This window comes from Musa acuminata, chromosome BXJ3-8, assembly GCF_036884655.1.
Source record: "Musa acuminata AAA Group cultivar baxijiao chromosome BXJ3-8, Cavendish_Baxijiao_AAA, whole genome shotgun sequence".
Classification (NCBI taxonomy): domain Eukaryota; kingdom Viridiplantae; phylum Streptophyta; class Magnoliopsida; order Zingiberales; family Musaceae; genus Musa; species Musa acuminata.
This window is the reverse complement of record NC_088356.1, coordinates 43,795,877-44,073,814: the sequence shown is the minus strand read 5'-3', so window position 1 is coordinate 44,073,814 and position 277,938 is coordinate 43,795,877. Positions and strand designations below refer to the sequence as shown.

Here is a 277,938-nt window from a genome sequence, read left to right as displayed (position 1 = left end):
CAACATTCCGTGATCGGATCAGTCTGTGAACTCATTCTCCAATAATCACATGCACTATAGCCCTAATGTTCCCACGAGCAACTATGAAACCAACCACTTCCATTATCTGGACGAGTATACAACATACTAGTCTATTCGATTATCTCGATGTCCCTCTCAATAACCTATGACTAAGGTTATTAGAGTCTGTATTTAAAGGTGAATCAGTCTCATTATCGTGATCTCATTACGATCCGATTCTCATTGCACAGATCCATGACATCACAATATATTTATGTATGCAATAAGTAATATAAAGTAATAAAATATCAAATAATATAATAAACAAAAGGACTATATATTATGTCACTTATGTTATCACTCATGCGATTGGCTTGTAGGGCACCTATAACTAGCATCTTCGTCATGATATCCGATCTTCTATTGCAATATTCGATCCTTCTTGTACGATGTTTGAACCTCTAGCACAAAGTTCATTCTTTAGCATATCGACCAATCCTCCGGCTCAACATTTGCTCCTTCGGTAGTCCAAGTATATAATAGACATATTTCTTGTATCATTTATTTCAAAAGTATATTAGTATAATAAACATAACTATTGATTTCATTATCAAAAATATGAGATTCAACATCTTCATCCTCCTAAGACACTAGCTCTAAGAATCCAAAAATATTTGTCAATATCAATAATAACAAATAATAATATTTTAATATGTAATGAAAATACAAGGCAACATAAGCAATAGCGACTTTGGATGGTGATAGCACAATTAAAGATAATATCAGCCTCGAGCGACAATGGATAGTAATGGTGTTAACTCTTGATCAATGGTATAATGGAGGGTTGTAACGATTTTGAGCGACAATGTATAGCAGAGGTAGTCCGACGATGTAGTGATGGACAGTGGTAATAAGACAGTGGCAATGTAGGGTTGCTTTCCAAGTAACGATACAATGACGTCCTCTTTCTAGCATCAAAATATTAGTATCAAAATTTATCATCGACCTATATAACAAAGTTGAAATTGAGCTGAACAATCTCACTTCCCAAACTAGATCTTTGAGAATGTAATGCTCCTTTATGATGCCTCTATGTCACTTGCAAAACTTGCATGTAGTTTCTGATATGATCATTCTAATACTTAAATCAATTTGAAAAAAAAAATTATATAAATATTTTTTTCTTTTCACTCATGCTAATGTGGGAGTCCAACTGACTAGGCTATATGTATCAAATCTAAATTGATCTAAAATATTGATCATACCTTATATAATATACATCGATGATGATAAAATCAGCTTGATTTGATTCAAAGTCTTATGCGTAGAAAACTCGATGTGACCCAAAGGGAGATTTGAATAGTAATCGATGTTCATAAGATTAAAATAAAAAAATCTAATGAGAAGCAAGAATCTCGAAATGAAAAGTGAAAGTTTTGAGTAAACAATATCTAATGTATGACCTGGTGAGCTTTTTATAATGGGTTTAACTCGAAAAAATATTATATGATAAGAATAGAATATTTCTTTGATATTTAATATTAGGTTGATATTTACGTGGCCCAATTCTTGATCAAGGTTCATTTTTACTATGTTGCTACGTATCGAATGGACGAATATTTCTTATATAACACTGTATCTTAATATATCTCCTTAATTGGTCAAATTATATTCAACATAAAGTATTTATGTGAGATCGGATTTCAAGTGGCATATGTGCTAAAGTTAAAATTATAAGAATAAATATAAAAAAATAATATTATTTATAGAGACTTATTTGTATGAATTTTTTTCCAGCAAAAAAGGAAAACAAAACGTTTCATTTTCTCGCGTATGAATTTGTCCGTTTTCTCCCGCCCCGGCTTTTACCCGTTAAGGGAGGCTTTCCGCCACCTCTCCCGCTCTCTCACAGCTACAGTGGCAATCCCGTAAATGTCACGGTGGAAGTTGGCGTCCAGAGCGGGCCTCAACCACGGAACTTTCTGGAGAGGCGACAAAAATATCTTGTATTAACCGATCTGGACCGTCGGTACGCATCATGGACACCCATCCTACGGTGGGATCACGGTTCCACTCGAGGCTGGAAAAGATAAGGGTGGGGTGATAGTTACCGCGGGGGAGCCCTGCTGCCACTTTAAAGGGGGAGGAATGATCGAGAGGAACGCACCGATTTCCTGTGGGGGATTCGTGGAGGGCGTGCCGCGGGGGTTTCTCGAGGCTCTTGTAGTTACGTGTTAGAGATGTAATGGGTTGGTACTACTACGTGTGTGAGTTCTTCGACTTGTTCTATCCAGGTTTGCGGCGGCGCGAGGAGGGGGATAGAGGCGGAATCTGCTTTTCGGTGGCGGTGGTTTTGCTGCAATGGCGGGCGACATGGATGCAAGCGGCGATTTCTACTCGGTGCTGGGGCTGAAGAAGGAGTGCTCCGAGGCGGAGCTCAGGAATGCGTACAAGAAGCTCGCTTTGGTATTGTGCTGAATCGAGAATCCCCACTCTTCGTCATGATCGTCGTTGATCTCAGACCTCCTCCATACATCAAAAGTCGGATCTTTGGAAGAACGGCAACTTTTGTCTATAATTATTCCTCTGAAGGCTTGGGGTTTTATGATCTTTCCTTTTGATCTCGATATCATTGATTCGTGGCGCAAGGAATCGATGCGACCTGCGCGTAATTCTTTTGCGTCACTCAACTCTGAAACCTTTTTCGTTTTGCTTCGTTACCTTCTTCTTGTTGGTCGAGTAGAACTTTTGGAATCGACGCGAACTCTTTGTTTCTACTGAAAACTCTCATCTTTTCCCTACTGTTCGCGACAGAAGTGGCATCCCGATAAGTGCTCGGCGTCGGGTAATGAGATTCGCATGAAGGAAGCGAAGCAGCAGTTCCAGGAGATCCAGAAAGCCTACTCTGGTTCGTTCCCCGTCTTTTCCTCCCCTCTGCACCCACCTTTTCCCTGATCTCTACAGACCATGTCATCAAATGATGACAAAGATACGAAGCTAGAGGTATCTGCTCCGTGATTCAGCAAAATCGTAGTCTGCTCGTTCCATACACACAAAAAAGAGGCATTTTTATGGGTTCCCGTTCTTCTGTCATGTTGAGGCACAGTTCTCTCCGACTCCAACAAGAGATTTCTGTACGATGTTGGAGCCTACGACAAAGACGAAGAGGTAAACCAACTTTTACTTTGGTGCGATTCCTCGATTTTTCCTTTGTTTCTCTCGATCACCCCTTTCGTCGCAGGGGATGGTGGAGTTTCTTGGGGAGATGGCGCAAATGATGAGGCAAACCAAACGCTGTGTAAGTCGCTTGTCTTTGAGTTGCTCTGAATTCATCTCATTTGTGCTTCTTCTCGTTTGAGGCGACGGGGCGTTGGTGCAGGGGAGCGGCCAGGAGAGCTTCGAGCAGCTGCAGCAGATGTTCGTGGAGATGTTCCACGACGATCTGGACGCGGGATTCTGCGGCCACTCCTCGGCCACCTCGGGCGCGGCGTCCTGCGGCAGCAAACGGGACAACTCGGCGATGGACTCGGGCAAGCGGAAGCCGGACGAGTTGGACCCGGCCGCCATTGGGTTCTGCCTCGGGGTGAGTCGCCGAGTCCACTCTTCCCATCCCCACTCCTCCCAGGGATCTCCACGTACCTGCTGTTGCTGCGGGTCCCAAACTTGCAGAGAAAGTTCTCAGTACTTGTTCCTGCACCCTTGTGTCTCTCTCACATGTCCATTGAGTTCTTCATCTTCATCCATACAGCTATGCACTGGACTCACCCAAGCATTTCTTGGCTACTTGTCCTCCGAGTTCATCCTACCAACATTGTTATAGGTTACATTGAATTTGACATGCTACAGAAGTTGACAGTTCATAGGATTAGGTCAATCTTTATCACATACACATATGCAACATATAGCAATCAGTAACACAGAAAAAGGCACTTATACTGGTGTTGATGTGTTAGCAATGGCACACCAACATGGTGCTTTCATTGCATGTGGAAAGGCAAACATATCACACTCAATTCACTATGACATTCATGCATCATTGGTTTCCTATATGCATTTTGTGTGTTCACCATGCATTACTGTTTGAAATTTAGATATTTTCTTCAGAGCACTACTTGATGTAAAAAAAGTGATTCATGACAGTCATAGCATTTATTTCCCCACTAAGTTGATTGCTTAGCTTGAGCAATCACCCTATTTAGCTTGACAAAAAGAGTGGTTCCTGTAGTAAGATTCTGAAGCAAGTGGATGTTGGTATCATCTCACATCATTTTGAGCATGTTTTTCGGTTGCCATCTTTTGCTGGAAATACACAAAGTAGCATGCCAGAAGAGGCAGTTCATCAGATGATATCTAGTTTCTGCCACATAATTTGACCTGGCAGGCTGATGATTTGTGGAGGTTGAGAATGATAGAGGCATGGCTTTACCAAGTCAGATCGGGACATATCTACTTTATAACTTCAAATATAGCAACTGGAATGAGGTGGCTTCTTTGAGAGAATAATTTTAAGATGTAGGATAATCTATAAGTTGCCATGCTTGAAGCAGATTCAGACAGCTAACTATGCTTGCCACCTTTTTAATCCTTCTATCTGAATGCCTTGCAACTTCTTCCATGTTTTGGATCAGCACTTCTGTATGGTATAATATTTTTATTAGTCGCCTTCTGAATTTTAAATCTGCATTGGCAGACAAAGGATGCAGGGCAATCCTCAAAAGGAAGAGGTAGCAACAGCAAGAGAAGGAACAGAAGAAAGCAAAAGGCATCATCCAAGCATGACAACTCATCTCACAATGCTAAGGTCTCAGCTTAGAGTTCTAGAATTGCACCTGTATTTATTTCACTCTTCTGAGTGTTTCAGGTAAAACTTCCTACCCTGCAGTTCTTCAACCTTGCACTGTAGAAAATGATTACTAGTAGTAGTGGTAGGCTGGTAGACTGGAACTTGTAATTGTAGGATGGTCGGCATGGTCCTCTGCTCAATTTCATGTACTCCTTTTATTCAAATAAATTTCTCGATTGAAGACTTATCAAATGCTTCTTTACCAAGTTAAATTATAATTCAGCTAGGTTAGGATGACAATGACCACCATATATTAAGTGTTGGTACTAAAGGATTTGAATCCATTTGGTGACACACAGTAGAAACAGGCATTTATTCAATGAAACCAAACCCATAAGCAGACTTATCATAGTAACTTTACAATAGTAAAGCAACACTAAGCCACAAGAAACTTGTAAGAGACATCTATTTGGACAAATTTGGGAAAAAAATTGAACAGGATGTGCTGAAAGCAAATTATATACTGAAAGGTAAACCAATGTGGACAGGTGCATTCACATAGCTAAGTTATCAAAGATTTAAAGAACTCAGGACTTGTAGGTTGGCCTAATACAAACCCCTAAAAGTACAAGAACAAAATAGAAGAAAGAAGGGGAGGGAACAAGAATACTATTATGTCCAGATTCAAGGTTCTTGCAGTGACAATTCCAAATAAATGCAGTGTCTAAGCTTGTAAGTGGTTGCAATCCAACTTAGTGGTTCCCAAAAGGCAACAAGGGAAGCTTTTTCCCCTGTTGACAGGACAAGAGGTATCAGATACTCGAGTTGAGAGACATTGTCCTTTTGCATATACAACTAAATCGAAGAGATGATCCAGGTAAGATAAAAGAAAGACAATAAGGTCCCAAGGGAAGTAACTGAGCCTCTGTCCCATGCAGATATATGTGCCTGTAGGTCTAAAAGTTTCCTGTAGTGCAGAGATGCTATTAAATGAGATTAGAGCAAGTGGCACAGTTTAAGCTGTTTCACTTTTCTTTCTTTTGGAGGATAACCTTATCCTCATGACTTGATGTCCCTTTACAAGGTCTACCTTGTAGACATACCAAGATAGAGAATAAGCATTAGAGCAATTCTACATAGAGTGCATGAATCAATGCACTTATTTGTTCTTTTTTTTTTTTTTTTTTTTCTGTTTGTTGGTATTATCTATATTTCTTGTCTATTTTTAACACCAAAAAATTGGTAAGCATGTGGGTGTATATGTGGGTATGTGTGTGTTCTTATTTACACTTGGGATTTCGGCTCGCTTAATTTTTTTTTATAGGAAGTTTTATCTCTCTCTCTCTCTCTCTCTCTCTCTCTCAGCTTTGTTTTCTGCTTTTATTTGCTATTATTATCTTGCTTCATTACTTCAGAGGGCTTCCTCTTGTCGTGGTCTATATTAATTTGTTGCATTCTCTTGGATTTTCCATAAGGAAGTAGCTAGATTAGAGGGGTAACTAAGATCTCTGGCCCTCAAGTAATTGGGACATTATGGATCATTGTTGTTGTTGTTGTTGTTGTATTTCTTCTAATAGAAACCTCTGGTTAAATATGTTACAGTTGACATAAAATATTTTGTTGTCGTTTGTTAAGAAAATATGCAAATCGGGAATCCATAAGAAATAAAGGAACTCTTTTTCCTCTTTGGGTTGCATCCTTTATTTGATTTGGCTTCGAGTGATGATCTCAAAAAAAAAGAAAAAGAAAGAACTACTAGTGTATTACAATTTAGAATCAAAGAGTAAGACATTTAAGTGATTTAGTTCCATGAACACAGTCATTTCTAGCTTAGCAGTCATGTCTACATTTAGAATAAGGAAAGTCTGAGTTATCAAAACAATAATCAATTTTGATGAAACACCAAAGATGGAGAATATAAGAATATTCATGTTAGTAAATAAAACAATCTCCTGCTGGGATGGGTGTCATCATTTTTATTCTTTTTTTGAGAACTATTTAGTTGTATAGAGTAGGTGAAAAAGAGATGCATACTGGAAATTCATTATGATGGCATATTTCTATAAATCTTGTTCACTGTTGGAAATGATTGGTCTCTCCTGTATTCCAATCCATCAGAAGTTATTTTCCCCTTTTAAATAGCCTGTGCAAGCAATTCTACACATTCTGAGGGCAAAAAGTTAAAGCTGCAATAGGAGGAAATAGCACTTTTGGCAACTTGTCTATTCATGATGAGGATCCTAAGGGATGAAAAATCCAAAGCTCCCCATGTCACCTTGCCTTATCCACTTTGGAATATTCTGGATCTTCTTGTCTCTAGTTATATGATTGAAGTAGAAGGGCAGAAGAAGGAGAAAAGGAGTGAAAAAATAGGGTTCTTATGCCCCACATAACATGGCACACCCGAAATGGAAAATCCATGTTCATGAACTTGAGATAGATAAAATGAAAACCAATTGGATCATGTTCAGAACCTTCACTTTCAACTAGGGTTGTGGGAATCCATGGGCTCTATACAGAAGCTTCCTGTTCTTCCCTCCTTGTATGGAGATTAATTCCCAGAAAAATAGATTATGGAACCTACCATTAATAATAATTGTCTGTTTTTTTTATTCTAGTCAGATGGTCTTCTTGTTGAAGATAGGGAGGTGAGAAAGCTCCTCCACTTCAGATACTGATTGTCCTAACATAAGTTGGTTGACCTCTCCAATGGGTAACTTCAGTTGTTGGCATTCCTCTACTTTGAAGAATATTTTCTCTTCTTTTTAAGTTGTGTTTGGTACAATCAATCTCTTACAAATATGTAAGACTAAATTGCTTGTGCTTTGTCTTCAAAAAATTTCTCAGGCCAGCTACCAGAAGCTGAAATTAGATGCCTGTCACAATTAGAGTTATCAGTGGTGGTGACACTGATTTCATGAGTGACAACAAATGGATGTGGTGATGAGCTTTTATTTCCTGCTCCAGGTTTCTTATCCACTTAAGGTAGAATCAAACAGTTAAAATTCTCTCTTTTGGATGGAAGATTAAGCAGTTAGACTTGAAGCATCAATTGTCTATGTGAATTGTGATTTGTGAAAGCTTCTGATCTTCATGCAAAACCTAGAAAAAGTGATTCTTTTAGTATCTACTTCCAATATACATGCAGATCAATACTGTGAGATGGCTATATCATTTTTTGCTGATGCTTATTTTGCTTGTATGAACCAGAGATATCACAAGGGTCTTCCCAATAGAAAGACCACTTAAATCTGGTAGGCCTTGTGTAGCCTACTAATTCCAGAAGCATATCATCTTGACATCAATTGGCTCTCCCTCTCAGCTCCCTTGTTTCAATAAATCATACACAAAATTGGTCCTCTGGTAATGAGTTCAATCAATCATGTTGAAAAATATTCTTTGAAAGTTTTTTTTATTTTAGAAATATTTTATTCATCAATTTTTATAAATAAGAGTCACTAAGTATTGTCAAAATCCTAAATATTTTTCTCTTAAACTCATTTTTTTTAATTGAAGTGAATTATGTATATGCAATTTTACCCTTTTCTTATACATATTCTGCAAGTGCCTACTTATTAGGTATATGTGTTTAATGAATGCATTAACTTGAAAATAAGAAAAAAAAGACCTACAGTTAGAGGTAAGCTGAGGTTTTTTTTTTTTTCCCCAGTGGAAGGAAAGAGATATAGAATCCATTTTTTGTGTATAATTTTTACTTAAAAATAGAGGTAGAGGAACTACTAATGGAATCCATATTTTAGGGTAAGGAAAAGAATAGAAAATTGAAGGGAGGAAGCCAAATCAAGCCCAAGCTGAGCCAGCCAATTTAAAGGGTTAATTTTGACCAATTTTGACCTTATTCAAAACAAACCCACTGCCGTCCTCGATAAATGCCAACCTCAGCTCCCTCCGATCTCCCAACACGAGAGCGCAAAAGTCTCTCCTTTCGGAGTCTCAAAACTCTTCTCGAGGGAGAAAGAAGGAGAGCAAAGCAAACCACATGGGCCTTCTCGACCAGCTGTGGGACGACACCATCGCCGGCCCCCCGCCCCTCCGCAAGCTCCGCAAGTACAACTCCTTCTCCTCCTCCTCCTCCGCCGCCGCCGCCGCTACCGCTGCCGCTGCCGGCCAGGTCAGCCGCAGCATCACCATCCTCCGCACCCCGGCCTCCTCCCCCCGCTCCCCCTCCTCGCCGACCAGCGCCCCCGACTCCCCCGTCGCGCGTGAGTTGTCTGTTACGTGGTTGTCGAAGGTCCAGTAACATGAAAAGTTCGTCTTTTGAACCGCTTCTTCTGCAGCTCCGGGGCCGAGAGGAGACTGGAAGAGGCTGCAGAGGAAGTCGGTGCCGGCGGCGGAGGGAATGCAAACGGTCGAGTCCAGGAACCCCACCGTCTACGACTGGTTCGTCCCTCTATACCCCTTTCGAAACATAAATTCTTTGCACAGGAAACCTAATAATCCGTACATAAAAAAACTGCTATCTTTTTATGTGTAGTTTTCCACAGGAAACCCTAATTCATATTTTGCTCGTAATTATTCATTCATTTTGGCACAATTGGCGGCTGTAAACAACTTTGATCCAACTGTTCAAGAAAGAAACTTGGATTGCAGGGTGGTGATAAGTTCCCTGGAGAAGTGACCCTAATCTGAAATGGAGGAGAGGAAATCAAAACATCAAATGATGCAAACAAAAGAGTTGCAGTCAGCTTGTGTTTCTTCATCTGTATGTAGGATGTAGAATTGTGTAGCTGGAAATGAAGCTACCAAGGGAGAGAGGACAAGGATAGTAATGTAGCAAGTATTCATGTATTCTGACCATGTCACACTGGTTTTTTATTTTTATTTTTATTTTACCTTCTCCCCATATTTTTTTTCTTTTTTCTTTGTAATTTTTATGTTATTTCCCATGTAAATTGGTGGGTGGTGATGCAACATGCAATGCAATGCATGTTATCCATATATGGCTAATATGGATATCCATATGTATCTTATCCGACCCGTCTAAAATGTGTTAATTATTTAATGATCAAATTTGAGCTAGAATCTTCTAGAAGGTCCTTTTAAACTATTTCCTTCATGTTATGTCAGAGTTGGTGAAACGAAGACATGTTAATATTTCTTCTTTTTATAGAGGGAGGAGGGCAAATTAGTCAGAGAGAAATAGCATCGCTAAACACCGGACGCCAATCTCCATCCGCCGTTGCATGTTCTCAAACAGCTAGAATTAGCTGGACCCATGATCCAAATTACCCAAACTACCCTTTCTCGCCTGTGGAATGCTAGATTTACCACTTTGCCCGAGCCCATCGTTTATGCCTCCTTCCGACATAGGGGCGTTCTCGTCTTCGAGCCACCGACCATAGCCGGTCGCACGCTTCGTGGCTCTGCTTCCCGGCTCGCGCCGACTCATGTTGACCGGCTCCTTAGAAGTGACACGCACCGATTCCCGTCGGTGACCGCCTCATCCCTGCAACTCACGAGCACCGTCAATCAGACGAGCTCTCGCTTTGAGATCCGCGCGCGATGCATCACGCGGAGTTTTTTTTGTCTTAATCAAACGAAATTTATCGAGTCGGCCAATCAGAGACGTCGAATTGGCATTTGACGGTCGAATTGGTTCATGAATTTTTTATTCGTTTTTACTATGTTTAACTTTTTATTTTGCCTCTCTTTCTCTCTCTCACGTCTGCTTGGTTTCTACCACGAATCCTAACCACTCTTCAGCGTTGGAGCTTACCATCGCAAAAGCGTTTCCTTCTTGTGTTCGTTTTAAGAAGGTGAGAAGAAGTGGAACTATGGCAAGAAGAGGAAGAGGGTAATAAAGAGGAAAAGAAAAAGGGGATCGGGAGAGAGCGGCGCACCGGGGAGATGGTGAGGACGCCGCCATCAGGCTGCGGGGGCGTCCGGAAGTCGCGCCACCGGCGGATCGCCGACATCCTCGCGGAGGATGAGGACTCCAGCGATGAGTCGGTTTTCCACGGCTACGGCTATGGCGGTCGCCGCGGCGGCGGAGGCGGAATGCTGCCTGTTTTCCTCAACGACCAGAGCGATCTGGTGGAGGTGATGCTGGAGCTGGACGAGGAGTCGATGGTGGTGCGGAGTGTCACGCCGACATCCGCTGCCGCTGCTGCCGCTGCGGCGGCGGCGGCGGCGGGGCGGGAGTCGTCCGCTAGCCTGAGCCGGAGCTCGTCGACGGCGTCGCGGATCCGGCGCAAGTTCTCGTGGCTGCTGTCGCCGACACCGCGGCGGACGCTGGCGGAGATGCTGGCTGCCGAGGAGTCGGCTTCGGCCTCGGGGTCCGGCCCGCTCCCGGCCCCCGCGACCGCCATGTCGTCGCGCGACGCCCGACGGATCCGTGCGCGGCTGGAGCGAACGCGGTCCGGGGCGCAGCGGGCCCTTAAGGGGCTCCGCTTCATCAGCCGGACGACGACGGCCACGGCGAACTTGGCCGAGCTCTGGGGCCGGGTGGAGGACCGTTTCGCCGTGCTTGCAAAGGATGGCTTGCTCTCCCGTGAGGACTTCGGCGAATGCATCGGTCCGTCCCTCTCTCTTTCACACACCCTCTTGTCGTCCCTTGTATTCGAATCAGGATCGAATAACCCCCAGATAGATGACAGATAACCGCTCTGGTTTCATCTCGATCTCCCCTCCTCGCAGGAATGGTGGATTCGAAGGAGTTCGCGGTGGGCATATTCGACGCCCTGGCGAGAAGGCGGCGCCAAAACTTGGAGAGGATAACCAAAGAAGAGCTCTACGATTTCTGGGTCCAAATTTCCGATCAAAGCTTCGACGCCCGCCTCCAAATCTTCTTCGACATGTACGCAATTACCAGAGTGCCCTAAATTCTCTCTTTACTTGTAGTTCTTGAAATTTCGATCATTGATAGAAGCCTTTTCCTTACTACTTCCTGCGATTGTCCTGCGATAGGGTGGATACCAATGTGGATGGGAGGATAACGAGGCAGGAAGTACAGGAGGTGAGCTCACCCTGGCATGTTCAATTACCGGTGTTGATTTTGGTGGTGTCAGTGTGTTTACTTTCCATTTTGCTGGGGCACAGTTGATAATTCTGAGTTGTTCGGCCAACAAGCTGGCCAAGCTCAAAGAGCAGGCAGAGGAGTATGCGGCGCTCATCATGGAGGAGCTGGACCCCGAAAACCTTGGCTACATCGAGGTGAACACGACCGCTGTAGTTTCTTGTTTAACTACGTGTCCAGCGCATGGCAGATGAAGCCTGCTCACTGCGGTCTGTTGCTCTGTTTTGGTTGACAGCTGTGGCAGCTGGAGGCGCTGCTGCTGCAGCGGGACACCTACATGAACTACAGCCGGCCGCTGAGCACGGCGAGCGCCGCGGCGTGGAGCCAGACCATCCCCGGCGGCGCGCCGAAGCCCCCGCGCCGCCCCTGGTTCAGCCCCCGGCGCGCCGCCACGAGGCTGCGGCTGGCGGCTCGGGAGAACTGGCAGCGGGCGTGGGTGGTGGCACTGTGGGTAGCCGCCATGGCGGGCCTGTTCGCCTGGAAGTTCACGCAGTACCGGCAGCGGACAGCGTTCCGGGTGATGGGCTACTGCCTCCCCACCGCCAAGGGCGCTGCCGAGACGCTCAAGCTCAACATGTCCCTCGTGCTACTTCCCGTCTGCCGGAACACCCTCACGTGGCTCCGCTCCACCCGCGCCCGACTCTTCGTCCCCTTCGACGACAACATCACCTTCCACAAGGTAGGTGGATCGAACGCTTTCACATTGTTTTGTCGCTGACGTTCCGATGCTTGACATCTTGCTTGCATGTTGCACCAAATTACATCGTGGTCAGTGAGTCCTCGGCCACTAGGCACTTTCTCCCTCGCCACTCGTTAATTACGTAGTGGTTGAGCTGTCTTCTTCTCGCCAAACTCGCACCTCTCTTATCGTGTTTGGTTTTGCGATGCCAACTGCAAGCTTCGTATTGGGCCTCCCATAGTAGCCGACGGTCCGCGTTGAGCGGATACGACGCATTGCCCAGTCCATCCTAAGTGGATCCCATGTGCTGCCCCTTCGCAGGCACCGGGGAAGGGCCTGCTGCCGCCTCCTCTTACTGCAGTGGGGCGTATACCTTGCCTCTGACGTGTCAAGTTCCTCTTCGGCCAAGGTGTGTCAGCTGTTCCTAAGCAGACAGTGGATTGCTGTTGTCGTCGCTGGTGGGGGTCAGCCACGATCGACGTCACCAACCACCACAGTTTTTGTTCTTTTCGCCCAAGTTCATCGAAGATGGGTTTTTTCTTCGAACTCATATACCTTCCCAAAACTTAAAACACGGTTACTATTAATCTATAAGATGCTTCCAGGAGATGTATTCTTAAGTTTAAGCCACGTGGTTGACTCGTCCACATGCTGTGCGTATTTTATATGTACGTACGCATGTTGATTAAAAGTTGTTAAGATTCTTTTACATTTATATGGTACCGAAAAGGAAAACTAAAGCATTGTTACACTCCCTAATTATTAAACTCGTTATTTGTTGATGTGTTGTTACAGATGATCGCGACGGCCATAGTGGTCGGGATACTGCTTCACGCCGGGAACCACCTGGCGTGCGACTTCCCGCGGCTGATCAACTCATCGCCGGCGCACTACGAGATGGTGGCGAGGTACTTCGGGCCAGAGAAGCCCACGTACAGGAGCCTGGTGGCCGGGGTGGAGGGGGTGACGGGGATCGCGATGGTGGCGCTGATGGCGGTGTCTTTCACCCTGGCGACTCACCGGTTCAGGAAGAACGGGGTGCGGCTGCCCTTCCCCCTGAACCGCCTCACCGGGTTCAACGCCTTCTGGTACTCCCACCACCTGCTCGCCGTCGTCTACCTCCTGCTGCTCATCCACGGCTACTTCGTGTTCCTCGTCCACAAGTGGTACCAACGAACGGTATGTGCCTCGGACTCTTTTTTTCTTTTTCTCAGTTCCATCGGCATTTGCCTGAAATATACACGACATATGGGACGCGATGCGACGGGGGCGAGATGAGAAGGGTATGTTCTCCGACTTACGTTGCGGCATGCTGCCGTAGCGCAAATCACGGGAAGAAACATGTGCGGCGTCGGAGCTTAACACTAGTGGTTATTTGTCTATCGCACCGCTCGGGCCCCAAGTCGGGGCACGACTCTGGACGCCGCATTTGGGTTCGTGATTGCATTCATCCGATCTTTTCTCAAGATCTGACATTTTAAACCAGATTCATGGTGTTCGTCAGGTCTAACTCGATCATATAGTAAACGGGTCTACGTGTTTCTAGTGGGGCCACCCCCTATAGAGTCTGGGTGAGTGATGAGTTGGTCAAACTCAAACTCGGACCTAGATGTGAGTCGCGGTCATTGTGGGGCCCCAACACTAGGAATATGGATCGCCTCCGATGAGAAATCAGGTGGGCCGACATGGGTAGATCTTGACGAGGGTAGGAAAAGCGTCGCCTCAGTATGGGACGTCCACTCAAAGCACATGTGATCGATCGGGACAAGACACGGAATAACACCACTTTCACGTCCCCATCGATTACCGGATACAAGCACCGAATACGGGCGGGCCCCGGTGGCTGTGGAGCAGACCGGAAGCTTCCACAGGCCGGATCCTCTCCAACTTCTAAGAAGAATCCAGATCCTCCAATCCCCCCCATCTCAACCACCAATTCCTCGTACGTCACATCTGGATGGTTAAGATCTGAGATGGAGTTCGAGTTGTCATCGAGGGTGGTTGGACGGGATCCCGTTCCAAATTGCCCTCCTAATGTTAGTTTGACCCCGCCCTTCACCACACAGAATTAACTCGATTAGTATATCAATCGAGTCTAGATTTTAGATCTTGACCGATCTCATCGGACTGACCGGTGCAACAATGTCAAATTTGATAGGACACATTTGATAAACAGTCACATCAATTAAAATTTTCTGTTCATATGTATTTACAATTTAGTACCAGATAAAGCAGGTCTAAAGTTGCTTCTTTTTTTTCTTTTTTACCCTGAGATTATGGGGGAGTGTGTGTGTCAGAAACAGAGAGTCTTGCTGATGGATTTGACAACATGGTCCACCATCAAACTTATAATTGATGATGGAATATGTTGTGCCTAGGTTGAAACAGCTGATGTAAGGAATGCTTTTTTATTTTTAGTGTAGCGTCATGGAGGCTTGGAATTTGGCCCAACACCTCACATGGAAGGATAAGTATAGCTTTCAATTAAATAATCTGCTTCAAAGGTTAGGTAGCGATCACAAATAAGTTGGCTTCAACCTGAAGTCTTGTTGACAGCTTGTGCTGATTGACTTGGAACTTGCAAGTGGCCATGGTATCATGCTATGTATTTAGGAAAGGAATCCAGATTGTTCCACTTGATATAATGTCGTCAAGAGTACTAGTTTAGTTCGTAGATGCCATGGTTGGTGATTGAAATATGCCCTAGGATTCGTTTGGTACGTAAGAAAATTGAACATAGTGTCATATCCATCATGTTCAGGAGCCCATGAAGAATGCCGGTTATATCAGAATAATAGAAAGTTGCAATTAGTAAATGAAAATTTTGTATTCAGCGTTAAGAGCATAGTTAAGATAGATCACAAGTGTTGGTAAATAAACGAAAGTATTCTGGATTTATTATTTGATTATATATAAAATCAAGATGATCAGAGTGTAGATTTCATAAATTTTATGTGGTCATTGTTTGCCTTTCAGATCAAAAAATCAATTTTACAAGACAATTGTAGCTGGAATATTGTGACTTATTATTGTTATTAATTTGAACTTTAATCATTTTGAATGTACGGTTTCAATAGAGAAAACTTTTTGAGAAAAGGTTATCCATCATAGCTTCATGACATTAGTGTATTATTATATTAATTGTTATACGCACCATCTTTGATGCAACTATACTACTTTATGCATGAGGAATTATTACTGCCAACTTGTGATTGAAAAGAAGCTTTCAGAAGCCTCCAATGTGTAAATTCTGATGAACATTAAATGGTCCAGTTGAAACAGTGCAGACTTACTGGCCTAGAACACATTAATTTAAATTACATTGTCTTATTTATTCTTCTAAATCATCGGGCAGTTCATGGTCCTGCATAGATTTAAGATTTCCGGATATGAACATGGACTTAGCGACATATTTAAGTGTGGAGTATTTATGAAGCTGGTAAGTGACAAAGTTATCTTCAACTGGTTTGGCTTTGATTGTCTTGTATTCTTTTTGTGTATTGCATGTTCTGCCCATTTGTTTCCCTTCGTTGATGGTCAACCAGAGGTCGGTCCGTCACATGTTGGGTTGTCCACCACCATTTCTTTTTGGGAATTCCATGTACTGCATACCCTACCACGATGTCGAGGGTGGCAACTCTTGATCAATATTTTAGATGATTGCTTGGCCCACTGTATGATCAATACCATTGTGCTGAAACTTGATTCCGTGGACCAGGATGAGATTTATTGATGAATCAAAAGACTAATCTTTTCATAAGCAAATCTTAGACAGCCTAACATGTATGGAACTAATAACTGGAGTTTAATTGTGTTCCCAATGTACTGAAGTCAGTGACAACACTAGCATAAAAGTTCGAGTTGTACCCATATCAGTTACACTTGTTTAGATACTGTAGTACTAGTTTGATGTATTGATTGATCTAATTAATCATTGTTTATGTGGTGCTGTGGACAGACATGGATGTACATCTCTGTTCCATTGCTGCTCTATTTGGGTGAGCGAAATCTGAGAGCCTTTCGGTCCAAAGGTTACTCTGTCAAGATTTTAAAGGTACTAGTTCCCTTCAGCTGTGCATTATTCAGTTTGTGCTCTGTATATGGTCATAATGTTTCTTGAATTTTTTATCCTTTTCCTGATAAATGTTGAACTATTTTGCCAACTTCACAAGCGTAACAAAATGAACAATGTTTATACATAGGAGAAATCTGAGAAATAGCATAAAAAACCATGTCATCTATCAGACAACTTGTTTTGTGGTGATCTCACATGCAACTGTAAATGAGAAACTCCAAATTTTACAACTTGCTTATCCTGTAAAATGCAATAATGAAGCTTGATGCGATGATTTGATAGCTCCCTATTGATCAACAGCAACTGCTCTGTGCAGGTTTCTTTGCTACCTGGTGGTGTGTTGACTGTGACAATGTCCAAGCCACAAGGATTTCGTTATAGAAGCGGACAATACATATTTTTGCAATGCCCTACCATCTCCCCATTTGAATGGTTCATACCGAAGCTATCGTTGCTGTTTCTTTTGTTAACTGAGTTCATTTCTTACAGAAACCTCAACATTGTGCTTTTCATTCCAACAGGCATCCTTTCTCCATTACATCAGCTCCTGGTGACGAATATCTTAGTGTCCACATTCGAACAAGTGGTGACTGGACCCAGGAGCTTAAACGCATATTTATAGAAAACTACTTCTCTCCACACTCAACAGGGAAAGCCACATTTAATGAATCGGGCTCTTTGGAACAGAAAAGGTGATTTAATTTATATACTACAGCAAAGAACTCTAAGGCTGTTCATAAGAAAAAGAGCTCATGCTTGAATTCAATTATTGTGCAGCTTGCCTAGATTGTTTGTGGATGGTCCTTATGGTGCCCCAGCACAAGACTTCCGGAATTATGATGTTCTACTGCTGGTGGGGCTTGGCATAGGGGCAACACCTTTTATAAGCATTCTTAGGGACCTACTCAACAACATTAAGTTAGCCGATGAACTCATGGTAAAGCAATAGTACATGCTTGCTTCACTGAGGTATCTGTATTTTTGGATTTTTGGAATATTTCTCTTATTTAAGGCCTTTTATTTAGGAACTGGCAATGGAAACTAGTAGGTCTGAAGTTAGCAGTAACAGCTTCAGCATCTCTACCACCAGTAGCAGCACCAAGAAGAGATCATACAGAACAAGCAGTGCTCATTTCTACTGGGTCACAAGGGAAGCAGGATCCTTCGAGTGGTTCAAAGGAGTAATGAATGATGTGGCTGATATGGACAAGAAGGTTATCATTTGCCTCTCTCTCTCTCCCCCCAATTTGTTGCATTCATTGGCATTGCTCATTCAAGATATTTTAAACAATGGAAGTAACAAAATGTTATTAACTTATTGGAACAGGGTATTATAGAGATGCATAATTACTTGACTAGTGTTTACGAGGAGCGTGATGCAAGGACCACTCTCCTCAAAATGGTGCAGGCTCTGAATCATGCTAAGCATGGAGTGGACATTGTCTCGGGCACTCGGGTAAGTATGCAGGAAACTTTCATCACAGCAGTGCACAGAAAAATATTTAATTGAGCAAGGAATTCTGAAAGATATTTAAGGAATTATAATGAACACTACTTGTTTCAGTCTGACAGTCACTACTTCTAGTTAAGCATCGAATTAAGTCGGAAACAATACTTAGTGGAGTACAGAGATGAAATGATCATAGTGGATTTATTTGTGGGTGAAATTAGTTAGTATTGCATCTCTGCGATAATTTCTGTTTCATCAAACTTGATGATGATTGCAATTGTTGCCTTGTCAGGTGAGAACTCATTTTGCAAGACCAAATTGGAAAGAAGTATTCACCAAGTTAGCTTCCAAGCATCCCGGCGCGACAGTAGGTAATAACTTCACATACAAAAACTTTTTACCTCGTTCATGAGACTGTAATAACAAATTTAGTCTCTGTCATTCGAGTAATGTGTTCATCAATTTTCCCACTTAGCATTCATCTACTGGTTGATGTAGGCGTATTCTACTGTGGAACACCAACACTAGCAAAAGAGCTGAGGAAATTATCGCATGAGATGAGCCACCGGACGTCAACACGCTTCCATTTCCACAAAGAGTACTTCTGATCACTGCATACGGTATAGCAATGGAATCAAAATTTTTGATATACAGTTCACAGAAGCCAATTACTATAATCCTCTTATAAGTGTATATAACCTGCATAATCAATCTACACAAGCAAATAGTCAACAGAGCACAAGTTGAGGAAGATAGAGATGGAAGCTATCTCACTCATCGTTATTCATAATTTCATGTGTACAGTCTTAATAATTGCATTAATTAGGAGTCCTCTTAGATTGTGAGAGACTCTTAATATCATTAGGAGTCCTCTTAGATTTTTATTAAGGCATCATCCTTGTATACGACCTATATTTTTTTCCTCTGGTATCTTGTCTAATGAATTATGGAAAACTATCATATTCCAAATTATTTATTTTCTAAAACTTAGATTCAAATTGTTATGGAAAAGAAGGCATCAAAGACAGGTTTTCTTGATCACTTTTTGTGGAATTCAATTTATTTCATGAGTAAAGAAAAGCAAAAAGGCTGGTCACACATCAGATGAGTTAAATCATGCCTCTTTGATGCCTTGTCCTGCTTTATTGTTGCTTGGCTTTCTTTAGAGCTTAAAGCCCAAAAGATGCTTCCTTTCAGTTGAAGCCATAAGGAATAATGTGTGTGGTGGCACTAACTGGTCCCAAAAGATGCTTCTTATCAGTACTTTTACTTGACATGAATGATGAGCAAAGATATCAATTTTTATCAGTGGTTTCTTTACAAGGAGAGGTTGTATGTTCTCATGGCTGGCATGAATGAAAGAGGAATGGTGACTGACATATGTCGGCTTTAATCATTCCCCATATCATAAAGAGACTTTTATCGAGGTTGTATTATTTTCACGGCTGACATAACAATAAAGAATTAGAAGTTAGCTCAATATGAGAGAGAGAGAGAGAGAGAGAGCGATCCTAAGAATAGTTTTGCATTGTCAAAGATTAAAAGAGTCAAGTGATGACTCATATAACTTCCTAACCAATTTTAAAATCTCAACATGGCATCAGAATAAAGGATTTTAAGAGAATGGGCAAATCAAAAGAGAAGAAGAAGAAGAGCTATGGTAGCCCCACACACATGAATTGGCAAGATATTAAAATTTTTTCATGTGTGAAAAATATTTTTTAAAAAAAACTTAAATAGTTCTAAAAAAATAAAGTTAGGTTGACATGTATTAGGATTGACCCAAACTTAACATGATTAATTTTTTGGGATTGAATTATTGTCTGAATTAACCTGACCAAATTACCATTGTTTTTAAATCTCAACAATTATATATATATATATATATATATATATATATATATATACATATATACATATTTATATATATACATACATATATATATATATATACATATTTATATATATACATACATATATATACACACATATATATACACACATATATATATGTATATATATATGTATATAGTAACACAATGGATGAAAGCACCATCACCACCACCATTCATGAGTAACACAACATACATGGATTATATTATGGAATGCAAAAACATCCACATCATACATAGTTTCACTTGAAGAAGATAGAAAAGCCTTTTGAAGAAAACACCAAAGGTTTATTTCTATAGAAAAATTTGACAAGCCAGAACTATTACTTTGGGCATTATTCTTCTCCAAGCTGCGAAACAAATCAAGGCTGGCTGAATGAATACAATTGCTTTGTAACATATATCGGACGAACTAGTGAAATACAAGTCCTCGGAAAAGGAATACCCAAATGGCCTCAACAAACCCTATAAATCAAATCAAAGACAAGAATGTGACATGATCATGTATAATCTGCACAATCGACTGGCTATCTCGCATCATTAATATTTCACACAACATCACCTCTTGCTGCTACCTTCCTTTTTGCTTCTTGTCCAAGGATAGCCCCTGCAAAGAAAGTGCACTAGATGCACCCTTTCCTTCTAGCCTTTTTGAAGACTTCATTACCCTTGCCATACCCTTGCGTGCAACAGCCTTGCGTTCTGCCCTGCGGTTGAGCAGCTTCCGATCGAGACGCCAATATGCATAAGGCTCCAGCTTGTCCTTCTTCTTGACATCTCCACCAGCCCTTTTGCTGGTATACTCACTACCTGTGTAAACCCAACCAGAATCCGTTGTTTTACGACGCTTCTTCCGAGTCATTGCCAGAGAACTTGAAACAGAACGGTTGTCTGAATGGCCTCTGGTAGCCAAATCATTTTCTGAAGACAAGCTCTTCTCCCTTTTAGGCTTGAAACTATCCTCACGGACAATGAGACGGCCATCAGCACCTATTTCTGGCTCATCGGTGGAGGTTTGCTTTCTTTTGAGATGGGTCAAGGATCGCAGGGCTAATCTTGTCTTCTGCCGGTCTAGCAGGTCGAGTGGATCATCTTCGAATTGGTCGAGGAAATCTTCTGGCAAGCTCTTAGCTGCTTGGCGCTTTCGGATTGACCTACACAAAAATATTCACCAGAATAGCATAGCGTTCAAACATGATAGTGAATAACTTTTTCCTACCGTAACCTCATTTAAAAAACTAGTCAACCCAACTGTCAAGCAAACACAAATACAATACCATATTCATTAAAAAATAGCAGATCTCATGAAATGAATGGCTCCTCATGGCCAAGAAAATTCTACTGTGCAGTCCTAAGTTATTCTCACAAGTAGCATGTTTTAGTGAATGTTTCCAATTGATGAAACTAGACATCATTCATACCTTACAGATAAAGACCGCATACTAGAACGAGCAAAAGCTTTAGTCTGTCGACCATAAGTTGTTTTGGCCACTGCCAGTTCTGCATCACTATCATCATCCATATCTTCGTCTCCAGATTCAGAAAAGATACGAGAATGATTCCATTTACTATGCCTGAAAATTTAAATAAAACAGAATCGGTATCAGAACATGCAACAAGGCAGTATTATCAGGCTACAGAAGAGGTAACTTTAACCATCTGAGTGAACTAGAGATGCAGCTTTTGCTCTGGTCAAGTCCACAACTTTGAGTGAACAGATTTGTGATTTCAAACGCATGACATGATAGTCCTCTTATCAACTTGTGAAACCTTTATTCTCATTGATCAAATTAAAGAAAAGGTATCACAAAGTTGTCTTTAGTGATTCTTTTCAGCTTTCTCTTACTATGATTCTAATAAATATTCCATTTATGGAACAAATATTGATTATAAGTCAATTAGAAGCATATGCTGCAAAGACAAACTCCTCATATTTGTGTGTCATCTTAATATTAGTTCACACACAAATAACTGAATAACCAGTGCCAACACCATCTAGTCATGGAAAATAACCAGTGCCAACACCATCTAGGCACGGTACCATTCTGTATGACACAGATGAAGCCAAGGAAACAGGATAATAACTGTGTACCAAACATGAAATTCTAACAATTCATAAACTTAACTCGAGAGATATAGCTTGTGACCTGATTGCAGAACTGTCTGCTGGTATGATATGCTTCTTGGCCTTATTAATTAAAAAAGCATGCCAATATGAAAGAACTGCCAGACAGCTTCAAGAGTCGGCCAAATTATCAAATTTATTTAGGCTTCTCAATTCTAAATTGCCTAGAATCTCAGTCCATTGTAATTTGGTAAAAAAACTATAACTGGCTCCAATGTGGATTCAGAAATATGTGCTCTGTCAGTGGTACTTCTATATCCTGATTATTTCTGCCTCTTGTCATCTCCATCTATTTCTATGTTAAATTGTCCCAAGAATTTCCTCCTCATATGACTTCTATTTAAGAGGTTCATGCTGCATTCTGATTCTTTACTCATTTGATTTAAGTTACGATAACATTTCATCAACTACACAATTTCTCACAGATTTTCAAGGAAGCATAGGCTTCAAAATATTTTTTAAAGGAAAACCCTCCATAATCACTTAAGAGTCCATGACGATAGTTTTGTCAACAAGAATCATTTAGAAAAATATTATCTATGGTTAGCTACGAGAAATTTGTGACATTTTTCAAAATGGTGAAAATAAAAAGGCCTTGTCTATTTCAATCAGTAGGTTCATGAAAACATATATGATGAACTAATAATACCTACTCACAAGTTACAATTACCATGAAAAAATGTTATTAGTGTACATTACCTAGAGATGCTTGTTCGCGAAGCAAGAGATTCCCCATCCTCAGATTTGGCTTTTCGCTCCTTTCTCTCCTTGATCTATCATTAATACTAAGATCAATAATAAAATGCTTACAAAGTTCAACAAAAATTAAGGGACCTAAACAAGTGACCTTCCGAATATTGGTTAGTAGTTTCATGTGTTCTTCAGGCATAACTGCTCTCACAGCATCAAAACCACATTTTCTCACAAGCATTTCAAGCAGCAACTTGACCTGTGATAATATAAAAATGAGAAGAGGACAGTCTGAATGTGATTCGGATTCAATTTCCTAGACGTAACACTGATCCATTACAAAAATGAATTTGACTAAATCTGGATTTTCTCACATCCAACCTGATAAGCCTACTATACTAGCCCACTAATTTGGATAGGATCCACCTTTAAACATGCAACCAGATTTTTAGTGCCAAGTTACTAGTAGCAAAATACTAAAGTCACCTCTTATGTACAAACACAGACCAGTAAAGACCTATAATTTTCATAAATTGGGAATCACACCATTATTTATATTAAAAAAATAGTTTAGTAAATGTATCAACCTTCTCAAGAAGATCATTGCCATATTTTTGACAACTGACTCAATCAAGAAAGGATAGTTCTGAACTTCATCATGGTAACAAGATTTGCAGCAAGGATCAAGTTTTAACAGAAAACGAAAGAAGAATAATACCTTGGCCTTGAAATGATTATTGGTATCATCTTGCCTTTTAAAGAGTCCCTCCACAATCGTCTTTAAGTGCATCTGTATGCCATCAGCGTCGGATTTCACCACCAATACCTTGATGAGACCTAAAATGGCCTGCAGTACATAAAAAATAGGTCCGAGTACTAAACACCAAGTTTTCACATGATCAAAAATTCGTGTAGTGTATAACGTGTACTTTGAAAATTTCACGGTTCTTTCTTTGCAGGAGAAGAAATATGGATGGCAGCAAGTTGTAAGCTGGACCAATGAGATCTGAGAATTCATATGCCAAACAAGCTAACCCTTTAACTGCAGCACTGATCATATGTGGTGTTTCACCAGCAAGACCGCCAGCTATCTGAAATGTAGAACAAGTTATTGATAAACCATAGAACCATCTTTGGGAGAATTAGAAAGAAAGCTACCAATGTTTAACTATCATCCACATTGATGATTCAAAAATTTCCAAAAGAAATAGATTGGTAAATGCTTGACGGTAAGGCAAGTTCTGATTACCAAGTTAAAAAATTGCAGAAGGTTTTCTTTTCTCCCTCCTCTTTCCTCATCTTCACAAGCATGACCAATTTCAACAAGCAAGTCATAAGCCTTGTACCTTGTCTTTCTATTGACCTGCAGGATCAAAAAAATGTAGGGAGATTTGTTCGTTAATCAAATAATTTTTCACAAATTATAAAAAAAGGTTGTTACTGAAAAAGTAGAAGTTCCAAAAATACAACTAGCCAGGAAAGCGAAACAAAAAAAAACACACAAAGTCAAACTCATGTACATAGATTTCTCGATTGTAAATTCCCTAAAGTGAGATGAAGCAACAAAATAGCAAGAAAAAAAATCAGACCAGACCATCAAACCAGAAAAAAAGATGCACATACACATGACAGAAGGCTCTTGGTGAAGTTAGAAACTTACTATAGATTCCTCAAACAGCATGTGTTTGGACCGATCAAAATAAGTGCTCACAAGTATTGAATGAAATAATCATGGCCAAAAATTTTGGTTTACGTTTAAACCAACTGCTGGATGGAAACATTTCAGTGGATTTTGGTGGTTGAGTGTCGGTGTTGGCCACATCAAAAACAATATAACAGAAATTGGTAGAATTAAGGCAAAAAGATAACCAGATTTCAGAAACATGAGGAACTACAAGGAACGTCATGAAAACAAATAACCAGATTTCAGAACCAAGAGGAACTATGAAAAACATAACATGATACTCAATATCCTTGTCACCATTACCACTGGAAGTTGACAATACTGGTGTGTGTAAAATATCCGGTGCTTCAATACTCCAGAAAACAATGTCATCATATCGAATGTATCATACCAATTTTTCTATTCATCACTGCATAATTATTTCACAAATTATTTCTAAAGGCGACGTCGTCTCGTTTTTCTTCACGCGTGGGAAGTAGTAATTTAAAAAGCGCTAGGCGCCAAAAGGCGTCAAGGTCCAAAAAAAGCCCGAGGCGCTAGACGCTCGCCCGAGTGAAGCAAGACGCTAAAATATAAAAATATATAATATAATTAATAAATATAATTATTTATTAATTATATTTATTAATTACTAGTATACAGTTAACAATATACTGTTAACAGTATACTATCGAGTCAATGTGAGAAAAGTGTGAGTAAGAGTAAGACTGAGGCTGTTGAATAAGAGCAGCGGCAAGCGACAACAGTGGTAGCGGCAACGGCGAGTAGCAATAGCAATGGTGAGTAGCGATAGTGGCAGCGGCAAGCAGCGACTGTGGCAACGACACCGGAAAGAGGCAGCGGCAGCAGAGAGAAAATGTCAGCGGCAAAATCGCGAGCAATGTTAGGGTCGAGGAAGCTGCGAGCTGGATGCTGGGAGGCTGATATCGATGCTTTAGTTGGTTCGATTGAACCAACTAAAGCATTGGAGACCGAACCAGACCTAAAACATTGGTTCGATTGCCTGGTTTAACCCGGGCGCTCGCCCGAAGCACTCGACGCTTGGGCTCTAGTGAGCGCCTAAGCGGCACCTCTTTGAAGCGTGCCTCCTGGACATGAAACGAGACGCTCGGGCGAGGCAAGAATCGCAAGCAAGGTTAGTGTTGGGGAAGTCACGAGAGGGATGCTAGGAGGTTGATATCGATAGTTTAGTTGATTCGATTGAATCAACTAAAGCACCGGAAACCGAACCAAACCTAAAACGTTGGTTCGGTCGCCTGGTTTAACTCGAGAGCTTGCTCGAAGCGCTCGGCGCTTGGGCTCGGGCGAGCGCCCAAGCAACGCCTCTTTGAAGCACGCCTCCTGGACATGAAACAAGGTGCTTGGGCCTTGGCTTGCCTCGCCCGAGCGCCTATTGAAATCGCTAGGGAGAAGAAACCCTTCTCCCTACGCGCCAAAAAGGGCTACGAGGCAGTCGCCCCTTTTTTTTCACTTATATATATATATATATAAGGATTGAAATTTCGTACCGTACCAAAGTTTCGAGATTCGCTCGGTACGATACGGTACTGTATACCGAGCGGTATATTTCGATATACCGCTAAGTATATATATATATATATATATATATATATATATATATATATATATATATATATATATATATATATATATATATATAATAAAAATCTTTTTTTGCGACATCGCCTCTCTTCTCCCCACGTGGGGCGACGTCGTCGAGGCAATGTCGCAGAGAAAATGAGGCGATGTCGCCTATATATATATATATATATATATATAAACCGTCTTCGCCGCGATGTCACCTCTCTTCTGCCCGCGACACCGAGGACTCTTCTCCCACGTGGATGAGAAGTCGCTGAGAGACGAGGAGGGAGATCGACGATCTCTAGGTTCTCCTCTTCTTCTCCCTATTCTTTCTTCCCCTTCTCCCTCTTCTTTCATCTCTTCTTTCTTCTCCCTCGGTCCCCAATCGACAATACCGCCCGGTAGCGAGCGGTTCGTGTACCGGTCTGCTGGCGGACCAATACGTACCGCCCGATATTTTTCGAAATTAAAAATCATTATATATATATATATATATATATATATATATATATATATATATACACACACACACACACAGATCGATATATCGAAATGTACGCTCGGTATATAGTACCGTACCATACCGAGCGAATTTTGAAACTCCGATACGGTATAAAATTTCAATCCTTGCCATGAACCTTCAATATCCAAGACTGACACCAATTTACAACCTCTAAGAAGGGCCGACAGAATGCTTGGTGATAGTGAGCATACCATCAGCCACTTAATGAACTAGGACATGATTCGTTTAAAAGTTGGAAGTTCTTGGACAGTGGACACTGCTCATAAAATCATACTCTGATTCTTAAATTTAGTTAAACAGTACACAGAGGAAAGGAGGTCATGCTTGCATATACCATTTTTAATTAAAAAAACACCATGGATTTACCTCTTTCAATGCAAATATTATTTCAGTGAGAAAAGAGCTGATGATGTTCCTCCTTTTATGATCAAATGAATCCTGTAAACAAAGTAATGGTACTTCTTTAAGTAGCCATCTTCAACTCATTCTAAACAGAAACCAGTTGACAGCATCCACAAGAATCATCATGCATTTCTAATCAGTACGTGCAGCCCATAGAGAATACATCACAAACCTTGGACATTGAGACAATTAAAATGTATAAACAATCAAGTCTTTGACGATTAGCTGCAAAGTGGCAACATGATAGTGATGCAATCATCAACTCAAGTAGTTCATCCAGATTATTCCAAAGATTGTGACCATGTTCCTGAAAAGTAAGCACATTGACATCAGCAAATAACAGCGAAAAGCAGATAGTAACCTGCCAAGTCCTACAATTTTCTAACAAACCTAAAAAAACTAAAAGTATTACCATACCTTCAGTATGATTGAGAGGATTTTATATGCTTTTTTTTGTAAGATTCCTTCTTCATCCTACAATAAATAAGAACATATATAGAATCCCTAAAGTTTGAAAAGATTAAACAAAACAATTGCTAAAACTACCATGCACCTGTAAAGCAGGCTTAATAACACTGAATAAGAAATCAATTTCCTTAACACCTAGACCAGGAAGAAGTGAAACGGCCAATTCCAATAAGAGGGCCCTGCAATCAGGTAAGAGTGTTCAAGGTCCACTTAATACACAAGCTAATAAAGACACTAAAGAAAATTCAATGAAACGAGATAATTAACACCAAAAACCAGAAAGGTCAACAAAAAAAAAGAACACAAACACAATAACCACCTTGCATGGGAAAGGGATGCTTCATTGGATGCACCATCTATTAGCATGGTACCAGAACCATTAGGCTGCTTAGCTTTAACAGCTTCCTGTGTAACCTTCAACAATTTATGCATGGCTCCCATAAAGACTTTCTTCACTACCTTGTTATCAGCTATATTTGCAAAATCATGGATGGTGGCCTTAGAAAAAAGAAAGAAAAGCTTGTGACTTAATTTTCCAACGCAACCAAAAGACAAGCAAAACAGTGAACTTCACTACAAAAAAGAATCATTCTGAAAGTGGCAGATAATGCAGTCCTTTCACTTCAAAGTTACAAATAAAAGGAGTTGGACTTAAAAGTGTCCTCAGATAAAGAGGGAAAATTGTTTGTGATAACATCAGGTCACTGTAGCACTCAGAGCAATTAGCATCTACAGCAACTTATAGATGCTAAAAAGCAGTGGAAACAAAGACTGTCATCATTCCAAACTTTATGAGATCACATCTAAAATATGCATAAAATTTATAGAATCTTGGGTTAGAACAATTGAAGGATGTTACCATAAGCAGTTAAAGGAAAAAAATATGAACAACTTCAAGAACCTGAACCAGATTAAACAATTTGTTCTGAAGCAGCTAAATACCTGCAAGTAACCACCACTATCGTGCGAAGATGTCAGGAATGCCTCTGATAAAACTGAAAAAAATTCTGGAGCAAATGAGTGTATTGTCTTCAGATTTTCTTCTGACTGCCTTCTACTATAATGATTCCTTATTTTACCATCGGGTACAGTAGATTTATCAGAGATTATGTCACTATTTTGACGAATCAAAATCTACAAAGTAGAAAACAATGAAAGTGAAATAAGAAGCTGAAGCAGTATATACTTTATTTAAGAAAGAGCAGGGATTACAAAAATCAGAGTTGCAAAACATATACCTGTAGACTAGAGCATATTATCCCACGCAAGTCAGGTTCCTCACGTAGTGCATTGCACAACTCTTTCTGAATAGCATTAAAGCCACAGTTAATATCAATAGGGTAGTTGCAAAAGGCAGGCAACAAGGACCACAATGTGTATACGAGACCTTCAGTGCTCCTAGCTGAGAAAATCCATCCCTCTGTCTCAAGCTATTACACAATCAAGTGTCAGAATCCGTAAAAACTAATAATAATTAAGCAGGCAATGGTCAATTATTTTGTTTGGGGGGGAGGCCTACCTTATGGGATTTTTGCTTTATGTGTTTAACCATCACCAATATGTGTTCCAAGAAAAAACTTAGACGAGCACCAACCACATGTTGCTTTAATATTGGAAGTAACCAAACATTAGCATCTGAGACATCTTCCACATCCAAGTTGAGTGGCAGGATGTGTAGAAATTTCTCAGGCCCCATTGCACTAATAGCTGACCCAAGACATTCATGAAGCTGCAAGTTAACAATGAATTAACGGAGAAACAAAAATGACAGATCACAAGCATCAATTTAGGCCAGCTTACCAATAATTCCAATTGAATAGAATAATCATTTCAATCCTTAAAAATATCTTGTGAAATTAAAAAGAAAAAAGAAAAGCATTGCAAAGGAAAGTATCTATCTATCTCTAGTCCCATACAGACAAGAAGCCAACTACTACTAGACTAAGAATTTAACCTTCAGAATACACATGACTTTAGCAACAAGCAAGGCTCTAAAATACTAAAAGATTAATTAGATAAACAAAAATCATGGATAAAATGAGAAATATCAAAAATTACTACAACAACAACAAAGCCATAAATTCTAACTGTTTGGGATCAGCTACATGGATCTTTTGCCACCAATTGAGATATGTAAAAAGCCATCATATGTTTAGTTAAGTTTAGAGTACTTTAATCTTTATTTATAATTTCAATGTTAATCCTTTTAGGTCTTCATCTATCTCTCCTTGTACCACTAATATTAATCATTTCACCTTTTCTAACTATCACATCAGTAGGTTTCCTAAACACATGTTCATACCATCTTAAATGATTTTCTCTCATCTTATCAAAATCATAATTAATTATTCATGAATAAAAATATTTTTTTTTCAATCTTTCATAATAACTCCACACATCCATCTCAACAACGTAAACTTTTTATATAAGTTATTCTTAACTACCCAACACTTAGATCTATAAAGAATTATTGGTCTCACAAAGTCACAACTATCTTTTTATTTTTTCCTTTTAATATCAATGGTATCCAATGATCACATAAGACTCCTGACACCCCTCGTTATTTTAATCATCCTGTTTTTATTCTATAAATAATATATTTATCGATCTCTCCATCTTGTTGAATAATTGATCTAAGATACCTAAAGCTTTTACTTAAAAGAACTTATTGTCTATCCAACCTAACTACAATCTCCTATCTATACCTAGTATTACTAAAATTGCATCTCATATATTTGGTTTGTCTACTTAATCTAAAACTTTTAATTTCTAAGGATTTGCCTCCATGGCTCAAGTTTATAATTAATTCCACTTAGGCTCTAATTAATTAACTATAATCTCCTATCTATTATGTAAATGACTTGTAAATTCATCCATTATCAATGTGAAAAGGTAAGGACCTAATGCGGATCCTTGATGTGATCATATGCTAATATGAAACTCACTAAACACACTTTGCATAGTTATAACACTAGTAATTACATTATCATACATATTTTTAATACTATCAATATAATTAGTGGATACACCTTTCTTTTTTAAAACCCATCATAATAAATCTCTAAGAAATCTATCATAGGCTTTTTCTAAGTCAATAAAAATCATATATAAATCTTATTTTTTCTTCTAATACTTTTTCATTAATTGTTTGAATAAATAAATAGATTTCATAATTGATCTTCCATGCATAAAACCTAGTTGATTTCTAGATATATTTGTTTCAAACCTTATCCTAATTTTGATAACTTTTTTCTCAAAACTTCATAATATGACTCATGTTTTAATTTCTCCAATAATTTAAACAATTTTGTATGTCATATTTTTTCTTGTAAATTGGTACTAAAAAAATCTTTCTTTATTTATCATACATCTTTTTGAATTTCATAATTTTGTTAAATAAACTACTTAACTAAGCTACTCCCTTGTCCCTTTAACTTTTTCAGACATTAATAAGGACACTATAGGTCCCACACTCTTAGTTATTTTATCTCCTTTAATGTGTCTTTTTCTTTAATCTTCATCTTTAACGCATCTAATATTGTCTAAATCCTTATACTTTCTTTCCCTAACTTTAGGGATTCGATACATATCATTTTCACCATCTTTAGTATCTAATATATTATAAAAATTATCATAAACTTTATATCTTGCCATACTAACCACTCTTTTTTATATTCTTTATATCTTTTAAATTTCTCCTCATTTTTACAATCTTGCCAATGTTTAAAACATGATCTTTTAGAAATATTAAAAACTATTTAACTAAAATTTTCATTTAAGATAAGTAAATGAATGAAAGAATGAAGACTTAACCAACTAATGAGGCAACATATACATATATTTAACCACTTTAGTAAGTTAATTTTCACTCATATAATAATTTCATCAGTAAATCAGGAAACAAGAAAAAAAAAATTATGATGATAATGCCCATATTATTTTGGAAATCCCTTTCTAATGAGGCTTAGAAGGGTAGGAAGCATGTTAATGTCAACTAACATAATTTAGCCAACATATAAAAATTATTTCCACCAAATAGGCATACTGAAAACAAAGATAAGACCATCTTCTATAACACATCTCACTTTAACAGTGATAATATCAAATTATTAAGAAAGTTAAAACCAGCAATTCTGCAGATAAAACAGTCAAATGTTGTTTATGATGAATTCCTGAGGTTGAAAAACAAAAATTCACCTGCTTTCTAAATGAAAAGTCCTCATCTGATAAGTTTTGCATATCTGCAAGGCTTTTAACAGCTCCAGCCATTAGATAATATGAAGATTCACCTGAATATTTCACATCAAGACCAGCAGATAACAAAATAGTGAATCAGTACCAACGTAGGGACCACAAAATTTTAAACAAAAATAGGCTATAGAAATGTTATGTCCAACTGATTATATGTGGTTTTATCCAACTTTAGCAATTTACCAAATGATCCAACAAACAAAATTATATTAAGGAACTACAAACTATGATATAGATGAAAAACACCACAATATAAATTCAAACTTAAGTTTCAACATCTTCCTACACCAAGTACAGATAAATTGCACTATTTTTACCTTAGTGCAGTAATGAGCAAACTTTGGACCAAATTACAGAGATAACTATGGCTTCTAATGATAGCAAAGCATCTTTGTGTATCACGAAAAATGTTTGCAAACCTTAACGAGCCATTAAATGAGTTCACAAGGTTGGCACTAGAGGCCATGCACAGAGCTATGAGAGTTTCCATTGTGGTCCCACAATGTAATTCCCCGTCCAGAAATTCCAAGACTTGGGTAAGAATGCTTTACTATGTAACAATGCTTAGTGTGCTCTGTATGCACTGAGCTTTCTTTGATGCAGTAGTGCTTTATTATGTAATATACCAGCAAAACACAGTGTTATCTTTCTTTTTTTTGTAAAACAAATCACAGAAAATCTTAAATAAAGTAATTTTTATCAGCAAAATACAGTGTTTCTTGTTGTCTGCTTCAATTAATGGGGACTATGAGGGAAAGAATAAGACACAGCAAAATCACTTCAAGCATAAAACAATGTGCCTTGAATGCAGAATGTTTGGATGCTTGCATATTCAACCATATAAAATTAAGTATGTAAGTGACTCCACAGATTTGTCTTCTCCAATTTTCCAGCAAATTAAAAAGTGCCTCCCACCGATTGATTTTAATTCATAGAAGTAGATCTGATAACTTCATGGTACTATCAAGTATCAACATGAACTTCATGGGTTTCGTAGATTCAAGAAGTTATTCTTGTCTGAATTACATACATGGTCTGTCATCTTTTAAGTTAAAACAGATTTTATTTCTCTTGCACAGTGAAAAAATCACCTACTCCTGGATAAGTTTAGAAGATTTCCAATTAGAAACATGATCAGGATGTCATTGTCCATATTCTACATATACAATTACAAAATTACCATTGTCCTACCACTGGTGTTACAGATGTGTGTACCACAAATGTGCATAGAAAAACAATCAAATGAGATAATTGAAATGCAAAAACACCTCACCAAACCATTAGAAAGAAGGATCCAGACATCCTGTTCAAATTAGTTGGATATGGTCTATTAACACAATCATGTAAAAGTATGTAAGCAGTCAACACATATCACCAGATGTGTCACAGACAAAAAAACAGTTGCGCATTCATATATCCGTAACTGGGAATGAGTCTGGCAAAACCTCATGTCCATGATAATACTCTATCAGCATGACATGATTAATGTCAGCACCCAAGCTTCATAGTTAATCACTCATAAAAATCATAATCTTACGTTAACAAACATGTTTATGTTTAGACTGTTCTTCTTTAGATAAATGACACTAGTGACCCCCACAGCATTGCAATTATCAAACAAATTCTGCAACAAAGTTCTTTGTAAGCTTAACCAATCCAAAACTTTACCTAGTTGACTGAATGCTGTTGAAAGGACCTGGAATGACATGTCCCAAACAGCATTGTAGCGATAACCAAGGAAACCTTCAATGGTTGCACATATCTTCTCAATTACAGTAGGTCCAGACTTCCTTAGCTCTCCATCTGTAGTTTTGATTTGATCAACGCCTTGCTCGATCAGGCTTTCATCAACGCAAGCATGTATTAAGCCCTTCAAGGCCTCTATAGCAGAAAACATGGCTTCCTCATGTTCACTGGCCAAAATATCTGTTACACAATAAAATTTGATAAAAGTTTATTTCTGTCCATTAAATTTTTTATCACAAATTTCAATTAAAAGCTGCAAAAGAAATACAAACCTCCAAGGGCATTAAATATAACAGGTAGTGTCACAATACATATTTGCTTGTTCAGATCATAAATCTTTCTTGTCCCGACATATAGCAAGCGTGCAGTTGATGCCATCTGGTCTGGTGACTTCTCATTATCAGAAACAGACAAAGCTAGTGAGCAAAATAAATTCTGCAATAATTCAGGAGAAGGTTCTACAGTTGGACTACTGCACAGAGCATGCAGAATCTCCATTATACACCTTGTCACAATCAACTGCTGCAGTTCCAACAATCTATTGCAGTATTTCAAAATTGTATTCATGTGTTTCACTGACATAAGGGGAAGACAATCCTTCATGGCATTGAAGATATATAGAACCTGCATAGCTCCTCTAGAACAATCAGAAGGAGAGGAATCTGCAGAAGATCCACCAGCAAGCAGTAGAAACCTCTCAAAGATGGCTGTGATATCTTCACTTGCCGGCATCAACACTGCCAGATTCTGGAAACTTCTTAGTACACCACTCAAACATGAGTGGCACTCCTTTCTCACCTGCAGTATGTCCCATTAACTATTATCCATGTACACCTCATATGAAGTATGCTTAAAAGGATAAATCACTGATCCTTTTGTACATAGGACCAGTTATCATGATATAATAAATTGATGATAGTTAGACACAAACAAAGACCATTACGCTTCACATTAAGGTTACACTATATAATTGACTGACATAGTCAATGACATGCACCAAAAAGGCATTGAAAAAGTAGAAGCACCATTATATGTACCTTTCTTGTTGCTGTAAGATACCCAAGTTTCTCAAATGTTATTGGTTTATCGGTTTCACGTATATATACAATCCATAAAATTACTTACCCAGACTTCAAAAAATTAAGTTCCTCAAATGTCATTGGTTTACTGGTGTTACTTAAACATAATCCATAAAATTGCTTACTTAACTTCATTGGAAAAAAGATCACTTATTTATTCAATCTGTAGATAATACTGAACATATACTAATTAAAAAGCATACGATATTCAACATGTAAATATTTACAGGCCTAGTTAGTTCTAAAAAAGGCAATGGATACAGAAATTGCATCCGGACAATTTAATTGTTACGACCAGTTTAAGCTCAAAAAATAACATATCATGGAATATCAGTAACATTAGACGTGTATCTTGCAATTAAAAAGCTTTATCAAAATGAGAATGCTAGAATAAACAATAAGACCTAATGAAGAAGTTGATGTTTTCATACAAGAATAAGCAGATGAGTAAGTAGGAAAACTGAACCCAATTATAGATTCGAAAGCAAGAAGAATGAAGGAGGGATAGAAAGCTTCCGAATTCCAGCTAAAGCAGCAAAATTTGCTCCGACAAGCTGAAAAGGGAAAAAAAAAAAAAAAAAGCTACCCAATTACCTTCGGTCGCTCATCCGTGACGAAACATAGAAGAACGCCATAGAGTGGCGACAAGGCCGACCAATCCGTCATGTCGCCAACCACTAGGAAATAAGACGCGCACCTCAACCCGGACCTCACACAACCAGGCGGTAGCGAATCGAAACCTAGGATTCGAACCAAGGTATCCGAGACCTCCGTCCACCTGCTCCTGACGACGGAGCGGGGAACCCTGGGGAGCGCCAAGGCGAGGAAGAAGAGTAGAGAGGCCGCGGCGGGGTCGGAGCCGGAGGCGGGATCGCGGGAGAGGCGGTCAAGGGAGGAAGCGGTGGCGCCGAAGTAGGCGACGGAAGTGAGGGGCAGTCCCTGGTCCTTGAGGGCCTGGGTCATGGCAGCCACGGTGGCGCAGAGGTGCTGGTGGTCCTCTCGGGCGGAGCTCTGGAAGCGAGCCAGGACGCCGGCGGCGATATCGTCTCCGTCGATATCGCCGCAACAGACGCCGGAGGCCGTATCGTCGTCGACGGCGACGAAGAGGAGATCGAATTCCATTGCCAAGGCTTCCATCGCCGCTTCGGCGAGAACACAGAGAGAGAGAGAGAGAGAGAGACGAGAGAGAAAAAATCGAGTTTTAGGGTTTATATGGGAAGGCGGCAGATTCTGACATTTGAGATCGGATGCTTTAAGATGCGTGTGATGCACTTGATGGTGGCTCAACACTTCATGCACGTGTTTTTTGAAACATCAAATAAACATTTAAAATTACAAGAAAACAAAATTTAATATAAATATATAAATAACGACATTGGAAAAAAAAAAAAAATATATATATATATATATATATATATCATATCATAGGGATATATATATATATATAAATAACATGGTACATCATATCATAGGGATATATATATATATATATATATATATATATAGAGAGAGAGAGAGAGAGAGAGAGAGAGAGGAGAACAACACTGCTTTCATTTCATTCGAACACATTACATGACACGAAGCCAACACAGTTTGCTTAAAACCAAAAGGAAAATAGGTGTTTATATTTACACAAAGACAAAGAAATCAGCCGTCCGATTGTTTTGTCGGCACATGACCAACGGCGATCAACGGGTGGCGGCGACGCGGGTGATGAAATAGAGCGCATTGCTGGTGACATGCGACGCCTCCGTGACCTGGGCGACGACCGCGTCCCGGGTGCGGCCGGAGAGCCCGGTGATCTCGCGGAGGCACATGTCCTGGTCCGTCATGGCGGCGCTGGCCCACGTCTGGGCGTCGCCGAGCTGCGACCGGAGGGTGTTGGGGTTGAGGCGGGCCAGCTCTTTGGCGGCGCGCGCGAGCTGGTCGGCCGCGTCCGAGAGGAGGTTGGCGCAGTCGCGGAAAGCGGCGCGGTCGCTCGGGGGTTGGGGGAGGGTGAGGCGGCGGAGGTAAGCTGCGGCTCCACGGGTGGTGGAGAGGGAGGCGGAGGTGGCGGCAAGCGCGAGGTCGGAGGGGGTGGACGGGGAGCTGGGGGCGAGCGTGCGGACGCAGACGGAGGGGTAGCTTGCTTGGGCGCAGGCGGAGACGACGAGGGAGGATGGTGGTGTGGCGGTTGAGAAGCCAGAGACGAAGGTGAGGACAAGGAGGAGGAGGAGAAGGAGGCGGAGAGGGAGCACGGTGAGCATTCTTCCTTTGGTCTGAGACTAGGAACGAAAGAGAAGATCGAAGCAGTCAGGCAGGTCGCGAATGACATCTATATGCACTCTGTGAAATGTCATCAAGATTCGTGCAACACGCGGATCTCTCATGGAGTCGTAACCCTAACGAAGCCAGCTATCATCATAAGATTCTTCGTGCTATGCAAGTCAACTACGTCGAATGAATACTCATAACCCTCAAAGCTATCGAAAACCCTGAACACGTTCCCCCATCGTCTACAATCTCAAGAAAAGCCGGTCAATCTGCATGGAGAATCCACTACAGTGTTCAGTGAGATAGCGATGATATGCTCCCACGGTTTACTAGAAAACTGGGCACCAAAGAACACCATCGGAATGATAGATTCTGAGAAGATAAACCACATGAGATTACTGTGGAAGGGATAGAGACAAAAGAAGAACCGAACCGATAGAGAAACTGGAAGCTGTACTGAAGACGAGCACTTGTTTGCTCTGCTAGTTGATTCAGAAGATTTAACACTTCTTGGAAGCTTCACAACGACATTAATGGTGGCTTGTTTAATGGGAGGAGTCTTGGTGTGACACAGAGTTACTTGCTCGAGGTCTCGGGGCGGGGGAGGGGCTACAGCTAAGGGGTGTCGTGGCTCCAAAACAGCACTCTTCTCAGGTCTCCCAGTCTTATCTTGCATGGAGTGAGAGATATTGGAGACTCTCTTTGACTTCACTGTTGCAAGACATATCTTAATGTTCTTTAGTGTTCTCAAGCGACAAACTAATTCTCTAATACACTTAAATTAGCGTTAATAACCTTTAAAATAACTTTCAAAGACTGTGCAGTGAATCTAATAATATCAAAGATAATTTGGTAATTTCATATTTTATAGTGGTTAATCTGAATTCTTTGGACAAATGTTAATGGAAGATATGCTATTTCCAAACTTTGAAAGGCTACATATGGGAAAACCTCAAAATATAAATATATTATGTGGTTCGATTGATTGTAAAATTATAATATGAAACTAATAGTAAATTATAGTGATATGTTAAAATTTATTGGTCTTTTCCTGAAATTAAATTATATAATATTAAAATAGGATTTTTAAATTAAAAACTGCATAACATATTTTCATAAAATATATTAATAATATTGTGATTTCAAAAGGAAAAAAAAGAATAAAAAAATCTCCCATCTTCATCCCCATCTCTCTCTCTCAACTATGGAGCTCTGGTGAATCCTAGCCCAAGCTTCTCCTGCTTCTTCCTGAGCTCACCTGCCCCGGACTGCTTGCCCCTCGGTTCCCTCCATCAATGTCGGAGGCGGTGGTGGTCGAGCAGCGGCGAGGGAGAACCGACGGGGAATCGTAAGAAGTTGCCGCTGAGGCTCGGGCTCCGGCTCCTGCTCTGGGTGGCGATGACGTCGAGGAACAGATGGCGGCGATCGCGAACGAGCTCTAGTGCCGAAAAGTTGGCGGGTACTACCGGATGGCCCACGAAGTTCGGCCATCTCCAGGTTCGAATCCTTTGGCCTCCCTTTTGGTTGGATAGGCGTTTCCTGGTTATTAGGGTTTTTGAGTTTCTTCTGTTCGATGTTTGGTGGAGTATTGGCTACACGATCGTCGTTCAAGGTCGTCCTTCCACGGATGACACTTCATAATTTGATCGAAGTAATCGCGGCTGCTCATTTAGGTTTTCTGTTCTTCGTCAAGAGCTTGTTTGGGTGCCTGCGATTGTGAACCGTAACGGACTGGCATTTGGATAATGGCGACTTACTGGTATGTTGATCGGGTTAGGGCTTGAACGCATAGCTTGTTTACAGGGTAAGTAACTTTTGCTTGAATCATTCTGTGGTATGAACTCTTTCGGTTGATAGTTTCTTAGAATTCTCCATGCTCTGGGAACTTTGACATGTCTATGTAGTCATTTCTTTTCTTGCATACATGTTATGTAGACTTGTCTTTGTTATCCCTGTAACCATGTTTGGAGTTACATGGAGTACCAGTGCTAAGAAAGGTTAGGATAGCTTGGTGTCAAAATTCTCAAGTCAACAATTTAGTTGGTTCATCTGGTCATCCCATTTGAGACTAAATTAGGACGCACAATCTCTCTACTCAAAGTTCAATGTCCTTGTTAAGGCTCAAACCGATGCATAGCCTGAGATCGCCATGGTAAGGACCTTATCATGGACTAATTAATTTGATGATAGTAGGATATCTATTCTTATATATAACCATATTCATCTTCCCGTCGCCGATGTTGGAATAAAATGGTGTCACATTTCAATGTCATGTTTTGATATGATTCAAGTCATATATCGAAAGGGCTACATCATGCATAAACACTTAATTCAAAATTCTAATTCCAAAATTAATCTTACCGAACTCGGTTAAAATACCGGTATAACAACTCAACCAAACAAGAGCCAATCATTCTGACCATCATTTCTGCCACTTGTTCAATGTTTCATCAAATTTGGAGGACCAAGTTTTTGCAAGGTGAGGAATTATTATGCCCGAATTTTGACTGAAATTGACTAAGGGGCTTTTTGGAGTTTGAATCTTGTATGAAGGATTTATGCAAGGCGAGGAATTATTATGGCCGAATTTTACCTGAAATTGACTAAGGGCACTTTGGAGTTTGGATCGTCTATGAAGGATTTATGCACCGTGTGACCCTCTCGTTAAACTGGAGCATGACAACATATGGACATTTGGCCTTTCTTGCATGTGTAAATATTTTAGATGAATGGCTAAGTTTTATCTGGAGCAAATTTTTCATCAACTATGAATAATAGGTGGCAAGAGAAGCTAAAAAATGTTTATTGTATCTTGAACTAGTGGATCGTATTTTTTGAAAAATCAATCTTTATTACTGACTTGTCAATATGGTAATAGCTTAATTTTGCATTATAGTAAAATTACTCTTGGATTTTGTATATGAACTTAGTTGCTGGACTTCTTTGGAAATATGGAATATTTCCATAATAAAATGTAATGTATAGTCTGGATCCAATGTTTCTGTCTGATATGTCTTTTTAAAGTTTTGATCTCACATTTTTCCAAAACAGCATCGAACGTGAGGTATTAAATGAGAAATCTTCAATTTCTTTTTCTGGCTTTGGCCATGTTTCTTCACTTGGAGCATGGAAATTTTTGTGCGTTCAAAGTATTAAATGAATTTTTCTTGCCTTTGCCATGTGCTTGTATTCAGTGAACAGAAGTGAATATGGACATACTTGGATCCACTTGCTTCCAATCTGCTTTTAGCTCTTGCCTGTTATCCATGTTGGGCTAGCAATTTTTGTTTCTAGTCCTAAATCGCTCGCTTACCGGTTTGTTGTTTCTGCTATATGGTTTTTCTTTTGGGTACAACAGCACAAGTTTGGCATGTATGACCATAATGTGCATTTGTTTTTGAAACGACAATCTCTGAATAAGAGGTTGAGAATAATTGAGTTTGTTGCTGCATGGGATTTTTGTTTTCTTGGCTCATTCAGGTCGTGCTACTTTTAGTACAAGTTAGTCTTTTACTTTAAACTTCATAGCTGGTCCAATGTCTTTTGAATTGTCATATGACTTTTGCTCCTACTTTGACAGCAACAAACAAAAAGAATATGCATCTTGAACATATGCCCAGATTAAGTGATTAGAAGCTCATTTTTAAATAAGTCTTTGATTGTATTTTTGTGTTCAATTCCTTTCATATTTGATCTTCCGTGATAGTAACTTATGACAGCTCTGGTATCATCCTGCTGCTACATCAAAGAACTCCTTGTCATGTACCATCCACACAGCACTGTGGATTGAGGATGGAAGGTCTTGAACACCTTTTGATCACTTGGTTAAGTCGCAACAAGGAGATCGACTCCATTGAACATTTTAATGAGAAGGTCCTGGCCAAGCAAGAAAAAGATAACCTTCAGATTCTCGGTGTGGACCGCTAAAACATATTGTAAGCATGAAACCATGTGAGGAATTCATATCTCATTGAAGTTGGCAGAATTGAATTCATGACAACTACATTCATCTTCCTCTGGGAACCAGCTGTTCTTGACATTCAGAAACAGGATTGAGGAGCTCTGCACATATGGTACCCATACTGCAAAACCAAATAAGATTGACATAGTCCGCAACCAAGGCTGAAGATTGAATGTGCAGATGAGGGAGAAGGTATTTTTCTTAATTCTTCCAATCAAACTATAAGATAGTTATGCCTCATATCTGTCACAACTATGTAATGATCCTCTTATTGATTGCAATCTCCTTTTGCCTACCGATATGAGCAACAGTCTCAGCAGAGAATTGCATAGCAAAGATGCACTCCAGATTGCCCCTGCCATATTCTACAATGAGAAACACTAGTTATTATACATTGTTCTGTAGCTGTAATAATCTCGTGACACTTAGGTTCTACACTTGTTGTATGATGGAATGCTAATTGATCATAATAGAATGAATCTGAATACAAATTACAATTCTGCTGGATTAGATCTGAAGACTGATATGTGAAGAGATTGTTTGAACATGAGATAACAGAAAAGATGGACATGATACACATCAGAATCCAATCCAGTACATCTGGATAGAATGTGCCTGAGGGAGATTAAGAATACAATCATCCTACCTACTGGAAGAAACTTGATTGATGCTTGCTATCCACATGGGAGGCTGAGGGGGATACAGGTAGAGAATGACTACAAACTCTTCTGGTTACGAATCTAACACTGACTACAAACTAGTAAAAGAGAGACTTTTTGAAGAACTCTCCCATCTTAAACTTGTTCTACCCATCGTTGCCGCTGATATTGCTGTTGCTACTGTTGTTGTTGTCGTCATGGTTGCGGTGGTGATGGTGATGGTTGCTGCTGCCACCAGCGTCATCGAACTTCCTCTTTCTGCTATTTCCATGGTGGTGACTCCTGAGCTGCGAGAGTTCCATCTGGGTCTTCATCAAGAACTCCATCCTCTGCAACTCGAGCTCTCTGGTGAACTCCAGCCGCTGCTTCTCCATCTCCATCGCCTGCCGCAGCTTCGAGCTCTCCACCCGCTCGTACACCTCCCCAAACTTCAGTATCGCCTGCGCCAGCTCCCGGAGGTCTGCCGTCCTCTGTTCCTCTCCCTCCTCTTCCACTGGCTCCTGGTGGAGCCTCATGCCGTTGGCCTCCTTCGGCGGTGGCGGCGGGAACCCGTCGGAGGAGTCCGCAGACGAGCCCGCCGACTTGGACGCCAAGGCCGGTGACGATCTCACCTTCTTCTTCAAGGTGGGGTGGTTGGAACGGAGCCGCTGCGGGATCCGCTGGGGGTAGCGGAAGGGAACACCGGCGGGAATCGTGCTGCTGGGTGGCGGCGGGGCGGGCTTGTGGGTGGGTCCGAGGAGAAGGTCGAGGCGGTGGAAGAACGGCCAGGAGGGGGTAGCGCCGCCGGCAGAGGAGGAGATCTTGGACTTCTCGATCTTGTACTTCTTCTTAAGGGTGTCGATGCGGTTCTTGCACTGGACGTCGGTCTTGGGGGCCTTGGTGTAGCCGTCGCGGCTGGTGACGGCGTCAGCCACCTCCTGCCACTGCTTCTGCTTGAGGTTGCCGCGGCTGAGCTCCAGGTACCGCTCCCCCCAAGCGTCGATCAGGGCAGAGGTGGCGCCGTCGCTCCAGCAGTCCTCGCGCCCTCCGCCGCTGGCTGGGCCGGGGGAAGCGCGCAGCTGCCGGATGGGGACGGCGTGGTGGGGCGCGGCGGCAACGGTGACAGGCTCATCGATGCGGCCGTTGGGTTGGTGGGGAGAGGCGCTAGGGGAGGAGGAAGGGGGCACCACAGAGACCGGGGGCGGCGACGGGGATTGGGACAGCGAGCGCGACGGGGACTGGGCGTCGTCGTCGTCCTCCATCACGCGAGAAGGAGATCTGCGCTCTGGCGGCAGCGGCGGCAAGGGACGGGGGAGAGAGGGCAAGTAGAAAGAAGAAAGAGGTGGGAGAAGGATTCTTCCGCCGACCGGCGTTACCTTTTGACGGGCGTCCGGAAGGTCTGGTACGATATAGAAATATATAACGTTTTTCTACAATATGTCTATTTCCTTTAAACTTAAAAGCGGGACAGAATATAACGGTGCCGGTTTGAAGGATTGACGGCGAGACCGCGGGAGAATTGACGGCGTCGTCGTCGGCGTAGACCGTGGAGCTCAACGCCCACGTGAGAATCGAGGTCGTAGGGCTACGTGGCATGTTTTGGTTGGAAGATCGCTGCAGTTAATCTTTGGTAAGTCGCCACTTTTATCTTCGATAAAATCTACGTATTTTTTAATTATCGGTTTTTCCCTTATTTTTTTTCAAAGCCAATTATTCATTTATTTTTGTTACTACTAAATCACTAATTTTCTTTTTTGCTCACTAAGCACAATAGAGAAAAAAGAGTCCATGTCTTCCCAACTTACTCTTTTAATTAAATATATACGTCTATACAAGATATAATCAAAATTTGTATGTAATAATTCCTAAAATATGCAGCACTCTTAGAGAGCATGATTTCAGATCTTTTTCTACTCAACTGACAGGACTAGATAACAATTGGCTACTCGAATTATAAGTTTTAATAAATTAAATGGATCTTTTTTTGCCATATATATATTCATATATATATATATACATACATATATAGTTTAAATATTTCATATATGACTTCTGTTAATTCTCATACTAACTACAATTAATCATTAGTCATGCTTGTCACTAAATCTAAAAGCTATTGAAATTACACACACAAGTTTCTAAATTTGTAGAAATAAATAATATGTACAATATATATAATGTTCAGGTTAAAGTGTAGGGTAAACACGTAAATAGGTAACTCTTAAGGGATGAAGAGAAACATTTCACTCGACGGCCGAAAAGATAAGAGCTGGATTTGGACTCAACGGCGGAGCCTTCTTAACTTTCGGCTCCATTGCCGCCGCCGCCACGGCTATGGCGGCTTCCCGAACCTCTCTCCTCCAACTCCTCCGCCCGACGCTCCTCGGGCCTTCTCGAACCTTCTCCTCCTTCCCGTGCTGCCGCCGCCCCTGCGCTCTTCCCCTTCTCCTCCGCCGTAGCTCCTCTCAGCCCGCCCCCGAAACCCTCGAGGCGCCGATCCAGGGGTTGGACTCCTCCACCCGCGCCCCCAACGTCGTCGACATCCTCCAGGAACGGGGCCTCATCGAGTCCATCACCAGCGAGAACCTCAGGTCCGCGTGCTCCATTCCCGCAGCCAATCCCCTCAAAGTCTACTGTGGCTTCGATCCCACGGCCGAAAGCTTGCACCTCGGGAACCTGCTCGGGATCATCGTCCTGTCCTGGTTCCAGCGGTGCGGCCACCAGGCTGTTGCGCTGATCGGTGGCGCCACCGGCCGTGTCGGAGACCCGTCCGGTAAGAGTTTAGAGCGGCCGGAGCTAGACGTCGAAACGCTGGATAAGAATAGCGCCAGTATTAAGGATTTGATCTCTAAGATCCTGGGAAGAAGAGGAGGGAACGAGATTGCTATTGCAGGATCCGAGAACGAGACATTTTTGGACATTGGCGACGACAAAGGCGGGAAAGGCACGTTCTTTGATTCGATCTCAGAAGACAATAGGAGCTTCGATGAGTCTTTCATGATTCTGAACAATTATGACTGGTGGAAAGACATCACGCTGTTAGAATTCCTCAGAGAAGTAGGAAGGTTCGCTAGGGTTGGCACCATGATGGCAAAGGAGAGTGTCAAGAAGAGGTTGGTGTCAGAGGAAGGAATGAGTTATACTGAATTCACTTATCAGCTATTGCAGGGTTATGACTTCTTGTATCTGTTCAAGAACATGGGTGTCAATGTTCAGATAGGTGGTAGTGATCAGTGGGGCAACATCACTGCCGGCACCGAACTGATACGAAAGATATTGCAGATTGAGGGTGCTTTTGGTTTGACATTTCCTCTCTTGCTCAAGAGTGATGGAACTAAATTCGGGAAATCTGAAGGTGGAGCTATATGGTTGTCAGCATCGATGTTGTCACCGTATAAGTTTTATCAGTATTTCTTTGCAGTTCCAGATGTTGATGTCATAAGGTTTCTAAAGATTCTTACGTTTTTGAGCATGGAGGAGATTCGGGAGCTGGAGGAGGAAATGAAGAAGCCTGGTTATGTTCCGAACACAGTTCAGAGGAGGCTTGCAGAAGAGGTGACCCGCTTTGTACATGGGGAGGATGGACTTGCTGAAGCTTTGAAGGCAACTGAAGCTTTAAGGCCCGGCGCTGAGACACGGTTGGATGCGGAGACAATTGAAGGAATATCAGAGGATGTTCCATCATGTTCTTTGGCATATTATCAGGTGTTAAATTCCTCTTTGATTGATCTTTCGGTCTCTACTGGTTTGCTCAGTACCAAGTCCGCTGTACGACGACTAATGAAACAAGGGGGTCTCTATTTAAATAACAAAAGGGTCGATACCGAGGAAAAGAGGGTCGAAGAAGCTGATATAATTGATGGTAAAATTCTTTTGTTATCTGCTGGTAAGAAGAATAAGATGGTTGTGAGGATATCCTGACTTCTTGCCTCGAGTTATTGTCAGAATATCAATTTACTGGCTATTTAGTTGAAAGAAATTCAAGTTTTCAGCTTGAGAGCTGAATATGTTCAGTTCATGTTTTTCTTTGCTGGAGTTCATGGTTTTGCAATTAGAGCTTCCTGATTGCATTGCATACTTAGAGATTACAGCCAGTTCTCTTTTAGTTGTCATATCATTTCCTCTTCTCTTGCCGTTGATGATATTGATTCCTTTGTCTCATTTAGTAGAAATAGTTACTTGTGTGATGCAGAAATTGTTACATCATGTATCAAGAAGCTATTTTGTATCATTATATTCACATGACAACTAGACTTTGCAAAATCTTTGTACAGATTTTGCGCCTACGTTCAAAATTTAAATCAGAGTGCTTGGTTTGCAATTTAAGTAGCTTCATTTGGCACACCTTGTGATCACTATTAATGTTGGAGATAATATAGGTAGAACTATGAATTCCATCTGTGGTGTTTGTTGCATCTCTTGGTTCTGGATTCCTACTGACACCAAATTCTTGGATCTTCCTATAACTTGTTTTACCAGCATGGTATCAATTAAGATTGCCAAGGTCCCCAATTGCAGTGAATATGAAGATGAATCTTGTTAGCATACATGTTACATACTTATCACATCTTGCTATTGTTTAGAGTTCTAATGCTGTGTCTGCCACTGCATTATTCTCTATATCGAGAATTATCTAGCTTTATTATTCAAGTGACATGAAAAGAACTGATTTCAAAAGTTGCCTGTTTTTTCTTTTCTTTATGTCGATTACTTATTAATGGCGCTTAATTTTCTGGATGTTCTTTTGTTGTACCCAGCTTTAATTTGATTGGTTAGACTTTCACATGTTAGGGACTTTATACAACAAAACAAGCTATAAAATCCCAACAATTATGAACTGCAAGTTTTTGTTGAGAACAGTTACTGATCGAGTGCCATCAATCCAATATACCGTTTCTGTTTAGATTGTCTTAAATCTTGTTCTACCTCTTCTCGCATCGCTAATATATGCATATCACACATTCATCCTCATACTATTCTTAAGTTGTTGTTGTGAACAAAGTATGATATTTAGTCCAGTTGGAAGCTAGTAGTTAGAGACACAAAAAGCACAAGGTCCTATAGGAATTTGCTTCTCTTCTCATAAGCTGTTACTCTGTGAATCATACTATGATCTATCTTAACTTTGGTGACAAGAAAGCTAATCTTGTGATGAGACATTTATATGACTGAAGGGTAGATGACTCAGTTTATTCTTTCTAATTTAAATGACTGCAAGATTCATATGAAATTTCAGTATGATGTCTCCTTAATTTTGCTTTGTTCATTTACTATAGATATTAACTCTCATCTTTAATCTGCAAAAGGCTGCCATTTTCCTCTTGATAAATTAGCTCAAATTTGTTATTTTTCTCTTGAATTTTAGTTGATGTTATAGTACTATAGCTCTTCTACAAGTATTGAAAAACAAAACAAAATTGTAGTCATGAAAATACCTTTTGGCATAGAATTACTTTCATAAATAAGGCTAAAAACAGATCTATTGGTTCTAATTCAAAACGAAGACAAGCTGAAGAAGTGCGCATTTGATTGTAATTGTCTAGAAGTTGATTGTCGATTTAAGTATTTTGGTAAGTGGTTTAGGTTATAAAGGTAATGAGTTGAGTCGTCTCATTAAGTTGCATCGTAATAAATTATATAGGTATAGATTAATATGGTGAGAGATCCAAATAGAAAAAAAAATTTCTATGGATGAGTTTGTTTCCATGTGTTGCATCTGATGGAGGTGGAGATATAAATTGGTAACTTAGGCTTAAGTGCTTTTAGTTAATAATTTTAGACTGTTAAAATTGTGGATTAACTATTCCTTAAAATCAAATCAAATCATGACAATTCTTCACAGCATGTGTTTGTGTGTGTATTCATGTATAATTTATTTACCAACATTATAAACAACTGCAAGTCTACATGTACAAGGCAGAGAATAACAAACCCATACATTTGGTTGATATCCTGCAGCAAGACAACTCAATCTCTCTATGCCTCACCTACAACAAAGGAAAGAGAAGAAATGCCTCAAAGAAATGAGTAGCCAATGTTTCTTTTCTTTGGTAACACCGATCGTTTCACCAGCCTTCCCCATCCATCATAAATGTCGAGGTTCGCACATGGTGCAGGAAAAATGGTGCCGATTATGCGACCTTGGACGAACGAGCACCGGAAGATGTTCTTCTTCTTCTTCTTGTAGCTCAAGCCGATCGACATGTCGCGAAAGCTAACATCCCTCACTGGGATCTCCCGGCTGCCGTTGAGTCGAACCGGGACGTCGACATTCTGTCCATGGATCCCATTGAAGTGTATGCTTTCCAGAGTAGGAATAGCCTTTGGATCGAAGAATTCATCGGCATGCTCATTGTAGTCTATCTTTATTACGATGCCGATACTAACATGGTTTAGGGTTACATTCCGATAGAAAATGTTGCGGACGTAGCCTCCTCGGCCGGCAGCCGTCTTTATTCTTAGACCTCTCTTTGATTCCCACACATGAAGGTTTTCCACTGTTACATTTGAAACTCCACCAGACATTTCACTGCCTATTGATACTCCTGCACTGCACAGCAACAAGATTGTTCTTGATCACATTGTGAATCCTTTCAAAAACCTCGAGCAACTAAGAGAGTAGTGTATATTTAGCTTAGATGTAAGCAAAATGAAGCACAGAGTTGCAACTTAAAAAGTAGGCAATGCTTTGTGGTCATTAATGACTAATCACAGTTATGATAATGTATCCATCAACTATGTCATTGCTGCAAATGGTGGGTGGTGTTCTCACTTGTGCAAAATTGAAAAGGTTGTATCAGCTGACTTATGTTTAACTATGTCAGCAGTCAGGAAGATTCTAGAACATTCTAGAGTTTCATTTTGAAGGGTTTTTTTTGCAAGAAAGACTGAATACCTAATCTTGTACTTGTTATAGGAAAAAACAAATTGCATCTATCTGTCTAAGGATTATGCAATGTTTTGGACTATACAAATTATATAAAAAGCATTCATTTATCTCAATCTGCTTATATAATTCTGCAGGAATCACAGTTAATTACTAATCATAGCAGGAATCACACATGTAGCTGTAAGCAAAATGAAACACAAAATTGCAACTAAAAAGTAGGCAATGTTTTGTGGTCAGTAATAACTAATCACAGTTATGATAATGTACCCATCAACTATGTCATAGCAGGCAAAATTGAAAAGGATGTATCAGCTGACTCAGTTTAACCATGCCAGCAGTCAGGAAGATTCTTTTGAAGTGTTTGACTTTGCAAGAAAGACTGACTACCTAATCTTGCACTTGTTATAGGAAAAAAAAAATTGCATCTATCTGTCCAAGGAATATGCAATGTTTTGGACTATACAAAACATAAAAAGCATTCATTTTTCTCAATCAGCTGATATAATTCTGCAGGAATCAAGATTCAAGAAACACATTTTAACTGCTGTCAGACATGTATAATATGATGATAATAGAACTTCTTTTGCCGTTCCAATAATTCATCCTTCAGAAGATGTCATATAGAACATATTGCTTGAAAGATACAGATTATTATCATATCTGTTACACCTAATAATTTGTGGATTCTAAGCAACACCGAGGAGGTTGAGACATCAAATAGTTGGGCACCAGACTAGAAGGCATGCAACACGCAAACATATGTTAGGTACCAACAAGTTAATAATGATAAATGCAGAACAATGCACATAATAATGTCAAAGGATGTGCAGATGATCTTTACCTAACCACCGAGCGAACGGTGACATTACGGATTAAAATGTTACTCGATGGGCGCTTGTATGCAATGCCGTACTGATCCCAGCCACTCTTAATGGCTATTCCATCATCACCTGTGCAAATGTAGCAATTTTCTATCACCACATCCTCACAAGAATCTGTGCACACATGAAGCATCTGTCAGAAATTGAAGCAATGCTGCCATCTAACTACACGAGATGAAAGCTGAGTTCATGCAACATGTGCAGAAGCTTGTTTCTGTTTTAGGTGTGCAACACCAAGTGATACATGAAATAGGCATCAAAACAAGATTGGATGCACATCATCTACTCATCAGTGCATGCAATTGCTTGCTTCATTATTACCGGAACAAAATGATGGTAACACAGAGAAACATGCTTACCTGGATCTATTCCATCTGTGTTTGGAGCCCCAGAAACAGGAGCCAGGATGGTCAGGTTTGAGATGGTGACATTCTTGCAGTCATATGGATGCAACGTCCAGAAAGGAGAGTCTCTCAGGGTTATGTTAGAAATGACTACATCCCTGGACCACATGAGCTGCAAAAGAGGTCCTCTGGTGTGGTTGAGAAGTTTCTTCTGATACTTCGTCCACCATGTTTGACCTTGTCCATTTATTGTACCATTATGTCCTGCTTGCCACAGACAATAGGCCTTTAAACAATGAAATCGATTCCTCATCCAATATATTGCATGATCACATAAAAAATTCAGTATCTCCAGTGTAATTTATTAAAACAAATATTATTGAAAAACAAACAACCTTCAAGAAGCTTTATTTGTTGCAAAGGATTCTACTTGATGAGTTTTCAGCATTTCATTTATGGTCTACATACTTGAGCATAGCTTCAAAACATGGTAACTTATGCATGGCCTTTCATCATGATCAAGCCATTATGTGTGAATCAGGCTTCTTACAATACAGAAGGAATCAAAATCCTTCATCGGAAAAGTTTCTGAACACCTCTAATCCAATGAAATGGTGCAATGATCCTCATCTATATGCCCCTTGCAAATTTATCAAATTCAAGTATGATTTAAGGTGGGAAATCAATTCATGGTTTCCCTAATATAATTTTACATAGATATTCGATACAAAAAATTCACGGGGACATATCCGATATAATACTGAGATACGATGTTAAAGCAGGGGATTCGTAGAAAATAACAAAAAAGTATGTCAGAATGTGTCAAAGATGGCTTTTTATCGGTTCTGTGCAAGTTATTTTCCTCGTAAGAATGATACAACATTATTCAGTACTTGTGGCCATTGCCATATTTCCTAATAAGAATTCTCCTTACTTCTTACTCTAAATATAAAGCAGGAAATCAGAAGTAAAGAAAGTTTAATCAGCAAGAGAACAATAAATACACTAACCTGTTATAACCACATCCTTCAGATTTTGGCCATGAATCAGACTCCCATATCTAGGCCCTTTATGCTCCCTTCCATACCCATATGATGGCAGTGGAGGCAATAGTGGCCAGTATCTCTCATCCTGATAAATTACATAATTTAATTATTTGAACAAATTAGACAGTCACACCTTCTTATATTCATATGGTACAGAGTAAAGTAACTTCTATCAATGGAAAATAGTGCACATCTCAAGTTCATTTAGATTTTAAAGTATCAAGAACATGTAGGTAACCCTTGCTTGACTGCCACAAGAAGAATGCACTTACTGTTCTATGCTTGATCATACAGTTGATTACCTATAATAAGCAACAGAAATTTGAACTCTCACAATGAGGACAAGCAGTCTTCCTACCAACAACACTGACAATTAAAAACCTAGCAGGTAAAGTGCACCTTTGGAAAACAGAGTTCTTTGTGGACAACAAAAAGTTGTTGACCAATATCCCAAACTTCTTAGTCATCACTCATTTTGCATCAAAATCAATTCAGGGGTGTAATGAGAATTAAGAAGATACGATGTCTCAGCATCCCTTCCATCTACCTACCAACTATTCTTTCCATTTCATCACAATTGAGACATAAGAGCATCATCTAGAGGAGTCAATTATGTGAAGAGCATCACTACCCAAAGGATAAAAAGATGATGTTTTTGCCTTGCTATTGCCTAAGATTTTTCATCACCGGTAACTAGTAAGCATACTAACGATCATGAAATATCACAATCTGCAAGTAACTCACAGAAGGAAAGAACTCAGAAAGATCCAAGTTTGAAGCTTAATCTCACCTCCACACCAAGAATAACAGCGCCCTCCGCAAGGAAAAGCGTCATGTGGCTCGTGAGATTGAACGGCGCCGTGAGCCACAACCCGGCCGGCACATCGAGCTGCCCGCCTCCCCTCTCCCCAAGCTTCGCGATCTCCGCAACCGCGCTCGCGAACGCGTCGGTGTTCAGGGTCTCCCCATCCCCAACCGCGCCGAAATCGGTCAGATTGAACGCCACCGGCCGAAACATGGGCCCGGTCCTGACCCGCGGCAGCTGCAACGAGAACCCGACCTCATCCACATAGCTCGTCCGCCACCAGAACACCGACGCAAATACCAAGGTCCACAACACCAAAAATAACGCCTTGGGCGATGAGAAGAAGGTCACCACCCGTCGTCGGCACTGACAAGCTTGCACCTTCCCGCCGGCAGAGGAGTGCTTCTCCAACATTCCTACGGCAATCCCCCGGTTTTTCTCCACTGAAAGAGCAGAAATCAGGATCAATCGGTAGGTCTTTGCGAGGAGAATCGAATCGTGATGGAGATCCAAGACGTAATCGTAGAATCGGGAAGCGGATTAGGGTTCCCGACATTGGCGACGACTGGGGGTTTAAAATGAGCGGGAGAGGAGGTGAAGGAGAAGAATAGTAGTAGTCGACGCCCACTTGCTTGTCAAGAAAACGTCCTGCTTCGTGGCCTTATGATGGCCTTACGATCTTAATCGAACGGCTGTTAACCCACCATGACCTATTCATATCTTATGGAATGAGACGTGAAGATATTGTAGCCTTGCATTATTAATTTGACCCTTTTTTTTCTTTGAGAGAGAGAGAGAGAGAGAGAAATCCACTTAATGTTAGGTGAGATATGCTGGAATAAAATCACAGTTAGCAAACATTTATTTATTATTATAGGATTTATGAGTTAATTATTAGTCATGGATGTGCAATGGCAGGTGATCAAATGCACTTCTGTTGTGTTGACTTTGACTTTGGACTTGATGAAGAAGGCATTGGATCAGCTGGAAAATGACACATTGTGGTAGTCATGAAATGGATGGGTGTTAATATTTTTCTCCACAGTTGACCTGCACAACTCCTTTTGTGGGTTAGGTATGGAAAAATTATTTTTTATAATGTTTTTTAAATGTGAGAATGAGTTTTTAATGTAATTTTCTTTTCTAAGAAAAAGAAAACAATAAGGCTCAAATAAGAAACACAAAGAAACAAGTTGAATATAAACATAAAAAAAAATAAGAGGAATATTGATGCTTATTTGTAAGTGTGATAAGAAGTATGTTGTTTTCTATAAGCTAAAATCCACTTTGCATGGCATGAGAATAATATAATGTAATAAATTTCTTTTTTTTAAATTATTAAACTTACTATAAAGATTTACTGCTTTCATTTGGACAAAAAGATAATGCTATTTCACTATCAGGATTCATATTTTGAGAATTTTCAGTAGTGTCTTAATTGATAGGTTTTGTAGAGGATAAAAAGATTAATGTTTAATATGACATGATCCTAACAATAATTGATTAATTAAAAATATAAATATAATAATAATTGATTTAAGATATAATGACATGGACATTATAACATTTATTAATTATAATAAATTGTCAAATTATATGTTTAACAAGCTTAAAATAATTCGGTCTACGATACAATGATATGATCTTCATGAATCTCATTAATTATCATTTTGCTTAGCATGGTTCAGAATTTAAACTAATCAAAATAACATTATCATCTTTATTTTTTAAACATAACACTATTTAATATTTTAAATTTTCAATAAAATATAAATCATAATTTTCAATCAAAAAATCAAACAAAGAGTCCTTAAATAGGAGAAGAAAAAGGGATCTCCTAAAGGAAATAAATATTTTTAATTTTCGAAATTATTCATTTATTTCTTAATTAATCTCTTAACCTGACATGTCCACACAAAAAAACATAAGCGGATTAATCTCTGGCTAAGAAGGTTAATTATTTCTTTAATTTATGTTACATACGAAGAAAAAAGAATTAATCCAAATAAGATTACAGTCCTTATTACAATTTTTTTTTTGTTTTAATTCCATTTACATAGTTTTATCCCTATAATATAATAGAGCAAGCATGCAACATGAGGTTTACCTCTAAGGAATATGTCAAATAATACTTCCAAAAAAATGTTTGGCTGAAATAAGTCATATTATTTTATTCAATCAACCTATTATTTGAGTAAAAAAAACAATGTACATAACTTTATCTTTGTGATTAAAAATTGGTTGATTTTAGAAATAAAAAAATGTGATAGTGAGGCTCATATATTCTCTTTTCCAATACCTTTCAGTATACTTATATGTTTCCTTTTTATTTACATGTAAATCATCATGGAATGAACTAAAGATAAATATAGGTAAATGACTCAGTAACATTTGATGACATGTGAAAAGAACATGACAATAAATAGTTGTTTCAATTTATCAACTAATAGGTGAAATTCCCACAATGCTATGTTCAATCACATCAATATTCTATAAATTCTGTGTTTATCACCCAAAAAAAAAAATGATAACTTTCAAGCTCATAGTTGTAAAAATGATACTCGAGTGTTTCATGTTGGAAGACCATGAGAAGTATCTTAGCACTCATGATCTTTAAATTGGCAAGACCATAGGGTAGTAGAAAGATTTGCAAGTTGTTTCTCACCTCCTTAGCCAGAGGTTTAACATAGAGCTCAGCAATGCTAAGACTTGCTTCCAATCTCTGAGAGAAAGGGTGGCCTAGTGTGTTTCAATGCAATGGTACTGAAATGAGAAAGATGCTAAGAGAAGAAAGGTGAGAACACCAGAAGGATATCTCAGCTGAGCACCTCCCTCGGCTTTCATGGCATCTGATGTTGCTGCAATGTTTAGGAGTGGTCTTTCCCTTTTTCTTTCACAACCTTGCTGATGAATGAAGAATGAGAGGATCTACGACAGGAAGAAAGATTAACGAGGAATAATGAATCGCAAGGAATAAGGTAAGAAAAGGGAAGATATAGAAGGTTGCATGAGGAAGAAAATAGAACCCCTTTTGTCACGTATGAACAAAGAGGGATTGCAGCACACTCATGTACGAACGTCAAGAAGAAGAAGAAGAAGAAGGCTTGGGTGAGTTTATGCCAGCATAATGAATATCTTCTAATCTGTAAAAAAGTGTGCAGTGTTCTCAATAGCTCGTATCTCTTCTGTTCAAACAAGAACTCAGGTCTTAATATTTTGTTTGAAAACGAACGACAAGAGATCACAGGGCTGCACTGATGCTTCTCAGAAATATCGACAGTCTGCAACAAAAAAGGAGAATATGAGTATCGACAAGAAGGTACCTCAAAGTAGCTTCGGAATCAAGAACGCGGGTGGCCTTTCTTCTTTCAGATTCAGCTTGCATTTCCATAGCTTTCTTTGGCTTGGTATGGTGGAGGAGATATATGGGCGTCGCTATTTGAAGGTTGCTATCTGTTCCTTTTGGAATTCTTTTTTATTATTATTATTATTTATTTTTCTTGATTAATGGTAAAAGCAATCCTTATTGAAATTGCATGATGATATTGACCCCATGGGGTTGGTGATACTCTCGATGATCCAGCTAGCAGAAACAACAATAACTTAGCATATGTTCTAGGAACAATCGATCACCCTCGACGAGGTGCGTATATGATATGAGGCATATTCTCGATGACGACAAAGTTTCCTTTCTTCCCATGTTATAAAATGTAATCTATGATATCATTATCTTTATAATGATAATGCTTTATGACGCACCTCCAAAACAGCTTTTAAATTGCCATCGGCAAAGTTGGTGCCACAATTAAAGGAAATATTGGTGACACCTATCATCAACAAAAATGAGGACTTCATTTTTATTCGAATCAAAAATTCATTTCACTGAGTGTCATGTCCCAGTCACAAGCCACAAGGCTTACTTATCTACTGCTAGTAACTGTATAAGGAGGTATCATCAGAAGCTTCTTAATGATGTGGATGATCGCACTTTGAGTCTGTTCATAAACAAAGCAAGCAAGCGATATCGTGGAGTAAGAAACCAAGAATGTGGTCACTCTGAAAGTGAAAGCAACGGGAAAGAAAGGTGAAAATGAACGAACCAGAAACTATCCGAAGTTTATTCCTTGTGCTAAGGGCAGTTCACTGCCATAGTTGATTGTGCTGCAAAATAATTTGCAAAGACATCGTTAGTTCCATGTAAGAAGGAGCAAACCGATGTTAAAAGCTACAGAAAAGCATTTGTATTCGTCCTAACAGATTATCCTATAGGCTTTATCAACGGAAGCAAAGTGAACAAAGAATGTGCGGAACAGGATCCTTGCAAGATATATTTCATGCCCTTTTGAGTTTGCAGAAGTTTTGAATAATTTATTGGACAACTTTCATGTGACTGCGTACATCATGTAGATATAATCCAGACAATTTTGTTCCTACATCAAAAATTTATCATGCCAAATATAGGGTTTCAGATCCTTGAACTTCCAGATTGTTAGTCATAGCCATGAATCTTGCAATTTTGTACTTGCATATATGGAATTAAAATACTAGTTCATGGCAGGCTAAAAGAAGCAACTCAATATATCTATCTACAAGTCATCCTGATCAAGCACAACCATTAACAAGATTATATGAAAAAAACATAAAGTCTGGAATCAAATATCATTTTAACCAATTTACCAGGTTGCACGTCGCATATACTGCTTCCATGAATCACTTCCTGCTTCTCGCCCCCCACCAGTAGCCTTTTCACCACCAAAAGCTCCACCGATTTCAGCACCATTAGTTGGTATGTTTACATTTACGATACCACAGTCGCTACCATGAGGCCTGCATCATTTTCAAGCATAAAAACACATGAAAAACAGAATTATTGACTAAATTGTCAAAGCAGCACCAATCCAAAGAAACACTAGTGACCTGAAAGAAGATAGATCCAAAATATTTATCAAGGAAGTCACATTTTCGATGTAACAACAAGATGTCATAATATCCCAATTATTTGATGTTGGCTACATGGGTCACTCAACATTTTTTTTCAACATAATAGAAAAATGTCCAAGTATTTTTTCAACATAACAGGGTCAGAGTCAAACACCTTTAACTTCAAAAATAACACTCATCGACCCAAAGAAACAGCAGAAGTTCTGTTCTAGAAATTTATACAATTTAAATTTTTTTCCCATCTCCAATGAAATTTATGATATATATGCAAATTATGCTTAGATTTGTTCTTCTATCCAAATAAACACTTGCCACCCCATCCTCATATTTGTTGTATTATGAGCTATCCAATCTCCGTTTAGATGATCCAAAAATCTGAAATAAATGAAGGGGGCTAAGGGAAGGAACAGTAGCGAAAAGAAGGGAGATGCCTAGATGAAAAAATATTAGTTAGCTACTACCAAGAACGACCATTGAATAATAGTTTATCAAACTGTTAGATTAGACAAAGAAAGAAAGAAAAGAAACAAAAAAGCAATGCTAGGGATCATATGGATGGTGTCAAGTGAATTAAAAATATTGCAGGACCTATTCCAAGCATATACACACAAGCATGAGTTAAAACAAGTAGATACCAAAAACATGACAAGCCAGAAAATAATACTATCCTATATATTAGACAGTAGATCCGCATAATCAATGGCCACTAGTAACAGAAACATTTAAAACAGAAACACTGTACAACGGCCACTTTTGCATTGTTATGACAAAAGAGGTTGCCAAGGACCTCAAGTAAATTGATACTGGAACTTACCCAATCCACTTGAAGATAACTTCAGGTCTTCGTGTGAATATAGAACTGCTCAGTCCTTGAGGAACTGAGTTGTTTATTTCAATTGCCTCGTTTAGAGTCTGTATGGTAGCAGCAGGTGCATGAAGTCAGAGTTGGTTAGCAAGACGATCTTGTTAAGAATTAAATGACAGAGAGAGATTTTGCGACCTAAACCAAATTCCATGATGAATTTAACTTGCTACCTGGAATTTCATTACATACAGGACAGGACCAAACAACTCCTCTTTAACTACTGGTGCATTTGATGAAATCTCAACAATTGCAGGTTGAACAAAGTTTCCCTCAGATTCAACAACAGACCCTCCAAAGAGAAATTTCCCACCCTGCACAAATTTCGCATACCTGTTAAGCAACAAATATAGCCATAGAGAAGAAAAGTTCTATGGACAACCAGTGATTTTCCACTTACAAGAAATATTAAGAATGTTACTAATTAGATCTTGTTTATCTTGGTAAAACTATGACAAGAATAACTTTTCTCGATAGTCATAACCTTTTTCTGAAATTATTACTACTATTCCACTCATGATGCAAATCCCTTTGCTGATTGAAGTTTGAGAGGATTAGTCTTCTGACTGACCAGATTAGAGGCTGCTAAGTTCGAAGGAGCAACTTTAGTTGGCATCATCCCAAGATAACAGAATGGTTTGTGATGTTGTCAAAAGATGACAGCAGTTCTATATTTGTTGTGACAATGGAAATAGGTCAAAGGGATAAAGTAGTATGGCAGAAAAGAGAAGGAAAAGAAAATTAAACAGATGAAGAGGAAAAGAGAAGAGCCAGTGGCCTTTTCTTTTTCATTGAATCCAGAGAAAAAAATTTTGAGGTTCTCAAATCCATTTCCTCTCCCAAGAAAAAATGTATACAGAAACAATATTATCCTAATTCTGCAATATCTGATATATATCCAGATTTTTCCCACATTTATTATTAGATGTATTTTAACCCTAGTTGGGATTCTAACCCTAGATGGCCCCAAATTACTGAACTGATATTTATGTCAGTTCAACACATTAAAAATAGAAAGTTTCATGCTGACGTATTTCTGCTTCAAGCCAGAAAATGACTAGGATCTCATAAGCAGAAGAATATATGTCTAAAGCCTGTTCACTAGCATTTGCAAATCCCAAGAGCTGAACTACAATTCGAGTGACACAATGATCAGACAAGGAACACATGACTAACAGAATTATAAATCATAATTATCAGGCTGGTCGTGAGGACAAGTCAATGGACTTTTGCCGTCAAGTCACTGATGAGGTTGCCTGAGTCTTTTGTTCTCAATGAAATCAACCAATATTCTCTGATGTTAAAAGCTCATCATTCAGCATAACAATGACAGCTAAAAAAGGAAACAGGTACAAATCCTAAATCGAAAGTAATTAAGAACACAACATGATACTGTTTCCCTAGTTTTTTGTCAGTCAAGAGATCTCCTTTCAAAATATGGTGTCAGCATTTCCTGAAAGCCTTGGCAATGAGAAAATTGCAGGTTGAATCATTTAAGGTTGTACCATGATATTATAAACTATCATGGATAGGCTAGGTTGCTCTTTACCAGAATAACAGCAAAGTTTTATGTATTTTTAAATGATGACTAATTGACTCAATAGCTCAGTTACAATTACTGAAATGCTATTACAAAACCCTTCATTCTAAAATTCTGCTTCTGTTTCTTGTCACAATTCGGTAAATCATGAACAAATTTCTGTTAGCAATATGTTTGAACACTCTAGACCACAAATAGAAATGTCCTTAGCAACTGGGAAACCTAGCGACTCAAATGGCACAGAAAATGCCACAGGCACCATTCTTCAGATGTTATACACTTAGGACACTAATGAAATACACCAACAAAAGAGCTTGATGATGAGTGATCAGAAGAAAACATATCCTTAGATAAAAGAGAACTAACCTGTTCTTTGATGGCTTGGATACCTTTCACAAAGTTTTCCTTTGAGGTAGGAGTGTGTAATGGCCCCAGTAAGGTTCCTTTCTCCAACGGATCCCCAATTTTGACTTGCTTATATACTTCAACCAGTCGATCAAGTACAGTGTGATATATACTTTCATGGACAAGCTACACAAAAGACCCATTCAAATTAGATTCAATTTAGAACGACTCGAATAAAATCAACTGAAAAGCCAAAAATACTACAAAGAGAAGCTGAATTTTGTTTACCAGCCTACGACATGTGGTGCACCGTTGTCCAGCTGTACCAACAGCAGCAAACAGAACAGAACGTACAGCTAGCTGAATGTCGGCATCATCCATGACAATTATAGCATTATTTCCACTAAGTTCAAGCAGGCATTTACCAAATCTTCTATTGACATTCTGTTGAACCATCAGCCCAACCTGCATTTGAAGATGCGGTAATATTCCAAAGTACAAACCACATAATAAAAAGAATTGCCCTGCTCAACCAAATGTATAAGACTGAACATAATAACACAAAGAAAATTAACATAAATAAAGAAGATGATGGCTGAGAACAGAAATGTAAATGGAACATATGTTAATTTGAGCAAAATTATTACAGCATAGTGATAAATAAAGTGATGGCCTCTGTTAGTACATGCATTGACCATCCTCAAGGGAAATATGACTTTTATTCACTATGAAGCAAAGAAGGGAAATATAGATACCACATAAACCAGAACTGCTAACTTAAGAGAACGAAAACTACAAAAAAATTAAGAAGAAAAGGCCTATTGACAAAGAATGTGATCATAGTTAACAAGTTTTAGAGTGAAGGACAACATTTCAGGGAGAAACACCTACTGTGGCAAATTTGATGGACATGATAGATTGAGGTGTAAGTATTAACCGTATCCTAATCCATTTAATTCACTAAACCAAAAATTAATTTTAAACCCACAATGAGAGATTAAATATACATAAAATTCTAAATAAATATTCTCTGCCATAATGTTGTCAGTTAAAGAAATATCATCACAATATCAGCACACGGTACCTTGGAGCTTCCAGTGAATGAGACTAGAGGTATCCGTGTGTCACAAGCTATTGCTTCACCAATTTCAGCGCCTCCACAAAATGACGTGAAAATTGCACCTGGTAAATTGTTCTTCTCTATAACTCCGGCAACTATCTCAGTCATTGCAATAGTGACCAACGGGGTTGTTGGAGCACCTTTCCTGAGAAACAACCAATAAACTATTTTATAGCATAATTGAAATTTTGAAATAGACTTAAGAGTTTTATCTAAGTAGTGGTAATTTTAGCTCTTTCATAGTTGATTTCAAATTAAACAGAACCTAATGCATCAAATCTTAGCATACAGAATCTTCCAAGAGAACCAAAATTGCAATAACCATTAGCACAGTACCAACCAGAAATATGGTTGCTCCAAAGGGTTAATGTTGTTCTTTGGTTGATTTTAAAATCAGCATCAAATTTGCAATCCACTCAAATGGGAATTGGAATTGTAAAATCCCTTAACATGTTTGGTTCAGTTATGGAATGAAAGTCAGCATCAAAACTAACACTGAATATGTAGTTATATGTCATAAAAATGCTATAGATATTGTTAATATAATTTATATTGTTATTGTAATTTTTATATTTCATTTAATTTTTACTAATTTTATACTACTTAATATCTATGGCATATATACTTTTTAAAAATATTTCATATAATTTATATATTATATTGTTAATGTTTCTTCATACTTTTAATTTTTCATAATTTATTATATAACAAAAATGTTATGTGATAGTCAAAAAAACTAATGTCCACCTTTCAGTTTATAGGAAAAGAAAATGTTCTACAAGCTGACAAGTAAGCCACAAAGGTCCTTCAACAAGAAGCTTAGAAGGTAAGCCTTTCATCTTATATAGTCCAGCAAAGTTTATTGTTTGGAATGCAAATAAGCCATAATTTTCTTGCACCTACTAATTTAGCCTATCAAATGATGCAAGTGTCTAAGGACTCACCAAACAACACAGTTGCCACAGACCAGTGCGATGCAAGCATTCCATCCTAAAGTATCAAGGAAAAGAGTCATTATAATAGGTTCAATCTTAAAATTACAGGACGATGACAAGCTGAAAGTTCAAAAAGAACAAGATCATCAATTACTAAATTATTGTTCTAAGTTCAAAATTCAAATATTTATGGATGAATTTTCATATTTATGTTTTGTGTCTAAATAAAAAGTATTTTAGTTCCTGCTTTTGAATTGTACTGATACCTCAGAGTCTATTTTGAAAATCTCTTTAATCAGAACAGAAATTTGGCCAACAGGTTTGTGTTTGGAGAGTTTTATATGACTTTAGTTAGGATATTACAGGACCATGAACTTTCCAAACAATAGTCTTCTCCAGTAAGTTAGATTCATAATCATTAAAATTCGGGTCTAAGAGAACCTTATAATAGAATCCTTAGGCTAAAAAACAATGGTAATATGTGATGGATCATTAACAATAAATAAGAATTTTCAGGGATGGCTGGCGCTCTTCTCATTTTTCCTTTAATTATAGAATATACTTGATTTTACTTTACGATTTCTTCCCTAACCGTACTGCTGACATCCTGCAAATCGGCCTTTCTCCTAAGATCGTGATTCCCTGTTCTTTCTATCTTGCAGTTCATTTGGATTATGCACAAAATCATATATCCAGCCTATGCCATTTTGTCTCTTGAAATTGCTGCTTTAGTTTCAAATAACAATATACTGTAGAAGATCCAGTAGAATCTTACCGAGCACCGCACATGGGAAATTGAAAGCAGTAATGACACCCACTATTCCAAGAGGATTCCACACCTAAATTACATGAAGCATGCATACAACTTTTGTGAATATCAAACGCATATGTGCCATCAGATTAGAAGAAACGAATTGAATGGTAAGTTGTTTTACACCTCCAGCATCATATGATTGGGACCTGTAAACACAGAAAACATGAAAGAATCCATTTAACTAGAGAACATAGGACAAAAAAGCATGTAACCACGTAATCACAGATCTAATTTATAGCTGATACTAGATGCCGTCAGAGAAATCTTATGCTAAGACAACTTTAATGATCTAAGCAGCAAGGAGGAGAGGATATTAGACATAAATGTTGTTTATGTTTCTGACCATAATAGAACCATAGGAAAGTAATAATAACACAGGAAACATTTTTTCATTATGATATCACTGAAATAATATCAAAGTACCAAACATGAACCACACTGAAAACAATCACCATACTTCATATAACAGCATTATAAGAAACTGATATGTGATTGCAGCATCATATTTTACATAATTGGGTTAAGCTGACATAGATTCACAAATTAGACCAACATACTGCGACTTGGATAAAACCATCATGGTAGGATTGAAAGGTAGGAACATTATGCTATACGTTGCAATATTAAAATGCACAAATAAGCATACTCTTAGACTTTAGTAGAAATATTAAATATCATAATATTTTATATAATTGAGTTAATATAGATTCACAGATTGGACCATGATATTGTGACTTGGATGAAACCATTATAGAAAATTAATAGTTCAGAACATCATGCTACATATTGCAATACCAAAATGCATAAATAGTCATACTCTTAGCCTTAGCAGTAGTACCAAAAGTATCAAAGACCACCTAGTTGCTGTTAAAATGTAGATCGAAACTTAGTGATCAAATTATATGAACCAAAGCTCAGTGCAACAATATAATTGCTTGAGAATATATAAGAAAGACATTTATGAAAACTAATGTCAAGTACATCAATGAATCATTATATGATTGTGCTCATGCTGAAAAGTGATGGAATATGGCACAGAAGACACCAAATTTCTAAACCTAAGACACAAAGAACTCAACAAGGAAATTAGAAGTAGAAGCATGATCTTACGTTCCGATGGTATGACAGATCCATTTAGCTGCCGACTTAACCCAACAGCATAGTCACACATGTCAATAATTTCCTGTATAAAAGGTCCAAATGATAATCAAGCATGTAGTGGTTCTCACTATCCAAAATGCAAACATCAAATGGCTCGAGGTACAAGAGTACTGTAGAAAAATGTCTTACTTGAACTTCTCCAATCCCTTCAGGAAGAATTTTCCCCATCTCAAGCGAGACAAGCCTACCAAGGTATTGGAGCTTTCCTCTTAATGCTTCACCAATCTGTCTAACAATTTCTCCCCTTTTGGGAGCTGGAACCTGGAACAACAATTGATGAATTGCATTAGAACAAAAAAAGAATGTAAGAGATCAGTTGGGATACCAGGAATATCAGCGGTGTTCAAGCAGGTACTTCCTCTTGTATGATAGATAACATCCACAAAATAATCATACTTGAGTGGAAAGGGACACCACTTTTGATATGCCAACACCCAAATATAGATGCATTTAAGATTAGAGCCATTAACAAAACCAATATAGCAATCAGACTCATTTAACTGCTACTATGTACCAAAAAAACACCAAAAATAACAAATAATTTAAAAATAAAAGAGTATACGAACTCCTGAGACTCTTTACCTTGTACGATGCAGTGTAACATCATCGGTGGTCATAGTTAGAAAATTGCAAGAATTAATTAATAACAGAATATGACGAGACTTAATAGGACGAAAACCACAACAGAAAATCTAAAGATGTTTGATCACAAAAAGAGAATTACCAAACACATTAAACACACTTTCTAAAGAGCATTGCCATTCTTAAGCATTTTGTTACTGCAAATGGACATAACCAGTCCAGTAGTATTTTGCTCTCACCGTCTACCATTCTGTCCATCCCATCCATATGACACATCATTCTTTTTTCCTTTTCGTCTCGATTCCAGGGATCATTCTAACCTTATGCGGAAAAAAAGAGCCAAAAATTGGACTCGAAATCAATCCAACGACAATCTGCAAAATAATGGGAAGCCCTCTGACCTGCATCCATATCTTGGCGGCCTCCGCGCAAGCCCGCAAACCCTCCTCGTAATCCTGAATCGACGCCTCCATCACCTCCGCGATCACCTAAATCAAGAAACGCAGCCTCGAGATTAAGCACAAACAATCAATCCGCACCCGATCGGAACCAACGGAACCGAGCTCTTGATCGATCAAATCCGGAAAGTCAGGGCGAGGATCAACAAGGATGTGCAGAGAGAGAGAGAGAGAGAGAGAGAGAGAGGGCTCGCCTGGTTGTCGGCGGGGTTGAGGGAGGCGACGACTGGTCCGCCGCCAGTCCAAGCTCCGTTCACGTAGCATCCGGGGTTGCGGGGCCCCAGGCCGAGCTCGGAGAGGAACTCGTACCCCTTCCTCCCAAATCCCCCCATCTCGATCTACTCTCCTCTCCTCTCTCTCTCTCTCTCTCTCTGAACTGGCTGTGGGAGGCTTCCTTAAATAGGGCTCGCTGGCTCACTCTCCGATAATGTGAAGACCAAGCAACAGACGGGGGCAGTGTGGGGTGTAAGAGACACGTGGCAGCTTCGCCACGCTGTGATTTTAGTCATCCGTTGCTTGATAATGATAATAAGTTGTGAGAGGGAATAAATTCTACGGCGCCCCCATCCATGTTCCTTTTTAACAGGGAGCGCATTTTTTCTTTATAATTCCAAAAAATATCTTTATAATTCCAAATCGCAAGGGTTGGTTTAGTTCGATCTCCGTCAAGGTCCAAATCGATTTGATTCGGATCAGATCATTCAAAATAACTCCATTTTGATCCATAGTACACTCATCAGATCCATATACTCGAGCCCTCTTACCCTGCCCAAATGCTAGGTCGACTCTGATAACAAATGTCACGATCCGAGTTTGATGAGTCAACTGGCCAATAACTCCATTTTGATCCTTCAATCACGGATCAAAATGCTTAAGCGGGAGTTAACGTAGTACACTCATCAGACCCATATAAGCCAATCATACACATTGCCCACTTCCGATGTGAGACTAATGGGATGTTACAATATCAATCGAGTGTAACCCTCTTATAGTTGATGATGATGACGGACAATATTTTGTTGTTGGTATAAAGAATGATCCATGATACATCAAATAATAGGCTGATGCATGAAGTTAAGTACGATATCTAGGCTTTGACTATACTATAAATATTTTTATCAACATTACGATAAGTGATAAAAAAATATAATTTAGGGTGCACAAAACTAAATAAGGATATGATAATGATTCATTAATTACTGAGGCTCTATAAGGATTCGTGGAAATAAGGACATTCACAATGACCACCTCGCAAGATGTTAGTGATAGCTACAGTACAACTCTGTTATTCAACTAGTCACGAAGGAAGAATAGATTGATTCGTCATTGATGATCGATACAAATAACTACGTTGATCATAAAGTTTTAATGCTTAACCTAATGCCAGTGATGGCAAACAATTAAAAGATCTTTTTTTCAATCAATGGCTATGACCATAGTCATGACAACTTATCACTAATGGCAACAAATAACCCCATGTATTGTCGGTAGGAAGGTAACATTCATCTCTTCCTCCGTCGCCAACAACGATCATAACCTCTCTTGCTCGAACGACAGCTTGTTAATAGGATGATGGCGCCACCACCAACGTTGAGGCCCAATTATTATCATGCAATAAGAAACTAAGGTTCATTATTTCCTTGCTTTTTGTTAGCGATTGCGACAATGATAACATCATCACGATAAATATTAAATATTTATTTAATTGAAGAAGAAAATAGAATACATGAAGCTTGAAACCAAACACTAAAAAAAAGAAGGGAAACTTACATATATAAATAAATGTCATTTTCATATACACAAATTTACATATATCAAAGATTATAAGAACAGAGATATTGTTGAATCCTCACCATCACAATCCAGAATTGGATTGAGCTTTGAATACTACCAAAGTGAGGCGGATGCTCTCTATCCTCCTCGCTGTACATCTTATCTGAAGATATGCATATCAGAGACGTGATTGCTTTGACCTCTGCTCGCAGCTAAGCAAATCTTTTCCACCACGCCACTGCTTCTTCCTACCAAATTCTTGGAAGGAAACCATTACAGACCTCTTCGTCTCCGAATCTTATCTTTCACTGCCAAACTCGCTCACGTCTCCTACTCAGATGACGGGTGGATCAGTCGCCAATATGTTTTCTTTCTCTGTTCTTGTTCTTAGTATGTTGTGATCTAAAACCTGTGTGGAAAATTCACGAACGAGTTAGAAGCCAATTTTTAGGCCATTGACATTAAGGTCAACGTCTCAAGGAAGTTTGGAGAAATAGGATTTATCTTTAAGAGCATAATGGTCCAATATATTTGATAAGATCATAAACAAATACCGATTCACATTTGCAGTGTAAGGGGTAAAAATGATGAATACAAAAAAGGTTCCTCTTTAGCTAGGAGATGTGCTTTCCTATTATCTTCCTTAGGGATGTGAATAGTTTTAATTATAATAACTAAATTGGATAATCTATGAATGTCCAGAAACAAATAGTGAATATATATATTCCTTAAATTATTAAAATATCTTAATATATATCCATCTCAAAAAATTAACAACATGTAACTATGATTAGTATTAGCTGTTATATACATTATTTAAATTATTTCTAATGTTTATTATCATATAATAAGTTACTAAAGGATACTAATATTATTTTAAAATTTAAATTAATAATTAAAACAGCATAAACTGATGGAGAATATATATATATATATATATATATATATATATATATATATATATTCCTTCAATTATTAAAAACTCTTAATATATATTCCACTCAAAAAATTAGCAACATCTAACTATGATTAATATTAGCTGTTATATACATTATTTAAATTATTTCTGTTGTTTCTTACCATACAATAAGTTCCTAATGGATATTAATATTATTTAAACATTTAGATTAATAATTAAAACAGAATAAACTGAAGGAGACATATATATATATATATATATATATATATATATATATATATTCTTTCAATTATTTAAATCTTAATATATAATCCTCTCAAAAAATTAACAACGTCTAATCATGATTAGTATTAGCTGTTATATACATTATTTAAATTAGTTATAATATTTCTTATCATACAATAAGTTCCTAAAGGATATTAATATTATTTAAACATTTAAATTAATAATTAAAACAGAATAAACTGAAGGAGGCTATATATATATATATATATATATATTCTTTCAATTATTAAAATCTTAATATATATTCCTCTCAAAAAATTAACAACATCTAACTATGATTAGTATTAGCTGTTATATGCATTACTTAAATTATTTCTAATGTTTCTTATCTTATAATAACTTTCTAAAGGATATTTATATTATTTAAAATTTTAAATTAATAATTAAAGCAGAATAAACAGAAAAGAAGACTATATATATATATATATATAAGTTTTGGATGTTAATGACGAGGCGGGCTAGCATCGGCGTCGGGCCGGCCCAAACTTAACTTGCGGCGTCCGTTCCGCCCTGCGCCGCGTTGAACGTCTTTTCTCCCCCATCCTTCCCTCTTCTTCCCTCCTCTCCCTCACGCGGAGAGCGCGCGAGATCCGGCGATCCGAACCGATGAATGCGCCGTCGACGGCGGTGGGCCTTAGCTCGGCGGACCGCCACGTCCTGACCGCGGTCAGCGTGGGCGCAGCAGCGCTCTCGCTCGCGGGGTCGGCCTTCATCGTCCTCTGCTACCTCCTTTTCAAGGAGCTCCACAAGTTCTCCTTCAAGCTCGTCTTCTTCCTCGCCCTCTCCGTAACCCCTCCTCTTTCTCTCGCATGCCTTTGTCTTTGTTCTGTCAGATATGATATTAGGTTTCACGGATCGTCCTTCGATCTCATCGTTTGACACTTCGGTGATGTTTGGGAGTGTAAAGATCTTGAGTCGAAATAATGAGGGGTTCTAATGCGTGTATGTAGATTCTGGTGTTCACATAAATATAGCTAATTCTAGTTTAGATCTATAGTTGTGAAATAGAGCATTGGATACCAATCACCCCAGCAGTTCATTACTCATAATATTTCTTCTTATATTTTATTGGAACGAGGGAAATGGAGCGGAAGCAATCGATTGACATGCTTTTAAAAGTGGCCATCTTGTTTGTTAATTGTTCTTGGTTGAGGATCACTGCAATCTTTTATTAGCCTTGTTTCACTATAATGTTTGCTCTAAAGGGATTGATGGAGACTGAAATGTTCCTCATAGGCATTAAGGCTATTACTGATTTCTCATAGCTTTTTCTTTTGTCAAAATCACGTTGGCAATGTCTAAAGTACAAACTTTGTCAAAAAACTTTGGCCAAGGATCTGCTTCACATTTTGAATTTTGTAGAATGTATTGTGTGAAACTCTTTTATTAGCAAACTGAGTAGAGATCAGAAGACATGAAGAGGAACTGTTGACTTCTGAGTGGGTAATTAATAAATGAGATAGTACAACTTTTATTTTTTCTTTGTTCTTTGGGTGCATGGATTGAACAAAAATGATGTTGTATGTATGCTTTTCATCCTGAAAGGAAATGGAAGCTAGATCATGAGACTCTCAGCAATGGGGGTTTTGAATAGGGTCAATATATGAAGTCTTACCCCTGAAAGTAGAGATGTCTTAGTAACTGAGTCTAACCCATTTTTTCTTTTTTTAAAATGTATCTATATTCTATTATATGAACCAAAGATATAAAAGTTCTTGACCTTCTGTTGTATGGTAGAGCACTGTCTCTCTGGTAGGAGGTTTGGGTTTGATCCTCATTTAGGCACAAGTTGTGTAGGTGGATGATTCTTCTTCATGGGCTATGGGCTACTTAATGGGTCTTGTATCCACTTCTGGTTTAGGTTGATCTTTGTAAAGCTAATGTCATATGGTTTGCTGCCCCTACTAAAAAAAATAATCTTTTCAAGTATCTAATTGCACCTTCATTTCATGCTCTGTAAATTATTTTGATTTTTGATTCTAGTTGAGGAATCTCATATTGTGCTTCTTCCCCTTATTGTTTGCGTCAAAATTGAAGGTTACATTCTTGAATTAAATTACATATTTGTGCACATGGTTGAACAGACAAAACTTTACCTATCTATATAAAATTCTTTTGCTGGTTCTAAATTATTCTTCTTATTCTTCTTTTGAATGGAAATTATGTACTCACCAGTGGAAATTTGGCTTCCCATGCATATCCTTAGAAGATGAAAAATTTCTCTTGTATAATCTTTTACTGTTTCTTTTGGTATCTTTTAATTCTTGGTTGAGGCAACGTCCATGTTTATAGTGTCAGCTCTAATCTTGTACCTTTAGTATGAGTCGGTGTAGTCAGCAACACATTTCTGCTAATTTAGTTTATGTGTTTTGCAGGATGTGTTTTGCAGTTTCTTCACCATTGTTGGGTATGCTTTTTTGTTCCTATAATTTGTTTACAATTTGAGGTTTTAATTGAAAGTTTGTATTGTCCAATAACAATGTCAATCTGCTAGTCATAATCCATGCACTCTTGTCTGTGAGACAAACAACATAATGGCCTCATTCATAGTGAAAACAGCTTAATGAAGTACCTTACTGTCTATTGTATTCTGATGTGCTGGACATCAGCACATGGTAAATGTAAAATTATTGTAAGAGGCCTGGGACATTTTCTTCATACATCACATGCCATCCTTTTGGCGTGATGTTAGATTGCATCGTCAAAAGGTATCCTAAACATCGACATCAAGTGTAGATTAAAGGCATTACAATTTTCATGTGAAGTTTCATTTTTATATTTGGGCATCATGTTTACTTTTGATTAGTTCAGTTGATATGTGATATGGATATATATCTCTCAAGCTGATGAGGAATGTAAATTATATATGCTTCAACCGTTTGACTTTTATCCTGTTTGTGGTTGAGGGACAGGGCTTTTTTGGACATTGTTATTTACATGTGATCTTGAATTGTGAACTTAAGCTAACATTATGTGAGTTGATTTTTAGAATGTAAACTCCTACCCAAGTATGATACCAAAATTTTGAGCACTTGATTGTTAAGAAGTTTCTACTATATTTTCATGATGTACTCTATTTTTACATCCGTGCTTGGCTTTTTCTCATCGCATAAAACAAAAAGCTATACCTTTTATCATGTGGACCTTTGTGCGATGATTCAATTTCTCCTAACTTGGGTAATTGGGGTTTGAGTCACGGTAATTATCTCTCCACTTGGAGGGCTCTGAATGTTGACCCTAAACCCTGTCCGCTAGGCTGCTCTTCTTTATATTCTTTATAGATAACAGGCTGCATGTTTATAGTCGTGAATTAAGGGTGATTCTGATTGACAATAGAAACAAATGAATACCAGTTGTAGTTTTCTGGACAAGACCATTAATTGTAGTGGTCAGGAAAAGTGATTCAATTGAGATTAGTATTTAAAGAAGAGGTAGATGAAGATCTAAGAGTACTTTATCAGAAAATAGAAATGAAAGAAGTCATTTGAGGGCTCTTGGTTTAATTAGACATTGCACTTAGTGATATTGCATTTTCTTAAAACTCAAGGGTGGAAGAAGATCCCTGCAATGGTTCACAAGTAGTTGGGATTTATGGTTTATGTATTGCTTGAATAAAGGTTCTCATTAAGATCCCCTTTACTTTTTGCTCTTATGGATTCCTCATTATAAAATTTTTAACATATCGATTGCTGGTTTCTTACACTGTTCCTATGATGCAGGGATCCATCTAATAGATTCTTTTGCTATGCTCAAGACTACAGTGTACATTTCTTTTGCGTGGCTTCATTCTTGTGGACAACAACCATTGCATTTACTCTTCATCGCACTGTTGTGAAACACAAAACAGATGTGGAAGATTATGGATCAGTCTTTCACTTGTATGTTTGGGGTATGATTTCCAATAACCTGTTTCAAAATATTATCTCATAGAAGCAATTTTGATTATTATTTTTTTAATGTTTCCTCTGTATAGAGCCTCACAATTTCCTCCTGCCTTGTTTAGTAGAAGTTCATAATATGCATGTTAGTTCCAATTGGATTTGCTTTCATTTGATAATTTGTGCAAGAATAATTAGCCATCAAATGAACTTCTAGCATGTGTCTTAGTGACAATGTCAGACATGAATGCTGTATTAGAAAGACTACGGATGGCAGTTAAAGTGGATGGAGTGATTGTAACATACGATACAAATGCTGAAGAACGGGATAAAGCAAATATCAGTTCTAATTTATAATAAGCATATAAAGAAGCTTTTTATTCTTCATCTTGTGCTATCATGAACAAGAAGAAAGCCTTAAGAGTTTCATTTGAGCTGAAACTCAAAATGTCCTTTCCCACCTTAAATGAGAATGTATGGCTCGCCGATAAATTTTACATGATTGTATGAATTCATGATTGGCATTATGGCATTTTAAGAATTCATCTCACACTGGCAACTATTAAATGCTAATAAGTTCATATGTGCTGTTCTAATTAATTCATGGTAACATGTATTAATATAGCATTTAACCTTTCTTTGTTGGTTTCGTAGTTCACTTTGAACTTCTAATAGAATTTGTGTATGGTAAAAGTACTGCTAGACTTTTTATATGAAGGAAAATCAATTAAGTATTTTGTTGTTGATTATGGCTCTCTTTCGCTTTAGTTAAGAGGTGGACGGAGGATAGCAAGATTGTCTGAGCTGCTAACTTTTGTATTTCCTTATCCTTTCTGTGGGATTGGGCCTAGGAGTGAATGGATGGTGTTGTCATCTTTTATACATTGTTCCAATGACCATTAAAGTCATTGGTTATTTAAATACGTGGCACTTCTCTCAAAATTCACAATCTTGGCTCCTAGCTCCTTGTGCAATTGCATTTCTTTGCACTTTGGTTTTTCTGTTCTAACACATTATAATTTATTGCTTTGAGTTCAATAATTACTTCAGTTGTGAGATTAGTTTGCTATTATCCCATGCTTTGAACATTAATAAATGCACTTCAGAGTCCAAATTCTCTTCCATAACAAATACCTGGGTTTCGTTAAGTTACTCTTATTTTTTGAAGTAAGTTGCTTACATTCATCAAACTCGTTTTTGAAAGGTGACTTGTTTCTGCTTCTATTTATATTTGTGGTTCTACTCAATGATTGAAATATCGTACCATACCGAAGTTTCGATCTTCTCTTGGTACGATACGGTACTATATACCGAGCGGTATACCGTTCAGTATATATATATATAAAGAAAATTTTGGCGACGTCGCTTCCCTTCTCCCCCACGCGAGGCGACGTCTCCTCTCTATATATATATATAATATTTTATTTATATATCTATTTATTTAAATATATTTATATATTATTTTTTTAAAAAAAATGTGCGACGTCGACTCGGCGATGTCACCTCTCTTCTCCCCAGGCGGGGCGACGTTGCTAAGGCGACGTCACAGAAAAACGAGGAGACGTCACCGGTCACCTACATATATATATATATATAAATAATATTTTATTTATATATCTATTTATTTATATATTTATATATTAAAATTTTTAAAAAAATGTGCAACGTCGCCTCTCTTCTCCCCAGGCAAGGCGACGGCGCAAAAAAACGAGGTGACGTCGCCTTTATATATATATTATTTATAAATAAAAAATACCTCTTGGTAGCGAGTGGTCCGTGTATCGGTTTTCTGTCGGACCGGTACATACCGCCCGTATTGGGCGATATCATTCGAAACTGTATACCTTGATTCTACTAATCTTGCTATACTTTTTCCAACATTGTCAATATCGCTTTTAAGGTTGAGAAAAATCTCCCAAGCATTCAATTAGAAGATTACTAATTAACTACATAACTTTATTGCATGAAAGGAAGATAACAAACCCAAGCATGACTTTAAGGGCTTATAAGGATGCATATTCATAAGGTCACTAGTGCCAAAATCTCCTAGTCTTACTAATATTTTAAACTAGGCTAGGAATTTCCATTTATTGTACAAATAAAATGCTATAGATTAGTCAAACTTCATAATTGAATTCTCTGTTGCTGCTCTCTGATGTTTCTTAGTCCTCTCTGACCATGAGTAGGCCCTAACAAGGTCTATCCATGCTATTCACACAAACTGCCCTTATAGTTTTTGTTCTGTCCATATGAACGAATGTGTTGGGTGCTGGACAGTTATATTTGATTAGGACTTAAGCCTAGTAGCCTACAGCCTGTTCTGATTCAGATCTGGTTTCTAATGGCCTCTTGGCAAACACCTAATTCTTCCTAGACTAGCCATGTTAATAATCATTTAATGTGACTATAGTTTTTGATGCATTTTCAGCTTGACTTGTACAATTAACCAGGCTGTTTTATGAATACATTTCCAAAACTTCCCTAACATGTTATAGTAATATTGAGAGTTATGATGGATAATTGACTGTCATGGATTTCAGTTTCTCGGATTTTAAAATAGTTTCCTTTATGTTTACTATTGACTGACAGGTACTTCGCTTGCTACGACTGTAATACGTTCGATAGGCAGTGATTATGGACGACCAGGGGCATGGTGTTGGACTGAGCCTGCTCGAAGTGGGAAGGCATGTCTCTACTTAGAGCTTCTTGGATCTTCTACCTCAACAACTCGTTAATTTTTTTCATAGTAATGATAATTAGTTTGACAGATTGTACTCTACAGTTTTGCTTCATGTGATTAATTTTGCAGAAACTGTTAGCATGTTTTGTCAACCTCTAAGTGTTTACCAATCTCATGAGTAATTGGGTTTACACTATGATATTATATATCAGAAATGAATTTTGCTTTCTTCATACACACTACAAGATTGAAAAGCAGAGGAGCACTAGATGAAATTAACAAAAGATTTAATTTTGAGAATATGGGAAAATAGAGGAAATTTTAGGATTTCGTAGGAAGTACACTTCATTTGTTTATGTTCAGCCTTTTGTCTCCAAGACAGCAAATAATGTTGCCTTGATCCTAGTCTGTTCTCTGAGTTCAACTTCAAGTTTAAGATAAACAAGAATTATTCAGCCATTTCATCAACTCACTAATCATGACAACATTTTACCTGTTTTGCATTAGTGATAACTATAATGATAGAAAAAAGAAGGCTTACTTTTACATTTTGTGAGTACTGAGTAGATTAGCAAGCTAGGTACAAATGATATATAGGCTTGTCCTTCCACTTTGTTCTTTGGAATTGTTTTTTGCTAGCTATTTGCAGTTACTTTCTTATTCACTTTTGTGCATTTTTTTATGATATATCAGCAAGAATATGTATTTGCTCAGGAGTCAGGACATCTGAAGTTTTTGCCTCTATTCTTGCGATGAGCTGACATATTTTCTAGTCTGTTGCACAAAGAAACAAAATTTGGTAGAAAAACAGAAATGGAATAACAGAAATTCTTCAGTCTGTTGTACAAACAACTTTCTAGTTTGGATGCTCATCCACATCATTGAATTACAGAAATTGAAAAGTATTTGGCTTGGAAGTACCTGATATTTTGAATTATATGGACTTTTCTGACACATTCTAGTGACTGGTACTTGAAATTGCTTTATTGGCATTTACATCTATCAATTTTTTTGGATTTCATGTTTGCAATTGTTGATGTAACTAGGCAATTTTACTACTGGTATAAAAATCTGGCATGCCATTCAGTATTTCACTTAGCTCCCATTCTAGTTGTATTTAGTCTTGATAAATTAGAACAATTTCTTGTAGTTAGCTATTTTAGGTCTTATGTACTTAGTTTTCTGTAATTTGTTTAGTTCAATATGACAACAGCAACATATAACTGACTTGTGGATAGAAATTGGTTAATACTTTTGTTTGCAATATACTCTTTCTTGTTCGTTTGAGTAATTGCATGCTATTGAAGAAGTTGCTTAATATTTGTGTTCTCAATGTTCATGTTTCCTCTTCACTTGAAGTACTACATGATTTTAAAGAGTAGCACTCTTTGCAGGTAGCTCACCTAATAACTTTTTATGTGCCATTATGGAGTGCTATACTTTACAATGGGTTTACATACTTTCAAGTGAATCGCACGCTAAGCAATGCAACCCGGGTACATTCAGTATTTTAACAAATATTATATGTTCTTTTGTGGTATAAGAGATTGCTATTTTTGTTTATTGTTTATTCATGTGATTGGTTATTTATGCTGCATTGCAAGCCTATCTTGGCCTCATGCTTGATTAGCTTACATGCAGATGGCGGTGGCCTTGTCCGAGCAACCAAACCAATCTGACATGAGGGCAGAAAAGAAGGTCCTTGGTTCTACTTCTAAACTATTCTTTTGTAATAGATGTATTTGGTTTTTCTTTGCTGACGATCTTGGTATCCCACACTGAGGTGATATGTGGAGTGGTACAAGCTCAGTATATATTGACTGTTAAAAAATAATCGATATTAACAACTCTACCATGAGTTCAGTTATTTATATCCATTTTTTATAATTTGTGCTGCATGTGTACCTCATATTTGTGTGTTATTCTTCTATTTATCTTTAGCTAGTTTTACCCTCCTACTTGGCCTACCAAGTTAATATTTTGTTGTGAAGAACAATGAGAATTTTATAATTTCTCTTGGCAAATCAGAAGTCTTATCAGCTGATACATGATATTTGTTTGGTTGTTTAAACTTTAAAGGCATTCAATAGGTGGGGCTACTATCCTTTGATTCTGATAGGATCTTGGTCGTTTGCAACAATCAACCGTCTCTATGACTTCATTAGTCCAGACCACAAGATCTTTTGGCTTTCGTTCCTTGATGTCGGGTTTGCTGGACTTATGGTACATGTTTCTCTGAACTTTATTTCTGTTCCTGTAACAGCAACTTGCATGTTTATATCTCTTTTTCTGCAATGGAACTAATGTTTGAAGATTTAAAAAATGGTTTGGTTGTCCTACATTTCTTCTGTTGCATGCTGGTCGTAGATATCTGTGAGAAATATGATACATGTTTCTCTTTAACTTTTTTGTTGTCCTTGAAGCTGCATCTTGTATGTTTGTCTCTTGGAATTGATGTTTGAAGATCTATAACAAGTTTTGTTGTTGTAACTTTCTTCTGTTGAGTTCTGGTTATTTATATATTTGAAAGACATTTTCTCATACACTTGATTTTTTCTGCTACTAGTTGAGTTTGTTGCACACGATAAATACCTCCGAGTAATCTTCCTATGTTTGTTAAGAAACATGACATACTAGGCTAATGTAGTGTTTCTGTAATAGTTATGTATATGAAACTATACAAATATGCTAATACATCAGTTCTTGAAAAGGCTGGAAATGGTATCCCAATATTTCAATGGCAAATGAAACTAAAGTGTTAAAATACCATGTGGCCTATGATGAGTACTGTTAATGATACATGTCGAGGAAAATGCATTTTTCTGAAGTATAATGTTCTATGGTTCCATGGATCAGTACATGGGGAACACATCTGTTCAATGTCCATAATAAAGCAGTACTTCTATTTTTAACAGCTACAAGTTGCCTGCTTATAAAAATCATTTTGTGAATGCTCATTTTGTTACACGATTTTTTCAGTCGTCATTTTTGGATCAGTTTCGTTGGTGTTTGAAAATGCTATGTATTGATTTGCCAATCATGTTACCTATTAAGTCTTTAACTTAATAGTATATATTTTAATTGTCTATAATGTCATCTTTTCAATCTTCACTTATGGTATACTTTTCTTTTCTGTGTTTAGGGACTGTTTAATTCAATTGCTTATGGTCTTAACTCATCTGTACGACGAGCGGTCACCGAAAGAATTGAATTGTAAGTCCACGTTACTTATTTAAATACTTATGTTGCAGTGCTGTTCGTCCATCTATTCTTCTCTTACAATCTGTGTGTGCACTTGCATGTGTTTTTGCACTTATGGACATCTGTGTGTGTACCTCTCAATCTTTGTATAATCCCGATCTTCCATGAGACCCAGCGGTGACTCTATGCAGTGCTGTTTGTTGTAATTGACAATTTCTCTTTGTTGATTTGTGAATTTATGAGGAAGTCAGTAGCGGTTCACTAATCCATTGGTATGATGGGCTTTATAATTTCTCAGATGGATTCCCGAGAAATATAGAAGGTGGCTTCCGGTTTCTTCAAAGCTAAGAAGTCGACAACCAGAAAGTGAGCTCACTTCACTAATAGTTGCAAGCCAGCAGTAACTATGGTCTGCTGCTATTTTGGTCCTCCAGTGTACTTGCTTCCTCATAGAAGAGCCACGAGGATTGGAAGTATCATAGCTATTGGCAAAACTGCTTTTTTTTTACTCGAGTTGCCCATTCCAGTGACATCCTTTACCCAAAATCAGTAGCATGCTACGCAATTACACATCAGAGATTTTTTCAGCTTCACCATTTCCGTAACTTCTTATCACTCGCAGCTCATGAGAACGATTCGGTCTGCCTAGGTGGTAGGTATCGATGAGGTCCCTACATATAAGCCTCGGAGAATCTAAGGAGTGATGGGAAATTCATAAATGCAAGTAAACAGAAGATAAGCATGTGAGGCTAAGCTTGTGCATCAAAATTTATCAGTGTCGATATTCTTTTTTTTTTTGTATCATTATCGGAACATCACAAGTTACTGATGCTTCTTCATGCTCTGGGATTCGGGATTTATTGATCCAGCTATGGTACTCTGATTGTGATGACATATGTTGATAGTGAATATCATCAGATCAATTGTTTTTTAGTAACTTTTCCAGTCATTTTTCCCTCTCTGGTGATTCCCACCCATTTGGATGTATCAGATATAAGCAGTGTAATTTCTGTTTCTCGTCAGGGTTCTTAATGTACCTGAAGAAACCAGTCATTAAATCGAAAGATATAGGATCACTGTCAATTTCTGGATCTTCATCTGTTGTATTAATCCAGTGAAGCTGCTTAGAAGTCAATTTACCGTCATTTAGCATGGTATCAACTTGCTCGATCAAAGCAGTGTTCCCGGACAATTTCTTGCCAGCCTATCATTCCTTCAATGCAAATATCAACTATAAATCCAACGGCAGTGTAACCAAATTAAATTGGTTGAGGGTACCTATAGATCAGAAGTCAAACCATAGCATGTTGATAAATATAAATATAAATATATATAATTAATATGTGCAACAGAAATAATATGATCAAAAGTCAAAAGTGTTATTTCTCTATGGGAAAGTGTGATGTATGATCTGTGGGTGTTGGTGTCATGGTTCTATCATGGTGTGCATCATTCATCTTCCCCTATGCTAAAAGCCAAGCGGTGGGCCTCCTGATGTTGGAGACACCGCAACAAAAGCCTTGTCTTGTCCGATGATCACCATGGCTGTGGACAGCGGAGGAGGATTCACTTTGCAGGTCTCACCTTTTCCTCATCTCCATTGTGACCTGAAGCTGTTCGAAACTCGAGGGAGGGAGAGAGGGAGGGAGGAAGAGAAATCTCTGCTAATATATTGATAGCGAACAAAGCTTGTAGTTTTAGCACAAGCAGAGACGTACGAGAACGAGTTGAGTGTCCACATCACATCACACACGCAATCACACGGCAGTGGTCACCATCTCAGGTGGCTTGCACCGGTAGTCCAGAAATAAAGCCAACAGCTTGATTTGTTTTATTGCTCTAAAACTCAGATGTCTTGCTCTAAAATTTTGCTAGACACTGTACTAATAATTATATATATATATATATATATATATAAAGATAACGAGATTGATGGTAATTAAGGGGCGAGTTCTGGGGAAATTTTTTTATGGAAAATATCTCTATTCTCAAAATTCCCTAACAACATTATTATTATTTTTTACTAATACCTAAAATATTTTTGACTCAAAAGATATTTTTTTAAAAAAATCTAAAAGAGAAAGAATGATTTTTCTATAAAATATTTTAACAAGAATAAATTACTAATTCCTTTTTATGGTTTATCTTAACAAGAATAAGTTACACTCCACTTATACTCATACTACACTTAATCATAGATTTAACATAAAAAATATTTTAAAAATTAATCATATTAAATTTATAGAAAAGTAAAAATTGATACTAAGCATTTTATATATCATCCTAGTAGTTCTAGAGAAGTTTAAATATGTTTCATGAAAATTTAAAGAGTTACGCTAGATCACATATTTCAAAAATTACTCATCTTAAATTCATATAAAAATAAAAATAAAAATGATACCAAACATAGTATCATCTTACTTTAGTAATTATGAAGAAGTTTAAAAAGATTTAATAAAAAATAAATCAGTTATATACTCGATGATCATCGATTCAATAAAAAAAAATATCTTATTTAATTTTTTATTCATCCTAAAATTATAAAAAATTAAAATAATATTAAATATCTTAGAATCACGTATTAGTAGTCGTAAAGAAATTTGAATTGATTTGATCAAGATAACTTAATTACATTCGATTAAATACTTATACTCGATCAACGAGTTATATTCAAGTCATCACGCTCGCGTTACACTCAGATTATACTTGCTGATGACCAAATTGAATTGAAATAGATCGATTCGAAAGTATTTTTTTTAAAAAAAAATAATTTTTTTGATAAAATTTAAATATGAAAACGATAAAAGTTCAACATAAAAAAAAATTCCGTGATAAATTACCCATATTTTGCCCCCTCTTTTTCCCCCCTGCAAGAACACGATACAAACCGCTGTAGGCTGCAGTGATCTCTACTTGCCTTGTGGTACTCTTCCTTCTGTAGCTACTGCTTTGGGATTTGGAGCACAGCACATGCCCACCCTTTTGGCTGCCCCCGTCGAACACCACTGTGTCTCTTTCCCATTCTCATCATCCCATCACCGCACCCGACACAATCCAATCTCTCTATCTCTCTCTCTCTCTCTCCGTTTATCGAAGAAGAAGACGGTAACTTCGTCCACCATTTCCCCTGGCCATGCCTGGGAAAAGATGATGTACCTTTGGCCACATCCTCCCTGGGAATAACTATAATAGAAGATGGGGGGAGCTACATGGGCCTCATGATGGTCCTCCGCGTGATCATGAGAAGCGAGAAAGATGGGGCGGCTGTACCACCAGCTATCACCACCACCTTCCCTTCTCTCTTCCTTCTCCTCGCCCCTGGGCTCAACATCAATTATGGCCCTCCCACCCACATCATCACCCGTCTCTTCTGCTCGCTTTGGGCAGTCATCATCATTACTTTCCCGTCGTTTCGGTAGGAGTGGGAGGTCATGTGAAGCCTAAAAGCAAGAGGGAGGAGGCGGTGGAGAGAGGAGATGGCCTTGTGGTGGGGGGAAGCTCCACTGTCTTCACGCCAAGGAAAGCACATCGATCTCCCTCTTCTGTACTTGCGTTGGGGAATCAAGCGTCTCGGTCCGATCCTTTCAGCTTTTAGCTACGATTGTGTAAAAGAACAGGCACTACTAGACTTGCTTTGCTAAGCTTCTTCTTCCATGCATGTCTTACTTTGTCGATGCATGTTGCCGTGTGACGGGATTTGATCCTTAAATGTGTGTTTCTGCTCATGTATCTTTCGTTTTCCTTTTCCTATCGATTTCCTACGAATCTAAGACAGCTTAAAATTCTTCCATCTGCCCTAAATAGTTTCTTACCATCTCGCTAGGGTTGTGATATCCCGATAGCCTCGCTTTCCTTGCCCTCACTCTTTGCTTCCTTCGCACGGTCGCCCAGATGAGATCCCCACCAGCCCATGGAGTGGATCTGATCTATCAAAACAGGTTGACTGGAACTGTGGAAACATATGTTCTTGAGACATAGCAAGATCCAAGTCCACTTCTTGGTTGGTCTCAGCATAAGGACCTCGTAAGCTGTTGCTGCATAATTATGGCAGTCACATCCATCTGGATGTAGTAATTAGATTCATCGTGTAGGTTCGAGAACTAATGAATCTTTTGCTTTCTTCTCGATTGTATAGTAGGAGGATCAAATGCTTGCTTGTGTTCACAATGCAATCATTGTGCAAGAAATACAAGACAAGGGAAACTATAGGCCTCACTTCTTTCTGCAGAATTGATCAGTCATTTGATTCGATCAGAGGTACTGTCTTAAAGGTTCAATGCATGTTGAGTTCTTTTAGGTACTAACTTGCTAACTTGCAATTAGGTTATCTTTAGAGTGATAACACCTAAGTCTTATCTCTTTCCTCATTTAATTTGCTGATCATACATATGATGGTCAACATGCTACTGGTGTACATTATCAATCAATCACTAAATCACTAATGCAATCATCTTTTTGTCTATGGATGTCGGTTTATCATCATCATCATCATCATCATCTTTGTGTGTGGAGCTTTCGGAAACAGTTTGTGGGCTAATTTTGCAGTGACTATAATGCTTGCTTATGAATTCATTATGGATAATAGTATGTCAATGGACCATTATGCTGAGGTAAACAGTCTTGGTGCTATATTTTCTGGATTCATGTTCCTTTGATGATGTGTATACTTTGTTGGAAGCTGTTCGAGCTTCAAAGTGACAAGTTCTTCTAGAATTTGGAAAGGTTATTGATAGAATAAATCTGTTTTCATGATCAAAATACTGAACTCTTTTAACAGTTGCATCAGTGCTGAAATGAGATAGATAAATCCTACAGCATGTCATATCATTTTCATGTCTTATTCAGACAGACACTTATCACTTGCAAATGTCAAGTGGAAGGTGTAGCAGTGTCTATCAATGTCAAATATATGTATATGCATATGGAATGAGAAAAACATGGACTTGTCTGGTCATATTTATCTGTCTGCATCTTATTATCATAGGATAAACTTGTATGATTATTTCTAGCTGATCCTAAGACTCAGGAAATCAGCATGGTTGGTCGAAAAGATTTTTCGTATACGAAATAGCGATTACGAAGGATCCAGTGATTTTTTTGCTTAATTCTAAGAACAATAATGTGGGGAAGACAGTGATGAACTCAACTCTGATCTCACCAGCTGTGCACACTCTTTTCCTGTATAGGTTTGAGGGAGTCGATACTTATCATTCCTAAAGGCTTAGTGTTTAGAAACACCATCATCGTATGAGGTGGAGAAGAACTCTTTCTGTATAGAACAGGAATTACACAGTCACAGAATGAACTGAGAATATTGTTGCACACTTTCCTTTCTCAAAAGTAGTATGCATAGTTCATCATATGTGTTGGTTTTGATGTATTATGATTATTCTACTTTGTCAGGCCCCTTCTACCATGTAATCATTTAGGCCTTTCTATCTCTTGGGGAATTCATCACTTGCCTATCAAACAAGTAGGAAGTGGACAAATAAATCATTTGTTGTTGTTAACCATCCAAATCTGCTGTCATGTTCCAGCCAAGTTCACTTCTTCAAGGTCCATAACCTTATCTCTTGTCATTTTCCTAACATTATATATATATCTCAAACATCAAGCTAGTTGAATAGTAAGGATCATAACCTTATTATCTGCAAGCAAATTCTTTCTGAGGGAAGTTACAGGTGAAGAATGGAGGAGAATATAGCTTATAGAAATCAAATCTCAACTGGATTTACTTGAGCTTGGATCTTGTTTGAAGTACTACCATCTGCCTTCTCCAGTGTCTCTCTTCCAAGAATGTTGATTGCATTGAATTAGGAGCTTAGGGTTGCTAAAGATTCCAATAGGGTGTTTGGTAGATCCATGTGATGCCACTTATTGCTGCTAGTTGATGGGAGATTGACAATGTGATGGATAATAGCATTTTGTATTATTCACTTCTTTAAGATGATGTCTATTATCTTAGTTTTAATTATGGCATGCTTTTTCACATATGGATTTAGAGCCACAAAATTGTAGGAAAAACACTTGGTTTTTTTTTTCCCTTAAAATAATGAATGGTTAATATAATATAATTAAAGAAATGATGTGCATGTGGTTCTAACATTCTTTACTTGTGTCTATTGAATATATAATCAAATACAGCTTTTACTATGTAAAAAATAATTATAATATCTCTTTGGATTTATTAGAGAAAACCTTAAGAGCTCCTCAAAATTCCTAAAAGTTTCACATAATCTTTTTTCCTTTCATCCAAAGACTGCTGAAATGTAAAATCTTGCTTATAAATAAACTTTGCCAATGGCCAAGATTTCATGCAAGTAAAATGATTATTAATTTAATAATTCAAAAGTATATGTTAGTCTTAAAGGGGAGAAACACGATTAGACACTATAAAAGAAGAGCTTATGGATCATTTCATAAAATTGCTACATTGCTTGGGACATATCATTTAATTGATGGTTATAAGTTTTAGTCTTTTCCCCTTAGACTGTATAAACATGGAGAAATTTCCTGCAAGATAGATAAACAAGAAAATAGGGGAATATTGGAGACATTGGTGTGGAGGTTTTGGAATTGTGGAGTAATTTCTTTTTTCTAGGATTAGATTGCTACATTTTGGGTACATTGGTATGAACTCAACATGAGTTTGAGAAGAAGTTTAGTAGAATATTGCTAGCACATGAGGAGGGAAAAACTCAAATAATATTAATTACTGCATCTAACATAAGACACAGAATGAAATAAATGATGTCTGTCTGGTTAATGTAATATAATAAAAGTGATAGGTCTCATATTGAATGTCTTAAGAGTATATGTTTGATGGAATAATTTTTTTATTTTTTAAAAATAAAAATATTCATAATTTTTTTATGCGACGAGTTAACCTTATCATTATTGATATTTAAATATTCATATTATTTTTATGCGCATAATAAAATTTTAAATGATATTACTTTGGTTTGGAGTTTCAATAAACAGTCAAATGATAGTTCACTGATAAAGATTAATTATTATGACTTATATGCAGTTTTTGTATATGATAAAACTATGCTTATGCTCAACTTGAAGATAGAAGGATAAATATAAAATAATTATTCATTTTATAATATTATATATATGTATATATACATATATACATATACATATAAATAAATAAATATATATATATATATATATACTTATATGTTTACGTATACATATATATACATATATATGTATACATATATATACATATATATGTATACATATATATACATATATATGTATACATATATATACATATATATGTATACATATATATGTATACATATATATACATATATATGTATACATATATATACATATATATGTATAAATATATATACATATATAATTTCAATCACAAAAATCATTTTGGTAATAACATCATCCCATTTTGCTATGCCTAATAATTTTGCACACTTAAAATATTAAATTTAGTGAATTAGATATACTTAGCAAAGATTAAGCTATCGGATCAAAGTATACATAAAACATTAGTCTCATTGATGATGTATCAAACCCGATAAATTTTCTAAAAATGACTAAGACCTTATTGTTTGATATTATGGATCGAGTTCTATCTACACTTGTAATATACAAAAAAAATAAAATCGTATTATGAAATTTGCCCCCTGAAAACATTTCTCTTTCAAGAATTCATATACAATAACAAAACCAATTGTTCCTCGGGAAGAACTATCAAACATGTAAATCTTCAACAACTGTACCTCTTCCAGAAAAGAATCACTTGGCAAGATTCTTGCCATGGCAGAGCCTACTAGCCAGGCATACATTAATGACTTTTGTTTCTCTAGATATATCAAAACGATACATGATGATGTAAAGCTTGTTGAACATGGATAATGCTGATTTACAAACATATTACATGGCTGTGGTTCCAAATAAATTACTACTGTCTGCATGATTCTTTTGTTCCAAAATCTCGATCTACATTATACTGAAGCCAAAGATGCACCTTCAGATGTATTTCGACCTGTAAATAGTCAGCAGATAGAAATGGTTAACTGCAAAGATCTAATACTTAAAAGAAATGATTATTTCGTACACATCATGTATGCAACAAAGTCTACAGTTGGAGAGCTTAGAAGAGCCAGAATAGTTCTTAATAATTGTTGACCAGACGCTTGGCTATTGCCAATTTTACAAAGTGCTGATAACACAATGATGGTTTATGATCATGGTATTCATACTGGCCGGTATGATAAGAAAACACAAGTTAGCAATCATGAGGTTTTATAGATTGGATTAACATTGATGTGAATCTTACTGCAGAGAGAAAGGTAACACAGTGACAAACAGAATGCTCTTTACATCATTCTCAAGCAAGAAAGCATTTTGTGCAAAAAAATAAAGTAGTTAACTACATACAGGTATGACAGATATATCATCCACATGAACTTTGGGTATACATGATATGTTATGGTCTTGTTAAAAATGAGTGGCACAGAAAAATGCTAATCATGATTATATAACTGTCATGCCTGTCAAGTGTAATTATAGAAATAGACATGGAGGAAATGAATCAAAAGAAGCCAAGAAAGAAAAGCTTGTACTTGCAGCATACCTCTTTTCTTAAGTTTATTTCTGAAGCTCCTTTTCCTGCTAAATGCATTCTCCTGTATGGGAAAATCAGGGGTCAATAACATTAGAAGCTAAGAAACATCAACAACTTTTCATGTGGCTTAGTCTAATTTGCTAAATCATAACATCTCATGCAACTTATTCTATTTTGCTTAATCAACATGTTGCCATTTTAGCAATATTGTTGCAAGTTGATAAGAAATAGTGTTATGGATTATAGTGGTATAACAAGCTCAAGTGAGTCGAGCCAAAAAGACTAATTCTGACATTACAAACATTTCATGCAGTTGTCCTGATTCACTATTAAAACATGCTGCTACTTTGCAAGAATATGGCAATGTCACATATTGGCTCGGTCCTGATGAAACATAACTTGAATCGGAACGTACCACAGGCTCGCCCGTCCTCTCTGCCTGACGAACAGCACATACAAGATCTTGATTTGATCTGGTATAAAGACTTGTAACAGTTCCAAACTGACCAGCTCTGCCTGTGCGCCCAACCCTATGCAGAAAATCTACAGCAGAGGTTGCAAACTCTGCCTAACATTGGGAAACAGAAGGAATACATTTAGTCGTCAAATGTGGTTTAGGCTTATGGAACGATAGCAAAGATAACAAGTAAATCTCGCCCAAATTGTCTTCACCTATACTTTTTCATCATACGCAATATACCCTGCCTGGAGCTAAACTCCATATAATGATGCATGTTAGTATGAATAATTGTTACTATGAGCAAAGTGCTAGTTCATAACATATCATATGTTATCATAAGTGAATTGCCAACATGGATAAAGAACTGGTACTACATAACATAGAATACTATATGGTCTGTCTTGTGCCAATAGGACATTTATCATCCTTTGAGATTCAAAAGTGAAAAAAACATGCCATATAGTTAGCTTCTTTTAAATGCAAAAGACACAAATATTTTTCTGCATTTATATTTAATCAGGAAACATGTAACAATGTGGTACCAACCATCATGGTACAACTCAGTATAGTATGTATAGACTGCCAATGGTCAACCAGCATAGGCACTGTAACTGAGACTTCATTTCTTGATTGCCACAACAAAAGGTTTCAACATAATTGGCCTAAAGATAAATTAAATATAAGCATACTTATTTATTTTAACATTCATTTAAATACCTGAATGACATGTGAAACATTTGGTATGTCAAGACCACGAGACGCAGCATCAGTGCAGACAAATATACCACCATTTTTGCGGAAACGGTTCAAATTACTTGTTCGTTCCTCCAAAGAGCCTTCCCGGTGGTACAAAATGCATTCAAGACCAACTCTTTCCAATATCTTTGCCACTGATTGAACAGCATCAACAGTATTAGCAAAGACCATGGTTCTCCTTGCATCGACATGAGAATCTGGAGCTTTACATCTATAACCATAGTTCACTGCATCTAGAAGAGCATCAACTTGTGTATCAGGTGTTACTTCTATCCATCTCTGCTCCAACCTGAAAAACAATCACAAAAAATATAGCAAAAGCATTATTATAGAATTACAAGTGAGCATCCTACAAAAAGTTGATTGCAAAATTCACCTTGCATAAATTAATTGGGATACAGTGTTGAGGGCTGTGAACCCTGCAGAGTTCTTTTCCCTCAGAAGTTACTTGCATCTGAACACTATGTCATTCTTAAATAGCAACAGTGCAACACTTATGACTGCTAAGAGTTTCATAAAGTAGCTACTAGCCCAATCAATTCCATGAAAGATAATTATTGGTTCCAGGACCATTCTGCCCAGTGGCTGCCTCCATCATGTGGCTGGCAAAGATGTATTGCCTTATATCCGCCGACTAGTTGATGTAAAGGATGTGTTGCTGTACCAGGCCAGTGGACAGCATAATCCAGTTGTATGTACAAATCACATATATAATACTGTTTGTGGGCTAGATCTAGTCATTGCTCTTCATTGGATGTCACTATGTACTGGTATTCCAGTTAGCAAAACAACCTTAAAAACCAACTGATAGGTACCTATCAAAGCACAAATTTCTCCCAGGATTTACGATAAATCAGAACATGGTCTATTCGAAGTTTTAAGACTTCTATAACAGTTAAAGAAGAAGCTTTGTCTACAGACTGTAAGGGCATAACAACAACAATTAATAAATCAAGAAGAAGATGCAGACCTAGGATTGTGCCGATGGAGGAAACTTCCACTGACACAAATGGCTTCAGGAAACATTCGTTTCAGCACTCCACCAGCAGTTCTCTTGCCACTACTAGGAAGTGTGGCAGCAACAAAAACATACTGCTTGCTGCGTGTATAAATTTTCCTAACCCTCTTCCAGTCCTTCACACTGGTGTTCAACTCTTCTGACTCACTTTCCAAACCTTCGTCATCATCGCAGTTGTCACCGTCTTCCTCATCATTATTAAGAAGCTGCTTATAGTTGTCATCATCAGATTTTAATTCCATATTACACTTGTTGTCTTCATCAATCACAGACTCTTTTGCAGAATCTTGCATCTTGGACACTAGTTTTTCTTCAAAACGTAACATGTTAATGAGACGGATAACTTGGTTTTGAAAACTTCCACAAAGAAGCATATCTGCTTCATCAAACACCTATATTTGACAAGGATAGGCATATTAAATTTTACCTAGAAAAATGAAACTTTTATATTTTAAGCTATCACAAATAATGACGGTAAAAAAAACGCAGGTACATGATATTGTATGACATAAAATTACTCTGGAAACCTAGTGTCATTTAATATAAAATTACACAGGTATATCAGTAAAAAAAACCATTAAAACATTTAATATAAGCAATGAATCGATATTGCCATCATGTCATGAACATTCATTTACTAAAAGCATAAGCATAAAAAAGAACATAACCAGTTTCCAGTTTCCTTTTTTTAACAAAAAAGCAAATTGTCATGAAAGAAATTAACCTAGCAAAAAAACAACCTTCACTTCTAGCTCATCAAAATAAGTTTCAGAGAGATGAATGTACCACAGATTTGATATTCTGTAAGAAATTAGCACGCCGTTTTTTCTCAGGGTCAAATTCAAACAAGTAATTTAAAAGAGCAACTGGAGTGGAGACAAGAATATCTGGGTGAGCAACTGGCCATCCCTGCATTCAAAATTTGGGAACTGTCAAAATTAAAAGAGCAATACAAGATGTTTCATCATTCAAAGACATATCACATAAAAATCTGAGTTAGCTATCATGTGGAACTGTTCAAGTCAGAGTCAAACAGGTAATTTAAAAGAACAACTGGATTGGATTAAAAAAAAAAAAAAATCTGGCTGAGCAACTGGCCCTTCCTGCAGTTACCATTTGAGTACTGCCAAAATTAGAACAACAATGCAAGATCATCATCACTCATAACTCTAAGTCAGCTATGTAAAAGTGTGGAGCGGGTTTTGCAGGACTAGTTGGATTTATGCAACCTGTATGCAGGTTCCACAGAGTTTAAGTTGCTGCTATATTAAGTAGCTTTAGACAAACAAAAGAAAAGGCCTAAATTTGTTGATTAAAAATCCATCCAGTGAATAGTAAGAACTAAATTTCAATCTTGTTTAACAGTGTAAATCCACTAGACAGAAGAAGCAACTTGCAGATGAAGATGCACAAATCAAGTGACTATTTTAAAAAGTTATGGGGAACTGCTGAATGGTGATCGATAAATCACTAACTGACATCAGCCAAATAACTTACATAATCAAAACTCAAAAGCAATATAGATGGGAAAAAAAAAACACTTACCCTTCGTCCACAAACTGCAGCAACTTTGACGAGTGATTCACCTGAATCATCCAGTAGATTATTAGCCATGTCAGCTACTTGCTCACATAGCATCACATTAGGGCACAGGACCAGATAAGTCTTTTTATGTTTTTCAGGATTTCCTTTAGAAACATCAGTTCCTTTATTGGGATCCAAATTCCTGCATAGCTTCTCAATCAATGGAACCAAGTAGCCATGTGTTTTGCCGCTACCTGTCTCTGCAGCAATGATCACATCTTTCCCTGTAAGAATATGAGGAATACAAGCAGCCTGAAACGAAAACCATATATGAACTTCAATATACACACCCAGTGGAATTAATCTTTTCACTACAAATCATACTAAATATGGAAATATGTAAGGTGCAGTAATGCAATTTGAATAATTAACTTGAGCACCACAAGTGGAATGGCATTTTCAGATATGTGACCACAATAATGTATACTTCAATCTAGCATAGAAAGAAAGAAGAGAAGAAAAGGAGGGGATGAAACAGAGTTGCATGCATTTGCAAAATTGAGGAACAAAAGAAATCCTTCAGCAGAACTCGATATTAATTAACATCTATACTTTCTTGATGTTTGAAGACATTTAAAGCCTTCTACAATTGTATTTCTAGATAGCTGTTGTATAACGAGGATTATTTGCACCAAAAGAAAGGCACAAACTCTCCCAACTTAGTGTCTCTCTGCAAAACAGAACATTGTCTGCAAAACAGTTCTCTGCAAAACTCTCCCAATCAGTGATTTTTCACAAAAAAGATAGAATTGCATTGACGTTTTGTATGCTAAAAATGCAGCTAAATTGCTTATTGCTCGATATCTGGTGTATAACTAGGACTATTTGCTCCAAAAGGAAGGCACAACCTCCCTCGACTTGGTAATTCTCTCTGCAAAGAAAAACATAGTTTGAAGCCAACCCAGTCAGCGATTTTTCACACAAAGGTGTTCTATGGACTGGTCATCTAAGAATCCCCACTAAATATAAGTTCTCTAAGAATCAGAAAGACTGCATTTCTTTCCCCTCTCAGTTCACTGGAGAGACTGCAAATGCCTCCCACTCAACCTACATCTTTCTTCTTTTCTTAATTCATCGCATAAAAAATAAAATATCTCAACTCCGATCACCCAGGTATATCAAGATTCTGCGTCCAAGACACAACAGAAGGCCAAGTATCTTAGACAAATATCAGGTCCAACAGTATCTGTTTTTCTCAGGTCGATCCTGATCCTTCCTAACCTAATGCGATCTCTTCTACGCATTTATTCAAACATATAGATACTATACCGTTGCTACTCAAAACTATAGATAGAGAAAGCACGGGACGGCGGGAACCTGGACGAGGGAGGGCCTGAGCAGCGAGGCCTTGGCGAGAACATGGCTGAGGTGGTCAGAGATCCCCAGGGACTTCCAAGAGACACCCTCTCCCGCGAAGAAGTAGCTGCCGTTGCCGTCACCGTCGCCGTCGCCGCCGCCACCACTCCATTCCGCCGCCGGTTCGTCCGCGACCTTCGTGGCGACAGAGTAAGTCCTGGTCCTTCCGAGGGGCCTTAGCCGTGGCCACGGCGCGGAGATTGAGGCGCGAGGCGAGGACTGCGATGGCCTGGGCGCAAGGAAGAGGAGGCAGAGAGGGTGGCGAGACGACAGCGCGGCACGGAAGCAGTGGAGAAGAGGAGGTTGACGAACAGGATGCATCGTTGCGTTCGCCGGTGACTCTTCGTCTACGCAGGATGAGAGCACCCCATCGCGCACGCAGGCTCGTCAAGAACGCAGAGTTTAGAGATTACACCTCACGAAACCCTACCCTTATCGGATCTAAAACAAGGATCCATAAAGCAGCAAGCAACGAGATCCACACTTCTCGGATCCTCGCACTCCTACCATCCGCTCTGTGTCTAAGGATTGCAATGGGCCCAAATGTGGGACCGAGATTTCACCCAGTAAAATAAAAGGTACCGACGGAATACTGTCGAAAGTAGTATTTTTGACGCCGAACACAAATCTTATGATGCCCGCAAGCGCGTCTCGTAACCTCCCTCCCTCCACAGTTCGTCGATCGCGTGTTTCGTCTCCCGGAGATTGCGATCCTCTTCGCGAGCCTGCGGTCGGGCTCTCAGGTTTTTTTCCTCCCTACCTCTAATAGTCTCCTTGAATTGTTCCATACTCCGATTTCATCATCTTTCATCTCTTCTTTTTGTGGTTACTGATGCCAGAAGAAGCATCACCGTCGAGCTCGCGAGAAGGCGGTGGCTGTCCCCTCTCTCTCTGACTGCTCTCATCACGATTTTTTTAATTATGAATAAATGAGAGATGAATTAAGGTTTGCTTGTTGATTTTAGGGAAAAGGAACCGTTTTTGCGGCTAATGGTATGATTTTTTAGCTCTGCAACTAATTTTGTCGTCGGCCAATTGATGTTGCTGTTCTGATCGTTCTTCGGTTCTTGTATCCTCCTTCGGCTATTAGTTTTTAGCGCCTCTTTAATTCATGATTACCCTGGATCCAGAATCTTCGCAATTCCTTCATTCATTCACCGTAGAAAATTAGTCCTGTTCCTGGGTAACTGAAAACGTTGAGGGCAGGTGTTTTGAGTAACGGGTAGATGGGATTTGCTCATTTTCTCTTCACTACAAGAATTTGATGTGGTGATTGTTCATGTTGGCATCAAAAGTGGTAATATCCAAGATTGTTGTGCTCATATCAACCAGTTATGATCTATGAATGAATGCTACGAATTCGTTTCCTTTTTTCTTCTATGATATATTGATATGCTGCAGTGCAGATGGAAGATATGGATTGGTGGTTGTGCTCCTTTTGAGTTTGGAAATGCTCATCCTTTCGTTGAAATCATTCTCTTGTTTTGGAGACAACTAGGACCATCTTACTTTGTGCTAAATTGGCTGTCCTGACATGCTTTTAAACAAAGAGATTAACAAAAAACTTTCTTTAAATAGCTTATGAGACACACAAATATGGACTAATGAGTAAGATGTTTCTACTAATATGCTCACATGAAGCTTGCTAAAGGCATATTGCTTGATTTTTTGAATGAGGTTTTTTACTGCTTCCACAAGGACTTAAAGTTTCATTTACCCAAAGGTGATGAGCTTCCATCAGGGGTACTATCTTATGAGAGTAAGGTTCGCTGTACCGTACCGTACCGACGTTTCGACCCGGGCTCGATACGGTACGGTACCAGTGTACCGGGCGGTACATCAGGGCATACCGAGCGCACACCCTGGTGTACCGAATAATTTTTTATTTTTTTTTCATACTGTAGCAGTGCTATAGTATAGTACTGTAGCATTGTAGCGGTACCGGGCGGTTCGCGTATCGGTAACCTGTAGGACCGGTACGTACCGCTCGGTACGGGCGGTATGCTTCAGTACGACAGACCTTATATGAGAGTATATGTCATTGGTAACAAGCATTTCTGGTTGTTGACTGATCAAGATGATGTCAACATTAGTTTTTATCCATTTATTTGCATCTCTGCTTGATGGTAATGGCAGGGCACATCATTTTTACTTAGTCATTTGTGTCAGCACACTGGTCAGCCTTACACCACAATGGTAATAGAGTATATGATATAGCTAATAAGAATGTGGTTGACCGATCAGGATTATGCCAACATGATATTTTCACCCATTTTTAATATTTATGGTAGTATCTGGGCATATCATTTTTATTTAGTCATGAGTTTTGGTATAGTGATTAGCCTTTCACCTTTTTCTTCCTCAGGAAAATCCAGAAGAAGTAGATCAGCTTTTGCACAACACTTGGTTCGAAATGCATGCAGCAGTGTGGTCAGGTTGGCATTCACCAAAATCTCAGAAACACTTCTGCAAGCACACAACAGTTAGGATTTGGTTCAGACAGTGCGCAAAATAGTGGCACCTCATTCCTTTCTCTGGCTAAGGGAAGTAAGAGACTGAGAAGTTATTACCATTTGGAGCCTATCAAGCAAGATCAAGGCACAGAGCAAGTCAAGCAAGATCGGGGAACAGAAACCATCAAAGAAGAGCATTCTGATAGACCTGATGATGATGATTCCGTTACCTTTATGTTTGACAACATAAAAACAGAGATTGTTTAAATAACAGAAATAGATGGTTCAGATAGTGTGCAAAATAGTGGCACCTCATTCCTTTCTCATGCCAAGGAAAGTAAGAGGCTGAGAAGTGATTACCATTTGGAGCTTATCAAGTGAGATCAAGGCACAGAGCCTGTAAAGCAAGATCAGGGAGCAGAAACCATCAAGTAAGAGTATTCTGGTAAACCTGATGATGGTTGATTCCATTACCTTTATGTTTGACAACAGACAGGCAGAGAGTGGCAAAATGCAGAAAGAGGTGGGGTTGTCAGCGATGAAGGGGTTGAGAAGTTGGTGAATCTAATGCAACTTGGTAAAACTGAAAAAATAGATTTGTTTGGTCAGATAATGCTTTGTGCAGTTGGAAGTTGCCTGTAAACCTAAATGCTCTGCAGATTTGTAACATTGTTAAGTCGGTGAATAATTTGTGCAGTCACAATAATATGTAGATCCAGAGGAAAGCTAGGAGTCTTGTTTGGCACTTGGAAGAAACAGGTTGAAGCTGAAATGTCAAAAATTGATGCGAATTCTGTCAGGCAGCCTGTTTCAGGGCCAGTCAAACCAGGTTATTCTTATGTTACTGAAGGAATTAAGAAATAAACGCACTGGATCAACTAGAACATCAGCATGCAAACCTCTGCCTGGTAAACCTGCAACATGAGATTTTACTATGAAGTCAAATTTACCTGCAAAGTTGCTGCTGCTAGTGTGTGTTCAGAGTTGCCTACCATAACAGTTTAGGATGAGAAGAGCAGTGTTCCAAATCAGTCTAAAAAACAAAAGCCAATTTTGTTCTACTGATCAAGGTTATCACAGGTGGAAAAAGCATCACAATTTGCACAAACATGTGAAAAACCATTTGATATGCATGTTGGTGATCATGGAATGTTGCCGCAAACTGATTGTTAGGATTCATAACCCTGGGCTTTGCCAAAGCCCTGTACATAGTGCCAGTGGCTGCTCTTTTGAGGACCCAGTGGTTACGGGCAATAAGTAGATCATAATGATTATAAATTGAAGGAACAAGTAGCCATTCTTGATGAAGAAACAGCAGAAATGTTGAGGAAACTGGTAAGGTTGCAGACCCTACTAAAACTGCCTGTTCATCTTCTCCAAATGAAAATGGAGTTCCCTTGACTGAATTGAGTACAAGAATTGCTTTTAGTTCTATGCATGTCTTGAACCTTCAGCTGTTGAAGATAATATGGGGTTGAATCTACTTGCTGCGAGATGACTGACTCAAGATCTGGGCCGTAAGTTTACACGATCCGAAGGCCTACTTCAAGTCTGACCGATCTGGGTCAATCCCACAAATGGGCTCTAATAGTGGAATTATAAAGTGAAAGTATTAATAAATCTCTGAATATTATTAGGATTCAATACATGAATTGAACAAAAATATATGAAAAAAGCTTCTTTTTTTTTCATCGATCGGCGTCTAATTATACAAAAGTGATTATGGTTGATTGAGGGAAGAAAAAGAAGAACAAATGTTCTTATATTTTCTATTTCCTATTAATCGATACAAGTACTCTTAGAAGCCATCCACAATTTAGTCAACCCAGATATCGCGAGAGTTGATTGATTCACACCAAAAACATACGCCAACGATGTAATAATACACCAACTAATATATATAGTTATAGTTATATATATATATATATATATATATATATATATATATATATATATATATATATATATATATATATATATATATATATATATATATATATATATATATAGATGGATATATCATGGCGTGTACAACTTGGAAAGAGCCCTCAAGAGCTGCACCTGCAACCTCAGCCGGAGGATGTAGTCGGCCGTGTGCAGGAGAAGCTGCTCGGCGGGCAGCTGCCTTCCGCCGGGCACAAGCCGACGCAGCTCCCTCACCTTCCGCCGCAGCGAACCGCCTACGGCGAACCTCCCTTTCCCTCGATGGCTGAGGCGAGGCCCGCCGCAGCTCGTCGCTCCACCGAGTTTAGGGAGCTCGTCGCGGCTCCCTCTGGCCGCCTCTTGCCGTCGCCGCCCGTCCATCTCCGGTAGCTGGTGGCGAGCACTGCGATCTGGGGGAGTTTATAGAGGAAGAGATAGGGATGTGTGTAGGAGAGAGAGAAGAGGCAGAAAGAGAGAGTCCGAATGGACGAAAATTCTAAGCATGGGAGACTCTTGTCGCCTAGCCGGAATGGGCCCCGCGACGAAGGACACCACGTCACATCATGTGCACGTGTGTGACAGCTCCAACACGTCTAGGACAGCGTGTGAGATGTTACCATACACGGGGGGAAAGAGAGAGCGAGAGAGAGAGAGAGAGAGAGAGTTCAGTCCGGTGCATGCACAACAACGTGAGTCCTCGTAGTCCTCGAAGGCTCGCTCGCACGTGGGGACCCGTACTCACGGCCGTAGGATCTCCAATGGACCGCCACTCCGCGTTAATGGGTTTGCACGAAAATTGACGGTACACGGCGCTGGAGTCCAGCGGACCGCCCATAAAAGCTCGCCTGCATGCATGCATGCATGTCTTCTTTGACGTTCCGGTTGTAAGCAGCTGTCATACCTAACGCCTCCATTATTAGCCTGCAACAGAGGGGATGGGATTGATGATCTTTATGACTGCAGCAAGCTATCCGAACCCTTGCAACTCCACGTATTTATGTTTGCAGTAAAAGAATACAATACTAAAGTCACAGTGTGACTGACGATAGATATTGATTCTACATAGTTTGACAACATGTTCTGTTGCTAAATAATGCTCGCTACAATGCAGACTATATCGGAAGAGTTGAAAGATTGTGATGGCAATCATTTATATGTATATATAAATGTAGAAATATATTGAGCAGGTGGAAGCATAATGGTGCACACGTGTCTCCACATGTTGTGGGGTCTATACGACATGTAGGTGGGAGCCACTCATTCAAGGGGAGGGGAGCATCAATTATATCTTGGCCTACAGCTGCAGATACATATCCTGCATGTTCATGTTTAAGCTGCAACCGGCAAATGAGAGCATGGATCACAAGTTCATCATTGTTTTGTGGTTCTCCAACCAGCTTATCTTACTCTCCTCCTCCTCATTATCATCATCTAATCCTGCTTCAGATTCTTTCATGAACATTAAATTAAAAACTAATTCTTGCTGCCAGTGAAGAATTTTGCTGCTACATTTAGACTTCTCGTTTGACAAAGCTGATTTCAGTTTGACTCCAAACATTCTTTCGCATTGGGTTTAGTTGGCAAGAATTTCTTGCTCTCTCTCTCTCTCTCTCTCTCTCTCTCTCTCTCTCTCTCCTCTTTTAGTCTCTGGTAGAAATGTTGACGATGCATAAAGATCCTAACAGTGCTTAGACTGAGTTCTCAAACCTGAGAAACTATCAGAAGGACATCCAGACAGCAGATGAGTGCAAACTGGGCGATTGCTGCAGTGGCGAACTGTATTGGAATGAGATACTTGAGGACGCAAAGAGCCAAATGGGCATGAATCAACAGTACTCTACACCCTTGGTTTCCTAGGTTTCTTTGGGAAGAAGGCAGCCTCAGAGAGAGAGAGAGAGAGAGAGGTGGGTGGGCACAGTGAGCTGTGTGCATGTGGGAGGTGGGGTTTCGGAGTTAGCATGGCCCCCTTCTCCCTCTTATCAGTATCAGAAACGGGATGGGTCTCATGGAGAGAGAGAGAATTCATGTGCTTCCATGTGCGCCCCGTCCCGTTCTAACCCTCGACAACAGCTAAGCAAGAAAAAGCCAAGTCCATCACTGCTCTCTCCCTCTCCCTCTCTGCGATGGACCGTGCTTTGCCATGGACAACCAGCAGCTCTCTCCTCTCTCTAGTTCATTCACTCTCCCATACACCATCTTCTCGACAAAGTTGGCCATGTCTCCTTCCCTCTAATGGGCCCTAAAACAGCTACCACTTCGGTGCTACGCAAGCTAAACTCCAACATCAATCAGCTACGTGCTAAGCTTTGATGATTACTTTCGTTTTCTACAATCCAAATTACATCATCCTGAGAGCCCTACTCTTCTTCTTATTCTTCACCTTTATCAACCATGGATTGGCAGATATGTGATAATATCAAGGCACGTGCAATGTTAGAGAGTTCATAGGCACGACTTTATTGGATTGCTAGTGAGATGGTCGACTTCTCCCATCAAACGTCACATCATTTTTTGCATGCACGACGACTTGGCATTATTGACATGGTTGCTATAGCTTTTGTCGCCTTCAACGTTGCCCGTCCATTAACCCTCGACTACGAGCTATAAAGCTTGGGTTCTCTCGTTCAACAGACGTTGTCAATGTTAGCTCTCTCTTTCCCTCTACAACACTCGATTTAGGTGAGGCATATTTCTTTCATTTATCGTATATTATAATAATAATAATTATTATTATTATTTTCGGAGTCGAAAGGATTAAAGTCTGTACATATAGGTTGAAATCTAACACTAAAACATGCTTACTGACTCCATCTCTCAACTCATGGTATGTTAAGTCATGTCATGGCCTTATGAAGAGTTCTTTGTGGGGATAACATCTAACATTTCTTGTATGTTCCTTAGAAAAATCTAATAGGAAGCATCTCTTATTCTTGGTCCTAATTTGCCCCTAGTAATGATACCAGCATTTTGGTCTCCCATTAGGATAAGGTTTGTATGAGAGAGAGAGAGAGAGAGAGAGAGGGCAATGGTAACATAGTTCTCGCAGGCCCATATGATGGAAATGGGCCTTATAATGGGCTTTGAGAGAGCCATAGTGCATGGGAATATGGATTGATTGAGGATTAGTCATGGTTTGTTTTTGTTTTTTATGATATTACTAAACCAAAATATAAATGCAACAACATGATTACATATTATTTAGGGTTTCATACAGACCAAAAAAGAATAGGTCAAATGATTTTAAATGACTTTTTCTACATAATTTTGCAGGTAAAAGATTATTCCTTTATTTTATCCACTACTTAACAACTTGGTTATTGTTAGATAATAGTAAACATAAACAGTTTTCTTAAGGTGTTGTAGAAACCAAAAACATGTTTTCTCCACAAGCAAGAAATCTACAGTAACAAGCTACTGTTTCAGATGGAAATTGAGTTATATTTTCTGTGTGCAATGCACCTAAAGAAGCTGTCAAGAACACACGTCAATCCCCACAGCCGACCTCTTCACATCCACCACTACTGGAGCTGTCCTGAAAAGAACGAGAACATGTTTGCACCCTCTCCTGTTGCCATCTGTATCCTCTTGCTGTGTGTGTTGTGATCAGAGTGAGCTTGGTTGCCATCTGTTGTAGGTGGCAATTCCATTGATGTCAAGATATGCTATATCTAAGTCCTAGATTCTTCCTCACCTGCTTGGGTTCTCTGTCCCGAGAGCCAAGAATTCTAGTTCCTGCAATGAGTAGCGTTTGGTGGTCAAGTAACGTAGGAGATGGTTGCCATGCAGTGGCAGTCGCCCAGAGCTCCTCGTCTTCGCTCTCGGAGCAGTCATGGAGGTGGTGTCTCCCCTCACCACTCATCTCCTCAACAAATTTCAGAGTGACTCCGTTCCATCAGAGTCTTCTCCGAGCAGCAGGATGAGCCCTGCAGTCCTCTTCATCGTTGTCGTCCTCGCGGTCCTACTCTTCATCTCCGGTCTCTTGCACTTTATCCTCAGATGCTTCATCAGGAAGCGCCACCCTCGCCCCTCCTCATCCCGCTCCGCGCCGGAGCTGTCGGGCTCCGACGCGCTCCAGCGCCAGCTCCAGCAGCTGTTCCATCTCCACGACTCCGGCGTGGACCAGGCCCTCATCGACGCCCTGCCCGTCTTCCTGTACAAGGACGTGGTCGGCTCCAAGGAGCCGCTCGAGTGCGCCGTCTGCTTGTGCGAGTTCGACGGGGAGGACGAGCTCCGGCTGCTGCCCGTCTGCGGCCACGCCTTCCATCTCAGCTGCATCGACACGTGGCTGCTCTCCAACTCCACCTGTCCGCTCTGCCGGGGGTCGCTCTTCCTACAGGGCATGGCGGTCGAGGACCCGGTGTTCTTCTATCTCGGGGACTCGACTGACGAGGGAGAAGCTTCCCCTGCGGTGGCGGCGGACGAAGGGGACGAGATTGCGGCCGACAGGAGGAGAGTGTTCCATGTGAGGCTTGGCAAGTTCAGGAAACTGGGTAATGGAAACGTTGGTGGTGACTGTAATGAGGACAATAGCATCGCCATTGGCAGTGTGAGAAGAGAGGAAGGGGAGACCAGCAGCAGTAGCTTGACTGCAAGGAGGTGCTTCTCCATGGGCTCTTATCAGTATGTGGTTGCTGATGCCCAATTGCAAGTGGCTCTCAAGGGCTGTTCTGCTCTGAGGAATGGAGATGGAAGAGGAATCAGAGGAACTGATGCAAGAGGTAATTCTCCAGGAAATGAGGCTGTGGAGGGCGAAAGACTAAGTATTGGAAGCAGGCACGAAAGCTTCTCAGTGTCAAAAGTCTGGCTATGGTCTAATAAGAAGGGGAAGGTCTCCATGTCTTCAGATACTTCTGCTTTGGATACAAACTCGCCATGGAAGACAGTAAGAGTTGGTGATGCTTGAAAATTTTCTATAACATTACAAGTATTATTCCCATTTTACCACAATTTGGTATTCTGAAGTCAAGAGGAAGAGTTTTCTGTTGATGGTTGATGAACAAAAGATATTAGTGGGATCAGATAATGTTCAACACTTGTGGTTCTTGTGGTGTTCAATTCTTGGAAGGACCTGTCGGCAGATCATTGATCCAGACTGTCGTCTGTGGAGAATGTATGCGTCCTTCTCCTTGAAATATCCACTTCATACAAAAGCTTATGATTTTTTTAGGTTCCAAAGAATGAACTTTGAATTCTTTTTTGAAGTTGCATTTTATTTTGTTCATTCCAAAAAATAAGCAGAGACTATAAAGTCTAGATAAGATTCTGCCAAGTATATCAAAACCATGTTCTCGCGATTGGATTAATATAGACAATTAGGTTAGTTGCATTACTTGCAACAACACAGTGTACAAACATGAAAACTATTATATTTTGTGATGTTTCTCTTCCATAGAATGAGAATCCATAAAAGCTTGTTAGTGACTTCCTGTCACAAGACACAGTTCGAGTTTGGACAATATTGGGGCGGTTGTATCGTCGGTCATATAGTTTCAATTCGATCCTCCTCTGTTAAAGCACTAAAGTAGACCATTTTTTTTCAAAGGATCTCTGCAATGTGGAAAGGATCAAATACATCTATTTGAGCTGGAAATGAAATGGTTAGTACAAGCTATTCTAGTATTAGTAGATTCATTATTGAATAAATTGCTTGTGGTCTGTAGCATGGTCTCTGCTTTCTCTTGTTTTCTGGTTCATCTTTTTGAGAAAATTCAATCGGTAGCAGACAAAAACATGTCGGACAAAGGCATTTTCTGTAATCTTCTGTGGTTAATGGAAGACTTTGAAGCTTAATATATTGTAGCATGACTAGAAGCTTGACTTATATATGAAATTATATGGAAATTGAACTTCTCTGTTACTTCTGTTATTTATTGTCTGGAGAGTAAGTCATATTGGAAAAAGAAAAGAATTGCAATCATCCTTGTAGTCTCAAGAATCTTTTTTGCACTGGTTTTGACGATAACTCGTAGTTGAACCTCCATGAGAAATCGTAATGAACAAAAAGGAATATGGAGTTTGCTTATCAAACTCCATATTTGAAGCTTCAATAGATTGTATCGATTAAAGATAGTAAGTCATTGCCAAAAATGCAACTCTCATCCGTGATTTCATTGGCACGACCCGACATACTGTATGAAATACAATATCTGAACTTGAAATAGTGAACCAAATGATGGAGCTTGTGGATGTCAGTTGTCGGTCAAAATGATCAAACTACATAGAAAAGGGCTTTATTAACACCCTTATGTCTATAGTTATAATATTTCAATAGGAGGAGATAGAATGAGTTATATAAAGAATTAAAGAATGGAGAACATGAGTAGGAAGGACTAGAGAGATCAAGAAATTAGAGATCCTTGCACCAATACAGGACTTACTTATCATGCTTAGATGCAACTTTATATATCTTCTATGTGACTAGTCTATAATGTATGCTTCAGCTTGCGGAAAATTCGGATAAATGACTAAAGCAGATTGGAGGACCAGCAAACATAGTTCTGGTAATAAGACTCATAGAAGATAGACTTTGAACACATGTACTTGAACCACTCACATTTGCCACTTCAGGAAGCTGGAGGATTGAAAGTAACTGGTGCTATTTTGGCTTTATGCTACCATTTCTGAGAGGTCTTTGCTACTTGAGTTTGAATTATTTTTCTCTTTCTCAGTTTGATCCTATCCTTTTTTGTTAAAGCTACTTTGCTCTCTTTAAAGAATCTTCAACTTTCCTTACCATGAACTAGAGAAAAAAGAGAGGACAAATAGAAAATTATGGATAGTTCCGAGATGACGGAGTGATTCTCTTCCATGGAAAGGAGATCTAGGAATAACAAGTTTGAGAAGCCATCTTGGAATCACTAAACCTTCAATCAATCACTTGTTGCACACATGCAGAAACATGTAGAAAGAATGAAACTTGTTCACCTATCGGCTTAATTTTAATCTGTAGATCACCAGTGTGAACAACCTTCTTAAGATGTCTTATGAGCATAATATTATACGGTGAGCTTTGACATTATGATAACTTTGCTCCTCTGCAACCTGAATGATCAACAGTTAAGTCATGACATTAACATGCTTTAATTGCTTGGATGAGATTGTCTGCATTGATTCACCCCAAATGCCATAGGGTGCACTTTTTCTTTGGAATTGCTGATACACATGTGAAGCTTAAGTTAGATTGGCCTCAGAACTATAATGTATTGGGCTGTATATGAATAATGTAGTGTAATCAAGATGAAACTGTCACTTAGGACTTGTGAGGCATTTTTTTGAGATCAAAGTAGTTATTTTAAGGAGAGTAGCAGATTTATTATCTGGTCTTCTTTTCTTTGCTCCATTCTTGAAATGCTTATTCTCACAATGTTGCAGCATTTGCTTTCCTTGTAATGAGCTGAAAGCTCTGTGTCTCTCGTCAAAGTCGCTGCCAGTTCCAGAAATGAGATCTTGAGTTAAGCTACTGTTTATCGATGTTTCTGTTAAAAATTCTTTGACAGTCTTTCTAAAGCTAAATAGTATGATTTCTCTAAACCCAGTGGCTTATGTTGTTATGATCTTTTGTCGATCAAGAGCTGTTTCATTGTATAATCTCAGGTCAGCCACCAACTGCTGAACTGGCTTCCATCTGCTTAGCAGTCTGGATTCTTGCTATCCAATATAGATGGAGATGCTGCCAGTGAAGTAGAATGCAAGACTCCATAGAAGTAATAGGCCATTGTCTGATCACCACTATGCACCAAGGAATCAGATAGTAACAAGGACCTGACCATAATGATTTATTTGGTATTTGGCAAACTATTGACATACAGTTCCTAAAGAGGGGCTACTTGTGCTTAGAACTGTACAGATAACAATCCATCCCACTCTGGTTTTTACTGATGATGAGGCTGCCCAATAAACAGAAGGGCCATTTGTTATCCTCTGACCTTTCATCTTATGGGGAAAAAGTTCACAACTGTGTCTCTTCCATTTGATGACAGCAGAAGATGAGAAGATGGAAGTTTTACTGGTACTGTGGGCAAGGGCACATGTTTTGATGATGCTGCTATGTAGACAGAGGCTTCATTCTTCTACAAGGTTGTGCACATCTCTCTCTTCTATTGCTGTTTAGATTTGAGTCCAGAAAAATTATCAATGGGGTGTTTCTTCTCCTGTACAAGGAAGATCTTATTTGTGTTAGTAACCTCATGGGTCAAGTTTCAATCCTATGACCACTTACTATAAAGTGCTTCTTTTGCAGGCTAATCTACATTGGTGAAAGCCAAAATCTTCTCAAAGATACTGTTTGATCTTTAGGAAAAGCTAAAACTGGTTCTTTAAGAGTGAAACATTCTTGGAACCCTGATCACATGATACCATTTTAACATGGAGGTTTTAACTCAGCATTTCAAAGTCTTGGACAGACCAAATTTTTGCTCACCTAGTCAAAAGTGTCTTCATCAGATGGAAAACACAATTCAATTACCAATTAGACGGCACCCAAGACAGCTGAACGAAATAAAAACACAGGATCACAAAGAGCAATTGAACTACAAATTTACAGAACCATTTGGATTTCTCTTACAAAACTAAGGAGGAAGCTTCTTACAAGTTTCAACAAGTCATTCCACAGTTTCTTGGTTCTTCACCCATTTTATAGACATGTGAAAGAGGAAAGAGACCACATATGAACTGACAGAAAATTTTCCATGGAAGAGAAGGACAAGAAACAATTGCAGTGGCCATCTAGTAGTTGCCATAACCACTGTAACTACTTCGGGTGCGCATGCCATACTGCTCGTAGATTGGATCCCCATAATTCAAAGCTTTGATCTCCACTGACCTCCGCTTGCTATCCGACTCCTGAACTGCTCCAAACACGATCTCATTGGTTGTTTCACAGCTCTGCTCGTAGTAAGTCTGAGGGCCCGACGAGTACTGCCTGTGCTGTCGAAGGTGCTGCCGTTGATGTACCTGTTGCTGCTGCTGCTGCTGTGCTTCTGTGCCCCACCCGGAAAAATAAGGTGGTGCATGTCTGATGTGGTGGATCTTTTCTGGCTCCTTTGACATGAATGCGTAAGTCTTGTGAGGTGTGGGAGCTCTCGTCTCCAGCGGTGGCGGTATCTCATCATCGGGGATGACAAAGCTCTCTGGCACAGGCCAAGCATTCACTCTCTGCTGCTGCTGATATTGTACAGCTTTTGGCTTCTTTCTGAAGACTGGGAACACTGCACCAAAGATTGCTGCTGTTGACGACCATGTTCCTGATAAAAGCTTGCCAATTGAGCTGAAGAGTCCTTCATCTGTGTTCTCTGCTTCATCTCTGGCAGGGATAAGTGGGGGTCTTATAGATGGTTTAACTGGTATCTGATGTGGAGGCATGCTTGCTTTTGTAGGGGTTACAGATTCCTGTACAAAATTTTTTCACTTTTGGTAAACAGAAGGTTCTAGAAATGGTTGGATCCAATAAGCATTTCATTAGTACCTCAGAAGTTTCTTTTTATTCATCTCATTTCGATTAATTTAATATAATTGCTTTAATTTGCGTTAACATATGTGCATACATATGTATACACATATATACATATTGCAGTTACATCTTAAGTGGGGTGAGAGGGTTTATATCAATTTCCACAAAGCCAGCATTGATATGAATAGATTGAACATGTAGAAATGATGGAGAATAATTTGCTATAAGGCCAAGCAAAGACTACTCACAGTTTTGGTAGAGACCATTACTCCCACCCTCCTTTGGAGTAAAGCCAGCATGTAACCAAAGAAACCAGCAGCAAGTAGCACTGCTATTCCTGTATTGGTAGATCCAACAAGCATTAGAACATATTCCAAAAATGTCTGAGGCATATAACAAGAACTTCATGTAATTGACTTTAAGAAATCGGTACTGTTGTATGTTCAACAGAAAGGAGAACCAAAAAAAGTCAAAGTTCATACCAAGAGGGAGACCAGTTTCATATTGGTGTGCACAATCATCAAAGTTAAGATGGATCTCCCTGATTGCAGAGTTTCCCCTGTCTACAACTAGAAGAGAGCAGCTACTAGCAATGTAAACGACTTCAAAATCTGTCGAAAACTTTGCATCTTCACTTGGCCCATCTGCATGCCCTCCTCTACTCCCCGTTCCCCCAGCAATCGTCGTCGTCGCCCCTACACAAATACATATACCTCAAGCAAAATATTAAGTTGGTGACTCCTCCATAGAGCCTGCTACAAGGACTCATCCATGACAATGGGACCTCTTGATGCAGCTATTTATGGTCGATTCATAAAAATAGGAAACTATAAATATATTCCTGTTCCAATAAAGTGCATCTTTTCTGAAGTAACTAAATAAGCATACAATTTTACCTCAAATGAATTCTAATTTGAGAAGGCTATTTCTGTAACTTGAATTCTAATTTCCTAGCTCATAAAGGAGTGATCTTACCGTTGTACCAAGGTTCGTCCTTGAAAGGAACTATATCAAGAGCACCAAAATTTCAAAAAAGGACTTATCAACTATGTTTTCTATTAAGGGATAATAATCTGACTCCATTTATCAAACAGCTCACTGTGGCATGAAGTCAGAAGTAGTATCATTTATCAATATCAACACATTTCTAGCTTCCAATGTGCAAAATATGTATTGTTTGTGAACAAAAAAATTTCGTAGCAAAATCTGCAATGAGCTATGATGCATCTGTTGATTGTACTTTATGCCTTCTCTCTTACCTGTGTCACTAATTTTCCTGATGGCCATGTTCATTGTGTCCGCGACATATATATTACCCCTTCCGTCGACTGTAAAGCCCTTCGGATGGTTCATTCTCGCTTCGCGTGGTCTTCCATCTACATGACCAACATACCCTTCTGGAGAACCAGCAATAAGCTTAGGTCTGCTATCTGCATTTATCAACATAATGCATGACTATGATCGGCTTACAAACTCGACAGATGGATATGCAATCTGGTAAAAAAACAGAATTTAAGTTCTTTCACCATCTGAAGTCAACTAGATTCTGTAAGCTCTTGGGATGGAACAAAGGTTTCAAGACAAATATTAGCATGAAATTTAAGAAAAAAGTAGCTTTTGTTTTGACACACAATTCCAAAGAATGTTCCAAGAATTAAACACAATGTAAACAAAAAACTGATGCACATTCGAAAAATTCATACAAGAATGCAGACCTAAGAACAAGAGTAGCTAGAATTAGAACAAAAGGTCGGAGTTTCAAGTAGCATGGGTCATTTAATGCGCTAAACAACAAATTAGATACACACAATAACATGCAATTCACTTGAGCATTTTAACAAATACAGAAAGAACAGCCTCAGATAGTTGGATCCATTCACCATCTTACAGTTCACTCAGCATCTCAAGAGAAACACACAAAAAATCTTCCTCATGGCAAAACAATTTCGATCGTTAAGAAAATTGCTGCTCAATATAAGTGCAAAGGACCACTAAGGAACCCTATCAGCCCCCATAAGAAATCAGGCAAAGAGATCAGCTCACATCTAGACAATGGCAACGAGATCCGGTACAAATTACTGTTGACCGAATCCAGAAGCAGCAGCTCCCCACTCTGCGTCACCTCAACCGAGTGGGGCTCGATCCCGAGCTTACTTCCGTCGAACACCGTCTCGACAGTGTACCCGCTCTCAAATTTCATCAGTGGGCGGTGGCCGGAGACGGCTGCAGGAAATGCGGGTGGAATCAGGTCAGCAACATGCTGAGGGAAACAAGAGGAGCCAAGGTCGAATGGAGTATACCAGTCTTTGTGGTAGATTTCAGAGACCACAACCTCTTCAGCAGAGAGGAGGCAGCATTAGAGGCAGCATTGGAGACGGCCACACCAACAATCTCTACTAGACCAAAACAACAAGAGAATGAGCTGGTGATGCAGCATAGAAAGGCCAAGAAAGAGCAGAACACCCACTTGCAGGTGAAGAGGCTGAAGCAGAGCTGCACCCACCCGGCAAGATCAGTACAAGAATGAGCATTCCCAACACTCTCATCTCCTTGTTCATCATGCCTCAGCTGTGTTAAAGGTCTACTGATCCAGAGAAGACACAAGAAAGCAAGGCAGATGGACCTCACAGTACAGAATGGGAGCAGCTCAGCTAAAGCCAGTTCTTGTTTGGCTCCTCAAGAAGAAGAAAGAAGAAGAAGAAGAAGAAGAAGAAGAAGCTCATCAAACCCTTCACCTTTTGCTCCCTTTCTTCTTCTTCAAGTTTAATATGTGAGGCAAAGTAAAGCAAAGCAGAGAGAGAGAGAGAGAGAGACAAATAGCTATGTGAGTGTGAAGAGAGTGAAGAGCAGTAAAAGAGGCATCACATGCTGCCTCTTTTACTGTTTGCTGTTCAGCATCTAATGAGGCCTTTTAAGCAACACTTAGATTCTTTGAACACCAAAATCAGCAGTCTTCAAGTGGCAATTGCCTCACATTTTTTGCAGGAAAAAAAAGCCAAAATGAAAGTTGATTCTAAGCCACCATTTTGATCACAATACAATTCTCTCAATTCTTAATTGTAGGGGAGAAAGAATAGCAGTAATATGGAGCTCCACCTTTCTCTCTCTCTCTCTTTTTCTTGGTCACCATACTGTTCACTGGTTTCAAGGTGATGGGTGTGATGTGGTGTGGGGTTCACACTCAGTGCTATTCTCTCCATTCTTTGCTGCTTGTTTCCCTGTAGACACATTCCTTTCTTCCACCTTCTTTTCCTACCTTTCTTACAACTGCATGTGATTCCTCTTTCCCTCTACACTGTGTGCAGAAAGAAAAATTACACTTAGCAGGCAGGTTTTTACAGCATCCTTTGCTTAACAAAGATATCAATGCTATAAATAAATGCCATATTAATTCTGTGATTTTTGTCTCCCAACTTTTTGGTGGTTCAGATGTGGTGTTGGAGAAATTTGGACTTTTTGGTGGTTCAGATGTTGGTTGTAGGCATGAGGAATGAGGTTGAGGATCCATATTAGATACACATTATTAGTTGCAAAATCATATATATTCATATCCAATAAATTTATGGATCCAAAGGTATGGAGATAAAATGAAAGGTCTGAGGGTATTTATATTTGGATACAAAAATAAAAATATGTATGGAACTTTAATTCAACTTAAACCAATGTACAAGGATTACATGAACAAAAGAGATGTGCATATGGCACAGTCATTGCACCATCATGAGCTGAGTTGCCATGATCTAAAACATTACAGCTAACATTCCTGTCACTATGGGGCTCACATCCTTGGATCCTTGGGGCATATTCCCTGACAATGTTGTCTCTCAACAAATGGAGTTGAGAAACACTTAGTGATGCAGCTCTGCATTTTTGTGACTTCAATCTGTAGAACTTGCACAGGTGAGGCTGTCTTCAGCATGCAGCCATGAGAAAAAGAATTGCTTGATTAAGATTTGCAATGGAGGAATGTTAAGCTTAAATTAGAAGCTTGATAGGTCACTTGTTTGCTTTTCGTAAGCTTTAAGTCCCGATCAATCGGCATAAAATTTAGTTCGATCTCGATCTCGTAAGCATGTTTGCGATATTATGGTTTGTTGTTGAGAAGATCGATAGTCGTTTAAACTGCTCAACTTCATATATCTTAGATCGATCAGTCGACGACCTCACCATTGTTTTGTTTTCAACTCTGCAAATCTTAATCCCAAGGGGAACATGAATTAATTATGAGCTAACTGAATTAGATCCACTTGTGCATTATTGGTTCATCAATTAGTCCATGTTAAATCATGAGATTCTGGATATGATTGAAGAGGGGTCCAAGAAAATGACAGTCAACTTTTGGTTTCTTGTTAGTATCTCTCTTGGTGCCTGCACAGAGAGATCTGTTTCCCCATCAATCTCTCTCCTATCAAGATATTTCCAACCTTATGTTTCATATGATCAGCATAGATGGCAAGCCTTCTAAGATTTCAAACCAATGTTGCTAGGGAAGTCACTTAATGGAACAAAAAATGCCCTTTTAAATCCCTTTGAATAGAAAATGGAACAAAAAACCTCCACATACATATTTTCTCTTTCTGCTAATCCATTTCATCTCTCTTTCAATGAACTTACTCCAAAGTCTTCCTTTCAGTTCCAGTTGAACCGAAACATCCACAACAAAGCAACATCACTACAACAGTAGAAATAAAATCAAATAAACACATATCGAAATGAATGGAAGTTATTACCATATCTCATTTAAGTTTTGAGATGACTATATACACAGATGGCTATATCAATCTTTAGAACACACCACAATCTGTACAAAACAATGGCGACAGCATCCAAGCCTTCAATAAATACGATAATATTTTGTGAATTGGTTAGAAAAATTGCCTTAGGTGCATGAAGCATTTAAAGTCATTCAATCTGGAGGATGGCAAGGAAGAAGGCCTAAATCTTGTCAGCAAACAGAGACCATCAGAATGCACAGATTCTACTAAACAGAAACTGGACAAAAAGCCTGGTAAAAAGAGAAACAACCTCAACTTGACCTTTCTATGGGAAGCTGATTGTATGTAACCCTATGCTCTTGATTTGAAACTGAAGCAATTCCTTGTAATAGCCTTATGACTTCATCGGTATCCTCAACATAATATTTGGCCATACTTGGCTTTTGACCAACTGTACATGCAAAGACTTCGGGGACAAAAGGAAATAGATTACTTGAAGCTATACTGTTGATACTTTCAAACATGTCTTCATCAGATCGATCATCCCCGATGCACAACACAAAGTCTAGTGGCTTCCCACACTTGTTCAGAGTCCCAATAAGATTCTCCACAACCAGCCCCTTACCAATTCCCTGCGCAGAAACATATTGTTAATTCCTGGAAGAGCAATAAGAAAGTACCCAAGAAATAGGACGAACATATCTTCCGCAACAAAAGTATGTACCTGAGGCTTTACTTCCACAATATGCTGACCCCTCTTGACCACCACTGGTTCATTGGTCAGAACACTCTCAAGATGATCCAGCAATTCTGTCGCTTGGCAGGAACCATAGTCGTGATCTGCATACTGATAATGCCATACAATTGCACTCTCCTTTAGTTCTATGTATGAACCATCTGTGGTCTCAGTATATAACTGCATAACTGGTTCTGCTATCTTCAACCAGTCTAAGTCAACAAGAAGCGAACTGGACTCCCACTCAGCATCCTTTCTCCACCTAAGGGAAATAATAGAAGCAAATCAAGGAAATGAGACAACAGCATAAATTGCAAATTTTGGAAGCATGAACTTATCTAAGATGTACCTAATGAAATAGCCATGTTCAGCAGCAATTCCCAGGCTTTCACATGAGGTAAACCACTCACCAAGAGATGCCCTGCCTCTTCCACTGACAATGAACACCGTGTTATTTGGATCGGTGGACAGGCTATCCAGGATAGATAATGTTTCTTGTCTTGGGGTCTTGTTAACAGATGCTTCAGGCATAATGGTGCCATCATAGTCCAGAAATATAGCCCTTCTATGAGTATTCTTGTAGGAAGAAAAAAGATGATTTAACATTAATTTCCTAAAATTGGGTGAAAGGTATAGGACACGGAAATTTAGGCCAAATCCAAGAGTCCAGCACCTCCAACTGTAATGGTCTTTGCATGCTCTCTTCAAATCCTGAGAAAAGCTGCGAGCCCAGTGAGCTACATCATGGGTGCTGACATAACGATAATGTTTTTCATGTCGCATTTGTCTCTCCGTCTCTCCTGAATTAATTGATCGATATAGAGCATCAGACACATCCTCAATGCTCCAAGGATTGACCCTAAAGGCTCCACTAAGTGATGGAGAGCAACCAACAAACTCAGATACAATAAGCGTGCTTGTGTGTGTAGAGCCAACATGAAAACCCCTAGATTTGTCCATCTCCTCAGTTCCCTGCCTGCAAACTACGTACTCATAGGGAACCAAGTTCATGCCATCCCTAACAGCATTTACAATGCAACATTCTGCTGCCACATAGAAAGCAATTTTTTCATGAAAAGGTATAGGCTTGTCAATAAGCACCACCGGCTCATAGCTTGGAGTACCATAGGAATTATTAATCCTTTCAGCTATTAACAATGTGTCTTCTATTGCTTCCTTCACGTCTTTTCCCATGCTTCTTGTGGGATTTACAATCTGCACAAGGATAATTTTTTCTCTTAGAGTTGGATGTCTTTCCAACAAAAGCTCGAAAGCTAGCAATTTTAAGCTAATGCCTTTAAATAAATCCATGTCATCCACACCAAGTAGCAATTTCTTCCCCTTGAAATTTTTCTCAATTTCTTGAACTTTTGAAGCTGTAGCAGGATGATTCAGTACCGATTGAAGCCGGCCCATATGTATACCAACAGAGAGAATCTTGATGCTCACTGTGCGACCATAATATTCAAGTCCAATATAACCACGTTTGGATTCATAATGCAGTCCTAACATCCTACTACAACAAGACAAGAAGTGACGTGCATAATCATATGTCTGGAAGCCAATTAAATCAGCATTAAGCAATGATTTGAGTATTTCCTCTCTGACCGGTAATGTCCGGTATATTTCTGATGAGGGAAATGGGCTGTGGAGAAAGAAACCAATCTTGACTTGATTCAGTCGTTTTCTTAAGAATGTTGGAAGAAGCATCAGATAATAATCATGGATCCACACATAGTCATCATCTGAATTAATTACCTCCATAACCTTCTCTGCAAATTTTTTATTTGCTGAAATGTAGGCTTGAAAAAGAGATCGGTCAAAGAGATCACCCTTATGAAGGCAGATAGGAAGCATATAATGGAAAAGAGGCCATAATTGCTGCTTGCAGAACCCATGGTAGTACATCTGAAAGAGTTCAGGTGAGAGGAATGTTGGCATGCATTTGTATTCTTCCATAAGCTTTTGAGAAACTTCTTCTTGCTCACTAATATCTATATCAGCATCCAGACATCCTACGTATATGACTTCAGTATCAGAAGAAAATCCATCTTTCAGTTGTAGCAGAAGTGAGTCCTGATCCCATGTGAAGCACCATTGTCCAGTTGCTTGGTCCTTCATAGAGTTTAGCGGAAGAAAGTCTGCTACTATTATTTTGCGATCCTGAGATGATAATTTAGAAGAACATGAATCTTCATTAGTGCTGGTTCCTTCATCTAAGTCATTTATTATTCCTGGGCTTGTCATCACTCTGGGAAGTGATTTAACAGAAGTACTGAAGTCCATTGTATTGTCAGATCCCAATTCTAAAAGATTGGCACATGATTTTGACAACATATCACTCGAGGTTTTCTGGTTCTTTAGTCAATAAGACTGGCGCAAGAAGCCCCCAGTTCCAATTGACAATTTACTACCTCAAATTTTTGTAGAGTTTGATTGTATGCGCTCCCAGACTAAACCTGTAAGAGCAAACAGACTGGACATATAAGAGAACAGTAAACAGAATTACTAAAATCGTGCAGCCAAAAGAGAAATAGACTCTCTATTCATGATTTTTAAATACCAGTAGGACCAATATATACCATCCTGTATTAGACAATCCAACAAACAACTGGTAATGGTACACTAAGTTTAGTACATTCTGCTATTTATTTTTTATTAAATTATTTTCAACAATACCAGACAAGACAGATTGTACCACCATCCAATATGGTCGGTCCAATATTGGTACCCAATCGAGATTTAACCATGCATTTACTAAGCATCAATAATAATGTCAATGAAACCAATACATGCTCATTGATCCTTGTTCTTCATAACATTTTATTGAATAAAAGCTTCAGCATTGTGCATGCACAAATAAGTCACGTTACATACAGAGAAGCAAAATTATGACTACTAAAATGTTTTATTAAAGTCACGAATGAAAACTTCCATAATTAACAACTGAATTAAGTATCACATTGGATTCCTAGAGATCTCAGTGCTTACCTATTGCATGATTGTTTTCATCAACAACCTAAGGGTCATAAACCAGTCACCGTGGTCATATTTATCGATGATATGGAAGATTGCATTAGATGTATGATCACATGAAACAACCACAATAAACATACACTGACAAGGAGTACCTCAGAAGAAAAAAAAACCAATATTCAACTATGGAATGTTTATTGTGTGTGATTTTATTCAAGTTTAATTGTAACTACTTGAGCTATGATGTATTCTTCGGCCTTCCATTTATGCTTTCATAATAAAATCATAATTACTTTACCTCTGCTCTAGAACAAACACCAAGTATCTTCAGTGACACTATGGACAGAATAACTTGATAACACATAAGAACAATAATAAAAAGCTAGTAACTTAAGAAAAGCTACAAAGGAAAATAATGCACACTCCCAAATCAAACGAGACTCAACATGATCCAGATTTATGGAATTAGCTAGATATCCTTCAGATGAAGCCATGGCTATTCCAGAAAATCCAACAATACTCGACAACTTATTGTCAGCTACAAGATAGGTACTTGCACTCAATAATAATATCATGTACAAGCTACTACATAATAGAGATCTTAAGTGTTTATAAAACAATTGTCAGATTAAAACTTGTTTTGCAGATTATTAGATCTTTACTATAACCATGAAAATTTACACAAGAAAGAATGCAGAGTTTTAAGATATATATATCAGACAAACAGATTAACGTACATCAACACTTTGGAGTAAAATATATTTCAAGATTACTAGAATGGAGGATGAAGTGAAAGAAAAATGAAATTCAAATCAGAAAACTCATTGTAAGCAAAACTGAAACATCATATCGAACTTGCTTTGATGGGCAAAAAAATCGTATTTAATTGCTTATTGTTAGATCTCATTACAATCCAAAAGAATATATGTACATAATTTTGATAATTACATCAAGCATAAGAAATTTTGATAATTACATAATTTTACAAAATTCAAACCAGTCTGTAATTTACATAACATCAGATTCCCACGATCCTCATATGCACAAACCTAACTCTGTAATGAGAAAAAAAAAAAAAAAAACAGATCCTTCAGTTCAAGGAAAAATGCAGAATTATTGGTCCTGATTGCTCTCAAATCTGATGCACAGGCCAATTACTACTGACAAAAGCCCAACACCCAAAACAGAAGAAAACAAAGGAAAATAGTAAAATCATCCATCAAACACATACACAAATCTGTCTTGTGTACTGTTATAAACATTCATCAGCCTGGACTTCCTCCAGTACCCTAGAATCATAGGAGATCATGACACATGAAACTAAAGGCGTACAACTTATCATAAGCTCCAGTTCTGTTCATCACCCTCCAACTTGATGATGAAGAAGCTGTGAAAGACCAGATAACCAAGTGCACCATATCAGCTTCTCTTTGTAAATATATTTCACAAATGGCATTGGTGGTTTATTATAAATATCCAAGTTCATGATCAATTAAAACCAGAATATAGAATGACACAGATCGTGCCTGAAAGGACATGTCTTTTGAGATCATTGCGTCATTAGTAACAGCTTTTCTAACAGGTTGAGAAGAGAAAACGAAATTTTGTCCTCTAACGAAGATAATTTTCATTGAGATTTAAATACATACATTTAATTTAGATTAGTCTAACAGAAAACTATGTTCATGGTAGATTGTACTTTAAAGAGAAGGGTCATAAAAGAAACAGGAAACAGAGTCGACTTCAGTAATGACGTCCTTATCCTCTTCGGGCCACCTCATCTTTCCATAGACACAGCAAGAAATCCAAAACAATCACAAATTACGTATGCAAATTAAAGATTTTTATAGGAAAAAAAAAGAGAAAACAAAATTCCTCGTCTCCTCGGATTATTCTCTTGGTTGCGACGAACCCATCTCCATCCACACACTTTCCGCGGATTCAAGAAGATGCAAACCAAGAGAAAACGACCCACAAAAAGAACTTCACACTCCTCCCCTTCGCGAGCACAACCTTCAAAAACACAGATCTTTCACTACATCCACACTGCAAGAAACTTCAAGGAAGCCAGAACACGGCCGACAGCTAGACAACGACAACACAATCCATCAAGAAAGAGACCACCGAGCAACTCAAAGACGCAGACATCGAAGCCGAGCAAGGGAAGGACGGAGTGCGTGGCTACGTACCTCGGAGCGCGGCGATCGATGGCGGTCGGGGAGAAATGAGCGAGCCTTGTCGGTGAGGTCGAAGAGCGCTCGGAGACGGAGGGGGGGCGGGGGGGTTTGTGTGGCGGTGTTGGGCGATGCGGGCGAGAGAGCGAGAGAGGTGGGATGAAGGAAACGTTCGGCAAGAAAGGAAGGAAATGGAATTGGAAGGCAATTAATGCAGCCTTTCTTATTTTTATAGTACTCGATATTATATATATATATATATATATATATATATATATATATATATATATATATATATATATATATATATAAAATAATATATATTTTTTGGCTTTTTGTTAGGAAACGTTTCGTTTATCCCTACTTTTTAAAATATTTATATTATCCATCATTTATTTTTCCTTCCTCCCTTTACAATCTTTTTTATCTTTTGGTCCGATTCAGTGCATTAAGAATTAATGCAATGAATTAAATTGAATCACTTTAGCAACAAAAATAAAATGATATAATACAAATTGTAAAACTCTACTAAAAATATTTTTTTAAAAAATAATAATAATATTTAACGAATAATTTAAATTACAAAAATAGAAAGAAAAAAATATATATTCTAGAAAGCTCACAAATATATAATAGAGGTCTTTGTGCCTCAGCATCATATCATATCATATCTAATTATCAAAAAGATCAATTAACAAAATTAGATAGAAATGTGTGCAATTTCTTATATTTATTAGAATATATGTGTTTTGGAGAGATTGACCACAAGTTTCAAAGTTAAGGAAAGCATATAAAAACCCCACCATAATTTGTTAATCCAAGAATTAAAAAGCATGAACAGCATAGCATAAACAATGCTACAAATTGGAAGATGAGGGGATCCATGATTCATGTACAAAAACTAAGTTGACAAAAGAGTTGGAAGATTTACAAGGACACAAAATGAGCATCAATTGGAGAGGACAATAAAAGAATCAAACCATTTAGAACACATAAATACATTGAGTTTCTTAGTCTTGTTAAGACATCAAGTTGTGACCATGGCAGGGGCAGCTATGTTATGTAAGATGGGGTGGGCAACCCTACTTGGATGGATTGAATTGGATTGGGTCAATTGGAATTATGTGGAATACTATTACATTAATTTTATGTGGTACTATTGTTGTGTTAGAAATAATGTAAGTTATCATTTGATTGGATTGAAGATGAAAATGAAATGGATTGGTTTTCTTTGTATGTTTGGTTCATATGCAAATTTAGAGATGTTTATTTCTGCCTACGTTATTATTTGTCACAATCGACATATATATATATATATATATATATATATATATATATATATATATATATATATATATATATATATCTGATGTGATCTGAGACAAACGGAGGTCAATTTTTGTCAACCAAATCTAATGCCTCAGCATGACTTTTCTCCGACGTCGAGGAAGTCCTTTTTACGATTCAAGACAGCTGTGATCACACGCTTCTCTCTTCTGTCTCTCTCTCTCTCTCTCGCGTCCTTGTTCTCTGCTGCAGAGGAAAATGAGAAGATTTATTGAGGGTGACTGCGACTGCACGCCGCTGCCCGACCACGCGGCCTCCACCTCGCTGGCATCAAGTCTGGATAAGCCTGTCCTCTCACCTCGTCATCCCTCGCTTCCCTCCGCCTCCCTCCCACCGCCCTCCACCCTCTCTCCCTCTCTTCCTACTCGTCACCACCACCACCTTCCCTCTCACTTCATGCTACGGTCATGGAGTTCATGATACAGTCATGGAATTCATCCTAGAGTGGTATATATTTAAGCATCCTGCAGTCGTGGAAAGGTTGCAAAATATCAATGCCAAATTCATGTATATAATAATAATAATAATAATAATTATTATTATTATTATTATAAGCTGGAAAGATCAAGATTTCTGAAGCTGAAAATAGTCAGTAAAATATTAGTGTATATATATATATATGTTGCAGACGATGGAGATGGTGAAAGGCTGTCAAATCTAAAGCTCAATGTACTGAATTCCTTCTAAAGTTGATATATATATATATATATATATATATATATATATATATATATATATATATATATATATTAATGAAAGCTGGGAAAATTAAGTCACGAAGATTTCTGTCTCTCAAAGGAGTGAGCACGAGGGATGTATGATGTAACTGATGAATCCACGGTAGATAATGAGAGAGAGAGAGAGGAGATGAGGAAGATGGTGGAAGGCGACTTGGCGGTGTCCCTCTCGGTGCATGTTGGAGATGACGAAGCCAACAACAAGCAGTAGCGGGCAGTAGATTTGCTGGTGGGAGTCACTCGGGATACGTGCCTCTCTCACCAGTCCAACCTTCGATACAGCCTTTTCTTTTTTCTTGCCCCTTGTCGTCGTCTACTACGCAGGGTGGGCTCCGCTGTTCCTCCACCGCGCGGAAGAAGGATCGACAGAAGCTTTGGTTCTCATCTTAGACAGAGGGACCGAGTTATTATCATGGAGATGAGGGAACATACCATGAAATCTAACTTCACATATATCTATGGGAAACTCCGAAGCTCATATGTGTTGTTACAGCACATATGACGTGGGTTAGATTCTATCGAGTTAAATTATATTTATCTGTTAAGTCAAATCTTTGATCGTTCGTTTTGCTCTCACATCTCATATGTGTTGTTGTTACAGCACATATGCATCAACAAAGATCACATTTCATATGTTGAAAAATAACGTAGAAAACTATAGATTTCAATGATTGCAAACGAGAAAAATATGTTCTTCTTCACTTTTGGCCGGGAAGCGGGACCCGCGGCAGATACCCGTGGATCCGAGTGGGACCCCCTAGCAGATCCTCGTGGGACCCACCACTTTGTGTTTCGGATGAACGGGCATGTATGAATCGAAAGAAATAGAAACATAATGCACCTAAAATATCCTTCGCCATCGTCGCATCAGCTTCTCTGTCGTCGAGTCTTCGGTGGATCTCCTAATCGGAGCGTGGCATCGTGGCATTGTGATCCGTGACTTGAGGTCACGCATGTGAATGATCCAAAAGCATACGCCATGAAATCTCATCCACCGCTGTCACGCAAAGCGACCGGCGTCCCACCTCGCGATCGCTTCCCTCTTTCTTCCTGAGTTGCTTCCAACAATTGCAGCATCTCGAAATATGACAAGAGCAATAATGGAACCAGAATAACGCGTTTATGATCGTGTTGACCGGAGATACAGTGGACGGCAGCGATGATTAGATCAATCTGATAGTGCTTTCGGATTCAGTCTGCAACTTTGAATTGGCAGGAGAAGAAGGGATTAATTGTCGCCGGAGGCATCGATTGATGTCCACCACCACCCTTCTCGGAAGCTTCACGTGGAAGCAACTACTGGGTCTATAAATGCCTCTAGTTTCAAGGTCAACAACATTCACGGATAGATTAATACGTATCAGTGGATAACACTGAGGAAGTTCGATAGATAGATACGACTTTCTTCTTTGGATTCATCGTTGGAGCTGTTTGTGTCAATTAGCTCAGCTCGGATAAGGTTCTGATAGCTCTTCGTTTGAGTGTTTGAATTCAGATTACAATGAGTGTGGATTAAGCATGCACAGAAGTACGAGACATCAATCAGTAGATACTGAGACTGTATGACTCGGTGGTGGTGGAGATTTGCAGTGCCGTCTCTAAGCTCGCGACGACCTGCTCCATGGACGGACGCTGCTGCTTGTGCGCGACGCAGGAGAGAGCCAGCTTGAGGCTGAGCTCAAAAGCTTCGACGGAGTACTCTCCTCTCAGTCGCGGATCAGCGAAGTCGGATAGCTCTTCACCTCGTGTTAGAATCTTGGGCTGCGGTGGGAAGCTTTTTCGTCAGCTGTAGAGTACTACATCTATGGAGGGTGGAGAGACGGTAGAGCTGACCATTCTACTCGACGACGTCGGCCTTCTCATTACGTTCAGGTTGACGACTCTTTTCCCTGAGAGGAGTTGCAGGAGGACGATGCCGAAGCTGTACACATCTCCTGCGGCGTTGACTCGGTGGTTCTGACGGTATTCTGGGTCGACGTAGCCGAAGGTTCCTCTCACCTCCGAGCTCACGTGTGACTCACCTACATCTACTACTTTGGAGAGACCGAAATCTGATAGCTTTGCTTCCAAGTCAGCACCAAGGAGTATGTTCGTCGGCTGCATGTTTGACGTCAGATAATTCTGTCGATTAATGTGGCCTAGAAAGAACAGTCAGGAGAAAGATGCAGCCAACCTTCACGTCACGATGAACGATGCAGCCTTCAGGATATGTGTGCAGAAACCAAAGGCCACAAGCACTGCCAATCGCGATCTCCAGCCTCTGAGTCCATGACAGGGTTTTATCCTTTCCTGTCACATTGTCGATCATGGTCAGCTTCTCAAGAAAGAAGAAGAAGAAGAAGAAGAAGAAGAAGAAGAAGAAGAAGAGAAGAAAAGCCTATTCAAGAACACAACACCGAAGAGCCACTCCGACAGATTTCCATTTGTACACAGCTCATACACGAGGAAGCACTCGTCTTCTTCTTCGCAATAGCCCTGCAAAGCAACAAGGTTTGGATGCCTGATATGAGACAGGCTGGTGACCTCTCTCATAAATGTCTCTGCATAGCCATCCTTGATATGCTTGATGGCAACATGACATCCATCTGGAAGCACACCTTTGTACACCTTTCCTGGCAAGTAGAAAACCAATCAGAAATCAACATTGCATGAACTCGCAACATTGTATGAATGCTTACCGGCTATACCCTGACCGATAAAATTTAGAGCACTCAAGTTATTTGTGGCAGCATAGATCTCCTTGACCGACATCTTTCTACAGCCAAAATCTTTGAATGCTAATGCCTTGGGAGCTGCAAAGCCTACTGATGTAATGTACAAGGATCATTTTCATGGTTTGAAGACATGAAATAGCCGATGTAAGTGCTACGGGAGAAGCATATATGCATACCCTCATCTTTCACAGGGGTATCATCAGATTGATGTCTTCTTCCTTTTAGCAAATGCCATGATGTGATTAGTATTAGAATCACAACCCCAAGTAAGGAACCTATAAGAATCCATATGCCTGCTGTTTCCACACATAAGTTCATCTGATAAATAAATTGTTGATTTAGGAGCTTGACATGAAGAAAGGTCAAGTCAGTAACCTTTTGTTGTCATGATGTATATTCCACCATCAAATGATCACTTCTATTCTGCATGTAAAGTTGAAGAGAAGGATCACCAAAAAGAGGGCAAACAAAATGTAAATTTATCCTTAAAATAATCCCAAGACTTGTAGAAGACTCTCTCTGCTAGTGTTCGAGTTTGTCCTTCATAATACAAGAAAATAGATGTATTTGTCTCTCAAACTATAAGGAGTTGGAACTGACAAAAAAGGTTGCCTCCTAAGAAGCTAAATTTCCTTCTTTCTGTACATCATAATCAACCCTTTAAAGCATCGAATAGATGAAATAATCGAGAATTGGATCGGCCTCTTTATGCTTATTTTTGAGAAACTTAATCTATGTATAAATAAACTGGCTAAGAATCCGGATGCTTTGGCAATTCATGGTGATGATGAAGGTGTGTGTACCTTTGGACACTGCACCGAGACAAGCTTGAGCTCTCTTCCTGCTGCTACTTGGCTTCCTTCTCTACTATGTTCTTGCTTTGGTTGTGTGGAGGTTTGTGAAGAGATCTATCGGGGAGTACTGCCTCGGAGGCATCGCACGAGGACAGGGAGGGGCTTTAAATGGATGGAACAGCGTTGCCGGCCGGTAGTCATGGACTTGGGTTTGTCGCGTTTTGTATTGGCCGAAACATTTGGCCACTCAAGAATTGAGAGAGAGAGAGAGAGAGAGTCTTCCTTGTTGGGTGGATAAAAATATGGTAGCTTTGTAGCTGTCAATGGCTTCGGTTTGACTGTGGTGGCAAAAGGTCGAATATTCACATGTTTTCTTTATCAATTATTTTTATGTTTATGTTTTCTAAGATGCCATATAATTCATTAAAAATGAGAGTAAAATCTTAGGATGATTTCTCCAAATATATATATATATATATATATATATATATAAATTATTAAAACCTTTCTAACTAATTTCGAATATATCCTTATAGCTACTAATAAAAGAATTATAAATATTTTATGAGTAAGATTTACAAGTATTTTTTTATCATCTATTTTCTTGGGTTAAAGTGTTTTGTATGTAATAGAGTTTCGGTGTTTTTGAAATTAAAAAATGAGCGAAAAACACTTCACAAATGTTGAATTTGTCTTGTTAAATGGAGAATCGTTTTCAAGATCAACATTCTTACTATCCCAATCCATCAACCCTTTTCTCATTCCAACTTGTTGATGTTTCATTGGGAATAGACGAGATTAGATTATTTGCGTACGAATTCAGTCGAATTCCAAGGAAGAACTCAACGATCACTCGAATTCAGTCGCCCTCCGTTTCAGCTTTATTTCTTTGTCTTTGTCCCCTGCACCGGCGGTCGAGGGATCCGAACACGAGAGCTCGCGGGTGGCGATCAGCTTATACGGCGGCAGAGCGTGAGGCCGTCGGAGATGGAGAGCTGGCAGATCTCGATGCGCGGGTCTGCGGCGAGGTGCCGGTTCAGCTCCAGGAACTTGTCCTTCATCTCCATGACGTAATCTAAAACAGGGTACTCCGGCTCCACCGCCACGGTGCCGCTCCACAGTGTGTTGTCGTAGCCGATGACGCCGCCCACCCTCACCAGCTCCACCACCCTCTTGTGGTAGTTCATATAGTTCTCCTTGTCTGCATCCACAAACACAAAGTCGAACCATCCCCTGTACTTCTCCTGCACCACCGATGTACCAACCGAGTATGAATCCGTGTACCCTACATGGCCGAGTTCATCGATCTTTCTCTTACCTCCTGCATCAGTTCATCCAGGACGGGTAGAGCCTGGCTCTCACGGAAGTCGATCTTGTGAGCCACCCCTGCCTTCTCGATCACGGGGAGTCCCAGTTCATAGTTCTTCCGATTCGGATCGATGGCCAATATCTACAAAAGAGTGTAAGCTAGCTTCATCCCAGAGATTTCTGTGCGAGCGGTGGGTGATCTACCCACGTACCTGGCCATCCTCAGGTAGGGCGAGAGCGGTGGCGAGCAGGGAGTAGCCGGTGAACACGCCGATCTCTAATGTTCTCTTGGCGTTCATCAGCTTCAGCATCATGTTCAGGAACTGCGCCTCATCTGCAGCTACTGCCATGCCATTCCTGCTCGATGCGAGGCTATCAGAAGAGGGAACGAAGGCACATTGGATTGAGGCCGGAGGAGCTTACCAGGGGTGTTTGGCCGTGATGTGGCGGAGCTCCTTCATGGCCTCGTGCTCACGAGGGTACACGCTGGTCTCCAGTATATACTGTACCGCACATCATGCAAGATCAAACACACACACACATACATACATATATATATATATATAGAGAGAGAGAGAGAGAGAGAGAGAGAGAGAGAGAGAGGGAGAGAGAGAAGTTTCCTGGAGTCTACGAAAGAGATGAACCTGGTAAAGGGCATTGCTCTGCAACAGAGTCTTATTGGCGTGATCCTTAACCCGTCTATCCAATGCGACATGGGACTCAGATGGCGTCGCCATTAAATGTTGTTAGTTCTCCTCCTCTCTCTACCAGCTCACTCTGGGTGGTGATCGAGGAGGAGGAGGGTGGTGGTGGTGATATATTGCGTGGTGGTCGGCAACTGGAGCGGCCGCTGCGACACTTGTCTGGCGTGATCCAGGGAGAGAGGCGGGCATCACGTGCACGCGTTGTCAGCCGGGAACGGAGCACCTGACGAGACGAGGAGGGGCTGCGGCCTTGGGGTAACGGACGCGACATCAACGGCCGCGAATGATGGTACGATGTGGACGTTATGAAGCCGTTCATCCTGCTTTTATAATTGTGATGATGAAGGATTTATCGTGTCGTGTCATTGATGTGAGTATTAAGCTCATGACCTTAATTAACTACGTCCAACAATATATATTCTCTTCTCTGTGGAGGAATATTGTAGTGACACTTCTCATGAATTCATATATTTAGATCTTTAGAGGGCGGTCTCTTGTTTTTATTTATTTACTATTATGTTTGATGAGTATTTCAATAAAATAGAAAATTGATTTCGATGAATGAGTTTAAGAATAACATATATTTTTTTTAATTTTCATCATGCTCCAGTCAAATATATCCTTAATTGATATAAATATTATTTTTGGATCGGTCGAAACTTAGAAACATAAAATCTAATCAAAATTTATGCCACACAAATAATGTTAGCTATTAGAGATGGTAAAAAAAAATTAAACATACCACATCAGGAAAGCATCTAGAGGCTAAGTTGTACAATTAAATCAATAATTACAAGAACAACATTTTATATTTATAGATATATTTTCAATAATTTATGATATTTCAATATATATATATATATATCATATAATATCAGTGTTACCCTTAGGTTTTGTTGCATATATAATGATGCACCAAGAGATGCATTTGTTTGTAGAAATTGTAGCAACCAGTTAGAATTTAACTGTGTTCTTGTGCTCTTTTTGAGGTTATATGTGATCATTTCCCTTTGATTCTGTTTCATCAAAGGGCTATTCCAATGAGTCCATCTTTGGATCATAGAGCACAAGAGCATATGAGAGAGATACACTCCTAAGACTGGAGATGTCAGATAATCTAAATGCAGTTATCTGATTAATAATTAATCATGTTCAATCATAATATGTCAAAGGATTAAACACCTCACAGTAAAATACTGCTAAAATAGCCTTATAATTCATTGACACTTAATCCTCCATAAGCCACTTGAACATTGGCAGCATTACTAATATTTCTTCCAGGAAGAAAAGAATCTTGCATCTATTTTCTCTCTCTCTTTCCTTTTCTTTGAAATCCACAGCAATCTTCTTCAGCAACCAGACCATAAATTTTGCAGGCAATGAAGCCTCTACAAATGCATGAAATCTAACCTCTCTGTAGGGAGATTTTTGTCAAGCTGATGAAGCTGATCAACATATATATCCTTCTACAATACAAATAGAACTGTTAATATACATCTTGAATATTTGAGACTATGAAACTTCTCAAGCATGGAATCCTTTCTCAAGCATTTCTAATTTGTCTGATATCAAACTTTGATGAAATTGAAAAGACCACAGCAAGTCCTTTTGCATAGTTCATTGTAAAATGAGCTAGTAACAACTCTGCATCAAAGACTCCACAGTAAATGATCTAAACCTGGTAAACCTTGAAGAATGAGCTATGCAAAGGCAACAATAACATCTAATATGAGATCATGTTTACTGTTCTCTAATACTCAAGCTAACTCTATAACAAGTTTCTTGCTCAAAGAGTGCTTGGCTACACTAAACTTGATATCCTAAGAACCATTGTACCTGCCCCATGTCAATTCTGGCTCCACCATCCTGGGTGGCCTTCCTTCCTCTCTGGCCATCCACAGAGGTCCGGCATACCGGGCAGCTTGGCCTCTGCAGCAGCCAGGTATCCAAACACTGTGCATGGAAACTATGACTACATGATGGAAGCAACTTGCAGGAATCACCCACCTCAAAGTTCTCCAGGCACACAGGACAGTCAGCTGTGCAATGGATGTTCTCTTCTACTGCTTCAAAAGCATAGCAAGGGAGCTTCTCCAGGACTTGCAGGGATAAGCCCTCTGATGCATCAGCAGGTGTAGACAAGCTGCTGAAACCCAAGAAACCTCTTCTGGTTGCTCTCCAAGACATACAGATTTGAATGAGCAAGAACACTCCAATGCCACCAAATACTAGGCCAATGGCTGCAAGCTTGTTGTTCATTCTATGACCCTCAATCCTCCACCAACAGTCTTTAACTTGTGAGGCAGTAGGATGTTAATATGACTCCATTTCTAGAGCATGCGATGCATGACATTTTATTTACATAATTTTGAAGAATTAGTCTTGTGAAAAAGACCTTACACTTGTTTTGCAACTCTTTTTCTTTTTGTGTGTTGAAGATGGTGATTCCTGACCAACATATAGGCTTTAACACGCATATTCCCAAAAGGAAGCTACACATCCTGCCTCCTTATTAAACATAAATCTCCAAGAATTTGTAACCAATGAGACACAGGTGGATGATTTGGATACACCTATTATACAGAAAGAAGGCATGGACAAAGATGTAGACCTGTAACTTATTTGTTGCTCAGCAAACTGTGTCATTCCTATCACCTCCTCTGATGTACTTCTGTCCCTTATTTTTGTTAAATGCTTCTAACTTAATTTTCTGCAGTAGACTAAAGTGGGCAGCAAATTGATATTTGAGGGTCAGGCAGGTTGAACAATTAGCTTCCAACCTAAGCATCATTCATTGTCACCCCCTCCAAAAGAGAAAAGGAAAATGTCTAGGTCAAAAAAGTTGGGTGCAGGTGCCAACTTCACAAAGTTTTCAATTTTCTTCAAGATGAGAGAACCTAATCATTTAGAACTGTCTGATGAGTAAAAAATATTTGGCACATCTTCAACAAAGATATGAGCTATAAACTTCTTAAAGAAGAAGGGAACAAAAGCCAGTATTTTTCTTAGTGGTAAGTGTTAATTTTAGGATCAAACAACTTTACTACCCATATGAACAATCTCTGTGAACTTCTAGCAAGGTTCTAAGTTCACGTGGCACAAAGATCTCAATTTCCAACAGATACAAGAGTAAGATTTCGATCCTTCCAAAAAAGAAAGTCAACTTGAGAACCATCAAGCTAGTGAATAATGTCATAATACAAATTTATCAAGACCTAATAAGAGCAACACACTAGAGATTTTACAGTAAGGTGTTGGGCAAAAGAAGAATGGATAATATTAAGGCAACATTGGACAAAGTTAACGATAATATTGGTAAAGATAGACTAAAAAAATAAAGAGAAACTTTTTATTAAATGCAGTACCTTCAAGCTATTAATGTCAGATTATCAGCAATCAATGTCTATTGATCATTTTAACATGCAAATGTCTCAAGGGATAAGCCATCTAAAAAGCAATATTTTTCCTTTACGCCCAATTGAGGATCAAATGAATCAGGAAAGAGTTAGAAAGAAGCACAAATATTTTCAGCTGGTCACAATTTATAATTCATATTACCATACACAAAGGGCACACTTGGGAGCATCAAATGAACTACCTTTTTCAGTGAATCTAACATCTAGCATATCAGCAGTGTCTGATCCTGCTTCCTATTTGTTTCTTGAATAAATATAGGAGAGTTGTTCCATTATTGAGTAGTCTCCAATGAGAAGTTACAAATAAGATAAATACACAAGAAGATTACTGGTTCTGAAAACTGAAGCTTAGTCTGAAGTTAACCTGGAAATATAAAACAAGTCAATGTTTTCTTGTTTACTATCTGCGCTGTTTCATCTAGTAAGAAAAGCAACATAAGCAAATCAGCACATAGACATCATGAACATGAAATATTTACTTTTTGGGCTACGCAACAACATGTATTATTGAACACCCCGAATCAATCTTCATGTTGCTCTTCATCTTCAGAATCTACACAGTACAAGAATACCGAAAGCAAAAAATTAGAGAATGAGCATTCTAAAAATACATAATAATAGAAAAGAATGCCGTGCCATACAACATTATAATGCCTAAAGGCCATAAAATTTTGTAAAGCTCCCAGAACCTGACTTTAATGCCTTAACTGTATCTTTTTATATCCACCATTCATTAATAGAATGTGGATAAACATCTGGTTGGGGGAAGCTTCATATGAAATAACAAAAGAAACAGCACTTACCTGATCTAACGTCATCACCAACTTGTCCTGATTGGATTTGTTTCACAAGCATCCGGAACATTAATATCCACCAGTAGATATGAAGAACAAGCAGTGAGAATAGAAGTGTGTTGAAGACATAATAATATATGGGTCCTTCAAACTTATGTTTTTCTTTGTCCAAAGTCAAGAGAACCTCGTAACTGTCATGCAAGAGGCAATAAGGCAATAGAACAACATAGACAAACTCTGGTCTAACTGTATATCATATAGAATTTACTAACTGTGTCTTCTGCTTGTAAAAGTATAAAAGAAAAAAAAAAAGAAAGAGGGATTAATCTTTTACTTGCCCGTAGGCATACACGAAAACGAATGCTCGGCTAACAGCTATGTTCTCCAAGATGCATTCTGAATGCAATAGAAAGATCCTGAATAATCTTCAAGGCCAAAATCATTAAAAGGCTTACATTTACCTCAGCAGTTGATGTATATATGTTTTCCTTTGACAACTACTGAGCCAAGATACCTTTAAGAGAGAAGCTTGAACTACAATATAACATCTGCTTTTACTGACAATTACCAGCAAGACTCTGTTCCATTAGATTGATAATTTCCACAACCTCTTCCAATTATTTAATGATCATTTCAATTAACTGCTCTCTTTTCTTGTCAATCTGCATCTTCTAAGTGTTAACTAGAATTATTCTCATTCTAAGCAAAGATCCCATTACATTCTTCATTACTTTAAGAATGACAAGAGTCAGCCTCGTTATGGTAAGCATCTGCAAATCTGTGATATATACTCATGCTTTAGGGAGTCTACACCTTATGCTACCAGTTTTAACGTCAAAAAAAGACTCCGATCCGAAAGTTTTTTGGTTGTGTGTGTAACACTATTTTGAAGTATCCAGAATTCATACATAAGTAAATTAAACATTGATTGTAAATAAATGAACAAGAAAGAAAAGGTTTCCTAAGTCATCTCAGCATAAAGGTCTATTAAAGACATCCAGGATCATATAAATAATCTACATGCTTCTTAGACTTGCTCTCCATTTATCGAAACTATTTCTCCATTCTCCTTCATTTTTATTAAAGAGAACAGAAGTACGAAGATGTGTCAGAGGAGTTCAACAACTTAGTAGTCCCCTCAGATCTCACCTTCTCCTTCAAGATAGCCTCCCAATAGATCCCTCATCTATAACAAAATGAGCAAGTGATTCTCTCTTATGTCACAATAACAGAATCCCTAATCTTGCAAATAGATTTCCGTTTAGTTTGAGGCTAAAAAGTTCTGGTGAGGTTAAGTTATCCCCTTAGATCTCACATTCTCCTTCAAGATAGCCACCCAATAGATCCCACATCTATAACAAAATGAGCAAGTAATTCTCTCTTAATTCAGAATAACAGAGTCCCTACTTGCAAATTGGTTTTCCTTTAGTTTGAGGCTCAAAAGTTACAGTGACGTGAACAGATTGCACCAACTGCCATCATGTCCTTAGTTCATGTCCATAAAACTTGAAACTGCTAGCAGACCAGAATTTCCATAAAACATTACCATTTGATAGCACTTGCATAAGAAACTGGTGCTAACCTTGTACTTCGAAGGATCCACAAGGGATAATATATAAGACGAAGAATTATCCATGAAGCAACAAATAAAAGAAATGTTGCATTAGCAAGCAGCTCACAACCGCCATACTTAGACATTTTCCCCATTTCCAAGAATACGTCACTTGCATCATGAATGGCTAAAACAACTGAACCAACACGAGCAAACCTGTTTGAGGTCAAAGAAACTTATAATATCAAAACAAGTCAACTAAGTCATCATAAGAATTCAAATTAATTAAGCTAGCCAAGTCATCCAAAAACATGAGCAGTTCAGCGCGATCTCAAACTATTCCAATGAAGTAAATGGCCTTACAGGATGATCAAAATAGAAAATGGCAGCGGATAACCCTGCCTACTCCATCATTAAGACTAACCTGAATATGTAAGACAGCACAATGAGAACAACAGTTGCCATGTGATGAGACATTGATACTCCAAAATCTGATCTTCTTGTTTCCCAGAACAAAAGTGCAAAAATTGAATATGTGTAGAAGCCAGCAACATACATATAGACAAATTTAAGTTTTAATCTGGAAATCAGGAAATGATAAATTGTTAAAGTTAATACAATACGATGCTACATCAATGAATGCTTATTTCTAACAAGCAAATAATTATAAAAATATCTTACTTAATCTTCTGATCTGGCCAGACCTGATTCCCTGGCCCTACCCAGAAGTATCTAGTATTGGTGAGCCAGGGCTCGTTATATGTAACAGATAGAGCCAGAAGTTCGCCTGAAAGAAAATAAACAAACTTCCAAGCTGACTCCTTAAATTTATTGATCTTTTTTCTCCTGCTATCTATTCCGGTGCTGAGCTTTTCACTTGATTTTTGTGGTATAAGTCGCTTTGCTAATTTCTATAAGAAAAAAAAAAGATTATCCAACACATAATAAGCAACATGTACCTGATAGTACGAAGAGAAGATAATCCACAAATCAGTACCAACATGAATCCATAATAGGTTAAACAGATGATCCATGACTAGATTGGTCAAAATTTACATGTAGCAGGGAAAACAATTATTTTTTGTGTTTAATTGTTCCAGAAATTGCTTAAATTATGACCAACAGTTTGATATCAAATATTCAACAAAGTCCTCAGCTTAATGAAACACATATACCAAACTAGAATTTAAATAGAATTAATCAACTGTCTCTTACAATACCTAGTTAATTCAGATGGCGCTGATTTATTCCTCATGTTGACATAATTAGAACCATTGAAAAAGAAAAAAACAGTAGAATGTGGTATTGGCACCCCAAACACACGGCGATGTACTTACAAGTTCATTGATCCCAGTGTTAACATTGAGCATATAAGTGTGTATCTAAAACAGAAGAAAAACTTCCTGGCAGTATGTGTTTAATATACTCATAGGAGTTCCAGAAGGCAAAGGCCATATTTCCACGCATCCTATCCTCTATCTAGTCTTTGGTGTTTATTACGTTCTTCAATCTTTTTAGCATAAGTCTGATTATTCTACTATTTGTGAATCTCTCACATGTTAGGTGGAATAACAAGATTTAGTCTCAGTAATACTCTCTTTAAAACCAGTTAATATCAATCAACCAAGATGTATTAAGTAAATACTCATCTGTGTTGTTTTTTTGTAAGTGTTCAGATTGATATGGTATCTGTCAGTATGGTATAGTGTACCATGGTATACCATTACGGAGAAATATAAAACAATAATCAAAATCCTAATGTTCTTGGTTATGGTCAATACATTATGGAAAAATACATAACTAGTACAGTATATAATAATTGAGGGACCAGTGTTTCGCTCCATGTACAAAACCATTGGGTGCATGTCCTTACTAAAAAAAAAAAAAAAAGTTATGTCAGCAAAAGATGGAAAAACTTTAGATCTCTTTTAGGAGTCATACCATAAAGGCTTTAGATTGGAGATAATAATTAAGCCACTTCAAACCTTTTAGCAAAATTCAATTCAATTCAGCCTAGTTTTACATAACCTTAGTACCTCTGTGCTAAAAGCCACAGCTATTCTGGCCTTTTCAAATTAAATATAAAAAGGTTGGTCCTGGTTCCTGACTCCTGAGCACAAGGCTCCTACCAATGCAGGGTTTCAAGTGAATCAACATATGCAGCCTTTTCCTTGGAAGGAAAAGACTCGATTGTAGTCCAAATCTGTAATTACAGCCTTCCAAAATTTTCATTATGTGCTTGACAATTTTATTCATGTCCTGATATCCAAAACCATTTCCATGCCTTCCGTGGAATAAAGGTAGGTGAGAAAAAGTTGCTGATACCGGTGAAACAGAGTTGACACTCCGAATAAGAAACACCTAGAATTGGCTAATTATTATCTTAAGATATAAAACTAAGATGAATTTTTATGCAACAAAATGCTATCCAAAAGACACAAAAGTCATTTTATGTTACAGAAATTCAAAATTAGAGTATGAGTATCAAGGAACATCAACCAAAAAAAAGGTTTAAGTACAAAGAAATGGTCAACGGGAGGTTAAAAAAAAGACTCAAACATTGTACAACACTTGCTCCATCCATTAACCCAGGCTTCTCTAACTAAAATGGAATTTGATAGCCTTGAGAAAAAGCAAGCTCCATATGAATCCTTTTACACTTCTATAAAATGTTTATCGATAATTAAGTCGGAGCTAAAAACAAAGCCCTAATCGAAGTTAAAAAAACCCAAACAAAAAGAAGCTTCCAACGTTTGCTCAAGCAACTTCCTCCACACGCGTCCCTACAGCTGTTCTCAGTATGAGAAGAGATTAGCAAAGAGATTAAAGACCAAACTTGAATCAATTACACCAAAATTTAAGAAAAATAGAACAGACACCGACGTCAAGAAACGTTTTTGGGAGAAGAATCCGACCGAAGCGTACGTTTTCATGAATCAAGGCATGGCAGAAGCGGAAACAGCAGGAGGCACGAATGACTGACCTCAAACACGAACCTATCGAGGAAGAATCTGACCGTGGGGAAGAACAGCGCGAAGAAGGGCAGCGCCACGAAGTCCTCGTACGTCGGGTACCCCTCTTGCCCCCAGTCGACCAATCGCCATGCTTCAACCAAATCCATGGAATTCGAGATCGACAAGAAATCGCCGACGAGGACGACTAGGTGCGATACGAGAAAGATTTAGGAGAGGAGGAGACTGCGAGCCCGATCGATCGATCGATGCGGAGGCCCTTCGCCAGACCAAACGGAAACGGCAGAAGAGGTTTACCAAACCACAAACAAGAAGGCGAGTGCATCTGTTAGTCTTTGCGCATACGTCCGTGTCAGGTATAATAATACGTATCCGCTCTGAGAACATTAAAATTACATGTACACCTCCTATACATAGTGACAGTTTAGCAATATGCAAATGATGATCCTTAGGTCAAATAAACTAAGGATTAACATTTAAATTTGTATTTATTGTGGCAAAATCAATTTTCTAGATTTTTCTAGAAGAAAAGAAGCTATTACTAATAATTTCATTGAACCATAATCATGTATTTTCTTCTCAAACACAATCTTTAAAGTATATATATATATATATATATATATATATATATATATATATATATATATATATATATATATATATATAATTTTTTTTTTCTTTTTAAGACTTTCCTGACCCATTTTTAGAATTTAGAATTCCCTAATTGTGTCTTTTGTTTTTCTAAAAACCAATTCAATTATAATATTTTTAATATGATTTTTAACAATACTAAAAAAACACTAAAACATAGTGTTAAAACATTATAAACATAATGATTTTATAAAATTTGTATAAAAACACTAAATCATAATGTTTTTATACTGTGTTATAATATTATAAAATAATATAAACAATATTATAACTAAATTGGTTCAATGAACCTATGGACCGATTTCCATAAGGAAAAGAAAGAAAATTGATAAATCATTCAGGAGTATTACAAATATTATACAAAAAAAAAGATACATTTTATTAAATTTCTAAAAATTGAGATACTTCCTGGGAAAAGCCCGAAAAAGACTTTTTCCTCAAATTCAATCTATCATTATTGTTTGAGAAATATTCAAAATTATACAATAATGTTGATATAATTAAAAAATAATTCTAAAAGGGATTAAAAAAAGTTATACAGTATATATATATATATTCAGGAATATCTAAATAGTATTTATTTCATTGCAGGGGCAAATGTGTAATTTTACTTCCGACTTGGAAATAATTAAAGGTGTTGCCACTAAGAAACAGGAAGTACCAAATAGCAATGTACTCTTGTGATGCCAATTGCTTGGCACCACATGCAATGTACATTTGCTCCGATTGTAGACAAGCAGCAATTTAATAGAACCAGTTGGCAAAGAGAACTCGAAGTCAACAGCAATAAATAATATGCATGCAGTCTGCATTCTCGCTCCTGGGGCTACTAGTGCCAGCTAATTGGAGAGCTTGATCCATGATTCGGGGGCTCTATAAGATTCCAAATGTAGAGGTGGTAGATGTCAAGATCTTTGTCAAATCTAAGACAGTTGAAGGACAGTGTCTCCCTAAGGAGACAGATTGATGATCTCCATTAATGCCACAACAGATCTGTTGAATCAGAGGATGTATTAGAGCACAATAAAGACCACAATGAGTGCATCGATGTCTCACCTCAAGCGAGTGCAAGAATGACTTTCTTCGATTCGATCCTTGCTAGATCCTGCATTGTCGAATGACTTCCATTATGTCGGAATTTTGAAATTCTGATATAGAAAAAAGATTATGAAAAAAAATCATTGGTGCACTATGTATGTTAGGTCTTCAAAGCACTAGAATTATTATTTGGACCAATTGTATTGCTGATGCATAATAACTCCACAAAACAAGCTACATAGTTCAAAGCTCAACTTTGCAGACTATTGTTATTGAAGTCTATATTTACTCGAAGCCAAACACACAAATGTGAGTAGCTAACATTTAAACATGAATGAATAAATATTACAGCAATCTTTATTCATAGAAATAGCTACAGAAAAGATGGGAGTCAGTTTAATGTAGCTCCGTAATCAGATTTCCGGTCTTATACAGCTCAACTGAATGTAATCAAAAGATCAATTGCATCTAACAGTCTTTTCTGCAAGGCCAAATAGTAGAAAGAATTCAGCATTCAGAAGGACTAAGCAAAATTACAAAACGTCGACAAAGTGTTCAAGAAAAGCAAAAGGAAAATAATTACATTTGTGAAAGATCTAGTACCTGAACTAGCACTGATATGGGATTAAGAGGCATGTGAAGCTTGCACACATTTCAACGTAAAGCATCTGTAATCACAGGTTCTTATCAATCATTACCATTAGGTATGATGCTTCACGGGTTTGCTACCTATTACCTGAAAGAAAAATAAATGCATATTGATTAATTTGACTCAGGCTACAGTTTGTACACTGAAAATTCATGCACTTAACTAAAATCTAGACTATGATGTCAAATAAGCAACTCTCTAATCATGATACATGATTACTGCATCTATTTGACATTTTAATAACTAAGAATGTTTCCATATGACCAGAATTTCAGAAATCTCCTGCAGGAATTCTACCCTTTGATGACACTCATAAGATAGTTTCCTCGATTTCGACAGTTCAAACTGATGTTTACATCAATGCACCTTAGGCATACCTGTGTGCATGATAATCCCATCATATAGTTTAATTTCAATCAAGATATTTTAGTATGGCACGCCAATGTGTCGTGTAAATTTATCTAAAATTCTGGGCTTGACTGCATTCTTGTTGCTACCATAGAGTCCACTACAGAGTCGATGCATTTCAAATTATTGCATATGAACTTTACAGCACAAATCACAAAATTGTCTAGTGTTGAAGTTTATACTTCAATGCATTGCATACTAAAACAAGAAATGGGTCAATATGCCACACCAGTAACTCGGGTGTCCATATCTGTTGACAAGAATCAGACATAAATGAGAGGAGTAAGCAAGAAGAAAACATGTACTAAATGGCATTATAAAGGGAATTCTCATTCCACAAGTAAATCAGCAAATCAGTGGTCCAAGCAAAATTAGAGCAATTGTACAAATCCACAGAGTCTTGCTGGTATTGCTGCTACACTGCCAGATGCTATATATAGGTCATACAGTGGTTAGATAAAGATGACCTTCAACTGTAGTTGGAGTTAATCTACCAAAAGCGCATACAAGAAGCAAGTTTTGTCTCTGAGAACAAAGAAATTGGTTCTCTCACACCATCTACTGACCATCTTCTTCTAAGTTGTTTCTTCATCCAGCAAGGACAATCAAAATAGCTAAGTGTTCACATATAGCTCTAACTTTAGCTCGTGATCTGCTTGAACTCACTGTGCTCAATACCATACAAATTTTCCCATAAACAACTTGAATGTTCATCTGAACAGAACACAAACAAGAGTCTGTCAGTTTGTGGTTGTCTCATTTACACCCCTAAACACCACTTATACTTTTGCCTTTGCCAAGTTATTATATGCGCAAGTACTGCATTTGACATAGGACAAGTTGATATGAACATTTATTTCGGAATCAAAGAAGGAAAGAGAGAGGACGAGAAAGATAATAATCTTTTAAAAATGGAAATGACAACTACCAGACTCATTTTAACTTTAGAAGTAACTCATATGGATAAAATACTTCACACACGTATATGGAAGATGCAATTATACCATCGGAAAAGGAAAGGTGACCGGACATCGCTCATACATATACAATGTGAGTGAAAAAAAAAAACAAAAATTACTCATGCATTCATCAATCAGTTCATGCTCGACTGATAGTCTTTTTTTTTCTCATTTATATAGACAACCTATATAAAAATAAAAAAACAAATATAAAAATAAAATAAAATAAAGAAACTAACATTTCATAAATTAAAGTATATCAACATATATTTTCATATATTTTTGTAAATATATCCATTCGATGGGCTTTCACCTCCAAGAAATCTTCAATTAAGAAAAAGACTTTCTTGTATAGACGAAACCTTCAATAAAGATTATAATCTTTAATCAAAATTAAATTTCAATTTCCTCCATTTTTCCCTTGTTTTCTTCCCTTTTTTTCCTTTTCTTGAATAATCTAGAAAGCTAAACTTGAACCATGGGTGATTTTGTCATGTGGCAACATATGACATTTGTAATATAACCTTAAACTATTCAAATTCATTCAAACTAAAAATAAAGTTAAATGGTATCGCATCAACATTCCTTCATAAAATAATCGTAAACATCTATTATCTAAGACAAGCATACTGGTCACTGCACCACAACTACTCTGAGTTTTAGGAAACTTTCACTCTTGTAAGTGGCATACGGCAGCAAACAGTATCATTATGATGACACAAAAAAAAGTGGACTTCCAATTCCTTCTAATTGAAACTAGTTTCTTACTTGTAACTCATGAGACCCAATCAATACGACGGTGACCAGATTACTTGTACACTCTCTTGGACTAGGATATCCAGAATCGAACCAAAAATGCATTGATGATTACGACTTGCTTCCAAATCCAGCTCCTTTACACATTTTATTCTTGCGATTTGCACAAAACAAGTTGTAATCGACCGAGTTCTTCTTGATTCTCCTCAAGAAGGCAGATCTTGCAATCCAATCTTGCAGCGAGTTGAATGACACCAGCCAATTAGATTAGGAAAAAGAAAAGAAGCCGCATCATCCAAGCACATACCGAGATCAAGACAAATGGAAACCTAGAAGAACCATGCTAACGACCTGACAACCAGAGAACACAAGCACGGAGGAGCTTATCAGAAAGGTTACCTCTGCGACCGACGCGCCCAAATCATGACGAAAGGAGCCTCGAGCCGCGGATGAAAGCGACGGAGCAGAGGACGATGGCGACGAAGGCGAAGACCCCGAGAACAAACATGAGAGATATCCCGGCGACCGCGAGGTCCGCCGCCAGCTGGAGGAGGGGGAGAATGCTCGCCATCTCCATCAACTCCTTCATGTGTTTGTGGAAATGACCACAGACGAGTCGGCCCCCCGCGATCGCTACATCAACATTGCACCGTTCCCAAACGACACGTACGCTTACAGACATAGTCGTTAGATATAGATTTATTGGGTGCCCTTCGCACGCATCTCAAAGCATCCATCACATCACCACGTGTGCAACTGAAAGCTCTGTTTTTTTTTTTTTTTTTAACATTATCCATTTCATTTATATTTACATCACTTAAAATGAGTAACTTTTTATCTATCCCCACAAAAACAATATATATATATATATATATATATATATATATATATATTTTTTTTTTTGAAAAGAGTTTATCTTCTTAAGCTTTTTAAAAGTATCCCCAAATTCTAAAATTTTCTAGTATTATTTTTTTATCTAATACCTGAATTATTTTTTTCTCTTTGTTTTTTTCTTTTCCTATCGACCGGTTCATGGGATGAACCGATCTAGTTATAATATTTTTATACCGTGTTATAATTTTTTAGTAATTATTCTGAAATAATTTAAATTTGCTCTTCAATTTTCTCCATGTAGCAAACTAGTGGTACAAATATTACACAGAGAACAGACTTCCCTATGTGATATCAGCATGCATCAGGACTATGAGAGAATACTATTTGGTGTTTGTGAGCTTGGAACATTAGATGAGGCACAAAGAACAACCACTTTGAGAGAGAGGATTGGGTGGAAATGTTTTACTGATCAAACTTGATACATGGATTAAAAGGACTGAGGCACAAACCAAGACTTCAGTCTGCTCCATATGAAACCACCAGAGAGCAGACAAGGAAGGAACAAATTTGTATGCTTAGGAACAAATCATGGCCACATTCTGCAGGATGTAATCTGAAACAGGGCATAGCATTCATGCTCTAAGAACTGCCATGAAGGCATTTCCTTTTGAGGTACTGTTGCATGATCACTCTGTTGCCCTTTAGGTAGAATGAGTTTGGAGAAATTTCCATCAGTCTATAATTGCTCTTGAACTTGTGATTTTAGTGGATGCAGATCGATCAGGTCAGTGTTTCTGAATCTTGTTAGATCATGCAACTCAAATTAGGTGGAATTGTTTGAGACAGGCTAATGCTCATGCCGCACAAGAAAGTAAAGGAAGAACACGAAAAACGAGCCCTCTCCCCTCGTCGAAGCAATCCTGTAGTTGCAGTGGCCTGTCACTCATCTGGTCCAGTGGAAGAAGAAGGAAGCTAATTCAATTCGCTGCAAGGTTCTCAAGTTTCCTCCGGAGCTCAGTGTTCTCATCTCTCAGCTTCTCAATCTCGGAGTTGATCTCATCACGCTGTCTCATCACACGGTTTAGCTGGTCGAGGAGCCGGCGGTGCACCGACCGGAGATACATGACCTGCGACCTCAGCTCACTCAGCTGCTTCTGCTTCCTCATCCGCGACCGGCGAGCCGACTCCCTATTGGATTTCATCCTCCTCTTCTTCCTCTCCTCCGCCAAGCTCGCTTGGTGGTCACCTGCCTCATCTGAGGTTGCACCAGAACCGAAACAGGAGCTTGGAAGGCCGAGGTCGTGCATCATTGGCACGGCCTGGAGCTGTGCCAGACGAGGTCCAAAGAGACTTCCACAACCGAAGGAGGTGACGCAGTTCTGAGGCATGCCGTAATGGGCTGGAGAAGAAAGTGGATTGGAAGGTGAAAGGTAGTGAATGCTGGCAACCTCTCCTTGTTGCATGGTGAAGAGAAAGAAGTGCTAGGAACAAACGAGAGAGAAGGGGAGGAAAGGTTGAAGGATAGGGGAGGATAATAAATAGTGCAATGGCGAGTTAGGGAGAGACCCACTGCAAGCACTTTTAAATAGAGCAATTGGCCTACTTGCATCCATGGAGATGAAGCTGATGCATGCAAGCCTCTCATGTATGTGTTCACCTAACATACAGAGCAGCATCTCAATTATGGCTGTCCGATCGTGATCAAACAGGAGTGATGTGCAAATGCTGCACCCACCCATGACATCACAGCTTCATGGTGGTGTTACCATTAAACCTACGGCTGATTGGGTAACAGTGACTGGCATTTGCCACACAGCAGGGCACTTATGTCATGATGTTGCTGGGTGTCTGTGGATCATGGATGATGGGATCACAGAGCTTCCAGCATGCAAGATTGTGGCCATGGAAGCAGTGTGAGGTAGTGGTTGAGTGTTAGGACACATAACTGCCCTCATGGTGTGCCATTTTGTCGAAAGAGAATGGATGTTTTAGGAGGTAAACATGAAAGAAGAGGTGTAGAGAGAGAGAGAGAGAGGTGCAATTTAGGTGTGATGATGATGCAATGGCAGTCACTTTCTGTACTGGAATGTAATGGATAATTAGGCAAGAACAAGTGGTGCCAAGTTTATCACACAATGGCATCATTCTTTTAGGTTTATTTTGGTCTGCAAGATCTTGTTTGATCTCCTAACATCTCATATATAATGCTTTTTCTTTTCTGAAAAGAATTAACAACATCTTGAATCTTTTAATGCTTTTTTGTTACTTGCTTTATTCTAATCTCACTGTTCTCATCTGCCAACACTGTTGGGAATAACTTTATCTGCTTCACTGGTGCTCCAAATTTTACTTTCAGAGTTTGGTTGCAGCATCTTAATGCTAATTCATCAATTACATTTTGTTTATAATGCATTGACTTGACTAATATTCCGATTTCCATATGTCAAACATAGTGGATAGGAAAAGGAAACAAGAAATTAAGATGTGATTTCTATGTTGCTGTGTGTTCAAGTAAATGCTGAACAAAGAGACAATGACAGCCTTCCTTTTTCTTTAGCATCTGACAGGGATCTCCAATACAACCCCTTTCTCAACTGAGTATTTTATTGTCAACATGCCAAAACAAATGTAATGAAAGGGTTGCGTACAGTATGATCTCCATTATCAAGTATTTGAAATCTGTGAAAATTCTCTCTTTTTTGTGTTGACTTTTGTCCTCAGGTCAGACAAGTTGGCTGAAACTTTAGTTTATTGGCTTGACTTGTCATTCATGCTGAGAGACAGTAGCTTGGTGGAATTATCTGCAGAATTTTCTGATAGATGATCGATGATCAAGCAGTAATTACTATGATAGATTTGCTGATCCTCACATCTTTGAATTTATGACCAAACTCTTCTTTTTCTTCGGGGAAAATGATGAAACCAATTAATTGCAGGTCGGATAATACCTTACGGATACCGATAAAACACTTAGAACGAATAATTCCTCGTGAGCTCATACAATTTCTACTGTGACATAACATCCTACTGAGAGAGATGAATTCACAACACATTCTAAAGCTGCTATCTGAGATATGATTCTGATCTTTTTTGCATGAGTTTCTGCTTTTGGCTGTCACCAGTGCTTGTCCTCGTTAATGGCCTTTTCGCAGCTACTACACACACACACACAGATTCCATGCTTCCCATGTTGCTCCAACACAGCATGAGTTAGTGAGGCTGATGCCTCTGAGAGTTGCCATCATGATATTGACATGGCAACCGTTGTGCCACAATTCATTTTCACTATGGATAGTGCTTCTTGCTGACATGTGAATTCACATATGAATTATGATTTTGGGTAGTATACGAGTTATTATCTATCCAAAAACACCTTTTTCAAGTATCCTTTTTCTGGTTTTTTTTTTATTTGTTCGGTCTATTTTCCATCTTTTGGATAAAGAAAAGAGGAGAGTTTGAGATGTCTATATACCTACGTTGTGATCAAACATAATAATTAGAATTGTTTGAGAATAATAGCCACAATTCTATCACATCTTGTACATTGATGTTACTAGAATTGCCCATTGTTTGATAGGTTGGTGGTAGGATGACCACAAGCTTGCTAAGCGCAATGATATGATGTTTGGTAGGCTCAACTATTTGATGTACTTGCAAGCAGCCAATAATGGGATGGAATTGTGGGACAAAGGCAATGATTGAGATCTTTGGATTTATTTTTGGAGTATGGAGAGCAGATTTGATTTGATGACTTGGAAATCACTTGTTTGTCGATGTTACAGGGAGGGATTTACTTTACGTATTAGTCTGTAAATTTCTTTTGATCTTTCTTTCTAATTGAAAATATTGATTTTAAGAAAACCAGCTGAAAATAACATCAAAAACTTTGTGCACAATCCTGAGGCAATTTTCGTGTCTCTTTCTCTAGAGTTAGTTCACTTTGATTTCTTTGATGATTAGATTGAGAAAATCTAAAATATGTTTTTCTATTATTATATTTGAGTAATTTTTAGATCTAACCCATATGCAAGAAATCTAATAATGGAGTGATGCTTTCAACTTTTTAGCCTATTTGATCATCATGTGAGTCAGACAACTAAATTGATTCCTTTATTCTATGATGGAGCTCTCCATTAATACCAATCCCTTATGATCTATGCGCTTGAGTTGTTAGATTTGTTGTCGGATTTGCATGCAGAATCCAGCAATGGAGTGGCTGACTGCATCAAAGCGATGATTCCTTCCTAATCCAATGGCTTTGCCCATCCTAACATATTGCGTCTGATGCAGCGGTCCTGTAAGATCACGAGCTCTCGTATTGCTTGCTTCGACATGACTCGCCTGAAATGGAACCAGCTCCGATCCTTCTCCTTCCACCTTCTTGCAGAAACCACAAGCTGTGCTTGGCATGACGAGGAAGGTGCTGGAAAAGACTGTCAAAAATAAGGAATCATAGCGTGTGTGCACCATGAAAAGGCTTTGACCTTTGTCTGCCATTGAGGGGCATCACTTTGCACGGTGAACCCCCACAGGGAAGTGCTGCGCGAGGCCGACGCCAGTGTTGCACCCATTACACACACCCAGTCACCTCACATCCCGTTATTCCATATGATCATTCATCTTACGATCATGTTATTTCTTTCTGAGACCACTCAATTCATCCAACAGGTTGAAATCATCAACCTCTATGCTTCGGCCACTGAGATTTGTCTTTTATGGCATGCCGGCGAACAAGTTGCAGATGCAGACGGTGAGGAAACTGATCCGACTTGCATGCATGAGATGGTGGAATGATGGCATCAGCCGGGAATTTGGACCTTGGAGCTCTCCACCATCGTCGCCTCTCAGAAAGTACACAGTTCGTGCATGGTACCGTCACTGGTACCCCCCCTCCCTCTTGCGTGGATTAGGATTGGCCGGGAGAGGATAAAGCTGGGAAGCAGGTGAGAAGGGTTAGAGAATAAGAGCTGTTCTGCTCTTGCATGGTATATATCCTCCACTAGGGTTCGTGCTGATTCAATTGGGAGATGCTTACGCGTCCAGAGAGGTTGGCCATGGTGCACTACGAATGTGGAGTGTAAAGGCAAGCAATTAGGCATGCTGGTTAAACAAATGGACCACTCTGGGATTGTTAATTTAACGAGGAAGCCATCGTCGTCTTCGATGGAGTGTCGTCGTCAGACGACGTGGTCGCCTCCAGCAGTTTCAGGTGTCGCCAGCAGATTGCTGTGCGTTTCGTGCCCGAGATGCCTCTTCTTCCTCCTCCTCCTGCACGAGGAGGTATCACCAACATGAGGAAGGCTCTAATTAGTCTTCCTCGGTCAATCAATCAATGACAAGGATGGATGAGTTTGGATTGGTTGAGTTGCTTACACCTTTTCATCCGGCCAAAAGGTTATGGTTGATCAGATCTTGATGAGGAAAATTGCCAACGATGACAAGCAGTCTGTCTCCAAGCAATGGTTGAGTTGCTCCATTAAATGAAAGGAAAGGAAGCTATCAACTGCACTCAGCGCAGTGAACCTAATCGACCAACCTTGCTAACAAACGTTGCCATGATTGAGCTCGCCACTTTATAGCATCGATAAGTAACACTGTGGCTGTTGTAGCAAAACATTGCTTAAACAACAATCCATTGCCGAAAGCACCAAATGAACGCAAAAGTGAAATGACAGGATGAACTCATTCGATGCGGAAGGAATCTAATTTTATCTCTTGGTTAAATATATTTAATTAATTTAAGAATATTTTACCATATGGTAACTTCTTAAATAAATTTTTCTATATTACTCGAAAAAAAAAAAGATTGAGGTATCATTAAAAGCAAGTGAAAGTCACGTTTATTTTTTTCGATAGTATGATTCCATCGTACATGAATGAGATATATATAGAGATGCGAAACCTTAATAGTATGAGTTCACTCCGTAAGTCTAGCAGTTATTATTTCTTTTATTATTATTATTATTATTATTTCCTCTTGATTTCAAACAGTGAAAAATGGTTAATTCCTTGGATGATAGGAGTAGGGATTAGAAATTTGCATGTCTTTGTTTCCATGCAGAATATGGTTTGATTAGGAGCCAAATAACGATAGTATTTTCCTGTTTAAGCTATCGGTATCATTAACACTGAGCTTTTGATCGATAGATTTACTTGCAACGAATACATAGCTCACAGATTCCTCCATTCGATACCTTTATAGAGATTTATAGTGCATACAAATTCTTCCTTTTTTGCAGCACTTGGAAGAAAAATACACACAGCCGCAACGATGGATGGTTTCAGGCGATTAAGTGGTACTGGAGGAGGTAGAAGAAGGATTGAATGCCTCTTGCTCGGCGCAGTCCAAGTTATCGCTGGAGTACTGGCGGCCGACGCCCATCAGGTCAAGGTAATACTGGTAATGCGATATAATGTTGTTCATGCCGTCAACTGGGCCCTGGCCGCACACCTGGTCGCCGTAGAGAACGTTCATGGTGGCTCCGAAGCCCGGCAGCCTTTTGGCCAGGGTGTCGTTCTTGGTGGGCTTCCATTTCCCCACGAACACGTCGTGGGCGGATGGCTGCTTCTTCTTCATCGGGGTCATCCACCTGTAGATGGCAGCTTGGAATGCGAGGGTGGCGTTCTGCTCAAGGTACTCCGGGTGGTTCAGGAGATCAATCTTCAGCCCGTCCCCGATGGCTCCGTAGTTGTAGTTCCTGCGTCTCATCGGCAATGGAGTCGGATCTCTGCCGAGCAATTGTGCTGCAGACGTTCTCGGACTGTGAGCAGAGTGACGTACCAGTAAACGGGCAGCGCGCCGCGGCCGTAGTAATCAACTCCGGGAGTGCATGGGTAGAGGTAGTTGTCGTCGCAGTAGGACTGGCTCGGGCTCATCTCCCGTTTGTAGCATAAGCCCCAGGCGAGCGGGCCGCCGGTGGCGACGCCGTACCCACCTGCACCAACAGACGGAGAGCATGAGGCTTAAAAGGCCGGTGCATGGAGGTGCACGGAGGAGAGGGTCCTTGCACGAGGTCTTGCTGCCGACGTGGCCGAGGAAGGCGGCGACCTCCCCCATCTGCGTCTGCTTGCCGCCGGTGGTGCCGAAGCCGAGCGGCTGGTAGACGGCGGCGGCGGTGATGAAGGAGTGGTAGTCCCAGAATCCGACGGCCTGCGCCACGGGGGTGTTGCGCTTGCTGAAGAGGTTCTCGAACTGGTACACCTGGAAGAAGTCGGAGATGGTCTCGTTGCAGCAGTACACGCTGTTCTTGCACTCCCACCCCTTGTCGCACACCTTGGGCTTCGCCGAGGACGCCGCGGTTGCGCACCACGCGGCCAGTACCAGCAAATGCAGCACCACCGCCACCTCCATTGATGGGTTCTTCCTCGCCATTGTCTCTCGGATCTCTCGATGCAGGAGAGGAAGAAGATCTGCGTCTATATATAGACAGACGGCGGAAAGAAGAGATCGAGGTGGCATGCTGATGGCAGCAGCTGGCGCTTCAGGTGTTGCGTCGCTTAGAGTGTAAGGCAGGCAAAACCGGGGACACAATTGAGAGGAGGTCTGTCACCCATCAGAGATGGCCCTCAACACCCGTTCTGGATGTGATCCACCACCAAGGATGAGATTGGCTGGAAATCTCATCATCTTTTTCTTAGAAATTGGAAGAAAAAATCATAAAATTCTAAAAATTCTTTTTAACTTTTGTGGTCTGATAATTTAGCACAAGATATATTAAAAATCTAATTAAATTTTATTATCGCCTGTATAATGATTGGATAACCTTAAATTTTTATGTTTGTTCTCCGATATCATAATCGAAAGAGGAGAAAAGAGTCTAGTTTCTTTTAATGTAGATTTATAAAGGTTTTACGATATCCAAGGTAGCGGATAATATCGTGCACACATATTAGTCTTATCATAATATTTTAAGTATCATTAGATGAGATTTATGTGAAGAAGCTGCAACTTTGTTTCTCTCACACACTTTTACTAGACTTATACATTTTTTATTTTAAATTTTTTTGATTAATGTCCATCCCATTTTTTAACATCACTCTCTCATGTTTTTCTACATCTCAAAATGTTTTTGATAAGATAAATAGAAAAACTTTTGTCCTCTACATTGAACAAGTTTATAAAGTAAGATAAATGGATCCAACTATAATGTTTGTTAATAAAATTATAATATCTCAAAAAAATATTCATATTTTGTTTGTAGCATTTCGGTTTAGTCCCTACTACTACTAAGAATGAGCAAATACTATAATCAACTTACAAGAATTCGATGAGTTTATTATTATTAATTTGTTTAAATATTTTAAAATAATAATTTAAATTCAATAGAATTAATGGATCAATTAAGTTATCATATCTAGGAATTGTAGAGAATAGAACAACCGGTCCCATGGTCTAGTGGTTAGGACATTGGACTTTGAATCCAGTAACCCGAGTTCAAATCTCGGTGGGACCTTAATATTAAACAAATAAAAAAAATTGTAGAGATATCAATGTATTTTAAAAATATTTATTTGGGATATGATATACTTTTTTATTATACTTCGAAGATTAGGATGAAAATATTTATCTAAAAGGATTTGATACTTCGAAGCATCATTTACACAAATTTTGTGAACAAAAAATAAAAAATATTAATACACACCTTGATTTGTGACAACCATACTATTTTATCTTTAGGAGAAAAATTATTCTTGGTTCTTTATTAGATATCCATTCTCCAATTTTTCACCCTTCTAAATCTTTGATTGTCATGAAAATAAATAATATTATATATATGATCTAATAATCAATATAATTGACTCTGCAAAAGATTTAGATTTAAGTAAATAGATTAGGATGAAAATATTTATTTGGGATATGACATATTTTTTCATTATTTTAAAAACTTATATTTTATTTTTTTATCAATATGCTATTGGATCAGATCAAAAGCAGAAATACTCTTTATTTTCTTGAAGTTTTATAGAAAAACAAACAGTGTTGTATCATAGTCTAATTCAAAAAATTTATCAGGAGTACATCAATTAAAAAAGAAGAGAAGACTAGTAAATCTTTAAAAAAAATGATACTCTTCTAATCTACTTCTTTCTATCTTTAATCAAAGGTGATAATTATTAATTTTAGATTATTAAAATAAAATTTTTATTTATCTCATATGAATTATGAAATTAATCAAGAGTCATCTACATGCTACAATAAGCAATAGATGATTTCCTATTTCATTGAAACATGATGGCATCAACATCGATAGAAGCGGAGGTACAAACAACATAAAAATTTCAAAGCTTCAAATTCTTAGACGTGAATTTGAAACTCATAGATTTTAAATCTATCATTGATTTCTTCTCAAAAGTTTCTTGTATTATGAACGATCTTATGGTGAAAATCTAAAAGATTATAGTTTAGAAAAATTTTACGAAGTTTATTTTTAAAATTTGATATGATTTCTATTACTATTGAAGAAGCTAAATATACAAGTATATTATCTATTAATGAATAAATGGGTTCTCTTTTAGTTCATGAAAAAAAATAAATATATCTCCAAATAAAATTTCAGAACATGCTCTTCGGATGAAGATAGATCAGAAGAAGAAGGATAAAAAGTTTTCAGAATCCAGATCTCAAGAGAGGTATCAAAATGATAAAGGACGAGGCCGATCAAATAAATGTAACAAAGAAACTCGTCGATTTTTTTTTTTAATTGGACATATTAAAAAAAGATTACTGGTAAAAAATAAAAATCCAAATGTCCCCCTCTGCTTTTATTGTAAAAAAATATTGTCATATTAAAAAAAACTATTGGGATAAAAATTAAATAAATTATCATGAGGAAAATAATAGCAAAGAAAAGATGAAGAAAATATTTTTTTTTAGCATAAAAAATATTCTAGATCTATTTAGTTTTATGATATAGGATAAAAGTTTATTCTAAAAGCTTGATGATTCAGTTAGATTTACAGGAAATGATAGTAAGATTCAGATGAAAGGAAAATTAATAGTTATCGTGAACACCAAATCTAATAAAAAAATTATTAATGATGTGATATTTATTCCTGATTTAAAATAAAATCTCATTAGTATATAAGACAATTGATGAGAAAAAGATATTATACTATTTTTATGATAAAAAATATTTTATTTATAATAAAAAAAATTGATAGCAATCGAAAGGATACAAAAAAACAAAGTGTTTCCCTTATTATTTTCGGATTTTTCCTTATATACTGCTAATGAATCAATATGGTATAAAAGCTATGATTATCTGAAATTTTTATGGATCTATGCAAATTATCTTATGTAATGAATCTTTCAAAATTTAAATTAATAAGAAGATACTTAAGAATAAGACTAAAGTTGATAAAATTTCTAATGAAAAAAATGAAGAGTCATAATTAAACAAACGAAAATTTTCAAATTCTATTTCATCTATCACTAGTGAACCTATTACAAAGGTTGCCAAAAAAAAAAAGAAAGCACCAACAATGATGAAGATGAGACTAACAACTCTGAGGAAATTTTTGATAATGAACATTGAAAAGAATAACAAGATAAGAAGTCTCAAGTATCAAGAGACAATAGTGATTATGATGAGTCTTATAAGAAAAATAAAGATGAGCAATCACTAAAGAGTTCGAAGAATGTTAAAGATGCAAAAATGGTGAATGCAACATTAAAGACCAGTTTGCTGATATCTTCAACAAAGCTTTAACGAAATTTTTTTGATTATGAAAATAATTTCAAATTATAACTATTTGAATTAAGGGAGTGTGTTAAGATTAATTCAAATAGTTAATATTAGATAAAGTAAAAGATAAAAATTTAAATTTAAATAAATATATTAGGATAAAAAGATTTATTTAGGATATGAGAGATTTTTAATTATTTTAAAAACTTATATTTTATTTTTTTAGTCAATATAAATAAATATTAGTAGATAAATCCAGAAAAACCTAAGATGAAAGTACTCCTTATTATTTCTCTTCCCTGTATTATAAATAAATAAATAAATAAATAAAAAGCTAACAGTCTTAACGCACATGGAAGCGAATCCAAAGCGTCGGTGGGCCCACCGCCTGCGCAGATGGCACCGGCACGAAGGACGCAACCCACCCAGACGGCGTTGTCGGCGCCGGCGATGCCGGATCGGCCCACGTCTCGTCCTTACCCCGCAAATCACCCATCCGCCGTCGCCATTCCTCGCCGGTGTCCGGATCCGGAGGGCGACGCCCCCCGCCGTCCCCTGCCGACGAGGGCAGAGAGCAGACGCTCGGCTGTCACTCCTGCAGACGATGCCGGAAGCACGTGCCGCTTGTCACTGTCATTTTGTCTCTTTCTTAGTCTTTTCTATTGACTCTTGTTTTATTATACACATGATTGAGGGGGCTCTTTAGATTAATATTATATATATATATATATATATATATATATATATATATTATAATTCTTAATCTTTTTTATTTCTATGTGATCAAAAAACTTATTTGATTGAGTATTTTTTTATTTTTATTTAATAGCCTCGTGTATATGACCATCAACTTGGATTTAAATAATTTAAATAAATAGTTTAATTATATCAAATTAATGAGTTGATTATCTTATGGTTCAAGTGATAATAACAAATGATATTAGAGTAAAAATATTATTACTTTGATAGGAAAAAGATTATTCATGAATGGGACTTAAGATATGTTCATAGAATAAAATTATTATTGAACTATATATATATATATATATATATATATATATATATATATATTGTAGTGTCATATATCAAATTCAATTTAATACATCAAAAATGTGTTATCTATACTATTAAATCACAAATGTTAGCATTAAATTTTGGTTATTAGAGTTGAATCCTAATCGGAACTTAATATGATTTATTTCTTGAGTCTCTCAAGGTAGACTCCTCCAAGTAGTGTTCAAGCCATGCAAAACTACATTATAATATTCTTAATAATACTCGTATGAAGCTTAAATTAATAATCTAGTTAAATTGATCGGACTTGTTATGTATCTCAGGATGTATCTATGCACCTCTTCATTTTATAGTAGGTGTTCTACTCATTCACCATATGTTGTATGTTCGTATAATAGTGGGGGCATGAAGTTCGACCATAACTATCATAAACTTTTCATTAAATTCGAGATTACGTAATTATCCCTCGCATGATAATCATTGGGCACAATCGATCGACTTTTCCTTTTAAGGGTCAATCAAGTGACACCATTGTATCGGACATGTGGAGATGGATACTAATTTGGATTTGATTTTTTTTCTCGAGTCGATCTCAAGATAAGCTCCTCTAAGTACCGTCTAAACCTTGAAAACTATATAGGGCACTCCTAACAATACATATCTGAAAACTATCTCACGATATACTTATGTACCTCCTTGGGTGTTTTGGATTATTACACACATTCATTATGTGGTTCACATAGTAATAGGAGCATGAAGTTCTAATTATCATAAGTCTACGTCAAATCCGAGAGTGTATAATTGTCCCTCGTATGGTAATCATCGGGCACAGAGCTAGCTTTTCCTTAAAGAAAATCTACAATATATTAAGATAGCAATGAACGATTAATCCAAGTGACTTCATTATGTTAAACATGTATAGCCCATTAGTGAGCTATAGGAGCTAACATGTCATTTGTGTCGATCATTCGTCAACCACGTAACCTAATAGTGTGATCCAAGTAAAGCTAATGTATCAACGCGTGACACTAACACATGGATCCTATGATTTTTACCATGACGTATAACATGTTTAAACTATTTTACGAAAGAAAATTATCATATTATTATTCTTAAAAAAAAAATCATTCCCGCAAACTGCGTTGGTCCGTCGAATTACCAATCATATATAATATATAAAATGGAAGAGTATCACAAAGGACCCACATATATTAAAAAAATACAAAATTTGTACATAATATTAAAAAAAATGACGATTAATGTATAGTCAATCATGCAATCAATCAATAATTATATATGATTTGCTTTCTCCGAGGCTTGTGGTGAAAACAATGCAAATGGCTAAACAGTGCATTAATTACCTGTCGGCAATCTCTTCGATTGCTTGTAAGGGCGAGTCACCGACAAAAATATTATTGCTCAAGTAATAATACTATTTCATAATTTTTATTTGATTTTATGATATAAAGAATATAAATTATGTTCTATCATATGTTAAATATATTGATTGACTGCATTATAATTACTGTTGCATGCTGAGGAGGAGGTCGGTAAAAGCCAAGCCTGCAAGGCACCGGAGATCTGGATCTACCTGGAGGACACTGTTGCTGTTGCCCATTGCTCCTCCTCAGCTAATTTAGCTTCATCTCAGATGAACTCTTCCCTGAGGTAACACAAGTCTGGTGATAGACATTACATTGTGGAGAAGACAGACGGCGATGGGACCTTTTGGTTCATCCAAATCCGGAGGTGGTGTCCTTCTTCCATGTGAAGCTCCCATGTAGATTCACCTCTCTGTCACTGTTCTTTCCAACACCTTCTTCCCAAATCTGCCCTTTCTTTTTCCCACTGTTCATCTTTTTAGTTGGAATAATGCAATGTTTCCTCATCATATATTATTATTTTATGAGGAGTAGATCTTAGATTGAAGACAACCAAAAGCCAAGCTTGCTGTAATAATATCACACAGTTGGGGCATTCACTTTCTGCTTTGCTTCCCACACTTGTCATCCCTGCCATCATCATTTCCTCCGCACTCAGCTAACATTCCTCTCTCTCTCTCTCTCTCTCTCTCTCTCTCTCTCTCTCCGACAATGAGGCGGCAGCAGCTCCTCGTGTACCAGCTCTTGATCTTTCCACTACTGTGCGTGCCTCTACCGGAGGCCTCCGGCACCGCCCCTAGCGGTGTCGGCAGGGTCATCCACATCGGGTCAGCGATCTCGTCCCTGGCGGCCAAGGGCCCTGCGGCAGCACCCCCCAAGCAGACCAACCTCACGTCGGTCATGGCGAGGAAGGGATGCGCTACCTTCGCGGGCCTCCTGGCCTCCACCGCCGACGCGGAGCAGACGTTCGTGAGCAACGTGGACGCGGGGCTCACCGTGTTCTGCCCCCTCGATCAGGCCATGAAGCCCTTCCTGCCCAAGTTCAAGAACCTGACCGCCGACGGCAAGCTGTCGCTTCTGCTCTACCACGCCATCCCGGTCTTCTACTCCATAGAGTTGCTGAAGACCGGCAACGGCGTCATGAACACGCTGGCCACCGACGGCACCGCCAAGAACTACAACCTGACGGTGCAGAACGAAGGGGAGCAGGTGACGCTGAAGACGAGGCTGACGGTGTCCACCATCACCGCCACGCTCATCGACAAGGACCCCCTGGCGGTGTACGCCATCGACAAGGTGCTGGAGCCGGCGGAACTGTTCAAACCGCCCGAGGCCCCCGCTCCGGCGCCCGCGCCGGAGGCGGACAAGATGGCGGAGGCGCCCAAGGCCAGGAAGTCAAGGAGGGCATCGCCGCCAGCACCGGCAGGGCCGGAGGAGCAGCCAGCGGATCAGAAGGCAGCCGACGAGAGCGCTGCCGGGAGGACTGGCGTGGCCGCGTTGGCGGCGGCTGTCATTGCGACGGCGGTGGCGGTGATTGCGGCCTGAGCTTTCTATCTTGCTTCCTGTTTTTGCTTTCGAGCTTTTGCTTCGGGAAACAAAATTAACATGCGCTTTAATTTTGTTTCCGCTTCTCTGTGTTTTGTGTGTTGGGAATGCTTCTTGCGATCGGTGTTGCCTGTTCTGTACTAAGCATGCTCTCTCTCATAGTGTACTTAAAAAGGGATAAAGCTCTTATCAATGGATTGCATTGTGATTTGTTTTTAGTGCATACACTCATAAAATTCTAATCAAAAAAATTCCATCCTGTTTTAAATTATTTATATATATTTATCCAAATCTTTGGATCATATTTTTTTTACCTTCACCACAGGCCAAAAGATACAATCAAAGTTATCAAGAGATCTTCCAATATTTGCATTCATCTAACAAAACAAAAAAGCAGTAATCAAATGACCACATTTAGAGACCTTTTGTTTCACTTGAGTGATGTGTTCAGAAGATGGATGGCTTTAGACTGGGGAGCATGGAGGCCCCATCACAGCAGGGAGAGAGGTCTTCCTCCCCCTCCTTTATGAATCAGATCTCTGCTTGTTTGGGATTGCAGAAATATGATTTACAACAACAATGAAATCACTTTAGATTGATGAGGAAGGAATTGTTTGTGCAACAGCAGGATATGGTTAGAATCTCAAATTAAAAGCTTCTTTCTTTGACTTGTATAAATTTCTGAAGGCATCTTTAGCTTCTTTGTGGTTCTTTGCTTCTGCTGCAATCTTATGAGGAACTAACAAAAGGAATTGTTTACTTTGAGGAGATTGGAAGGAAGGGGGTCAATTGTCCCAAACAATTCTGTTCACAGGCAAGGAGAGTTCTTCCAAGTGGGACTGAAACAGAGCTTAGAACTTGAGCAAGACAAACAAAGAATGGCAAGTTTGGCATCTGAGAATAGATCAAGTTATGGGAGTGAAAGAATAACTATGAGCTATTGCAGAATTGAGTGATGGAAAATGGATTCATCCCATAATAATTTGTCATATATCAAACAACCTTATTTCAAAGAACTTCTTCCCTCTAGTCAAAAGAATGCAAGTGTGTAGTCAAACTTTATTACCAGTAGACTCTCTCTCTCTCTCTCTCTCTCTCTCTCTCTCTCTCTCTCTCTCTCTCTCTCTGTGATGTCCACATCAGGGTGGGTCTTCACTAAGTTGAACAAGACAGACATGGCGAAAGTGTCAGATCTTTTCTTTAATCATGGACAATTTTATTTTATCATCCAATATTTCATATTTGGAAGGAACTGTATGAAGAGGAAAAAGAAATTGTTAAACAAGGATCATGTGTTCTAACAATCTCATATGTATCATTAGGGGTTTTTGATCTTTGTGTGGATAGAGATAAATGCTCCACATAGAGAGATTGAGGGAGAACTTTTCAGGATCTGTGATATAAATCATGTAAGAGTTTACAAACTCAAGTTTGGGCTAAATCAAAAGAGAATTCATCATTCTTACAAGAATTTGATTATCTCCAATCATATAATCCTTATATGCACTGTAACTAAAAAACAAAAGTAATGCCAAATTCCTGAATTATAAACCTGATCTGTGACACCTTTTCAAGCACAGAAACATAAACTGCAGGAAATGGAAGTGGTGGTACAATGAGAGCTCTTATTGATGGCCACCAACCTGTGTTGTGCAGGAGGGCAAGTTCTGCACATGTGCTTCTGAGTTCTGACAAGGCCTTTCCCTGATGATTGAGCTCAAAGAGAGTAGCAGAAACCAACACTGCATGACTCCAGCAAAAGAGATACAGCTGATGAGAAATCTTTCTTTTGGGTGGAGAAAAGTTGATCCAGTCTTGACAATGACTGGATCAAAGTTTTGTGAAGACTAGAAGCAGAACATATGAATGAAATAAAAGAAATATGAAAGAAAAGGGAAAAATAGTAACATCAAAACCTTCACAAAGTTTACACTAATAGATCTACTGATTTATATTCCTAACATTTCCCCTCATGTCATCTGAAGGCTCTATTGATTTATGTTATTAATGATTCATGTATTTTGAAGTATAGTTTGTAGCAGAGACTAAAACCAAAAACAAAAAGCATACTGCAAAAATCAGAAACAAGGTCATTGTTGTCATTGGTACTCAAAACTAGTGTGAGTTTGCACCCCCACAGCACAATGATCTGTACCAAAGGCTTAAGAAGAAGATTGACTCCTCAACAGTTTGCAGATATTTCCTGTACCAGATGACCTCTGTTCAATCACAAGCTATATATGCAACTGTGGATCAATTCCTTTACCAACCACTATAATAATGTGAGTTCACAGGTTCTTTCCTAACAACTTCAGAATTTCTGATTTGTAGTAATAAAATAAAATATTTCTCATGTTATCAGTGAATAATATGAGTTCAAATTTTACATTTCTCTCTCTTTATTTTTCATGATGTTTAATTAAGACTTTTGTGATGTCTGTGTACCAACTAGTGACCAATTTGATGCCTACTTGTTAAGCCTTGTTGTAAATGATAAGGTTCAGTAGACTTCTCACAATCCGTCAAATATCACAAAAACTTTATATGAATTAATAAATCATAAAAATATCAAGGTTTTAAATATTAATATATATTATCGGTCCGATCATGTACCGATGCCAAATATATATATCTCGATGCTGATACAATTTATTACATTATTTAGGTAGAATTACAATGCATATTATTATAAGTGTTTGGACCAATCTTTAGAACCTTGTAACCATAAATACCAAAATAAATCACATTGGAAGCTCAAAATAATTACAATGATATTCATGATCAATGAAATATTCCTGGTTACCAATTTTGTATTATACATTTCAATTTACTTATTCGAATCGATAAATAAATTATTACAAAACATCGATCGATAATGTGTCAATCTAATGTATTTAAAATCTTGCTAACCAGATCATCATACTTAGATATTCCAATATATCCAAATGCTTCATCATTGTACATTCATGTCATCTTTGAAGTCAATAACATTTTTTCATTATAGAATAAAAAAATTATACCCAATTATTTTAACCAAAATCACTTCTTCCATTAAAGACATTTATATAGTACAGTTCAGCAAAACCATTTGGAATTGGCACAAAAAGAAAAAAATGCAATTTGTAGAACAGATGGGAGGGATATGACAGCCAAGTAGAAGGATCCCTTTGTGTCCATTTAACTGCCAATTAATACATAACTGATACAAAAAGGAGAAGAGATCGAGTTTCTATCACTACTTCCACATTTCAAGTGTCAATGTCACATATCATCTTGCACCGGAGAGTTCTATTGCATCTTGATTATACAATGAGTCCTCACCCCAATCAAATCTTCTCTGCAGCCTCTCATATTCTTGCCTGACCTCAACTTGCTGCCACTCTTCCCACCTCTCGGCCAGACCCTCTCCTTCTAGCATCCGCACGACTTCTGACATTGTTGGGCGGTCCTCTGGCGACGCCTGCGTGCAAAGAAGAGCGACCTGGATCATCATTTCAACCTCCTGGCCGTCGTACTCATTGTTGAGGTTTCGGTCGACAATATCACCCAGTCGCTTTTCCTTTTGTAGCTTCTTCACCTGCATAAGAATCATGCAGGAAGTTGACATACACCATGAATGGAACTGACAAAATATCCATCTACCATACTTTACTGCAGAAAAATGGAAATTATAATTATCAGAAAAGGCATTCATTTGGGCAAGCACCACCTACAGGAACAAATACAACCATAGATATACCATGCCCAACACACAGGAAGATATCTTTACCGTCCAGATGCTACAAGTGTTTAATTATTATTGCATCTATGCATGATTTAACTAAGAAAATGCAATTGCAACCATTGAATTGTCAAAAAAAAAAATGATAACAACCAAGGTAATTCAGCTTACATGATCAAGCAATAAAACATCATCTTCTTCCTCTAGGCGTGAAAAATCAATTGCACGCTGTCCTGTGACAAGTTCCAGAAGCATGATTCCATAACCAAAGACATCAGTCCTCTCAGATGATTTCCCAGTGGATAAATACTCAGGTGCTATGTGACCCATAGTTCCACGAACTTGAGTTGTGACCGATGTCTTTCTCACATCTACCAATTTTGCCAAGCCAAAATCACCAACAACAGCCTCAAAGTCCTCATCAAGTAAGACATTTGCAGCTTTAACATCACGGTGGATTATTTTAGGACTGCAATGTTCATGGAGGTACTCTAATCCACGAGCAGTGCCTAATGCCACTCGTTTTCTGGTAGGCCAATTTAATACTGGCTCCCCTGGTTTAAAATCTGCAGTCATCAAGACAGCAAGACTATAGTCAGAATCAAAAGTATGATGCATAACAGAATTCTGTGTTCAATACACCAAATGGTTATCTATAAATGATTTTATACTCATCCAGAACTTATGACATGTACCACTAAACATATTGACACGTTTCCAAAGTGCCACTTGAGCTGCTAGAGGGCCAGATAAAATTATCACTTATGACATGTACAACAGCACTATTCACTCATGGGTCTCTTTGGAAGAACATAATCACTAATTTATCTAGTATAACAGAATACCAATAAAATGATTAAGTACTAATCCAGTAAACAGTGTCCAAAACAACTCCATGGCATTCCTTACCGAAAACTAGTAGTTCTTCAATAGATTGCATGACTTTAAACATTGTAGCTCCTAACTTACGGGCCACCAACTATCAAAGAGTAATTTCTATCTCTTCGCTGGAAGGTCAAAAAATTAATCTGACACCTGCTATAGCACCACCCATCAGTCTGATCAAAATGCCATGTGCACAGCTTAAAATTGTGCAACAAGACCTAGCAGAACTGAAACTAGATGTGAGCTTTTCTTCAAAAGTGAAAAAGGAAGATTGAGGAGTCATGATGACATAGAATTTGCAGAAAAATCATCAATTAATTGAAATAATTCCAACAGAATTCATTCCGTGCATACAGTGACAATATATCAATCTGAGATGAATGGTAGCCAAGACATAAAAAACATGTAAGTCACATAAAAATTTAAACTCACACGCATGGAGTAATTCCCAGTATCACTTTGATCATCCATTACTCAAGTTAACATGTAACAATATGGTGAATATGATGCATTAGTGGACACTTCAAGTCAGTAGTAACTAAAAAGGACTAGTACCTCGTAGACGGTATGCAACACTCAAATTTTGCATAAAAGGATAGACCAGAAGCCTTTCTGTTGGTGTCGTGCAGAAGCCAATCAACCTCAAAAGATTTCTGTGGACAGCTACACTTATCATCTCAACTTCACGTAAAAAGGCAGCTTCCCCTCCTGGACTCTCATAATCAGTCAACCGTTTGACAGCAATTTTTGTGCTATCTGGAAGCACTCCTTTGTATACTTTTCCAAAACCACCCTGTCCAAGGACATTCTTTTCACTAAATCCATCTGTTGCAATCTGTAATTCTCGATAAGCGAATCTTTTCAATTGTCCAAAAGCAATTCTACGATCATCTTCACCTACATATAATAGTGATGACAACTGATCAGGTAAATTCTGCAAGATGAAAGTTCAGTGAACAAAGATTTATATTTACAATGATGTACAAGATGTTCTGACTACTAAGCCTTAGCCAGCACATGCAATAATAATGTAACAAAAAAGTAATGTATTTTAAAGTATTTTATGCAAAAAATGATCAAGAACTAATGCTCGATTCTTCCTCTGCCCATCTCCAATTTGAATCATTGAATGTTGCAAGGTACAAATGACTTTTACTCGGAATTTTCAAAAAGAAACAGATACATAAATAAGATATGAAACCTGCAACATCTACAAACTCTTCTCGTCGATAGCCTTTCCTCCGGCTCTTGCATATAAGAAATACAACCCCTATAACAAGGAGTAATATGACACCTCCAACAATTCCAAGCACAATTCCTATTTTTGAATTTGGTGATTTTCCTGCCAAGACAAAAATGTATGGTCAGTTTTCTAGAACAACTTGCAAAACCTTATTTTACCAAATAGTCAATTTTCCTGCAAATACTGAAACTTCAAATTTGAAGCCCAATGATGTACAATGTTAACCTTGAACAGACACGCTCGAAGCACAAAGGTGCTGCTGATTTGTACCACAATTCAGATTGTTACCTGTAAAGCTGCACCAAATAACCAAATCGGATATGAATACAAAGACTAGAGCACATGCCTGCCTGCATGCATAACAACAAACTGCTCATACTTGTATCTGGCTACTTGAAATAGTTCGTCAGGTATCTGTCCAGATAGGCCATTGAAAGCTAGACGACTGCCATGAACAGTTGAAGCAAAGAAGAGAAAAGAATGACTGCATATTATGCTTTTAAACAGAAAACAGAACAAAAACACTACTTTTACATTTCCCTGAAAATGAGTTGTTCATTCCACAAAGGAATTATATACTTACATGTCATTTAGTGCAGTGAGATTTGTAAGAGAATCAGGAATGTTCCCTGTAAGATTATTTTGACTAAGAATCCTGAGTAATGTCAACAAAGAAAAAAAAGTTAGCTTTGAAGTATGATTAGATGGTTTGGATCAGTCAATTACTATCCTACTGACAAAATCTGAAGCTTAGCAAGCTTGCCAAGGGAAGCTGGTATCTCTCCACTGAGACGGTTAATTTCCAAATCCAAGTTTGTCAAACTAGAGAGGTTTCCGAACTGTTCAGGTATTCCACCAGTTATATTGTTGCCAGGCAACGACCTGCATAAATTATACATCAAATAATTTAGAACAAGGCTCACTGGAAAATCAGACAAAAGTAGCTCCACATATGATAATAAGTCTGACCACTTCACACATGTTTGGTTAAGTGCAGAATAAGTTATATAAGGCCAAAGGAAATGATGATATTTTTCCACATATGTACAGAATAACTATCATATCAATTGTTACTTCACCAGTCCCTTGATAAGTTGGTATCATGGAAACAAAGAAACAACAAAGGGAACCCCTAACATATATCAAGCACATAAGCAATGACAAATGATCTCTAAAATCAAACTGATCATTAGTGCAGGACAGGTTATGATTCACCTCAATTTTACTTTCTTTGTCTTTTGTCCTTTACTTTTCTTTTTCCAAGTTAATAATGTTCTTAATCCCATAAATCATGGTACTTATATATGCAAAAATAATCATGCCTAATATTTAGAATCTCTAGATGCTAGAATGTTCTGCAAGGCACTATTGTCATTCTGTTTATAATTTCTGGTTTGCACTTCTGTTTCCATTTTATTATTTACTTTCCTCTTTGCCTATATGTGTTTGTTGGGAGGTAGGGGTTTGAGACCAAAACAGTTGGCTTTTATTTTGAAGAAGAATTTTTCTTGCTATTTTTAACATGAGCTAGAGACGTCGTCATGACTATCTCGCTTCATCTTAATTTAAACAGACAAAAATAATCAAATAAAAGAACTCCTCCTCAAAGAAGCATAAAGTTGAACTGTGTAGCTATGATAGGTTTCACTGACCACAGGTTGGCCCCTATCATCGAATTTGGCTTTACCAGGAGAATCATACCATACAATGCAAAGTCTACAGTCATGTTAAAAATGATCAAGGGTATTGATTTTGGTTAATCGTACATATTATAGAAAGACGAAAATGTTTGCAATGTATTCAATTCTAAAAGGATGAAATAAATATGCACATCACTGAACACGATACTACTAGCTTATTAAATGTTCTGAAATATAAATTATACTTACAAAACAGTTAGATACTGCAGTTCTCCAATTCTTGGTGACAAGATTCCATTAAATCCCATGGAAGACAATGTTCTGAGGCAACAAAAGTAACATATAATGAAGCAAATTTAGCATGCACACTCTGGACCAAAGAGGCCAATAGTTCATTACAGCTGAAGTTAAGATTCTAGATGATAAATTATATTAAGTCATAACAAGGTGCAGAACAAATGACATACACTTGAACAACATTATTGTTACTGTCACAGATAACAGAGTTCCATGTGCAAGGGTTGACTTGATTTTGGTTCCAATCAATGAGCTGATTACTAGTCGCATTTAACTTAATCTTCATGTCATATAATGCATCACCTGGAAATAGATCAAGATTACACATATGTCATCATAATTAATAGAATAAATATAGGAGAGAGAAAAACTGAAAATAGAAACAAAAGATGTGAAACCACAAAAAAGTATCTTAACCAGTTCATAAGAAGAAATATTTCTTTGTATTTTGTCAACTAACACAGATCCCTCAATCATCAGTTGTCACTTCAGAGAAATTTAAACTGTATATTGACCAACTCAGATATATGTAAAATTCAAGCCGCATTAAAAACTGGAAATTTTACCTTAAAGTAGCATTCCAATAACATAAGGTTGCTGGATAGACTCCTAAGTAACATCAAAGCTGCTAGAAAGACTCCCAAATAATATCAAAGTTGCTAGAAAGTCTTCAAAAGAAGAGGCAAAAGGGAAATCATGTAGAAAGGTACAATATAGTCTTTCGCTTTTCTGGATTATCTTATTACATGTTAAGTTCTGCCGGTGAGTTCATTTATATCTTAAAATCAGTGACTCCTAATGGAGGAGGCAGATGACTTCTTTGTTCTAATTTTAAGTGCTGCCAGAGGCTACATATCCTGAATATCAGTTTTTGCACCAGTTCAGTGAAACTAGCATAAGTTATTTGTGTTCTGCAAATTCATGTTTGGTTGGTGAAAACAATCCTAAATGTTGATCAGCTTGTCTACCATGATAACCTTAAGTTCGATGTTTATGTTCTATGACATCTATGATTTCCCAAAACATTCTAACATGCTTACGTGTAAAACAAAGATATTGGCTATACAAGATCATGACAAGCTGAAGTTGATTGAGAATGGAAAACATAATGAGTTACAATTTCATTTTCATAACTGGCTTATTATATAAGTGAATAAACCAGCAAAGGTATACAGAATGTAATATACCCAACCTTATAATCTTTATTTAGGTTGGCAAATCATGTCAGTGGTGAAACTCCAAACTTCCATGTAAGCAAAGAGGTTAAAAATCTCAATCCATTCTCAGACAATAAAAATCTAAAAAAGAAAAAAAATACAACAGCCAAGTAAGAACAAGTGCTTAATAAATGATTAACTACAAATAAGTATCCAAGCAGTCAGTCTAAAGCCAGTGGACATAGTTCCTCTTTGTATTATCTGCAAATGAATTGAATGTTTAGTTACTTCTAAGAGAAAAAATGAACATTGTGTATCAAACACTAATAGGGAATAGGTAGCATCTAGAGAGTCATATATAAGTTGCAACATTTATAAAGTAATAAATCTTTGACAACTTTCTCAGATAACCAGAAGAGGGGACTTCATACATAAACCGATAACCTACAAAGGCCTGAAATTTTGTATTTAAAAAGGTTAAAAACTATTAATCTCAGAGTAGAAACACGCACTTATGCCTCTTGCAAATAACATATATGCATATTTCTGTGTGAAATCCAACATTGCAGAGCATATATCTCACATATAGATATTAGAAGATAATCAAATTGACAAAATTAACGTTTTCACAACTTTTAAACACAAGTATAAAAGCAAGTGGAGCACCTTGACGATCAGATTCAACCCTGGATTGCAGAGATATCAACACACAGAGTAGATAAACCACCTTCATATTTCTAGATAGCATCGCCTCTTGCTCGTTTAATCAATTTAGTCGTCAGCTGAGGGAAAACCTCTACAAGAATAATTTCTTTTGTTACCACAGAAAGATTAAGTCTACTACATAGTAAATAAAGATACTCAATTAAAGATTCGGAGAAAGATATGTAGACATGAACGGAAAGTAGATGACCCTTAGGATGCGTGGCACGACCTCAGGCTTACTCCGAAAAACCATTTGCAGGAAGCATGTGTTTTAAAGATAAAGGAACTCAAATTTTCAGTCTTCTTCTTCTGGGTTTCACCCTTTTTTTTCTTTTTTTTTTCTTTGCCTTTTTTCTTTTCATGTGAGATTAATTGGATTAGGAGGTTGCCGAAGTTTACAGAACAGCCAAAGAAGTCAATGCTACTATCCATATCTCACAAAGACCTTTTCTTTCTGCAAAGGCAATTTGGGGTCAGAACAATCTTCTTCGTCTTCTCTAACAAGCTGTAGCCTTTTTCTGAATTCCGCCTCATATTAACTCCAATAGATGCAAAAGAGAATAAATTCTCTCAAATACATACTTCCACCAACAACCACGCGTGATCTCAGAGCAAGAAACAATCGGCGAAACCGAATGTCCTCGGGAGGCGATGGAAAGGGGAAAAGGGAACGCAAGAACAAGCGATCACACATGATTTCTCGAGAGAACACATCCGCGATCCGGATTCCGGGAGCGAAAGAAGATTAAGCAAAAGGGGAAAGAGATCCAGCGGCAGAAGCAGGAGAAAGACACACCTTTGCCGAGCGATGCCCCATCCATTAATAGCACGACAGTGATCAGCTCCCCCCCACTTGAACCCTGCGCTGATCTACTTGGAGTTATGAGAGAGAAAGAGAGAGAGAAAATTGCTCTTCACACATCCGCTTTCACACAGAGGGAGCGAGAGAGAGAGAGGCAATCACACATTCGCCTACCCAGGAAGCGTACCCGTGTGGAAGGGCAAACAAAAGCGGGGCCCACAATTTTTGCTCCGAAGGTCGTGTGGAGAAGTAGAGAGAGAGAGTTGCTGTTGACGCATCAATCGAACCCGAAAGCATACTCGTGTGGCAATTAGGGGTTGCTTATTTCCTCTCCAGACTCTGCGAGACCGAGAGAGAGAGAGAGAGAGAGTTGCTCTTTGACACGTCAGTATAACCACCCAAGAGAGAGAGAGAGAGAGAGAGAGTTGCTCTTTGACACGTCAGTATAACCACCCAAAGCACTCTACCGCGGCATCCGGGGGAAACGAAAGCGGGGCCCACATCTTTGGTTGCTTATTTCCACTCGAGAACCCCAGAGAGAGAGAGAGAGAGCGTAGCCACTGACCCATCAGCGTCACTCGAACTCATACCCATGTGACAATTGGGGAAACGAAAGCGGGGCCCACATCTTTAGTTGCTTATTTCCACTCGAGAACCCCAGAGAGAGAGAGAGAGAGAGCGTAGCCACTGACCCATCAACATCACTCGAACTCATACCCATGTGACAATTGGGGAAAAGAAGCGGGGCCCACATCTTTAATTGCGTATTTCCACTCGTGATCCCAGAGAGAGAGAGAGAGAGAGAGAGAGAGAGAGAGCGTAGCCGCTGACCCATCAGCTTCACTCGAACTCATACCCATGTGACAATTGGGGAAACGAAGCGGGGCCCACATCTTTAGTTGCTTATTTCCACTCGTGATCCCAGAGAGAGAGAGAGAGCGTAGCCACTGACCCATCATCTTTACTCGAACTCATACCCATGTGACAATTGGGGAAACGAAGCGGGGCCCACATATTTAGTTGCTTATTTCCACTCGTGATCCCAGAGAGAGAGAGAGAGAGAGAGAGAGAGCGTATCCACTGACCCATCAGGTGCACTCGAACTCATACCCATGTGACAATTGGGGAAACGAATCGGGGCCCACACTTTTGGTTGCTCGAGGCGGTGGGCTTTCTCCCGGCAGTAACTCCAGCGAGTTCATCATGCCGGAGAGGAGTTTTTCTATTTCTTCAATATTTCTAATATGATTTCTTTTTTTCTATTTTCCTTTTCTTTTGGGTGAAGACAACAGAAACTCCCCATCACATCAATCCGAATCAATTACTCCATCCAAGTCTGATGTCAGATCATAAACTCTTAAACAAAACCAAATCACAATTAATATAATCATCATTATCACTATTATTTTCTCTCAATCATATACTACATATATGCATACCCTAAAAAAGCGGACGGGCGCATGGAAAAAGGCACAAATCATGCACAGCAAAATCGACCATTGTTAGCAATGAAGACGATTTTTAATTATAAGCCCTGTAAAATAAAGGGGCATTAAATAAAGACAAAAGAAAAAAGAAAAAGTCACGCGATGCGGTCAATCGTGCGTCAACATCGGCGACTTTGACCCGTCTCTGCTCCAATCAAGCCCAATCAGGTCAACGTCATTTTGACCGTCCACGTTCTCGGCTGTGGTGACGTCTTGGCTTGCAACTCACAGATCACAGTTAGGTTCACTGTGTCCATTTAATTCCGAGGAATTTTTGTACATGGAGAAGAAATTGCTTTTGTTTGATTGCATGAAGAATCCCTCATTGTATTTATGATCCGTAATTACAAATAGTATGGTCCAAAGCTATGAAAAGACAGAACAGGAAGAAGAGAGAGGAGAGGAGAGGGGAGGGGAGGGATGAGCCCACCACAGCTTAAACTACTAGCAAGTGGAAGTGAGGCCACCCACCGACTGCTGTCCCCGGTGGGACTTCGAATGATCCATCGAGCTCTTGGAATCCAATGAAGGAAACTTGTCACCTCAGATTCTTCTTTGGAAGACAATTAATGCATTCATGAATTGGGGTAAACACTGACAACATGATATTTATTATTTGTGGAATTATGTGCTTCTGTTAGCTTATGATTATTTGGTATCCATCCAACACTAATAGTCTTTTCATGTTACATTGTAATTCTCAATATAATAAATTGTTATTATATGAATTGTTATTACTATTATTCTTACTTGATTTAACTAATAATTTTTAAAAAAAATTATTTAACTAAATTATTCTTTATATGTAATTTTTTAATTTAAGTTTATTTATTTAATATGAAAATAAATTTTAAAAATTTTCTAACAATACTCTTTTTTTTCATTCTTAGATTATTTTTAGACTTGATAATCGACTATGTTCCTAAATCTTGAACTCTAAATCTTTTTCTTCGATCGTTCTTTTTTGAGTTAGTCGATTCATTATATTAATTTTACATTTGATTATTATATTTTATAATAATATTTAAAAAAATCATAATTAACTAAAAAAATATTATATACATATATATAATAAATTTTCGATTGCATCAAATGTTATAATGGCAAGTAAAAAAAAAAACAGCTTCACTTTAATAAACCCTATTGTGGTCAAACTCTCTCTCTCTACTTTTTTTTTTTGGTGTCATTGACTGGATGATGATAAAAAAAAAAAAAAAATTGACACGTGGAAGATGTTGTGTTAAATTCAAGGAGTCAAAGATACAGCTAATAAATAGATAGATAGATAGATGTTGGATATCTTCTTCTTTCTCTAACCATATCTTTAATCATTCTTTTGATGGAATGTAATCAAACAGGATGTGCCCACCCCACTCACCATCAAGTTTGACAAAGAACCTGAAAGCATGGCATATAATAAGCCTTGTTAGATGGCATAGATCACACCAAAAGAATGCATGCTTTCATACTAAGAAGATTTAAAGGCTGCCTCTCTCATAATTAATTTGATCCTTGCTCAACTATTTCATATCTATCTACCACCTCATATTTCATCTTAGCTTGCCTTTGAGCCCTCCGTTGAGAGAGACCTCCTCATATGAGTTGGCACTTGTCAAAACAAAGTTTCAGTCAAGCCAAAAATATGTAGATTATGCTAATATATATATAATATTCTTATAATTTTAATGAGTTTTTAACTGATGTTGGTGTTATTTAGAGGTTTCATTAATGATGATAGATATAAATAAAAGTTTTTAAATTTTTAAAAATTTTGTAAGAAAATATAATAGGTATTGATATGGACATAGTTATTGATATCTACATCAATTCATCATAACGCAATCAATATTTTGACTCTCAATATGTGGATATCATCTATCAATGGATAGAATTTAAAGTGAGTTAACGATTTAATAAATTTAACGTATAAATCGAATATAATGAAATAAATCATGGATCCATAACTATATCTTGATTCCTTTTACAACTTAATCCTCTGTAACTCTCAAAATACTATAACAAGTATTAGGTATGAAGCCGCCAATGACATGACACAATATATTATATTAGATCATCCTAAATTACCTCTTATCTAATCCAAATTAGTCATTATAAATACTTGATATTTATCGAATCCTTCAAATCCTTTACTAAATATTGAACGAGCTTTGTGGTGTATATGTATAAGAAATATTAAATATGAAGCTACCAACATAACATATCATATCATATCATATCATATCAACTTAGATTATCTCTTATCTAATCCAAATTAATCATTATAAGGACTTAATGTTTATCGAATCCTCTAAATCCTTTGCTAAGTTGAGTATTGAAGGAAGAGATAGTGTGAGTATGAGTGCATGTTGTTTTGTATGACTTGTCAACAGTAAAAACAAAGTGGAGCTATCCACATATGTTAAGATGAGACTATTATAATAGATTTGATAAAAGTGATAAGGATGATGATTTGTTAGGCTAAGGATGATAGGAGTCCATAATTCTTTAATGGAAGACAACGATATATAGCTCGTTATGCCTCCTTAACAGTCAACGCACTCTTCTTTTCTTGAAGCCCATGGTGGTTTGCTTGATGTTCCCTAATGCTTTATACATTATTGTTATATTTATATGATTGTACAATTAGAAAAAAACATAGCATTTTTTTTATGTGAGTTTAGTTTTCAATGTTAAATCGCATCAAAGAAAGGAATCTCGAAAATTTATCCATAACAATTGTAAGATGATGATAATGAGCATTATTATTATTATTATTATTATTATTATTATTATTATTATATATATATATACTTCATTTTTTTGTCTATATCCCTATCGATTTAAAACTCTACCTTAATTAATGGATTTCCTAATCCAATTTAATGCAATTCGATTAGATGAATGTGTGATGATTTGTCATCCACCACCTAAAGAAACATTAGGCCGGCCTACACTCAAAAGAGTTAATCTCACAACCTACGCCAGTGGCTATCAACCCAACCCAATCCTACCACAAGTGTAGTTGGTGCATTGTGGATGCTATGCTTAAGATATAGCAATATGCCCAAGTAATGTCAAGTTGATTGCATTGCTATCCTTCTCAAATATAAGCCTTTAGAATACTATTCATATTATCAACATTACTCGTTAAGGATGATAGGCCCAATTTGATGTACTTCTTATAAATGGCCCACTAGATATCAAATCCGATTTGCTTATAAAGAGTCAATCTAATTGTAACCTCATATAATACTATTCATATTATCCTATTGACTCTTTGTCGAACTATATAATACGTAAAAAAAGTAAATATTTTTTACTTTACATACGCTAAATATATTTAATTTTTTAATTAATTTTTTTTTTTTAAGAAAACAAGTGAGGAGACATGTTTTCTTTGAATATGTTATTGATTTAAAATCATGAAAAATAAATTTGACATGACTCTCACAATCTATCTATAAATCCAATGTGGTCAGTATCAAATAATTTCTTTTATCAAAGAGTGGGTCTTCTCATGAATTGTATCTCCTCCGATTAAGGGAGACATACATGTGAAGTTGTACCCTATGTAGTTGTACCTTTTCACATATATCCGATCATGTTAGTCTAGTTTGACCATTCCCACTTCGATAGCTCCAAGACATTAATAATTTGAACAACATAATCTCCCTTTTTTTTTGTTATATTGATGAGTCCAAGAATCATTTATGGTGGTCATCGACTTGGGTCAATCATACTTTGATTATCTTGTTTCTCTTCCAAATGAGAGATAATGAGTTTTTGTTTTAGTTATATATTATAACTAAAAGCAATTAAGGAAACATAAACATATAGAATTTGATTTTATTAGTAATATATTTTATTTTCTATCTTATCATGACTAAAGGAGATTTATTAGTAATATATATACTTTATTAGTAATATATATATTTTATTAGTAATATATATATATATATATATATATATATATATATATATATATAGAAAGCATATACAATATATGCTAAGATACAGAAAGCATATACTAAAGATGAGATGAGATTAGTTTCATCTTTAGAAAGCATATACAATGTATACATATACTTATAGAAAGCATATTCCAAGTAAAGTGGAAACTCATGTCATCTCATCATAAGTTAGTATATGCTTTGTATAATCTTTACTTGCAACACACATCAATGTTTTTAGGTTCAGGACTTGGCGTTGACTAAACCTTTTAACTCAAATGCAGAGAGAGAGAGAGAGAGAGAACAACAAAGCACTGCCCAGAAAGCAATATGAAAATGTTTGACCAACCCCAACCCATCATCATCATTCAAGCTGGCAAAGAGGAGGTCTTAGTTGGCGGTGGATTATGGCTAGCTGAAAGGTTGATATCATCACAGTGCAGCAAAAAAGAAAAGGAGATTAAGGTTCGTGGAGGTGCTGTGCATCGACCGATCTGATCTACCCATTAAACAATGTTACCACCACCGATGTTCACGGACGAGAGGTCGTCTTCTCCGTGGCGCATTTCCTGTCATCAGATGCTTCTTCCTCTTCCACGATGAAGCTTATGCACGTGCAAGCGAGCACGTGCGAGGCTGGATAGCGACACCAGGCGTGTATACCGGTGGACGGAGGTGGAAAGCTTGGGTGACAGGCGGATATCTGAGTGCGAGACCCATCGGCACACCCTGTTTCAGCTGGAGTTGGGCCCCTCTCTCTTTCTCTGGTCGAGAACTCATCATCCTCCTCCTCCAAAGATGAACACCTGCTAAGCTCGTAACGAGAGGTTTAACCTAAGGTGATGACCAGCACCCACAGGTTTCTGCGTGCCGTCACCCAGTTGCTTGTCTCCAAAGAAACAAGGAGTTCCACAAGGAGATAGAAGAAGAGTGACATGAGAAAGGGCAGTGAGGGCAAGCAAGCTAATAATGAAATGGAGGACACCGGCGTGGGGGGGGCCACGCCCTACCGAATCAGCAGCATCTGTTGCCATGGACGACTCACATCCTTTGTTCCATCTATGTGGAGCACTTGCAGCACAGCAGGAATTCGCCACCGATCTTTTAATGCACCTTCGCCCTTTCCTTAGCTACAAAACAAGTGCTGAACATGCCTTTGTTTCTTTCAATATTGTTTTACTTCCTTCAGCCATCATCTCTCTCTCTCTCTCTCTCTCTCTTATACAAGGAGGACAGTAACAGAGAGAGAGAGAGAGAGAGAGAGGGGTCGTGCAGCTGTCAGCCGATATCCAAAACTCTCATACAGCGAGGAAGTCCTTTGCACCAGTTGGTTCACCATCCCAGCCTTGTTAGATTTCCCCATCACCACCACCACCTTCATCTCCTCCTCGATATCTCTTTAGCGTTCCTTTCTATGACTCTAAGGGTCATGGAAGGAGGAGAGATCACCAAAGAAGAGGAAGGGAGGAGTACACAGAAAGGAGACGGAAGATTGCGTCCGTATGCAAGCAAGATAGATAAGAACATATAGTCAACCTTCCATATTTCGTATGAGACTCAGCCTCCTGCTCGCCATATCGAGGCTGTCACCTCTTCCTTGATTTCCCCGTGCACAGAGAACACGAGATAAAGGGAAGAGGAGGCGGTCTTACAGCCGCGCGTATGGCTTCCTCTTCTTCTCCTTCGACTTCCAGCCTGCACTATCGTTCAAGGTTTGGCGACACAACCTTGACCAAAGTGTTTGTGGGTGGATTGGCATGGGAGACTCCCACGGCGGAGCTCCGCCGTTTCTTCGAGCAGTTTGGTGAAATCCTCGAGGCCGTGATCATATCCGACAAGATCACCGGGCGATCCAAAGGCTATGGCTTCGTGAGCTCTCTCTCTCTCTCTCTCTCTCCTCTCTACTGTGAGCTTTGTTTCTTTGTTTGCTTGTCAGTTTGTCCATCTCTTATTGATCCCTTGATCCATCAACAGTAATATAGTACTGATATTTTCCTGTTATTTATCGCATTCTGTGTACCCTATCTCATCATGATCCATTACTACCTTATTTATTGATCTCTTGCATCATGCTATCCAACGTAGAGGTGGAGAAGGACAGTGTGTTCTTGGTATCGTTTTGCTTCATGCGTTTCCACTCTAACATCCGAGGCTACAATATCCTGGGATTGGCAGGTGACCTTCCGCGACCCCGAGTCGGCGAGGAGGTCGGTGGTGGATCCCAACCCGGTGATCGACGGCAGGCGAGCCAACTGCAACATTGCCGCTTTGGGGAGGCAGCGACCCTCTCCACCACGAGGTGTGTATGATATAATGCGTTGTGCATTTCCCACAACACTTGGACAGCAGAAAGAAGATGGATATACTTGTAGATGGCTTAATCTCTTACTTTATGCTCTTCATCTTCTTCTTCATCTCCGAGAAAGGTAATGGCCGGTGCAGAGACCTCCATCAGATAAAAATACTAACATGCCAGCTCAAAGGGACAGCTTGCTGATCCAAAGCAGGCATAGGTCCCGATGATGCTTGGGCAAAATGGGAGGCGCTTGAATCGTTTATCATTGATTAATCATTATTAAGCTGCAAATTTGACTTAAATGTGGTTAAATCTGCAACCTTCTCTTGCATTAATGGCTGGCTGCTTCTAATCATCTCGTCCGCAGGGAGGAGCCCAGAAGGGAGCATGTACCGGCAATACAGCAGAGTGCCAGCCCAGGTGGCCCCCGCTGCTCCAGCCCCAGTTGTTTACCCTTCTCCCTTCGGGTGAGTCCCACCATCTGCAGCACCAATCCAAGGCAGGTGGACCGCCTGGAGAGCCCATTGAATGGATTGGTGGCAGCCCCTCCTCTGCACAGTCTGAGGTGGTGGTGGTGGCTTGTCTCAGGCGCAGTTAATGCCTGTCATCCATCCACTGGGACCCATGTTTGGCACACATTGATGCTGGCCCACATACAAACCCAAAACCGCAGCCTAATTCACACAAAACACATCAAGTTCTCATGCAATGTGGTCTGTTCATATGGTCTTCAGCATGTTAATCTCAGTCTAATGGTTATTGCTGTGTCCGTGCAGGTATGTGGCCTATCCAGCTGAGTATGGATACCAACAAGTTAGTGCTTCTTCCTTTCTTTGTGTTTCTGTTTCTGCTAAAACTGGAGAGCTGCATTTTGATGCAGATCTGGCTATGATATCAAAAGAACTTGTATCAGTGCATGGAAAATCCAAGAGTTCAGAGACTCAACTTAACTTTGTTAAACTGCTAAAGATTCTACCCAAATTTACCAGAAACAGAGCACAATGCCAACTTGTTTGGATATAATCTAGCTGTTTTCATACAAGTTCAATATAAACCATGTTTCCCCAGCATGTCTTCTTGAGCAATATAAAGCTTGTGTATGTTCAATTTTTTATTTTGTATTCATCTGAAAGTAAAATCAACCATAGACAGTCTAACAACTGCAGAATATTGATATCCAAGTCTGTTCTTTCATACAGTCAGTCATAATTGGTTGAATAATTGTATAAAATATATTGATAGAAGCTATCTTTTTTTGTTCCACTTTTTTTATGGATTGTGCAAACAGACTGCTGTGTACAACCCTCAAATGGCATCCTATTACCATCAACAATTGTATGGACCAACTTCACCACCAACTGTTGGACATCCACCCTACCATTGCCCTCCAATAGGGTACTTGCAAACTGCTAGGGCAGGTTTTCCTTCACACTACATGCAGTATCCTGCACCCCACATGGAAGGGACCTTCATCCCCTCATCTTCACAGCAGTATCCATTACAACTGCAGCCCCCACCACATGCAAGGCAACCCCTGAACACTACAGAAGGTAACACACTTTGTCTTCTATATCTCTGCATTGTGACTTTTTTTGTAAGAATAAAGTTACTTTTTTTCAAAGAGATTTTGATACCTTAAACACTTGACATACTTGATTGACATGATTGTAGCAACAAGTTGCAGTGTTTTCACTAGTTGAGAAGTTACTCATCTGGCTTCACATGTTCTTTTCTTATTTATTCTTTTGAAAGATCTTATGTTGCTTTTCACAATGTGAAAAATCAGCTTGAGTTAAAAGATCTTAGTTGATTGACATGATTGTAGCAACAACAAACTGCAGAATTTTCACTAATTGAGAAACAACTCATCTGGCTTCATGTGTTCTTTCCTTCTTTGTTCTTTTGAAAGATCTTATGCTTCTTTTCACAATGTGAACAATCAGCTTGAGAATTTGAAACATCTTAATTGTTTGACATGCCTGTAGCAACAAACTGCAGAATTTTCACTAGTTGAGAGGCTACCCATCTGGCTTCATATGTTCTTTTCTTATTTATTCTTTTGAAAGATCTTATGTTTCTTTTCACAATGTGAACAGTCAGCTTGAGAATTTGGATCTATAGAATGTAAAGGGTATTGTAAATGATGCAACTTCTCCACAAAATAAAAGCACACAGTTTGGGAAGACATTTTTTGGGATGAACCAAATGATTAATGCTGCCTCTTTATATAACAAATTATTATTTATGTGTGTGCTTCCAGAAAGAAGGAACAAAAAAGAAAATACTTACCTATGTGATCATTCTTGTATATGTATCAAAAAATCTTAAGAGAGTAATATAAAATCCATCTATGTTACATTTTCTTACAACTTTAGCACCAATACCTGCAGAAACATATGAAGTTATCCTGTAATCTTGTTAAAAACTCACATCAGATCAGATTCATAAGCTAACAATTAAAAAAGTTATGACATAGTTATTGACATGTTTTAAGTAGTATCAACCACAAAACTTCATGCAGAAACAAGAGTACTTTTTGCAATAATTCAGCTGTTATTTGTATATATGCTCTACACCACTTCACATAGTTTCATCAACAACATCCCCTGGTTTTCATCTACATTAAGCCTGCTTCTCCATTATTGCTAGCATTCCTGGTCATATTTGTAACTTTTGATATTGTTTAATTTACTCTGACATTTCCAACCTAAAATCACTGTCATTTTCTAAATCAATTGGATTACTAACATTTTTCCTATCTCATGAATTCTAACAGGCTCACAAGCTCCTCAGCAACTCTCCACACCTGGAGCAGATTCTGATGATAACCAGGATGCTTGAAGGTGGCAATTCTCATCCTTCAGCATAACTTCTGCTCATCAACTGATCACGACGAACAATAAAACAAATGGACTGAATAAGTTGTGTCAAAGGTTTAAATCCCAAGCCTTTTTCTTTTTTTTTTTGGCATAAAAAAGACATTTCCAGGGCAGCTACATTCAGTGGTGAAACTACTTCTTGTGCCCTGTGATGAACACTAATCGACTCCAAACTCTTTCTTTATTTTTTTTCTCTCTAATTATTATTTTTGTAGAGCAATCATTCATTGCATTTCTAAATTTCTTGTGTACATGATCTTCCCACCAATGAGTCAGAATTTTGATGATGCATGCTGGACATATTGACTTGCCATTTCAAAGTTTCTTCTAAAAATACTTGAATATTTCTTTCTAAGCAGATGGAAATTTAGTGATGGAATTATATTATGCTGTCTTTGTCATCTGCATTGTAGCATTTAGATTCCAATGATACCTTGTGACACTAAACCATGTCAAATATACCAGCTTAGTTTAAACATGTACAGAATTCTCATGACCTCTACAAAGGAAGCATACAAGAAGATTACTGCAATTTTAATCCAATTGTGTTAAGGATTCAAGTCCTTCACCAATCTCTCCAGGTTTCCATGTGAGCTCCCACCTTGTGCTGTTGCTCGCGCTGCCATCTCTTTCCATTTGGTGGCGTTCTTCCTCATCTCCTTCCCCTTCTCTCCTTCCATTAGCTCCACAACGACGTCCTTGACCTGCTCTCTCTTCACGACTTGGTCGATCTCCATGCCGAATCCCCACTGCTCGCAAGCATACAGGCAATTCGTGTACTGCTCCGCGAATCCTGGCCAGCAGATCACCGGCACGCCGCAGGCGACGCTCTCCATCATGGAGTTCCAGCCGCTGTGCGTCAGAAAGCCAGCGATGGAAGGGTGGGCGAGCACTTCTCCTTGTCGACACCAGCCGGCGAAGAAGCTCCTCCCTTTTGTTTCTTCGATGAACTCTTCCGGCAACGTGGCGGCCCCGCCTTCGACCATGTCGGGTCGAATGACCCACAGGAAGGGATGGTTGCTGTCGGCGAGGCCCCATGCAAACTCCGTCAGTTGCGTGACCGTCAAGACCGCGAGGCTTCCGAAACTCACGTAGATCACCGATGCATCCTGTTGAGCGTCGAGCCAGTCCATGCACCTGCGATCCTCTCGCCAAAAGCCCAAGCGCAGTGAGGTGCTTCGGCTTCCTCCCGCAACCCGTTCGACGAGTGAGCCGACGGCACCGAGCGTGTAAATCCGCGGGAAGAACCCCTGCAGAGCATCCAAAACCTCGCTTTCCATGTCTTCGAATGTGTTGAGGATCAAACCCCATGCTTTCAGCGCGTAATCCACTTCCTCCATCTCCGTCTTGAGGAAGATGTCGTCGTGATCCGTCGTTCTGATGAAGCTGGAGAGGTCTCTGAGCCGCATCTCTTTCATTCCAGGAATCCAATCAATGGCAGTGTCCAAATATCCATTTGTCAGGCAACTCTCATCTACACAAACACAGAGAAAAGAATCAATTGTTCGTCGTATATGCATGTCGGAACGGTGAGGAAGACGAGTACCTTTGAATGGTATGTATCCTCTTCTGACGAGCTCCCCGAGCTGAAGGGACGCCATGAGGCCACAAGCACTGGTGGTCCAGAAGACCAACTCGGGAACGCCGATCTGCTCCGCCACCGCTCGTGTGAAGGTCATCAAGTAGTTGGCTACGATGCAGGTAATGCGGGGCACGTCGGAGGAGGCGTTGAGCTCCAGCAGAAGCTCCGCAAGCGCGGCAGGACAGTTCCTCTGTATCGAGAGCCACAGCTCGACCAGCCGATCCGGGCCTAGGTGATCCGCCTGCGACACGCCGTCCGCAATGGTCACGAACCGGAAGGTCTCGCTGCCGCTGAGAGCGCCTGGCCCGCCGGTGCGCAGGAGTTGCCGGCGGCTGAACTCGGTGTTGACGAAGGTGATGTAGAAGCCTCTGGACTGTAGCAGCTCCGCCAGCTGCAGCATGGGGTTCAGCTGCCCTGCGGTGGGGTACGGGATGAGCACCGCATGGGGGCGCATCTTCTGCTTCACCGAAACAATTGCCTCGTCTTCTCTCTCTGCGGCATCATTCAACATGGTGAACGCAGCTGGTGGTGCCTTTCCCTTCTCCAATCTGTGAAGATAAGTGTCGACGGTAGGCAGAGGGGAGCCACATCACTGTCATGGCAATCTTTTGCTAAGATATTGTCCACCATTGGAGCAGAATTGTCAATGATGTATCAGGACAGCCAGCACAAAAGCTTGGGCGTCAACAGATATCATCATCCTTGTTGCTTCTTAGAGCAGAAGCCGCCGCCCATGTCTTCTGACCACAAACCAAAGCAATAAAACCAAGCGATCTGTGGCCACACAAAACCATGGTGGCCTTCCTTACATCAGCCTCTGCAATTGTATAATACAGAGAAGAAGACAAAGATTGGGCAAGGATCAACATTGAGGAGGATATGATCAAGGATTTGAGCTCCTTTGATTATTGATTCCTGATGCTGATGTAGAAGAAGACCCCAACCCAACTCAAATAAGGTATCTGCTACATGGCAACACCTCGAGCTTGATGGTTTTCTTTGATACAGAGAGCAGCTGCAGCAGCAGTCAAATGCACAGTTGGAGAGAGTACACAACATGAACTAGGAGAAAGCAACATATGCAATCCAACCATGTCAGTGTGTCTTCAAGATTCTTCTTGTCCCCATCCAATGGCACAATACAGTTGTCACTCTTGAAAACCTAAAACCCCATGTTAAAAGCAGGAAGGATTTATATATATTATTGGGTGATGATAGGAACATACGAAGATGGAAGTCCATATAATTGCACAGTGGAGGCTGCATTTGCTGAAGAAAACCACATCAGAGTTCACTATCACGGAGTACCCACGAGGGTGTGTCTCAATCTCATCTTCTGAATGAGATCATATCACACAATCATTAAGATGATGTATTAGGTTTTGTCCACAACGACGATAGCAGTAGTTGTCTTTGGTGGAGCTTTGCACCTCACGGAACATGGGAAGAACACATGCAGACCGTAATCGAACGCCATTGGAGGCCATGGCAGGAAGAGCACATGAAGGAACACATGCACTCGCAGGAAATCAAGTGCTTTGTAGGTGTGGGAGTGGATCAGAGCGACATCATACTTCATGGTTTTGTTGGGCTATCTCGATAAAAACTTGTAATTCTGATCACCATATGCTTAGAGAAAGATCTGGCAATTACAATATTATTAGTAAAAGTGTCCATATTTTGGACTCTTTATCATTCCTACTCCGTTTGTTCGAAGTAAATTATTGGAAGAACTGCCACCTTTGACTGAATCCGACATGCGAAGCGGGTGCCCCAATTCGCTGGCAGGACGAACCACGTGGCTTGTCGGACGGTCGCAAGATCCTGTCTGCACATGTACACTATTTCTGGTCGCTGAGAGCTCCGATAATGGCGTGCCCTTGGATTTAGGCGTTGACTAACACGCGAAGGTCAAGGGGGAGGCTTCCACTAACACCACCCCTCACCGCCGCTGCTCCACCACCGCCCCAGACCACTCTCATGCATCAATTTTGAACCACCAAAGTAAAAAAAACGACACTTGTAGGGCTTAGAGCCTTCATCTTTGCTGTTCCTCTGAGTTGATGACAGCGGAATAGATTGCTCATGCTCATCTATACGTACCACTCTTAGTGTCTCCAATTTTGACAGTCTCAGCCTCTGACTGAGCTCATCTGAAGTCCTCACACCATAGAAGAGAGAAGCTGCATACATGGCCAACTTTCCGTCTCTGTTCTCCCACCTGCTGCTGCTGCTGCTAATGTTGCAGCATTCCGCTGCTGTTCTATTGCAGCAGCAGCCCCTTGTTCTGGAGTACCACAGAGGCCGCCTCCTCGAGGGCAATCACACCGTCAACCTCCTCTTCTATGGCCGCTTCTCCCCGTCTCAGCGATCCATCGTTGCCGACTTCGTCCCCTCTCTCTCCCCCGCTTACCCCTCCCTCCCACCGCCCTCCGCGGCCTCCTGGTGGCACACGACCTCCCTCTACGGCGGCGGTGGCCCCGTCCGTCTCTATCTCGGCCCGCAGATCCTCGACGAGGGCTACACCCGGGGGAAGAGTTCCAATAACCCACATCAGATGGAGAAAAGTCGTCAGGCTCCTTCACAGTACAGGAAGACCTTTCTCCACCATCGCCATTGAAAGCCTTGTAGGCCATAACACACTCAGAGCACAGGAACGCTTCCACCATTGCCGTAAGTTGTGCATGCTCGTCTCCAAATAAATCACAGAAAGCTGTACCTCTTGATATGATCTTAATCTATATAAAGAAGTCTGTAAAGAAATTTGTGTTTGAGCAGAAATAAATAACATAATATTAAGTTCAATTCACTTTGTTATATGGGATTAATCTTTATCCATCCTTCTCAAAAATTATTTGACGATGTCACCTTGTTCTTCCTTTTAGATGAAGAGACGTTGAATTATCGTTCTTCTTGCCCAAAAGATAACATGTGATCTCCACCTACTGGTCTTTGTGCGTGGGATGTGATTCCGATTCGTTCATCGAGACATGTGCTTTTGTCGACGTGGACGGCGTGTGATCAGGGACCTGGTGCACGACTTTTGACGCAGTCGCTTCAGCCACAACGAGTGACACGACTTGGACTACAATTGGATTCTGCTTAGGTGTGCCACCGACGCAACATAAATCGAGTCTAAACGTTATCGGATCCTACCCGTACGCTTATCCATCCGAAACGGGAGAGCAGGTAGCTTACCGGATCGTCCGCTTCCGAAGGCAAACTGTCGGAACTCCCAACGGGTCAGGGAATCCGCAGACCGAAGCACACTAGACTTCTCCCTGCACCTCGAGATCCGCGTCTCCCCGCACCCGTGCGCCCGGATCCGCTACAGGACGACCCATCTCCGCCGCCCGATGACAGAGTTCAACGATTAGTCACCGTCGGTCCTTGGAATTAGAGCCCGGAGCCCAGCACATACCGACAACCCGGTCGGCCCTCGTTGACCTAGAGATCCTCTCCAAATATTGTATGTTTATAGAACTCCAACCTGACTAACGTTGGGTGGATCACGTTTGATTAGCGGTTGAGATGAGGGAATAGCGGATTCGTTTTAAAAGTCATTCTGGAGGGGATCCCCATCCTTCTCTCTTGTCGTGCCCCCGCGTGTTGCTTTTTCTTGAAGGCAACAAGGGCGGTTCCACCCACGGCGATAGGCTCACCCCTTCCCTCGCTACTCCAAACACCGCATCGCTTCCCCCATCTCATCCTCCTCCATGGCGCTCCTAAGTTTTCACCTTGCCCCTCTCGCCATGGTTTGTTAACTTCCTCTCTTGGCTTCTCCCAGTTCTCACGATCCGCTTCCTTGGCACGATTCCGCTTGCGTCCACGGATCGCCGGGTCCGATGGGGCGGAAGAAGAAGAAGAACAGATTCCTCGACCTGCGCCCGCTAATTTTTCATCTCGTCTCTAGTTTTCTGCCCTCGTAGGGCCTAAGCAAGAGTAGGTTTTGGTGGAATTAGCTCGTGGACAGCGTAGCTGTTGGTGGCAATCGGTTGGATCGGTGCGGAGAGCGATGGAATCGCTCCGTAGGAAGAGGAAAGGTACTAAGTCATCGTCTTTCGTCGAATCGAACTTGTCCGATGGCCAGAAGTGCAAGAAGAAGTGCCGGGAGATGGAAAAGGTTGGATCTCGCAATGGCGGCGGTGGGGGAGTCGTGATGACCGCCCCGCCAATAGGGTGTTCGTTGCCTGGTACACCTGGGCGGGGTTTGAAGAGAAAGCTGGGATGCATCGACTCCGCCACTCGGATAGGGCGGAAGAAGAAACTGGAACATGAGTACGTTCTCGGACGGGAGATCGGACACGGGAAGTTCGGGTCGGTGAGGCTGTGCCGGAGCAAGGCCAGCGGCGAGGAGTTCGCTTGCAAGACGTTACCCAAGAACGGAGGGGAGACTGTGCACCGTGAAGTGGAGATCATGCAGCACCTGTCGGGCCACCCGGGTATCGTGATGCTGAAATCGGTGTTTGAGGACTCCGACTGTTTCCATTTGGTGATGGAGCTGTGCTCCGGTGGGCGGGTTTTGGATCAGATGATTAAGGAAGGGAAGTTCTCGGAGCAGAGAGTGGCGATGATGCTGAAAGAATTGGTTTTGGTTATCAAGTATTGCCATGAGATGGGAGTCGTCCACCGGGATATAAAGCCCGAGAACATCCTGCTCACGGGGTCAGGGAAGATAAAGCTTGCTGACTTTGGATTGGCTGTGCGGGTTACTGATGGTAAAAACTGATGTTTTCTTCCCCTTACAGTTGTATCTTATTATCGTCTTCTTTCATACTTGTTTCTGTGCTGATGACTGCTTTCTTTTTTGTGTGTTTTTCTACATGTCTAGTTACAATGCATCATGTGAAAATTGTTTATCATCTATCTTCTTGATGTGTGTTTCTAGATTCACATGATATTTGAGGTGTGCATTTTGGTCATGAATAGATCCAAAGAGAATTTGTTGCATCTCAATGTGTCAAATGTAGATATTTTCTACCTATGATCATATTGTAATACTATCATGCCTAATATTATTATTGGCGTCCAAAATAGATACTTGGATCCACAAACAAATCTTTTAGCTCCCTCCCTTGTCTGATTTTGTGTTGTCGGTATGAACTTTAAAGGATAATGTCATATTGACAACTAAGTTGTAAAATAATGTCAAAATTTTATCAAAAGAGTGTAAAATAATGGCTTGCAGTGTGGATGACAAATTGAACACCAAAATCGGACTATGAGCCTTTAGTTTGTTATCCTTAGTTTCTACTTTCTGTTTTAGATTCTCTCATGGTTTTTAGACACAAAAGGACCACCTTTTTAGGTTCCTCTTCACTATGTTCCCTGATATGTTTGTGTTTGTCTACTCTCAGAAATAAGATGATTTTAGTATGATTCTTTTAAAATTATTAAATTATCCAAATAGAAAATGAAGGATTAGCTAACATCATTTACTTCATGATGATCTCTTCTCCCTTGCTTTCTCGTTTATACTAAGATCTTTTTTCCATCTTTTTACCCTGCATATTCCTGCTTGTTATGCTGACACATTAATATGTATTGTTGTTGATTCATCAAGTTTTTCCGTCAACTAAGCACCCTCTGGATTCTTGCTTTCTACTCTGGGCATTGCAGAATTCTTGAATTCTCTTACTCTACTGTTTTAACTGTTGAAAATGAGTACAAAGTGAATTATTATTATTTTCATACATACAAAAGGTACAAAAATTCAGTTTTAATGTATCAGTTCTGATGCTTAAGAACCCTTTTTTCTCTCTATGCAGATTACCTATTCCACCAACTTATGTCAGCTTTCTAGGACAGAGTGAGTGTCAGCATAGTCGAAGAGAACACATATGACTTAAGCTGGTCTTGTTGCTTGTGTGTTGTAGTCATCCTGTTCTGTTGCTCTCAACTTCCATGACACTTTTGCACCTACAATAGGTAGCACACTTCAAGCATCGAGTCCCCACCTTGCTAGAATTAAATGATATAGGAAAAAACTATTATTCGAAATCTTCTGAGAACTAATGGAATTATGGGCTTGGTGAAAGAGGAGAGGGATTTAGGAAAAGAGATACTCAGTGGATTGCGGGACTTGCTAATATTGTGGAACGGATTCAAACCACAGAGATCTTTGTAGAGGAAGTTAGAATATGGTGAGATTCTTCTAGTGGATGTGACTATAGCATTGAGACCTGATGTCCTGTTATACAAACCAGCATCATTCTAAAACAGCACAGAGACCTGAAGGGTTTAGTAGGCAGCCCACTGTTTACTGTGGGCTAAATAGAGCCCACAAGCTTTCTGTGATAGACTGATGAGCTGTTGGGAAGAATTAGTAGGTTACGTAGTCACGAGATATAGATCGAGTTGGCGAAAAAATCGGATGACAAAACACAAGACAAACACAAGTAATTTAACGTAATTCAGATCAAGGTATGCAATACCGTATCGTATCGGTGTTTTGAGATTGGCTCGGTACAGTATGGTATGGTACCAGCGTACCAAGCGGTACACCAGGGCTTACCAAGCGATTTTCTCTTACTGTAGCACTATAGCACTGCTACAGTATATTACTGTAACACTGTAGCACGGTCCGTCCGGTAGCGGGCGGTCCGCGTACCGAAATGCTGTCAGATCGGTATGTACCGCCCGTATTGGGTGGTACCATTTGAAATTGCATACCATGGTTCAGATTACCACACAAACATCACTCCTATGTCCACGGGAAGAAGAAAAAAATCCCAGGAAAGAACTTGAATCGTACAGTGATTGGGGAGTCACAACACAATGACGATCTCCCTCAGAGAAAACCGAAACAAACTTGTCCAAATACAACAAAAACAGGAAGTAACAGAAATTACATAAATACCACTGTTGACCAAGATTTGACCAGAGTTGACCGGAGTCAACTGTCAACTTCTTCCTCCTCTTTGCGGTTGCGAGCACAATGGCTGGCCAGTGGAGGACTCATCGGAGAAGAAGTTTCAACGTCTTGGTCGGATTTGGGCTAGAGTGGGAGATCTCTTACATCTCTTCTTTCTCCACCTTTCTGTCATTCCCTAAAGCTCCATTTATAGGAGTGAGAGAAGGTGGAGGGCAAGCAACACACGGGCGGCGGGTGGTTGCTGTGAGCAGCACACAGGTGACTGCGGTGATTACGGCAAGCAGCACGCGGGCGATTTGGACTGTGGCGGGCAATTGCAGCGAGTGCAATGCGGGCCCACGGTCAGGCGGCGAGAGCTGTGGGCGACGGTGGTGAGGGCGTTGTTGGCAGTGACATGAGGGTGGTGTGTTGTAGGCGTGTGATGGGTGCCAAACGGTGAGGAGAGCAGCGGCAGCGAGAGGCGCATGAGGGTTTCTCATGTTACTTGGACCGGTTTAATGAGGAACTGGTCTGGTTGATTGAGCCCAAGTTTGACTCTATTTTGAGTCAGTTCCGACATAAGCATCTTTCTTCATAATCATAGATTTGATTGGTCTTTATCAACACACCTAAAGTGTTTGAGACCTTAATTTTCTGCATATCACTTTGGCATATATTGCATTCATCAGGCTGTCAGTCCTTATTCCACCTGAAAATTTTTTAGTATTAGAAGTTTAGAACGACTAGCATGTATTGAGTAGGTACATGGTGGCTTTCTATATACAACCATTGTCTATTAAGTAGTAGTGTACCAAACAGACATATTTTCCCCCTTTTGGTGAATTGAAATTAAAGACATTTATTATTCTGCTTTTTCTCCTTTCTTTGAAGAGTGCAAAAGCATCAAATGACTGTCATTTGATAATGATCATATGGCAAATGTTATAAAAAATTAAAAATTAAAAAGTGTCTGGGAACTCTTGTTGGTTAGCATAATGTAAAGATCCTCTCTTTAGAAATCATCTAATATTTTCTTTACCTCTCACCTAACGTTACCTTATTTTAGTCATATGACCAATAATACCCTTGATGAATAATCTTATGCACTGTAGAGCGACCTATCATAAAAAAAAAGGAAAAAAAAAACTAAAAGAGATGTGTAGATGGTTCATAGGCGTTTGACTGGGTTACACCAGTTTGTTCAACGTCTACCAGAAGTTTAGTATTGGATTACCGATAGTTTAACAATGCTGTAACCAGGAAGTGCAACGAATCTTAAGTGGCCGAGATTGACTTTTAATTCTAAGAAAATATGGCAAACTCCCTGGCATCACATAATGGAATGGCTGGAAATAACATGCATCATATGCCTGAACTTTCATGGTTAAAAGTTCTACCATTTTAGTTAAGTGGCATGTACGAGAAATGCACATGCATCATACACCTGAGTTTTCATGGTTAAAAGTTCTACCATTTTAGTAAGTGGCATGGTTAAAAGTGCTATGAGCACAATGATCACGTAGGATGACGAATGGATCATTCCACTGTTGTCTATTTCATGTATATCTTCATCTTATGCTTTAGATTGTTTATCATTATTCATATTGTCGTAACAACCATATGCCATATGGACTATATTTGCTTAGCTTGATTTCATTTATTTTTTTTTTTTTCTTTCGTTGAATTCAATTAAAAAATCTCAAACTGCTGATTACTTGAGAAATTTTTTTTCCTATACCTTTTCCTCTACTTGGATCAATGGGTGCCAGGTCAGAGACTATCTGGTGTCGCTGGGAGCCCGGCATATGTTGCCCCTGAAGTTCTGTCAGGACATTACTCGGAGAAGGCAGACATCTGGAGTGCTGGTGTCCTCTTACATGCTTTGTTGATTGGGTCTCTCCCCTTTCAAGGGGATTCACTGGAAGCAGTTTTTGAGGCAATAAAAAATGTGGAACTTAATTTCCACAGTGCTGCATGGGATTCAGTCTCAGAGCTTGCACAGGATCTAATCAGTCGGATGCTAACTCGTGACACTTGTGCAAGGATGACGGCTGATGAAGTCCTGAGTATGTTAAGAAATTGTGTTCCTTGCTTGCGTTTCTTGCTTGATCATGTATGATCTCATCAGTGGATGGTTTTGTTTCAGGACATCCATGGATTGTATACAACACTGACCACCCTTCCATCGGATCAGCTAATCATTCGAGGATCGTATTTGATTCGGCAAATGTCTCTTTAACATTGGAAAATTTTGGTACCGATTCAGAGTTGCAGGATGATTCCGGCTTTGTGGATGCTCTTGCGGTGGCAATCTCGCGCGTCACTATATCGGAGTCTAAGCGGAGTAGGTTCTGTAACCCTGCTCCTCCAATTGAACCAGAGTGCTCCTCTAACATGAAGGCTAACCTCTGCACTGCATTCTAAGTAGCCTGTGTCTCATTCTGCTGAGAAGATTGACTTCTCTCTATTACTTGATTTGGCGATAACACCAAGGGTAGGGTTTGAAAGCCTACTTGTGTATATGGCTAAATATCGTAAGACTTACTACTGCATCAGTGTAGTGTAAGCTGTACAGAAACATGCATATTTCCTGTAAAGAAGGTATGATCTCCTCCTCCCCTGCAGGTCATCGAAGATTAACGTTAGATTCACCTTCATCATAGTTTTGACTCGGATAAATCTTCTCTCTTCTGACTTGATGTTATCAGATGGACAAATCTCGAAAGTGAAGTAACAACAACAGCAGTACTCATCTGTTATCAGATATGCTTACAACAGTGTCAAGCAAATATTTATGTGTAGGATAAATATTGAATCCTGTTTGTGGTTGACAAATGTTGGATGGAGAGACAGCACAGCACCCCTTCTTAAAGGTAGACATCCATCATTTTCCACTATCAACATGGAGTTTATGTATATAACAGCCGAGTTTAATCTTAGAGAAGTTCATTATAATTAGTTTACATTTAACATCTCTCATCAATTTTTAAGCCTTTCAAGTTAAATGAGTCCGTTCTAGATATACATTACGCATGGATCATAGGTCCAAATTATCATCGAGTCCTAAGTGTAATGTAGATATTTGATATGTAAAATATATTAAGGTTTAATAAATTATATAGAGATCGATGAAAATTTTTCTTTTTCTTTGATGTCTTTTTGAAATTTATGATGCCAAGGACATCTGGTCTTCTTATTTCATCTTTATCTTTAAGTGAGATGAAAAGATTGATCGGGAATATCGAATTAGAATGGACTAGGAATTGAATAATTTAAGGAGCTTAGTCCTTCCTATTTCAACTTATGACATTTCTATTTCAGTGATGAACCTAATCCAATTAGTTACAATAGATGATGTTAATGGAGAAAATAATTAATGTCTTAAATTGTTATCTTTATGTTGGAAGCAGAAGCTAAGCATCGGTGGAAACAACATATATATATATATATATATATATATATATATATATATATATATATATATATATATATATATATATATATATATATATATATATATATATATATATATATATATAATTTATATATATATATATATAATTTATATATAGCACTCGCCTCTGAAATTTGTAGAGAGAAAAAAAGAAAAACTTGCATGGTTGTGAGCAGCGACCAGATGAAAGATGATGTTATGACTCTAGCTAGGAGAGTTCTAATTGAGATGGACATTCATGTAAAACCTACCTAAGTCGACCCCTATTAAAGAGGTGAAGATGTCGACTAGGGTTAGGAGGTTGTTTCTTAGAGAAGAATAAGGAGTTGTAAAGAAATAGGAGTCTTGAGTATGAATCATATTAGGAGTTAGTTAGAAGTATGAGTCTTGAGTAGGAGTCATATTAGAAGTTAGGGTTTAGAAACCCTATAAATAGTCATGTATTCCTCTCCTATAGAGTTCCAAGGAGGGAGGAACCCCTAAAGAGATCAAGTAATGGATAAATCTTTTTGCAACATTTGAGCAGCAACTTGGAGGGAGGAACTCCTATAGAGTTCCAAGAAGACCGATCCCCTTAAAGAGATCAACCCCAAGTTTAGAATCAGCAAGGGTTCTAATAGATGATAGCAACACATATATTTCGCAAACACCATGAAATAGATCTGATCTTACTACAGATTAGAATGGCCTCTGACGATCTGACTCGACGATAACATCGGACAAATTGAATTCATCGGCTTTCAGCAGACCTTTACCACTTGGGCAAATTGAAGTGTGTACTTGTTGTTCGGTGAATGTTGGAGTTCTCAAAGATGGTGTTTCCCTACTGGTTCACGGCGCTGCATCCACTAAACTACCTTCTTTAAGCATGGAATGAGAGAAATATCCATCCATCACAAAACACTACAGAGGAGGCAATTTGACTAGGAATGAATGTCCTCACGCAGCTGGGGATGATTATAAGTCATCATTGTTCTTGAGAGATTGGTTGCTTAACTTGATTTCATTTCTATTCTCTCATATGGTGGCTATAAGAGAGAGAATAGAAGAAGAAACATATTTTCCCCATTGGAGTAAGATCCCAATAGGATGTGTTTAATAGAAAGAATTTTCTACTGTTTTCATACCCACATCTTAATTTTAGAAAGAATTTTCGACGGTCTTTCAATCTTTCCAATCCCTTCCATGGTTAAGTTGTTTATCCTTCAAGAATCTATAAATATTTTTAGCAATGAAGAGGTATTGAACTAAGAACATAGTTGCTTAAAGTCACTCCTTGGGAGAGGAAGTGTTTCTACCAACCATGAATCCTCCTCCTCCTACTGACACATTTCTCTGGTTAAGGAGGAATAGGATCAATTTCTATCAAAATGAGAGTGTGTTTGCCATGTGATTTGCACTCTTGGGCAATAATGATATTATTATTATTATTTTAATATAATAATATCCTAATTGAGTCTGTTAACAATAGCTACATAATTTTATTATTATAAATTTGATATTAATATTTTTTAAACCTAATAGGTAGAATTTAATTATTGAACACCAACCACTAATGATGAGAACAAATTAAGTTAGTTAAATTGAGGATCCAAATGAGAGTGTGTGCCAAGTCCATATTACAAGAAAGTCTAACAATTTATATTTGGAAGAATAGAATAAAATATCAATCAAATATTGTTTATGATGAAGAAGAAGAAGAAAGCACAAGAGAACATTATTATGAGAAACAATGAAGGATTGAACATACCTAAAATCCCAAAATAATTGCCTTAAATATGAACAACAACAACAACAACAACAGTTTTGTACAGTAAATAGGAATGTTGAGGTGATCCCAATCTAAAGCTTAATTAGTCCCTCAATGACCTTTTAAGGCATCATAGTTCCTTGCATGTGAAACAAACTGTAGAAGCCACTTCTTTTGATAGTTAGTACACCACACTAAGGCAATGCATTCAATAAGAGTATTCTTAAGTACTATAACCATCTTAATTAAGTATGCATGTGATGCCCAATCTGTGAAATGATTCTGTGGTCAACAGCCCATGCTAGCTTAGATTCTAGATGCAATTTGACATTGACTGTAGTGGTTTAGATCTTAGGATTCATCTAATCTAATCTAATCTTGCACACTAAATCATACTAGTTTAAGACTAGAAATTGAAACTTCAAAGAGAACCACAAAAGTTCAATAAGAAATAGTAGAACCACCAGCTCATGAATGTTTTATATGTTCTCTTCCCAAGGCTCTACCAACTTGGCTCCTCCTTTGTATCATGGAAGGAAGCAAAGTCCAGAGTCTGGGCTGACAAAGCAGTCAAACAATAGGATGGCAGACACAAAATGTACAAGCAGAAGTGATCATGTAAACAGTGTCAATAATTGATACCTTTTTCAAACAAGCTACTTCTCTTTCTTTTTTTCAATGTTGTATTCATCCTTTTTCTTTTGGTTTTGTGGTCATTTTTTGACCAATAAAAATAAGAACAAGAATGAGAAACATAATGTCGCATCCAGTTGCCTCAGCCATGATCACAACACACTTCTCAGTGATTCAGTCCTCATCTCCTTGGATTTCCTCCCTACTTCATGCCAATTCATTTGCAAGATATGAGCAACTGATGCCCAGTTTTAATTGATCCTCCTTTTCTGAATCAGTCATTCTTTTTTTTTTTCACCAGAATTTTGTTCACAAAAGATTTCTACTAACTAAACCAAACTACTTGTTTCAATGTGCCAAACTGCTTTTATGAAATTGATGATCTGTTTATTTTCCTCCTCTTACTAGCCGGAGAATCATAATCACATGTTGCATGAGACCCAGAAACTGTACCATCAATCTTGTAGCTCAGGCAAGCAGCATCCAACACCCCAACTGGGCTTTGAGGTAGAGAGGAAACTAATGGACTTGCAATTTCAAGTGGCTCTTTTCTAGCTGCCATTAAATCTTGGATCATCTCATAACACCTCAAGACTCTGTCCTGTTGAAACCAACAACCAAACAAGAACTTTAAGCATGAAAAGAAAATGTATGCCAAAGGAATACATGTTTTGTTATTACAAATGAGAGTGATCTGGAGTCATATGCACCTTCACGACATGGCTACAGCATGATAAAGCCTTCTCGAGTTCGATAGTTTGTGTTTCCTTCAAAACAGACAGAGCAATAGCTGCAGCAATTTCAGAAGGTCTGAATGCTAAAGAACCAGTCCCTGCATGACATTGTCTCACTCTTAATCACATGAAATCCACTCAATTCGGAGCAATAACGAAGCCAGAAAATGAATTTTTAACTTATTTGAACAGCAAGATGGTCTACCTCGCGTTGTGATTAAAATGACTTCCACGGAACGAGACACCAATAAGTTGCTTGGGGCATTACCACCATTGAACTTATGAAGGAAGAAATCTATGAAAGAGAATGGAGTCACTGCTTGCATTCTCCATTTGAGGGTGGCAAGAACCAGCAGCTCCATTCTCTGTATAGTCCTGGCTTCGAATACATATTTTGCACCACCGACCTATCGAAAGCAATTGATGGAATTGTTGTGACAAATACATATCCAAATAACAGACCATCAAATTCTATTGTGAATTCTTGCTCACTTGTAAATCCAGAGATAGAGGAACTTCAGTTTCCTCCATCTTGGCAGCCAAAGATAAGCAGGCCACCGATAACAGTTGTGTCATCCAAGCTCTGCCTTGCTACAAACATAATTAGAACATGGAAACAAGAAATAAGATCATGATTATCCAACAAAAGAAGATTGAGTTTGCAGTTAGAACTATAAACCAGAATGCACAGGATGTATATTTAAAGATCAGATTCCAGACAATGTGAGAATTCTTACAGGAAGCTCATAGGCAGAGAGGAACTGATCCAAGTAATTTACAGCTAAGCATGCACTCACTGGTCCAAAATTGTAATGGGCATGAACCTGATCATTGTAACATAAGAGTCATTAGTCACAAAGGAGCTGTGGACCATATTCTGCGGCAAGATCTGCTAAATGTTTGCAATATAAAGCAGCATAATATCCATCAACATAACCAAGTGACAAGTAGATGGGAAATCAAAAACCGATCTCCAATTGGAACAATTGAATTTTTTTTTTTGCAAAAGAGAACAAAAACATAAAATCAGGTACAGATAAACAAGGATCAGATTAACCAAACCACATTCCAGGGATTGCTAATGGCAACAAAAAAAAAAAAAATATATATATATATATATATATTGTACCAGCAATGTAAAAATAAAACCATCTACATTAATGAATGACTGCAAAAATTCTATTTCATTGGAACATATACTTTTAAGTTTGAAGTATTAAATGAAGCAGAAAAGGTTAACAAAATAACTCACATTACAGAGGAAAAGAAAGGAAAAGAATAATGGCATGAAAGGAAATTACAGAACTTTTTTATCCATTAGCAAAATGGAAAAAAAGGGAAATAGAAAAGGTGAAATGGATCATCGAAAGAAAGACTCAGCTGATTGATAGGCTCATGAACCCTAACCCTATCAACACAAAACCATGAAAGTTAGAACCAAAACAAGAACACCATTCAGCAAAACCAGTAAAGTCGACAAAAAATCCTGAGGAAAAATGGAAAGAATTAAAGAAAATTAAGGGGGAAAAGGAGAAAAAACAGCGGTCACCTTCCAAATCCAATCAATGGCGTCTCTCCTAATGGACAAATATAATGCCCCAGAGCGCAGCCTCTCGGCATAGTCGTCCCTCGGCATATGCTCGGTTTCTTTCTCAACTAACGAACCTATGCATTCATCCGACAGAAGAGGAAAATCCACGAGGAGATCCCCATAAAAATCCAAACTTTTTGCTTCAGGAACCCGGTCAAACCCATGCCCACCCTCCTCATCACCACCAAAGCCCATGATGCTACTGTTGTCCTCAGCGCAGAGGAGGATAGACGAAGCGGAGTCATAACTTGGATCCATCGGTTGCAACAGAGACTTAAACTGAAAGAAAGGATAGATGATATCTTTGAAAAAGAGCCTTTGCTCCTCTTCCTCCCCTCGTCTCGTCAAAGATGGCTCTTTTATAAGTAAAAAATGAGTACAGAATAGAGATACAGGCTATTTCTACTGGAAATAGAGATCTTGTTCCTCTTCCTCCCCTCTTCTCCTTCAAAGGTAGTTTTTTTTTCTGTGAAATTCAGAATATAGACACGGATTCAAAGATGGGATCTTTCCGGTGGAAACAGAGCCCTTAGTTTCTCTTCCTCCCTTGCTTCTCCTTCGAATGTGATTCTTTTCCGAGGAGTTCAAGATACAAACAGATTCAAACAGAGACAAGATGAGATATTTATAATGGATATAGAGCCCTTGATCCTCTTCTCCCTCTCTTCTTCTTCAAAGGTGGCTCTTTCTCATGGAGTTCAGAATAGAGACACAGATTCAAAAAGAGAAAAGATGGGATTTTTCTAGTGGGAATGGAGCCCTTGTTCCTCTTCCTCCCCTCTTGTCCTCCAAAGGTGGCTCCTTTTCAGGGAGGAAATGAGTTCAGTGATATCAGTCTTCAAAGGAAGAGGAGGGGGCAACTGTTGCATAGACACACAGGAAAGGAGGTGTTATGTAGGGCATTTGGTGGAGGAGAGGGCATGAGTCTCTTTGGTGGATGGGAGGCAAAATGGCAGGGAGAGCAATAAACAACTTGGAAAGAGGAATACACAAAAGGGGTTCATGGGAGGGTGTAAAGAGGGATCATGATGATTGTTAAAGAATAACTAAGTTATAATTAGAAATATGCATGATGTTGTTGTACAATATATGATTTAGGAGAAATAGTTTTTGGCTTTTTCATATCCATACTAAAGAATTAAAATTAAACTTGTGGTGAAATTACAATGACACCCATCTTGACAGTGGTATTATTATTAACCATTGTAAAACAACTAACCATGTAAATTTATGAAAGCCTATCTTTATTTGATTAATAAGTTAATCTTATATTATATGATGGCCTTTGCATCTTTTGCATCTAAAGCTACATTTATGATGACCTTAAAATTATAGCATTGTGACTTGGTAGAGGGACATGTGAGGACTATGATTAAATGACCTTAAAATTAATTTCATGTTCATGTATATTCTTTTATGCCCAGACATACTAGATTATAAGAATATAAATTTGGTATTCTTATAAATACAAATGAATTTTATAAAAAGAGAGGGGAGTGAGAGTGAAAGAAAATAACAAAAAGATGAGGGTATTCATGGCAAGAAGCATAGTAAAGGGTTGACCAATAAGGGAATGGTCTTTGGTCTTCCACCCTTTCTTGGGATGCATGCACACACACACACACTCTCTCTCTCTCTCTCCCCAATTCTATGGTTATCCCCAAGTGGTCCTTATTATTACAATTTTGACCACTTTTTCCATGCTCAATGCTCATCTTTTAATTATTACAAAGAAAAACAACTTTTGATGTTTGTTTGAAATAAGTATTTCCTTCACTGGAAATATTGGAATATTATATTAAATTGTATGAAAAATTAATTTGGAAATTCCAAATAAAATTGGGAGATTTGTTTAAAAAAAAATTAGGATATGATATATATGATTTTTGACCATTTTAAGAAGGAAATAACAACTTGAGTAGGGTGATGTTTCTCTTCCCTTTTTTTTATCTCTCTATAAATAATTTGGGTATGCCATCTTCCAAGCAAATTTGCAATTGAAAATTCATGATAGGTGCAATTTAGTTAATTTAATTTATTGGACTCATCCATAAATGATAATAATACATAAGATAACTTGGAACTACTGAGAGTAAATAGGCTTCCAAATGGTCATAAAATATACAATTATTTATATGTACATCATTATTAATAGAAAAAAAAATATTTTTACAAAAAATTCAAAAATATCCTTTAGTAAAATACTAGTTTGATAATAATATAATACCCAACTCATTTACCTTAAATCAAAGATTAAAATCTTCATCCGATAATTCTTTTTCATTTGCCTCAAGTTAAGAGTCCAAAACATCATCCCATGAAGTTTTGATAGAAAGCTTATTAGATCACATCTCATATTTACTATTTATCCTTTAGAAAAACATGTTATACTCGAAAAGATCAAAACAATTTGAAGTCATCGATCAAGCAACTCAAATTATTAATTGAGGGTGACTTTTAATTATGACATCATCCCAATTTATTGTTTATGAACTAATATAAATTGAGTAAAAAATATACATATATATATTTGTTAACTTAGCGGGTAAAGATTTTGATATGTCATGAAAAAAATATATTGTGTCATCAAATACAAATAATAGTTGGATTAGAAGTGGATGTGGTGAGATTGCTATGTGCTCTATCTACTATCATTTGTAGATGACATTTAGACACTCTTTTTTTTTTTATTCTTCTTTTTCAATACCTATAATTATGTAATTCTTTTGAATTGGATTAATCGGGTTTAAGTTAAATATAAATTAAAAAATATAAGTACCCAAAAATATCTCAAACATGGATAAAGTGAAATATTTTATTCATTATCATTTCCAAAATATCTCACCATTAATTTTCTTTGACCTCCCCTTATATTGGAATTAACTATGCAATGATCAATTATTAAGTCGCTAATCAATTCGAAGATGTATTGATCTTTTAGATCATAAAATGTATTTAGAACTTCTTAATCAGAGACTCCTTTTATCTATCTCCACATGTGTACTGTATAATTTGTATGGATACCCCAAATAATGTACAATTAGAGGAGACAATTATCATGACTTTGTGGCCTTAATCTGAATAAGATATTAAGATAATAGATTAGAGGATACTTAATAGCTTTCTAATTAGGGAGCAAACAAGATCACATTAATTAAAACCCTAATTTGTGGCACAAAGGGTCTTAACCATCCGATTTGATACACATCAAATTTATTTTTCTTGTGATTTTGACTTTTTCATCTAAAATTATATCAAATTAATTTTTTTTATTTTTAAAAATAAGAATTCAGTGGATGGATATAAGATCTAAGTGATAGTCTCGTTAGGTTTTGAGAATTTTACCCTTATATTGATTTTGCTTAATTATGATGTAACATCTTATGTAATATATCGATTTAGTCATATTGAAAATGAAAAGATTTCAATCGATATAAGAAAAGTCTAATGAGTATACCACTATCAACTTTGATCTGGAGTGAATGACTCTGACTCAATAAATTAATTTAAAAAAATTAAAAAAAAATAATTAATAATTTGATATGGATAATCATATCTATCGATTGTAGTATGACTCATCTTCGGAATTAATATACATTGGATTGGATATCATTAATGTTTGACTTTGATTGGATCTATCTTATTCCTAATAGTTTAAAACTATTCTCTTTGTATATTTTTTTCATCTCACACATAAAATATTTTCCGATCGATTGAATTTTTAGAAGACAATTCATTGGATCGGCTTAACTCTAATAAACTCACGACAATACGAGATAAGGAAACCCCAACATTAAAGAAAGGCAACAAAGTAGTGTGAACTACTTAGGCGAAGAACAATAAACCACCAAAACCTCGTCCGCACACACCCACACACACAAATGAGTCGCTTCTTATCATTATGTTTCTCCCATTTTGACCCATGGCCGACATCTATGGTCGTACCATCGCCTCTTGTTCTCATCCCTTCGCTGTCTTCGTCGTGACGTTCACGTCGATGTCGAACTCCGCCTCACCATCCGGTGGCCATGCACGAGGTCGGGTCAGGTCAGTCTTCCATTTCCATCGTTTCTGACTTGAATCAGGATCGAGCATGAAGCATTAATCTCCTTCCGGTACTCGTACTCATTCGTCTCGAGGTGTTGCGACAATCATGCGTCCCTTCGTGGACATCCTGTTCCTCCCTCCATGGTGGCCTGTCAAAGCTGGAAGAGAGAGAGAGAGAGAGAGAGAGAGAGAGAGAGAGAAGCCGCAATTTTCTTTGGACTTTCAAAGGAGGTGGGCGGATGGAGTGGCAATAAGACGAAAAGATTAGCTTATACGATTGAATTACACAAGATTTGGCGTTGGATTCTGGCTGCCGTATCCAGTGGGTGCAGCCATCAACTTCACGCCACTTGGCCAGCCAGGATAAAGATGGAAACAGGTGAACACAACCCCATTCATCCTCCCCCCATACATGTCCCCTTGCTTGCTTCCGTATCTTCCCCACCACTGCGGTCGGAAGCCAACATCCCATCCACCTCTGCCTCTTCCTATCTCCGGCCTTGTTACTGGTGTTTAACTCGATCTGTGTGATCTTGGATAGCTTCTTGGAGTACAACATGAAGGGCAAGCAGGACGACGAGAGGAAGGATGTCATCCCACGCTTTCAGCACCATTGCCTTCGACAACACCAACAGCTGCTGCTTCTGCATAAGAGAGAATGCCTGTCGGACGAAGTGGACAGCTCCAGGAGCAGCGCAGAGGTCAAGAAGGCCAAAGCCGACGTCGTCGAACAGACCGCGGAGAGAGGTCTGGTGGTGGTCAACAGCGGCGGCGACGGAGGAGGTGGAGATGGCGCCACGATTGAGGTGGCGAAGCGGCGGAGGGGACGCCCGCTGGGGTCCAAGAACAAGCCGAAGACTCCCGTGGTGATCACGCGCGAAGCAGAGGCGCCGGCGGCCATGCGGCCGCACGTGCTCGAGATCCCCGCGGGGCACGACGTGGCTCAGTCGCTCGCCCACTTCGCACGGCGCCGCAACCTTGGGATATGCGTCCTCGCCGGCACCGGCTCCGTTGCGAACGTCGCCCTCCGCCAGCCGCACTTCGGCGGGGCGCCGCCGCCACCCCAGGCCGCGACCATCGGTTTCCGCGGGCGGTTCGAGATCCTGTCCATCTCCGCCACGTTCCTCCCGCCGGCCATGGCGGCGGTCTCCCCCAGGATCGGTGGCGAGATATCCATCTCCCTTGCCGGGCCGCAGGGGCAGGTCGTGGGCGGGACGGTGGCGGGACCGCTGATTGCGGCGGGGACTGTGGTGGTCGTGTCGGCGGCGTTCTCGAACCCGACCTTCCATCGGTTGCCAGTCGAGGACAACGTGTCGATATCCGTCTCGATCTCCGGGGGCGGCCAGGGTGGTGAGGCAGAGGAGCACGAGCCGCACGTCCATCACCAGCATCAGCAACAGCGGTGCCACGACGGGACAGCAGCAGAGTCCTGCGGCATGTCCATCTACGGTGACCACCTCATGTCAGACGTCATTTGGCCGCCCTCCGCTCACCCTCCGCCTCCACCACCTTTCTAATTCGACCTTAATCCTCGCTCTTTGCTTAGTCTCTCTCTCTCTCTCTCTCTCTCTTTTCTCTAGTATTGTCTGGTGATCTACGTTTCTCTGTCATCGCGCTGGGAATTGAAGGAGGAGTGTTGTGCTTCTTTCAGAATTTTTGGCTTGTTCGGATTGCCATGGTTGCATCACAGTGTTACAAAGGAAATCGAACTCTAGTTCTTGATCTTGTTTCTATCAATTTCACTTTGTTAGTTCTCTTCATTTCCCCCCAGTTTAAATCTCATGTTCATGGATAGACACAGCTCAGATCATCGGTTGCTCTCACGCTTGCATGGTTGGAATCGATCTCTAACACCGTGTGGGGTTATTCATGTAGCGATCTCCTATTGGATCTCGAGGCGAATGGGAAGCACTGCTCATGAGGAGAGCAAGATGAATGGCTGGGGTTTCTTCTTCAGAGAGGAGGCGGTGAAGTACAGCAGGCAGGTACCCACGCGGGCTATCACTCGTTCTTTCTCTCTCTCTCTCTCCATGATCTCCATCAGTACCTCTCTTTCTCTGGTCTGCGGCAGTCTGTGTCCACAGTACATATCTCTCATGTGTCTTTAGCAGAGCTCGAAGCAGGTTGTGGTGTACTTAATGGTTTGAACGGGCCCTGAAACTGTGTATTGAACGAGCCATCTAAAACAACAGCAATGGTATCGATGAGGGTGCAAAGAGCAAGACAAAACCAAAACCTCATTTCCTCACGAGAGGCAGGAAAAGCTGTACTTTGGCCATCTGACTGCATCCTCTCTGAAGGCAAGTAAAGGCTTTGAAGTGAAAGAACATCCTCTCTCTCTCTCCATGGTTGGAGTTATTGCCTGGAGCATTTCTGTGGCCTGGAAGATTCTGCCAGAGGCATGGCTGACATTTACTTACCAATGGGAGTTGTAACATTTGCTGCATACATCTTGTCTTTTCTGGGATTAACAATCTTGAATTGATATCCTTGGGGTTTGGAGGAATCATTGCATGTCAACTTTAGAGCTTTTGAGACAAGTGTTATTGTCATCAATCATATGGTGCGGTAATTTGTCCTTTATTCTGATGCTGCTTAATGAGACATATTCCTTCAGCATCGATATGGTTAGTCTCGTTAGGGTGCATTGGGCTCTTTGGATATTTTGTTTAGTTATATCTAGAATTGTTTTGTTCGATTAGGTTCCATTGAGCATTTTGATGCATGTCCTAAGTGGACGCATTGCACGTAGGAGATATCTTGTCAAATTATGGTGCATCAGGTATTTTATTATTTATGTTTTAGAAGAATGCATTATATATATGGAGATATTTTGTCCAATTATGATAAATCGATCACCTTGATGCATACATACATCCTGGACGGATGGATCGTATGTACACAGAAAGATGCATTTGTTGTGCCGATCGCATCAACTACATAGAATACAATGATTGATCGTATCGAACTCGAGGAGATGCTTTCGAGTGCAATAGCCAAGTCGGGCACTCTGGCTGCTTCATCCGATTTAGCATGCATTAATCGTGACGACTTACATCGAGCACTTGAGGTGCTTTGATCGATGCAAGGAGACGCCTTAGCCAACCAAGGACGAAAGAATTGGTGAGTTGATGGAAAAGAGTACTCCTACTTTAGGAAAACGAAGTTATGGCCTTCACAAAATCTACGTCTATCCCATTCATTGGATCACTGATGGTAACGTGGATCAAAGGTCGATCAGATGCTCCAACGATTGTGAAGGTTGGATCGATCACTAGGAAGTATTAAAATGATATTTTTCTCAAAAGATCCTTTTAAGATGAATCTATTATGAGAAATTTAGATGTATGTCACGATTAATCTAACTTCGACTTTGGTCGCCCAGAGGTGTTAACATGCAAAGGTTCTCATCGGACGAGCTGATCTCAAGGAATAATAATTAAGTCTTCCAACTGTTTTGTCATGTGACGATGTAATGTAAACACAATACATAGAAACATTCGACACCAAAATCATATATATGGAATCCAAGCCATAGAACAAAGGCAAACACTTGATTTTAGCATTCGTGTGTCAAAGTGAGAAACAAAAAGCATGGAGGATGACAGAAAAAGCGTTCCTACATAACACAACACGAAAAGAAAAATGCTAAATACATGTACATTACATACCGATGAATACAGATGTTTTCACATTCTCCATGCTCCTTTCATGTCTTCCGGGCAACAATGAATAGGAAAAATGAAGATGTACAACATGATCTCATGTGCGACACCACAATGTCCTTTTGGTTAATCAGGAATTGCTAATGTAGTGTCTCTGAGAAGCTACTTCATCAGCCGGTGTTTTCTCTCTTTCCGATTATAGTCTTGTAGTCCACAAAGGTAAACATTAGCAATATCAGGTGCCTCCACCAAAGGGGTACTTTTGACTGGATAAAAAGTTTTATGTAAAGGCACCACCAGTTCGAAATAAACCGATACTGCTGTATTCATGTTCTCACATCTTTCAATATTCCTCCCTTATCCAGCTCAGCAACTAAATCTTTCAGGGACGGGACTTTACTGGCCAAAGTCCTGTACAATCTAGAATATCTGGCTCTCGTGCCATCAGCTGTCCGCGCAAGGGCTAGCAAGCTAATAGCTTCGGGCAACTGATCAAACACTTTCTTGATATCCTCAAAGCTCATGTCAGATAGAACTGAGGGCCTTGGAACAACTCTGATGATCTCACCTCCCTTGGGTTCCTCTACACGAGCATCTGCTTTGATGACCAACTCCGAGCTAGAGTTTGCACCACATTTTACAATGAAAGAGGCTGTAGAACCTGTATTGAACTGCAATACATTCCATTGTGATACAATCTCTGTGGTGGAGGTTGAATCTGCATATGGCTGTAGCGCTCGCGATTCATCATCGTAGCTGTCTCCTTCTGGTATCAACTGCAAGAATCATGCTATCATTAGCAACATCAGTCACTGAATTTTTCATCTTTGTCATTTGAGCTATTGGCAATTCACATTATGGTACACATTTATTTCACAATCATGCCAAAACCAACTTTGCAGAAATCTGATATTATCAGCACAACAAGTGTTGACAATTTACTGACTGAGTGAACCTCCTGTGCACCTAATTTTCAGAGACTTCTTAATCACAAATAAAGATAATAACAAAAAAAATCAAACTTAATCAGCAAAATAGGCTATTTCCTCCTTCGCGCTGACACAATGCACAACCAATAAGACAGTCCTAAGGAACTATGTGTGCTCTACGAAGATCAAGGACTAACTTGTGTATTTGATGCACATTAACAGGAAATATAAACACAAAATAAGATTGCGAAAATGAAACATGCGTAAATATATCTGAAAGTTTGTGCTGAACTTACCTCTACAACCTTACGAGCCTCTGTAATTTGCTTCTTGGCACATGGATGATCAATATCAAGGAGTGACGGCATCTGCTCTAAGAGTTCATCCAGAGATGCTAGCATTGATTTCTTCCTTGATTTGGTAACAGAACTTACGGAGGTTTGCCTCAAAATTTCCTGCAAGACAAATAACCATGTTATATTTCTGCATGACAAACCTAGACTGTTCATAAAGGAAGTAACTAGAATAAACATGAGAGAAAGATAATAGCAAAGACACCTTGACTTGTTTTAAGATGGCATCCAAAGATATTAAAGATGCCAGTCTTGCATCTTCAGCAGCTGTAGAAGGATTCCGGATGGGTGAACCTCCTTCCTCTTTTGTCAGTAATGCGGTATCACTTCGCATTTGCTGCAATATCTGTTAAAGAGAAGCAGCAGAACTAAGAGTTCGACGTTGAGCAAAATCTTTTTATTTCCATGTGGTATTCATTAAAAAATGAGATCACATGTTTAGTTATCATAAAAGAAGTTTGATGCCATATATATAGCATACTCAAAATAAGGAAATTTTGATTATCGAAATTGATGACATGTACCTGGAGAATGCCTTGGTTTGAAAATTAAACTAATGTGTCTGCCACCTAAAACGAGAAATTCTTTTCATGGGCAATCTACGTCCACATTAACTAAGTTCTGAGATGCAAAAACCACCAAAATCCCATCCTTTCAATGATAACTTGATTTTTTGCAAAATGGATACAGATAAACAAAACATCTCTGTAATTAATTCTGTCCTAAATAGCCAATTATCTAACTACACCAGGCAGCTTCAAGAATACATGTCAACCTAGAGGAACTAGAATGGACTAGGATGAAATTCCTTCTGCTGCATAATGTGTTGGAACATCCACAAAAGAAAGAACACAAATAAATTCAAGCTGAACTACCCTATGTCATCTGCGTTAGATATCTCTTACACCTCCATCTCTGACACAGACTAACCACATTAATATTGATTAGGAGAAAGAAGCACAAAACAGAAGGAAAGAAATTAGAACAGTAGAACTTCTCTGTTCTATAGTTTTAATATGGCATAAAATGTGTGTTAGGACTCTAGCTTGGAGAGTCCTAATTGAGAGGGACATTCATGTAAAAATGTTAGGACTCTAGCTAGGAGAGTCCTAATTGAGAGGGACATTCTGTTAGGACTCTAGCTAGGAGAGTCCTAATTGTGAGGGGCATTCATGTAGGAGGTGTTTTCTTAGAGAAGAATTAGGAGTTGTAAGGGAATAGGAGTCTTGACTAGGAGTCCTATTAGGAGTTGGTTAGAAGTAAAAGTCTTAAGTAGGAGTCCTATTAGGAGTTAGGGTTTAGAAGCCCTATAAATAGCCATGTATTCCTTCTCTTTTGATAAGCAATAGATGAATCTTTTCTGCAGCCTTTGAGCAGCAACTTGGAGGGAGGAACCCCTATAGAGTTCCAAGGAGACCGATCCCCTAAAGAGATCAACCCCAAGTTTAGAATCTGCAAGGGTTCTAACACCTGGTATCAGAGCAGCGTTCTTGGCGTCTCGCTGCCCTTTCACAGCCATCCATCAACCCTCCACAACCATCCAAAGCAATTCCCACAATTGCTTAAAAGATCGTCACCGAATTCCACCATCATCTCCACCACCACGGATCATCCTTCGATCTCCCCGTGAATTGCAACAGGTTCTGGTTTCCTACCTTACTACTGCTGCAATTTAGTTATCCTTATTCGAAAATCAAAAAAAAAAAAAAATCGTTCTTATATTGCTGCATAAACTTTTCGTCACAAAGTTTTCATCTCTACGACGAAAGATACATTGCAGAATTCCAGCCGCATAGCACCATCTGTTTGATCTTGCTACTGTGCTTTTTCTATCCAAATTTCTACGAAATTTTTATGACATCTTTGACACTTCCTAACAGTGGATTTCCCTTTGGTTTCATCAAAAAATTCTCAATATAAACTACTGATCTTTTATGTCCAATCTGCTGCACTTGAATTGCAGAATTCAAACCGCATAGCACCATCTGTTTGATCTTGCTACTGTGCTTTTTCTATCTAAATTTCTACAAAATTTTTATGACATCTTTGACACTTCCTAACAGTAGATTTCCCTTTGGTTTCATCGAAAAATTCTCAATATAAACTACTGATCTTTTATGTCCAATCTGCTGCACTTGAAAATCTATGCTGCAGAAAATTTCAGCTGCATATCGTTGCCTTAACCCATCTATTTGCAATCTTTTTTGAATGAAATTTCTTATAGACTTCATATATCATCTTGGCTTCCATCTAAGATTGATCTATTAAGAAATTCATCTCTAAAAACGATTTTATGTTGCTGCAAATTTTCATCGTAACTCGCTGAAATTTTTCGACGATAATTCTGCAATTGCAACTTGCACCAATTTCTTTGCTGTTATACTGCCGAAATTTTCTTGATTAAATTAGATATCCTTGCTGTCATATAAACTGTGATTTTTCTATCAATTCCCTCCTCAATTCTCTCAAGTTTTTGGTGGAAATTACGTCGAGAAACCGTTGTTTCTTCGACGACAATTCTACTCTTACAAGACAGCACATACTTGCTGCAACTTCCACGGATTTCTGTCAAACCTTTGCTACCATCTACCACAGATCCAAAACTTTCATCCACAGCCCTAAAACTCTACCAAACCACACCCTCAAACTGCACCCAAAACAGCCACAAAACAAGCCTAAACCGCAGCCTACATCCACCAATCCACCAACACTTTCGACCATCACTTCTCTCAACCTATACATGCCTTTAACCCAACAGCAAAAGAGAGATCTTAACATCATTGATTTGGGGTCATATACTATGGCATCTAAGGAGGCAATCAATGCTAAATTCGAAGCCTTGGAGGCGCGAATGGAGGATAAGATTCGGACGCTCTTTACCGAACTCAGATTGGGCCGACCACTAAGCCCGAAGAAATCATATCAAGGAGAGAGCTTTGCCCAATCACACCAAGCCCGAAGAGATGACTTCCAAGGGAGGGTAGGCTCTATGACCAACCCCAACTATCCATGCATGAGAGTGGACTTCCCTAGATGGGAAGAAGGAGACCCGATTGGTTGGATTTCGCACGCGGAGCGATATTTTCGGTACCACAAAACCGCGGATGTATCTATGGTGAAAATTGCAGCTATACATCTTGAAGGGGATGCTATTCAGTGGTTTGACTGGTTTGAACATACTTATGGAGTCCTTTCATGGCGACAATTCAAAGAAGAACTGCTGATTCGCTTCAGACCAACCGATTACGAGAATATTGACGAACAACTAGCAAAGATCCGACAAACCTCCACCATTCAGGAGTACCAAACCAGGTTTGAAAGGTTATCTAATCAAAATCATGATTGGTCTCAAAAACAGCTATTGAGGACCTTCATTGAGGGCTTGAAGCCGGAGATCCGAGGAGAAGTTAAAGCGCGACAACCGTACACGCTTATGGCAGCCATCTCTTTCGCACGACATCAAGAGGAGCAATTGAACCATGAAGCTCGGAGGACTAGGGTCTCTCCTCAACCAGTAATATTGAAGCCCTTAGCCCCCCCTACTGTCGACCAAGTCCCTGCACCAAAGAGGTTAACAGGAGAAGAGCTTCGAGAGCGATATGCGAAGGGGTTATGTTGGCATTGTGACGTGCCGTGGAGCCGTGAGCATCGCTGTAGTAAAGGAGGACTTCTTATGATTGAATCGATAGAAGAAGAGGTCATTGAACATCCAAAAGAGAGCCTTGAACATGAAGAAGAAGATGCGGAAGAAGAGCCACAACCGACTGATGTTACAGTACACGCACTAGCCAGCTACTCAAACCCGCAAACGATGAAAGTTGGAGGCCTTCTCAAACAACAACCGATCACTGTTCTCATCGACACGGGCAGTACTACTAACTTCCTATATAGTAAGCTTGTTGTTCGGATAGCATTACCTATCGAGAATCGCTGCAGGTTTGATGTTAAGGTCATCAACGGACGGATTTTGAATTGTGATCGTAGGCGCCCGCAGGAGAAACTATTGCTGAAGGACCAAGAGATAATTGCAGATTTCTTCCTTCTCCCTCTTAACAATCATGAGGCCATGCTCAGAATTAAATGGTTGACGACATTAGGTGATATTTTCTGGAATTTTATGAAACTAATTATGAAATTTTACAGTAAGGAGAAACAGGTGACATTGCACGGGAAACGTGGGGGCGACATAACAACGATTTGCACACAACAAATGAAGAATGTTTTGCATAAAGCATGCAGTGGCTTTTTGGTACAACTTGAGCAGCAAACTAAGGGAGAGCCAATAGAATTTGAAGATCCAAATCTACTTCCTTTGCTTGCTGAATTTTCAAATATATTTGACGAACCGTGCAACCTACCTCTTACCCGTCGGCAATGATCATTGTATAACGATTCTTCCAGACAAATCTTCAGTAAATACTTGGTCATATCAGTATCTACATCTCCAGAAGGATGAAATAAAAAGGATTATAAAAGAGATGCTCGAAACAAGAGTTATTCGGCCGAGTTGCAACCTCTACTCTTCACCGGTGCTACTTGTACACAAGAAGGACGGAACATGGCGAATATGCGTTGATTACCGAGCTCTCAATGGCATAACTATCAAGGATAAATACCCTATTCCAGTACTAGATGAATTGCTATATGAAAGGGAGCACAAATCTTCACAAAGATGGACCTTTGATCCGGGTATTATCAAATACGAGTGTACGAAGAAGTCATACCGAAAACCGCCTTTCGAACACACAATGGCCACTAGAAATTTTTACTTTCTTCAACAAAAGTTGGGATATCTTGGGCATATCATATCAGAGGAAGGTGTGACGGTGGACCCCTTCAAAATTGGAGCAATGCAAAACTGGCTGACCCCGAGAAAAATAAAATTGCTATATGGCTTTCTGGGTTTAACAAGCTACTACCGCAAGTTCGTGAAAAACTATGGAAAGATCAGTGCACCACTTACTTCCTTACTAGAAAAAGATGTCTTTCAATGGTTGGACAGAGCCTCCGCTGCCTTCGACAAACTTAAGGCAGCCATGACGACGACGCCGGTGCTAACACTACTAGATTTCAACCGACCATTCATTATTGAGGCCGACACATCTGGAGTCAGAATTGGAGCCATTCTCATGCAAGATGGTCGACCACTCGCATACACTAGCAAGGCATTATCTCCCTCCGATCAAAATATGTCAACATATGATAAGGAGATGCTCGCCATTGTGCGCGCAGCAACGAGGTGGAGATTGTACTTGATCAGGCGATACTTTCAAATCAAGACCGACCATAAAAGCCTAAAATATCTCTTGGAGCAGAAGATATCTTCCCCCGAGCAGCAAAAATGGGTAACAAAACTTCTTGGATTTGATTTTGAAATAACTTACAAAAAGGGGAAAGAGAATGTTCTTGCAGATGCGCTTTCGCAGCTACCCGAGCAAGTTGAAGTTTCGACCGTTTCACTTTCGACCAGCGACTTCCTTGAGGATATTAAGATGGAATGGCAGGAAGATTCAGATACTAGTAAGATTATAAAAAAATTGGAGGAAGCACCAAGCCCCATGGCTCACTACAATTGGGACTCAAAAGAATTACACTATAAGGGACGCATTGTGCTTGTGACAAATTCTACTTGCATCTTCAATAGCAGATTTTGGACAAAGTTATTCTATATGCAGGGTACTAAATTGAAAAGGAGTACGACATATCACCCACAAACCAACAGCCAACCGGAAGTTTTAAACAGGTGCTTGGAGACAGCCCAAAGCCACCCACCAAATATGACTACCCAAAGAGAACTCCAGACCCAGCCAAGTGCCATTATTGATCGACGGATCGTGACTCGACGACGACGACCCACTAATGAAGTGCTAATACAGTGGGCGAACCTACCAAAAGAAGATGCCACTTGGGAGAACTATGACGACTTGAAGATCAAATTCCTAGAATTCATGAATCATCAGCCTCGAGGACAAGGCTGATTTGAAGAGGGCGGGTCTGTTAGGACTCTAGCTTGGAGAGTCCTAATTGAGAGGGACATTCATGTAAAAATGTTAGGACTCTAGCTAGGAGAGTCCTAATTGAGAGGGACATTCTGTTAGGACTCTAGCTAGGAGAGTCCTAATTGTGAGGGGCATTCATGTAGGAGATGTTTTCTTAGAGAAGAATTAGGAGTTGTAAGGGAATAAGAGTCTTGACTAGGAGTCCTATTAGGAGTTGGTTAGAAGTAAAAGTCTTAAGTAGGAGTCATATTAGGAGTTAGGGTTTAGAAGCCCTATAAATAGCCATGTATTCCTTCTCTTTTGATAAGCAATAGATGAATCTTTTTTGCAGCCTTTGAGCAGCAACTTGGAGGGAGGAACCCCTATAGAGTTCCAAGGAGACCGATCCCCTAAAGAGATCAACCCCAAGTTTAGAATCTGCAAGGGTTCTAACAATGTGGTACCTTTCTGCTGATGAGGGAGGGAAGACAGAAAAAGAAGAGGAAGAAAAAGGAGGAAGAGGAAGGAGGACAAGACGGACAAGTACCCAAGGTGAAGTGGATGACTGGGCAGTTTGGCAATGGATATCTATGGAGACGCTCTTGCGAGAGACCCAAAAAGTGCATTGGGGCCTTTAAAAGAAAGAACCAACATTGCCACTTAAAATAAAAAGGAGCAGTGTGCCTAACATAGGATGGTTGATCTCTTAGTACACATGATTCGGAAGTCCCAAATCAGAATTGACCAAAGAAATCTGAAACATCCAAAAATTCAAGACAGACTAGTCCAGGGCTTTGACGAAACAAACAAAAAAAGCAAAAGAAATTCAGGTCTTCTTTTAAGTTTATTTAGATTTTTTTCAGAATCTTTCACCAAAATCCTATTTGGTAAATCAAAATGATCTCCTATTTCGAATGGCCAAACCTGGTTTCCAAAATTTGATTTTATAAGAGACATGACAGAAATACGTCTCACTACGATGTCATAAAAAATGGCATGCTAATAGAGTAAATAAAAACAAGGCCAGTAACATCAGAAGCAAAACAGATTTTGCTGAAATACAGTAACCAAGATCCTTCAAATTGTACAAATTCAAGCAGTTGATGGTGTTATGGCATGATATAATTTTGAGGTGTTGATCAGCACACCTCTATGTCAGTCAGCATCTTTCACATGTTCAACATATTTCGAGCAACAGAAATTTCTTGGTAGATATGATTTATATGCACCAGGTTAGCAAATATGAACATATATAACACCATGTGATACAATATGGCATTGATAAATTGATATCATTATTCTTATGGAGAGTAGTATAGAAATAAGGCCAAGAGAATCTTATGAAAAAAACTATTATGTTGGCAAAAAATTGAGTGCTCCAATATCTAAAAGAATTAAATAAGAACCACAACCTAGTACATGAAATTTTCTTTAAGACTAGCTGAACTATTGAAAGGGTAGGGCTTGGTGCCATGATAAGGTTGTTTCTATATGATCTAGGAGATCATAATTCCAGTAGCAAATACTTGCATGGAGTATGGTTGTTCCTTGATGCCATTATCAGGTTAAGTAATAATATGGAAGTGGATCTCTTTTGATTGAATGAACAATATACAGGTATCGTTACAGTACAACATCAGCCAATATCAACTAACGCATCATTGTGATAATGGATAAGCTCATAATTAAACCAAGATTTTGCAAGTACTTCCTACACGAGGTGGTTTGTGCATCCAATACCTTCTTTCTCTTGTGATCAACAGATTCCAAAGCCGAGCGCAACTTACTGACATGGGCTAGGTCCTCAGCTTCCTCTGTTGCCAAAGTACCTGCTATGTCCTATGAACAAACATAGTAAGAAAACTTTCAATTAGGCAATTGAACGTAAATATGCAAATCCTTACTTGTTGGCAGTAAATTTACTAAGAATGCCAATATTCTAAACCTGTCTGGTAATATTTGAATATGCTATAAAAGGATAATGGGTGGTCACCACGGACAAATTCAAGTATAAAGGCATGCATAAAAAAATATGTATACCTGCAATTCACACATGTAATATTCATGCATAAAACAGCATAAATTCAGCACAAGTAGATAATACACCAAAGACTAATGTCAAAGAAATAAGCGCAAGAAAGAAGTACCAATTAGAAAGGAGAATAAATAGATTGGCTCCTCATATAATGAAGACATGAAAAGATGAACAATACACCAAATTCTCTCAATACAAACTTCCCAATCAATAACAATGATTCTGCTGAGGTACTCTATGCTTTATCAAATTCTCTTTTAGCATCTAAGTCCAAAATATTAAAGCATCTTAACTTGGATTGGGAATCAAATTAAAATATTATCACTTATGGTAACCGGTCAAACGTGTTAGTATTATCTTCAAAAAATCAAGAACATCTGAACATGAATGTTGAAGAAAGACTCATGAAAGTTTCCAGATGATGACCCATCTGTTTCTTTTTTTTCTTTTTTCTGCTATATACTGCCTTTTAGTAATTACCAACTTAAAGATTATGGTTCTGTATGAATTGTCATTGCTGTAAATCATCCAAGCAAATAAGTCTCACGATATCTCTTTCTTCAATGATTATGTATCATTGAAAACTCTCCACTTCCCTACTTCAAGAGTTTCAATAGACTTGTCAAGACACAATATTTTATGCATGTTTGCCTTGCAATTATAATCATTAGAAGACAAGATAGCCAAATATTAAAGTTATATACGAGAAAATGAATGTTGACTGATTAATATGCTTAACAAGTTATAGAACACCTACTACTAATTTTCATATTAACGAAGGATGGGAACCTAGGAAAAACAAAAGAAAAAAGAGCGAAAGAATGAATAAGGATGATCACTAAGCACACCATTGAAAAAAGACAACCTGCAATCGGTTATTCAGGTAGACCACCTCAAAGGAAATCAACTATTCGACAGATCTAAGATAAATAAAATTATTGGCAAGGAGGTTCCCCTTGCCTCGGAACAGATATTATAGCAAAGCTGACAATGAATGGAAACAGTTTACCACAGCTACCTGTATTTCCATTTAAATTACAGTAATCTGGCACCTTCATCTAAGTTAATATAATAATGCATTCTCTTAGACAGTTTTTTGACATTTAGGTGATCGTCTCAGATCAAAGTTTCATCAATCGATCATGTTGAACATTCCAAGCAATGTTAACCTAAATCCTTAGGTGGCTTACATAAGGTCTATAATTCCTACGCAAAACTATGTTCTTCACCACCAGTCTGTCCCATACAGTTTCGGACTAACCTTTTAAAGTTAAAGCAACAGTAAGCAGCAACCACTAGAAGTTCCTTAAACATACAATGGCAAAAAAGAATGAGAGAATACACCAGCATAAAACCAACACCAAGCAATGTTAAAATATCTCAACGGATGTTATAACAAAAACCTCCAGTATTGAGACACATCGAACTACACATAAACAGGATTGGCCACACCAACTTCAAATATATGTAGAAATAATTACAGTTAGAATAAGCACCTTCAGGTGTTGCAACTGTGATGAATAAACCCGCTTGGTGTACTCAGATAAAAGTTGGCCTAAAGCATCAGTACTAGGCGGCCGTGCAGTACCAAGACCAGCCATCCATCCATCCATAATAGCAGTTGAAAGAAGTTCTAATTGGCCAGCTGTTGTTCCACCAACGGCATCAACACCAGCAACAGACAGGAAATCATAATTCTCTGCAAGCCATGACCGGATTTGGCGCTGAAGCTCACCCGCTGGTGTATGAACAAACAGTGCAGCAAGAGCTTTATTTCCAATTGCAAAATATTTGGCTTCCTCAGTTATTTCTCGGAGCTTTCCTCCAGTAACATGCTGCCTCCATGTCTCCTAAAAGTACACATAAGAATACTTGGCAGATCAAGCAATATAAGCTATCAGCAAAATACTAAAAACTGCACAGTTTCCTCACCATGTTATTATCCATACCTGATCAATCCCTCGAAGCTTTAAGACAATGGATGAGAACTTAGACTTCTTTTCTTGTTTTATATTAACCTTAAAGCCATGGATTTGTTCATCGGCTAAAACAGTCCTTGCACTTGAATCATAATGAACTAGAGATCTACCAGGACTACTACCACGGCTGGAGCTTCTACTTTGGCCACTATTGGCCTTCTCTAGGAATCGTTCCACTGGTGAAACCTGCTAAAAGAAGCGACACATGGTCAAAGCATTTGAACTAACAAGAAAGATGACTATTCAGTCAGAAACTTCTGGCAATTAAGGTGGAACAGGGTGATAGGAAACCTTGATAGTTTGCAGCTCTGGTGATCTAGCAAGCAAAGATCTTATATATAAAATTCTAACGCGCGAAACTAGCATGGTATCCAAAACCCTCTTTGGTTCCATTTTGCGGATGAATGAGAAAACAGCATCTCTGATTTCAGCAAGTATTTCATGTTCCCGTGCAGCACCTGCCTTGATAACTGCTGCCAAAACCTGCAATATAGAAATTCTATCAGCATGTAGTTCCCATGAAATAAATGCCTGTGCAAAACCAGTTAATTTATATGTTTAAAGAGCATGACAAACTGAACACTAGACACCACACATAATAGGGACTTGGATTTAACTCTCTGTCCAATATTGATTTCTATAACTTACCAGACCATTATGGTAACTGTATTTTGAATGGTATGCCAATCTATAGAACCTAGTATCATTGAATAAAAAATTAAAATAAAATTAAAAGGTATTATACATGCATCATGCTATATTTTTTGATATTGATACCCAGTTGAGTTAATTACCAATCCGCACCAACTGATACGATCAAGAGTCTAAAACCTTGCTACAAACAACAAAGAATGAAAATAAACATCTGAAAAGTTTTTTGCAAAACTCTACTTCCAACATATATTCCATGACTATAACTACTTGATACCATGTTAAAAAGTATGAAGGCTCATGAACCTGCTGCAGTTACTTAAGATCTTCCAACAACAAGACACTAACTCCTCCAGTATGAAGTCATACCCTCACAAACATGGCTCTGGAAGGTGCCAATTGCAGCATCATCGACTGGTCTAAATCATTATAGAAAATTAACTCACTGCAATAGCAAGAGCCAGGATAATAATAACTAATAAGCATATATAGTTAGATCTAATAGGGATTGCCAAAGTTGTATTAAACATTTCACTTTTATCCTCTATAAAAAGCACACCTACTATGATATTCCATAAGCATAGAAGATGTCATATTGGTTAAATAAAACCAGAGTTTGCAAAACCGTACCATACCGCCCGGTACGGGTGATACATACCAGTCTGCCAGCAGACCGACACGCAAACGACCTGCTACCGGGCGGTATCAAGCTTTGGGCCCCGACAAGTTGTTCGCCCTAGCCTCGATGACGTTGATCAGGTTGGATTTGAGGGGAGCACCGAACGTGGCCCACCCAAACACCATCTGCTCGCTAGGGAGCTCGTTGAAGTTCATGGAGCCGCCGACGAGGGTAGGGAGGAGAGCAGACTTGTTGAGGTTTTGGTTGAAGATGTAGGGGTCGTAGTAGTCGAGGAGGATGTGGGCGAAGATGGCAATCTTGCTCTTGTCGATGGGGAGGGATGAGATGGGGGAGATGGTAGTGTTGTCGACGACGAGGACGGTGATGGTCTGGCGACTGTTGATCACGTTGATGAGCTTCAGGTCGGTGAGGTACTTGGTGAAGGCGAAGTAATTGGGGTAGGGGTCGAGGATCTCCTTGGCCACAATCGAGGTGACGAGGAGAAGAAGGAAGGCTAAGGGTTTTGAGGCTCTTTTATCGAGAGCAACAACCTTGGCCTTGGCCGTGTCTCCACCTTGGAGGGCTTCGGGATGTTATTGTGTATACTAATGTTTATTTATTTCTAATTTAAAATTTTTATCTCAATTTTCTTTTATTTTTAAGGTATTTTCGAAAGATTTTATATATTTTTTATTTGTACCGCTCAATATGCCCTGGTATACCGCTCAGTACCCCATACCATACCATACCGAGCAAAGCTCGGTACATCGATATAGTACAAAATTAAAAACCTTGAATAAAACAACAAATATCTCATAGAGTCCCGGTAGAAAATATTCGAAAATACAAAGAGGATCATGTATTTCGTCTAACCATCAATTTAAAACAGTACTTGATGTGCAAGATGTGATTTATCATATACAATTTCACACAAGTCAACAGAATAATCATATTATGCTTAAGCAAAGCACCATGCAGGTTGAGAAAATGTAAATTGATATCACCTTAAAATGGTAAATCTTGACTATTGTCATAGCTTTATTTGGAATTATCAAGATTTCATACCAGCATCAGAAGCTTATTAGCACCATCAGATATTGCAGCAAAGCTCTCAAACTGATCTGGATCGAAATCTGCAAGTGCAGCGGTAAGATACTCTCCTGCAGGTGTTGTCTTTATCTTCTCATTACTTGATTTCACAAGAGCTCCCGCATTTTCATTCTTATCCTGGGATGCAGGTAACAGAAGGGCATTGGTGGAACGTCCTCTGCTGTTCTCGCCCCTGCACAAATGTAAAGAATACATAAATATGGCAAAACTAGAATACCATGCACGCTTGACATTCAAGTGCCAAATGTACCTGTTCAGATCTCCTCCCTTGATGTCTACCGTTCTCCCAACAGCAGGGCTTGACACCTAAGGACAGGTAGACAATGCAATTGCACTAGAATAGTGATTAATCTCACATCGTAATTAAACAAACATGAAACTAGTTGACAATGTCAAGTATTTAAAAGACAAACCAAAATAGTGTCACTTCCAAGGTATCAAAATATAATGTCAGATAACATTGATATTTGACAAAATAACTAATTGTCTGTATAGTGCCTGAATAAACATTAAGAAGGCAAGTACTCCATCTGGCAGTATAAAAACTTTCAAGTTAAACCGGTTATAAGACAACAAGGGTAAAACTTAACTCACGTTGGCTGACTGCAACCTTTAGTCCTAAACACAAACCCATGACTTGATTATAACCAATCCGATAACTCAAAACCCATTAGCCAAACCTGAAAGTTTTGACCATATCAAACCTAAGTCCAACCTAGATCAATAAACTGAAAATCACTAACTCAGTTCAGCTTTAGCACTTGGAATGTTTTACTCATGGTTTTGAATCTTGGACCAGTGTTGATACCAATCCTTGGGCAGCTCGGTGCGATACCGGCACCATATCTAGCCAACACATAGTGTTGATTTATCACGGACTTAGTTATAATTGCATAAGTTATGAGGCACCCTTGCATGGACATCCGTACTGAGTCAATCTAAATGCAACCTCGCACAGGTCCGGAAGAACCAATAAAACAGGAAAAGGTTGGTCTGTTTCAAAGACAAGTTGTCACATCCTTAGCTAGGATTGCCTAAGACGTGCGGCACCCAAGCAATACTCGTTCACAAAGGATCAGCCTAAACCTTATGCAGTCCACAAACGGCCTGCATAACAAAGAAAATGTTAGAAAGACGAACATGCGAGTAATTTAGTGTCGTCATGTCATGAGCAAATCTGTACATAGGGTGTTCGATGTAATGTTTGTGTATGTTCATGTCTTTCAATTTTATTCATATTTTGGATAACATGTAAGGGCTTGCAATAGGCTTAGCAGCCTTGTTTTGGTTGACTTTTGTGATCGTTTTAGTCCTGCAAACACAAATTGTGTACAATCGTCAAGTAGAGGCAAAACTATCCAAAATCAAGCCATTCAAGCAACCATTTTAGAGGGTTTTCTAGCTCTGTAGAGTGCATAGTATCAGCTAACACAGCACCCTAGAGCTACCCGAGTGACACATGACTGGATAGGCCTTTGGGGTAGTATCTGTTGAATCTCGGATTTTGATGATGAAATCAATTGATGAGTCTATAATCTAATTCATGTATTGAGAAAAGTGATGCATGACTAACCACAATCATGAAAAGACAAAACAATTAAAATAGAAGAATCGGACGTTGGGCCGGAATCAAAGATCGAGCATCGGGTTAGAAGAATCGAACGTTGCGCCAAGATCGAATGTTGTGGGAGTCCACGTGCCGATAGATCGGGCGATATGCTGAAGGTTCGGACGATGCGCCGGAAGTTCGTCGGGAGTTCGGATTAACAAATTACGTACCGGACAACTTGGATTTCTCGTCTTGTAATTGGTCGAGTCTTAATTGTCGTAGTTAGATCTTAATTTGAGTTAGTTTTGGATGTAACCCTATCAACTCAATTATGGGCCAATTGGGTCTGAATTAGGGCTGAATTGGACCTACTGGTTGGCCCACTCAATGACCTAGAGCCAGGTCAAGCGATGGCAACGCTAGAATCGCTTGAGGCTCGATCTCCCAAGCAGTGTATGGGCGGTGGTACCGCCCAGTGTCAGTCAGACCGGGCGATGGTACTGCCCAGTGTCAATCTGATAAGCGATGGTACCGCCAGTTGTCAAACTGATAGGCGATTGTGTTACTATTGAATCAAGCTAGTATGGTCATAGTATCTTGGTCATTAAATTTAATGGATAGATATTTATTTGTGCCCTCAACACCTAAGAAAAACATAGAAAAAAAAAATCACTACTTTCCGTTCCACAACAACAAACAAGGGATATTAACCGACAATCGACTAACCAACTCAAGAATGAGTTCTACGATTGAATGTAACCTCATTCCCTCAAACAAGCACTTTCAAACATACTAACCACTTAGTCTACTAGGAACATAGGGCTACCACATTTGCAAATGTGGAACTTGTTTTGTGTGATGGCACCATAATGACCATTAAGCAACAAAATTGTCATCACTGTATTGGCTATATTGTTGCTACGAGTCAAGCTTCAGATTCGACTAACAAGGGCCAATTGTCGACATCTTAGGTCACATATAAAATCTAAGCTGACACAAAGGCTGCAATAGGTCTAACACCATTGTCACCGTTGTTACCACTGCCAAGTCCATGTCATAATAAGGTGGATAAAATGCATGCCTTGTCTCATGGCTTCCTCATTCATATGATAGGACATCATATATGTACAAAATCTGGCAACAAACTCAGGGTCATCATTAATATCAGACCCCCCACCCTATGCTAATCGAATAGGACTTCATATGGCCACAAATATTAAGTTCCTCCCTTCAATGCTTGTTGCTTTTGCTTTAAGGATTTCTGTTTGCCTTGAAATCTTCCTCTAATGACTTGAACATCCCTAGTACATTTGATCATGTCAGAAAATCCGCTGATCAAATTCTTACTACAGCCTTATTATTCATTCACCACAACCGACATATTAGTAGTGGATACACGGTGAATGATGATGTTGCTCCAAACAATTTGGCATGCTGCCACTCCAGCTTGGCATTTTATTGCTTTGCTGTCATTTTCTAATAGGCACTAAGTATCAAGTTTTGAACGCAAGTAACAAATTCAGAATTGAGCCATGAAAATATGACCTAACTATGCGGATCTATGTCAATTTGTGTGGACATCTAATAAAATATATACAGATCTAACACAAATTTATGCTGAATTGCTAATCTAGGTCGAGTGTAACAAAAATATAGCATAGAACAATGCAGATCTAGTTTTAGTTCAAATAGAACTACACGAAACACAAGTAGATCCAGCCTCAACTGAATTGTGCATGCTTAAAATTAGAAATTTTAGCCCTAACCTAAGCAAAAAAGCCTTCTTAGGAAGAAAATAAATATAGACGTGGTGGAAAATTTCAGATTTATCTTGATTTGGAAAAAAAAAAAACAAGCTTCCTCTCAAGTAATCTGACCCACAGAAAGAAAGAAAGGCTCCAAACTCAAGATATTTTGTGAAACTTGTTGCAAACAAGTAGCAATTTGGAGAAGAAATCAAAAGAAAAAAGGAAGCTGTTGGATAAAAAAGAAGGAAAAGAGGAATCAACTGAGAAAGAGAGGAAAATGATGGGGAGGGTACCTACATCGGAAGTAGGCTTCCCACCCGATACAGCTCAGCAATGGTAACATTATTGGATGGTACATCTGATATGGTAAATGTAATAAGTGGATATCTGTAGTCTGTATAATGGCTTGTGGTTGGACCAATAAATACAAATATTCAAAATGGTGGTCTTACTACTTGTAATTGGATGATCTCAAAAGCATCACTTCAATGAAAAGACATTCAAAAGTGAGTCTGAAGATTTATATTTTGGTTCATCAAGAAAATGAACAATAATAAGTTATACTATTATGAAATCCATTTGAACGATAAAAACTGCCATAATAGTTGGAATCAACAAGAAAAGTTTTACAAGTCATTCTCTATAAAAAATTCACAACAAACCTGAGGTGATCCACCAAATGATGACTTTTCGGTGAGTTTGTCAAATAGCTTCTCATTCTCTTGATGCAATTTCTGCAATTCATACAAATCAAACTAGAATTAACTGGCAACCCAGCATCAATGTAAAGAACCATATTGTACATAAAGCAAAAACACTGAACAAATAATAAAATGAAATCATAAATTAACTCAAGGTTAAGGAATCAGTGAAGTGGAATTTAAGAGACACACTTATCATGAAAAAAATGTACACATCATGCACAAATTTGTATGCATGCATGAGCATCTTTCATTAAACTAATCCACATAGAGTAAACTCTTGACGCATTAGCTGTAACCAAAGAAATCATACAATTGAAAGAACTGCATATATTGCACAATAATACCAATGACATAAGATTGTCTCCTTGAAAATTATAAGTTTCACAGATGAGTATTTACGTCAAGAGCTGCATTTGGAGAAATTGTATAACTTTGGTAAAACAGTAGCTTTTTCATACTCATCAATAAGGGAACAGATTAGTGAATTATCTCCCACCAAAGCAGGGTCTCAGGAGGGTTAGTCTACATAGCCTCAACAATACAAGCAGAGAGGCTATTTCCATGACTCGAACCTTGTTCAGCAAGGTCCACAAGGAAAGACATTATTACCAATCTAAGGCTCCCTCTCTTACTCAGTGTTATAATTATCATCTTATACCTATATGCACCATCCCTCTAAATAAATGTCAAGGTTTATTGCAGGCAACATTATCCATTAAATTATTTTGCCATCATCACCATGTTGTATTGTGTCCCATTGATTCAAGTTTAAACATATCATTATTTTTTATCATGTCATAGTGAATTTTCATCTTTATGCACATGCTTCAGAGACGCATAGATTTAACTGGAAATCATAAAGCATGGCAAGCAAAAAATGATGTTAGACCATAATGTGTATGTACACAGCAACAAGCACAGATCCTACCAAATGTATCACAATTCAAGAGTCAATAGGTGTAATACAAGAAACTCTGTAGGGTACCTAGAAAGCATGCACGTATGAACTAACTGTGCCGGTCTGAAGAAGGCATAAACAACAAAGAGAAGTAACTACACGAGCTACAAGTACAAATAAACTTATCGAGCAGATGAAGGACAGAACAAGAGAGCACACAAAATTTTGATTAAGGCACAGATAAATAATGTGAACAGACTTTCTCCCTCAGATCCCAATTGAAAGCTTAAAAAAATGGATTATGGAACTGACTAAAATAAACTGAAGATGAAGTATACTTGTGTTTATTGCAAGAAATAGCAATTACATCTCTCTCCAAGTAAGAGCCTCAATTTTGGCTTATGCAGAACTAGGTCAAAAAAGGTGAATAAACAATAGAATTATTTTTTTTGATCCCTTATCTTAGGGCAAAGAGGATGATCCAAATGAAGCACATGTAGTAGTTAGAATATTAGGAGAAAAAAATGTCAACCATCACAATATGATTGTTGTAACTAAAAATTCGTTTCTAACACAAAATAGACATATTCTATTTTCCAGTATATAATAACAATGATTATACTGTAGTTTCCAGACATCTTGATAGTAAATACCCAAATCCTCATCCAACAAGATGTGTTCTCCCCAATATGCAAGAATAGATTCAAGGACAAAAATGGAACTGCAACCATTTCAAAATTAACAACAACAAAACACAACCAACTGTTGGTATGATTTGTAGTAAGCAAAGAGTCCAAAAAAACCTGTTTTGACAAATAACTTCTGTTACATCCTTTTTTTTCTTTGTTCCTTTTTTTTGTTGCTATCGAGAGTCTAAATCATGCATCATAACAATGTAGACAACTTATAACAGAAGACCTTCAAACCAATGTGGAGAAGAAAACAAAATTCAGCAAAGCAGAAGCTATTGTTTAATCTAAAATCTCGAAGAATGTCATAAACCAAACTCCAAAGAGTCACTACACCTCATCGAACCATTAACTCTAATGCTAGTTCATCAACTAAATATTTGACATTCAATTCTCACATATAACAGACACCAAAACACAGCATCCTCTCATGCCTATGATTTTAGTTAACATATCCTACTGGTTGATGAGATCACAAACAAACATTTAACAGTACCTACATCAATTACATTACTCCTTGGAATTTCCAAGCTTTTACAAAGCAGGGAAGATGATATAGAGGAGCACAACATAAACTTCAAAAGGACAACCTATACCAAACCAGTTAGTCCTCCATTTTGCCCTCTATGGCAGTTCTCTTCCTCTAGGTGGTCTATGATACGCCAACCGGCGCCTGCAAAAAAAAAAAGCAAAAGGAAAAAGAAAGAAAAGACAACCTACAAGATGTCTGTGCTTTAGGTCATTATTCTACGTCAATCCACTTAGGCTGGTTTAACCTCCAGCAAAGACAAACTTAGGTAAAGAGGGATTATCATAAGACCCACGAATCTAGTTGGCATGTAGGAAGATCTACCTTCATGGTTGCAAATTAAACCCATGAACCATATAGTAGATCACCATAGTTTTCCTATCAATGGAACTGTCTAGAAGAAAAGCAAAACAAAAGGCTTAGATGTAAAGAAATATATTCATCGGCAACAAAAGCCAAAACTGTACAGCAGCATTCCTTCTACAGTACCTAAATAGACCTTTCAAGCTCATATTCAGAAAACAATGTCATGTAAGAAAGACTATTATAAAAACAATTAAGCAAACCTCAATAAGTGCGTCCCTCTTTGACAGCTCTTCTTCAAGTTTCTTTATGACCTGTGAAGAGTCAGCACCATCCTCTGCTGTCTTTGGGGTTGAAACAACCCCTGTGGACCCAGTCTCAGATCTGCTAGTTGATCTGGTATCACTTGATTGAAGGGCCTCATTAAGTTGAGACTCAATCCCCTTTATTCTGGCCTATATGATGAGGAGGAACATGTCAGAATTATATAGACTGTATTTAAACTTAATAAGCAAAATCATGGTCATTTCAGATACCATGGATATTTACATCATCAATCCCCATTATCTAGTCTTCAGAACAACAAGCAAGATGTTCAAAATGCCATAGAGCGGCAGAGTAAACCATGATCATTTCAGAAAACATGCATATTTATGTCATCCAAAAGATTCTTAATAGCATGATTTTGCAGTTAAACTCAAAAATAAATACAAACCTTTGGCAGTTTAAAACCTAAGCACCTGTAAGGGGAAAGGATATGGAACATGAACTAAAAGAGTAGAGGCAGATAAGTACTACCACAAATAAAGCAATGAAGACTTACTCAGTATCCAATATGCACAAATAACACAGCTTATTATTTAACTTATCTCTTATAGATTTGCAAGAAGTCTGAATTCACAAAAGGCACTGACCAAAGATCATTTCATATTGTTTGAGTATTGACATCAAGAAGTGAGAAATCAACAAAGATTCAGAACTTCAATTTAATAACCAGTATATTTATTTTCTAGTCATACTGTAATATATTAGATTTCAGCCAGATACTTGTTGCAATAAATTGGCAAGAAGTATGATAAATCAAATAAGTCCAATGAAAGCTAGTAATACAATGAAGCTTATAGACAGATGATATTTTTATGATATGTAAAAGTTATAAAAGGAAAAAAATACATTTTGTGTCACATTGTCCTCCAACAAACAAAGATACAGCAGTATCAAGTATAGCCATTTGCTTCAAAATTCCGTAGGAGAAAATCTTGTGCTTAATGATGTCTACTTTAGTACTTCTTAAAATCTAGAAAGCCTCAACATCCAATTACATGCACTAGCCTAAAGAAAAGGTTAGATTAACATAAAATTATGATGATGAAGGTATGATGACTAAAAAAACAGAAAAAACAAAAGAAAATTGACAGCACAAAGAAAAAGAAAATCAAGGCAATACAAACAGGATATATATAAGCGGTAGAAGGATTCAAAAATTAGAATAGTTGATTTGGTTTAAATTGTCGGTTCCCAAGAAGAGATCACTTAGCTCAGATTTGCTTGCTTCTAATGAGGAGGCTTTCAGAGATTAACAGCTATAAACAAGGCTAATAAACTATTAAGTATAGCTAAAGAAGATAATAAGAATACAAACGAGCAAAATCTAAGCAAAGGAAATGAAGATATTTAGCCAATTAAACACAAAAAAATAGAAAAATCAAAGAATAGTTCTCAATAAGACTGCAAGTAAGAAAAGATGGAGGAATTATTTTTATAGAGCATTTGATGCATAATCTGTACACAACCTAGTATCGAGTAACAAAATCAAAAATCAAAGATTTATAGGAAAAAAGAGAACAAATGAGGTAGAAAAGCTCGATGATTGTTCAAGATTTAACCTGTAAAGTACTAATAGCAACATCACGTTCATGGATCTGCATTTTCTGTTCTTGTTCCAGTTGCAATAGGTGAGCAATTTGATTTCGAAGTTGAGTGTTTTGATCTTTTTCAACTTTTTGTTTCTCTACCAGCATTATGTTTTCTGCCTGCAACAAAAATAATAATGAACAGAAAGTTCAGATATGGCAAGCAAAGTTTTGATCTATGTTGAGAGTTCTAGCATTTACCAACCATATGCATAAATATTCTTGTGTAATCTCCAATTTATTGTAATATCCATTTTTTTATAGAAAACACTGCAAGCACTCACAGATAATACAATGCACATAATTATAATTATTATAGGCATCTTGTCTATGAACAAGTCCGAAAATAACTATATCCTATAATTCAATACAAAACTGCAAAGCAAAATTTTGCAGAAATTTGTTTTGGACAAAAATGTCAAGTTTATTACTTCAGTCACCAGTATGATGCTAATAATTCAAGGGTATCTGGATACAGCCTGATAACAGAGACCATGCACTTGGAAAATACTTCTGTCCAAGATGAAACAGGAAGCTTCTGTGGGGCATAACATCTTATAGAAAATCAGAGAGCAGTTATCTGGACGAGTCAGACTCTTTACTTGTGATTTACAATTTGTGTCATTGCCCATAACCAAATATTCATACTTCAAGGGATAAAAGTTGGCTGCAATGATGTGATTTAGATAAAAAAATATTAGCCCAAACTCTGATTGTTCCATAAAATTTAGAATCTGAATGATCTTCAGCTCTAGGGATCAACAACCTAGTCATGCTTGATATAACACACCATTTATAGTTCCATTTTATAAGAACAATAATATATAACACAAGTACACAACATAATCCATTTAACTCTCTTTGGAATTACATCGATTGTAGGAACTCAAATTTATAATAACATAAAAAAAACAGAATCAGAATAGGGACATAATAATTAAGGACAAAAGGCCAGAATAGGACCTTTAAATCTGCCTGAAGTGTAAAAGAAACCTTCCAAGCTTTTTGGACTTCATTAAAAAGCAGAATGCATTGATCATTGGCATCTTTAAGAGCAACCTTTAGCCCCATAACTTCATTCTTCAAGCCAAGAACTTCTTTTTCTTTCTCATACAGTTCCTTCCGTGAATCATTTGCCTAACAGATGATATAAAAACTTTCACAGAAGTTCAACCCAACAACAAAGCAGGTGAACGAAAGAAGTAAACATATTTTTCAAGCATTTGAAAAAGGTGCTTACCACATCTTTCCATTTCTTAATTGTATCCCGATTACCAAGGCTGAGTTCGGCATTTCTTGCCCTAGAAGAAAAGTTAAGTGTGGCCAATGTTTCAGACATATTTGAAGAATTTGAACAGACATGGGCAATCAACAAGGTCTTTGAGCTCCCACCTGCCACAGACAAAATAAATGAAGCAACTAGAATAGAATAAAAGAATTTGCAAAGGGAAACAGAAACTTTTTCTCTACTCCAGGAGACTTTCCACACACACACACACATATATACATACAATAGAAGGTTTAGTGAGTCAGATTTGGTGGACGATAAACCAATTAACTAAAACAAGTATTGTCCTATATTATCACTCCATAGGCAATATTAGTAGCTGAAGTCTTCATTATTTTCATACAAGGAAAACAGTTTCAGTCAGCCTCCACTTTTGAGATAAAAGAGTTAATTACAAGGATGTGAACCAACTGCGCAGGTTCCTCGGTCATTAAAGTAAACTTCAAAAATTAACTCGACCAAATCAAGTCAGAATGGACATGAAACAGGCAAAAAACTTTAATCACATAAGAAACATCTTACCCATGGAGTCAGCAAGAATTTGGGTCATCCTCGAATTTTCATATGGTACAGTCTCTTTCTTTGTCGTCAGTGATGTTAAAACATCACCCAACCTAATTAGTAAAGGAAAAGGGAAAATAACATTTAAAAATGCAGAAGCTAGTAAGTCTTGCATCCTTGAAATCAAAAGTGCATTTCAATACTTACGCAGAAAGTGACTTTGAAACGTGCAAAAAGTTTGTTAGATGATCCCCGCTAGCATCTTTAACCATCAATATTTCACTTCCAGGTAGATCAACAAGAGAGAGTTTGCTATACAAGTTTTCTCTAGTGACCCAATTTGAATAGTGAATATGAATGGTAATAATCCTGGGAAAAAAGATACCAGACATTTCTCAGAACAAGAGAACCCAAATATGCTGGCGGTTCCTACAATTGTCTATCGAAGAACGCCTTTATAGACCATCAAAAGATGCCGAAACTAATGAATTAGCAACAGTTTTTAAGGCCTAGAAAGATCATGAAAATCCAAAAATATAAAATCTGCTAGAAACTTTACCATAGCAAGAGAATTCTAAATGATATTGTATAAACATAACAAAGAATTAATTTAACTTAGCTTACCAGTTTATTCATTTGATATCCTGTCTCAAACTGAAATCCAAATCGCAACTAATATTTTTGCATTCTCACCAAATCAGTAAAATATTGGATGTCATAGTTTCTTATTCTATGATATAGTGGCTAATAAAGATTGACATATTAATGGAATTGAATATCATCCAATGCCATAAATGCATGGACCCAAATGATGGCTAGCAGGGGCCTGTGCCTGCCCTTGCTTCTTATTTTTTTTCATTAGCACTCTAAATGTCAATGAAGTTGCTACAAATTTCATGTTGGCACAACCACCTCCATCACAACTCAAGAAATGGTAATTTGCTCATAATAAGGTCTCAGCTTTGAAATAACTTTTTGGACTGTCCAAAATGCTATGCTTATGAACAACTTCTTTTGCTTGCTTTTGGTGTTAACTTCCATTTTAAAAAGACCATTATGATAATTAATTTTGACTATCAAGTGTAAATCTTTCCTCTTACAGAATAACTTTGTTTTGAAATTATAAAACATCCTAACAAGTCATGTTATGGAAGATAATGAGCATATTTTTGCAAAAGTGTGTGTATATATATAAACTAGTTTGACTAGTAATAAATGTGTTCTATCCTATATACTTAGTCTTTTTATTGTCTTTTTAAAAAACCTATAGAATAATTAATTTTGCCATACTGGATGAGACATTCAAGTATAAACAAGTTTTTTTTATCTCTCAAAATGTAACACATTTCAGTTTCCATTAGCTAAGAATCATTTTGACAAGTTCAATGATGGAAGATAATCATCATGTGCTTGTTCATGGTATCCTCAATATTTATTAACTTTGATCGGGACATTCTCGTTTTCACATTATTCACTATCTATCACAAGATTAACCATGACAACTTCTAACATCGTTAATATCATCGCATCACATTATTCATTGTTTAATACAAGAAATTTAACCATGACAATGTTAGTATTCAACATCTACCATATGATTAAAATGGTATGTCACAGTTTTGCACAGAACTTTTGGCCCCACCTGGTGGTAGACACGGGTACCACCAATCAATTCCATCCAAACATTAATATGAAAATGAAAATAAAAAAATCTCGAATAAGCAAAAATTAGGTCAGTTATTATTCTGGCCTGGGACTGCACACAGACCTAAAGCATGGCTTACAAATTTCATGAAACTCTATTATGTTAAATCAGAGGCAAATTAAGCAAAAATGAATAGTTTCTTTTGCAAATGGGTGTATCTTCCAGACAGTAGTCATGAACAGGTTCAACTAAACTAACAGGAAGATCCAGAAAGCAGTAATCTCAGACTACTCATACATACAGATGGGACATAATGGCCTTTGAAGAATCGGTCCCTCGATTCTGAAGTGCAACTTTAAGTACTCTAGAAAAGTCTAAAGGATTATCTACTTTCTCCTGTGTAAGTTCCAAGGATGAATCTCGGTAATCCAATTGATTTCTTGGTAAGCTGCTTAAAGATTTTGCCAGCAAATCTTGAACCTATCAAGATACAAAATGTGGGGAAACACAACAATTATATCCTCATTAACGAAATAGATGAGCGGGAGAACTATAACAAAGAAAAGTAAGCACTATAAGAGAAACATTGATTAATATGGTAAACTAAAGAAATGACAATGTTAATTGTGTCAAAGCATATAAAAAAAGAAAAAAATTGGAAAGACTGGAAAACCTGCTCATTATAAAGCTCAAAGGCAGTAACATAGAAAGTATACTGAGATGTTGTAGTAGTATCTGAATTAGACAGATCAAAGAGCTCCTCAAAACTGCGAAAATACAGACCACGCTCATGACTTGATCCTTCCTGAAAACGTAGCAACCACATCAAAATTTAAGAACAATGCTTAAAAGTGATGTAAGACATAATATTACACACAAAGCCTATGCATGGGAATTCTAGACATCCATGTTGCCATGTAACTACTAATGGATGCTCTAGAAGAAACAATTCAGAACCAAAAAGAGCCACTAGAAACATAATTCCAGTGAGAAACTCCATATACACAGAGGAAAATGTATTTATTAGCACCGAAGATGAAGAACACCAAAAATGCAAAATCTACTTTTTCACATTGATAATTAATGAACTTACTAGTCACTTATATGATAGACCTCCATGGTGTATGTTATTTACTGATGATATTGTCTTAGTTGATGAGAAGCCTAAGTGGAATTAATTATAAGCTTGAGCTATAGATGCAAGCTTTCGAAACTAAGGGTTTTAGATTAAGTGGAACTAAGATTGAACATATAAAATACAATTTTAGTGATTCTATAAATAGATAGAAGAATATAATTAAATTGGATGGACAAGAAATCCCTTTATGGAAAAGTATTAGGTATATTGGATCAATTATTCAAAAAATAAAGAGATCAATGAAGATATTATTGAGAGCAAGGATTGAAATATCGTACCATACCGGAGTTTCAACGTTCGCTCGGTACGATACTATATACCGAGCGGTATACCATTCGGTATACCGCTCGATATATATATATATATATATATATATATAAGTCGGCGACGTCGCCTCTCTTCTCCCAGGCGGGGCAACATCGCCTCATTTATATAAATATATATAAATTAATAAATATATATTTATATATAAAAAGATTATATATATATATATATATATATATATATATATATATATATATTATAAAAGGCGACATCGCCTTTTCCTTCTCCCACACGGGGCGACGTCGCCTCGATTATATATATATATATATTCCGTTCTGTCGGGTAACGAGCGATCCGTGTACTAGTCCAGCTGACGGACTGATACATATCGCCCGTACCAGACGATATTATTCGAAATTGCATACCTTGATTCAGAGTAAAAGCGGGATAGTTAAAATGACGACAAGCGTCAAGAGCCTTGTGTGATCATCGAATATCGTTGAGATTAAAAGAAAATTTGTATAAAACAATTGTAAGACCAATAATGCTTTATGGATCTGAGTGTTGGACAGTTAAAAAACAACATATACAAAAAGTTTGTGTACTCAAAATGAAAATGTTGAGATGAATGTGTCGAGTCACTATGTAAGATAGGAAAAGTATTTTTATTCGTAAACAACTATATATCACTTCGGTAAAGGATTAATGAGAGAAAATTATTTAAAATGACATACGTATATGGTCAGGAGACCTCCGGATGCGATAGTTAGAAGAGGTGAAATAATTAATAGTAGTGGTACTATGAAATGTAGAGGAAGACATAAAAAGACTTTAATAGAAACTATAACTAAAGATCAATTTTTAAGTACTCTAAACTAAACTAAACATATAATCTTTTACATATCTCAATGGCAGCAAAGGATCCATGTAGCCGTCCCTAAATAGTTGGGACTTACGGCTTTGTTGTTGTTATTGGAATATTAATCCCCTACAAGATGCCTTAAGAAATAAGACTAGCAAAATGTGCTGGAAATACAGCTACACATGCCCCAATTCCTCAAGTTAACTCCTATGGCCCTCAAGCTTGCCATGATTGCAAACACGAAAAGAAGTAGCACTGAAGAGGATGCACAAGTTAATTAACACTAGAATCTGTTGGCAGTTGGAAGATGAGGCAGTCACATTTTTTTCCAAAGTGAGATAAATTTTTTAGCCCCATAAACGAGACTAACTGATCATTCAATCTCAAAATTTGACCTAATTACCAATAATAGATCTGTTGCTGCTGAGTTCTCTATTGTTAACCTCCTGGCCTTAGTGATATTTTGCAACTCTAAAACTTACCTTTTTTCTAATTTAAAAAGAAATCATGGGATATTGTCTGGTACAAGAGATATGTAGCAGCCTAAGCAAGAATTGGGTCACAAAATGCTTATACCTATTACCTAGTACCATGACAACTTCAATAAAGCAACAGATAAGCAATGTAAAAATTACCATTTCATGTCACAAGGGCATGGCAACACCTTTCCAACATAGAACACTTCAATGTCTTGCAGATTAGTGCCAGCAAAGCACAAACCAAAAGATTGGCAGAGTCAATGCATTTTTGACACAATTCGGCAAGCCATGTGTCGTTTCCTTTCAATACATTTCAACTTGATCGGACTTTATGCCGATCAGCACAGCAATCCCTGGTGCTACGGTTTGGTCCTATTTTAAGTTAATACCTGATTGGACCTAGTAAGATGGATTAGTTTTCCATCTGATTGGAAATAGTAACAATATGGACCAAGCCTCCAATTTTAAGCAATCAAACTGAATGTTTAGATTACGATTTATGATTGAAGTATTGAGTGGTCCAAAGCATCAAATTTAAACCCTAGCTTTCATAAAAAAATAATTTCCTTCCATTATATTAAACAGCCTACAAGGCACTCCCACATATATTCAAACATGAGACCTATTAGCTCAGTAACAATGCACTAACTAGTAGGATGTATCACAGAGACTAAACCCTAATTTCAAGCAATTGGCTTTGTTTCAACTGAATAGCTTCAAGCAATTCTGCATAGTTATAAAGTTTCATTCCGTAGAATGTGGCATATCTCCCAAGAACTTTCAGATTTATGTCGTTTATGCTGCACAAGACAATGAATTCACCAGTGTCTCCTCATATACATACAGTGGTTGGAACATGTGTAAGGGCTATTTCTTCACTATTTCCATGTGTCAAGCCAATGTGGATGCCATAGCTTCACTGCAATAGCTGATACACTAATGTATATCATACACCAAATATACTAATATAGCACAAACTAGTCAGCATATCCATGCTAAGCACATTTCCATGACTAACACACATTAGTAATTTCTTGTAACAAGCACTTCGCCAAAAACCCAGTCCTCAAGGCAATATACGATGCAAATTTTCAGTTTACCCAGCATGCATTCATATATGAGATAAATACAAAAGTTTATCCGGAAAATATAAGCCATTTATATCCTTATAAAACAATTGTATATTTCTAGAACTTGAACATCTGACTGAAAGGATGATGGCCATCAATTTAAGCAAGTCAGCTTTAAACCCTCTGCTCAAGGCATAACAAAATTTCAGCCTTATACAATTTAACAGAATAGATACATTGCATCTAGCTTAAGAATTATTATTCTAATTAATCACAATCATCTGTCCCTGCAATGGTTGGGTGCAGGACAAACGAAATGACAATTACACCAACAACAGAAGCCCCCAATTAACAAAAGGTCTCTTTGATATCCCTATGATTTATGCTGAATTCCTTTGCTTACATAATGATAACTGATATGATTCTTTGATGACATAATCTGTATACATATTAATTGCTTTAGTTCTTTTGGACGAGTGTTGCGACATTACAATATCTACATACTTCATAAGGCTGGTGAATCTGGTCAAAATTTTACTGACAACTCAATGAATAAAAAGAAATACAATATATAGTCATAAATTGGTACTCCACAAAATGTAGTTCAAAAGAAATGAACAACGTCTACATTCAAATAGTAAATAATCCCTAGCAGATATCACATATACAAGAATTTGTTAAGAACTTCCTCAAATAATTCCCCATTTTATTTATAATGCAAAGAATATTAAAACAAATAAGATGTAATGAAATGATTAACATAAATCAGAGATACAAAGAATTCTAAAGGACACCCATAATATAACACCAAATTTTATGACAAATTCAAAGCATATTAGAGATAATGAAGAACCGGAAGCTTGTTAGGTGGAAATTTTTTAGGATTGAGAAATAAAGAATAAGGGTCCAATGAGAGGGAGAGACCATTGTATGTGTTTTTCCAGAACGACTTTGCCCATATGCAAATATAGAAACATTATATCCATCCAAGGCTGACTGCACAAATGGTTGAACATCACAAAAAAATTCCCCTGAAAGAATAACAAAGCCAAGTTACAACAAGTTAGGTGAAAACAGCATTATCATAACATCTAGCATTCTAAATGGACAACCAAAAGGTTATTCAAAAAACTGTGCTTGATTTAAGGTTATCTGTATTATGTGGTATGTAAAACAACCTAATGAATCCACAAACCATAAGGATCACAGCTGGTTATAAAATTTTTAATATTTAGATGAACTTTTAACGAGATCATGTATGGAATGTAATCATCCTCTTACCTTGTCCAACATGAGGTCCATACACCCTATCAAATTCATAGTCCCTTTTAGGATTGGCAAGTGATTCATCGCCAGTGTTTACTCTGATAGTAAAGTCATCTGGAAGCTCAATTATGGAAGGGCCTTCATCTTCAAAAGGTGGCCTTACACGACAGTATACCTTAACATTTCCTGAAAGTGACATACTATATCTTCAACAGAAAATAATGACAGAAAAGAGTAAGACAGCAAGGTAGGAACTTCATCTCTCAAAACAAGGATAAAATATTCACATCCATACTAAGAAAATAAAGTTCAAGATGATTTAGTACCTTTAGCTGTCAACAAATCATTGAACAGTTTTTTCTTCTCATTGATTAAAGGTGTAATTCTAGCCTCACTTTCAAAAGCAGCTTGATCTGAAAAAGAACAGAATTTAAACACTGGGTCAATATATAGCTTGATCCATGAGTTGCCTTGATATCAAGAAGATAGGTATAAGTGGAACAGGAAGCAGCACCATAATATAATTGTTGTAAAAGTGATGTATATCAAAGTTAAATCATCCTGAGAAGAAATAATAGTTTCCACAAAAAAAACTTCAAAATTTATCTTCATATGTCATTCCTATGACGTGCTTGAATGATAGTTTGGTTTCCGCTTTCCCTAAATTTTCTGAAAGGTAATGCATCAGAAAGCTCTCATCCGCAATAATGAACCTTGTACCGATGAAGATTTTCATAGCAGACGTAAAAACACTAACTGATGATTCAAACAAAGCATTCAAAAGGATAAACAGGTCTAAAACAACCACTTATGAACTTCTAGTCCGACTAGACAAATATATAAAAAAACAACCATTTATATCTAAGCAAAGCAACTAATACTGGTCAAATCTAACAAGGAAGTCATATACTTTGATGAATGATGGAGGAAGATAAGAGGGAAACCCAGTTGAAATTCTCCATCGCATCCTTCTTCGGGTCTTCTATAAACTGTTCTCACTTTCAGATGTATGAGAAGGTTCTTTTTATTATGCAACCAGGTAAAGTTCTGATTATAGGCTAATTGTTCGTTTCCAATTTCATGGTTGTTATTGGCAAGGATTAAAGTTTCCAATCACTAGTTGCATAATCCATTTTTCACCAATTTGATGACTGACCAGTACATGGACAGGGCAATTTTGCATGGCCCAGTGTGAAACTGAGGTCACCACCCCATAGGCATTCCGCGCCTAGCTTACCGGACATTAACCTAACCAATACTGAGCTATACTGGATGGTACCGATACCGCTGTACCTTTTGAGCCATATTTTGTTTTCTTTCTCTTCTTTTGCAGCTCACACAATGTCACAAAGCCGTTGTAATCACTACCGCTCGGTGCACAGCACTCCTACCTGTCGTCATGTCCTCTGTCTCATCGATCGTATGGTACCATATCACCCTTCCACCTTCTCGCGGTCCAAAGCCTCCTCCCCCTCCTCCTTTTAATGCTTGTAGCAGTCCAGCGGATACTGACTTGTACTAATTTATACTGCTACTTAGTAATTTGTGCCACACCTTTCTGGCTTCCAACCTATCTGTATACTGAACCGATATTTTAATCATTGGTTATTGGCATTCTCAATCGTAGATATGCTCAAATTAGCTGTCGTATATGATGGAAAAGATTAATATAGTACTGGACAACCAAATATGCAGGTAATAATTACAATGTCTACTTGGAAAGGTGAAGATTTGTAGCAAGGAGTAATGTCATAAGGGAACAACAGAAAGAGAATGTGTCATCAAACTATGTTCATTCTCACTCCAGCCCACATATGGAAGATAAAACAAAACATCAAGCCCTAGTGCTGAGTAAAAATGAATGTTATACAAGATATTACAGCCATTCCTAGTGTGATAGGAACATGTCAAGCATCACAAAAGAAAAATACAGGCAAAAACAAAATCTACATATATATTTAGCACTAAACAAGCATTAGAACAGCAACCTTAGATGGCTCACCTAATTTCCTAGCCCTGTCTGCAAGTACGCCCAGATAACGAGTAACTCGATCAAGTTTGGCATTAGAATACTCTCTAAGATCAGCGGCTTCCTGCCTCAGTTCCAAGTAATCCTCTCGAGCATGCTATCAAGCCAAGTTGATAAGAACAAGTGATGTACAAAATACGGCATTAGGAGCTATGGAACACATATTATAAAGAAAATATATTCACTGCAGGTGTTCAAAACAAATTTATTATTCAAAGTATAATTGAAAGTGTTAGGCATGCATTAAAGCATATGTACACTCACATTCAACCTAGACTAATAATCCAACCTTTTCAACCTAGACTGACGATATACACATTCAGAAATGTGTTAGGCATTCATTAAGCCACAATGCTATAACTGACAGATTAATTTAGTTGCTTAACGTATAAGAGATTCCAGAGAAATTCAGAGAAAAGAATTTAACCTTCAGACTTAAGTAACACCAAAATGGAGTACTATTTATGAAGAGGTGCTCTAGCCATCAACATGAGATTCCATCTTCCACAATATTCATCAACAAACACATCCAACACACCAAACTGTATCTCAACTTTCAAAGCCATACCCCGCAACACTTTCAATGTTGAAGACAAACAAACAGAGATAATCCACATATCCCAATGTAATCATTATAGAGTTCATACAATGTAAGTCCTTGTTATATGCAGTTACTACATGATCTACCTGCTAAAAATAGATAGTTAGACATAAAACTGAAACTAAACATATTCCTCAAGTTGGAAATTTCCCACATATTGGCATGTAGTGAGGTGCGAGCGGGTATTTACTGGTCCAATAACCAAGTCTGACTCAAACAGGATAATTCACCTAATTCAGTCTCGTATGGGTTGTACCAACCATAAACTCACCATACGAGCATACCAGATTGTTAATATCCCCATGCATTTTGATACCGGGCATAAGGTTACGGCCTAGTAACTGTAATATTTTTTTTTTTTCATATAGCCGATCCCGAATAGTTGAGACCTATGACTTTGTTGTTATATTGCATCTGTATTTTTCTTTTCCTTTTCTTCTTTTTCCTCCCTCGTCCTCAACCCTTCCCTTTCTCAAACATTCTCTCTGCCTCTCACGAGCTCTCTCTCCCTCTCACCCTCTATGCCACTGTCTCCTCCACTTCCCCACCACATTGTCGCTGCCGCCTCCTTTGCCCATCAAATTGCTGTCCTCTTCCCTCCCTAACCATTCGGGTCACCATTTGCTCATCTTCCTACTACCAATATGTATCCTCTTCCTCTTCCAGCTCCTCTTCTTCTTCATCTACTGACCTGTCCTCTCCTCTTCTCTCCCTCTTTCAGTAGTCTGGGAAGTACTAACTCGCACCAAGTGTTGGTGTGTCAACCTACACCAGAACCCTACCTCTGACCAACATCCGGTTTCAGCACCAGATCAAAACCTAAAACCTTGGTTTGATAATGTGCTATATTTAGTAACTTAGGTAATACCTTTAGAGAACTTCTCTTATTCAATATATACTTTTGTTACTTCTTTTATAATGATTGGTTATAATGTTCAGTTCGTTGCCGATTTGGTACGTGGTAGTGTTTTCACTTTAGGCTAGTAAATGAACACACGCAAATCTTCCTAGAATCAATTAACCCCGAGCTAAAAAGATAAAAAACACACATAACCCAAGATCAAGGTGCCAAGAGGAAGTCTGTTGAGAATTATAAGATAAACCAAGAGCAGATAAATCAAGACCAACCTAAATTTCATGCAGAAGTAGTGGGGGAGAGTGTAAGTATCAAATAGCCTAATTTTTTGGCACACTACCACCAGAATTGTTGAGGCAGAAAGATGCAGAGCTACAACGATCATGTGTTCCCATATTTTCTACGCTTGTAACTACGACTATAATTTTCCAAAATACTTCCCAAAATACACAAATAAAGGAGAATAAGTTCAAAACTGCACGGTTGACTTTGGCTTCTGAGTAGACGCACTCACAAAGTCAGCGGTGCAGTCTTCCTCTACCGATTTTGTACGTCTACCCAGAAGCCAAAGAATTGTCATCGTTTATCGGTAAAAAAAAAGCAACACTGGCCAGCCGACCACAGAAAACAAAAAGGAAGAGCACATAAAGCGACCGGAAAAGTCAAAGGAAGAGGGGGGAGACGCAAGGAGCTCGAACCTTGAGCTGGTTCTTCAACTTCTGAAGCCGAACGGCGATGAGCCTCTTGGGTTGGTCCGCCCGGGGCGCCAGAGACGACTGGGAGACGGAGAGCCGCCGTACCGGGGGGCGGTAGCCCCGGTCCTCGCCCCCCTCGTCCGGCTTCCTCGGCTCGAACCCCGGCAGGTCCCACGTCCACCGGTTCTTGGGCTCCCCCATTCCCTTCCCTCCTCTTCTCGATCGAAACCCTAGATCACGCCGAACCCGAAACAAAGAAAGAATGAAAGATGGAGAGGAGGAAATTGAAGTGGGGGGGGGGGGGCTGTTTGGTGGTGGAGAAGAAATGGCAGAGGGGTGTGGATTGAGGGATTTAAGAGAAGGGGAGAGGAGGAGAAGCAGCGGCCATTGATTCGGGCACGTCGTTGCCCTTTTTCCTTGTTGGTTTCGCCAAATGCCTCGTTGGTTCAAAAACGCCCACGAGGCGGGTTGGGTCGGCTTGGGGCGGGATCAGCCTCTTCTCTCTCTCTCTCTCTCTCTCTCTCTCTCTCTCTCTTATATGCTACGAGTTTGATTTGTCGTATGGGTCTTTAATGAGGATGGATTCGTAACGTCCTGCCTTCCTATTTGATGAAGCAATAAGATCTAAGGAACGCAGAGGGAGAGAGAGAGGATAGCCAAAGGTGAATAGAATACGGACACACAATTTTGCTATCAATAATATTGACAATCCTTTTCATTCAAATTAACTGATATCCCTATCCAATCCGACGACTAAATTATGTGCACCAGATTGATTTACTTAGCATGATATTTGATAATATCATTTAGTGTCAAGTTGAGGAGGACAAGAACCAAGAGCTCATAAATTCATCAGATTTTTCTTCCTCTTAAAAGTATTTTTTTGAATTCACATTATCCAAAAGAATAAAATCGTACAGATCCATCCATCGCCCAAAGCGGAGAATTCCTCACGAGTATACGAGCCGTACTAATGATTAAGTAAACTCGTTCCCGAGTCATGTACTTTACGAGCCCTTATCAACATCTAACATTAATTTTTAGTTGAAACTTACAATTTTACGAAAAAGATAACATTATCTAATACTAACTTAATAAGTGCATTAAATCAAACAAATACATGGTGTAATTTCATCAGTGCAACCTCACATGACTAAGAAATCACGAGTCGACAATGTAACTGTTCGGTGAGGCGTGCGTGAAGGCATTAAATAATGAGAAGAATATATATATATATATATATATATATATATATATATATATATATATATTGATTTTGGTTGTTATGAGATGAGTGTTAAATAATTAGGAACACGTGGAACGATTTGATTATATAAAGTAAACCCGAAAAGGGCTTAATTTAGAGAATGGATACTAATTGATGGTGTTGAATATTAGTTGGGTAGGAAGATTAACTTAAGATGTCTATTATTCTAAATTTTTTAGTTAATTTTATTCCTTGGATTAAAATGTGATTCGCAAAATGATTGAATCGAGCATGGCTGCATGATTTTGGGGTAAGTAGATAACCCAAAAGCAAACATCCTAATTAATCCCAACTATTTATGGCACCAATTTGGTACAATAATACGGTTAAACTAATTCAGAAATTGAAGACTGTATGGCCAACTTCCATTGAGCCTTTATAGAGATAGATCATCGAGCCTCTTTATAGAGAGGCCCAAGTTATGGTCCATTGTCTTAAGCCTCATTAAAAGATGATTTGATTAGCTAATTAAGCCGACTAATTAATCTAAATTTAATAATATAATCATGTCTTTGAACAATCCAAATGGTAAAAACAACAAAGATAGTCAAATCTCTTTATTGGGTCTGATATTATATATATATATATATATATATATATATATATATATATATATATATATATATATATATATATATATATATATATATATATATATATATATATATATATATATATATATATATATATATATATATATATATGTGTGTGTGTGTGGGTCTCCAAATGTTAGAAGACTGTAGATTTACTCTGAGAAGTTTGGAGCAGCACCTGAACCCACCACACCGAAGAGATCAATCCGTGCAACATCAAGTTCATATCACCATGCATACAAAGTGGTAATCAAATGCCTCCATAAAAGGTGTTAAATTTTGTTGGCAATGAATCAAGGGAAGAATGGGTCTATGAACTGCATCAAGGACTGGTCTTCTGCTGCAGACAGCCATGGTTGAAGAGGTCTTTGTTTGTTGTGTATAGCTGAGGACCATGATGGCAGTCAGCAGGATTGGAATCTTAATTGTAGGATTGTGCAGATCTGTTTGGTAGATTGCTGGTCCACCTGCAATAATGTATTCGATATGGATTGTGTCCCGTCGAACATTGTCCTTTGCCTTGCCAATGGATTCATGATTTCTGCCACCAGATCAGGCCATGAAGGATGATGTTGTGTATCACTTTATTGCCAGTGTTTTTGGTGGCTGTAAATTTGTATGTGTGTGTGTGTGTTTTTTTTTTTTTTTGGATCCGATGCCATCTTCTTCATCGCATTCATCCCATGTTTGAAACAGAGATGATAGCAGAGTAGCTTTAAAGACATGGGGGGGAGAAGGTTTCCACCTGTCTCTCAGCACAGTTTGACATATCAATACAGTCATGTCAAGAACAATGCACAGACACATGGCTTTTCTTAGTACTCGTGCTTCTTCTCCCTCTTCCTCTCGTAGTCCACTTTGTGGTGGGTACAGTAAATGGCAGCTCGGCCATTGCTAAGGAGTGGCGGAGCAGAGTGGTGGCCGCTCATTCAAGTGTCGGCAAAAAACACTGTTTCTTAACAGTAGCCCTTCAATCAGCTCAGTGGACATACATCAGTAATATATGGATAAAGATTTTGTCTCAAGAGAGAGAAAGAGAGAGAGAGATCCGGGTGAGACAAAGACCCAGAGAACAATCTGGATTGCACATTTGAAATGGGAGAGTAGACAAATCCCTCCATGGCATGGGCAGCTGTTTTCATGAGATTGTTTGGTCTGAGACAGAGCAGTACAGTAAGCTGAGCATAATTAAATTGCTGCGCAGAAACCTACTCCCTTAAATTATCACAAAAATGCATTATATGTTTACATCGATTGTTCGTCTAGAAATGTCTCACCGGATGAATTTTTTAAGCTTCTAAGCACTTTAGATTAATCCGAAATAGTTCGTCTTGCATGAGCCGATGTATTTATCTATGAACTGTTTGTATCATTTATTATGCTCGTCTCCTCCTCTCCTCTCACATCTATCGTAATCAAATCATCCAAACAATGTAATGAATCTAAAAGGACAAATACATTATAAATAATTTCCCAAAACTAGGATGAGCTCATAGCATCCTAATATGGGATTTTTCTGGGTAGATCCTTTTTTTTCCCTTTTCAGCAAAGATTAAGACAGGGATGTAAACAAAAGATCTTAACATTGTTACGAGATCACAAGCTGAAATTTTCTCACTGAGAGAGAGAAGGAAATGACAATGTGACAAAACCAATGGACATGTGAGCAGAGCAATAATAATAATAATAATGATGTGGTAGGATATAGATCGAGCAACATGGTGTCGCTGAGGTGAACATTCAACCAGACCTGAAAGCTCAGCATGTCTTCAATGGCACAAGACACTATCCATATAGCTCTTTTGCAGGTTTTATCACTGGATGGAGGCCACTACTGTAGAACAGCATCAAACTCTGTTCCTTGTCTTTCCTGCAAAAATGCAGCATCGATATATATATATATATATATATTCATTGTCCAACATTTGACTAGTGCTGTTTACTACTAGGCTGAGACCAGTATTCTTTAACATCATATTATGCAATTGTAGATTTCTTTGGTGGGTGTGAGGAAGACAACAAAAGAAGACTGCGGTGGTGGTACAGAGGAAGCCTGTGCCTGGTGATGACTCTCTTCCTCGACCAGCCCTGGGCTCAAACTTCAAAGCTGATGCCCCAGTACTTGCCCCCCAGCATTTGGGTGGGCAAGGGAAGCAACCAACAGGTCCATTTGTTGCCTTGTCAAGCTTTTATCCCAGAACAAAATTCCTCTGAAAAAAACAGTATATTGATATTTCATCCTTAGATGCTAATCAAGTGCGTATGGTTAAGGGTGATCACAGTTCGATTTCGAAGATTATTTTTTAAATGAATATATTAAGAATTTATTCTTGGATATTAATCAAGTTCTTATTGGTTATGGGTGATTACGGTTTAATTCGAATCGAAACCAAATCGATCTAAAATTTGGACAACGGTTGTTAATATTTTAAAACTATAATTGGATGATGCAGTTGTTAATATTTTAAACCTAAAATTTAATAACTCTAGTTTAAATTTTACTAAATTTTTTTTTATTTTTTATTAATTAAATTGATGAATCGGATGTTATCCAAGTTTATGACACATTGCAATAAGTCGTCTGGTGGGTTGGGGGTGATAAAAAAGCAAATCTCTCTACGAAGAGGATGATCTTCCAATGGGTGCCTTAAGATTTGAACAGGCATATTTCACGGCACCATCATGTTCATAGCGTTCCCATTATCTTTGATATCTATGTAAATATATATTTTTGCATTTGTAAAATAGACAACTCCTGATACGGGCATCGAGTAAGGTCCTCTCGTCATCACTTTAAGATTCATGTAACCTACAGAACTACGACCATTCCGTCGTGGCCTTAATTATCATGCAAGTGTATCAATTTCATCAGATATATCTTATAAGAGAGTTCATATACTCTTAGCTTTATTATTCTACTCATGACAATTCATTGACAATTAATTATAGTATATTCATTAAAAATTTAATTCAAGAAGCATCAACCTACCTCTTATGTCTCACATGTATAGATTAGTGAAATACTAGACGATCTAGAAAGAGAGTCGAAATAAATCACTAAAAAATTATATTAAAACAAAAAGATAAAGATATACTGAATAGTTTATGAGATATAGCATGGGAACAATAATTAAAATTGATGATCGCTAAGATCTAGTATGTCATCGACTATATCTCGTGGAGAGTCTTTGCATTATTATGTTAAGATTCATATAATTTACAATGAATAATTATTTTTGCATGTGTAAATATATTGATATTATCCGGGCAACCTAACAACCCTGAAGCAAATTCCTCAAATGAATCGAAGGAGATTTTTAGATCAATATTATAATATTCATATGCATGTATCAATGTGATTCGAGTAATCCAATAAAAAAATATCTCAAGTATCTTTAAATTATATATATATATAAAATATAAAAAAAAATACTTCAAAATTTATTATGATTTTATTAATTTAGAGAATTTAAGATAAATAATTATAATGAATATACATGAGAGCATTTATGTTTAAGTCATGCTAACTTAAACTTATAATTAATATCTTAGTTTTCTCCATCCTAACAATTTATACGGACGTATATAACGACGAGATATGAAGAAATATAATATACTCATAAAATAATCAAACAATTATTTTGATGGATTATTTTATCAACAACAAAAAAAAATCTTTCATCTCTCTAAAAACAACCCCGACAACACATTCAAACCTCCCGTGACCAAATCCCATGGACATGCTGCCAAGAACTCCTTTTTATCCACCCACCTCTCCAACAATGGATAACATATTTTTATCCACACCCCATTAATTAAATGTCAAGATTGCACATACGTGCCTTCCAACCCAATGATTTTCCAGTCAATTTTAAAATATATTTCTCTAAAAAAGTTATTGTCTCACCATTCTTTGAAACCCTAAAGGATGCTAAAACCCTTTAAAAGCCTATCGGGTAAGACCACTAATTTATTAATATAAACCAATCATAATTAGTGGTATTTAATCCAAGTGCATGAATAAAATTATTTTTCTTTCTTAAGCCAAGATATTATATATATATATATATCTTCAAAATTAATATTTTTCATACATGCTCTCGAAGTTTATTATGCAATATTCAAAAGTCAAGAAATCTATTAATATATATATATATATTTACTTAATTTGAGACCTGTCACTTATAAACCAAACATAAGAGACATTGCCAAAACACATAATAATATTATAAAAATATTTAAATAAATAATAAATTTTATTTTTGAGAAAAAAATAATAATTATATAAAAAATTAGTTTTTAAATAAATAATAAATTTTTTTAGAGGTATATTAAAATTGAAAACATAAATCAATCTGAGGGGATAATGTAGGAACACATAATAACATTATAAAAATAGTAAAAGGAATAAAAGAGTATTTATTATTTTAGACAGATTTAATTATTAAGTAAAAAAGATAGTTTATTAGATGAACAATAAAACATAAAAACGAGAAAATTAAAATTTTGGAGGTAAATTAAAATTGAAATGCATAAAAAAAGGAAAATGCTTGCGTGGATGATTCTAGAACCCAGGAGAAAGAAACAGGTTGCAGCGTCCAGGATCACAACAGTCCCCACAGGGGACCACCATTAATTCGTGCCCCGCACCTCAGTAGAAAAATAAAATATAAAATAAATAACATGCTTCATCTTTTTATTAATTATTTTTTTATTTTTTTGGGCGAGTCCTTAAAAGGTCGCCCCGCTCGGTATGGGGTCATTAATGACCGGCCTTGGAGTTTAAATTGAATAAAGAAGCGATCTCATGCTCGCATAGTGGTAAGTCGAGTAGAGGGGCGGGGAGGAGTGGAGTGGAGTGGAGAGGAGAGGAGGGGAGAGAAAGAGGATTAGGGTTTGTTGGTCGAGCGGGTGAGGAGCGAGATGGAGGGAGACGGGGGCGACGAGGCGGCGGAGGGGAAGAGGAACCCGCGGTGCTACATGGACGTCAGCATCGGAGGGGAGGTGGAAGGGCGGATCGTGGTGGAGCTCTTCGCCGACGTGGTGCCGAGGACGGCGGAGAACTTTAGGGCGCTCTGCACCAGGGAGAAGGGCGTTGGGCCCCACACCGGCGTCCCCCTCCACTTCAAGGTGACGCCGTCTTGTCTCGCTCACACCCTCGCCTGCCGCCCCATCCCCGCCCCCCCATTTTGTTTCCATGTGTTCTGGTCCGGTCTTGTTGGTTTGCCCTTTGCGTTCTTGCGAAATCACGAGCTGAGGTGGTCGTTCTTGACGTGGGTTTCTTGGTCCCGGTTGGGGTATTGTTGTCTTTTTGCTTGGACTTGGAGCGGGTTCTACCTTGTCTCCTCGGCTGGCTAATAGAGGAATATCCAGAGACGACGGGAAGAGTTTCTGTTCTTGTTTTCTCCTTCTCTCTCTCTCTCTCTCTCTTGTTCTTATGGCGTTTGATATATGGCTGCATGGGGGAGTCAGGAAGCGACTCTTTGGATGACCAAACTAAGTAATTTTCGTTGGCAATGCATCTTTCACCATCCCTCGAGATATGTTGGCATGAAGCAACTAAACATGAGAAAAAGAAACGTATAGATTCGGCTGTTAGATAGTTCGGGAACTGCTATGTCAAATTCTATAAAATATTGTGATGTTCTTGAACGCGAATCAAGAATATGCTTGAGAGCCTTCTTCCATCTGTTGCCAAATCCTATCATTCAGGTTATGCCTTATGTTCTAGTATTGAGAAATTCTTTTCTCATTTTTTTCAATTTTGAAGTATATCTCGGCGAGAGGAGTTGATTTATGCATGCCAGGTGCGAAGACATGATAAAATTTGAGCTGACGTTAAGATTAATGTCAAATTATTAAAATTTTGTTCAGATACTTACTTAAATGGTTTTTCCATAATTCATGAGTTGAAATGTGCATTTACTTGGAATGTCAATTTGCTATACAACTTCTTATTTCCAAAGGAAAAAAACAATAATAATGCTTTGAGGAACTTCCTAGTTCTTTTTCAATATAGGATGATGTGTGTTTTTCATGTATACTGAAGAAGCCTTTGCTGGATAGGATGGCTGGGGTAATGTATGTTTGAACAACTAAGATGGTGGGAGGTGAGGCCATTTGGTTGAGAAATTAAGGTGGTCCATATATATTAGCATTGGAGGGCAATTGGAAGGGAGGGCACAGTCAAGCTTTAACTATGAACTTTTTAAGTTCTTTGCACTAAAGATAAGGGGCATTAGACCATATAGGTTGTTTTGTGCCAGTTTAGTGAGGCTTTGTTATGATGGGTGTAATTGTGTTCTTTTTGTCGATGGAATTCTCTTGAGTTGTCGCGGGGGATCTACATAATATTTACCGAGCAGCTATTATCTTTTAATCAGAGCCAATCTCCTTGTTTTATTGAAGCAGGATCCAATACAATATTATCCAAATATTGACGTTACATGATGATATTTTCACAAGGGATTTATGTGTTGGTTGTGAAGAAGTAATATTTTTAATTTAGCTACACCTTTGACTTCTCCATGAGGGCCTTGATCATTTTAGTATTGTTCTGACTGGTTTACCACTGTCTGCTTTTGATAAATTGTTTGGTGGAAATTTGTTGAGACGAGGCTAGTTGAGTTATTTAAAAAAAAAATATATAGTCCACTGATTATAATTAGGATTCATTTTCAATTGAGCATCTGCACCACCCTAATCCTTCGCCGAATTTATGTGAATATTAGGTTTCAGTTGACCTAGATTGGCGTGGGATTCTTGATTGATTTGTTCCTTTATGTTCTTGTCACTTTTTTCATGAACATTTTTTTACATTTGAAAACCAGATATACATTGTTGTTAATAAAATTTGTAACAAGTTGACCTTGTTTAGATTGACATTGGATTCGTGATTGATTTGTTTCTCTATGTTCTTATCATTTATTTATGAACATTTTTGAAAACCAGATATATATTGTTGTTAATAAAATTTGTTACAGTTTTTTGTATTCCTCAGTTCTGCTGAGTCCTTACTATTTTATTTCAGGGCTCATGTTTTCATCGTGTTATAAAAGGTTTCATGATACAAGGGGGAGATATATCTGCAGGTGATGGGACAGGAGGAGAATCCATTTATGGATTAAAATTCGAGGATGAGAACTTTATACTGAAACATGAAAGAAAAGGAATGCTGTCAATGGCAAATTCTGGCCCTAACACTAATGGCTCTCAGTTTTTTATCACTACTACTCGAACATCTCATCTAGATGGAAAACATGTTGTGTTTGGGAAGGTGCTTAAGGGCATGGGAGTAGTTCGTTCGATTGAGCACACTCCTGTTGGTGATGCTGATTGTACTACTGTTGATGTTGTAATTTCGGACTGTGGAGAACTTCCTGAGGGGGCTGATGATGGTGTATCAAACTTCTTCAAAGATGGTGACTTGTATCCTGATTGGCCAAATGATCTTGATGACAAACCAAGTGAGGTTTCTTGGTGGATGAATGCTGTGGCCTCTGCCAAGACATTTGGGAATGATTTCTTCAAGGTGGAACATATTTGATGCTGCACATTGGTCTCTATAATATCTTCTGTTTTGGTGAAATATTTAATTTCTTTTCCACTCCAAATTTTGTATGTTACCAAATACAACTTCTCTTTTTCGGTTTTTTCTTTGTTTTGCTTTATTGTTTTTCACCTTGTGTTTGTGGAAGTTTCATGGTACTGTACTTGCCTGGACAGCTTAGCATGTTGGTGTTGTGACTCTAGCATATTTTTGTTCACATGATGTGATGTTTTTATTCAGATCCTTTCTGTTTCTTTAATTGCTCTTTTGTCCTGTTTTAAATTTATAAAACTTATACACCATGCAGAAACAAGATTATAAGATGGCTCTTAGAAAATACAGGAAGGCTTTGCGCTACTTGGACATATGCTGGGAAAAAGAAGAGATTGATGAAGGCAAGTAACTCCTTTCATGAACGTTTTTGTGCTATTTAACGAGCACTTGAGATTTCTTAGCTAAACTACTCTTTGTTTTGATTTTTGGATTGTATAGAGAAGAGCTCGTTGTTGCGGAAGACCAAGTCAATTATATTGACAAACAGTTCTGTAAGCTTTCTTATTTTCATTCACATGCTTAAATTGTAGATTAAGGGAGATAAAATATTGGTGTTTTGTGGCATGAAGCTTTGCCAATATGTTTCTAGCAAAGTTTGATTATGGTGCTGAGCCTGTTAGCATGCCTTTCTATTGAACAGCATTGGGCAGAAACTGGTTATTCATTTCTCTAGATCTTTTGTATGAGATGACATAACATGCTTCGCTATTCTTTTTTTTTTTGGGCACAGGATGTTCATATTTGTGCCATTTTGCAAACAATTCTTATGTAAGACTTTTATTAGTGTTAATTTTTTAATCTATTTATGCTGGTGTGACCTGAATAATTCCATGTATTTTTTCAGTAAAGGCTTCATTCCACGATTGCTGACTGAACTAGGTTTCTAGCCTGGGTTGATCTTTCCCTGGATTTGAGTCTGAACCCATGAAGAATTTTGGCATTCAACTCTTGGTCAATATCTGTCTAGCATCTTGCTTAGAACCCCATATGACATATTTCCAAATCATCTATTGTAAAACTCTGTATAAAGATGAATATCTTTCATTTGTACTTTTTGGTGAAACATTTTGATTCACTTTCTTTGGCACTTCCTCGCAATGGCAGCCTCCATGAATCATTTCCTTTGATATTCTTAATGTGATGTGAATACATGGTAGCACTACTGAGTTTTTTTATAATAAACTGCTATAGGTACTGGTTGTTTGTCTCAAACAGTGCCTTGATTATCTTTCGTACTTGATTAGTCGACTGTCTCTTCATCCTGATTTGGTCAATGTTATCTGACTATTATTGTCTATCTGTCATATATCTTTTTCATATCTACATTTTCTGAATCTTTTTTGGGAAATGATATCACATTACACATCTAGACATCAATGCTTGTAGATATGGCTAGCATGCTTATGAAAACCTACGTATTAAGAGACATTCATGATCATGCAGTCACATTTGCAAACTTATCTATCATCAAATGTCTATGTACTATGTAGTATTATCTATTGATGACAATCTGTAGCACAAAATTAGATTGCTGAAAACATAGAGAAAGACCAGGAATTCTCTGTCTTCTATGACAATACTTATATTATCAAATGTCCATTTTGCAATATTTAGTAATGTCTATCTGTAGCAAAGTTAATTGGGTTGCTGAAAGCATAGAAAATAGTCAAAATACTAATAATTTTTTTTGTGGTTTCAATTACTGGTTGGATTGGTATGGACCAACCAGTGTTTACTGTTCCTTGATTGGTACTGGACCATATAGGTTGGTGCGGTTGGTATGTTATTTTTTTATTAATTCTTTCTGGTGGTATCGGGTGGTTTATATGTCCTTTCATCATCACAGATCCTCCGGTGATCTTATTTTCCATCTGTATTTTCTCATTTGCGTTGCCAGTTGAAAGTTGCCACTTGTCTGCCTTTAACTAATGTGACCTTGGAACTATAGATGTAGATGTGGTCATCTTAGTTAATAGCCTTTTGTTGACATCTTGTATCCTTAGTTAAAGTAGGATCAATAACTTATCCTAGGAAATCTCTCATTTTCACTTATTTTGTTTCCGCTCGTGTGCATGGAAAATCCTTGACAACTAGGAGATTGCTGAGGGTTTTATTTGGCATTCAGTTGGTTTGGGAAATAACTGTAATAACGGAAATATCATAAATCATGCATATGATATGTTGATTTTTCTGATCTCGTTCTTGCATATTACTTGATGTCGGTTATTTATACCAAACAGTTATAATCTTCCTTGATTTCTTCATGCTGACCTAAGATTATTCATACTCTGATGAGTGTATCTTGTTTCATCTTTGTTATACATAATCCAGCTAGTATTACTACCAGAAAGCGTTCTTTGGTAATTTCCAACCTCTAGTATATGCTTCCATTCTGAATAATATGAATTATGTGCATTATATTCTGATATAACTTTGGTAGTATGAACATTCTGGACCTTCCTTGGACAAGGTTGAACTAGTTTCATTCTCATGAAGATCAAATTATGTAAAATTGGTAAAGACTTAGTTCTGGTTGGTGGGAAGGAGTTTCTTACCCTGTTATATTCAACCATTTAGTGTGTGATAGCTTGATAGTTCAAATACTTCTGATAGACTGTTCACAGAAGTTTTACCATAACCTATGACCTAGTTGCGTGTCATGAACTCTCTGCGAAAAAATATTCTAAAAGTCAACTTTTGTTTAATTAGATAGAAGACAATGATTGGAGTGAATGAGGTATAGCTGCTTGTTGCTTGCAATTTTATTTCACTGTATGATATTTATTCTTTTGGCTTCATTCTCATTGGCTTTTTCCCTTAGGCTTGCAAGTTGAAGTTAGGAGATTTGAAAGGTGCTCTATTAGATGCTGACTTTGCATTGCGTGAAAGAGAGGGAAATGCAAAGGCGTATTTTCGACAAGGTCAGGTTAGTATGTTCTCTTTGAAGATTTATCTATGTTAATGCAACATTATTCTGAGGATCTTTATGCTAATTTCCAAGCCATACCTTATTACAATAACTTGGAGACAGCTACATTGCTATAATAGCATGTTTATGACATGATCATTTCTTGGTTTAAAATGTTTCGCTTTAGTATTGAATTTCCATAATTTGAGTAAATTGCTTGGTTGCAGTCTATCTGACTTGACATAGTAATAACTTTAGTACAAACTGAATCTTTCCATTGCTCTCAATAAACTGTATTTAATAAGAAAATTTCATACAATTTGTTATAATACTGATTTTATACACTTATATTGATTTTGATAACGCTTTCAATGGTCTGTACTTGATAGGACAGTGTTTACCTGACAGATGTGTGTTTTTCTCTTTAAAACCTTTGTTTCTAAAGTTGAATGTACTGTTAATCTTCAATAACCTACATACAGTAGAATCTGCAACGATATATTTGAATTGGTTGCTTGGGATGTGATCTGGACCTTCGTGTGTAATATGCCTTGATTTTTTTTTTTCGTGTATTTTTATGCAGATTTGCATAAAAAATATGCCTGTTTGAGATGCTGATGGCATGATGCAGCGAATCTTGTAGTGAATGATCCTTTGCTAGTTTATTGTCTCTGCCTACATATATGATAGTTTATTGTTTCCCACATATGTAATGCGACCGAATGCATGTTTCTTTAAAATTCCAAGTGGTCGACTGCTAGTTTTTGCTTCTTTCTTTTGTTTTTTCTTTTGCTATTTGATACCGTCTTTTGATCACAGTGTTTATAGAAGCTATAACTATGCAAGCTATTCATTCAAAACTCTTGCCAGGCACACATGGCACTCAATGATGTGGATGCTGCAGTTGAAAGCTTCAAGAAAGCATTAGAGTTAGAGCCGAATGATGGTGTGCTTCTTTTATATTAAACATGCATCCCATCTATGTTGTAATTTTAAAAATTTTGATTCGATTTTCTGATATTCTCAGGAGGCATAAAGAAAGAACTTGCAGCTGCAAAGAAGAAGGCAAGTAACCATCAAGTGAAAGTGCTTTCGCCAATCTTGATGTTATCTCAATTGCTAATTTGTCTACAGATAGCTGATAGACGAGACCAGGAGCGCAAGGCTTATTCCAGAATGTTCCAGACCTCTGTCAAATCAGTTGCGACAAATGAGGTTATTGACAATGACATTTCTCAAGGATTTTAAAAACATATCAGAATGTTTCTTTGACATGTTTTCACCTTTCATGATAGACTTTTGGAAGTCTTATTCACATGAGCTGACACCATTCCTCTGGCCATGTCGTTATTGCAGGATAAAAATTGCTGAAGAGACTTCAGCTCCGAATTTTTGTGCATGAATTTTCTGGGTACAAGGGTCATATACATAGAGATTTGATTAGCATAAAAAATCATCAGGTGGATTTTTTTTACCATGTGATTTACCGAAATGAAGCAATTCATCCAAGTTGATAATTCACTCTTCAGCCTGTAGGTATGCACAGTCGGGGCTGAGAAGACAAAGTTTCCGGATCCCGCGAGAAATCATTTTCCTTTTCTTTGAGGTTAGAATTTCAAGTGGACATTTTCATGATGGATAACGAGGGATTTTTCCCTAAACATTTCAAAATAAATTTAGGTTCTGCCGATCAAACATCGTTGTCTCTTTTTTAACATCTCCAGACATTTGAACACGTCTTCAACTTTGCTGTCTTGCTTTTTTCGCTTGCCCTTGTCGTGGTGGATGTGCCTATGCGATGAGTGTAGCGCTGTGAAACTTTGTTGCCGATTATTGCAACGTACTCTTTTGACCAGTGTTCGTTGGTCATTTTGGAGTTTTTGTCTACTTCGATGGCAACGAGATCTCCTTCCCCTCTTCTTTAGACAGCAGAGGCTGTTTCATATCACAACTTTGCTCTATGCTGCTTTGAAAGCACACGTTAAGGACACATCTACATATAGCCAGCTGGCGGACTAAAAGCTCTCGGAGATTAGTGACGTGCGCCGAAGGGTTCAACGTTTCCAAATCTTTCAATGTTTATTTATGTAGTTGTCGACACATACAAATAATGTGGGGCAACATGATTTGGATGTGCCCATTTCATCACCACTCACTTAATATGCACCGGATCTTATATATATTTTTATTATTCTAACAAATCCACAAGATCCATTTAGGTTTGAACACCTATTTCTCGAAATATGTCGAAAAAAAAGAAGGGAGAAATAACTGGAGAAACTTCCACCAAATTTGTGGAATGCTTCTCCGTAAGAAGCCACGCGAACCATAGTCTGGCGATGGGATCGGGTGGCCACCGGCATCAACGGCCAGTAGACAGTCACCTCATAAGCTGGGCCCCACCACGATTTTTTCTCTACCCCTCCGATTGCTTGGGATGGCCCTTAAAATCCCCAAGCGCATGGCGGTGGTCACTTCGACGGCTCCCTGGGCCACTCGGTTCACTGCTCTCCTCGCCGCCCCCGCTCGTCTCCGCATCTCGCTCTCGATCGGACTACCGGGGAAGCACCGCACCCTCCCGTCCAGCCTTCGGAGGACCATGGCGTCCGCGTCGGCGACGACTCCGCCACCATCCGGTGGCGGCGAGAAGGTCACGGCGCCGTACGGCTCCTGGAAGTCCCCCATCACAGCCGACGTCGTCGCTGGCGCTGATAAGCGTCTCGGCGGCATTTCCGTCGGGGGAGATGGCCGCCTCGTCTGGATCGAGACCCGCCCCGAGGAAGGAGGGTACGTCGAGAGCTTTGTCTAGTTGCTTTTCTGTGATCCTGTTACATTCGAGGTAGTTGTAAAGTATTTGACAACAAACCTAAACTAATGATTGTGACAATAAGGGTCGAGATAGGAAATAAGCACTCTAGTCATTATGGCTACGGAGATAAAATGGCGTTTGCACAAAAGCGTAACTAGGCTGATCTCTTATGCCAGTCCTAAACTCCACTCTTTGAAGACAATATTATTGACTGGTCAGTTGCGGAACCAAAAGGTTACCCACAAATGAGCAGCCTTACCATGGTTACAAAGGTTGCCTTCAAATTGAGATCTTAAATATCAGGCGGCTTGGGGTGTTCTGATATGTCGTTGGCCGGAGACAATTTGGTACGGTGCACATGTCATACCTTCTGTGACTGCCAAAACTAGCCAAAATGTGGCCGCATGGTTTAAAATAACACTTCTTGTTACCCAAAACTTCAATGCTTGGTTCCAGGTGATACTTGCAATTATAGAGAGTTGAATATATAATAGCTGTTAATCTTGTGCAGGTAATTTCTGCATGGCATACCATGTTTTGGTATTTGACTATAACGAGTAAAGACTTGTTCATGCCTATTGTGTAATTTACTATCAACCATTTTTTCTCTTCTTTTTGCAACAAAATTTGTATACTTGTAAAGGGCAGAGCTTACAATGCAATCACTTGCTTATTATGTTGCCGGGGAACCATCTGCTAAATCAATTAAGTATTCAGACGTGCAGTTATTGTGAAGGAATCGACAAAATTGGAAGATAAACCAACAGACGTTATACCTTCAGAGTTTGCATCACGAACCTTGGCCCATGAGTATGGTGGTGGTGCTTTTGCTGTTTCGGAGGATATCATTATTTTCTCTAACTATAAAGATCAACGCTTATATAAATTTTTTGTTGGAGGTACAAATTGCTCCTCTTTAACTTTGTTGTTATGATCTTACTCTTTCTTTGACACTCCCTGCTTCCTAACGTAAAAAACCTGGTGTGTGTGGAAGTTATAATTCGAAATCCATTAAGAAAAATGGTACCTGTTTCTAGTCTTAATTATTTCACAGAGCGGCATCTAGAGCTACTCCTTTGCAACGGATGTTAAAATAAACAGCACTTTTGACATCATTTCTTTTTTAGTTGTAGGTTCTTTGTCTTCCATATTTTCAGTTTATCATACTACACTTATTATAGTTTTTCTGTTCTTTTAATCACCCTCTTGATAGCAAGCACTTTTGTTCACAGGTCCTTCACCAGTACCTATTACTCCTGACTATGGTGGACCTTTAGTCTGTTATGCAGATGGCTATTTTGACCCTCACTATAGTCGCTATATTACTGTAATGGAAGGTCAGTTAGAGACATTAATTGCTGTACTGAACACCTGAAAGATTCAACTTTACAAGTAGCAAGTTCATAGCATACTCTTCAATGGTACCCTTCCATTTGCTTTCTACAGATCATCGCAAAAGCAACTTGAATCCCAGCACTACAATTGCTTGTATTCATCTCAATGATGTAAACATTCAAGGTAAAACATTTTTGTGCAAATATTTATCTTAGCACATGAAATTACATCTTATGCTACTAAGTGTTCACCAAGTACATGCTAGTTGTGACATAATTTTTGAGGGACTGAATTTATAAATAATGCTTTTCTTCTTAATCTTATGTCTTCAAGATCCAAAGGAACTTGTTAGCGGCAATGACTTTTATGCTTTTCCACGTGTTGATCCAAGTGGGAAGAGGATGGCATGGATAGAGTGGAGCCACCCTAACATGCCTTGGGATAAAGCTGAACTTTGGGTTGGATATTTCTCTGAGAATGGGTGAGGACATGCGTTGATATGGAAATAGACATTTCATGTTTTACACTGTGTAAGAGGTTATAAAAGCATAATTATGTTGCTCTTGATAGTCAGTGACTGCATGGCTGAAGCAAGGAGTGCCATGTTGACAACCGTCAGGCATGTGCTGGTCAAGATGCCACTATGCCAACCAGCACAGGGCAAAAAATTGGCCTTGTCATGTGTTGGCACTTGGCACCTTTAGCACAAGTAAACATGATGTGCCAATCAACATGGCAATCTTTGGGTTGAGTCATTTGTTTGATATGGTATTTTCTTTTGACAGTCAATTCATTGCTTTCATGTCCAATAAATGAGGACACAAAGCTCTATCACATTCTAAAATAGCTTTTACTACATAAAATAGTTGCTTTATTTGAGTGTATTATAATTCTTAGGGAAGTTTAATGGACTTTCCTTGATTCAGAGCTTTCGAGTTGAGATCAACAAGGTTCAGTGACCATAAGAGCCTTGTCAATGTCAACTTGTTTTTTTAGTTTGTTTGGGTTAATTCATAAATGTGTATAGGTGCTTAATATAATATCTTTTTCTTCTATCATTCGGGTTCTTCAACTTTTATCTAGCTTATTAGTTAGCTTTTGCTTTGGAATTTCCATCTTGATCATCATAAGGTGAAGGTGCTTTACTCATCTGTCTTATTGACTTGTGGTGCAAAAAATTCTTTACTTATTAATAGGATATTGATTTGAATTTTTGACATTATTTGAGATATTTCCTTTTACAGGCTTTGATTTTACAATGTAGTTAACTTTGATTGTAAGTATTGGTCTTCCAATACTTATTGTTTGTTTCATGTTTATTCACAGAGAGCTGTCCAAGCGAATATGTGTTGCTGGTGGTGATCCTACAATAGTTGAGTCTCCAACCGAACCAAAATGGTCACCCAAAGGTATATTTCCTGGTTTCGCATATTTCCCTTTTTTATGATACCCAAGATTTGCCTCTTGATAGCCATCCCATATGTTTTCCACATGATTTGAAGCAACTCATTTCTTAAGTATTTTCGTGATGCTAAATGCTATTTTATTCAGCATCAGATCAGTTTCTGCTAAGTTATTCATTAAGATCTGATAAAATTTTCATATATATGTTCAGTTTGTATTTTTGTCCATGTGAAAACTGTATGCTTTAAGCAAGAACTGAGCTTGAATATGGTTCATGTTGAATGGTCTTGTGATGCTTCTTGTTATTTTCGAGAATACTCTAGTTCTTGTATTTTCATGGAAGGTTTACATTGACATATGGATTTGATCTACCAATGTGGATGTTGAATTTGAATTTGTTGGGCACTTCTAAAATATGATATGTTGGTGACTAATATGTACAAATATGTATTTACCTATTTGATCAACGGTTAATAATGCATTTTTTTTTTATTAATTTTCCAATGATACTAAAATCATTAAGGTCAGCAGGAGTTGTTGGATTAGGTCCAAATTGTAGCCTCCATTTTGCTAAAAAAAATTATTAGATAAACAAATCAATAGGGTTGGAAGAATTCATAATCAAATGAGTAATTATATTGCTAGAACATGATTGATGAGCACTAGTTAGTCCGTTTATTAGACACCATCTCCCTCGTGGTCTGCGCCTCATGAGGTTTGTGATGATAGTAGCGACATCAATAGTGGTGCATCGAAATAGTGGCGATGTTCAATTGATTATTATTGCCACTTAGTCTGAGGTTGGGCATGTACGAATGAGCCATACTTTACGCATGCCACCCAAGATTCAAATCGCGAAGCTCGAGGATTTATACATATTGTTTATGTTAGGAAGGATAAAGGAAAGGATAGACAATCGATGACTTTGAACAAATGCGTTAGAGGGTCTACAATGTTGACACTAATAAGAGCTCGTTGTATTCGTAACCTTCATATTACGGAGGATCTCATGGCCAATAGATATATGGTGATAGTTGGTATCTTTTTCGAGTTTGATCGATCGTACATCATAGAGCAATAGGTTAGTTAGTAGATTCCAAACTTCGCTGCCCTACATGCCATGGTTATACTTTCCTTAGGAGGCTCCTAGAACACGTGTTAATGATGATGATGGTTACCAATACATTAAGGGTTCGCACACTACCAACATAATATGCCATGGGAGCAGCTCCAAAATCAGGTACGACGAATCTACCATATCTCATAAAAAAATATAGACATACAACTTAAAAAGTGTTGAGGATCCTGATTCACCAACTGTAGAGTCCTGTCATTCAGTTTGGTAGTAGAATCATGTTATTTCCATCAGACCAAGGTGACTTTCCATCAATAAAAGCTCTGTTCAAATCATTGGCCCAAGATGAATTTTAAGTGCATAATCTTTTCTTTTTTGCATTGTATAATTATTGAGTTTGAGTCCTCACAAGGATCTCGTTACCTGCATTTATAAATTGGAAATTTTGAATTGTTGGTGTCCATGCATTTCTATTTCGACAACTTGCAGAATTTTGACCTGCCAATGTATGTTGGATCTAGAAAATTATTTTCAACCTCTATATCCTTGTTGCGGGACTTTTTATGCTATAATCATATTTGTTGTTGGTGCCGATAAGGTAACATCTCAAAATTTTTAATATACTAGTGTACCACACTTGCTATGTATTGAACAGATGCCCTTATGTGTAGTCTCAACTCGCCACCACAATTATCTTTTCACATTGTACCAACTTCTCTCTGTGATGGTCAAACATCCAATCTTGAGATAGCATTTTGTATGGCGAGACAATTATGTGTGCTGTAGATTCAAAAAAATTTTTGTCGATGTTTATTGCCCCTACATTCTCCAATCTGTTACTTCTCATTGTGACTTCACAGGGGAATTGTTCTTCATCACTGATCGAGGCAGTGGGTTTTGGAATATTTATAAATGGGTAATGTTTTCTCTATCTTCAATTTATTTTGTTAGTCTGCATGTTACTTTATTTTTCTGTTTACTGTTTTCATGCTCCCATGCTTGTTCTGTTGCACTTTCTTGTTTGTTCTCATAAAAAATGATGATAATCCTTTCTTTTTTACATAATGAATTTGAGCTATGTCCTTTATGATTCCTTATGAAAACCTTGGTTCCTTTGTATATACTATATACTGCATATTGTTCTTCCACATAGACTAATAACAAAATATTAATTTTACTAAAACTTGGTTTACAGGGATTTTTGTTAAGAATAGTTTATTCAGTGAGACTATTAACTTAAGTTAACATGTACAAAAATTAGTATCTATTCTATCATTACTTGTATATTGTTGTATGCAAGGTATGCAATTTCGAATAATACTGCCCGGTACGAGTGGTACGTACCGGTCCATCAGCTGATCGGTACACGGACCGCCCGTTACCGGACGGAACGAAATATATATATATATATATATATATATATTAATATATATTAATATTTATATATAAAATAGTTTTATAAAAGGCGATGTTATGTCGCCTTTTATAAGAATATTTATATATAAATATTTATAATCTTATATATATATATAATATAATATAAACGAAGCGACGTCGCCGAATTATATATATATATAGCGAGCGGTATACAATATCGTACCGTACCGAACGAACGTCGAAACTCCGGTACGGTACGATATTGCATACCTTGGTTGTACGCATGATCTTTTTTCTTCAACAACAAAAGTTTAAACTTTACTGATTAAATCTGTAACTAAGCAAAACATCCACAAATGCTAATTGATTGAATGTTAGAAAATTAAGAAGAAGAACACATAAATGTTAAAAAATATATATAAAGAAAGATTTAACAAACTAACTATTTGAAAGATTAGAAATTATTATTAAAAAATAATAATAATAAAATAATTAGTTGAAAGATTAGAATTTATTATTTTAAAACAATGAATTTAAATCATTATTATAGAAATTCAAAGGCAAGAAATAAGTGTGCTGTGTGCCTGATGTTTTTATTGCTCATCCTGACGTTCTGTTGAAGTGTTCTTTTCACCCTCTTTAACAAGAGGGGAATAAACTTATCAAGAAGTCATCCTCGAGTTCTTCAACTTTACAATAGGAGGTTGTCAAGTTGATCATACGGGGAAAAGCCAATAGCTAAAATGCATCCTATTTTGGTATTTTAGGTCTGAAAGTTAATTACTTAATGGTTTTAATTAGGGTTTGACTTATTGTTCCGACTAGGGCACGTGCCGCGCTGTACCGATGTGCCTAGTGTTGGTATGACAGGGCATGTCGATGGCACCAAAAAACTTGAAAAACTTGAAAAATGAGATAGTGTGGAATCTGAGATATTATCAGAGGATTTGATAGGAGGTCAACACCTAAAATTGTTGATATTGTTGATATTGATTCACAAGCCTATCCTCCACACACAACAAAACAAACAAGAATTGATGATGCTTACAAAAAAGAAAAGAAATGGGATATTGATAAGACAATAGTAACGTGGAACAACTTTCACAAAATTCCAACAAACATAGCTTAAGTTCCATATTATCTGAGTATGATGTCTTCAATTCAAAAGACTAACACAAGGATCCAACCAACACCAAAGGAGATACACAACCTTTATTTAGATGAGGAGGTGGTAGAATTGAATGGTTGGATCAAATCCTTCAAGGGCCGGTGGAATGAATATGGGGTTACACTAATGTGTGATAGTTGGATCGGATCTACAAGAATGAGCATTATCAACTTTCCTATGTATTGCAATAAAAGGGTCATATTTTATAAGTTGGTTAATGCTTCCAATAAAATTCAAGATGCAAACTATATTAAGAACCTAATGAACACTGTGATAAAGGAGATTGGGCCATGATACATTGTCCATATTATGACCGAAAATGGAGCTAATTTTAAGAAGGCCGATTTACAATTGAAGGAGCGAAGAGAAATACTATTTTGGACTTTATATGTAGCTCATCATGGACCTTATGTTGAAGGGCATTAGTGAGTTACCATCAGTAAGAAAGCGTATGGCAAGGGCACAATTGGTGACAAAGTTTATCTACAACCATCATAGTCCACTCGTTGATGCAGAAGTATACAAATAGTGAGATACTCCAACCCGGCATCACTCGTTCTGTAACAAATTTCATCACCTTAAAGTCAATCAAGCAAAAGAGGCACGGTCTTAAGGCAATGGCCATATCACAGGAATGGTCAGATTAAAGGTATTCAACATCAAGTGATGGAAAAAAGTTAGAAAAGATAATTCTTTTTTTTAGATTTTGTGAGGTCGTTAATGAAATTATAACAGGAGTGGAACCGCTTTGCGTTATCCTCCGTAAGGTCAATAAGGAAAAGCATTTACAGATGACTTATCTTAGATATATACTACTTACAACAAGAAAGGAGATCTAGTAAGCATTCTCCGATGAGTTTATGGCTAATCAATACTTACAAATCATCGACCGTAGGACCGAAGCTCATATTAGATAAACATCAAGCTTGGAGTTCGAGCTTCACAATTCCCTCCGTTTCTTTTTTCTTTGCAACAATACTTTTTCTCCCTGCTAATTCTACTAGCTCATTCACCAAACTCAATGTATTAGATAAACAACAATATTGAGAAGGCTGGGGGTAGTTTGTTGATTATAAGTCGCACTATAATGGTCATATAAGTTAATGATTATTTTATAACTTTCCTCATTTTTTCACTTTCTAAATGTAAACAATCGTGATAAGTACTCAATAATTTGTACTGTTGCTATGCGTATGGAAATAGTATTATATTGCTGCTATAAATTGTGTATAGAAATTTATCTGTTTTGATGAAAATTTTGAAAATTGTGTACAGCATTGTATTGCTACTATTAACTTCCCATATAAGTTAATGAGAAGGTTTTCATGTAAGTCGCATCATGTCTATAGAAATATATCCATGTTGATGAAAATTTTGAAATATAATTACGATTGTGTTTCTGCTATAAATTAATTTTTTAAATTAACAATTATTTGAAAAAAAAGCAGTTCTGGTTTAGAATGACTAGAACTGAAAACATCGGTTTTGGAATTGAAACGGAACTGTTGGGATCCTCTTTGGCTCCGGTTCCAGAAAATGTAGAACTAGAACCATCCGTTTCAGAACCAGGATCCTGGTGTTATCCTTTCTTCTTCTAAACAATCTGTGAGTATGAGATTCCTTAAGGATAAAATGGTTGAAGTTTCCTCTGGCTTCTACATAGTCCGTTGTGCTTATGACATCATGCTTAAAATCCTGATAAAGTAAATCACTTGTTATATGTTAGTTCTGTGGAATGTGTATTTTCCTTACATTTTATCATTTGTTTTGTTATGGATTTGATTTTTTTATATCTTTATGTGCAGATTGAACACAAAAACAATGTTGTAGCTGTTTATCCATTTAATGCCGAGTTTACAAGACCTCTATGGGTATTTGGCATTAGCTCATATGATTTTGTTGGAAAAGATGGGGAAAATGATAATATTGTTTGCACTTACAGGTTCCTATAAATTTATTTTCTCTTTCGAATTTCTGTTAGTATTTTTGGTAAGCTTTACCTGAAAATAATTTTGCCTTTCGCAGACAGAATGGGAGGTCGTACATTGGAATTTTGGACTCTGTTAAGGGTTCCTTTTCGTCACTTGATATTCATTTGACTGATATTGGTAACATTGTAAGTCTAACGGTTATAGTATAAAAGGATAACTGTTGAGTGGTTGTGTCAATTGACAATTTGTGTCCCTCTAAAATAAAATATAGTGGATTATTATTTACATCTTCTTGTGTCTCCCTTAATTAGACGTTTAATGGCTTAAACAACTGATAAGTTCTGACATCTGTGGTCCAGAAGATTTTTATTAATTTATGATTTGTTTGATTACTTAGAATGTTGAGTGGTGACAATTTGTGTCCCTTTAAACAGGAACTGTTGAGTGGATATACATTTTATTGTGTCCCCTAAATCAAGATTTTAGTTGCTTAAACAGCTGATAAGTTCCGATACCTGTGGTTTTGACAGGTTTCTGGCTCCTGTTGCTTATATATTGAAGGTGCATCAGCTACCCATCCATTGTCAATTGTGAAGGTTGAACAATGAACCACTGAAGATTATTGTTGGCATCATGGCATTTAAGATCTCAAATTATCAATGACATCTGACATTCTTCTGTTTTATCAGGTGACACTAGATGCAACCCAATCAAAAGCAATAGAATCTTCAGTACTTTGGTCGTCTTCCCCAGATTTAACAAAATATGAACCATACTTTAGCTTGCCAGAAATTATTGAGTTTCCAACTGAGTGTCCTGGCCAGAATGCTTATGCATATTTTTACCCTCCTTCAAATCCCATTTATCAAGCATGTTCAGATGAAAAACCTCCATTATTGGTCAAAAGCCATGGTCAGTAATGATATTTCCTGTTAAATAACAATTACTCTTTTATCTTTTTGAACTGTCAGTTCTTTTCTGTGCATTTATCTTGCTATGTATGGTTAGTTAATGGAGCTTTTACCTTGTATAAGATAGTTCATTCAGGATGTGACATGCAAAACTATGGAATATGTCTATTCATGTTGAAAAGTGTATCAGTTCTGTTTAATTTGATTTTTGTTGAAGGTTGAGGGTTACATATTTTACCATATTAATATCTTACCATATAATAAGGCTCACTGCTAGCACAGACCCATTTACTGGGTTTGTACGGGCTGGTAACCTCACGTTGCGGTGTTAGCATCCATAAGAGGCATTGGAGCCTCTTTTGCCTGCCTTTTAGCAACCACTCACCCTCTTTTTCTCCCTTCACTCTCTCTTTCCGACTCTCATTTTCTTTTAAATCTCTTTTAGAACTCACCTAAATCTCTCTTAACTTCCTTCCAATTTATTTAGGTCTATTGGGGGAGATTGATTGGCACAATAAGAAATTTTAAATATTAAGATCCAGTTTGTATTTTCTTTAAATCAATGTAAATCCAAAACTATTGTCTAGGTTAATTTCATGCAATTATGTTAGGATTTATGGTTGATCTTCAAAACTTGGCCAATTATACCTAAGTTAGGGCTTCATATACAAAATTGAACCTTAGATTTTTGTGGATTTAAGCTATATCTATAAGGATTTTATATTTTTATTTTGCATCATATTGTTTTCTAAACTAATATAACTTCATTGTTATCAATACTTATTGTAATTGTCAAGAATAGTTGAGAAATAACCCTAAATTAGGTTTCTTTCATTTTCTCTTGATTTTTATCATGTTTTTTTTTGGTTTTCTCTATAAACAAAACTTGCACGATATGCGATTGGACCTACATGGGTCTTGTACTTGAAATTAACTTCCTTGATATGGAGGTCCACCAGTTTTGAGAGAGCTTCTTATTAGTTGTAAAGATGAAAAAGGTGGAGAGTTACCTTAGGTCATTGACAACTAGCGTAAAACTATGTTAGATCTCATGAACATGAATCTTAATATATTTCAATATAGAGCTAGGTCGTCATTCGAAAGTGATACGAGTCACCTTCACCACATAGATATCTCGAATTGCAAACGGTGGGTTAGGGCTTAGGAGGTCGTTTGGAAGCGGCCATCACATCGGTGCCCGGATGTGGTGTCAAGTAGGCAAGGGTTCTCTTATTATTTTGGACCAATAGTCTAAGAATAGAGGGTTAGGTTAGCAACTTAGAATATAGGAACACTATCAGGGAAGAAATTAGATTTGACAGACAATTAAAAGAAGAATAAATATTATTTGCTTACAAGAGACTAAGTGAGTAGGGTAAAAATTTAGAGAGATTGATAGTACTGGATTTAAAATTTGGTATGCTCGAAAAGTTAAACACAGAAATATAGGAATTGTTGTTGATAAGGATTTTAAGAACAATGTTGAAGATGTAGAAAGATTTGAAGATAAAATTATAGTTCTAAAATTTATGAAAGGATAAGATGTTTTTAATGTCATTATTGTTTATACCCCTCAAGTCGGATTGGATAATCAAACAAAAAGAGAATTTTGGGAAAGCTTAGATGATATCATTCGTTTTAATTGGTGGAGACTTGAATAGTCATGTAGGGAAAATATATAGTGAATATAAATGGGTGCATTAGGGCTTTGGTTATGGCGAGAAAAATAAAGATGGTGGTATGATTTTGGATTTTGCAACTTCGTATGATCTTATAATTGTAAATACTCACTTTAAGAAAAGAGATGAACATTAATTACTTATTAGAGTAGTCATAACTATAATCAAATAGACTTTTTTCTCACTAGAAAGATAGATAAAGTTATTTGTAAGAATTGTAAAGTTATACCTAACGAAAGTTTGATGAATCAGCATAGGTTCATGGCTTCATGGTATTAGATATTTACTGTAGAAAATGAAAGAAGAAAAGACAAGGTTTTTAGTTTCGAATAATACCACCCGTACCAAGCAGTATGTAATATGTATCGGTCCGCCAGCAGACCGGTACATGGACCGTCGATTGGGGATCGAGGGAGAAGAAGAGAAGAAAGAAGAGGGAGAAGGGGACGATAGAATAGGGAGACGAGGAGAACCTGGAGATCGACGTTGGTTTCCCTCGTCTGTCAGTGACTTCTCGTCCGCTTGGGAGAAGAGTCCTCCGCCTCGTCAGCGTCGCGGGGAGAAGAGAGGTGATGTCGCGACGAAAACGATTATATATATATATATATATACATATACATACATATACATACATATACATACATATACATATACATATATATATATATATACATATATATATATATCGCTCAGTATATAGTATCGTATCAAACGAATCTTGAAACTCCGATACGGTACGAAATTTTAATCCTTGGTTTAAAAAATTACTAGGACTATATGGTAAAATTTTAAAGATGATAATGTAAACACTTTTAAGAATAAAATGGAAAGGGAGGCGATTTGGAACTTAGATGAGGATAATATTAATATTATTTAGAGTACGATGGCTAATAATATTAAGAGCTTAACAAAGGAGATTATTGATGAGACTAAAGGTAGAGGTGCAACCTTAACAGAAAGTTAGTGGTGGTGTAAGGAAGTTCAAAAAATAGCTTTTACTAAAAGATTATGTTTTAAAGGTTGACAAAATTATAAAAATGAGAAAAAAATTTAAAGATATAAAGAATATAAAAAAGAGGCTAAAAAAAGGGTTAGTATGACAAGAATGATATAAAATTTATGATAATTTGTATAATAAATTAGGTATTAAAGATGGTGAAAAAGATATATATCAAATTGCTAAAGCTAGGCAAATAAAGTATAAGGATTTAGGTAATATTAGATGTTTTAAAAATGAAGATCAAATAATACTTATTAATGATAACTATACATGACTTAGGTTTAACGATAAATAATAGTGGTAGATTTAATAATTATAGATTTATTCATAAAATTAAAGCTAATTAAGTAAAAGATACATTAAAGAAGATGAAAATAACTAAGAGTGTAGGACTTGATGATATCCCTATTGAGGTCTGAAAAAGTTTAGGGGACAAAGAAGTAGCTTGGTTAACTCGCTTATTTAACAAAATCATGAGATTCAGAAGGATGCCTGATGAATGGAGAAAAAGTTTTGCCAATTTACAAAAATAAGGGTGACATATAAAATTGTTCAAATTATAAAGGAATTAAAATAGTGAGCCATACTATGAAACTTCGGGAAAGAGTTATCGAATGTAGGATAAGACTTAAAATAAATATCTTTGAAAATTAATTTGTTTTATACTTGCAAGATCAACCATAGAAGTTATTTATTTATTAAGACAATTAATGGAAAAGTATAGGGAGAAAAAATAGATTTACATATAGTTTTTATTGAATTAGAGAAAACCTATGATAGGGTTCTTTAGGATTTATTATAGTGTGTCTCAGAAAAAAAAAGGTGTTTCCATTAATTATATTAATATTATTAAAGATATGTATGATAATGTAGTCACTAGTGTTAGAATTATAGGGAGTGTGTCTAGTGAGTTTCCTATTAGCATCAGATTACACTAAGGATTCGTATTAAGTCTCTATCTATTCACATTGATAATGAATGAATTTACTAGTCACTTACATGATAGACCTTCGTAGTGTGTGTTATTTACTGATGGTATTATCTTAGTTTATGGGAGCCTAAGTGGATTTAGTTATAAACTTAGCTATGGAGGCAAATCATGAAAACTAAAGATTTTATATTAAGTAGGACTAAAATTGAATATATAAAATGTAATTTTAGTGAGTCTAGAAACAGACAAGAGAATATAGTTAAATCGGATGGACAAGAAGTTCCTTTAAGTAAAAATTTTAGGTTTTTGCGATCAATTATTCAACAAAATAGAGAGATTGATAAAGATATTATTCATAGAGTAAAAACCACGATGGTCAAAATAGCGAGGGGTGTCGAGAGTCTTGTATGATCATCGGATACCTTTGAGATTAAAAGAAAAATTTTATAAGTCAATTGTGAGATCAACAATGCTTTGGATCTGAGTGTTGGGTGGTTAAGAAAAACATATATAAAAAGTTTGTGTTGTCGAGATGAAAATGTTGAGATGGATGTATGGGGTTACTAGGAAAGATATGAAAAGAAATACTTTATTCACGAACAACTAGGTATCGCTTTGATGGAGGATAAGATGAGAGAAAATCGTTTAAGATGATATGGGCATGTGCTGAGGAGATCTCTGGATACGGTAGTCAGAAGATGTGAAATAATTAATATTAATGGTACGAGGTGAGGTAGAGGAAGATCTAAAAAGACTTTAATAGAAACTATAAATAAAGATTTAATGTATTCTGAACTTAACTAAATATATGACTTTTTATATATCTCAATGGCTGTAGAAGATCCATGTAACGAACCCAAAATATTTGGGACTAATGACTTTGTTGCTGTTGTTCTTATAAGTTGTAACCCTTGGTTAGTCCAAGTTCTTGATTAATTCTCAGAATTTCTTTTGAAAAGGTTTGACATTTCACTGATTAATCCTCATTATCATGATTTCCTTCTTCTTTGATAAAATAAGGATTCTCAAAGATTAATATCCTGCTTTGACATTTCACTGATGTGTACCTTATGCTGTAAAGAAGCACAAAATCTCTTTATGACATTTAAATGTGTGGACTGCTGTCTTAATATGCAATTCTTATATGTTTTCCATTGCTTTTTGTTCAAATTCTGCCAAATGTAGGTCTATTTTTTGAAAAGCCTAAATCTGAAGTTTGCTGAGTTGATACAAGGAATTAAAAGTATGTGCTGGATAACTAACAGCATTTGGTCTCTTAATGATATTGCAGGTGGACCAACATCTGAATCACATTGTATACTGGATCTTAATATCCAGTACTGGACTAGTCGAGGGTGGGCTTTTGTAGATGTTAACTATGGAGGAAGTACTGGTTCGTTACTTGTAACTTTTCTTGTTCGAGTCACTTTTTTGACAACTTACATGTTCAGGCTATTCTGGCCTTTTGGTTTTCTTTTCCAGTGAACCTTTTGCTTCTTCAAAACTAGAAAGAAGTTGGTTGTTACTACATCTTTAATCTTTTTATTTGCCACCTTCAATTTTTTTCCATGTATTGTTCATGACAACTTATGCTTGTGGAATACAGCAAGAAAGAAACAGAAATACGATATTGACTGACCTAAATGTTTTTTAAGGTTATGGGAGAGAATACCGAGAAAGACTTCTAGGACAGTGGGGCACTGTTGATGTTAATGATTGTTGCAGCTGTGCTAGATTTCTGGTATCTGTTTTTCTGAATCTCTTTTTTTCTGTGTAAGCATGACCTTGTTGATAATAACCAAGAATATAAATCTTTTGGGTTTCAAGGTAGAATGCGGAAAGGTGGATGGAGAACGGCTTTGTATAACTGGAAGGTCAGCTGGTGGATACACCACATTAGCTTGTCTTGCTTTCAGAGAAACATTTAAAGCTGGTGCATCTCTGTATGGTGTAAGTTGATGTTGATGTATCAGGCACTATCATCGTGACTAAATGCAGAAATTGCGAGTATTAATTTGCATGTAGTTTATATTTGATAGAAGGTATTACCTGTGATATCCCTGTCTTTGATAATAATTTTAAATTGATTATTTTAATACTACAGTGTAGACTTCATCTGTAATAGTGGAAATGGTTGTCATTGTTGTGTAGCTACAGAACCTTTTCAGTTAGCTCAAATACTATTGCCAACCTGCCGAAATAATTTACAGGCAATATATTATCCTAATGATGTAGGTTTTCTTTGGTCCTAAACGTAACCTGCAAGTGTTATTGAGTTTGGTTCCTTATTGCAGTAAAGTATGATCATCATACTTTCCTGGGAGTATAGCAGACAAATGGAAACTATAGTGTATTAATGTGAGGTTCCAGTCCAAATTTTTGTTGAGAAAGCCCAGTCTAAAAAACTAAAATAATATGGGAATAGGTCAATCGACCATATTGGTTTCTTAAGCTCATGTAGCTACCAGGCAAACATTCTGGACATGATAAATAATCGGAGTCAACACAACTTTTAGTTGCAACAAAATGGAGCAAAAATCCCTTTAATTATGATTATAAGCAGGTAGCTTCTAATCTTTGGATAGTTCAGTTACACAATTGACAAATGATTATTGGTAGAGCTTCAGTTTACATATTTGAGCAATATGATCCTGGACAACTTTTTGAATCCTAGTAAGTCAAAAAATTGAATGTCTTTGCTTATGTACTCCTTTTTTATTTTTTGCTTTAACATTTGCATTTTGTTATGTTACTTAATATCTTCAAGTTTTGACCTTTTCCACATTAATGAAAAACAGGTAGCTGACTTAACTTTGTTGAGAGCAGAAACTCACAAATTTGAGTCTTACTATCTTGACAATCTTGTTGGTCAGTATGGAATCTTATGTATCTAGTTACTATCTGACTGCGTATCTAGGTCTTCTGATAACATTTATCTACTTTGGTGATTGTAGGAAGTGAAAATGCTTATTTTGAAAGGTCTCCGATTAACTTTGTTGATAAATTTACCTGCCCAGTGATTTTGTTCCAAGGTTTAGAGGACAAGGTATACACACGAGTTAATATTTGCACTCATGACTTGATTTTCTTCTTTCCCTATGTTATTTTACTCTTTAAGTCACATGAGTTGAATATCTTTGTTTGAGCTACAACTAACAGGTAGGACTTTCAATTGGTTAAGTTGACAATATATATCTTCTCAAAATCATATATGGCAGACACCTGCAACAACTACATACCTAACAAATGCTTTATTTTGTCATGAATAAACAAGGAACTAGCAATTTTTGGTTCATATATTAAGAAGGACTTTTGCATCCATGTTAATCTAGCAACACATGCTACCTTTTTTTTTTCAACACATGCTACTTGTCGAGGGTTTTATTTACAATGGCCTCCGAGTTTTATACTTGCCATCAAACCCTCAAGTTCTACAGTCCTTTTAATTCATGCGGATTGAGTCATATATACTCTGCTTTCAATCTGTACATAAATTTAGTAACCAGACTTTGCTGACATGCCTCACTTCAAGAAGTCATCATTTCTACATTTGAAACAATCATCTCATGGTATCAAAGCAATGACCTTACCTGCAAATTTTGGTTATGTACTGCAGGTTGTACCCCCTGTTCAGGCTCGGAAGATATACAAGGCTTTGATAGACAAGGGTTTGCCGGTTGCTTTAATAGAATACGAAGGAGAACAACATGGGTTTAGAAAGGTGATTCATATAAAATATTGACATTTTCCTCCTAATTGAATATTGCGGTCTGTGAGTTCCTGACATAATCAATGGCTTTGTGGCACAGGCTGAGAACATCAAGTTCACTTTGGAGCAACAGATGATGTTTTTTGCTCGTCTGGTGGGGCACTTCCAAGTTGCTGATCCTATTTCTCCAATCAAAATTGATAACTTTGACTAACATATCAATGTCTCTATGTCCTAATGCCTGGAGTATTGATTTTTTCTCCGGAGCTCAAAAGTATGGTATTCTGATTACTTGGATTGAGAATAATCAAAGATCAGAGGGGCTACCTGGAATGTATAAATTTTACTATATAAATTAAGGCGGGTGAAAAAAAAAAAGGAGAGCCTCCTTTTTCTCCCTTTATGCTCAATTGAGACTTTTTTTTTTTTTCGTTTTATCCATTTATTTTACAGCTTTTTTCTTGTGATTCCTTTTAAAAGGTGTGAAAGGCTTAGGAACACAAAGTAAAAAAGAAAGGAGCCTCAACTGAGAACAGAAAGAAAAATGGCACTCTTTTTCTTGGAATTCTATGCTTTTAAGTAAGTCACTATTACTGGTGTGTTTATCTTCTTATCCTTTACATGCCATCATGTTACCATGAAGTTCTACAAATGTCCATTCTACCATGAAGTCACTATTACTGTTGTGTTTATCTTCTTATCCTCTTCATGCCATCATGTTGATTGTGTGAGCTCACCACCATGAAGCCCTACATGACTTCTAAGGCTAATCGCTCAAAGAACAAACTAACTAAACATGAGACTGTTGGCTTGCCTTCTCTCTACATTTGGCTCCTCTAATTGTGTCATCACCTGAGCTTAACATTGTGGGTGAGAGAGGTTGGTGTCATTGTGCAAGTTGTGCAGATTTAAGTCCTTGTTTCATGATGATCTTATAACCCAACTAACAAATAGCAGGATGCCAAACCCAATCCAGTATGCTTATTGGATAACATCCCTCATCAGACATCCAGTGTGGCTCAATCAGGTAGTAACATCCCTTCCAACGTATTCATGGCTTGAGTCTGTGCCATCCATCTTACTTCAGTCAAAATTGTGACCTTTCTGATAGATAAGGAATGACTGTGAATCATAATAGTAAGATTAGAAATCCATTTCAGGAGTGTTGGTTGTTGGGTTCCTCGACTTTTCACCTAACTCACAATTAGAAATCCAAAAGGCGCACGTCACAACCTGCATGTCATATAATTTAACTTCAGGAAGACACAAGTCAACAATGAGCCCATCCATGCACATAGTCTATTGTGACCAGACATTGAAGCTTTGAGAACCTGACAAAAAGCCTGCATCAAAGCACAACTAGTAGCAGGTGGAGTCATGCTATGTCAGTGCTGAAACAGGTGACTTTTTGGGATGAATCCATTATTTTAAGTTTAGCTTTTCAAAATTGCAATGCACTTCTAAGGCTTTGCACCTTGTGACCTCTTAAAAGTTGTTTCATGTTCAGTAGTTGCAGCTAAATTAGATACAAGGATCTGTAAAGGGTAAAAGTTTGCACAATAAAGTTGCAGCCCTTTTGTAGTGGGGGACCATGCAAAAGCTTCTTACAACCTAGTGAGGAAGTCAACAAAAGAGATGAATATATTCAATTGGCCACAATATGGTGTATGGAATAATATCCTTTTTCAACTTGAGAGATGTTGGTCAGAGTTACTGGAGAAAATCTTCTTTTTTTGCTTTTCTTGGAGAATTACTATGACTCTGGAGAGCAACTCTTGATGCAGATGAAGCATGTGGTTTGTGATCCTGCAACACAAGTCTTTAAGTCTCTAAATATTTCACCACTGGGTCAGGCTCTGCCAAAGAATTATACCACCAGCTGTGCTGCAGTGCAGTCTACACTCAATACATCCTTTGCCAGCATCAGATTAATATGCTCACCAGTCTATCATACCCAACAAATAGATGGTATCAGCAAAAGGACCACAGCCTTCTCTAAATGGCACTAACTACAGTGAGACCAATCTGAATAATGTGAGGCCAACCTTCAATCTCTGGAAACCAGACCTCACAAGGAGAACACCTGCAGTTTGTTCCCACTCAAACAAGCTCTGCTAGTTGGATCCAACTACATTTTCCTGCATTGGTTAGTGCAGCAGAGCACCTGAAACAGTACTGCATCAGAAACCAATTGTTTTGTGTGTGGTGCCCAAGCCAAGTGTTGGCAGTGCACCTTAATTGCATTGCCAGATTTCTTCTGAAGTTCTTCATTTTCTCTCACCATGGAACAACACAAGTTTCCAAGTGTTTAGTACTGTATGAGTCATATTTACACACATATTGGGATGGTTCTGTGCTTCTCAACAATGGTAACACTGTTCATTGAAAGTCTTTTTCCACTATGTTGTTCATCTCAACAAAAGCAAAATTCTGTGCAGTAGAGCATAAGCAGTCATTGAAGTGTGTAGTTCTACTCCGTTACTCATGATCAGTAGATTTGGGATACTGTCTGCCAGTGTTATCCATCTTGGAATTAGTCCCAGTACAACAATGACCACTAGAATCTGGTCCACAAATTGAATGAAACAGCAATCATTGGTGAGGCCACATGGTGTAGGTCAACAAGGACCGGTAGATCCATGCATGCCTTGGAAGGCCAACCTCTTGTCACGGAGGGACAGTCTCAGGAATGCAATGCCATGGAAGGCCAATCTCTTGTCACAGAGGGACAGTCTCAGGGAACCTTGCTGTGTCATATTCACTGGATGCCCACAGGTCCCTGTCAGATACCTCACAGGATCTCTCAGAACACCTTAGTCTGGCAAAAAGGTTGAAGTGATGATGGATAGTGAAAGAAGTTGGAAGTCTCATAAGCTGTTTCAGTGAATTTAATGCTGCCTCCTTCAAAGCTAATCTCCTGCTTTGATCCTTGTGAGTTCAGAATTGTGTGTGGATATAGTTCATCAGCATAAATATCTCTGCAATTGCTGGACAATTGGTCAGCAAAAGAGCTAGAACTGCTTATCACTTTGTCTCCTGATTCTCGAATGATGAATGCAAACAAGATTGTGACACAGCTAATGATCATGGCTTCAAATGCCTCATTGTGGAGGCCATGGGACAAATGATTATGTTTTTCTGCATCGCCCATCCTTCTACAGATCAATGCTTAAGATGTAACTTGTTCATAACCTATGGCCATTAGAAGAATCAAAGTTGGATAATATTTCTTTCACCAGAAAATTTGATCTGTTAATTTCTTCTAAACAAGGTTCAAACTCATCGATGATATTTCTGTACTGTCTCTATGGCAGATGCATACATTACATGAGCATGCAAAACAAACTCAGAGCTACAATCACAAAAATGCAAAATCTTATTCAACAAATTTCAATGTGCTTATCAAATCGATATCACAAACCATTAACACTTGGGATACCATGGAAAGCATCATACTGTGAGATGTACAAGTAGGTTATGGAGCCAAAAGGTATCTGAATCTGAACTCATATGGAAGAAGTTGAATCAGCTGCTGAATTGGACTTCTTTTGGCCATCTCAAGGCATTTGATTGCTTCAGTCCTCAACTCATCTGGCAGTTGCAAGCAGATCCAATCCATTAAAGAATCAACATCTTTGGCAAAATCACGTAGGTACCAGTCGAGCAGCTTAGGAATTGCCAATCTGTTTGGTGTGGAAATACCGATGGCTGCTTGCAAATAGTCTCTCTTGGCTCTTTCCAACTCATTCTCGACTTGATCTGCTGTATACACTCTCACCTGGATTACGAGAAAACAGAATTGTCAACATTGTCGATCAGTTTTAGACTGACCGTAGGACCAGAATTAACCTAATAGTTCAAATATACCCGAAAAAAAGGGGGCTACAAGACTCCATAAAAAATCTTTGTACCTTTAACTCTATGCATGTCTATTGTGGTAGAAAAAACAGTCTGATAGACATGCATGCCTTGTTTAATGAATATATACGAACTGCATACTGCAGATCATAATGCCGGCAACCTAATCCGGAAAATATGCAAAAAACGTATATGAGGTTTATTTCAGAAACTTACAGCGGGGGACGACCAACTTCCGCATGAAAGTGCAAATGTAACCAAGGGTTCAGGCCATTCCAATCCAAATATGCCTCGCATTGTCACATAATCACTTTTAGAACCCTTCGGGGAGACCTTTAAGTACACGAGAAGGAACAGTTAGCAACCAGAATAATTCAATCGAATAAGGTAATAACCTACTTGTGTTGAACGATAAGGCAGCCTCAATATGAAATGTTCAATTGTCATTGCATTGAGTAGGTGACCACCCACATTAATCATAGCCTGGTAAAAAGAGAAAGATGTTAGAATCCTTTGTCAAAGAAAAGAACATTCTTGATATTATTTCTCTTTTCTGCTCCCAGAAAACAAAAAGTGACAAAATGAAGCCGACATTGTACCTTTAGCATCAGTGCAATAATCATCTCAGGATTAGCAGGAATCCCTTGCTCTAGAAATGCCTGGAAAAATATAGATAGATATAAGGGATGTTAAAAGTGACATAAAGATGACTTTTTCAAGTGTCTGTGAAAAATTATCAGAATTATATAACTAATAGTCGATTGCATATTTCCTAATTTGATAAAATAACAGTATATACTGCTCAAGAAAAGTGGAAGATAGATTCAAATCATCAATTTCCAAAACATGTAATGCAAACAGGTGGATGCAACTTCACAGTTTCTCCCATATATAGTGCACAAAACGAAACAGCACACATGTATTGATTGTGATCCATAATGCCTAAATGCTCAAAACTAGAATATTAAAAAGGACTTTTAGTAATACTCTAAATGGCTTTGGAGGTCAATTAGCGTGTTTCGAGAATCAGCTTACATTCATCATGCATGAATTGTAAATGTTAATCCAGAATGCAATCTTCTGCTGATGTGTAAGACCTGCTAAATCCACTGATGCAAGTTCTCCGAGCAGACGTCTGAACTTTAGGGACAAGAAGAAATTATACTCTTAGTCAATAGACTCAACTAAAGGAATGACGAATCAAGTTAGGAACAGAAAGCTCACTTTAATCTCGATGTAAGAAATGAACAACCCATGAGAAGGTCTCGAACATTCAAGCTTGTTTCAACTGCTTGGAAAAGTTTGTATGGGCCAATGTCTCTTCTTCCAAATTCTGCACAGATACCATATGGGTCTATGGAATCCGACTCTTCCAAACTCCCACTAGATCCTGATACTGATGGAGATGTCTCCATGTGCTCTTTTGTGTTCCCCGGGGAGCTCATCCGTGCGAAAACATCCATCAGGCACTTCAAGATATCCTCAGATAGTTTGTTCGGGCCATTCGGTTCATGAAGTGTTGATTCACTTGTAGTATTGGCCTTCTCAAATGCTGCTTCTTTTAAAGAACCACTTAACTTAATTTCAGCTCCTTCATCATAGACAGAAGTGCATTTTGGCTGAATAGATAACAAGAGTACTAATGATCATTTATGCTGTCATAATTAGTGGACAAATTAATTTCTAAAAACTATATAAATTAAACAAAGCTGTTACCCACGAATCTGCCTGTGTATTTCTCTTTGCAGCAGCGCTCACTTTTGGGACTTTCTTTGCTGGAGATTTCTTGCAGTTCCTACCAACATTACCACTAATAAGGTTCTCTTTTCCTTGCTGCTTATCAGTGACCGCCAAAGATGAGTGCGGCTTCTTTGGTGCAAGTTTGCCATCGGTGAAACGAGTAGATGAAGTGATGGTTTGGTCCATGTTCGAAGACCGCTGCACAGAGGTTGGCTGTTTGATGAAGGCCGAGTCTTCAGAATATGCTGAATCCGAATACGACTTTGGTTGCTCCAATGTTTTGGAGCATCGAGAAAGGAATCGAGCATCAGATCCTAATTCCTTTGTTTTCTTGCAGGATGAGATAAATATAGCTTCTTGATAGAGGCCTTGCCAAAAATTCACCACCTGTTCTTCAAGGCGAACCACCTCTTCTTCTAATACGGCGACTTCAGCCAGAAGTTCCAGAGTCTTGGGAGAAAGAAAGAATTCAAAGTCAAGATCAAATCTTTATGCAACTGTAATTACAATTAACCTGTTCTATGATCCATAAGATGGAAGATTAAAGATTACTGGAGCATATAAAGAGAAGATAAAAGGAAGGAAGAAGTAAAGGATTACATGTGAAGGCAGATATGGTGGAAGGCGAGGAAGAGCACCCAAAGGTCTGGTGAAAGCCCTCTCCAAAGCTCTGTGGATATTCTCTTCGTTTCTCAGCTTCTTCCTTAGCTTATCAACCTGCAAACGAGATGACAAGTTAAATCATATAAAACCAAATCAAGAACGAGTAGCTGAGAGACTACATCTTGCTGTTTGATAACAATTCAGAGAAGAACTGATACATCTTGCTGCAGAGCAAACTTCCTATCTCTTCTAGATTGGCATCTCTTGGATACATCCTCTGTAGCCATTGATCCATTACGCTCCATCCCAGTCTTCTTCTCCTTGCCGCTTCCCTTCGCCCAGAAAAATTTGCGAGAACAGAGAACAGATTCACACTTGGATTAGAATGAAATCCACACAAGGAAACAAGCATCCATTAAAGAGACAAAGAAACCATCTCGAATTCAAGCACGATGTTTTTGTTTTCAGCAAGGAAATCAGTGAAACCGATTCGTATTCTCATCAAAAGCCACCATTTTTCCTCAAACTCCCAGAAGAAACATAGCAGACTCTCTACTTGAGAAAGAAACCACAGTTTTTACGAAAAAAATATCGAAGTTCTCAAAAGCCAACCTCGAATTTGCCAATCCATATCATTCCGTATGCATCAACAGCTAAAAAAAGATCCAATTTTGGTTTCAGAGGAAGATCCACGGGCCCAGAGAGAAACACACGGTACTCTGCTTCGCAATAAAGGAGCCAACTTTCCAAGGCAAAGAGCAACAAGACCCAATAAAACAGACGACTCGTCTCGAATTTACGTCAAAGGAGCTCACTTTCTCGTTCTTCGGGGAAGCTTTCGTGCCTTGCGACCGCGTCCGCGCTTTGGCATTCATCGCCTCCACCACCACTTACTCCTCCTCTCCGCTCTGAAAGAGAGATGACGCAGAAAAGTATGCAAACCTCAGCAACCCAATGCCACTCCACACGACAACAGAATCACTAACAACATCGACGTAAATCCAGAAGAAAACAAATACGAAACAGTGTTTGGACCCGGGGAACGATCTCATTCGCTTGTGGGGGCGGGAGGGTTGAACGCAATCGAGAGGAAGACGGCGGAAGAAGGGACTCCGGACGCCATCGATGGAAGGGGAAAGAAGCGGTGAGGAGGCGGAAGCTTGAGGTGGTTAAAAGGGGACCGCTTTAGCTTTCGCCATCTCTCGCTAAAGCTAAACTGCGTCTTCTTTTGAGCTCACAGCGAGCGAGGTGGCTTTTATGGAGAGGACGCGCGATGTCGCGGCAGGCTCTGCCACCCTTCTTCCCTGTCGCTCTCGTTTGCCTCTGCAGGCTTTCGTTGGCTCACCGCGAAGCAGCAGCGCCTCGAGGACTGTGGCGCGGGCGGGGTTAGAGTTACTCGCTCAGTGGCGCACGGTAGCATGGTCCGGTGCGGCTGGGCGCTGAGCCGGCGCAGGTTAAGGCGCTGGCTTTTGCCACGCGGTTTACTTGTTTCCTGTTTTTTTGTTTTTGTTTCGTGTTTTCTGTTTCCGGAACCAAAACTGTTTTCTGTTTTCGGTTTAATTGATCTATCAATCATTTTTTGGCAGTCTTTTGTAGAGTAAGATATATATATATATATATATATATATATATATATATATATATATATACAAAAGACTGCCAAAAAAAGATTGATAGATCAATTAAAAATTTCAACTTCCTAATTAAAAGACAAACAATGACCATTAACATTAAAAATCAAAAGATAGGAGAAGAATCTGAACCAGAAGAAATATATGCATGGGAATAAAATATATACCACATCAAATGGTGAATCCAACTAATGTTCAAAGTTGAAGTTAGAAATCTAATCAGATATAGAGTGATCTTCCGATAGTGTTTGCATTAACTACATATCATGTGTATGTTGAATCATTAGAGGATAAATTTGTTGCAATCTTTCTTTCTGAATTAAGTGCATGAGGTCCACAGTGACAAACTTCATGTCTGGTTGAATGCTGTGGTTCCCATTGCAGTTTCATATTTCTATTTGCAAAGGATTCATAGCCAACATTCATTTCCATTGCAACCTTCTCTTAAACATAATTTAGAAGAAAAGTCTTACCTTCATTAAATATAGCATGAATCACTGCTTATATCCAAAAGAGAAACACTGACTTCTTCTTCTTGTTCTTCTTCTTTTTTTCCTTGCAACTTTTGATCTGTATGGGGAAAATAGGGTCATGGTGGGGATATATTGATGCCACCAATTGGTAAAGGGAGCAAGTAAAGAATAAAGGTGTGTTATGAGTGAGTGAGAGAAGCTAATTGCCCTCACATGCATAGAATGAAAAGAATAGCAATTATTCTTTTCTAAAATAGTAAAATACATGATTCATTAGAATTATCATACACTGATCATGAGTGCATTAATTGATCCAAAGATTATGTCCATGATTCTCAGCAACTGAATTAATATAAAATCATCAAGAATTGTCCTATTGCCTTTGACTCTTATCAATTATTCTTAAATGAAACTGTAAAATTCCATTTGGCTTGAAAGGATTTGGAAGAGAGGATGAAACATGTCAAAGGTTTGGACAGATGCAATCTCAATTATATAAGAAGGACACTAAAATCAACTATTATTTCTTGGATCAAGGTATTTGGCTTCTATAATATGAATGGAAATGTATATGTGTTTGTTCTTAATAGAAGGGAAATATGAGTTGAATCTAAAGATAAATTAGCTCATATAAGGGCTTGTGTTTCCTATATCTCTCTAACACACCAACCATTCAACAACTTGTTGCCACCACCAAATATGACCTACTTACCACCACACCAAGTCAAACTTGGGTCCACCAAAGATTGCTTTTATTTGGAGCCACTACAAACATTTATGCATCAATGGGACATATCTACAAGAATAATCTACCCTCTAATAATAAACTTAGAGATACTACCACCACCACCACTACTTGTGTCTTCTCAGCACAACCATTCACCATGGCCTAATGTATGCATTCCATGTATTCCAACACACTTGTAGAAGATTCTGCAATATCCATGTCTCATTTTAACACCTAGAAATGTAGTGTCAAATGCATAAACACTAGTGTTATTTTTTACACCAAGAAAGTTCTAGTCAAAGGCATATATTTTGTATGTTTCTCTCCAGATGAAGACAATGCATTGGACAAGGCCCTCTTGAGTGTTCACTATCCATGCCTTGGATTCACAGAACTATTGATGAGAAGGGACCAGAGTCCAATATCACCATGAGTTCATGCTCCTCAAATCACAGTCTTTGAAGCTAAATGAAGCAACCAAGCTGCATCAAGATCAACTCTCTTAAGAACCCTTCATATAGCAAGTAGCTTGGAGTTTGAGCAGCAAAACATTGAGCCAACAGTTTGAAGCTTATGCCAACATATATCTTAGATGGTTCCCCCTTGTCTCCCTCATGACAAAAGATACCTGTTTTGGAAGTTGCAATTTACTTATGTGAAGCTTGATTATTTTAAACATGCAGACATGTGACTCAACTGTGATGCATGCTATTAGTTTACCCAAATGCCAGTCTTCTCCAGACAGTCACTTTTCAATAAAGAGTGATGCACACAGAATGATAGAAGGGAAGAAAGATGACCGAATAATTATGTTCCAATCTGTACACCCTGGCTGCTAGTCTCCTTGAGCAACTGTTTCAGTCATGACATGGAAAGGAAGCTAGCTTCCCCTAAGATTCCAAGCACACACAACACTCACTGATCACCATGGGTGTTCTAATGATGATAAACAGTGAAGATCATTAGGAATTCAGTCTTACACCTTTAATTTGCTTGTAAACGAAGCATCTTTCTCCTCATTCGGTAGCATCATTATTATATTGTCATAGGGAAATGAAGTAATCCATGCTCAGGCATAAGAAAACAATAGGCATTGTTCCCTGGAAACCATTAATCTGTGATTGCAAGCCAATGATCCCTCCTATTCCTGCTAATCTAAAATTAGTTCCAGCAGCGCTTGCATGAGATGCCGCAATGCTAGTAGGATCGGAGAGGGTGTAATCATCATGTGACTCGACGGGGGTGTTCACCATCACCACTGTGAAAAGTTATCTTCTTTGGGAAACATGGATGTGAGGATATGATGGCCAGCAATGATGCATCGCAGTGAGAATTCTTTGCCGCCCAGCTTGAGGAAGGCGAGCATGCGCAGCAGCGCTTTGTATGGGTGGTGGAGTCTGCATTCACGTGTGGGAAGCATAATGCCACACTCTTGAGCTTTTCTCCTTTGCCAGATCCAAGGACATGCTTTGCACGTGGAGATGTTGGGCGACTCTACACTCACTTCAGCTCACGAACCTAATGCAGATTCACAGTGCATCGTATACGTACAGATCGAGGAGGAACTCTCTACCATTGAGTGTGTGATTTAACACCAGCAACAGATGAAAACGACGGAGTGTAGTTAACATCAGCAAAGGCGTCTTGCGGCCACAAAGCATCTGCCTGCGTGTCGTCTACTGCAGCGAGCCATTCTGTGCTGGTCGAGACAGGGAATTGCTGCTTTTTGGCCGGACTGACAAGTGGAGAGAAGATTACAAAGGCAGCAAGCTGGGCCACCCGAGCTTGCTCCTTAATCACCACCTTGCTCCGGTCCAAAGCAAGCAATCATGTGCCAAAAGATGTCAGTTTTATCTTTCTCTCTTTCTTCCTGCCACTTCATCCTGGGAAATCTCTTCGTTTTGCGTTTGCTTCTTCGAAGGACAGACTGCAGAAGAGAGAGAGAGAGAGATAGAGATAGAGAGAGCAGCGTGGTAGCTCTATTCTTCATCGTAGAAGGAAACAAGGATCTATCAATCAATCGATTAGCAGTAGCTGTTTAGTTTAGCAGATCAAACTCAACATTGTTTTCCTTACGACCAAAATCAACACAGTCGCATCCAAAAATTGCGGTCTAAAGAGACTCTTTTCTTGCAGGCTGCAATTATTTCCTGCCACACTGCTTCACTGAAAGGATCGGACAAGACATGGATAAGAGAGAGGTTTTGCTGCTAAAAAGTGGTCTATTTCCTTTTGTGCTGGTTGGTGCGAGCATAATTGGAGGCCATATGGGAGTCGGGTCTCCTTCGTGGTGCCAGCAATGAGCATCTTCTTTCCGTAACCCTTCGAGACTTTGCTGCTCCATAGCTTCGCTCTATCGCATGCTATTGTCTGCTCGCATGCAGACAACAGGGCTCGGGAAGGCATTTGAACTCGAAGAAGCTCAATATTACTGCGGAGTTTTATAGGTTCATCAAGCTCTTAATTAGGTTGAGCCGCTATCTTGTTCGCACATGACTTCATCTCCTCGGTTCGGCTGATTCGACCCGACCCGACCCGAATTAATTGGGTTCTGCTCCATCTCCCAATTGGATTTCAGATCTAATTGATGGATCCATAAGTTTGGCATTAAATTGATGTTCGAGTCACAGCCTTGTTGTAGTTAGTAAATGGGCTGAGCCCAAACCACTCTAGATTGGGCCCAGTTTGACATGTCTTGACTCGGATTTCCAATCAAGCCGAATCGGAATTGCATGCGGCCCAAGAAGTCTTGCTTAGTTCTTGAGTTATATTAATTGATCGATCATGCGAGTCCGATCTCGTTCGACTCTAATGGTAAAGCGTATTTGTTATTGGAGATCTTAGTTTTAGAATATGTGTCCTTAAAAATATTATTTTTTTAAAGACATTAATACCACACATATACTTGATGGATGAATAAGAAGTGATGTTAATACATATGCAATTTGTAATTAGGGTTATGATCAAGTCCACTGTTTCCAATGGCAGTGGCGATACTATGGGTGAGCAGTGATTAGGACTGTGAGCTTGTAATTAGGGTTATGACCACCTTATACACATTTGTTTTACTTGGCAGGAGGGGCAAGAAGAGAAGATGTGCATGCAGCATCTGACAGGAACAGACTCTGGGCTCCTTAGGAATCACAGAGAGAGAGAGAGAGAGAGAGAGTGCTCAATTCGTCATCATCATCTGTTCTAAAGGTCATCTATATTAGAATAGAATTATCTACTTGTGTGTGTGTGTGTGTGTATATATATATAGGCACACTTCACACAATCGCGATCATTTCATTTGAGAGAGCGAGCTGCCCATTCACTCTTCTTCCCGTTGTTCTTAATCTTTTATCTCTCACGGGGCAAATGGACGTCGACTTGTCAAACTCTCGTCGAGAGAACCAAGTGAACATGATGAACTTGATGCTGCAACTTGCTGAAACCGATCAGGTCTCCACGGATCCACTGCAAGAGTACTTACCGACTCCCACCTTTGCTGCTCCTCAAACCCCCACTAATCTATCCGGCAATGGCGACCAATCACTAATGAGGGAGATGGCGTTCCAGATAGCCGCGATGCAGCCGATCGACATCGATCCGGAGTCCGCCCGGCCGCCGCGGAAGCGCCGGAACGTCAGGGTCTCGAAGGACCCGCAGAGCGTGGCGGCCAGGCTCCGCAGGGAGCGCATAAGCGAGCGGATCCGGGTGCTTCAGCGAATGGTTCCCGGCGGGACGAAAATGGACACGGCGTCGATGCTGGACGAGGCCGTCCGCTACGTCAAGTTCCTGCAGACGCAGGTGCAGTCGCTGGAACGAGCTGCGGCTGCTGGAGCTGTGCCGGCCCACGGCAACTGCTGCTCCTGCTTCCGGGACACGTATAAGCTGCAGTAAGGGTGTCTGAATGCTACGTATACGTGAACAAGATATGTCGAAGTGGGGTTGCTTGGAGAAGAGCTTTTGTCTTCGTTCTTCCACCCTTTCTCCGTGTTTGTGTGAAATCATAACATAGTCGATCTTTGCATGCTGTTAATAGATCTTCCTCTCTCTCTCTCTCTCTCTCTCGCGTTGGGTACGTGAATGCATGGGAGTGGCACGTGAGAGACTGCAAAGTATTTCGATTGGTGTATAGTCTTCTTTAATAGTTGATCGGTGTCATTAAGATTCGTGCATGACTAGAGATTTTTTCCTTGGGTGCTTATAAACGCTACAAGTAGGATGGTTATATATATATATATATATATATATACTGCACAGTTTAGAAATAGTATAATAATTGTTAGAAATTTAAATACAGAGTACATTATATCATTAAATATATCAGAAAAATCAATTTAATTATTTATGACAGTAATAAACATTGGTTTATTTGAGTTAAATAAGCATACAAAATATAGAATATAATAAAGAATAATTGATGAGAAGGAAAAGTAAACCTTTGCAAATATTACATCTAATTATCCGGGTTTAGTGAAAATTGTTATTTATCTTAATTATGTGATGATTGAGGGATGAAAACTTTTAACACTATGAATTTAGTCTGTTTGATAAAAAAAGCTATGAATTAAGGATGTTCATGGAATTATCTATCTCCTAAAATATTTGATTCCATTCATTAGAGAAGAGAGGAGATCAAAGAGAGGGAAGCCGATCACCATATATCATATCATATCATATTATATTTGTCACATTTGATGCACTAACCTGGTCAAGCTAATAATGAAGCAAATCAGGCTGACCGATGTCCAATCTAATTGTCATATGATCATTGGCCAAATTCTACGCGATTTAAGTTACGATCATAGAGCTGTTCCATTCCTCCATTAATTAGATCACACATTAATCAGATCGGATGAAGACATTTCCCACCTTTTTTTTTTTTTTTTTTTCTTCACTTTATAGATAGATAAAAGAATACTTTTATCCCTCACAATGACATTTTTAGATATATTATGTATTCTTGAGGATTATCATTTGACCTTTAATTAATTTAGATCATACATACATACATACATACATACATATATATATATATAGAGAGAGAGAGAGAGAGAAGAAGAAGAGGAAGAAGAAACTAAAGCATACATGATTTATGTGTTATAATATGGAGGAAACAAATGACAACTTTTTTGAACCAGAAGATGCATTACCTGAAGAAAATGCTCATACAGTGGATAAAATGCAGCCTAATTTTCTTTTTTTTAATGAACTTGGATCACTGTGAATTAATCTTAAGAGAATTGGGCAGATTATTAAAGCAGCTCCTATGATTGATTCTTAGGAGAGTAACATAAAACTATTGCTGTATTGTTTTCATAAAATATTATGGTGTTTTTTTCCCTCATCCAATCTGTTCCAAGGAAGAAGTTAGAACAAGTTCTTATGGCTCTATCATTTTGTTTGTCTTGGAGTAAGCATAACCAAAGCTATCACAATCCATCCATTTCCTTTGATTGTTTGATGCATTGATTGCAGGATATTTGTAGAATTGCATCTCTTTAACAACCATACAATGACAATATTACAGAAATACACTTATTGATGAATAAACATATCCTCTCTCTCTCTCTCTCTCATGCATTCAAACAATCATGCGCTTGTCAATAGAACCAGGAATCATGTGCTGAACTAGAGAACAGGTGTCCACCAAAACCTTCTCCTTCATCCTCCGAGACCACACATACATCATCATCTTAGACTTGTTGTCAGGGACCATTCATTGTTTGCAGTCTCATGTTTCTATCAATGTCTGCAAAGATGTTGCTTCCACCAGGAATGCCAGCAAACTAGTCATGAACAAGACCCAAATTTCCAGGAAGGCCTTACAAGACTCAGATCTCCTCAGGATTCTGCTGCATGTCGGTGCATCCCTCCTGGCCAAAAGAGACACAAGGATCAAAGCATCGACAACAACGAGAACAGCAACTC

General features: G+C 38.3%; 33 protein-coding genes, 2 long non-coding RNA genes and 1 other non-coding gene across 54 annotated transcripts; 16 read left to right on the top strand and 20 right to left on the bottom strand.

The window, feature by feature from the left end:
• The first annotated feature begins 2,150 nt into the window (after positions 1–2,150).
• On the top strand, positions 2,151–5,035 carry LOC103995189 (uncharacterized). The gene is made up of 6 exons (XM_009415725.3): positions 2,151–2,466; positions 2,815–2,908; positions 3,107–3,168; positions 3,242–3,298; positions 3,380–3,583; positions 4,691–5,035. The coding sequence occupies exons 1-6, from the start codon at positions 2,362–2,364 to the stop codon at positions 4,811–4,813; spliced, it is 645 nt and encodes a 214-aa protein (XP_009414000.2). The 5' UTR covers positions 2,151–2,361; the 3' UTR covers positions 4,814–5,035.
• A 2,366-nt stretch (positions 5,036–7,401) lies between these two features.
• LOC135645968 (dormancy-associated protein homolog 3-like) lies at positions 7,402–9,774 on the top strand. The gene is made up of 5 exons (XM_065164959.1): positions 7,402–7,496; positions 7,631–8,146; positions 8,545–9,006; positions 9,082–9,184; positions 9,395–9,774. The coding sequence occupies exons 3-5, from the start codon at positions 8,784–8,786 to the stop codon at positions 9,420–9,422; spliced, it is 354 nt and encodes a 117-aa protein (XP_065021031.1). The 5' UTR covers positions 7,402–7,496; positions 7,631–8,146; positions 8,545–8,783; the 3' UTR covers positions 9,423–9,774.
• Positions 9,775–10,527: 753 nt separating this feature from the next.
• Positions 10,528–19,013, top strand: LOC135645967 (respiratory burst oxidase homolog protein E-like). Its single transcript, XM_065164957.1, has 14 exons — positions 10,528–11,318; positions 11,441–11,600; positions 11,711–11,759; positions 11,843–11,956; positions 12,055–12,498; positions 13,294–13,677; positions 16,457–16,552; positions 16,890–17,005; positions 17,095–17,265; positions 17,351–17,510; positions 17,599–17,787; positions 17,901–18,029; positions 18,316–18,394; positions 18,522–19,013. The coding sequence occupies exons 1-14, from the start codon at positions 10,652–10,654 to the stop codon at positions 18,629–18,631; spliced, it is 2,868 nt and encodes a 955-aa protein (XP_065021029.1). The 5' UTR covers positions 10,528–10,651; the 3' UTR covers positions 18,632–19,013.
• A 1,083-nt stretch (positions 19,014–20,096) lies between these two features.
• Positions 20,097–35,645, bottom strand: LOC135644817 (uncharacterized). Its single transcript, XM_065162734.1, has 19 exons — positions 35,062–35,645; positions 33,661–34,186; positions 33,311–33,568; positions 31,589–31,680; positions 28,911–29,120; positions 28,630–28,821; positions 28,334–28,525; positions 27,711–27,889; positions 27,477–27,570; positions 27,341–27,397; positions 27,096–27,230; positions 26,888–26,959; positions 23,980–24,093; positions 23,660–23,821; positions 23,449–23,577; positions 22,888–22,989; positions 22,740–22,813; positions 21,337–21,489; positions 20,097–21,069 (listed from the first exon to the last, which is right to left on the bottom strand). The coding sequence occupies exons 1-19, from the start codon at positions 35,602–35,604 to the stop codon at positions 20,487–20,489; spliced, it is 3,867 nt and encodes a 1,288-aa protein (XP_065018806.1). The 5' UTR covers positions 35,605–35,645; the 3' UTR covers positions 20,097–20,486.
• A 363-nt stretch (positions 35,646–36,008) lies between these two features.
• On the bottom strand, positions 36,009–36,777 carry LOC103995192 (pectinesterase inhibitor 3-like). The gene has a single exon (XM_009415728.3). The coding sequence runs from the start codon at positions 36,711–36,713 to the stop codon at positions 36,156–36,158; it is 558 nt and encodes a 185-aa protein (XP_009414003.2). The 5' UTR covers positions 36,714–36,777; the 3' UTR covers positions 36,009–36,155.
• A 4,425-nt stretch (positions 36,778–41,202) lies between these two features.
• On the bottom strand, positions 41,203–42,719 carry LOC135645449 (trihelix transcription factor ENAP2-like). Its single transcript, XM_065163829.1, has one exon. The coding sequence runs from the start codon at positions 42,579–42,581 to the stop codon at positions 41,487–41,489; it is 1,095 nt and encodes a 364-aa protein (XP_065019901.1). The 5' UTR covers positions 42,582–42,719; the 3' UTR covers positions 41,203–41,486.
• A 744-nt stretch (positions 42,720–43,463) lies between these two features.
• LOC135645448 (tyrosine--tRNA ligase, chloroplastic/mitochondrial-like) lies at positions 43,464–45,337 on the top strand. Its single transcript, XM_065163828.1, has one exon. It carries the CDS (start codon positions 43,654–43,656, stop codon positions 45,238–45,240), a length of 1,587 nt encoding a protein of 528 aa, XP_065019900.1. The 5' UTR covers positions 43,464–43,653; the 3' UTR covers positions 45,241–45,337.
• A 1,830-nt stretch (positions 45,338–47,167) lies between these two features.
• On the bottom strand, positions 47,168–52,369 carry LOC103995196 (probable polygalacturonase). The gene is made up of 5 exons (XM_009415731.3): positions 51,270–52,369; positions 50,444–50,564; positions 49,449–49,697; positions 49,050–49,203; positions 47,168–47,869 (listed from the first exon to the last, which is right to left on the bottom strand). The coding sequence occupies exons 1-5, from the start codon at positions 51,696–51,698 to the stop codon at positions 47,335–47,337; spliced, it is 1,488 nt and encodes a 495-aa protein (XP_009414006.2). The 5' UTR covers positions 51,699–52,369; the 3' UTR covers positions 47,168–47,334.
• A 2,748-nt stretch (positions 52,370–55,117) lies between these two features.
• On the bottom strand, positions 55,118–64,411 carry LOC135645623 (aldehyde dehydrogenase family 7 member B4-like). The gene is made up of 15 exons (XM_065164197.1): positions 64,237–64,411; positions 63,986–64,072; positions 63,132–63,263; positions 62,952–63,024; positions 61,965–61,987; positions 61,803–61,866; positions 61,037–61,082; positions 60,057–60,237; positions 59,261–59,437; positions 58,994–59,158; positions 57,261–57,401; positions 57,040–57,137; positions 55,962–56,111; positions 55,385–55,445; positions 55,118–55,279 (listed from the first exon to the last, which is right to left on the bottom strand). The coding sequence occupies exons 1-14, from the start codon at positions 64,372–64,374 to the stop codon at positions 55,391–55,393; spliced, it is 1,530 nt and encodes a 509-aa protein (XP_065020269.1). The 5' UTR covers positions 64,375–64,411; the 3' UTR covers positions 55,118–55,279; positions 55,385–55,390.
• Positions 64,412–67,506: 3,095 nt separating this feature from the next.
• LOC135585156 (G-protein coupled receptor 1-like) lies at positions 67,507–77,727 on the top strand. 2 transcript variants are annotated; one of them, XM_065162031.1, is made up of 9 exons: positions 67,507–67,805; positions 69,395–69,426; positions 70,739–70,908; positions 73,487–73,585; positions 74,976–75,073; positions 75,219–75,275; positions 75,657–75,800; positions 76,720–76,790; positions 77,077–77,371. In XM_065162031.1, the coding sequence occupies exons 1-9, from the start codon at positions 67,626–67,628 to the stop codon at positions 77,180–77,182; spliced, it is 957 nt and encodes a 318-aa protein (XP_065018103.1). In that variant the 5' UTR covers positions 67,507–67,625; the 3' UTR covers positions 77,183–77,371. The 2 variants fall into 2 exon arrangements, with proteins under 2 accessions (XP_065018103.1, XP_065018104.1); XM_065162032.1 differs by having other exon boundaries at positions 67,534–67,805; positions 73,487–73,581; positions 74,972–75,073; positions 77,077–77,727.
• Positions 77,728–84,509: 6,782 nt separating this feature from the next.
• On the bottom strand, positions 84,510–90,966 carry LOC103995200 (DEAD-box ATP-dependent RNA helicase 22). The gene is made up of 8 exons (XM_009415736.3): positions 90,513–90,966; positions 89,157–89,447; positions 88,398–88,520; positions 87,564–88,003; positions 86,555–86,882; positions 85,793–85,945; positions 85,387–85,438; positions 84,510–84,795 (listed from the first exon to the last, which is right to left on the bottom strand). Exons 1-8 carry the CDS (start codon positions 90,870–90,872, stop codon positions 84,755–84,757), a joined length of 1,788 nt encoding a protein of 595 aa, XP_009414011.2. The 5' UTR covers positions 90,873–90,966; the 3' UTR covers positions 84,510–84,754.
• A 201-nt stretch (positions 90,967–91,167) lies between these two features.
• On the top strand, positions 91,168–94,648 carry LOC135643998 (uncharacterized). Its single transcript, XR_010498390.1, has 2 exons — positions 91,168–91,294; positions 91,391–94,648. It is a non-coding gene; the product is annotated as an uncharacterized LOC135643998 (long non-coding RNA).
• Positions 94,649–97,873: 3,225 nt separating this feature from the next.
• On the top strand, positions 97,874–100,124 carry LOC135644661 (RING-H2 finger protein ATL47-like). Its single transcript, XM_065162441.1, has one exon. The coding sequence runs from the start codon at positions 98,757–98,759 to the stop codon at positions 99,828–99,830; it is 1,074 nt and encodes a 357-aa protein (XP_065018513.1). The 5' UTR covers positions 97,874–98,756; the 3' UTR covers positions 99,831–100,124.
• Positions 100,125–103,415: 3,291 nt separating this feature from the next.
• LOC135645003 (uncharacterized) lies at positions 103,416–107,078 on the bottom strand. Of its 3 annotated transcripts, none has more exons than XM_065163023.1 (7): positions 106,843–107,078; positions 106,676–106,771; positions 106,419–106,598; positions 105,635–105,805; positions 104,858–105,070; positions 104,624–104,712; positions 103,416–104,314 (listed from the first exon to the last, which is right to left on the bottom strand). In XM_065163023.1, the coding sequence occupies exons 1-7, from the start codon at positions 106,934–106,936 to the stop codon at positions 103,652–103,654; spliced, it is 1,506 nt and encodes a 501-aa protein (XP_065019095.1). In that variant the 5' UTR covers positions 106,937–107,078; the 3' UTR covers positions 103,416–103,651. The 3 variants fall into 3 exon arrangements, with proteins under 3 accessions (XP_065019095.1, XP_065019097.1, XP_065019096.1); XM_065163025.1 differs by having other exon boundaries at positions 105,635–105,751; XM_065163024.1 differs by having other exon boundaries at positions 106,676–106,768.
• Positions 107,079–109,208: 2,130 nt separating this feature from the next.
• Positions 109,209–115,098, bottom strand: LOC103995202 (probable alpha,alpha-trehalose-phosphate synthase [UDP-forming] 9). Its single transcript, XM_009415739.3, has 4 exons — positions 114,992–115,098; positions 110,176–112,285; positions 109,815–110,088; positions 109,209–109,722 (listed from the first exon to the last, which is right to left on the bottom strand). The coding sequence occupies exons 2-4, from the start codon at positions 112,161–112,163 to the stop codon at positions 109,402–109,404; spliced, it is 2,583 nt and encodes an 860-aa protein (XP_009414014.1). The 5' UTR covers positions 112,164–112,285; positions 114,992–115,098; the 3' UTR covers positions 109,209–109,401.
• Positions 115,099–118,434: 3,336 nt separating this feature from the next.
• On the bottom strand, positions 118,435–120,092 carry LOC103995469 (probable receptor-like protein kinase At1g30570). The gene is made up of 6 exons (XM_065161691.1): positions 119,951–120,092; positions 119,739–119,852; positions 119,457–119,672; positions 119,234–119,349; positions 118,894–119,157; positions 118,435–118,821 (listed from the first exon to the last, which is right to left on the bottom strand). The coding sequence occupies exons 1-6, from the start codon at positions 120,090–120,092 to the stop codon at positions 118,603–118,605; spliced, it is 1,071 nt and encodes a 356-aa protein (XP_065017763.1). The 3' UTR covers positions 118,435–118,602.
• A 1,276-nt stretch (positions 120,093–121,368) lies between these two features.
• LOC135644359 (caffeoyl-CoA O-methyltransferase-like) lies at positions 121,369–122,696 on the bottom strand. Its single transcript, XM_065161863.1, has 5 exons — positions 122,521–122,696; positions 122,300–122,379; positions 122,089–122,233; positions 121,887–122,018; positions 121,369–121,812 (listed from the first exon to the last, which is right to left on the bottom strand). The coding sequence occupies exons 1-5, from the start codon at positions 122,611–122,613 to the stop codon at positions 121,519–121,521; spliced, it is 744 nt and encodes a 247-aa protein (XP_065017935.1). The 5' UTR covers positions 122,614–122,696; the 3' UTR covers positions 121,369–121,518.
• A 916-nt stretch (positions 122,697–123,612) lies between these two features.
• Positions 123,613–124,839, bottom strand: LOC135587041 (E3 ubiquitin-protein ligase ATL23-like). Its single transcript, XM_065161690.1, has 2 exons — positions 124,417–124,839; positions 123,613–123,711 (listed from the first exon to the last, which is right to left on the bottom strand). The coding sequence occupies exons 1-2, from the start codon at positions 124,837–124,839 to the stop codon at positions 123,613–123,615; spliced, it is 522 nt and encodes a 173-aa protein (XP_065017762.1).
• LOC103995204 (ASC1-like protein 1) lies at positions 123,689–131,640 on the bottom strand. Of its 6 annotated transcripts, none has more exons than XR_010498402.1 (7): positions 131,326–131,636; positions 129,024–129,253; positions 128,767–128,922; positions 128,373–128,558; positions 126,800–126,981; positions 126,179–126,549; positions 123,689–124,046 (listed from the first exon to the last, which is right to left on the bottom strand). XR_010498402.1 is itself a non-coding variant. In XM_065161375.1 (7 exons), exons 1-6 carry the CDS (start codon positions 131,461–131,463, stop codon positions 126,518–126,520), a joined length of 924 nt encoding a protein of 307 aa, XP_065017447.1. In that variant the 5' UTR covers positions 131,464–131,636; the 3' UTR covers positions 123,689–124,046; positions 126,476–126,517. The 6 variants fall into 6 exon arrangements, 4 of the variants coding, with proteins under 4 accessions (XP_065017447.1, XP_065017446.1, XP_065017444.1 ...); XM_065161375.1 differs by having other exon boundaries at positions 126,476–126,549; XM_065161374.1 differs by lacking the exon at positions 123,689–124,046 and having other exon boundaries at positions 126,093–126,360; positions 126,476–126,549.
• An 888-nt stretch (positions 131,641–132,528) lies between these two features.
• On the bottom strand, positions 132,529–136,190 carry LOC103995207 (uncharacterized). The gene is made up of 4 exons (XR_672500.3): positions 136,175–136,190; positions 133,607–133,739; positions 133,022–133,070; positions 132,529–132,958 (listed from the first exon to the last, which is right to left on the bottom strand). It is a non-coding gene; the product is annotated as an uncharacterized LOC103995207 (long non-coding RNA).
• Positions 136,191–137,340: 1,150 nt separating this feature from the next.
• On the bottom strand, positions 137,341–138,162 carry LOC135644733 (basic leucine zipper 43-like). The gene has a single exon (XM_065162600.1). The coding sequence runs from the start codon at positions 138,070–138,072 to the stop codon at positions 137,587–137,589; it is 486 nt and encodes a 161-aa protein (XP_065018672.1). The 5' UTR covers positions 138,073–138,162; the 3' UTR covers positions 137,341–137,586.
• Positions 138,163–142,728: 4,566 nt separating this feature from the next.
• On the bottom strand, positions 142,729–143,997 carry LOC103995209 (chitinase-like protein 1). Its single transcript, XM_009415745.3, has 3 exons — positions 143,618–143,997; positions 143,391–143,544; positions 142,729–143,307 (listed from the first exon to the last, which is right to left on the bottom strand). Exons 1-3 carry the CDS (start codon positions 143,979–143,981, stop codon positions 142,899–142,901), a joined length of 927 nt encoding a protein of 308 aa, XP_009414020.2. The 5' UTR covers positions 143,982–143,997; the 3' UTR covers positions 142,729–142,898.
• A 993-nt stretch (positions 143,998–144,990) lies between these two features.
• On the top strand, positions 144,991–145,062 carry TRNAQ-UUG (transfer RNA glutamine (anticodon UUG)). Its single transcript has one exon. It is a non-coding gene; the product is annotated as a tRNA-Gln (tRNA).
• Positions 145,063–149,933: 4,871 nt separating this feature from the next.
• On the top strand, positions 149,934–151,453 carry LOC103995210 (fasciclin-like arabinogalactan protein 1). The gene has a single exon (XM_009415746.3). The coding sequence runs from the start codon at positions 150,402–150,404 to the stop codon at positions 151,233–151,235; it is 834 nt and encodes a 277-aa protein (XP_009414021.2). The 5' UTR covers positions 149,934–150,401; the 3' UTR covers positions 151,236–151,453.
• A 2,925-nt stretch (positions 151,454–154,378) lies between these two features.
• On the bottom strand, positions 154,379–161,850 carry LOC103995211 (LRR receptor kinase SERK2). 3 transcript variants are annotated; one of them, XM_009415747.3, is made up of 12 exons: positions 161,680–161,850; positions 160,845–160,974; positions 159,192–159,324; positions 158,974–159,045; positions 157,823–157,966; positions 157,668–157,739; positions 157,464–157,529; positions 157,310–157,380; positions 157,043–157,183; positions 156,397–156,738; positions 155,128–155,522; positions 154,379–154,812 (listed from the first exon to the last, which is right to left on the bottom strand). In XM_009415747.3, exons 2-12 carry the CDS (start codon positions 160,924–160,926, stop codon positions 154,504–154,506), a joined length of 1,827 nt encoding a protein of 608 aa, XP_009414022.2. In that variant the 5' UTR covers positions 160,927–160,974; positions 161,680–161,850; the 3' UTR covers positions 154,379–154,503. The 3 variants fall into 3 exon arrangements, with proteins under 3 accessions (XP_009414022.2, XP_065020708.1, XP_018685889.2); XM_065164636.1 differs by lacking the exon at positions 161,680–161,850 and adding an exon at positions 161,329–161,469; XM_018830344.2 differs by lacking the exon at positions 161,680–161,850 and adding an exon at positions 161,092–161,113.
• A 5,740-nt stretch (positions 161,851–167,590) lies between these two features.
• Positions 167,591–172,610, top strand: LOC103995212 (uncharacterized). The gene is made up of 6 exons (XM_009415748.3): positions 167,591–168,991; positions 169,298–169,421; positions 169,786–169,885; positions 170,195–170,231; positions 170,707–170,968; positions 172,195–172,610. Exons 1-6 carry the CDS (start codon positions 168,785–168,787, stop codon positions 172,257–172,259), a joined length of 795 nt encoding a protein of 264 aa, XP_009414023.2. The 5' UTR covers positions 167,591–168,784; the 3' UTR covers positions 172,260–172,610.
• Positions 172,611–172,747: 137 nt separating this feature from the next.
• LOC135646078 (7-deoxyloganetin glucosyltransferase-like) lies at positions 172,748–174,707 on the bottom strand. The gene is made up of 2 exons (XM_065165213.1): positions 173,844–174,707; positions 172,748–173,771 (listed from the first exon to the last, which is right to left on the bottom strand). Exons 1-2 carry the CDS (start codon positions 174,388–174,390, stop codon positions 172,846–172,848), a joined length of 1,473 nt encoding a protein of 490 aa, XP_065021285.1. The 5' UTR covers positions 174,391–174,707; the 3' UTR covers positions 172,748–172,845.
• Positions 174,708–176,070: 1,363 nt separating this feature from the next.
• Positions 176,071–176,499, top strand: LOC103995470 (protein EXORDIUM-like 2). Its single transcript, XM_009416066.3, has one exon. It carries the CDS (start codon positions 176,071–176,073, stop codon positions 176,497–176,499), a length of 429 nt encoding a protein of 142 aa, XP_009414341.2.
• A 1,014-nt stretch (positions 176,500–177,513) lies between these two features.
• On the top strand, positions 177,514–183,392 carry LOC135646048 (serine/threonine-protein kinase PEPKR2-like). Its single transcript, XM_065165138.1, has 3 exons — positions 177,514–178,597; positions 182,502–182,798; positions 182,879–183,392. The coding sequence occupies exons 1-3, from the start codon at positions 177,895–177,897 to the stop codon at positions 183,154–183,156; spliced, it is 1,278 nt and encodes a 425-aa protein (XP_065021210.1). The 5' UTR covers positions 177,514–177,894; the 3' UTR covers positions 183,157–183,392.
• Positions 183,393–186,399: 3,007 nt separating this feature from the next.
• Positions 186,400–189,882, bottom strand: LOC135644421 (cyclin-D4-1-like). Its single transcript, XM_065161969.1, has 6 exons — positions 188,853–189,882; positions 188,041–188,127; positions 187,796–187,894; positions 187,509–187,710; positions 187,280–187,401; positions 186,400–187,170 (listed from the first exon to the last, which is right to left on the bottom strand). Exons 1-6 carry the CDS (start codon positions 189,150–189,152, stop codon positions 186,937–186,939), a joined length of 1,044 nt encoding a protein of 347 aa, XP_065018041.1. The 5' UTR covers positions 189,153–189,882; the 3' UTR covers positions 186,400–186,936.
• A 3,452-nt stretch (positions 189,883–193,334) lies between these two features.
• On the top strand, positions 193,335–194,678 carry LOC103995473 (AT-hook motif nuclear-localized protein 17). The gene has a single exon (XM_009416068.3). The coding sequence runs from the start codon at positions 193,499–193,501 to the stop codon at positions 194,456–194,458; it is 960 nt and encodes a 319-aa protein (XP_009414343.2). The 5' UTR covers positions 193,335–193,498; the 3' UTR covers positions 194,459–194,678.
• Positions 194,679–196,476: 1,798 nt separating this feature from the next.
• Positions 196,477–231,790, bottom strand: LOC103995217 (kinesin-like protein KIN-14L). 2 transcript variants are annotated; one of them, XM_009415753.3, is made up of 23 exons: positions 231,291–231,790; positions 229,109–229,232; positions 227,433–227,519; positions 227,122–227,292; positions 226,765–226,871; positions 222,701–222,832; positions 222,329–222,507; positions 220,590–220,751; positions 220,404–220,495; positions 219,834–219,985; positions 219,557–219,730; positions 218,567–218,713; positions 216,944–217,135; positions 214,220–214,291; positions 210,511–210,566; positions 210,216–210,432; positions 208,172–208,363; positions 207,851–208,066; positions 207,398–207,751; positions 205,607–205,705; positions 198,094–198,234; positions 197,832–197,990; positions 196,477–197,382 (listed from the first exon to the last, which is right to left on the bottom strand). In XM_009415753.3, the coding sequence occupies exons 1-23, from the start codon at positions 231,486–231,488 to the stop codon at positions 196,933–196,935; spliced, it is 3,873 nt and encodes a 1,290-aa protein (XP_009414028.2). In that variant the 5' UTR covers positions 231,489–231,790; the 3' UTR covers positions 196,477–196,932. The 2 variants fall into 2 exon arrangements, with proteins under 2 accessions (XP_009414028.2, XP_065017669.1); XM_065161597.1 differs by lacking the exons at positions 222,329–222,507; positions 227,122–227,292; positions 227,433–227,519; positions 229,109–229,232; positions 231,291–231,790 and having other exon boundaries at positions 196,791–197,382; positions 226,765–226,868.
• A 6,142-nt stretch (positions 231,791–237,932) lies between these two features.
• Positions 237,933–245,402, top strand: LOC135643964 (peptidyl-prolyl cis-trans isomerase CYP40-like). 5 transcript variants are annotated; one of them, XM_065161275.1, is made up of 10 exons: positions 237,933–238,277; positions 240,178–240,678; positions 241,004–241,091; positions 241,189–241,241; positions 243,572–243,676; positions 244,529–244,604; positions 244,686–244,723; positions 244,793–244,873; positions 245,015–245,118; positions 245,195–245,402. In XM_065161275.1, exons 1-9 carry the CDS (start codon positions 238,071–238,073, stop codon positions 245,027–245,029), a joined length of 1,164 nt encoding a protein of 387 aa, XP_065017347.1. In that variant the 5' UTR covers positions 237,933–238,070; the 3' UTR covers positions 245,030–245,118; positions 245,195–245,402. The 5 variants fall into 5 exon arrangements, with proteins under 5 accessions (XP_065017347.1, XP_065017346.1, XP_065017350.1 ...); XM_065161274.1 differs by having other exon boundaries at positions 245,188–245,402; XM_065161276.1 differs by lacking the exons at positions 245,015–245,118; positions 245,195–245,402 and having other exon boundaries at positions 237,956–238,277; positions 243,572–243,671.
• A 693-nt stretch (positions 245,403–246,095) lies between these two features.
• On the top strand, positions 246,096–263,397 carry LOC135585126 (uncharacterized). 2 transcript variants are annotated; one of them, XM_065165035.1, is made up of 18 exons: positions 246,096–246,445; positions 247,185–247,366; positions 247,700–247,804; positions 247,914–247,985; positions 248,136–248,283; positions 249,129–249,211; positions 251,142–251,197; positions 254,632–254,768; positions 254,852–254,942; positions 255,288–255,353; positions 255,447–255,669; positions 260,570–260,671; positions 260,934–261,019; positions 261,106–261,228; positions 262,077–262,146; positions 262,233–262,324; positions 262,895–262,999; positions 263,088–263,397. In XM_065165035.1, the coding sequence occupies exons 1-18, from the start codon at positions 246,096–246,098 to the stop codon at positions 263,199–263,201; spliced, it is 2,205 nt and encodes a 734-aa protein (XP_065021107.1). In that variant the 3' UTR covers positions 263,202–263,397. The 2 variants fall into 2 exon arrangements, with proteins under 2 accessions (XP_065021107.1, XP_065021108.1); XM_065165036.1 differs by lacking the exons at positions 262,077–262,146; positions 262,233–262,324 and having other exon boundaries at positions 246,102–246,445.
• Positions 263,398–266,345: 2,948 nt separating this feature from the next.
• On the bottom strand, positions 266,346–270,626 carry LOC135645253 (uncharacterized). 3 transcript variants are annotated; one of them, XM_065163443.1, is made up of 11 exons: positions 270,213–270,626; positions 270,004–270,096; positions 269,407–269,520; positions 269,186–269,302; positions 268,562–269,035; positions 268,070–268,464; positions 267,881–267,980; positions 267,445–267,504; positions 267,245–267,328; positions 267,062–267,178; positions 266,346–266,765 (listed from the first exon to the last, which is right to left on the bottom strand). In XM_065163443.1, exons 2-11 carry the CDS (start codon positions 270,061–270,063, stop codon positions 266,463–266,465), a joined length of 1,824 nt encoding a protein of 607 aa, XP_065019515.1. In that variant the 5' UTR covers positions 270,064–270,096; positions 270,213–270,626; the 3' UTR covers positions 266,346–266,462. The 3 variants fall into 3 exon arrangements, with proteins under 3 accessions (XP_065019515.1, XP_065019514.1, XP_065019516.1); XM_065163442.1 differs by having other exon boundaries at positions 270,224–270,626; XM_065163444.1 differs by lacking the exons at positions 270,004–270,096; positions 270,213–270,626 and adding an exon at positions 269,801–269,986.
• A 4,676-nt stretch (positions 270,627–275,302) lies between these two features.
• Positions 275,303–276,055, top strand: LOC103995474 (transcription factor HEC2-like). The gene has a single exon (XM_009416069.3). The coding sequence runs from the start codon at positions 275,380–275,382 to the stop codon at positions 275,902–275,904; it is 525 nt and encodes a 174-aa protein (XP_009414344.2). The 5' UTR covers positions 275,303–275,379; the 3' UTR covers positions 275,905–276,055.
• Positions 276,056–277,938: the final 1,883 nt, after the last annotated feature.

Excerpts from the sequence above, each read along its gene's own strand:
- LOC135644817 (XM_065162734.1), bottom strand. The coding sequence starts at position 35,604 with ATGGAAGCCTTGGCAATGGAATTCGATCTCCTCTTCGTCGCCGTCGAC. Across the intron at positions 28,822-28,910 it reads TAAAGCAAAAATCCCATAAG|CTTGAGACAGAGGGATGGAT; the intron begins GTAGGCCTCCCC and ends ATTGTGTAATAG. Across the intron at positions 23,822-23,979 it reads TTCTGCAATTTTTTAACTTG|ATAGCTGGCGGTCTTGCTGG; the intron begins GTAATCAGAACT and ends TCTACATTTCAG.
- LOC103995474 (XM_009416069.3), top strand. The coding sequence starts at position 275,380 with ATGGACGTCGACTTGTCAAACTCTCGTCGAGAGAACCAAGTGAACATG.
- LOC135643964 (XM_065161275.1), top strand. The coding sequence starts at position 238,071 with ATGGAGGGAGACGGGGGCGACGAGGCGGCGGAGGGGAAGAGGAACCCG. Across the intron at positions 238,278-240,177 it reads GCGTCCCCCTCCACTTCAAG|GGCTCATGTTTTCATCGTGT; the intron begins GTGACGCCGTCT and ends ATTTTATTTCAG. Across the intron at positions 243,677-244,528 it reads CGTATTTTCGACAAGGTCAG|GCACACATGGCACTCAATGA; the intron begins GTTAGTATGTTC and ends AACTCTTGCCAG.
- LOC135645253 (XM_065163443.1), bottom strand. The coding sequence starts at position 270,063 with ATGAATGCCAAAGCGCGGACGCGGTCGCAAGGCACGAAAGCTTCCCCG. Across the intron at positions 269,521-270,003 it reads CTTCCCCGAAGAACGAGAAA|GGAAGCGGCAAGGAGAAGAA; the intron begins GTGAGCTCCTTT and ends TTCTGGGCGAAG. Across the intron at positions 267,981-268,069 it reads TTTCTTACATCGAGATTAAA|ACGTCTGCTCGGAGAACTTG; the intron begins GTGAGCTTTCTG and ends CCTAAAGTTCAG.
- LOC103995204 (XM_065161375.1), bottom strand. The coding sequence starts at position 131,463 with ATGGATTTGGTTGAAGCATGGCGATTGGTCGACTGGGGGCAAGAGGGG. Across the intron at positions 129,254-131,325 it reads TCGATAGGTTCGTGTTTGAG|AAATTAGCAAAGCGACTTAT; the intron begins GTCAGTCATTCG and ends TTTTTCTTATAG. Across the intron at positions 128,559-128,766 it reads GTGCTGTCTTACATATTCAG|GTTTGCTCGTGTTGGTTCAG; the intron begins GTTAGTCTTAAT and ends GACCTCAAACAG.
- LOC135645967 (XM_065164957.1), top strand. The coding sequence starts at position 10,652 with ATGGTGAGGACGCCGCCATCAGGCTGCGGGGGCGTCCGGAAGTCGCGC. Across the intron at positions 11,760-11,842 it reads CGAGGCAGGAAGTACAGGAG|TTGATAATTCTGAGTTGTTC; the intron begins GTGAGCTCACCC and ends GCTGGGGCACAG. Across the intron at positions 18,395-18,521 it reads GCATCCCGGCGCGACAGTAG|GCGTATTCTACTGTGGAACA; the intron begins GTAATAACTTCA and ends TGGTTGATGTAG.
- LOC135645623 (XM_065164197.1), bottom strand. The coding sequence starts at position 64,374 with ATGGGGGGATTTGGGAGGAAGGGGTACGAGTTCCTCTCCGAGCTCGGC. Across the intron at positions 63,025-63,131 it reads AAGGGATTGGAGAAGTTCAA|GAAATTATTGACATGTGTGA; the intron begins GTAAGACATTTT and ends CCTTTTATACAG. Across the intron at positions 55,446-55,961 it reads TATATGCGACGTGCAACCTG|CACAATCAACTATGGCAGTG; the intron begins GTAAATTGGTTA and ends ATTATTTTGCAG.
- LOC103995469 (XM_065161691.1), bottom strand. The coding sequence starts at position 120,092 with ATGAACTTATGTGTGGAAACAGCAGGCATATGGATTCTTATAGGTTCC. Across the intron at positions 119,853-119,950 it reads TACCCCTGTGAAAGATGAGG|CTCCCAAGGCATTAGCATTC; the intron begins GTATGCATATAT and ends TAGGCTTTGCAG. Across the intron at positions 119,158-119,233 it reads TCGTTCATCGTGACGTGAAG|CCGACGAACATACTCCTTGG; the intron begins GTTGGCTGCATC and ends TCAAACATGCAG.
- LOC135644661 (XM_065162441.1), top strand. The coding sequence starts at position 98,757 with ATGGAGGTGGTGTCTCCCCTCACCACTCATCTCCTCAACAAATTTCAG.
- LOC135644359 (XM_065161863.1), bottom strand. The coding sequence starts at position 122,613 with ATGGCGACGCCATCTGAGTCCCATGTCGCATTGGATAGACGGGTTAAG. Across the intron at positions 122,234-122,299 it reads ATCACGGCCAAACACCCCTG|GAATGGCATGGCAGTAGCTG; the intron begins GTAAGCTCCTCC and ends CGCATCGAGCAG. Across the intron at positions 122,019-122,088 it reads CCCTACCTGAGGATGGCCAG|ATATTGGCCATCGATCCGAA; the intron begins GTACGTGGGTAG and ends ACTCTTTTGTAG.
- LOC103995212 (XM_009415748.3), top strand. The coding sequence starts at position 168,785 with ATGGCTTCCTCTTCTTCTCCTTCGACTTCCAGCCTGCACTATCGTTCA. Across the intron at positions 168,992-169,297 it reads GATCCAAAGGCTATGGCTTC|GTGACCTTCCGCGACCCCGA; the intron begins GTGAGCTCTCTC and ends TGGGATTGGCAG. Across the intron at positions 170,232-170,706 it reads CTGAGTATGGATACCAACAA|ACTGCTGTGTACAACCCTCA; the intron begins GTTAGTGCTTCT and ends TTGTGCAAACAG.
- LOC103995189 (XM_009415725.3), top strand. The coding sequence starts at position 2,362 with ATGGCGGGCGACATGGATGCAAGCGGCGATTTCTACTCGGTGCTGGGG. Across the intron at positions 3,169-3,241 it reads CCTACGACAAAGACGAAGAG|GGGATGGTGGAGTTTCTTGG; the intron begins GTAAACCAACTT and ends CTTTCGTCGCAG. Across the intron at positions 3,299-3,379 it reads TGAGGCAAACCAAACGCTGT|GGGAGCGGCCAGGAGAGCTT; the intron begins GTAAGTCGCTTG and ends GCGTTGGTGCAG.
- LOC135645003 (XM_065163023.1), bottom strand. The coding sequence starts at position 106,936 with ATGATGAACAAGGAGATGAGAGTGTTGGGAATGCTCATTCTTGTACTG. Across the intron at positions 106,599-106,675 it reads GAAATCTACCACAAAGACTG|CCGTCTCCGGCCACCGCCCA; the intron begins GTATACTCCATT and ends CATTTCCTGCAG. Across the intron at positions 105,806-106,418 it reads CTCGTTGCCATTGTCTAGAT|ATAGCAGACCTAAGCTTATT; the intron begins GTGAGCTGATCT and ends TGATAAATGCAG.
- LOC103995470 (XM_009416066.3), top strand. The coding sequence starts at position 176,071 with ATGGCCAACTTTCCGTCTCTGTTCTCCCACCTGCTGCTGCTGCTGCTA.
- LOC135646078 (XM_065165213.1), bottom strand. The coding sequence starts at position 174,390 with ATGTTGAATGATGCCGCAGAGAGAGAAGACGAGGCAATTGTTTCGGTG. Across the intron at positions 173,772-173,843 it reads AGGATACATACCATTCAAAG|ATGAGAGTTGCCTGACAAAT; the intron begins GTACTCGTCTTC and ends GTGTTTGTGTAG.
- LOC135644733 (XM_065162600.1), bottom strand. The coding sequence starts at position 138,072 with ATGCAACAAGGAGAGGTTGCCAGCATTCACTACCTTTCACCTTCCAAT.
- LOC135645448 (XM_065163828.1), top strand. The coding sequence starts at position 43,654 with ATGGCGGCTTCCCGAACCTCTCTCCTCCAACTCCTCCGCCCGACGCTC.
- LOC103995210 (XM_009415746.3), top strand. The coding sequence starts at position 150,402 with ATGAGGCGGCAGCAGCTCCTCGTGTACCAGCTCTTGATCTTTCCACTA.
- LOC135585126 (XM_065165035.1), top strand. The coding sequence starts at position 246,096 with ATGGCCCTTAAAATCCCCAAGCGCATGGCGGTGGTCACTTCGACGGCT. Across the intron at positions 251,198-254,631 it reads TTTGGAATATTTATAAATGG|ATTGAACACAAAAACAATGT; the intron begins GTAATGTTTTCT and ends CTTTATGTGCAG. Across the intron at positions 261,229-262,076 it reads CTGGTGCATCTCTGTATGGT|GTAGCTGACTTAACTTTGTT; the intron begins GTAAGTTGATGT and ends AATGAAAAACAG.
- LOC135645449 (XM_065163829.1), bottom strand. The coding sequence starts at position 42,581 with ATGGAGGACGACGACGACGCCCAGTCCCCGTCGCGCTCGCTGTCCCAA.
- LOC103995211 (XM_009415747.3), bottom strand. The coding sequence starts at position 160,926 with ATGCTATCTAGAAATATGAAGGTGGTTTATCTACTCTGTGTGTTGATA. Across the intron at positions 159,325-160,844 it reads GGTTGAATCTGATCGTCAAG|GTGATGCATTATATGACATG; the intron begins GTGCTCCACTTG and ends ATCTATTTCCAG. Across the intron at positions 154,813-155,127 it reads ATGTTTTATTGCTTGATCAT|GTGAAGAAGCTACAAAAGGA; the intron begins GTAAGCTGAATT and ends ATTCTTATGCAG.
- LOC135644421 (XM_065161969.1), bottom strand. The coding sequence starts at position 189,152 with ATGGATCCAAGTTATGACTCCGCTTCGTCTATCCTCCTCTGCGCTGAG. Across the intron at positions 188,128-188,852 it reads CCATTGATTGGATTTGGAAG|GTTCATGCCCATTACAATTT; the intron begins GTGACCGCTGTT and ends TACAATGATCAG. Across the intron at positions 187,711-187,795 it reads CTCTATCTCTGGATTTACAA|GTCGGTGGTGCAAAATATGT; the intron begins GTGAGCAAGAAT and ends TGCTTTCGATAG.
- LOC103995192 (XM_009415728.3), bottom strand. The coding sequence starts at position 36,713 with ATGCTCACCGTGCTCCCTCTCCGCCTCCTTCTCCTCCTCCTCCTTGTC.
- LOC103995202 (XM_009415739.3), bottom strand. The coding sequence starts at position 112,163 with ATGTTGTCAAAATCATGTGCCAATCTTTTAGAATTGGGATCTGACAAT. Across the intron at positions 110,089-110,175 it reads GAACATGGCTATTTCATTAG|GTGGAGAAAGGATGCTGAGT; the intron begins GTACATCTTAGA and ends TATTTCCCTTAG. Across the intron at positions 109,723-109,814 it reads TTGTGGAAGTAAAGCCTCAG|GGAATTGGTAAGGGGCTGGT; the intron begins GTACATACTTTT and ends GTTTCTGCGCAG.
- LOC103995473 (XM_009416068.3), top strand. The coding sequence starts at position 193,499 with ATGAAGGGCAAGCAGGACGACGAGAGGAAGGATGTCATCCCACGCTTT.
- LOC135587041 (XM_065161690.1), bottom strand. The coding sequence starts at position 124,839 with ATGAACAACAAGCTTGCAGCCATTGGCCTAGTATTTGGTGGCATTGGA. Across the intron at positions 123,712-124,416 it reads CCAGAATTGACATGGGGCAG|ATAACTGCATTTAGATTATC; the intron begins GTACAATGGTTC and ends ATTATTAATCAG.
- LOC103995200 (XM_009415736.3), bottom strand. The coding sequence starts at position 90,872 with ATGCATCCTGTTCGTCAACCTCCTCTTCTCCACTGCTTCCGTGCCGCG. Across the intron at positions 88,004-88,397 it reads TACAGAATATCAAATCTGTG|GTGTTTGATGAAGCAGATAT; the intron begins GTACATTCATCT and ends TGTCAAATATAG. Across the intron at positions 85,439-85,792 it reads AGAGGACGGGCGAGCCTGTG|GAGAATGCATTTAGCAGGAA; the intron begins GTACGTTCCGAT and ends TTTCCCATACAG.
- LOC103995196 (XM_009415731.3), bottom strand. The coding sequence starts at position 51,698 with ATGTTGGAGAAGCACTCCTCTGCCGGCGGGAAGGTGCAAGCTTGTCAG. Across the intron at positions 50,565-51,269 it reads CTGTTATTCTTGGTGTGGAG|GATGAGAGATACTGGCCACT; the intron begins GTGAGATTAAGC and ends GTAATTTATCAG. Across the intron at positions 47,870-49,049 it reads ACCGTTCGCTCGGTGGTTAG|TGCAGGAGTATCAATAGGCA; the intron begins GTAAAGATCATC and ends GTTGCTGTGCAG.
- LOC135645968 (XM_065164959.1), top strand. The coding sequence starts at position 8,784 with ATGGGCCTTCTCGACCAGCTGTGGGACGACACCATCGCCGGCCCCCCG. Across the intron at positions 9,007-9,081 it reads CCCCGACTCCCCCGTCGCGC|CTCCGGGGCCGAGAGGAGAC; the intron begins GTGAGTTGTCTG and ends CTTCTTCTGCAG. Across the intron at positions 9,185-9,394 it reads AACCCCACCGTCTACGACTG|GGTGGTGATAAGTTCCCTGG; the intron begins GTTCGTCCCTCT and ends CTTGGATTGCAG.
- LOC135585156 (XM_065162032.1), top strand. The coding sequence starts at position 67,626 with ATGAATGCGCCGTCGACGGCGGTGGGCCTTAGCTCGGCGGACCGCCAC. Across the intron at positions 75,276-75,656 it reads ACATGAGGGCAGAAAAGAAG|GCATTCAATAGGTGGGGCTA; the intron begins GTCCTTGGTTCT and ends TAAACTTTAAAG. Across the intron at positions 75,801-76,719 it reads TCGGGTTTGCTGGACTTATG|GGACTGTTTAATTCAATTGC; the intron begins GTACATGTTTCT and ends TTCTGTGTTTAG.
- LOC135646048 (XM_065165138.1), top strand. The coding sequence starts at position 177,895 with ATGGAATCGCTCCGTAGGAAGAGGAAAGGTACTAAGTCATCGTCTTTC. Across the intron at positions 178,598-182,501 it reads GGCTGTGCGGGTTACTGATG|GTCAGAGACTATCTGGTGTC; the intron begins GTAAAAACTGAT and ends AATGGGTGCCAG. Across the intron at positions 182,799-182,878 it reads GACGGCTGATGAAGTCCTGA|GACATCCATGGATTGTATAC; the intron begins GTATGTTAAGAA and ends GTTTTGTTTCAG.
- LOC103995209 (XM_009415745.3), bottom strand. The coding sequence starts at position 143,981 with ATGGCGAGGAAGAACCCATCAATGGAGGTGGCGGTGGTGCTGCATTTG. Across the intron at positions 143,545-143,617 it reads CGTCGGCAGCAAGACCTCGT|GTGGGTACGGCGTCGCCACC; the intron begins GCAAGGACCCTC and ends CTGTTGGTGCAG. Across the intron at positions 143,308-143,390 it reads GGCGCGCTGCCCGTTTACTG|GAACTACAACTACGGAGCCA; the intron begins GTACGTCACTCT and ends GATGAGACGCAG.
- LOC103995217 (XM_009415753.3), bottom strand. The coding sequence starts at position 231,488 with ATGGGGGAGCCCAAGAACCGGTGGACGTGGGACCTGCCGGGGTTCGAG. Across the intron at positions 222,833-226,764 it reads CTGGAAAAACACATACAATG|GAAGGATCAAGTCATGAGCG; the intron begins GTCTCTCCCTCT and ends CTACGTTTTCAG. Across the intron at positions 222,508-222,700 it reads TTGAGCTTTATAATGAGCAG|GTTCAAGATTTGCTGGCAAA; the intron begins GTTTTCCAGTCT and ends GTATCTTGATAG.